Source organism: Lynx rufus, unplaced genomic scaffold (assembly GCF_022079265.1).
Source record: "Lynx rufus isolate CCGP_SWC_20201006 ecotype Redwood Valley unplaced genomic scaffold, mLynRuf1.p SCAF_16, whole genome shotgun sequence".
Lineage (NCBI taxonomy): Eukaryota > Metazoa > Chordata > Mammalia > Carnivora > Felidae > Lynx > Lynx rufus.
The window spans coordinates 42,947,330-43,235,687 of record NW_025814830.1 but is presented as its reverse complement, the minus strand read 5'-3'; the positions used below and the strand labels follow the sequence as shown (position 1 = coordinate 43,235,687).

The following is a 288,358-nucleotide window of genomic DNA, read 5'->3' as shown; positions in this document are numbered from 1 at the left end:
GAGTTTTTTTTTTTTAAAGAAAATCTAAATCATCATATTATTTCTCCAACAAACACTTCAGTAATTATCCCTAACAGTTAAGAACTTAAAAAATATTGTCCTGCCTAGCAAAATTCACAGAAATTCCTTGCTGTCATCAATATTTAGATAGCTGGCCCTACCTTTTGCCTTTTGAGAGGGCAATGAGGCAGTACATTTCAAGATCTGAGGTGCCTACACACTTTGACTATGTGTTCCATGTGTAGAAATTTATCTTAGCATATACTACATCCACTGAACTATGCAGAGATAGCATGGTTTATGATAGCTTGAAATGGAGAACAACCTAAATGTTCATTCATAGGGGTTGATTGGGGCAATTAAAAGAAGATGGTAGCTATTTGCTGCTTTGATACGAAAAGCTACCTAAGTAGCTTATTGAGTAGAAAACAATAGCAGGGAGAATATATAGGAAACATCTGGGAAGGACTTGGGGGGAGAGAGTGAAAATGAGAGACGAATGAAATTCCACTTTTCACCTCATACCTTCCTATGCATTTTGAGTTTTTACCAGGAAGGTGTATTACTTTTATAGTTAATAAAATATAGTTAAATAATTAATAAAAAAAGTGTATTCTCATTAGGACAAGTTTGAGGAACTCTGATTTTATGTTTCTGGTGGTTTCTTATGTAAATATTATGGTAGAGATTACTAGTATGCTTGCATATCTGGTTCTATTCTTCCTCTTCACCGAGGACCATGACATTCCTCTGGACCGCTGTAGTTAGGCAGAACCATGTGACTAGTTCTAGTCACTAAAGTACGTGTGGAAATACTGTATGTCATGTCCAGGCTCAGGCATTTAAGAGTTAATGTGCCACCTCTGTGCTCTCTTGCTGTCTGCCATGGTCACTCTAGGAACCTCTTGTTGAGATGGCATTGTACCCAAAGAGAGGCAACGCATGGAAGGCCCCTAACGTTCAGACTTTGTATGAACAAGAAGAAAGCATTTGTTGTATTAAGCTACTAGATTTCTGGGTTTGTTACCTCAGTTTTATTGGTCTTGTCCTGACTAAATCGGTAATGACAATAGAACCATTAGAGGTGCATAAGAAACAGCCTTCCACAGACTGCAGTGCATGCCCTGGTGACATTGTGTGAAGTGATTATAAACCTTTCCCACTAACTAATGTTGGGATAATCATGCATTTGAGCTGCAAGAAAGGTAAGTACAGTTCCTAGGTTCAGGATTCATATCCATCATTTGGCCATGGTGGTGACTTCCCTGAGAACGTTTGCCCAACCAGGAAGAATGTTCTCGGGCTTGTAACTTAACACTTAAGTCCAATGGTGTATTTCTGGTCTATCATCTCTGAGCCTCCTTGGCTCAAGAACAATGAAGCAGGAGCCATGGCAGCTCAGCCCTGCCTATTATCCTTGATGCCCCATGGCATAACATAAGCAGGTGAACTTTAGAAGAATAAGACATTCTGAGGGTCTCAGTGTCCTCCTTTTCCCAATGTTCTAGGGTAAATGCTTACGAAGGTAGAAGCTTCAGTGACAACAATCAGGGAGCCAGAAAAGAAATCTCACTGCTTTGCTTTGCCTCAGTTCCAATCAAACTAAAAACGAAAGAAGGTTCTCACTAGATAACTGCTTGCTTTTCGAAGATGGGATGGAGTTCTAAAGAAGGGAGTGACAGTGACTTGGAGGGTATGACAGCCACAGGACAAATCCAGAGGCACAAGAGATCTGAGCCCCAAATCTAGCTATGTAGCCTGAGGCAAATTATTTAGTCTCTCAGAGCCTTAGTTTCATTTTATGGGTTAAGAGAGTGAAAGGAGATGATGCATGTAACAGTCCTTATAGAGTGACTGGCAAATAGGCAGAACCAAAGGCACTTCCAGGTAGGGAGCCTCCATGACCTGCATCCATTTTACAACTTTTGGAGGTGAGCCAAGGTCAGGGGAGCACCAGGGAGCCCACTCACTCATAGCTGTGATATGGACACTTGAGGAGGGCAGCTCCACGGGGGTAATTCTAATACCGCATTGGCAGCTGATCACCAGGAACAATGCCATCATGACTAAAACTCAGAGAACCTTTAGAATGAGCAGTTACACGGGTCTAACCATTTTTGGCTAAGCCTTATGACAGTCTTGTGGGTGTGACTATTGTCATTTCCATCTTGCAGATGATGAAACTGAGGCCCCAAGAGGTTAAGGGATTTGCCCAAGTCCACACAGCCTGTATGTGGTAGAACTAGGATTCAAAACCCAGGGAGTTTGATTTGAGAGTCTACACTGGTAAATACTATCTCCCTAAGTACCCCTCTCAGCTAACTGAATGTGACTGTGGCTAATAGTAACAACTGCAAAACAGGCTAAGAAATGTTTAGCTCCCTAAAAGTTTTATAGTAAACTTCATGTGAGTTGTTTTTCACCCTGATTATAGGTGATAGGTACAGGCAATCCTGTACAGCATGGCTCCAATTACCTGGCGTTCTATTTTGTCCTCCTCATCAGCATGGAATGGGGGATCGGATGGCAGAGAGGCTTAGAGGCTCAGCAAAGAAGTCTGGGATTTGCCTTTAGTCACTGGAGGTGATTAAGGGGACAGACGTAATAAAATAATGTCCGCTACTATTAATCTGGCCGTGGTAGGCAGGATGAAGGAGAAGAGAGGCTGAAGACAAGGGGCCAATGAGAATGATGTCTGTTATGGGAATGACGGCTGGACTAGGATTGAAGCAGAAGGAATGAAAAGAAGGTGGTGTCTGGAAGTGAAAGGAAAAACCAACAGGACTTGGTGATGAATTGGATCCTGGGGTAGGAGAAGCAGACACAGGTTTTTAGCTGCAGGAAAAGATGATTTTGAGGGAAAGCAAGTAAACACACTGAATTTTAGGTGAGATGGGAACACTGAGGAGGAGTGGCTAATACAGGTGGTAGGAGATACTGGGCTGGAAGGCAGAGGAAACCCAGAATTATGATTTAGTAGAGAAGTGGGAAGTGCAGTGGTGGGAACTGGAGAAGTTTGTAAAAGCAGGACTGTGAACCAAGAAATGAGGAGAGGAAGGAGGAGCCTGTGAGAGGCGAGCAGAACTGTGAGCGTCAGCATCAACAAAGAGACAGGTGCAGACCAGCCCATAGAACCTGACTAAAAGACCATTGGTGACATCTGAGAGTCTCGTTTCAATAGTGCTGAATTAGTCATGGTTCTCCAGAGAAACAATCAATTTTATATGTATATGTATATAAATACCTATTTACAGATATGATTTATTATATATAATGTATATATGATATACATATGATCTATTATAAACAATTGGCTCACATAATTACAGAGGCTAAGAAGCCCCAATACCTGTGGTGGGCACACTGGAGACCCAGAAGAGCTGATGTGTAAGCTCAAGTCCAAAGACCTGAGATTCAGGAGAGCAGATGGCATAAATTCTAATTCAAAAGCCACGCAGCTAGAGACCCAGAAGAGCTGATGTTTCAGTCTGAGTCTGAAGGCTGGAAAAGACCAATACTGCAACTCAGGCAAGAGAAGTTCTCTCGTGCTTAGTCTTTTTCTTCTATTTAGGTCTTCATTTGACTGGTTGAGGCCCACCTACACTAGGGAGAGAGATCTGCTTTGCTCAGTCTACCAGTTCAAATCTGAATCTCATCCAGAAACACCCTACTGACATGCCTAGAATGTTTGACCAAATGTCTAAGCAGCCCATGGCCCAATCAAAGTGACACATAAAATTAACCATCACAAGTGCCCTGAAGTCAGTTTTTGGGGCACCAAATGAGGAATGTGTGGTGGGGAGAAGGAGGCAGGAAGACATAACCACCTGCTTGAGAATGTTGGCAGTCAAAAAGAAGAGAAAAATCACAAGCTGTCCTGAAGGGGCAGCAAGGGCAGCCCAGATTTCTTTAAATAATAGAGGAGACCTTTAGACTTGACTTTCCTTTGCTAATCCATACGGACATTCATTTAATTTTTTTCCCCAAAAGGTTATTGAATTGAATATACAATTTCCATTCTAACTATGTTTGCCCAAAGGTAAGTTTGTTAGTTTGCATTTTTGGCAGGCATGCCAAGTATTGGCAGAAAAAGATGGCTCAGAAATAATCTGGGGCAAAGGAAAAAACCCAGCCCATGATCTAAAACGTGTTGTGCATAAAAGTGCACGCTGCTCATTAAGGTAATCAAAGTTAATTGTTCTATATTATTTGTGGCTTTTTGTCATTGATGCAGAAGGGATCTGTTTCTTGCCAGCATGTGTCAATATACCTTAGCATTAACTTAAATGCAAGGAAATACACCTTCTAAGACTTGGTGCCAGATGAGTCAGAAGGAGTAAAGGAAACTGCAGTTTGGTTGGCTGGGCCAGGTGGCAAGTCAGCCATGGCACAGTGACATGTCCCTGTCCCAGACTGCACCTAATCAATGCTCCATCAAGAGAGAGCTAGAGAGCAATGCAATGCTTACAATGGAGGAATCCAGACTCTATAAATCCTTAAGAGTAAATAGTAACAAAATCCTTTTGGAGTCATAGGCCATTTGCTAGACTCCTAGTTCCATGTTGCACCAGCGCTGTCCCTTTCTCCCACACACCTCTGCTGTTAAATAGATCCCACATAGCCAGCTGGGCCTGGGCACTAAGTCCTGGTCAGTCTTCTTCCTGGAAATGGCATTTCTCTCCTCTCATCACTTAACCTTTTTTTTTAAAATGTTTATTTATTTTTGAGAGAGAGAGAGAGAGAGAGAGAGAGAGCGCGCGCGAGTGAGCATGAGTGGGGGAGGGGCAGAGAGAAAGGGAGACAGAATCCAAAGCAGGCTCCAGGCTCTGAGCCATCAGCACACAACCCAATGCGGGGCTTGAACCCACAAACTGTGAGATCATGACCTGAGCTGAAGTCAGACACTTAATCGACTGAGCCACCCAGGTGCCCCTCATCACTTAACCTCTTAAAACGGACCACGCAAATACCTCTCTGACAGTGTTTGTGTCCAGAAAGTCACGTGCGTATTGTACCTGGCCAAACATGCCCATTAACTGTCATTGCTCAGTGGCTGTGCTGTTTCTTTACTTTTATTTAACAGAGGGTCTGCTCTGTATTTCTGGTTGAGATCCACTCATTGACCTACAATGATGCCCCACACATATTTTCGGGGTTATCACTCTATATTTATTATTATCATATCACAAGCCTGCCTCACAGATATTGCAGGTTCTGCTCCAGAACACCACAATAAAGCTAATATCATAATATGGTGAGTCCAATGATTTTTTTTTGGTTTTCCAGTGTATGTAAAAGTTATGTTTTCACCATACTGTAGTCTATTAAGTGTGCAATAGCATTATGTCTAAGACAGAACATACATGACAATGGGTGCCTCTGTCAGTTAAGCACCCAGCTCTTGATTTCGGCTCAGGTCATGATCTCACGGTTCATGAGATTGAGCCCCGCATCGGACTCTGTGCTGACAGTGTGGATCCTGCTTGGGATTGCCTTTCTCCTTCTCTCTCTCTCTCAAAATAAATAAATAAATAAATAAATAAATAAATAAATAAATAAATAAATAAAATGTACATAACAAAACAATTACAACAGTAACATCAAAGATCACTGATCATAGATCACCATAACAATAAAAAAACAATAATAATGAAAAAGTTTGAAATATTGTGAGAATTACCAAAATGTGACACAGAGATATGAAGTGAGCAAATGCTTTTGGAAAAATGACACTGTGCTTGATGCAGGGCTGCCATAAACCTTCAATTTGTAAAAAAAAAAAAAAAAATGCAATATCTATGAAGCTAAATAAAGCAAAGTGCAATGAAACGAGTGTGCCTGTACATGTAAGTACTCAACAAATGCTATTGTTAGATTTGAGTATAATTAATTATTATAGAGTAAAAAATATAATTGAAGAAAAAGCACAGTGCAATAAAATGAAGTATGCCTGTACACATAGGTGCTCAATAAATGCTCTTATTAAATTGAGTGTAAGTTATTATTAGAGTATAAAAATATAATTGAAGAAAAAGATTATAGTTAACCATTCTATTATTACATACTTCAAAGTTGCTAAGAAACTAGATCTTAAATGTTCTCACCACATGTAAAAACATGGACACAATGGAGGTGTTAACTAACACTACAGCAGTAATCATGTTGCAATATATAAATGTACCAAATTGACACATTGTATATCAAACTTATACGATGTTATACATCAAATATAATCTCAATAATAAAAATATATATATATATATATATAATCCCCCCAAAAGAAAGAAATCACTATATCACACATATGATACGATAGTAATAGCTAGTGAAATCTTTTTTTAATTATATATTTTTTACACTATTACAATTTAATTACATTCAAATGTCTCACAAGAGCATTTATTGAGCACCTATGTGCTATTAGGTTAAGACCCGTGAGATACAGAACAGCTACAAGATGTAATCCTGGCCTTCAGTCTGACTACACACAAATTGGGGAAACAGACCCATACACAAGGAGTAACAGTGAAATGCCCTCTCTGGGTTGACCATGGAGGCACATGCAGGAGACTGGGAGGCAGGAGGGCATTTCTTCCCTGCTTCAGCGTCTCTGGGAAGGTCATATCCTTCTATGACTGCAGTTTCTGCTGGGCCACTCTCCTAGTTCTCACTGGCTCTGGTCACACTATGTCTCCATTGTTCCTTCCATTCCAGGGGCAATAACAACTTCCTACTATTGTTGGGCACCTCTGGGCAACTCACCTTTCCTTGCCTCTTCTCTTAATCCCGTCCCTTCCTCTGTCAGTAGCCCCTACCTTCAATTCTCCTCATCTGTACCACTGGGAGTGGATTCTGTTTGCTGCTGGGACCCTGACTGATACAGTGAAACTTAAGAAGTTGCAGGTAGGGGGTTGGTTTGCTTTTTTGGTAGAGATTCTAACGTGTCAACCAGAACAAATACTTGTTTCACAGAGGAGAAGGGGGTTGGCCTTCCCCAGGAGGAGGGAGGAGGAGCTTTGAAAGGTACTTACTGAGAGGAAAAAGCAAGGGCTTGAAGTGAACAAGTTGGTGTTGGGTGTAGACAAGTCTGATTTGTGCAGCTAATTTTTAGACTTTAAAAAGTTAAATAAATCCTCCCTGGAAGCTTGTATTTCCTGAACTGCCACTTGTTTAAAAAGAGAGCTATATCAAAGCCCCAGGCACCTGAATTCCCCAAAACCAAAACTTCACAGCCCTGCTGAGGGACACTGCAGCTCCTCAATTAGGAGGAGGACTGGAGGTGAGCAAGGAATCCTTCCTACTTTACTTACTCCTGGCAGAATATTCTCTTTCAAGCTTTGCTAATTGAAATTAAAGAGCTTCCATGTTTGGACAGGGACAAAAAAGGCTCCATTTTTCAGCCTTCTTTGATATAAGGCTCAGGCTGCAAGGAAACCAGGGGCGATTTCACTCCCATGGCTACTGAGTCTCCCCATGGTGACACAAAACAAGACAGAGTGTTGAAGAGGTGAAGTGTTTCCAACTACAGCAAAAGCAGTGTTATCCAGGCGTTCACAGGACAAAGGACACATTAAGTTAGCCTTATAGCCACTTTCACTAAAATGATCCAGGAGCTAACTCTTCTCAGTGCCCCAAATTACTGAGATATCTACTACCTTGTGCTGGAAGGGGCTAGAAACAATGAAAGGGGAAAGAAAAATGCTCGCCAATGATCCTTTGCTAATTAAGTCCCTCTCCAGGTAGGAAGGGTGGCAAGGGGTGGTTTTACCACCCTAAGGACCATTTATTAGTAAAAGGATGCTAAAGAAAAAAGAATTTCTACAACATGTTTAATAAGGATGTGCTAAGTTCTTTCAGAGAAGTTATCCTTTTCAATCCCCACAGCAACGTGATGATTCGGGTCTTATGAAACAAAGTAGACTTTGAGCTAGGGGGCTGAAGTTTGTGTGTTGTTTTACCAGAAAAAACTTGTGTGCTTTTAGGTCTCCGTGCCTCAGTTTCTTCAAATAGAAAATGAAAACAATGCCTAATCCTCATAGGTGACAGATAATCAATTTAAGCAGATGATTTCTTTGGATGGAAAGTTCAGTCTATGTCAGGAAATAACAATTGTTAATGTGAATAGAAATAATGAAATCATGTGGGCTAAAAGCACAAGAGAATGCGTAGATGAATACTCAAGTAGTATCGATACCAATGTATGAACAATGAATAACTGAAATTTAAGAGCTTTTACTAAGCATAGCTTTTTTGTGTGTATGTGTTTGGGGGGGCGGTGGGCAGGTGTTTGGTTAACTCACAGTTATAAATTCTCTTTGGAAGTAGCATAAGAGGGGCACCTGGGTGGCTCATTGGTTGAGTGTTCTACTTTGGCTCAGGTCTTGATCTCATGGTTTGTGAGTTTGAGCCCCGTCAGGCTCTGCTCTGATAGCTCGGAGCCTGGATTCTGCTTCGGATTCTGTGTCTCCCTCTCTCTCTCTGTCCCTTTCCTGCTTGTGCTCTCTCTCTCTCTCTCTCAAAAATAAATAAGTAAACTTAAATTAAAAAAAAAATTAAAAGGAAATGGCATAAGAAATGAAAACCAGTCAGGTCTCTGTGCTTAAGTGCTGCATAATCAGGGAGGGCTTCCTGATCATACTAAGAAATAGTACCCTTGTCACTCATTTTCCTTTACCCTACTTTATTTTATAGACTTATTAATCTATTATCTATCTTTCCCAACCAGAACATAGGATCCAAGAGGAAAGAGATTGTGTCTGTTTTGTTCACTGTGGACTCTTCAATACCTACAAAGGTGCTTGGTACGTAGTAGGTACTCAGTAATGACTGAATTAATTTAATAATGATATGATATATAAAACTCAGTGTTAGATATTTTCCCAATTATTTTTGTAGTAAAATACAAAAAACATAAAATTTATGATCGTAATTTTGTATAATGTTTTTATTTATTTATTTATTTTTATGAGCGGGGGAGATAAATATTCTCTTTATCCTCATGAGCGGGGGAGAAGAGCAACGCGAGAGAGAAGGAGAATCTTAAACAGGCTCCACACTCAGCATGGGAGTTAAATGCAGGGCTTGAACCCAAGATTCTGGGATTGTGACCTGAGCTGAAATCAAGAGTTGGATGCTCAACCTACTGAGCCACCAGGGTGTCCCTACCATGTTAATTATTTTTAAGTGTACAGCTCAGTGGTATTAAGTAAATTCATAATTTTGTGCTACCAAAACCACCATCCATCTCCAAAAGTCTTTTAAACTTATGAAACTGAAACTCTATACACCCATGAAACAATAATTCCCCATTCCCCCTCCCTCCAGCCCCTACCATTCCACTTTCTGTCTCTATGACTTTCACTACCCTAAATACCTTATAGAAGTGGAATCATACATATTTGTCTTTGACTGGCTTATTTCACACAGCATATGTCCTGAAGGCTCATCCATGCGATAGCATATGTCAGAATTTCCTATCTTTTAAATATATTTTTAAAATAGTTATTGAGTTTTGAGGGAGAGAGAGAGAGCACAAGCGAGGAAGGGGCATAGAGAGAGGGAAACAGAGGCTTTGAAGCGGGCTCTGCACTCACAAAAGAGAGCCTGAAGTGGGGCTCGAACTCACAAACCATGAGATCATGACCTAAGCCGAAGAAGGATGCTAAACTGACTGAGCCACACAGGTGCCCCTCCTGTCTTTTAAGGCAGAATTGATAAATATTTTGGTCCATACAAAAGTTTTTGAATAGAGGGTAATGTGAAATATCTCAACATTCCATCCAATCTTCTGAAAATGTGCTTTATGAAAATGGTAGCAATATTAAATGTAAACCTCATTGCAAAATAAACTCAGTGAAGAAATATCCACTTGCTATAATATTAAGGGTGGGGTAAAAAGCACATGTGAATATTAACCTATGTGACAGAAGTGGACTATAGAAGATTTAAGGATAAAATAGAATAGTTAAGTCACAATCGGCATTTTCTACTCATAACGGTCTGAATGGTAAGTGAAAAATGTTCTATATTGTGTCACCCAACATGGTAAAGGTTTTGCCTGGCAGTGGGGACCCACTTTTACCTAGTGGATATCCACACTCAGATCTCTTATTCTAAAGAGTTCTCAGGCTTCCAGAACTCAGTAAATGACATTCCATTCATCCAAGGTGATCTTAAAATCCTAAAATAAGACAGATAGGACTCCTGATTTAAAATAGAGGATTAACTATGTGTGTTTATCTCTGCTTACATCTGAGACCTTATTAAAAATGATTGTAGAGGGATTTTTAAAAAGATATAAATCCGCTGCAGAAAGAGAATGAAAGAGGTGGCCCAGCAGAAAAGAAAGTTAAATGAGTTTTAGAAGTTAGAATGGGGTGACTCATTTAGCAAATAAAAGAAGCCACAGTCTAAAAAGTTAATTTAGAGAATGATATGGATAAAGGGCTTGGGATTTAGGCACAGGTACCGGATAAAATCAGTGACTAGCAAAGTTGGCCTTCCTCCTGCCCCCAAGTCTTGATGCAGAGAGTACCAGCAACAACACATCTCTCCTCCAGGCAGATTAGAAGTTTGTTCTCTGGGTAAACTAAATGGCCCTAAGGACTAGACTTCTGCACACTAGTCTTCTCCATCTGGTAACCCTAAAGTGAAGTCCATTAGTTGGCAAGCCCTGCTCCCACTCCCAAATAAAGTCCCCCCTGTTTAGAATCGCACATTGAAGGGGCACCTGGGTAGCTCAGTTGGTTAAGCAGCCGACTTTAGTTCAGGTCATGATCTCACGGTTTGTGGATTTGAGCCCCACAATGGGCTGTCTGCTGTCAGCAGAGAGCCTGCTTCAGATCCTCTGTCTCCCTCTCTCTTTCTCTGCCCCTCATGTGCTCTCTCTCTCAAAAATAAATAAACATAAAAAATTTTTTAAAAAAAGAATCTCACATTTCAATCCTTGACAGGCAAGAATTTTTTAGGAAATCCCTAAAGGAAAAGGAAAACATAGACAAAACAGTATGAACATTAAGGAAATAGAGACAACATAGGGAACAGAAAAAAATTTTTAAAAGAAAGAAAAAAACACTAGTTTGTATCTGTAGGAGGATTTGAGAAGATATTATTATACAAGGGAGCATTTGGAAAATAAGAAAGAGTTCTTAGAATTTAAAAATATAATTTCTGAAGTTAAAAAAGTGTGGTAGAGAGTTGGAATATAACATCAAGAAAATCACCCAGAAATTATAGTGAGAAGTAGTAGAAAATATGAGAGAGCAGAGAGGATACATAGGCTATGTCTCTCCAGAAGAGATTGGCAATTAATGACCCATAAGCCAAATATAGCCTGTTTTTGTATGTCCCTTAACCGAAGAATGCTTTTTAAGTCTGTAAAGCGTTGTACATAGAAAAAAAAAAAAAAAAGGAATATGTGACAGAGGTCATATATGGCTCCCAAAGCCTAAAATGTTTACCATTTGACCCTTTACAAAAAACATTTTCTAACCACTGATTTAGAAGGCCAACTAATCCAACTAATAAGAATTCTAGGAAAAGAAGAGAGAAAGTGGAAAGAGGAAGTCATCAAAGAAATTATACAAGGACAATTGTCCTTGTATGGACATGACTGTCAGGTTGAAAAGGTACAGAGTATCCAGAACAATAAACAAAGACTAGGTTTTTACCAAAGAACATCACTGTGAAACTTCAGAACATCTAGGATAAAGAGAAGATCCTGAAAGTTTCCAGAGGGGATAGAAAAATAGGTCACTTACAGAGGAATGAGAGACTGCTCAGATATATTGGCACTAGGAAAAAAAAAAAGTAAGGCCTTACAAATCCTGATTTTTAAACTTGAATTCTACACTGGCCAGATATTAGAAATAATTAATACAAATACATTTCAGACATGAACAGACTTAGAAAATTTACCTTCTCAGTGCCTTTGTTAGGGAGCAGTAGTTGTAGATATGTTCTCCTAAAATGAGAGTAAACCAAGAAAGGAGATGGTGGGATCCAGGAAACAAAGACTCCAATGCAGGAAAATGGTAAAGGGAACACTCAGGATGTTGGCCGAGTCAGGACTAGAGATTAACTGGTCTATATTAGAGCAAGAAGGAGAAAGAGAACTCCTGGAAAAAAGTAAAAGGGTGTGGTGGGTAGCTTCTAAAATGATTTTCAATGATTTCAGACATCTGGTAGTCATGCCCTGTATAACTCTCTCCTCTTGAGGATGGGCTGGGCCTAGTGATGTGCTTCTAATAAACAGAATACAGTAAAATTGAGAGGATGTTACTATCACGATGAGGGTATAAATAGATTCTGACTTCCATCTTATTCTTTTTTTTTTTTAATTTTTTTTTCAACGTTTATTTATTTTTGGGACAGAGAGAGACAGCATGAACGGGGGAGGGGCAGAGAGAGAGGGAGACACAGAATCGGAAACAGGCTCCTGGCTCTGAGCCATCAGCCCAGAGCCTGACGCGGGGCTCGAACTCCCGGACCGCGAGATCGTGACCTGGCTGAAGTCGGACGCTTAACCGACTGCGCCACCCAGGCGCCCCTCCATCTTATTCTTTATCTCTTGCTCTGATAAAAGCCAGGTGCCATGTTGTGAGCTATCTGGTGGAGAATGTCTGGTAAGAAACATTGAGGAATAATCCTTGCCAAAGGCCATGAGGAACTTGCTAACAACCTCTTGAACGAATTTGGAAACAGATCATCTCCTAGTTGAATCATGAGATAGTCATCAGTCCTGGCTGACACCTTAGCTGTGGCCTTGTGAGTAATCCTGAGCCAGAGGACCCAACTAATTCAAGTCTGATTCTTTTCCCACAGAAATTTGAGATAATAAATTGCGTTAAGCCACAACGTTTTGGGGCAATTTGTTACACAGTCATAGGTACTAATACTAGGGAGTTGAATGTGAACCTAATATGGAGCATTTGAGGGAAAAATGTCAAGGACAAGTAGGTAACAAACTTTGCGTTTAAATAAAGAGCAAAGAGAAATTTCCAGAAAAATCCCAAAGCTGCACTGGAACTTGAATCATAATTCAATTTAAATGCAATCATAATTTACCACTTGGCTTAACAGTGAACAGTATAAACATAAGCACACTGCTGTAAATATTGAACACATAATTAAAAACAGGAGTGATACAAGGTGGAATAAGGGAACTAAGTTCTTATGGTAACATGAAGTATCTGGTTAATTTCTAACATTGCAAGGACAAAGTAGCTGTTGAATACATTATTTATAAATATGGAAGTAACTATCAGAAGAAACAGCTAAAAAACTGAAGACATTTGGACAATCCTCAAAATGTTTAGGGGAAATAATTGACAACCTTGAATTTTCTACTCGATTAATTATCATCAAAAAAGCAAGGTGATAACAAGATATTTCCAGACATATAAAGAGTAAGAGTTTGTCTTAGACCCTTGCTGAAAGAACCAATAAAGAACATTGTTTCAAGAAGGTAAATTAAATCAGAAGAGAGGAGGATGTGGGAAGCAACAGTGAGCAAAATAAAGTGAAACATGTTGGTAAACTAAAGAAATACTAATTATATAAACAAAAAACCAAACAAAACCAACCAACCAACCAACCAACCAACCAACAAAACCCCATTTGGCTTTTTAAAAAAGATAGCCAAACTAAAATACTAAAAAGTCCTAACAGGGAAGATGGGTGGAAGAAGGTAGGAAGGCAGTTAATGTATCTTAACTGTTTTGGTCAGGAAGAGGATGAAGATAATAATTAACTGCTATTGTTTACCAGTATCTGTTCTTTTTTCCCAAATTTTTATTTAAATTCTAGTTAGTTAACATATAGTGCAATATTGGTTTCAGGAGAATTCAGTGATTCATCACTTACATATGACACCTAGTGCTCATTATATCAATTGTCCTCCTTAATGCCCATCCCCCACCCCAGCCCTTCATCAACCCTCAGTTTGTTCTCTAAGAGTCTTTTATGATTTGTTTCCCTCACTTTTTCCCCCTCCCAATGTTCATCTGTTTTGTTTCTTAAATTCCACATAGTGAAATCATATGGTATTTGTCTTTCTGTGACTTCTTTTGCTTAGCATAATACACTCCAGCTCCATTCATGTCATTGCAAATGGCAAGATTTCATTCTTTTTGATGGCTGAATAATATCCCATTGTATATACACACTGTATTATATATATACATTGTATGTATATATTTTTACATGTATACATACATATAACACACACACACACATACACACACACACACCACATCTTCTTCCAGTATCTGTTTTTTCTTTTCTTCTTCTGCATACAACCAAAGCACCTAAGCTCCCTTACATACAGGTGGGACTACGTGATTGAGTCTGGGCCAATGGCCTAGGGGTGGGTGTGGAAGTGATATATATACCTCTTGCAATCCTGGCCCCCCAAATACCCCACATTGTCCTCCATACTCTTTCTTTCCTTCTTGGTCAGCTGAGTGCAGAGTATACAATGCTAAGGATTCCCAGGAAATCCCAGGGGACATAGAGCCACCAGGTGGAAGACTCAGTATTCCAGAATCGGTCAGTACCTGTAGGAGAGTTGCACTATTACAAAAATCTGCATGAACTTTCCATTAGGCAGAAACAATTTTATTGTGTTAAGCTGCTAGGATATTGTTACCATAGCTTGGCCTATCCTGTTTTGACTAATACAGAAGCTGGTACCTTGAAGTGAGCTGCTGCCTTGATTAAAACAACAACAACAACAACAACAACAACAACAACAACAACAAACTAAAAGTATGTGGCATTGCCTTAGTGGTCAGGCAGTGGGCGGTAAGGATGCTGTTTTCAGTGACTAGAAAGATGAAACCCATGGTATACAGTGGTAAAACATGATAAAACTGTCATTTGTGGCAGCTTAGTAGTCATAAACTCTCCTAAGCTGGAAGCTCTAGAGGAAGAATCTAGAAAATAGACTATTTGTAATGTGTTTTGATTTTTTTTTTCAACTTTTTTTATTTATTTATTTTTTTTATTTTTGGGACAGAGAGAGACAGAGCATGAACGGGGGAGGGGCAGAGAGAGAGGGAGACACAGAATCGGAAACAGGCTCCAGGCTCTGAGCCGTCAGCCCAGAGCCTGACGCGGGGCTCGAACTCACGGACCGTGAGATCGTGACCTGGCTGAAGTCGGACGCTCAACCGACTGCGCCACCCAGGCGCCCCTGTGTTTTGATTTTTATTGGCTGCCTTTGCTAAGCTATTATTACAAGAAGGAGATGAACTCAGGAGAGAATCAGCAGGTCTGTAAAGCAAAAGTAAATGGGATCAAAAGAGTCCAGACATTTGCAAAGTCAAAGTCAACAGGTTGAAAAAGCTCTCTTCTTACAGATCCCACACAGTAGAGGATGTGTGACAAAGACCTGGTGAAGCCTCCCTGCAACACAGCTTGTGGCAAAGACCAGATTGAAGGTCTCATCTTCCCATTGATGGTTCCAGATGGCCTCAAGCCAGTTGCTATTAAATTGAGAGAGACTGGCATGAGGACAAAGAAGCAGGAAAATGAGGCAGGGTTGAAAATAATCTCTAGGAAATAATGTTGGTTGTAATTATTGGCTCATGCAAGTGACTGGGAAGCAAATAGGCCAGAAGCCTACATTAGTTTTTGAAAGAACTTTACTGTTAAAGAAACCATGAGTCCAGATTAAAGAAGCCTTTAACTACTTGAGATCTTTAGTCTCCTCAGCATAAGCAGAGAACAGTGATCTATAGACCAAGGGATTTCTTCCCATATATCAGGACTGGGTCCTTGTCAGCATAGGAGACCTTCATAATGTCAGACCCATAGGATTCTAGCATTTGTTAAAAATGAGTGACTGTAGTATATCCCATTTTTGTTCCTTTTCTGATTGGGAGTATTTAATTACAGTTCCTGCTCTGCTTCACTATAGTATGTAGGGTGAGGTGGGGAGGTGGGCAGAGAAGATAACTTCTTCTTTTAGTTCATTGGTTGCCAGGCCAAAAAGAATTACATCTGACCTGATAGAGAATTTTGTGCATTATTGAGAAATCCTGGACTTTGAGCCAGAATGTAGTTACTGTATGGGACTTTGGGTTATCCCATTTGGGTGGGTATGTTCTCCATGTGGGAAGAAAAAAGAAAATGATACTTGGTGACCAGAAGGACAGACTATGAAAGAGACTGCTAGTGCTCATCAATATCCAGTTTTCTTCTTGGATACATAGCTATACTGATTACATTGTAATCCCTGCATCTAGGTGAAACCATTTGATTGAGTTCTGGGCAATAGAGCATAGGTAGAAGCAGCAGTATGACAGTAAGTGTTTAACAATGGGTGTCCATAAAACAACATATGCATAGGTACTTGAGTTTATTATAAATTTGCTGATATAAAGGAGGTGTAGCACATTATTTATAATTAATAACAATCACATTAAAAATATGCAATACTCTATTGTAATTTCCATATAGGCAATTGATTCTCTCAGAATGCTTTTGTTGATTTTTACTGAACTCTTGTAGCCAACCTATGGTTACAATTGATGAATGAATACAGTTCTAACATAAATATTGGTTGATATATTCTTTTACATTATTGAGTAACTGAAATAATGAAGACATATGTCAGAATTTACTTGTTCATCAGTAATGTGGGCAACTTCTTTGCTGAATCAGTTGACAGTTATCAAATACTAGAAGAATATTTCCTCCATATTTTGTGCTATTCACAATGTAATGACTACAGATACAACATGCTTTTAATGAATCTAGATATTTAATACTTTCTCTAAAAGTCCCTAGACAATCAACAAAGATAGTAACCAAACCCTGATTTATAGTGTTTGCCAATTTCCATGATGTAAATACTCTACCATTGTCTATTTCAAACACCCAACATGATCGTATTGAAGATGGAGTCCGGAAGACATGAACCACCCTATAGTATTCTATAGCATTTCCCACTTATAGATACAATAGTAAAATGTAGAAAAATAGGAAGTTTGAATAATTATTACCTTTGATTTTCTTTTATTTTAAAAATTTTTTGTTTATATAATTTAACTTTTAATAATGTCTGTGTTTAATAGCCAGCTTGCAAAATGCCTGAAAATGTAATAGGTACCTCTTGAGAGCTGCAATGAGCTGGTTCTAGCATATCCAGGGATGAGGTATGCCACTTACACACCTGACTTCTAAAATGTGCAGCATAGCCCTTCATATACCCTCTCTTCACTCACTGGCCAGCTCACTGCAGGGGGCCCAGTGAAAGACTCCAACAATGCCTTAGGGGACAGCAGAACCTGGGTCTCTGAGTCACTAGGGATAAGATCAGAAGTGCCATCCCACTAAAAATATCTACCTTAAACATGCAACAAAAATATGAATGTTTGTTGCATCAAGTCTCTGAAATTTGAGGTTGTTATAGCAAAACCTATCATGACTAGTATATGTTACTAGAAAAATTTAAACATTAAAAAATAAAATGAGGGATTTACATAATTATAGTATTAAAAATAACTCAAATATAGAGGTCAATATAAGAAATAATAGTAATGTTGGGGCGCCTGGGTGGCGCAGTCGGTTGAGCGTCCGACTTCAGCCAGGTCATGATCTCACGGTCCGTGAGTTCGAGCCCCGCGTCGGGCTCTGGGCTGATGGCTCAGAGCCTGGAGCCTGTTTCCGATTCTGTGTCTCCCTCTCTCTCTGCCCCTCCCCCGTTCATGCTCTGTCTCTGTCCCAAAAATAAATAAACGTTGAAAAAAAAATTAAAAAAAAAAAAGAAATAATAGTAATGTAATGTAATATTCAAGGTCAAGCCATCTTCAACATTACATCTAAAACTATTGATATTGCCTGCTCATCTTGGTTTTCATCCACTGGTGATCTCTGTTCTTTCCCTGTATAAATCTAGGGCTTAAAAGTATCTCAAAAGCAACGCTTCTGATGTCAGAGCTTCATGTATAGTTTATTAATTTATTGACAAATATTTGGGGTAAAAGACCAGAATCTCACAGTTGTAGATAAATCTTTGCTATTTGTCAGAAAGCTTTAAAAAAACATCCTTCAGCTTTAACATAATGCTTGAAAGATCCTGTTTTAACTGTTAAGGCCACTAGATATTAAGGTCTGCATCTGGGTACAGAATCTTGTCTGAACCAATCATCCCCTAAAGCTAGAATCTGCAGTCTTTTTTCAGGGAGTATTCTAACAATACTTAAATGAAGCACAAGGAATCAGTGGGAAACACACTAAAAAGATACTTTAATGGCAATTAAGAAATGTGGCGTCCCTGGTGGCTCGGTCGGTTGAGTGTCAGACTTCAGTTCAGGTCATGATCACTCGGTTTGTGAGTTCGAGCCCCAAGTTGGGCTTTGCACTGATAGTGTGGAGCCTGCTTCAGATTCTCTGTCTCCCTCTCTCTCTGCCCCAACCCCACTAGTGCTCTCTCTCTTTCTCTCTCAAAGATAAATAAACATTAAAAAAAAAAGAAATTAAGAAATGTCCAGCAATAAATCAAGGGAGTCTACCAGAAAGCAGAAATGCCTTGAAAAACTATTTTCTCCTGAGCTGAAATGTTCTTAAAAATTTTTAACATAAACATCTCACCCTCAGGTTGAAGTGTTCTTTAAAATTTCAAATATGAACATCCAAACTTAGAGTGCAAAACAATCCAGGAAGTACAGTAGGTAACAGATTTGAAGGAAACACATTTCTATAGATGTCTTATTCCTACATTCATTCACCAGATGTTCACTAGGTATCTACCAGGTGCAAGATATGCACCAAGCAGAAGCCATAGTGGTGAATAAGCCTCCATGGAGGAGGTAGCATGGAATTGCTATATGGGAGTCAAGAAAAGAGCATCCCAAGCTTAGCAAATGGCTTGAAGAGAGTACATGGCATATTCGAGAAACGATTAATGTATTAAGGAGTCAAACTGTATGAATGACATACTGAGGATTCTGGACTAAGTTTTGCATACAAGGAGAGAATCACTGTAGGGTTTTTGCTTGTGTTAGAAAGACAGATCCCTAGCACTTTAAAGAGCTACAGGGCAGAGGCAAGGACTTGCAGAAGACAACTTGGAGGCTTTTGCAATAGTTTAGGTGAGAGACAGGGATCTGACACAGCACCGTGGGAATGGAACAGAAGAGACAGCCATGAAGATGGGGGGACTTGCTGATTGAATGTGCATGTGTTGGGGGCTGTGAGGACAGGGCTGCAGCACAGAAGACTCCCATGTCTGGAGCCTCTGGGAGCTGCCCAATGGGGGCACCTTTATTCAAGATGGGAAAGGTGAGGTGAGGACATGCACTCAGTTTTGGACACGCTGAGATGGAGAGGTCATTGGGCAGATCCAGAAGGATATAGGATACTCTGGGATACATCCTCAACTTTCCACTTTGTGGATAAGTCAATTGAATACATATTTGTTGAGTCTCTACTACTTGCCAAGAGAAGAATCTGGGTCTTGGCCACATCAGGGTTCATGGCCCAGGAAGTTCCCTAGTAAAAGCAGCCTTCTGTTTCACAGAAAGCTTACTCAAAGACAGAACTTAGTAGAGGAATTAAAGAAGTGCATGCAAATCTGCCAGATTAATTAAGATTTTTTTTACATTTATAACACTCCATGCTAATGTAAGAATGAATAACCAGATATACTCATGTATTACTGTTGGAAGTAAATGGGCATAACTCTTTGGAAACTAACTTGGAAATGTATTTCAAGAGCCTTAAAAAAGATTATACTCTTTAAATCAGTAATTCCTCAGGCTATTCCAAAGGAAATAGTCCCTAATTTTAAAAAAGCTTTCCGTAAAAAAATGTTCATCACAGAAGTATTTGTATTATCAGTTTGAGAATTAGCTTAGATGCTCAGTTACACTGGAATGGTTCAATAAATTATGACAAATATGTTAGATGGAATATTAAAGAGCCATTAAAAACAACGTTTGAAAGAAGTTTGTTACTTATGTTACAACATTAAATGAGAAAAAATGATATTTGGTATCATCACAATTGCAAAAATAAAACCAAAAGCCCATGAATAGAAATGAACAGTGTCTAGAAGGAAACACCACAATTTTAATAGTGGCCTTTTTCAGGCACTAGAACCTGGTTTTCCCTTATTTGATACATTCTTTTGCATTTCCCAAATTTTCTATCATAAGCATTTAATGAACATTTAATCAGGAAAATAAGCTCTAGCAAATCAGAATGAAAACTGATGAGGACTTAGTGGAGGCTGTCTTTGGAATTAAAAGGGCTCAGAGAGGGCATGGAGACAGTGCTCCAGCACTTTGTCCTGAACTCTGTAGAGACACTGAGGGGACCAGGGTCTCTGAACAAATGGCCAGACGCTAAGACACCCCTCACGTTGTTTTTTCCACTGGTATTTACCCCTACCGACTGACTACTTTAGGAAAGGTTAGGCCACCTACTACTTTCTGGACATCATCGCTCAGGGCTACTAACTGTTCCCCCCAACTTGCAGTTTTCTGGGGATTGTACCTTTTTTCTCTTCGAGCTCCTCAGACTCAGAGAGCCCAGAGCAGGTGGGGGAGGGTGGCAAGAGGCATGCGATTGCTCTGAGACACGCCATAAGCCCATAAAGTCTGAAAGGTTAAGCAAAGACTGAGGCATGAAGAGTGAAAATTCTCCATTCACCAATAATCTCCCTCCTCTCTCAACTCGTCTTAAAATGGAAAGAAAGGGTGCAAGATGACATTAGGCACTTTAAAATATGCAAAATTAGGAGCTGGTGCAGACCTCATTAACACCCGCCTCCAACATCATTAAGATGTTTCCAAGAAAATTAATTGAGAGACTCATTAAAAATAAATTAAGAAAAATGTGTTGCAGAGCGCCTGCACTCAGCTCATAAATCACAGCTCAGAGCTCCGGCCCGCTGCTCCGGCAATTAACTCCAACCTATTTGTTTTATCCTGACTGTGAAAATTAGAAAGCAGACGTGGAGATTAGATTAGGGACGTCTGTCAAGCGGAACTTGAAGTGAATATTTTAGGATACAAAATGGAAACCAGGAAAACAAAGAAAGCAGAGATTTCATTCTGAGGAGCTTGTCTTTGAAAAGTGACAGGCAGATGAAGGGTGTTAGAGGGAGAGGGTGGGGAAGGAATACACAGGCTGGGGGCGGGGGCAGGCAGGAAGGGCGGGAGTGACAAAAGAAGAGACATTTGAACTATTCTGACCAGGAAGAGCACAAAATGCGTTTGCATTATAAATATAAACAGATCCACATATCTGTAAAGATGGCATTGAGACACAAAATAGATGTTCCTGATGATACTTGCATGTATCATATTTTAATGTTTAGACATATAGCCATTTGGCCTCACCACTCAAGACAGTTACTGGTCTCCTACAATATGTTACATATCAATGATGACTACCTGCTCCTCTATATGATGTGAAATATGTCAATCCCTTGTGTGTATCTCTCATTCAACAACACAGCCAATAGTTATTGAGCAGTGGCACTTTGTTGGCCTCCTTCACCTATGTGATCTCATTTAACTTTAATATCTCCAAAGAGGAAAACCATTTTAGAAGATGTGGAAACTGAGGCTCAAGGTAAAGCAATACGCATGGGAGTTGCTTGGCTGATATGTGGCAGAGCTGAGACTGCAGCCTGATGTTTTAAATCTAAGACCAGTGCAGCCCTTAGTGACACAGCTTCTTTTCATTCATAAGTACATATTGGGTCACTGTATTTTTCAAACCTCAAACTGAGAAAGTCTTTTTGTTCTTCTCTTCATCTCTTTATTTTCTCCTTCCACAAAAACTTCTTCCATACCCACAATATCCCAGGCACACATTATCAGGTCTAGGGAGTATAATAGGGGACTTGCTGAATGTAGAAGGACAGGCACTGGAGAAATCACTGCAAACGTGTGGGCTGCTGCAAATGACATGATCAGAAGACTGTGCACAGGGAGCCAGAGACTGTGCTCATCATTCGGGTCATTTACTGAATGCCCACTATATATCAGCAGTGAGGACCCAGATATTGGACTACTGGCTCTCCTCCTTACTAGTTAGTCAGACCTTGGGTAAGTTATTTAACTTCTCAGTTTCCACATCTGTGCAATGGGGATGATACTAGTACCTACCTCAGGGGTTTATTTTGAGGATCAAAGGAGAAAATCCATTAGAAGCCCTTAGCAAAGTGCCTGGTTCAGAGTAAGCAGTGAGTAAATGTCAGCCGTTATTATTCAGAGGTGACATTTAAGTTGGCTCTTGAAGAAGCAGTAGGAATTTAATCAGAACTTCATTTCTGGGGACAGCTGCAGCCTGATAGGTGGTATTTTAAATTATTTGGATTTTTCAGCTAGAAGGGGAGTGAATAATCTTGAGTGGATAATAAGACACAGGCCAGCCAGTCTGCAATGACTCATAGCCTCACTGGGCCAAGGGTCTGGCTGCCTGGATTCTGATTAGGAGTGGGCTGCAGCAAGGCAAGGAACAGATATCAGCTTTGCTTCCTTTCCTCCAGAGCATCTCGGAGGCAATGGGGGGAAAACCACATGCACAAAGAAGAAAGGTTCAGGTTGAGGGGTGTATCACATCACAGGGTTTTTACAACTCCTTCCTATCTTGTCTAGGGAATAGTTATGGATCAGTTTGTGGAAGGGCAACAGTAGCCTTTGGAAATGCAGTGGTGGTGAAGAGGATTGTAGTCTGTTTTTCATTTTATTTTGGTCTAATAGTCAAAAGACTGGGTGGAAGTCTTAACCACAGGTCTGCTGGACCATCCTTATTTGTAAGGCTGTAATAACCCAGAAGATGCCCACCTCCAAGCTGATACTCAGCTGGATGTTCCCATAAGGCCTTAAATGTTGTTTGCTGTTGGTGTTCCTTAGGGACCAGTCAGTGATTGTGCTTTAAGGAATTATTCAGTATTTTGAGTATCACTCTTGCCAATAAATAATGCTGGGCCAAGGCAAAGCTTGAGATATATGAAATTTGAGAATAAGATACTTCCTCGTTAGGTCATTTGCCCAAATCATAAGTGGGGGCCAACGAGAAGGACCTGGTGAGTATCCTGGACGGGAAAGGGACAGAAAATTTTTAGACCTACAAAAGACATGTCAAGGGAGGGCTGCCAGATGGTCAGAGGCAATAGGAAACTATCAGAGGACAGGGTTACAGGAGTTCCCTCCTAAAGTTGCAGAGCTTATTTTGAAAGGAATACAATATATGAAGAAAAACACATTGGAAAATTATTAGCTGGTATTAGAAATTCTCTTTTAAAAAGTTTCTCTCCCCGCCCCCCCACCAAAAAAAGTTTCTCTCTCTACCTTAAAGCTTAGAAATCTATTGAAGGGCAAATACCTGGGAAAGGTAACATTGTAAGCTCTTACCAGACAAAATGAATTTCACACCCTTCCAGATGACAGACTTTGACAGTGGAAAGGAAGTAAGTGCACATGGCTCTGACAGCAGAAGAGGGGTACTGTGCTGAACTCTCTGAAGCTGTGAAAGTAAATCTAATTGTTTGCCAAGGGCTGGGTTGCTGATGGCAACATATGGGAAGGACCATCTTCAACTCTCTCCTCAACTTGGCCCCATGTCCAAATAGGTGCCATCTTCTGTGGATTCTACATCCTTCATATCTTGTGCATCCATTTCTTTTTTCTATCCCCTTCTGAAAGAGGTTGGTTCCGTCTTCTTTGGGCTCTTACAAATGCCTCCTACTGAGATTCCTCTCCTCCATCCTCCCCTCTTATACTCCACTGACAGACTTGTCCTACAGCACAGATGTAATCATGTCACTCCTCTGCCCCAAGTCTTTGATACCTACAGAATAAAGTTGGAGCTTCTCAACTTGGCTACCTTGAATCTGGGTGCAAGTGATCTTTTCTGGTGTATCTTTCACTAAGTCCTCCTTTTCTAATTACACATTTTTGACTCTTGCCCAACCAGACTGCTCACTACTTCCCAAGCATACTCTGTATGTTTCCCATGCCTTTTACTCCTCCATTACTTGTGTCACACCTGCTTCAATTCATCTCTGCCTAGCAAATTTTTACCTCTTCTTCAAAGCCCACTCCAAATGCTCATTTCCATAAAGCTTTATGACTGCCTCCCCACCACCTCAGAGAGAAGTAATTTGTTTTTAGAGTTTGCACAGTGCCTGCCAATACTTACTGAATGACTGAATAAACTTTCTCACAGCAATTATCACAACGTCTGTTACATCTCAGTTGGTTGCAATACGTGCATTGGTCTGTCACCTCACTAGATCCCAAGCTCCCTCAAGATATGAACCATGACTTATTTGTGTCTCCCACACAACTTGTACCTTGCACGTTGTAAAGTCTCATTAAATTTTGTTATACTTTTATACTTACAGTGACATTTAAGTGCATAGGCACGTTATTTCATTTGTTCTGGGTTACTTATATAGATAAACATACAATTCTGCTTTTGATAATGGAGAATTAATGGCACCTGTAGATTAATTTTCTCGTGAGACATAGGGGCAGAGCTTGAGGCCATTCCCCCAATTTCTGGTCCAGTGCTCTTTGATCTATCATACTTTATCTGCATAGCAACACTCCTCAGAGAACTGGAGCACTTCACAGGAGTTATTTCTTTAACTATGTAAAGGAGATGGCCTGCTGGAGAAGTAATGTTTGAACAGGATAAACCATGCACCCTTCACCATGCCTGAAATGATGCACAGATGATAAATCAGTACTGATGATGCACAAAACACCTTTTTTCACTTACCATCTGAGATCAAGCTTATCACTTTGGGTCACTATTTCATCTCAGAACAATAGGGAGTTTTAGAGTAGATAGCCCCTTGAAAAATCCTAGAAGCTCTTATTTAGACATAATTCTCTTTGCATAGCCCATAAATATTAGGCAGATAGTCATATTTCAAGAAATAATGTTGGGTTACAGATGAACAAATCACCACAGTTGTTCTTTAACCTGAAGGCCACAGGCGAAGGTGTGCGTTTTTGTATACACACACACCAGAAATCTTCAGGAGCCAAAGTGTCTCTAAGCTACCAATAATGACTTTCTGAGATGCCTGACTAATTTCTTGCTGTCAGTGCTGTATTTCTGCTGAACAGGGTCATCCCCAGCAAGAGAATACACCCTATGCCATGGAATCCATCCTGTCGGGCAAACTACGTATTTTTATGCTTTATTATCCAAATGGGCAGGTGCAGCCTTTGTGAGCACTGTCTGAGAATTCCTTTGGGAATTCTTTGGTTACAAGATTATTCTGGGCTATGGTTATCTTTTGATACCTCAAAGGTATCATCTAGTGTTTCCTGCGATAATAATTAGAGCAATTACTATGGCCAGTGGCTTTGGACTGATTTATTCTCTTAAGCTCATAAGCAGGTAGTAAAGATTGAAATGCCCTGGTTCTGTCAGGGTCCAAATGATCCCTAGGTTTCCACTGCTAAGTCAAGCATTTCTGGGGTTAATTTTCATTAAAATGACCCTGACACTAATGACAAGTGACTGCTTCTGCCCCCATTTGCAATTTTATAATAATGTCCTTTTGTTTGCTTCTCGCTAAAGGATACAGAGACATTGCCGAAAGCCTCCATTCGTCCTCATTACATATCATCCTTAATTTTAATTTCAGGATTGTTTCCTTAAAAGAACCTTACCTCTTTTTTAGAATGCAAAATACTTGAGGACAGAAACTATGTTGTTTTTTTTTGTGTGTAACCAATACAGAAGGTAGTTGAAATGACAAAACAAATAATTCTATATCGGAACTAACAACATTCTATGAATTCACAAAGAAGCATTTGGGTTTGAACTGGCTACAACATATCATGAGAGACCTTTTGTGAGTTCCTGAACTCTTTGATCTACATCAGCAAAAATAGGGATAATAATGCTCGCCTCTAAAGGTTTTAGTGAAGATAGATGAGAAAAATTTTTGTGAAAGCATCGAACATTGCTCAGATGCTGAATGTGTCTGAGCATGTTATCATATTACTAATAGCCAAGTTAACAAAAAACCCACCCTAAATGCCTATGAAAATGTAAATGAAGCAAGAAGGATTTAGTATATTTCTTTTATGTCCCTACCTGGTTTCATTTGTACTAAAAAGAAAAATTGCTTTAAAAATTTCGTGTTTTGGGGCTCAGTTGGTTAAGAGTCTGACTTCAGCCCAGGTCATGATCTCACAGTTCATGAGTTCGAGCCCTGCTTTGGGCTCTCTGCTGACCACTCAGAGCCTGGATCCTGCTTCGGATTCTATGTCTTCCTCTCTCTCTGCCTCTCTCCTGCTCATGCTCTATCTCTCAAAAATAAATAAATGTTATTTTTTTTTAATTTGGTATTTTTCAGAATTGTAAAGACTATTTACCTTACCTTTCTCATTTCCTTGGCAAACAAACTGAGATACAGAGAATTTAACTTGAAAATTATATGATTAATAATTAGCACAGACTGATTTTTCTTACATCCTGCACACATGATAGCTTGCACTATTGTTCTCAAAGACATATTTAAGAACTGATGCTTCCTCTTGAGTCTAGGGTGAGGATGACAGATGACAGCAATCCAGCTTGAATAAGTTTTTTTTTAAAATATATATATTACAGGGGCACCTGGGTGGCTCAGTCGGTTAAGCATCCGACTTCGGCTCAGGTCATAGTCTCGCGGTCTGTGAGTTTGAGCCCCGTATCGGGATCTGTGCTGATGGCTCAGAGCCTGAAGCCTGTTTCAGATTCTGTGTCTCCCTCTCTTTCTCTCTCTCTGCCCCTCCCCTACTCATATTCTATCTCTCTGTCTCTGAGAAATGAATAAACCTTAAAAAAATTAAATATATATATATATTACATATAATTTTTCGTTATACTTTAAATGATTAAAGAAACATATATTCATCCTAGAAAATCTGGAAGAAAGCTGTAACAGCAAAAATTAAAATTATGTATAGTCCTATCACTAAGAGATAAATATTTTTAACATTTTAGTTGTTTAATAAAAATGGAATGATCCTATATATTTTTTTGTACTTGGGTTTTATTTTCATTTGACATTATTCTATAGACATTTCCCCCACATCATTAAGTGGCCTTTGAAAAAATGATATCAAAGGGTTGAAAAACATTCCTCCATGTGGATTTATCATGACTCAGGAGGTAGAATGGCCTCCCCTTAAGAGTCACACAAATTTGGGATCGAATTCCAGTCCCTTTACCAGCTGGGTGATGTAAAACCAGCCACTCAACCTCATTAAGCCCCAAGTCTCACATCTGCAAAATATTGATAATAATCACCTCATGGGATTTCTATCAAGGTTAAATTGTATCAAGTATGTATATACTTAGCAGTGTGCTTTCACACAATAAGCATTCAACAAATAAATGGTAGCTATATACTACTGTTATTATTTTATCACATTCTTATTATTGTACATTTAGGTTGTTCCCAGTTATAAATAAATAGTGGGAGAAGTATACTCCCCATAGTTAGCAGTGGAATCTACCTGAAATGTACATCTGTTCTGGTCATTCCCTTATTTAAAGATCAAAGGTTTTCAAACTTCTTTTCAACAATGGAAGCCTTCTTTTAAATATCTTAAGTAAAACTTACCTAAAGTAAAACTTTAGTAGTAAAACTTTACTACTTGAGTAAAACTTCTTAAGTAAAACTTACCCTCTTGAGTAAAACTTACTACTTTAAGTAAAACTTAAAAGTTCCCTAAGTAGAACTTAGGTTGTGACAGGGTGGAGTTCAGAGCCTGGAACAATTCCCAGTGCCACCCCACCTCCCTTTTGCCAAAGGCCCCTAAAACTTCTCTGAGAAACACTAGGGCTACTCTGAACACACTGTGAGTACTTCTCATGTACAGAGTTAAAAGTGAGGCCCCAGAGCATGGGGTACGATATCTCCAAACTGTCTGTTCCTGAAAGACCCTGATGTAGTTTCTTTTCCTACCACTTTGCCGATTTTGTTGCTTCTGTCTGGAATGCCCTTACTTCCCATCTTCCCAGGCCTTACTCACGCAACCAACTCAGCCTATGCACCACTTCCTCCAGGAAGCCTTCTCTGTCCCAGGCTGGTTAGATCCTCCTCTTCCCTCTTTTCATGATACCCAAATTATCTATCATTGTAGGTACCACATCCCCAAGATGCTTTGGACTAGAAGCACTTAGAGGGCACACTATGTCTTATGGATAGCATAGTTTCTGGCACTGGTAGATGCTAACTAAAAATATTTGTTACGTAAAAAAAAAACCTTATGAATAAATTTTGTGGTGCCTCTCTATTTCCTTAGAGAATTTTCCAGAAGCAGGATTACTGGGTGAGAAAGGATAAACATGTCCAGCCTACTTAATGCTCCCTTAATATGATTTGAAACATGACTCTCCTGTGTCCATTAGTGTTTGCTATTTGTCTTTGGAGGTACAGTACAAAAGCCAATTTTGGGGGGGTGCCTGGTTTGGTTGAGGCAGACAGAAGTATCTGCAGTTGGAGTGACTAGTGTAGAGAGGGGCCCTAAATATGATTTTGTCCAAAAGCACATGTTACCAGGGGTGCCTGGGTAGCTTGGTTGGTTAAGCGTCTGACTCCGGATTTCAGCTGAGGTCATGATCTCATGATTCATGAGTTTGAGCCTCACATCGGGCTCTGTGCTGCCAGTGCAGAGCCTGCTTCAGATTCTCTCCCCCTCTCTGTGCCCTCTCCCCACTTACTCTCTATCTCTCTCTCAAAATAAATAAAAATAAACTTAAAAAAACCCCACAAAAAACAAAAGCACAAACTACCAGATGGCTGGAGATAACTAATGCTAAAGTATGGCAACTTTTGCCACTTTTAATCCTTGTAGTTTCTCTATTTTCTCATTGTAAATGAGTTTCATGATATATTTGAGGGGGTCATGTGATGATAAAATTGAATCAAACAGGCAGATACCCCTAAAATCTTAATACACACATTTGTGTGTTTTTACTATCTGTTAATGAGAGCTGCATGAGGAGGAGTTGGATAATTTTGGCTACACCAGAAGATAGAGTTCTAAGTTTAGGAAACATTTCAACTGACCTCTCTGACGGGCTTGGCTTGTCATAGAATCCTATAATGCCCACGTGAAAACGATTAGGATATAGCTAGCTTATCCTATTTTATCACCGGGAAGATAGAGAAATTCTAACTGCAAAAATCTTAAATTTTAAGAGGAAGTTGAAATGGCTCTAAGTCATTTTAAAACATTACATATTGCTGTGTTCTCATTCAATTCTATGGTTTTAATTACTTACATGTCCATGAGTTCAAAAATCTGAATCTGTAGCCCAGATTTTTCTCCTGAGTTTCAGCCTTATGTATCCAAAATGCTTGGATGGTGCGCTGGTGAACTCAGTGTACTCAAAGCTGAATCTTTCACCTCCTCTCTCCCCATAGTTTCCCAGCCTTGTCCTTCCTCCTATCTTCCCATCTCATCACTACCTACTTATCCCAAGCCAAAAATTTGGGAGTCATAATCAACTTCTCTTCATTCTTACCCTCTACATCTAATCAGTCACCAAATCTTGTTCTAATGCCTAAATATTTCTCACACTCATACTTTCTTCTCCATCAGCACTGTCACTATCCTGGAACAGCCCCTCATTATCTCTTGCCTGGATTACTGCAGTAACCTCCTAACTGGTCTCCCTGATTCTGGTCTTGCTCTCTCCATTCCATCACTCACATCCCTGTCATAAGCATATAATCAATCTGGATGAAAAGGAGCTGTAAACGGCAATAGATATCAATGTCTTCAAATCATGTTCTTTAAAAAATATGATGTCATAGGTTAAGACATAATCAGTTAAACATAGTTCTCCTGGAGACAGGTTGACCGCTCAGCACAAGAATCAAATGAAATACAACAATGAACGATGTATCAGTTCACTTGAAATAATACTCATGGAGAACCGACATTTATTGGATTGTGCAGAGATGATGTGGAGGTTAGTAATGCTGGAAGGGCATGGTGGATTAAGATGAACTTCTCCAGCATTCCGAGGGCCATCTGGTCTTTGTGATCATGTCAGAGAAAGAATCATTTACTAAAGTCTATTCTATCTTGATAATTCCAGGAGCAAAAGTTACAACCAATAGGGACAAACTATGCTACCCCCTAAATGATAAATACATTGTTAAAGTGGTTAGGAAGGGGCTTCTTCAAACTTCATGACTACAGTGAACCCTCAAATACTAGGGGCTTTAAACAAAGATGTTACCAGAGCAGCTTTAATACACTTACTGCCTGCAGGTTAAAGGGGAGAAAATGGTCTAAGTTTAGCATGTTCAGAGAAAATGGCATTGAGTATAAAATGGAATAAAATCTGGAGATTAGCAAAAGCAAATAAGACTAGCAAAAAAAAAAAAACAAAACAGCAGAGATGAGACATGGTATTTTAATTAGCATTTCCTAAACTATCTGTGGTAAAGACCAGTTTTTTAAAAAAAATATCCAAACCATCACAGACTAATATTTTTATAAAACATTAGAAAATTAATACTAGAAAAATGAAATGTAAAATAAAAACAAGATGCTGTGACTGCTTTTTATGACTGGGTTACCCAGACATAAAATTTCCCAAATGCTCATTTTTAATTTTTGTGTTTATCTCATCATGAACCATTAACAGTTCATAGGCTGGTACTGGTCTATGGACCATGCTCTGAGTAGCACTATTTTAAAGGATTTATTCAGAATAAATGGCAAAGACTTTTCTCACAAAGATATACTGTTGGAAAGACACTAATCTGTTAATTAATATTCATGTATCTTTCTTTCAAAGACTGAAACGTTTGGCTGTTTGGGTGTTGAAAAAGTTCCATCTCTCATCAGGTCAAGTTGAGACCATCTCTGAGAAAATGCCTATCAAACCGGTGAGCCTCAAGTCAGCCTCCAGAAAAACAATTGCTATGTGGATTAAAAACTCTCATCAGAGAATATATAAGCTGTGACTATAACGTTGACTGTATTGTTTAGTGATGGATTTTTCGGTCAATCAACCATTAAGAATGTCTTTCTATCCCACCCAGATCTCAATCAATTATCACGATGTCTGATTTGATAGGCTGATAGTCACAGTTGATAGAAACACTAGTGATAGGGCAGGTTCCTTAGACTATATCGAACAATAAATATCCATCAAGCATGAGCTATATTCTGGCTTCTTTCTGTCCTTATTCTAAATACAAGGGCAGCTGTCTCCCTCTGAAAAGACATGTATAGCCTGTGCTTAAACAGCAGATGGAAGATCTCAGCTTCTCCGATCCACTATTGTTTTAGGTTAAAGGGGCTAAGAAATACTGACGAATCTGGGATAGTGAAAGGATGGACAGAGACTTTTATTTCTTACCTTAAAAATTTTGTTCACAGACAAGCTATTCTCAAACCATGGCTTTAAATCCCATTACCAGATACATTTAACACGACTCTCATGGGTTGTTTTCATTATGGCCAAGGGTGAAATGATGCTTAGTGATAAGTTTAGAAATAAGGAAATGGATACAAGGCATGGAGAGGATATGTATTAATTTATATATCAACTTGTAATTTGAGGAGACTGACATACAGAGTTTGGAGGAGAGAAGACTTCAGGAAGACACCCTTCAGGCAGGTAAAAACCAAAAATCCCATGGAAGGGGCAGCTCAGGATGGCAAACATGCATTGAATGTGTTCTAAGCATTGAGGATGCAAAGTTAAAATGCTGTCTTTGTTTTCGAAGGTCTAGTGTCAGAAGCAGACATACAAACAATTACAAAATAGTGGGAGACATGCAAAAATAGGAATTTGTACAAGGTACTGATGACAGGGTGATTAACTCTATCAGGTGGAACTGTAAACAAATACAAAAGGTTACAAAGTAATTTATGTTGGTAAAGTGACTCCCCAAATGTAAGGGTAAACCATTTTTAGAAGTTGCTAAAGGGAAACCTGAGGTCTAATTCACAAGTCAAGCATGCCCACAAACCTTCCACTTGTAAAGATATAGGTTAAAAACTCTCCATTAGAGGGGCGTCTGGGTGGCTCAGTCGGTTGAGCGTCCGACTTCAGCTAAAGTCATCATCTCACACTCTGTGAGATGCTGCGTTGGGCTCTGTGATGACAGCTCAGAGCCTGAAGCCTGCTTCAGACTCTGTGTCTCCCTCTCTCTCTGCCCCGCCCCTGCTCATGCTCTGTCTCTCTCTGTCAAAAATAAATAAACATTAAAAAAAAACAAACCTCTTCATTAGGAATATCACCCACCACCAAAACTATACACATATATACCATCATCCCTATCCATGAATCCAAAATACCCAGCAAAGCTCTTATTTAACTAAAACCATTTTGAATGAGCACTGGAGGGATTCACAAAAGGCAAACAGTAATGGATGAAAAGAATGAATTCTACTTGACTTAAACCTTCAGGGGTTATTATAAATGGAATTTTTTTGGTAATTTCATTTTTGGATTTTCATTGCTACTGTATATCAATACAATTGATTTTTGTATATTGATCTTGCATTCTGCAACACTGTTGAACTTGTTTACTAGTTGTAGTAGTTGCTTTTTAATGGATTGCTTAGGATTTTCTATATACAAGATCATATCACCTGAAAATGATGATGGTTTTACTTTTTCCTTCCCAACCTGGGTGCCTCTTATCTCTTTCACTTGCCTACTGCCCTGGATAGACCCTCCAATACAACGCTGAACAGAAGTGGTGAGAGCAGACATCCTTGTCTTGTTCCTGGTATTAGGGGGAAAGTACTTAGTCTTTCGCCACTAAGTATATTAGTCTTGGGGTTTTTATAGATGTCCTTTTTCAGATTGAGGGATTTTCCTTTTAATTCTAGTTTATTGAGTGTTTTTATCACGAAAGAATGTTGGATTTTGTCTAATGCTTTTTCTGCTATTTCTCTGTTTTTGAATTAAAAACTTGCATTGCTTGAGTCTGGCTTTTCTAGGAAGGCAGATCACCTACCTAATTGGTGGATTCAGGTGAAGAGGATAAGAAACAGAAAGTTACTAGTGTGACTTAGTTTCTATTTCCTACATTTAACAAGGTATACAAGAAAACAGGGGGCCCAAGAAAGAACTTGGCAGCTTGTAAATGGGGTTGAAAATATAACTATTTTTCATTTCCAACTTGCAAAAGATGAAACTGAGAAATGTTTTGAGCAAGAAGACTGATTTTTAAAGAGCCTCACCTGCAAAACCTTATCATTATCAACATCACGGCCATCATTTCCTCTACTAAAATCTCTGAGTTTAGTTGGTGGTACCCATTCAATGCTTTCAGTTGGACAAAATGACAAAGGAAAAGAAGTGATGATTGAACCATAATATGGCTAAGTTTCTCCTGGGAAATTGTACAATTTCATTTCATTGGCAAAAGAAAGTCTTATGGCAAAAGAAAGCCTAATGTCAAAGAGACAGTCACTTACATGAGTAGGGGCTGAAAATCAAATGAAAATGAGTGGTATGTATAATCATTTCATAGGAAAGGGGAGACAATAATTGAGAAGAGTAATAAAATCTGTCTACTCTTTTGGTGACAAATACTTGCTCCTTCTTTTATATGCAAAACACTTCCATCTTTTCTTTAAAGAAAACACCCCTAAGTCTCATCCAATCACATTTCACACTCAAAGCACTGGATCTCATATGGATCCTCTTGGTCCAGACACTTGTGAACTAATAAGCCAACTTACTTGCCCTTGCATGCTCAATACATAGTGGTGGAAGAGGGACAGGGTAACTACAATAAATATTTCCATTTACAAAGGGAAGCAATGGAAATCATACAGCTGTCACTGATTCTCAACAATTTTGGATTTTTGTGATTGGGGTAGGGAGTGTTCTTTACTTGGGCTCTTGTTCTGCTTCCTGGAGGAGTTTCCTAGTTCATTGTTCTCCACGGTCCTGGGAGATCCTATTATACTCCTTGGCCACATCTGAAAAGGGTACTGAAAAATATGCTTTCCACTGTGCTTTGGCCTGTTTTCTGTAGAAGACTGGGAACTTCAAAGTCGTTTTTGTCATAGTAGCCATATAAAACAAACAAACATACAAACAACTCTGTGGCAATGGCTCTTTGGGAAGTGTTGCAGTCGTAACAATAGTAAATCTTCCAGTCCATGACCATGGGATGTGTTTCCATTTATTTAGGTCCTTAGACCGTAATTTCTTTCAAAATATTTTGTTTGTAATCTCTTTTAAAAAATATATTTGGCTTTGTATTTGTTTGATCCTGAGCAGGTCTCTAGGTCAATAATCAATTGCTTAATTCTTTTTGAGACATGCCTCCCTCTAGACTTGATTACAGGTATCTTGAGTTATGAGTTCTGTGGGAGAACCAATCATTAGTCAATCTATGGGCAATATCACAGACCATGTAGTACCTGCTATGTTTTCAAAATATGATGAGAAACATGAGCCTTGTTATACAAATAAAGGTTGTCTCCAAAACATGGGACAACTAAGCCCATTTTGAAAAATGAGAACCATCCCCTCTAGTTCAGTGGTTTTAAACCAGGCGTGATTTTGCTCCCTAGGGGACATTTGGCAATGTCTAGAGACATTTTAGTTGTCACAACCGGGGGTGCCACTAGCATCTAGTGGGAAGAGGCCAGGGATGGTGCTAAACATTCTAAAATGCACAGAACATCCCCCTTCCTGCCTCTTCTCTCTCTCCCCAACAAAGAATTATCCAGCCCAAAATGGTAACAGTGCTGAAGTTGAGAAACCCTATTCCTAACAGTACCACTGAAACAGAAGTCCCATTAATACTCCCGATAGCTCTCCAGAGCAAAAACAGATAACATGTTTCTGTGTTTACCCCACCAGCCAGATCTATGTTCTTCAATTTTTTCTTCCCCAGAAGCAAAAAGTAGGATCAGAGAGACTATGAAAGCCCACTTGTTTTGATACTTGAAGGAATCACAATTTGTTTTTTAACCTTTCATTGTCTATTGACCACATCTCCATCTTCCATCTTGTTTGTTAAGATTTTTTTTACACAATACATAATCTTTTGATCCCTTCCTTTAGCTATCAAAGATTCTCCATCATGCTAAAACACATTCTTGATTGACATGGATTTTATTTCTCCTTTTAAAATTCTTAGTGCAGCCTTTCTTTGGGTCCTTTTAGAAGGAAAAGAAGAGATACTGAGAAGTCCTGTTCTGGTTTTATGGTAATGTCTGGTTTATCAATATTACTATCTAGCACCTCCAAGAATGTTCCTATTGTTATAAAGTGTTTGTGAAAAAAAATCCATCAGTTTCACACTAAAACAGGGGATATGCTTGAGGGGTTTCATGCTCAGGACCTTGGAGTCCTCAAGCACCAGGGAGATATTTTAATAAAAATATGCAGAATGGTTCAGACAGACATTAGTCTAACAGGAGACAGAACACAGGAAAAGGGAAATTATAGATGAAAAAAATACCTATTATGTCATATAAGGTAGACCTTTCCTGAGAGACCAAGGTAGGCTGTACCCTCTAAGGATCTAGATTCTAGGAGAAGAAAAGAATATGCTGTTGGTCTTAGTTTTAGTCATGTCACCAATTTACAAAGCCTAGGCAGGATCTCAGTGACTACAGTAAGAGTCCATGCTTGATTATGACTGAATTTTTCTAATATTTCAGAAGAAAATACATAGAGAAAATTAGAGCAGTGTGACTTTTGGAAGCAGCATTTGCTTTCTTGGCTAGTTTTAGAAATCTCTACTACTTTCCTTAAAGGACAATTCTGTCTTCTAATAGAATTCCTGACTAGGCAGATAGTTTTGTTAGATAGATGTTCTATTAACATTTTGCTTTTTTCATTTCATACCATTTACCTTTTATTTCTTTGTATCATGGTTGAAAATGAATATGATTCTTATCTCTTCCTCAGGTTTTTCTTTTTTTCATTGTGACATCTGTGCATTAATCACTGTTTAGCCAAGCTTCAGAGACCTGATTCTTTTAATGGGAAGTGAGCATGCTTCTGTGGAAAGCATGCCAGCTTTTAAGTTAGAAGCCTGGATGCTAGCCTGGTATCTGCCATTCTCTGGTTGAGTGTCCTAGGACAAGTCACTTCTGTATTTTTTAGTACAATTAAGGTTGTACCCAAATATCTTTAAGGGGTCACTTCTATCTCAAATATTTTCCATATGTCTAATCTTTTGTGTATATGAGAACAGTAGCATGGTAGCTAAATATTTTCTTTTCTCTGCTTATTTTGCAACTATCTGTTAAAATAGAGCGTGTGTGTGTGTGTGTGTGTGCGCGTGCCCGCATGTGTGTGTATGATGGTGGTGAAGGTAGAAGTGGAGAATGGGGAGAGAATGGACCACTTAACCTTGGTAGCAATAACAAGGTATAATAATCTATACACATAACTTATGTTGAAGATATGCAGGTATTTAAATACCTCTGTTAGAGGAAATATGGAAGCATTCATCACGGTTACAAAATAGCATTCTCAGAAATGTCATTCTCTCCCTCCCCCAGGACAGAGAAAGCACCTGCAGACTTTGACTGGTCACTGAAACAGCCATGAAAACCCTCGTGCTTTTATAAAGCAGGACAAGGCTTTGAAGCTCCAGCTTTAAATCGCCCCAGCATCTCCCAGCTGTAATGAGGACAGCATTTCCCTAGTCAAAACATCCTGATTCTATTTATAGGCTTTCACTTATCTGAATAATAAACAGAAATAGCAGACTGTTCTTATATCATTTTCCTTCAACTATCCTACTACTTAATACAATGACAACAATTAAAAAAAAATTCCAGAACCACAATACGTAACAGTGGGTTTAGCTAATTACCTTAGAGAAGACACTGACCAAAGTATATTTGAAAAGCCGAAGTCTTGCAAGAATGTTTGATTGGCCTTTGTTTACCAAGGGTTTCCAATATCTCCCTTGCTATTATTTCTTGGGGAAAAATGTTTCAACCCTTAATATGATTCCAGAAATATCCAGTCTCCCCGGATGAAGGGAGGCTGTGTTCCTCTGCTAGGTACCTCCCTTAGCTGATGTTGCTTTAAATAAGGACGGCAGACAATACAGCATCCACGGAGACAGCCACAATTCATTTCTATTCTTTTTCCAATGTAAGTTTGTATTAGGTTATTTAATGGACCACAATAGATTCAGTAGGTACAGAAGCCATACCCCCAATGGCTGGTGCTTAATTCCATCCCTGCAGTCTGTTTTAACTAAGACGTTTTCTCCCGTGCATATAATCTTCATTATCATAGAAGTTATTTTTAATTTATAATTAACATAGTTTCCTTCTCATTATGGACGCCTTGATCGACTTAGCCCCTCCAGACACATCTTGTCTGGCGCTGTGCTGGCTATGTCCTGCAGTTCTCTGAATGTGCAGTAGGTGTCTATCTTAGCCTTTCCTTCATCCTTCCTCCTCCTCTCGTCCCTGACACTGTGATATAGTGCATAATTCCAAAATGGCAGCTTTTTGAAAATTCACCTTGATTATCAGACATTAAAAGTGACTCATCCCGCAGTGACTGTCTGGCAGAAGGGATGGGATCAGACAGCAAGACAATGAGGGGACTGGGCGCATTAGCGCACTAGATTACAGAGCCCATCAAAAATACCTTTGTTCTGTCAAAGATCCAATCATTTACTAGTTGTGTTCTGCAGAGGAGAAAGAATGAGAAGAAAAAATCCACCAAACAAACAAACAAAAAAATCCATCCAAGAATTTAAAACCTCCTCAGATCTCTCTCTACTAAGAAGGGAGGGAAGTGTCTGATCCACCATTTCAAGAGGAGGCAAGATGGGGATTGTGCTTGGGAAATGGGAATCTATAGAACCCTTTCTTTCAGTGGCTATCACATTTTCTATCCTAGATTCTGTTCTTTGGGTCTTGGTAAGAGGGAAATAGACAAGTGAACAGGGTCTGGTTTTGCCCTCAGCTGTCCTCAGGCTAATTTATAGAGAATAGTTAGTAGACAAAATATGTCACAATTAGAACATTCATTTTCATTAAAAGAAAGTTTCTGATTTCTATCATATCACAATATAATGCTAACCAAGAAATGTGTGAGGATTAAAGGAAAATATGTGTAAGGGCTATTATTGATAAATACTTTATAAGCATTTAAACTAGCCCATATGAAAAGGCACTAGGAGTCTTTGAAAAGATAGAGCATATGAATTCTTGCATTGAGCATGTGTGTGTTTGTGTGCAAAGGGGAGGAGGGAACTGGAGAACAGGGGCGGGGGGGTGGTGGTGAGAGATGAGGACATTCGTGTTGAGCCCTGTGTGGGTGTATAACTGGGTAAGATGTGTGCTGAGTCGTCAGCATGACTGCAAGCCTGGCTAGCTTGTCTGATTCTCCAAGGAGACAAATAACCAAATGGGAGGTTGGTGCCTGGCTTTCTTCTTCTTTTCTTTCTTTTTATCATTTTTATCATTTGCCTATGAACTCAGAGGAGCAGTTTATCAGTCACGGAAAATGCCCCAAAGGGGCCCAGATCAAAGGCAGGCTTTGCATTGTGTACTTAGGTGGATCTCCCTGCCAAATACATTAATGCGATTAAAACACAAATTCCATAAACAATTATTTTCCATCTGTTTAGCAACAGTAATAGTGACACGATGTGCCATCAAGAGAATCCTTCTCTTACAGAGATGTACCAAGTGAATTCAAATACTCTTGTGCACGTGGATGCTGGAGCACTTAGGGAGGATTTGGAGGGTGTTATTCGTCAGCAGGACAGGAGAGTGGCTGCTGTTACCATGCAGGGATCTCTTGATAAGATGGTATTTCAAATGGCCGTCATTTATTAAAATAGGTTCATTAAAATAACTCAACGCATTTCACCGGTTGTGCATTATACTTGGAGGTTTGTCGTTTTTCTCCCCTGCCTTCATACTTATTTCTACTCTCAGGTACAGAAAACATATCCCTTTTTTTGCCCCTCTTAATTACCCCTAATTGACTTCATGCTTTATCGATGCAGGAAGGCAGATTCAGCAGAACTGCCTGCCTGGTCAGTCGGACTCAGTAACAGTTACACATTCAGAGACCTGTTCGTGTTTGTTTAGATCCACAACACATACTTTGAGTAGGAGAAAGAGAAATCCAAAAAGCTTTAAAAATCTCTGCCTAAACCTGACCAAGAGATTAAAGGGGAGGGCAAAAGGGGAGGGCCCAGACCAATTTCCACACACCAGCACTCGCAATACAGGGATGGATTCATGAAAGAGAGACCTGCAAGAGAGTTTTCATCAGTGGAATTTTAATGAGCCCTAAAGGTTAGCCTTCGACTTCGTTAACAAACAGCTCTAGAGATAATTTCCAATTTTCCGTGTTTATAGAATAGCGGTTGCTTGGTCATAATCAAATTCTGAGACTGTGGAGAGCCTACTCTGCATATCCAGCTGATGCCGAAACACAAACCACCAGAAATTATTAAATGTGTGCTCAAAATCAAATGTAGAAGAAATAAAAAGAAGAAAAAATTTTTTGCAAATTAAAATGATCACATTAACCTTCTCTGATGAAATCAGTTCAAATGAAAAATGCTTATTTTTTAAAAAACCTGCACAGATATTTTGGCTGTTAAAAGGGTAGTGATTATTCTAATACTTAAATGGACAGAGACAAGAAAAAAAAAGATAATAAACGAAAGAAGACATCATTCCTAGGAATGGCAAATCAGAGTCCCTGGTACATTTTAAATAGGTTTCAAAAGTGTAGGAGAAAATATAGAAGCACAATTTTGCAAGATTGACACTAGATAGGTCAGTTTGCTGGGGATGTGTCCCATCTTTACCCCTCCTTCTGTCTCCCCCTTCTTCCTTCTCTTTTCCATCTCTACTGAGCCCTTGCAGAATTGCCATAATTGTACCAGAAGGGGAACAAGTATGACTAGGATTCCAGCCATATAGAACAAGAGCAAAAGGTAGTTAAGACAAAGGGCCAAATCCAACGACTTGGCTTTTAAAAAAAGTGACTGCAGCATTGAGTGGAAAGTGGACCACTTGCCCTGCAAGGGTGGTCGATCTCCTAATGATGGGGACCAACAGCAGGTGCTTGAGATATAAATGCTGAGAGAAATACTCTAACATGATGCTAACTTTTATTTCCTCCAATGCAACAGATCCCTTTTCATTTCCAGGCTTGCCACCTCTTGATCTGCAGAGGGATGGAAGGGGTTAAAAAAAAAAAAGAGTGGCCTGAGGCTATGCAACTGCGAGAGAGTGAGGCGCCCAGCTGGTGATGCTTTGTTCATTTTTTGGTACATGGAGGGGCACAAAAGGCACAATATTAGGGGCTGGAAGACCTGGGTTCTAATTCGGATTTTGCATCTTATTCCTTACTCCACATGTAACCTTGGTGGAGGGGGTAGGTGGTCAAACCCTCTGAGTTACAGTTTTCTCCTAGGATAATAGGGACTGGCAAATTCAGGCAATGTTAGAATTGTGAGGGACTTCCGGGATCATTTAGTTAATTTTCCTCATTTGATAGATAGAAACTAAACAGTGGTAATAATAATAATAATAATAATAATAATAATAACTACTACTACTATTACTACTGCTAATATTTTCAAGCATTTAATATGTGCCAGGTACTGTTCTAAGTGCTTTATAAATATTGTTCTACTTTCATAACAGCCTCATTTGGTAGGTAGTATTTTTACTCCCATTTTACAGATAGGAAAACTGAAGTCAGTAAGATTCAAGAGACAAGGTGATATAGCTGGTAAAAATGGTGGAGCTGAGTTTTAAACCCAGACAGCCTGGCTCCAGAGGCATACTCTAGTAAGCTATGAAGTCCCCATTTATTCTCATTTGCACAGGCGGTGCACTATCTGGATTAGTGCTGCACATGGTCCTGAAAGCATAGACTCTACAGACAGTTGTTCTCAGTATTAAGGCAACGCTGACAATGGCCACTCTGTTCCCTCCAAATTCCCTGAGATCCCAAGGTCTCTCCAGCCAGGTTTTGTGCGGGTGCCCTGTAGTCCTCCCAAGATGCCCTGCTCTATATATTGCCCTTCCCAAAGTCAAACTGCCACCCAAAGTGTCTGTCTGCTGATCTTTTCTCTCTCCATTTCCTTGAAATTCCCTTGAGCTGCTATTGCACTTGTATTCAAACACCCAGCATGATACTTTTTATTTCTTTGCTCTAGCACTAGAACTTGCACACCTTTTGTTAGCCACATGGATCATCACTGCTTCTCAGAGCAGAAATATATTGCAGAAAAGAGAGTTCATGGCAGAATAAAAACCAGTGGCAGGAAAGACACTCAACTGAAGATAGCATGATAAAGCACTCATTGGGTAAGTCTGGTTATAGTGTTACACTACTGCTCATTGGTTGAAAGAAGAGACTACAGTTTGTCATATTAGTTTCCATTGGTTAATAGCACACAGTGCCTGGGGAAAATATATTAACAGTATTTGGTAATGGACTGTTGCTAAAAGGAGAAGAGCATTGGGACATCTGGGCGGCACAGTTGGTTAAGCTTCTGACTTTGGCTTAGGTCATGATCTCACAGTTTGTGGGTTCCAGCCCCACATTGGGCTGTCTGCTGTCAGCACAGAGCCTGCTTTGGATCCTCTGTCTCCCCCTCTCTGCCCCACCTTGCACTCTCTCTCTCTCAGAAATAAACATTAAAAAATTTAAAGGAAAATAAGAACAGCATTACTGTAGAATTATTGTTGCATGGAGAAGTGTTAAATAGGCTATGTGTACTCTATGCCCAAAGGAGTTTGTTGACTTGTTCAGACACCTGAACAAGGCTGTCTAGAGGAGAACCGTTCTGTGTTTTCCTTTTTTTCACACTCACACTTCTCAAACAATTCTAACACCAGATGTGCGGGTTTTTCACACCAAATAATTCTCCAACACTAGATGAGTGTCCTATAATTCAATTCAATTTTGACACTAGCCAGAATTAGCACAGGCCCCTACTGGTTAAGGGCTCACTCCCATAAGACCGTTCCCCATTTCTGACACCAATTTCAAGTAGCAGGTCCCTAGATTACTCACAGTATCTGTCGAATATGGCTACAATTTGAAGGTTCGCATCACCCCCTTCCTCAGGTCCAATCATTTGCTAGACTAGCTCACAGAATACAGAGAAACACTGACTTACATTTACCATTTTATTATACAATAAAGGACATGATAAAGAATACAGATGAACAGCCAGATGAAGATATAGAGAGGGTGAGGTCTGGAAATGTCCTAAGTGCAGGAGCTGCTGTTCCCATGGAGTTGGTAGGCGCTACCGTCCCAGCACAGAGATGTGGTCACCAACCTGGAAGCTCTCTGAACCCCACGCCTTTAGGATTTTTACAGTAATTTCATCACGTATGCATGAGCAATCAATTATTAACTCAATGTCCTGGAGGATGGGAGGTGGGGCTGACAATTCCAAGCTTCTCATCGTGGCTTGGTCTCTCTGATGACCAAGCACCCAACCTGAATCTGTCCATGAACCCACCAAGAGTCATTTCATTAGAACAAAAGACATTCATATAACCCAGGAAATTTCAGGGGATTTAGGAACTCTGTGCCAGGAACCAAGGGCAGAGACCAATATATATATTTTTTCTGTTATTTCACAAACCCACATAAGATTCTTTCTGATCTGGCCTCACCTGTCATATTAGCCACCTACTTCGCACCTTGATGTCCTCACACCTGCTGTCCCTTCTGCTTGAGGCAACAGCTCCTCCAAACCCCTTTTATCATGCCCTCTTCTTCAGTTGTAAATGTCTGTTCATCTTTTAAGATCTGGCCCCAAAGTCACTTTCTCTTTGCAGCCTCCTGACTTCTGGCATTTTCTATAGTACACATGGTCAGAGCACTCATTGCAAAGGATTATAATTAATTGGTTATTCTTATTTCTCTTACTTACCAAAGAGTCCCTTGAAGACAGAGACTATATTTCATTTATCTGTGTATCTTCAATGTCTAGCACAGGACCTGGATCATCTTATTTATTCAATAAATATAGAAGGAAGGAGGTAAGGAAGAGAGAGAGGGGGCAGGTGGGGAAGATGTGTCTTTTCTGAAACTACAAAACATTATGAAAATACAAAGAATTACTAACCAGAGAAAGACGTCTACTGTTTGATGTACTCATCCTATATAGGAATGAGCTCACTGTCTTCATAGGCACGATGCTTAGGCACAGCATGGAGGCCAATGACAATGCTAGCAGGAAGCAGACTTCTTATTCCTCATTTACCTGCTGATGAAAAGGTAGGTAAACAATTTCCCCAAGACAGGATGAGTGCTCTTAACTAATGTCATCACTAGCAGTAATTCAGTTAGCTGAATAAGCATAAAACCTAAAGAACACAGAGACTTAAGAAACTGTTTAATTCATGGTACTAAGTTATTTTATCAGGTGGCATGTAGTTAAGTGCACTTAAATACAATCACATAGCATTTTGTTTGGTCATTCTCCTCTGGGGTGTTAGAAGAACCAGTAGAGAAAAGAAGCTTCCTCAGGGATTTTTCCTTACAGTACAATTTTTACAAAAAGCTGAGTGTACAACTTGCAAAATAATAAGCTTCAGTGATAACACAAGCTTCAGCTACAATTATCACAAAGAGCAACTCTGCTGCCCAAGCTCCTAACTTATCCTTGTGACTACAGAATAGTCCAAAATGTCACATTCAAGTTGAAGTGACTGCAGCCAATTAGGTAATTTCTACCAAACTGGGTCCACTAATCATTGGGCATTATCTTGAGGGACAAATAGGGGTCTGTGACAGGGTACAATGTGGCTTGTGAAATATTAGTTTTGGACAATCACAAATGAAGATCCATGTATGTTAAATTATTCAGCATTCTTGACCTCATTTATTAAGTGACTTCATATGGGTTTTTGCTCATATTCATATAATCTTAGGCTCTAAGGAGCTTGATTTTGTTTCCTTTCCTTAGCTGTCTCCCGATTTCATCTTCATTTTGGCTTCTCCAGTCTTTATGTATCAGAAGTTTAGCATATATATCTCTTTCTATTTTTTATTCTGTTTAATTTTATAATTTAAAGGGCAATGTTTGAGAAATACACAATGGAAGCCGTTGCTAATACAAAGATACATATCAGAAATATGAGTACTAGTTAGGAATCTGGCTCCCATGCCTTTGTTTGCTAGCACACAACCTCAGGTAATACAAAAATCTTCCAAATTAACATCTGCCTTGGTCCACCATGTATGAAGCAGAAAGTTGTAATTTGTGACATATGGGTCAGACCTTTATAAATGAATAAGAACTTCAATGCCAAGTCTGCTTCTGGAAGTGTTCTAAAACGATAGCAATAAGAATGTTTTCCAAAACAATGGGAGAAAGCCACAAAAACACTCCAGGAAGTTCATGTACCCAAGATGTTTGTTGATTCCAATTTGTTCAAAAGATGTTCAGAACAATAGTTCATTGATGCTGACAGGATTTCTCCAACAAATTAGTGTTCTTACATGTTGTAAAGAACCAACTGCATAACTATCCTAAGAATATTCCTAGCAGATATCTTTTAAATTTACAATTTAAAATATATCATGGGGGCAAAGCAATAAAATGGACCTGGAAAGTGAACATTGCCAGATAATGTGATGGAATTAGTGAACATCTACCAAAAGAAAGTTTTTACACTAATACTCTTTATGAGATTCACAAAAGAAATTAGGTAACATTAGGCTTCTCAAGGTAGTTTGTTCCTTGAGATATGTGTGTTTTATAATGTTGTCCATAATTCAAATCATAACCAATACTCTGAAAGTAGAGACAAAGAATTCCATTTCATCATACCCAAACCAAATGGGACCAGAACAGGTGTAATCACTTTAAAGTGTTCTTCTCTATAAATCAACTTCGGATATATTCCAGACTGGAGCTGTCAGCCCTTGCACACCCCCTGAAGTTGAGAATTTTTAGCAAACTAAACACAGGCATTAAAATAATGTTTGAATTAGTTTGAATCACAGTGGCCTCTATTCTCATGCTTCTCAGGACCCTACTGTATCTCTTCCATGTGTGAGATGCATAGGAGGGCTGCACATGGGCAAGACTCACCAGAGTGCAGAGCAGGAAGGAGAATTTAGGTCAATTATCTTTTGAAGTGTGATCCCTTTAAACAGCTACTCAAGGTAGTATCTTGCTAACTGTGCTGTATATAATAAAGGTGACCTGTTCTGTTTCTTTAAATAGTGTTTTTGGTTATAAGCGATCAAAGTATTAAATTTGTGTAAGGAAAAAAAAAAGATCAAGAGAAGTGTCATCCACATTCTTTCTGGAATCTATTGGAAGGATTAGGTATGTGTTTTACCTCTCTGAAAGCCTGGGCATGAAAGTAGGTGCATCCATTTGAGTCTGTCCCAGCTGGATCTTTGTTTTCTTTATCTATAAGCTAAGGAGACAAGGATCTTCAGGATCTTTGGTAAATATTTTTAAAAATGAAAAAAATATATGGAGTAGACGAATATATGGGGAGGTGGGAGATGGAGGCAGAGAGTATTTGCTATGGGTCCGTTCTCCAGAGCTTAAAAAATATATTGTGTGTGTGGATATGCATTTTCATTATTACTTAAGGGAAAAAAATCACTGAAAAAATGGTTTTGTGGTTTTTAAAATATCTTTTTTGGTGTGGAAAAATCTTAGAGTCTTTTAATTGGTAAAATACTTCTACTGCTGTTAGCATCACAGCAGGCTTTAAGAGAAAGCAAATAGATTTAAAGCAACATAATTAATACAGGGAATACCTCTGATAGATATTCAAAGAAAATGATGTAAAACGTCTAAATATTACTTGTACAATTAATTGCTCTTGTGATTATAAAAATAATACACATTTGTGGTAGAGAATTTGAAAAATATGTAGACATATATAAAAAATACAAATCACCCTGGATCTTACAATTTAGAAGTAACAACTTACCAAATTTCCAGTATATAATGATACACACACACACACATGCATGCACACGTTGAAAAAAGTGAAGAAGCAGTAAGATAGCTTGCGCATAAAACATTTTTTTTGTTTACTTGTTTAACTGTTTTCAAGGTTTTGTATCTAGCTATTTTTCCTTATCGTTTACTGAGTCAGCCAAAAAATATTTTTAATAAAGTGAAAAAAAGTGAGTTCATTTCAATCCTATGAAGAACTATGCCAATGAAAATGATAAGAACCTGGTTTCTGCCATTGCCTTTTTTCCAGCAGGCTTATGGGTTATTAGAAAGTTTAAGATGGCTTTCAGAGATTAATTAGTTCCACGTTGAATTTCAACAAATATCCAATGGTAAGAGCATAGCACAAAATCCATTAAGCCTTGTGACTGTTCATTATGAAATTCTGAATTTTAACCGTCTAGCAACGTAATCCAAGCTTAGATTTATCTTTTGTCCCTCAAGACTGTAAATTCCAAACAGAGTATGGACCTCTTCTTTGGGCCTAGGAGGCTACAAGTAGGCAGAGGAGGAAAGAGCTCCTTTGCTCCTCCCTGGGTTTTCTGTCTACATGCTTGCCTAGCACCATGGCTCATTCACCAAGCATGTGGGTGACTAGCAAAGAGATATCATTCCCCTTCTCCCTCTCTCCCTCTCTGTCTGTCTCTTTCTCCCCCCCATATTCATTCTCTCTCTCTCTCTCTCTCTCACACACACACACACACACACACACACACACATGCACACACACATATTACACAGCCATAAAAAAGGGAAGAGGTCATGCCACTTGAGACAACACGGATGGAAGACCTAGAGAGTATTATGCTAAGTGAAATAACTTAGACATGAAAGGCAAATACTATATGATTTTACTCATAAGTGGAATTTGAAAAACAAAACAAATAAATAAACAAAAAGCACAATCAGACCTATAAATACAGAAAACAAACATGAGGGTGAAGGGAGGGGCAAAAGGGGTGAAGGGGAGTGGAAGATACAGGCTTTCAGTTATGGAATAAATAAGTATAGGAATAAAAGACACAGCATAGAGAATACAGTCAGTGATATTGTAAGGGCAATGTATCGGTACAGATGGTAGTTATACTTGTGGTGAAGATAGCATAATGTATAAACTTGCTGAATAACTATGTTGTACACCTGAAATTAATATAACATTGTGTGTTAACTGTATTTAAAAAAGATCTTAGTGGAGCATACACTCTAGTGAGCACAACAGACAAAAAAGCTAACATTCTATGGTGAAAATGCCACAGGAAAAGAAAACAGCAGGGTAAGAAAGATTGAGAGTAGAGAGTGGAGAGTGTTTTAAATAGGATGACTGGGAGAAACCTCACTGAGAAGGTGGCATTGGGGTCAAGATGTGAGAAGGTAAGGGGATAAGCCATTCACACAGGAGGGGAAGGGTTTTAGGCTGAAGGAACAGCCACTGCAAAGGCCCTGACACAGGATCAGGCTTGTAGGTTTGGAGGAGAGTGAAGGAGTAGAGATGATGAGATCCAAGATATAAGGAGTGGGGAGAGGTGTGCATGTAGGATCTTGAAACTTAAAAGGATTTTAGATTTCTACTTCAATTTGAATCCTTGTACCACCATTTGTCAAAAGTCACAGACTCAGTGACTTGTTTGCTTGTCTGTAAAATGGGAATCTTATTGACTATACAGTATTTTTGAAGATTAAAATGAAATATCAAGCACAGTGTTAAGCATGTGGTATGTTTGCAACAAATGTTGGTTTCTTTATTCTTTTGGGTATTATTTTGTGTATTTTATAAATGTACACATAGGGGCACCTGAGTGGTTCATTTGGTTAAATGTTCAACTCTTGATTTTGGCTCAAGTCATGATCTCAATGTTTGTGAGACTAAGCCTCGTGTTGGGCTCTGTGCTGAGTGGAGCCTGCTTGGGATTCCTTCTCCCTGCCCTGCCTTGCTCCTCCCAGACTGTGTTCTCTCTCTTGTTCTGATAAATAAATAAATAAATAAATAAATAAATAAATAAATAAATATTTAAAAATAAATGTACATGTAAACATAAAAGGGTGATGTAACCAATAGTTACCAAGAGGTATGAATCCAAGTATATTTTAACTCTGTAAATAAATAACAGTTTCCCCCAAAACAATAAACACTATTATCTAATACAAACTGTATCACCAATACAAACTAATAGATGGGTTGAGGATTCAAGTTGAGCAAGGAGCTAAATGTTGGTTGAATGTATTAGCCATTGGTGACAGCTGGTATATTAGTAGAAATGTACAGACAAATCTCATTATTTCCTATTTCCATTGAATGTCTATTTCAAGGTTAGAAAAAATGCTATCTGTCCTTCTGGGGGGCATCTGAACATTCAAACAATGCCAGATAAAATGGTCACTTGCAAACTTTTGAAAACACCATTGCCGGCAAGGTTGAAAGGGCCTCTCTTAGATAACAATTTGCTCTGCGTTAACTCTTTTTATATGATGGTGGCAGTTTTTCTCTTATGTGGTGGTATCATTAGAGTTTCATCTGAGTTCACAGAAACCATTTTCTGGCAAAGTTGCTACTCGAACCCAGTTGCTATAGAAGTTGAATATCAGTGGGGGAGGCAATTAGTTAGCTAGTTATTATGACTTTTCTTACTTAGTACATTTTTAGCAGAAAGAAAAATGACAAAAACCTAAAATAATTCTATAGAAATAGACAAGTAACTTCTTTTACCCATAGATCATTAGCACAGTGGACAGGATTTCCAAGAATCTACCAACACCTATAACATCCTCTCCTGTTGTATTATTATGCAGTTGTAATCAGTTAATAGGGCCAAGAGGAACCATTTTAATAAAAGTTACAGGGTACTTATTAGAGGGCTTAAAACAATGGGAAGAACTAAAGATAGATTCCTCTTTGTAGGTCAACAGCAAGTATACATGTTATTGCCGAGACAATTAGTTATACGACCTTTGGTGGTATGGCTTCTGGGAGCTTTAAAAAATATTTGCTAACTTTTCCAGGGGAACACTAGTCTCTGTTGACTATCCTGCAAAGTTTGCTCTTAAGCATTAATATATTATTTGATCTCTATCCTTTGGTCTGGATTCGGGAGTTTACAGATTACCTGATAAGGGCTTTTCCTTCAAAAATTGTCTTATGATTTTTGTACCATATATTAGGAGCCCAATAAATGCTGAATGAATGAATGGGAAAAAAACCCACTTCCTTTTCCTTCTACTTTTTCTGTTACAAATCAAAGATTGAGCGCACACATATTAAATATTTTACCCATTGCAAAGTATATGCATATACTAACGTATGCATAGATATGTGAAATCCGGCTTTTTAAAAAAAAACACACATACCAGAATATATAGCTCCAAATGAGACTTGCCCTTTCTGAAGTTATCTAAAGAGACAATCCATTTATTTCTCTTTTTGAAGGGTTAATTTATTTTTGAGAGAGAAAGAATGCACACGTGGGGGAGAAAAAGAGAGAAAGGGAGACAGAGGATCCAAAGCCAGCTCTGTGCTGACAGAAGAGAGCCTGATGTGGGGCTCAAACTCATGAACTATGAGATCATGACCCGAGCCAAAGCCAGTCGCTTAACTGCCTGAGCCAGCCAGGCACCCCTAATCCATTTATTTCTCAGATGAAAGTAAAAACTTTGGGAACTTTCCTCTGGGAAGTTCACTCATGACCTCTGGTCATTATTTTGGATACTGTCACAGTCAGCAAATGTTCACCACTTGATAGATTTGATTTCTAAAAATAGCTAAAAGTCAGCTGGAACCAAACTTCTGAAATAAGTAAATAAACAATCTGGATAATACTATTCTTTAAAAAAATTGGGTAGTACCATAAAGTAATAGGTTAATACCTTTTTTTTTTTTTTGTATGGCTTATAAATCGCTTTTTAAAAAATAAAACAGGGGCGCCTGGGTGGCGCAGTCGGTTAAGCGTCCGACTTCAGCCAGGTCACGATCTCGCGGTCCGTGAGTTCGAGCCCCGCGTCAGGCTCTGGGCTGATGGCTCGGAGCCTGGAGCCTGTTTCCGATTCTGTGTCTCCCTCTCTCTCTGCCCCTCCCCCGTTCATGCTCTGTCTCTCTCTGTCCCAAAAATAATAATAAAAACGTTGAAAAAAAAATTTAAAAATAAAAAATAAAAAATAAAACAGATTTGGGGCACCTGGCTGGCTCAATCAGTAGAGCATGGGACTCTTGATCTTGGGGTTGTGAGTTTGAGCTGGATGTTGGGGGAAGAGATTATTTAAAAACAACAACCCGGATTTATTGGGAAATAATTCACATTCCATATACAGTGTACAATTCAATTATTTTTAGTACATGCATAGATATGTGCAACCAACATCACAGGTAATTTTAAAATATTTTCATTTCCGGGGTGCCTGGGTGGCTCAGTTAGTTAGGTGTCCTATTTCAGCTCAGGTCATGATCTCACAGCTTGTGACTTCGAGCCCCATGTTGGGCTCTGTGCTGACAGTTCAGAGCCTGGAGCCTGCTTCAGAGTCTGTAGCTCCCTCTCACTCTGCCCCTCCCCTGCTCATGCTCTGTCTCTCTCTGTCTCAAAAATAAATCAAAACATTAAAAAAACTAAATAATATTTAAAATATTTTCATTTCCATGAAGAAAAACCCTGTACTCTTTAGCCATCTCCTCTCTTCCTTCCTTCCCTCCCTCCCCACTCTCCCCAGCCCTAAGCAAACACTAAACTGACTTTCTGTTTCTACAGATTTGCCTATTCTGGACACTTCATATAAATGGAATAACATGCTATCTTTGTGACTGCCTTCTTAACATAATATTTTCAAGTTTCATTTATATCATAGCATGTATCATTCCTTGTTACAGATTAATATTTCACTGTATGGATATATGGCATTTTGTTATTCTTTCATCTGTTGATGGACATTTGTTTCCACTTTTGACTATTGTGTATAGAGTCAGTATTACCATTTATATACAACTTTTTGTTAGAATACCTGTTTTAAATTCTTTTGTGTGTACACTTAGGAATAGAAATGCTGGGTCAGATGGTAATTCTATGTTTAACTTTTTGAGGAATTATCAACTGTTTTCCATGGAATCCACACCATTTTACATTTCTATTAGTGCTTTATGAAGGTTCTAATTTCTCTATCTCTTTGCCAAAACTTATTATTTTCCACTTTTTGAAAAATGATGGCCATTGTAGTGGGTGTAAAGGAGTATCTCATTGTGGTTTTGATTTGCATTTCTCTAATGGCTATTAATGTGGAGCATTTTTTCATGTACTTATTGGCCATTTGTAGATTTTCTTTGGGAAAAAGTATCTATTCAATTTCTTTGCCTACTTTTTTTTTTTTTTTTTTAAAGAGTCGCATGCTTTACTGACTGATCCAGCTAGGCACACCTCTTTGCCTACTTTAAAATTTGTAATGGGCACTTCCAGAAGAGAAGATCCAAATGTTTTGAGCCATAGCAGCACTGTTGGAACAAATGCATAGCCTCCTGGAGTCACTAAACTGGAGTGTGACACATCTTTGACCATAGAGTAAAAACTCAATCAATCATATCACTTTAAGATGATTCTTTGTCCTACATTTAGCAATACAATATCCATGGGTTTCTACAACAAATATTTACACATCTGTTGCACATTCATAGACCATATGCTGCTGTGTATATAGTAGGGACTTACTAAATAACACTGGTGGCTACACAATTTCCTTGAAGGAAGGGTTTAGAGGCAGCAGTCTAGTTGGAAGGAGGAATGCCCTGAAGCTGTGTTTGCATAACACTCATATATGACTATCAAAGTATGATTACTCTACTACAAAGAATAGGGGAAGCCTGATAGAGATCATGGGGACCTAAAGCTTCTCCCTTTTGCCAGCATCTATAACTAACTGAGAAACTGAGGAACTGTAATTGGAGAAGGAAACATGCTTCCCAGATTTACCAATGGCTAGTCACATGGATATAGGCACAGCACTCTTCTCTCCCTTTGCTCCACGTACGGATATATCCAAGCAAACTGATGGATAGATACATGAAAGGTGGTGTGGATTAGCAGTAGGAGGGGTAAGCAAGCCAGTAAATGGATCAAAGACAGTAGCATCGTGATGGGAGAAAATGGACTGATAAGTGGGTAAAAGTATGGATGGGTAGTAGAGAGGACTTCTGTTTAGTGCAGCAACCCAGGCTGCTGGCAAGCAGTAATTCAATACAAGTCTTAATAGTCTAAAAGATTAGTCAGCTGAACCACAAAACCAGGTTCTGATGGAGTCCTTTTGAAATATTCAATTTCATCCACCCTGTCACCTCTGAGAATTAAAAATTGCCTCAGTGGGTCCAAGTGGTTCTGACTAATTTTTCCCATTCAGTTCTCTCCAGATCTTTGGTGTGGATCAAAAGCTCTTGAGAAAAAATGAGCAAGGGGGCTGCATGCATTACTGGCAATCAATTACCCAAGGTTTTAAACTGGGAACACACAATGGTCTCAGCTTTTCCCAGGGCTGCTCCGTGAAGAAAGGACAATCTATGAGAACAGAATAAAAACACAAACTGAAAGAAGATGGAATTTGTGACCAGCTTAGGGATTTTCTCACTTCTCTCTAGGGTCTTCTGTTAGAAAACAAAATCAGAATTATGTAATACAATTCCTTCCATGCCTTTCTCTTGCTTGGAATTAAAAATCATCTACTGAAGACTTTCTCACTTCAAAACCCAGTCAGGCGCTTTCTACTATCAAGGAAGGTGCCTGAAGAATAAATTGCTCCTATCAGAAATAAAGCATTTTAGTTCTGCCACGAGCAGTGAGATCTATGTTTATAAGTCTCTCCAAAGGCAACTCCATTTTTGCTGCTCTCCTCTCATTTTCTTTTGATGCATAAAACCTGTAGACTGGAGCGCTGTGATTGCATTCGGCTCCGGAGCAGTGTAATTGTAAATATTCATTGGAATTCAAGCTAGCTTTCCCAGGTCTCTCCTAGGGCTGTGCAGCTATGCAAACAGCGGCGGTGCCACGTTAGCTCACAGCCCTGAGGCTGCCTCTTTCCCCGCAGCCCCTAGTACCCTTTCTGTAGAGTGAGTGCGTGCAGAGAAACTGGCCCTTAAACACCATTTCAATCTATCATTTTACTTCTTTCTCTCTTTCTCCTCATGACCGCTGATCCTTAGTAATTCTGTCTGTCAGTCCCAAACATGCATTAAAGAACGAACCACATCCTCGACTAAAAGCTGAGTCTGAATGCTCTCACTGTGCCTGTGTTCAACATATTTAGAAGATTAATCAGATTTCAGTCACTTCATAAATTTATATACAAATACACACAAACACACACAGAATAATATATATATATATACATATATACATATATATGCATATATATACATATATATATTTGTATACGTATACATATATATTTGTATACATATATATGTATACGTATACAAATATATATATGTATATGTATACAAATATACAGGAACTCCAGGTGACAAACTAGGATAGAGATCTACTCTAATTAAGATATAAGAACATTCATGAGTTATTCTACCTTTTTCTAAGTTAAAATCTGCAGGAATCAAAAATAAATTAATATGGGATTAGGAAAAGTATATTACTTGTTAGAAACTTAAAGAGTTATTTACATATTTAAAACATAAAAATTGGGCCAGAAGGAACCTGTGTTTCACTATGCTGATTCAATTCTCAATGTACTGCTGCTAAGGCTGAAGTTGAAGGTACAAGCCAGGCTCACCAGACCACTCCCTGATATATCTTCTGAATCGCAGATGATTAGATTCCGATGGAATTCAAGGCAACTGCAATATTAACTTCAAAACAATCCAAGGAATAGATCGATGCACAGAAAAATGAACTATACAAAATAATTTTTGGAGTTAAAAAAAGAGGGAGATATGTTATTAATGTTGAAATATTTCAATGCAAAAGTAAGTCTAGATTGAAATTCTTTGGGTCTGGCCAACATTTAGATTTAGTGATGAAAGAGAATTACTTTAAGTGGCAAAAAATACAGAATGGTCACAACTTCATACTTATAAGGAAATTTATTTTAATTTTATTTAACTAGGTGAGTTCATGAGCAAAAGACACTCTGCTAGGCATTTTGAGGACTACAAAGATGACAGACATATGCACCTTACATCTTGAAAGCTTTAGAATTTAATGGCAGAGAGAAAATGTGCAGAAATAGCTATACTACAAGAGGGGCAAAATACTATGTTACTTAGAGGGAGTGGGTGAGGTGGAATTGTGAGCAACCACATTGCAGAGGTGAAAACCAACCAGACTCTGAATGAATAGAAGCATTTGACAGATGGAGTTGGATGGAAGGAGAAATCCATCTCTACAGAGAGGCGTCATGAGTTGAATTGTGTCCCCCCAGAAAGATATTGTTGAAGTTCTATTCACCAGAAGTTGTGAACATGACCTCATTTGGAAATAGTGTTTGTAAATATAATCAAGTTAAGATGAGGATGAACTAGATGAGGACTGGCCCAAATTCAATGACCAGTGTCCAAAGAAGAAGAGGAAACTTTGGACCCTCTCCTGGGTAGGGGAGAAGGCCACATGAAGATGGAGGCAGACGGAGACTGGAGAGATGCATTTACAAGCTAAAGGAGCACGAAGAATTGCCAGTAACCAACAGAAGTTAGAAGAGGCAAGGAAGGATTTTTCTCTGAGAGTCTTCAGAGAGAACGTGATGCTACTGACACCTTCATTTCAGACTTCTACCCTCCAAAACTGTGAGAGAATACATTTCTATTATTTTAAACCACCCATTTTATGGTGCTTTGTTATAGCAGCTGTAGGAAACTAATGTAGGAAGAAAGAAGATGTGGCTCAGCAGTGGGAAGTGTGGGACTTATTCTGAAAGGTGAAGTTTGGGTCGGCCAGGGAGCAGTGTGTGTAAAGACCAACAGTAGGAATTATATCTAGGAAAATAAGAAGGCTCAGATTGTGGAGTTTGGGCCTTTATTCATCATCTTTAAAGCATTATTAGGAAAGGGAGTGATAGAGGATTCAGGATGAGCTGGAAGAATACACAAGAAGAAACGGAAATAGCCAGAAGGCTGTTGGGATATTTGAGATAAGAAGTGATATACTGGATGGTGGCTGTGGTTATGGAAAGGGAGCTATGTGTTTGAGAGAGGTAGAGGTAGAACTGATGGAATCTGGAGACTAATTAGGTAAAGCAGTCATGAAAAATAATTTGAACTTTGAAGTCTACAGAGTTGAGATGGAAGGATGGAGAGGCTAGTACCAGAGACGGGAAACTCAGGAGGTATAATTGGTTTGGGAGAATGTGTTGAGAAGAAGAGTCTGGATTTTAGTAAATGGAGAAGTCCAGCAGAATCCTGGAAATGTGGACCTGTAGCATGAGAGGTCTGTTGGGCTGTGAGTATAGGTCTGGGGCCATCTGCACTGAGGAGATATCAAAGGCCTGGAAATGGTTGAGGTCAACAATGAAGATGGGTGAGCATAAAGAGAAAAGCTGAACACTGGGGGAGCACCTCTGTTTAGGGGTGGGAGATGAGAGAGGCAAAGACAAGCTAGAGAGGCAGAGGGCAACCAAGATCAACCCAAGTCAGGGAAGCCAGAGAATGTAATGCATGAAAGAGAGGGTGATCAGCAACATAAAATGCTGTAGGGAGACTGAAGAGGTCAAGGACCCAGAAATAGTCATTGGCTAGAGGGATTAATATGCCAATGATAACTTAAAAGAGGACAGTTTCAAACTAGGGGTATGAGAGATCATTTTGGAAGGGTTTGGGAATGATGAAGGGGGTGAAAGAGGCTAATATTCTTTTGACAGGTTTGGTAATGAACAGAAGGAGAAAGATAAGAGAATTTTTATTGTTCTTTATGTTTTAAGGTAGATAAATACATGAGCATGTTAATATACTAAGGGGAAGGAATAAAGGACTTGAGAGAACTGAAAAAACAAAACAGAGCAGGGTAACTGTTGGAGCAGAGCCCTGCAAGGAAAAAGGATGGATTGGGATCCAGACAGAGAGAGAAGAATTAGCCTCAGAAAGAAGCTGGGACAATTTTCCCTCTGAGCCAGGCAAAAAAGATAATAGGAGGGATTTTATATCATTTGAATATGGAAGGAGGAAGTTGAAGGAGTTCATTTTAGAGAATCTCATTTCAATAAAGCACAAAGCAGGTAGCCTCATGAGAGAGAGGTGTGGCTGAGTGGGTTGCAAGTATGAGGGATGGGAAAGAGGATATGTTTGGGGAATATGATAGAGAGTGAATAAAAGGATGGCTAATAAGTCTGGGTGAGGTGGTAGCAACAGTGCTAATTGACAAAATTAATATTACTTGACAAGATGTAACTTCTTCCCACAAGTTTTAACAGCTTATGACAGGCAGGCAGGTGGAAAAGCAGATGCTAGGGAGAGGCCAGTGTTGGTTATGGGCCAGATAATGACAGGAAAGCTCAAAACCAAGGGATTCAGGGTATAGTAAAGGCTAGAATAGGCATTCGAAAGACTTTTTCAGAGGGTATCAGTGTCCTTGTGCTTCAAAGTAACCTAAAAATAGTAACAGAATAAAAAAATCACTGAAAAAATGAAAAAGTAAAGGATTGTAATGTTCCTTTCTTCCTATGCATTCCTTCTTTTTTCTCAGTTATTCATTCAACAAACCCTTGCAAAATGCCCATCCATGTAAAGGCAAGGAGAAAGAAGGTAGTAGGTGTGTCAGGTCTGTGAGATCAGGTTCCTTACCCTTGAGAGTCTAAGATAACACGAACCAAAACCAAAACCAACCAACAAACCAACCAACCAAATGACCCAAGAACAATAAGCACTCAGCTCACACTATCCACAAGCAATTGCTTTAAGTGCCTGCCCACATATTAATTAACCAGTTGGTACTTTGACCTTGGGATGTAGGAACAATTATTATGTCTAATTTCACTGATGAGGATATTGAACTGCGGAGAAGTTAAGTGACTTGTCAAGGTCACACAGCTAGTTGCCAGTAGAGCTGGGACTAAACTTAGTGAATCTTGCTCGTCTGTGCCCTTAATGACTATGCTATGTGAACTAAAAAGATTTTGAAATGTGTTATAAGTAGGATGATTACATATTCCAAACAGTTTGGGACAGATCCACTTGATAGCTATTGTCTCAGTGAAAGTTTTCATTGTATCCCCTTTCAATAGAAAGTTTGGAGGATAAAGTACATGGCTCTCCTTAATTAAAAGAGAAACTAAACAATTGCTGGGCTTTTCTTCAAACAATTAATTGTTGGCTTATGTGATGAACACGAAGAACCAGAAGACATTTGAGGAAAATAATGAAATGACTATCTCTTGTCATGATACACAGTCTCATGGCCTGCAAAACCCAGCTTCTTTGATCCCCTTGGTAAGATTACAGCTCCTGTCATATTCCTAGTGGCCTCTGTCCCTCTAAGCACTTTAACCCTACTGCTAAAGGAGTTGAAAAAGAAACAGAAAGGTGCATTCTCTGAGCTGCTACCAGTTGGACTTCTACATACCCATTCTTTAGGCAGTAATAGAAATTGAGCCACAAAATCCTACAGTGAAAATTTGCCCTCCCATCTCTCTCTCTCTCTTTTTTTTAACTTAACATTTTTAATTTATTTTTGAGAGGCAAAGAGAGAGCACAAGCCGGGTAGGACAGACAGATAAGGAGACACAAACTGGAGCAGTCTCCAGGCTCTGAGCTCTCACCACAGAGCCTGATGTGAGGCTTGAACCCACAAACTGTGAGCTTAGCAGACTGGGCCAACTGTGCCACTCAGGCGCCCCTCCCATCTCTCTTTCTTAACTCCTTTTCTTATCTCCATCCCCAAGAGACACTCCACCATTTCCTCCAAGCCAGCCATAATGAACATGTGTCATATGGATATGCAGCCTCAGCTAGAGCTGGTATCAGGCTGATGCCAGGCCATTTGCAGTAATGTTGGCTGTTTCATGGATGTTGGTAATGGCTTCACATTGTGAGCTACATCTCCTTATTGTTTTCAGCCTCCAGTGGGAAGCAAGAAAATTGGTACCAGCCAATGGAGATCTGGTACCCTATGAAAAAATGTGTTCTTGTCATCGCCAAATTAGTCCCCTTGGAAGATTTAGAGATGTACACTCAACTCCCTGTGGACAAAAAATGTATCACTTAGTTTTCTAATGCTCACTGACGACAGGCATTTATACAACATTGTGATTGGCTCTTACTCTAGTAATGGTGTTTAAAATGCTGCAATGTGCAAAAATGATGGTAATGCCTAGGCCAGAGCAAGCAGAGAACCAACTCAGCAAAGTGAACAGAAGACATCCATCCAGGGTTTTCAATATCCTGCTGAGCGACCATTGTTTTGTAAGGCTTTATTATTCTCTGAGGTTTTAATATGCTGGTCCACAGAATTCTCTTATTATTTCTCTGACTGCTTTTTCTATTGTCTCCTCTGTCCATCCTGGGCTCTCTGTTTTTCCTTTCTCTGGACTCACTCGTGCAGTAAATTTTATGCATTCATACTGATTTCAACTACAATTTGGATTACAAAAGATTCCAAATATACATTGGAGCTGCCTGAAGGGCATTTTACTCTTTCTCCTTTCCTTCTTGGTAAGCTCATCCTCTAATACGATTTCAATAATAGCTAACATTTATCACGTGTCAGGCACAAAATTGATGCTTAGAACCCTGCAAGGTAAGTACTGTTATATCTTTGTCTCCCAGAGAAGGAGCTAGTATGTGGCAGAACAGAGATTTGAACCCAGGAAGTCTTGCTTCAACACCTATGCTCTTAGCGACCACACTATGATGCCTTTTCACAGTCAAACACTTGGTTCTCTACCTTGTGACTAGATTATACCAATGGCTTTCTAGTACTCTTTCTGGCCTCAGCAAAACTCAACACCATTTTTTCACAAGAAAAATTTTACTGTGTTCTCTATTGATCAAATTTAAAGTCCTCCAAAATTTTCTACTCATTTCTTTGTCACCCAAGCCCATTCAGAACCAATTCTAGCTAAGGAGATTTTCATGCTATGCAAAATGTTCTTACCATTTCTTTAGGCTATTCCCTCTACCTAAAACACTCTTCTTATCTCCTCTCTGGGAAACCTCTTACCTCCTCTTTTAGAATTTACCTCTTTCAGGGAGGTAAATGTAAGAGTAAATTACATCTAATTAGAGATGCTGTGTTTTAGTTCTTTATATTTCCTACAGAGTCTAGTAATGTTTATCATCCATTGATATGCATTAAAGATGACAATGTACTGACATAACCAACCTAACTAACAATGGAAAGAACTCAAGAACTCAATGGATAGCTGAGAGGCACAACTTTATAATTACTAAAGACCGAAGTGTAGGTCTTCATCTATGGAGAGGCTTCTGTTTAGTTTCTGGGTTGTTTTCTGTTTGTGTTCGCTTCCATTGCTCATTCTTTTCTTGTTCTGCTCTGTGCAGTTGGGAGCTGAACCCCTGTAGGCTGCATTTCTAGGCTCCAAAGTCAACTAGCTACCAGCTAGATTTGACCAAGTGAGAGGAGCTGGAAGGGGAATGGAGTGTGGGAAGGAGCAACTAGGCACATTTCCCCTCCCTCTGCTTTGGGCTGGATTCCAGCAGCAACTGTGTCTCCTTTGTAGCTTCAGCTCTACTCCATAGGCTTGACATGATTTCAGTTCCCATGAGGTTACCCAGGTCCCTGGACTCTGAGAGCATCATCTCTTCCTTTTGTCTCTGCAGGAGGGTAGTGGCTTCCTGCCGTTGTTAACTGCCCCACCCCTACTGGTGTCTCAGGTCCCCTATGTAATTCCCTGCATTAAATTCCCTCTTGTAAATACCTGAAGTGCTTTGTTTTCTTGGTTACACATTGAAAGAGCAAGAAACCCATTTTTGTTTCTCCATCCTAATAGAATCATGGAAAAATTCTCCTGGTAATCTTAAATTGTTATATAGCTATGATTAATTTCTGTCCTCTGGTTATTTAGGAGGTGTTAGTTAGCTACATCTAGTAAGTTTATGGAGGAAGAGATGAAAGTGATGTGGTTGTAACAATGGCATTAGGCCTCTAAGATAGTACTGATGTGATATGTTTCAAACTTACAACTCTTCCATTCTTGAGGTTCTCCATTATAAATAAATTTTGATTATACACTAGGAGGGCATAGCTTTGTAAGTAGTAAGATAGAAAAATGAAAGATTTATTTATGATTTCATAGGTAGATGAGATTAGCTCAACCTAAACATTACAAACCTATCACATTATTCTGTTAGTATTTTTTAAGTAGGCTTGTCGCCCAGCGTGGAGCCCAATGCAGGGCTTAAAGTCACAATTCTGAGATCAAGACCTGAGATGAGATCAAGAGTCAGGTGCTTAACCAACTGAGACACCCAGGCCCCCCTTCAATTGGTATACTTAAAGGGACTTGTTTAATGTTTATTAACAAGCAGGTGTGTTTACATTGTTATATGAAATGTGATGAACATTTTTTACCTCAACACAAATTCCCAAGTAAACCCAGTCCTTAAGATGAGCCATAGGAGTGTCTGGTTGGCTCAGTCGGAAGAGAAAGTGACTCTTGATCTGGGGATTGTGAGTTCTAGCCTCATACTGGGTGTAGAGATTATTTAAATAAATAAATCTTAAAAAAAAAGAGCCATAAATTCACCTTGTGCAAATCCAATTAGGAACATGTGGTGAGCAAACAGGACAGGTGTAATCTATGTTTGAGGCATTCTTGTTCAGCCATTTACCCATAGCATCCACCTGCCCTATTCCCAACTCTTTTCTCAACTATGTCATCTTGAGAGATCCTTGGGAGTTTCTTTAGATAAGGCTTTGAAGTTCCTGTCTGGATACAACTTCTTTGATATGGAGGAGATGAAAAAATTAATTTAACTATTTGATGACCTTGAGAGTAAGACCTTCCCAGGAACCAAGAGACCCGGCTACAGCAGAATTTAAGCTGTGATCTTGAGCTGAACTCCAAGCCATTATAAAGGATTTTCAAGACCCTAAGAAGGATCAAACTAAATTTAGAGAAGAATTTATGATTCTTCTTGGAGTTTATGACCCTGGGCTCCCTGATTTGTACCAATTCGTTCACATGGTGTTAAGTCCAGGAGATGCCCAAAGGTGGCTCCATGCAGCAGACTCCTCTAAAGGAGGAAAAGAGGAAAGACTCCTCTAAAGACTTTGAGGACACCATCACACATGCCTCAAAAGATGAAAAAAAAGAGAAAGAAAATTAGGTTAATTGCTCCATGAAACCATATGAGTGTTTCTCCTGTGAATATTGATTGAGTTATAATACAATCCTGTAAACACAAAAGGGATGAATCAGTTGCAGACTTTCAAATCTGTTTAGAAGAAATATTTAGACAGCATTCTGGTCTCAGGGACTCTGAAGCTAATATTGCCTTGTCTGCTCATTTTGTTAATGGGCTTTGCTCTGAGCTTAATGATTTATTAAAGAAGCATAAATTAGAATGGGAGATCACTCCCCTTTCTGAGCTCCAACATCTTGAGTATTTCGAAAGAATTTTTCAATGGTGGAAGTCATCAAGCAAATAAGCTCATGATCCTGATCCTACAATTACAGCAACTATAGGGGCCTCAACAAATCTTAGAACTAATTTTTCCCCTGTTGACAAAGATACCTGTTGATACTGCAAACAGAAGGGACATTGGAAAAGGGACTGTCCCTTCAAACAACCTAGTTATCCATCTAGAGGGAACATTCAACCATCAGATCCCCAAGACAATTATCAACACTGACAGGGCTTGGAGGAATTGCCTAGTAAGCTACTCCTAGTAATTCCTATAAATCATCAGGGTAAAATAAAACTTAAAATAAATGGAGAAATCTGTATTGTGCTAGTGTGACTTTAAACTCCATCATGATACATCAAGAACTTCCTTAGAGTAATTAAAATGTTTTGGTGGTGGCTGTGTCCAATCAAAATCAAAGGGTTCCTTTATCAGAACTGACACTGTTAACCTTGGTCCCTTCTCTGAAAACCTTGTCTATTATGTGAAACTTCTCCTATAAATCTCCTAGGAAGAGGTCTACTTTCCAGATTAGGAGGCCAAATAAATTTTGCCTCAGGAGAAATAACATTGGAATTTCCAGACTCAAAAGACCCTGAAACATAATGTGCTCTACAGGCCCAAATTGAGGACATAAACATCGTATACCTCTCCACACTCCCTAACATTCTATGGTCCTCTTCTTTCACAGATATGGGAACAATTAAGAGTGTGGAACTATTAAAATTTTGATCAGGAAAATAGTGTGGAGATTCCTCAAAAAATTAAAAATAGAGGGGCACCTGGTAGCTCAGTTGGCTGAGTGTCTGACTCTTAATCTCAGCTTAGTTCTTGATCTCAGGGTTATGAGTTCAACTACTGCATTGGACTCTGGCTGGGTGTGAAGCCTACTTAAAACAAAACTAAAAATTGACATACCATATGATCCAGCAATTCCACTACTGGGTGTTTACCCAAAGAAAACAAAAACACTAATTTGAAAAGATACATGCACCCCTATGTTTATTATAGCATATATGCACCCCTATGTTATTGCATTATTATCAATAACCAAGATGTGAAAGCAACCCAGTGTCTATCAATAGGTGAATGGGTAAAAAAGATGTGACATATATATATATAATGGAAAATTAGTCATAAAAAAGAATGAGATTTTGACATCTGCAACAACCTGGATAAACCTAGAAGGTATTATGCTACGTGAAATAATTCAGACAGATAAAGCTGAATACCATATGATTTAAATTACATGTGGAATCTAAAAAACAAAACAAATGAACAAACAAACAAAAAGCAGAAACTGACCCATAAATACAGAGAACAAACTGATGGCTGTAGACCTGAAACTAATATAACATCGCACACTTCAATTAAAAAAAAAAAAAAGAAGAAAAGAAAAAAAAAGGATGATAAATTAGAAACAACTATGAGATTACTTAAACATATTTGGTACAAACAAAACAAAATTCAGATTCATCCTTCTAAACTACTTCCAAAATTGCCCCAACATCTTTAAAACCTGGAGTCATACAAGGGCCTACCCCAATTTTAGAGGATTTAATACATTAGGAACTAATTATCTCTTGTATCAGTCCTTGCAACTATCTACCCATGAAAAAAAAAAAGCCCCATGGCTGAGGGTGTAGATTTGTATGAGATCTTAGGGCTACAAATACAACTGTATTCCAAGGTTTCCTGTGGTACCCGACCCAAACACTCTGCTGTCAAATATTCCCACTCATCTAAATGGTTTACAGTTGTAACTCTATGTTTTGCTTTCTTTAGCATCCCAGTAGATAAGGAAAGTTAGTATTTGTTAGCTTTCTCTTGGAAAAATCAACAGTATACTTGGATAGTATATTCACTCAAGGATTTACTGAGGCCCCTTCATATTTCTCACAAGTGTGACATCAGGAATTAAGTACACTACAACTTTCCAGAAACTCTAGCTTGATTCAGTATGTAGATGGCTTACTTCTTTGCTCCTCAACCAGAGAGAACTCAGGAACTAACTCAAAATATCTATTGCAACAGCTAGCTTCTAAAAGCCACCAGCCCCCTACAGATAAACTTCAGTTTTTATAACAAAAAGTACATTACCTTGATTATGATTTATCAGCAAAAGGAATAATTCTGTCTCTGGAAAGAATAAGTTCCATCCAAAACTACCCAAGACCTAAGGCTATAGGACAACTTAGAGGACTCTTTGGACTTGCAAGATATTGCCAATCTTGAGTCTCTAATTTTTCCTTATGGCCTCTCCACTCCAAGAACTGACTGGAAGGAACATTTAGGAACCTGTTCCTTGGGAAACAAATTATGAGGAAGCCTTTACTGAAATCAAACAAGCCTTACAAGATCCTTCTGTATTGGGGATTCCTGACTATAACAAGCTTTTTATACTGTTCATGAATGTAACAGGCTTTGGGAGTCCTTACACAAGAACATGGAGGAAAAATAGACCATAGTTTGTTATGGTCTTACAATGCCGTGGTATCCAGGGCATAATCATATTGTTTAAAGGTAGTTGCTGCAGCTGCTAAAATTGTAGAATCCTCTTTAGAACTTGTTCAAGGAAGTGTATTAAGTCTTCAAATTTCTCATGCTGTAGAAAGTTTGCTAAACACTGAATGCACTGAGAAATTATTTTTTTTAAATTTCTTTTAATGCTTATTTATTTTTGAAAGGAGAGAGAGACACACAGAACACGAGTGGGGGAGGGGCAGAGAGAGAGGGAGACACAGAATCTAACCAGGCTCCAGGCTCTGAGCTGTCTGCACAGAGCTGGACACGGAGTTTGAAAACAGACTGTGAGATCATGACCTGAGCTGAAGTCAGATGCTTAACTGACTGAACCACCCAGGCACCCCAGAAATTCTTAATTAGTAGACTAACATCACATTCTACTCCTGTCTCCCTTAAAGCTATACATTCTTTGATGCAACTCCTTAAACCCTGGTACCTTCTACCTTTCCCTGACAAAGGAGAAGCACATAACTGTGTAGACTTGGTCTTTCAAAATCTGACTCCTAGATTAGATTTATAAGAAATTCTAAATTAGCCAATCTAGACTTAGTACTCTATGTTGATGGCTCTTATGCCAAAGATTCTGAAGGGAAATATCAAACTAGGTATGCTCTAACTACTCAGTATGAATTATTAGAAAGAAGAGATCTTTCTCAACTTAGCCCAACCTGCAGAATTATTTGCACTCACTCAACCTTGTGAACTAGCAAAAGGAAAAACTGCAAATATCTACACAGATAGCAGGTATATTTTTGGAGTGGTCTATGCCTTTGGTACACTTGAGAAACAGAGAATATTTTTAATATCAAATGGCATGCTCATAAAAAATGGACCTCAGGTTGCTTATCTTCTTTCTGCTGTTATTATTTTCACAAATAGCTGTTAGCAAAATTGAGGCTCATACCCACCGATCAGACTCTGAATATCAAGGAAATGCTATGGCTGAGGTTCATGCTAAGGCTGTTACTCAAGAAATTCCTAATGTACCAAAACTCTGTACTTTTTTTTTCTTCAATATATGAAGTTTATTGTCAAACTGGTTTCCATACAACACCCAGCGCTCATCCCAAAAGGTGCCCTCCTCAATACCCATCACCCACCCTCCCCTCCCTCCCACCCCCCATCAACCCTCAGTTTGTTCTCAGTTTTTAAGAGACTCTTATGCTTTGGCTCTCTCCCAATCTAACCTCTTTTTTTTTTTTCCTTCCCCTCCCCCATGGGTTTCTGTTAAGTTTCTCAGGATCCACATAAGAAAACTCTGTACTTTAAATGAACTTTGTAAGACAGATCCAAATCTGGTTACTTAGGACAATTTGTGTAACATACAAAAATTGTGTGAAATACTGAAAAACAAAAATGGCACCAAGAAGGATGTAAATTTAACACCAACAGCAAAAGACTCTGAGAAAGTCAGAACAGCTGTCTGGGGCTTCCTGAATCTCTCAAATTGCCACTCTTGTGAGCACTTCACATGACTACCTATCATGGATTTGAGAAAATCATCCAAATTATGAAAAAAATATTGGTGGAACGATTGTTCTAAATTGTCATAAAAGATTTATAATCGGAGTTTAAGCTGTAAATAACCCAGGTAAAATTACTGAACTAGTCCAGGGGTTGCTACCCCACTATCCAGACTGTTTGAACATTCACAATTGGACTTAATTCAATTGCCTCTTTCTATGGGTTATTAATATGTATATGTAATGATATGTCTGTTTTCTAGATGGGTAGAAATTTTCCCCTGTTTGAAAGCTGAGCTTGCTTTGGCAAAGAAATTATCAGAAAATGTTTTCTCACTATGAGGAGTTCCAAATGAAATTTCAAGTAATCAAGGGGCTAACTTTTCTGGACAGGTTATAAAACAATTAAACAAGGTTATTCAAACATTGTGGCACTGTCATTGTTCCTATCATCCTCAGTCTCAGGGAAAGTTGAATATACCAATGGTACTCTGAAATTGAAATTGGCAAAACTGACTGAAACCACAAGACTACGATGGCCTAAAGTGTTACCCTTAGCTCTTATGACTTTATGGTCAACACGTTTTGGGAAGCATAAACTGATACCTTATGAAATCATCACGGGTGGCTCATGCCCTTAAAGATAGAACCCCAAGCACATTTTGCACTTGTAAATTCTGATATGACCAAATACTGTAAACCACTAATACAATATTCAAAAACTTACTTTCAATAGCTCAATGTACCCCATATATTGGAACCTGGAGACTGGGTATTCTGGGAGGAACATCAGGGAAAAACAGCACTTGACTCTTGATGGAAAGGGCTATAATAGGTTCTTTTCACTTCTTACACAGCAGCTAAATTACAGGGTATTGAACCTTGGATCCATGTTTCTCATTTAAAGAGAGCTCCCACCGACTCTTGGGCTTGTCAACCTGCAACTGACTTAAAATTAAAGATTTCCAGGAAAAAGTCTTTCCCTATGGCAGATGACAGCATGATATGGACTTTTGCCCAAGATCACTGAAAAGATTTGCAGAATTCATCATTTATTTTCAGGATTTAATTTTATAACAATTGTTGTGTTATTACTATCTTGCAAACTAACTCAAAATGTTAAAATTTCTGGTTTTCTTTATGTTGGGAATTTTCTTTATCTAGACTGAACATTCGCTAAGGTCTACCATCAAACACAAACTTCTTTTACTAGTAAAAGTGATTTTTGGTTATTCAGCCATTTAAATGCACAGGAAGACACCCAATTAATATTATAATCATCTCCTGTACATGCCTGGAAGGACTAATTCAGGAAAACAGCTTTATGGAAAGGTCTGGTATTTTTCCCTTGGCCACTCAACTAATACTTATGGCCAATTAATATGGAATTGGGAAGAAGCCTTAGAGACTAAGGGCTGGCTATAACCACTGTAAACTTCATGGCTGGTATCTTGTCACTATGTATAGAAAACCTTAATGGTATTAGATCTTCATGTGGGGCAGTGTTTCCGACTCACTCTTCATTTTTTTAAAATGTTTATTCATTTTTTGACAGAGAGAGAAAGAGACAGAGAGAGAGAGAGAGAGAGAGAGAGAGAGAGAGAGAGAGAGTGAGAGTGTGTGTGTGTGTGTGTGTGTGTGTGTGTGTGTGTGTGTGTGTAAGCAAGCAGGGGAGGGGCAGAGAGAGAGGGAGACACAGAATCTGAAGCAGGTTCCAGGCTCTGAGTTGTCAGCACAGAGCCCGATGCAGGCTTGAACTCACAAACTGTGAGATCATGACCTGAGCCAAAGTCAAATGCTTTGCCAAGCCACCCAGGCATCCCTACTCACTCTATATTTGACTTAGATGAAGGAGAGTGGACTTCTATATATACTGATGCAGATTTAAAATTAGATAATGACAATGATACCCTTAATTATATCATGAAAGAAATGACTAAACCTGTACACTGGTTCAATGAAAAATAGGTAGGTAAGTGCAATGTTTCCATAATCCCATAATGTAAAGTAAATAACAGTTTCACTTATTTGATAGACCAATATTCAGGGCACCACTAGAAAAGAAATCAATCATTTATCAACCATGATATAGTACATATAGACTGCTAAACCAAATTCATAAGAATGTTTTTTGTTCCTATCCAAATGTAAACCAAATTTCTATCCAGAGTTAAACCACAGTCATTCAAGATGGGAATGTGCTGATGCCTATATGGCAAAGAAAAACCATAATATCCACATTGCTCCTAATTGGTGCATCATGGGATCTACTCTAACTCTCTCTTTTTTAATTCACAATGTTTTGTATTCAACCAAAATTACCGCTCCAAAAATAAAACAGATGAGGTGAGCATTGCATAATGCATAGAATTGTTGAATCACCAGGCTGTACACCTGACCTAACTCTCCCTCTTAATCCTACTGGGTTATTCATCCTCTATGGTAATAAAATATACAAAGGTCTCCCCCCCCCCACCCCAAATGGTCTGGATACTGTGGTTTAGGATAATCTTGTGCCCCAAAGGACTAAATATGACTCCTTGAGTTCTAGCCAGATTTTAAATTTAAAATAATTTATACCTAAAGTTACTTGAGCTTCCCGTGAGTTTCCAAATCCTATTGTTCAAAAAGCCCTAGTTTCATATGTTTGTAAGAATGCTTTTTCCTCAATTGGGAGTTAATGAATTAGAAAAATCACTTATTAATATTTCTGTGACTACTGAGAAAAGCTTTAAAGATACCCTAAATGTTCTTTAAGCAGTACAAACTGAAATAAAGGGTTTATTTTCAGTGGTACTTCAAAATAGGATGGACCACTCAACAAGGAGGTGCATGTGCTATAGTTAGGGAAAAAATGTTTAAAAAAATTTTTTTAATGTTTATTTTTGAGAGAGAGAGAGAGAGAGAGAGAGAGAGAGAGAGAGAGAGAGACATAGCGCAAGCAGGGGAGGGGCAGAAAGAGAGGGAGATACAGAATCTGAAGCAGGCTCCAGGCTCTGAGCTATCAGCATAGAGCCTGACACGGAACTTGAACTCACAGACTGTGAGATCATGATCTGAGCTGAAGTCAGATGCTTAACTGACTGAGCCACCCAGGCACCCCTACTCACTCTGTATCTAACTCAGAGGAAGTAGCATAGACATCTATATATATTGACACAGAATTTAAAATTAGGTAATGACAATGATACCCTTATAATTATTATCTTCAAGGAAATGCCTAAACCTGTACACTGGTTCAATGAAAAATAAGTAGGTAAGTGCAATGCTTCCATAATCCCATAATGTAAAGTAAATAACAGTTTCACTTATTGGAAAGACCAATACTCAGGGCACCACTGGAAAAGAAATCAATCATTTATCAACCATAATATGGTATAGGCACCCCCAAAAAATGTTGTTTTAATGTTGACAAGTCAGAAATTGTTAGCCCAAATCCAGAGGAATGGAGAGACCAGATAAAAATTTTTTATCAAATAAGTGACATTTCTTTCATAGACCTCTTTAGTTGGTTAAACCTTGACTCCTGGGAATCTCTGCTCTGGGGAATTTTTCAATCCTATTGTTCTTCTCAGTCATGACATTAACCTAGTGAGGTGTATACTTTCGAGCGTTTTAAATACCTGTTGGCAGCCAGTTGCATGCTAACTGGTATCTAAAAGGATTGGGCAACTGGAAGAAATCAACAATAAATACATAAATGATGAAGACTTCAAGACCCTCCAGGCTGGCAACTCTTCTAATGGAAACAGAATATGTGATTCTTAGACCTGACGGTATCAACAGTGGTAACTGAGGATAATGCTACTGTGTTCAGAGAGCATGACCAAAAGGGGAGAATTGTTAAAATTAAATACAGGGACCAGACCTGAAAATACCCTGAGCAGACAAAACCAGTTAGATAAGCAAAGCTTAATTTAATTTATTTTGCAAAACAAGTGAGGTTAATCTGACCTGGGTCACTTCTTGCTTATGCCACTGAAAATCCTAAGTGAAATATAAAAAGTTCTTCACAAATGATATGAAGTAACCACTAACCAATTCCCTTTAAGAAAATTCTAATATTGTAACCTATCACTGTAAAGCATAAACACTCACTGCCTTGTACTATACAAGTTGTTCTATAACAATATACCTCTCAGCATAATTCCATGTTTTGGTTTGAGTGCTCCTGGTTTATCAACTATATTTTTGGTGTGTGTACAATAAACTTTTACTAATTACTACTTAAGTGATTCATTGGTTTTACTTCTGTCTTTTTTAATGTTTATTTATTTTTGAGACAGAGAGAGAGAGAGAGAGAGAGAGAGAGAGAGAGAGTGTGTGTGTGTGTGTGTGTGAGAGAGAGAGAGAGAGAGAGAGAGACAGAGAGAGACAGAGAGAAATGGAGACACAGAATCCAAAGCAGGCTCCCCCAGCAGGCAGGGGTCGAACCCACCAACTGCAAGATCATGACCTAAACTGACTGAGCCACCCAGATGCCTCTTACTTCTGCTTTTTGTTTGTTTTGTTTTGTTTTTAATGATCTTCTGGCAGTAAAATGCTGCATCTTATGGTGGTCCTCAAACTTTTGTATTTCATATCCCATCAGTCATTGAACTCTGAAGCCAGTTTCCTTCCCACTCTGGTCCCTTCACCCTCCAACCAAAGACTGGTAGGAGTAAGCAAGAAAGTTTCTTTTCCAATCATAACAGTTAAATGTTATGGGCATTCCATTGCCATTTTATAATTTATGTTTTTAATTTTTTTCTAGGACAGAAGACATTTTAGAGAGTATATTTTATCTTGAATCCATAAGTGTTCTAAAAATCTTGCAATCCACTTAACCTATTTTGTTTTCCTGCTGGTGGAGAATCCTTCTAGCATCTTGCTCCACACTCCTCTTTAATACTCAATGTCATGGGCCTTGCTTAACTTGAGGCACCTTGTCCTCTTCTAGTTCAGGTATAGCTCAGGCATGCAAAGTGAAAAGGAGAATCACATGCACCCTGGAACTAATAAAAGCAATCGCACAGTTGACTGTAAACACCAAGGGCTGAGGATGCATGAAGTAATCAAATAGCCTCCCCTTTGGGACAGCTGGAGGAAGAAGCAGTCAAGACTCTTCAGGGCAAAAAGCAGTCTGCAAACCTAGGTCACGGACCTTTTGTTCGCACTGGCTTGTTAGGGGGAAGAATTCTGGCACCATGACTGGCCACTGATAGTTGCACAGCAGCTAATGACTAAGGAACAGAGGACAGAAGTTCTGGGTTATCCTAAGTTTTGCAACTTCCTTAACTTCTCTGCACCCCAGTTTCTTCAAATGTGAAAGCAGAAACAATGGCATTGCACGGTTGATGTGAGGATTGTGTATGGATGTTTGAAACTGAACTCTGGAAAAAAATTCAAGAAGTAGTATAGAAGGGTCAGAATAGCAGGGAATAGTCAGCTGACCATTGCTACTACGGCAGTTAAGACCAAGTTTTCCACTGTGAGAAATTCCGGAAGTTCAAATATATATTTAATATGTATTATATTATAAGATATTATCATGTATTATTACAAAACAATATATTGTTTTATATTATATTTTTCATATGTATTTATATACATAGATATTTAGACATATATACTACAATAAAATATAAATATTTTGGGGGGACTTCACTGAAGAAGAAGAGATCAAAGGCTTGGAAAGAAGGATAAGTAAGGATATGCTATCTAAGTGAATCAAATTATTCAAAAATCCTTTTAGAAAGGCCAAAGCAGGAGGTGAGGAGAAGTAATATTTATTTCTCTCTTTAGGGGAGATAAAAATCCTTACTTAGTTTTCTGAGGTCCAGAGGATCCTTCCATTGGCTTCTCCACAGCCCTGGCTCTCATTCCCCAAAGCAGTAAGAACAGAGTTCTCAGCCTCTACATTGATGATTTATCCCGGTCACAGAGGGGACACTCGGCTAACTGAGGTTAACAGCTTTCTCGGTTTCATTTCAAAAAGACATTAGCATGGAGGCTCTATGAAATGCTGATATGCCAAATACTGATTCATTTACCTGCAGAGTTCGCTATAAGGCAGGGACCTATTTGACAGGCAGGGATGAGCTCCCACCCTTTTCCTAAAGGGCAATCCCATAACTCATCTCCCAGTGCTAAATTACACCTGACACCTCACTGAAGACTTCAGGTGCACTCACCCAACTGCATTAAGCCTAATGTGGAAGAAGAAGGTTGGGAATGACAAAGATATTCTTTCTGAAAATAATGTAACTAATTTATTATATATATCTGTAATATACATTTCCAGGCAGAGTTGGGTTAAGGGTAGGAATTGAGTAGATGTAGGGGTGTGACAGCCATATACACAGCAGTACAGGATGGCCCAGGTCAGGTCTTTACCCCAGCCACAGTCTTATGCATGGGGACTTCCATGTTGTGCATTACTACCCTGAGGAACATGCCGCTTGACATGCCCTTATGATTGACCTATTCACCAAATGAATGCCAAGCTTTCTATAATCTGGGCTTTCCATATTCTATTCTCATTCCAAATTTATCAGAAAGCAGGTTGTCCAGAAGCTGCGGAGAGGTGGGCTCTATTACTCCTCAATGGAGCTTTTTGTAGAGAGGCTGGACAATGTATAGAAGCAGAACGTCTGTCTCCTACCCTTCAGCAAAGGGTGTCTCAGTAGCCAAGTTCTTTAGCATGGTGGTTATCTTGTCAGACAGGGCTGTAGAGGCCACAGGGGTGGTTTGGTAGAAGGGAAATAAAAACAGCTTGACAAGTTCATTCATAGTCTAGCTTCCTCATGATTCTATCCAGGACTTCTCTTCCACTTTTAGTATGTGCTGGAGGTCTTGGGCCATTTTACTTCATGCTATGTGAAGAAAATAAGCAAGCACATGAGCCTGGTCAAAGCTCAGGGGACCTTTGGAGCAGTGAGACTAGATGTTTTCTGTCTAACTCCGGAAGTTATGTGCTAGATGTTGGGAACACTGCAGTGAATGGTCAGACACAGGTTCTTCTCTCATGGAGTTTTTAGTCTAATTTGGATACCTGAGCTTAAGAGGAAGAATTAAGTTGACTAAGAAGAAGAATTAAGGTGTGCATAGCCAGACAGTGCCCATCCTTATTAGGTGTTTGATAACTGTTTGCTAAGTGAAGAAATTACAAATGGGGTGAAAAGAAAAGAAAAGAAAAGGAGATAAACATTATTAAGTGCCTTTCATGTCCCAGATTCCATACTAGGTCACTTTCTGAACTATTTATTTAATTTATACATTTATTTTGAGAGAAAGAGTAAGAGAGGAGGGACAGAAAGAGAGGGAGAGACAGAATCCCAAGCAGACTCCATGGTATCAGCATGGAGACTGATGCAGGGCTAGAACTCATGAACATGAGATCATGACCTGAGGTGAAGTCAGACTCTTAACCACTGAGCCACCTAGGTGCCCCATGCTACATCACTTTCATCACACTAGCTGATTCATCACAAGATGAACAATCAAAGTCAAGGTCAGACCCTGGTATATGTTTCTGAGAGAGTGTCTTTCATGGCACAAACATGGGAAACCGTGGTTTTAGTAGAAAGACTGCAAGACAAGTTGTCCATAAAATTGGAGCTTTAGTACTCACTCTGTTGTTTGTTAATGGCATAACCTTAGACAAGTCATTTATCCTCTCTGAGCCTTAGTTTCCACATCAATAAATCAGGGATGATAATACCTATCTCCTAGCATGGCCAAGAGGATTTAATAAAATGGTTAATGTAAAAGGCTTTTAATTATAATTAAGACCCTGCTCTCTGTAAAACGAATATCAAATTTTATTCAGTTCACTTTTTAAGAGTTCATTCTGCTTCTAAACAATGACATTTTATATGGTTTTAACAGTTCCAACAACATCAGAAACAATAGTAAGGTTGTCCTGGCAGTTATCAAAATGGTACTTGGGGACATTTGTATCAGGAAAACTCTTATAAAAAGATTAAGTTTCTTCAAGGTGATTATTTTCTCTGTACTTATCAAATATTTGGGAAAATTACTGATACCCCAATATTAATGCATGTAAGTCTATATAATTAAGTTTTTTCTTTTTAAATCTATCTCTTTTGCTCCTTCAGAATTCCTGAGAATTCTTTAGAATTAAAATTTGGAGAGCACAGGAGAATAGATTTCAGACTCTCACTGAATAAAGGACTATTCTATTTAATGACAGTAAGTGCACTTTCCCCAATCAGCATTTTAACTATTATTTTCCCAGCAATCCTTTGCTCTTCTTTTAGTCAGGAAAAGAGGTTAAGTATCACCCCTGTTTAACTTTACTCTCTACTTTTATTTTTAACTATTTTTTGTTCTCTAATTGTGTCTTGGTTTGTGACACTTCTTATGTTGAAATCTGTGAATTCTATAATTTCCTTCCCCTTCTTGAGATCATTAGTGAGGTGGTTCTATTATACCAAAGTGGGAATCAGTCCTCAGGGATGCACTGGACAGTCTCCCACCTAAATGTGAGGGATCACCATTTGTCATTACTCCTTGTTTATGGTCCTTCAGCCAATTTTCAATCTATGTGACCATGCACATATTCTACCCAATTTGAATTAATTTTGTAAGTGGAAATTCATGGAGCAGTGTATCAAATGCTTTAGTAAAATCCATATATATTACCTCTAGTGCATTCCCTTCATCCATTAATCTCGTAATGCGATTTAAAAGAGTGATCACATTTGTCTGGAATGATTTGTCCTTTATCCATCCCTAAAGCTGCCTCCTGCTCTTGGCTCCATTATCCCCTACATCCGTTCAGTTTTTCTCTCTGCACATTTGAGTCATTATATTATTAGGCACAGAGGTTACATTTTAATAGTTGATAATTACTGAGAACACCTTTTTTTTTCTGTTTCGAAAATAGTTTCAATTTTCAAATCTTTAAAATATGGATTACTGAAAATAATATCTATTGATTGTTAAATTCCTAAGCAAATTGCCTTATGCAATCTCTTTATTTCAAGCTATGATTCTGTTAACAATTAATTTGCCTAGGTCCTTCTTTTTTTTTTTTAAAGTAAGTTTTTATTTTTATAAAGTATAGTATATTATTTAACTCTCTTTCCTGTTCTCCTTATTTGAATTGCTTTTCCAGAATCATATTTTCATTTCTTCCTGGGAAAGATGTCTACTGTGTTGCATAAGGTAAGGGTGATTGTAAATATCAGATTCTTGCTGTACCTCTAATGTCATCATACCAGCTATGAATGTCTATATTTATTTGCAAAATAAGTCTTAGCATGTTTTCCTATGTGTATTGAGAGCAATTTGCCTGCCTGGTAAACATATTCCTCACCTTATTTCGATTTATGTAGAATTTTCTTCTGAAGAAGTTAAGGGTTATATGGCAAATCAGTAAATTTGGGGCAACAGTTGACTAAAAATAAAAGATGTTTCAAAAGAGTAAGAAGAGTAGGAATGAGAATGATAATAACCAAAGAGAAGAATCATAAAATCAGGAGAAGCAGGTATGTAACAAGTAGAAAAGCATGCAATAAGCAAAGGACCTTTAGAAACGTAGCAACAAGAATATCAATTAAGACTATGTAGGGACTTCCTTTCAAAAGGTGAGGAGGCTCAAATATGGATTGATGCTTTGAGATCAATTCTTTGACACATAGCTCCAATGCAAGCTACTTCTCCCTATCTATCATCACAGTCATTATCCAATGTTGCTTTTTTCCTCCACCAACATTCTGTTTGGGAATGGAGGATTCAGCACTGCTTTTTCAACTTTCTGCTTCAGTGGATGAAGGTAAGTGAATACTGAAACAAGGTTAGGTTCATAGGATATTTAGGCATCTCCTCCATGGACACTCACCACTGACCCTGATAAGATACCACTTGTAGGATACATGCAGTGCACAGGGATCAGTGTCTTATTAACTGATGGGGTGAAATGAGCTTTACCCAAGACAAGAAGTTATGACTTTATATTAAATAAGATTCAATTTTATAATCTAAATTTGTGGTTGACTAGTATATTTCAATAAGATATTCTATAGAGGTGTATTGAAAGCCATTGAACTACCAATCAATGACTTAGGTTCAACATGCACTCAAGCAAAAGAATATTGAATGGAAGACTAGACAATAAAAATGGCTATAAATTGTCTTCCAATTTTATCTTCATTTTGATGTCTATTCTCTTCCTCCTGTAATAAACAAGTCCATTGTAGATCAAAATCAACTTGTACCCAAGAAATATGCAGCCTCACATTGATATGTGAATATCCATTCATTTGGTTAGAAATAGCAAGTATTTATTACTGGGAAGCAAGAGGTGCATATGAAATTATGTCAATATGCATGAATAAATTCTGATTTTATGTGACATTAATATTAAGAAGTTGAGTGCATGTCTGAATGTGTACCTTCCTATGTATAAACGTCTATGCTTATCCTACACAAAGCATTTGTATTGAGAACTTAAGAGGCTTTTATTACTCATGGTCTATTTTTCAAGGAAATTTTCATAATCATTTCAAATACGTAGAGTTTTAGGGAGAATTTACACATTTGTATATGTGCCTTAAAATAAAAACCATTTTCCCTGGTTCTTTAAATTTGACTGAGAAAGCCCTAAAGTCTCAGCTTGTGAAGAAAGCCCTCTATCTCCATGTCCATTCTGACTTTCCCTTTTCTGGACTAACAAAAATCTAAAAACTGGGTCTGAAACTGGGATATTTTCATTATTATATACTTAATACAGGATTATTATTTTTAGGAAGCTATTACTTAAGAGTTGCACTAAGAGGGAAGTAGAACAGGGTCCCTGTGGCCATCTTTACTGCCTGGCATATGAAGGTGCCATGATGGAAAATGTGACTCAAGCAAACATTCAACCTCCTAACTTTAATTTTCTATTAATTTTAATTTTCCGTGATGTATAGCTTCCTTGTCTTTGAATTTTCCTTCCTCCTCCTTTTTAATATCTAGTGCACTTCTGTTATGTGCCAGACATTGTGGTAGGTGGTGGTAATAAGCCATGAACCATGCCCTCAAGAATGTGCACTCTTTAAGAGGGAGAGACAAGTAAATTGATATGAATCCTGTGGAGTGCTAAGTGTTAGAGAGGTGAGGGTGCTCTTAAGGCACAGAAAAGTGGCAGTTTATTCCTCCTGGGAGAAGGCTGGTGAAATTCCTTAGAAGAAATGATGCTTAAGTAGAGTTTTGAAAAATGAGTAGGAAGTATCTAAAGTAGGGTTTTTTAACCTGGCATCCATGGATTCCTAATAAATCTATGGATAGAGTTCCGTGGGTCCGTAAACTTGGATGGGACCAAAAAAGGGACCACCTTTACTTTCACTAATATTGAACCACATTTAGCATTTCCTTCAATTATAACTGCAGGAAACAAACCACAGTAATATTAATGGTCCCAGTGACAATGTCACCAACAAAAATCCTAGCTTTTTTCATATCACATCCATACCATATATTTTAGGCAATTTCAAAACATCCCTAATGTTCACTACTCCTTAAAATTATAGCACTGGACCTTATTCATCCAAAAATTACAGTTACAGTTCTACTCCTGGATTATATCAACATTTTAATAAAAATTACACATATGGTCATATCAGAAATTAATTTTAATAATTTCAATGATTTTAATCTTTTGATAACTCAATCTCAATATAAATTGGTTTCTCATGGATTCTACGTATTTTATTTCAGACATTTAAAAGTATTACTCTGAGAAGAGGTCCATAGGCTTCAGGGCTATGGCAGTCTGGAAATAGGGTCCATGACACAGAAAAAGTTAAGAACCCCTGAATTAGTAAGAAGACTGGGGAAAGGACAGTGGTTCTTTCAGGAAAACAAAAAGTTTATGTTTGACTTTGAGCACTTTATCTTGATGTTTCAAATTATACATAATATTTATTTATTAAAAAATGTTTATTGGGGCGCCTGGGTGGCGCAGTCGGTTAAGCGTCCGACTTCAGCCAGGTCATGATCTCGCGGTCTGTGAGTTCGAGCCCCGCGTCGGGCTCTGGGCTGATGGCTCGGAGCCTGGAGCCTGTTTCCGATTCTGTGTCTCCCTCTCTCTCTGCCCCTCCCCCACTCATGCTCTGTCTCTCTCTGTCCCAAAAATAAATAAAAAACGTTGAAAAAAATTTTTTTAAAAAAAATGTTTATTTATTTATTTATTTATTTATTTATTTATTTATTTATTTTGATAGAGAGAGAGAGAGCACAAGTGAGTGCACAAGTGGGAGGGGGCAGAGAGAGGGAGAGAATCCCATGCAGGCTCCACACTGTCAGCAAAGAGTTCGATGTGGGGCTTGAACCCATGAATCATGAGATTATGATCTGAGCCCAAATAAAGAGATGCTTAACCAACTGAGACACTCAGATGCCCTATACATGTTTCTTTACAAGCAAATGTTGCTGGTATGAAGACTAAATATGTGCGTGTCAGTTCTGTAAAATACAGTGAGTAATATATACTATGTTTTCATAGGGACGTGTTCCTGGGGAACAAAACTATTGATTAGGCATATAAATAACTCACAAAATTTCTAAGTCTAACAAGGACAGTCTGTCATGGCGTTAGACTCTGTAGCCAGTTGTGGGTGATAAAGGCCAAAGAAACATGCCTGAAATACTTACTTACTCCCTTTTCCTGCATGAGCAGAATGCTAACGATCATTTAAGATCAATCAACATTTGTCTTACCTGCATTTCAATGGTTGGATACGTGCTGGAAGTAGAGAATCTGCTAAAATTTTATCAAATATTAATGGAGGCATCTCATAACGTAGGAGAGAATACCTGACCAGGGATCCATGGCCTCAGGTCATAGCCCCAAGTCTGATACTAATATGTGAGTCACCTTGTGCTTGTTTATTATTGGTAAAATGGAGGCAATGACTCTCGCTTTAACTTATAAGTTTGCTCTTAGGATAAAATATGTCATTATATTTTATGTTATGAATGTAGAAATAACAGTGAAATGTTTTATCCTTGCATTAAAAATATTTTGAATATAGAATCTTTTAGACAAATGGGATTGAAAAATATATCTGTATGTGTAAAATATAAAAGGCAGATGTAGCATATGACATATTATCTGTAACATAGGAGTTAAATTCTTACAAGACTGAAAACATTGAACTTGCTATCCTAAGCCACTGGATTATTCCATAATATCATTTCTGTATGGCTGGTAAAAGGCTTTCAAATATGACCTGTAGGAACTGTAGTGCAAGACAGCAATGAATTTATGTATGCGCTATTTAGATTTAGTGGCACTAAGTTCACAAGAAAACACATTTAATTAGTGGAGTGCATTCAATTCTAAGATTTAGATCACTTTCTCCAAATAAGCTTGTTCTTCATAGGAATCATGTAAGCACATGTTGACAAATATTGCAAACAATGGGAGAAAGACACCTATCTCAGGACTTTTCTTCCTAAAAAAAATTCTATTCTCATTTATTATGCTTTTCATTAAAACTAGCAAAGGATGTAAGTACTGGCCTGGGTCTTCTATTCTTTAAGTCAATGTTGAAAGTTTATTTCTGCAGTAAAATACACCTTTCACATTCTGAGTGTCGCCATATAAATCAAACAAAGAGAACTGCATTCCAATTCTCTCCATTACCACAGAAGCATACAAGTTACCAACCAGAACATTCTTCCATTTTTAGCTTGAAGTATTTTTCAAACTCAAGTATGCTTAGAAGCATTCTTAAGTCAAGGCTGTTGGTGATTATACCTGTTAGACTTATTCTGTATAAATTATCTAAGCCAAATGGAGTCCAAAATACTGACCCTTGACTGCCAATTGGAATAGTCCCTAACCCTCAATCATTTGCTAAAAGAGACAAACGAGCTAAATTTGAGTTCAGAAACTACTGCCTCTGAATACAAAGAAAAAAAAGAGCAAAGCTTAATATGCATCTGGGAAAGATACAGTTAATGCAGAAGGAAGAGAAACATGGGGTACCACTCTAACCAGCTCATGGTCATAGCTTCCCAGGTACAGTCACCTGCACAGAGATACACAGACATACATTTATCAACTCACATAAATGGACCGGAGTGACTACACATTCTGAAATGAAGAGAAGAAAAACCCAATGAATTTCCCCCACATCTTAGACAGTACATACATCCCCACTAACACATTCCCTCAACAAGAATAAGATCCAGAAGTCCTTAAACAGTTTTGTGGGCATCAATTATAAATTAATGAAACCTGCTGAGGGCAGACACACAAAGACACACAGTTCCAGATGTAAGCATTGAAGCAGGGCAGACACCTGACAGAAACAGTCAGAAATTCCAAAACCGAAAAGATTGTATCCTGGATACCAAAGCAAATGATGGATTCAGGATGAACAGATTTGTATCCTGGACAGTGAAGCACACGGTAGGTTTATGAAGCATGGTAAATGACTTCTAAAACCATTCTCCCTACTACCCAAATTAAAAAAAAAACAACTTAAGTCTAATGGTTCCTATCCTTTATAAGGTTGTCCTTGCAGTGGACAAAGCTTTGGTCAATGGTCTTGGTCTTTTCAACTGGCTTCAAGGGCTCTGCCTCTGAATAAGTCCTCAGGCTCCTTTCTTTTTCCATTCTCTTGGGTAAGGGATGCTCTATTTACTTCTTGTGAGCTTAGATTTATGAGGTGCTGAGAAACAGGAGTATGAAGCCCTTCAAATTTTTCTTCTAGATTTAACTGCGAGTCAACACAGCGTCTTGGCATTGGTTAACACATTTGCGTTATAAAGCTGTTTGTTACTGGAGCCAATCTGATGCCTCAATGAAAGCAAGAACAAAGCAACAACTGAAGAAGTCTTCCCCTTATTCCCCCCAAAACAGCCCATTCCTTTCTGAGTCCAGACTCCTGACTGCACATGAAACTGTAGAGCACTGACTGGGGGGGGGGGGGGTAGCGGCACTCCCTCCTCAGCTGGAGACTGCATTCAGAAAGAATAGATTTTTCCTGGCTTCTGATAGTCTGAGACATTGTGCCTGTCACTCAGAGGGTGAGAAAAATAGGGTTCAGAAGAGAAAGCAGAGATGTATAAACAGATGCGAGAGTGGGAAGAGCATACAGAGTAGGGAGATGGCAGAGACTTATATCACACCTACCCCAGGATGGGCCACTCTCCCTGTGCCTGAAAGAGGCTTCCAGGCTATTTTAATTATAAATATTTATATCCACGGAAGCAAATTCAGAAGGATTTATATCCCAGGAGAGCGCAGATCAATAGATCTGAGCAAACCTCATCTCCAGGCTGACCACTTAACACTGTTATCACCGATTAGGGCTGCCCGGCCCTCTGGGAGGGTGTCGGGTTCTCCTCTTGTCCTTTGTAGGTCCACCCCATTCTTGGCCCCAAGAAGAAATCAATATCAGGAGGCACGGATCGATACCCAGGACATCTGCTTGGCTGCAGCGGCTCACCTTAGGACAGGAGTTTGGTTAGCCCTCATCTATCCCGCAAACTCCCTTACAAGCCCCTACACCCTCCCAGTTCTGCTGGGGGCATCCCGAGTTTGATCTTTAGCTCATTTAGCAGAAATGCGGCTGACTCTTTTGAGTAAGGAAAGAAAAACTTGGTTATCATTTGCCTCACTTTCCAAAAGTGAGGAAACTTACCAGACCTCAAGGATTGGGTCATTTCCTGCCTCATGCTTCCTGCTGCCGACTCTCCGGCCACCAAATACTGTCGGAGCGGCTGGCGCTGGCTGGGTTTCTGTTCCAGGTCTGCCTGCGTCTCCCTATGCTTGGTCTGCAGTTGATAGATCCTCTGCTCCTGAAGCATCCAGCTATTGACCCGCCCAGGGAAGAAAGAAAAAAAATGGAAAAAAAATCAATTAATACTAAACAGCTTAACAAAAACCCTGCATGCATAGCACAGGCCTGAAGCTTACAGGGTAGGAGTTGGGGTGGTCTCAGTGACAACACTGGTTGTGGGGACAGGCTCAGCCAACTAGAAAAGCTGATGTTCCAGGGACAGGAAGCCAATATGGTAGGCGTGATCACACATACAAACACACACACACGCACACGCACATGCACAAGCACATACACCCATGTCAGCTCAGTCTGACATGCCCTAGTCTGGGAGCAGAGGACAGTGCAGGTGCATGTTCATTGTGAGCTGGTGCAGGGTGACACATTCACCAGAACAGAAGGGTTGCAACCAAACTCATAGAAGGGGTGGGTATTTTTCTGTTTTTTTTTTTTTTTTTTTAGGGGGGAGGGGGAGGAGCGGAAGGGGAGGAGATATTGTTTTGTTCTGAAAAGGTAATACCATTTACGTGTTGCAGAGAGGTACCCCGGGCATTTCTTCGTGCGTCTCCCATCACACGACCACATGCAGGCACACATGAAGCTTTTTAAAGGGGAGCAAGAAAATGAGGGAGCACCATACCTCAGCTGCCAGGCCCTCTCTCTTCTGCAGGAGCTGGCTTTGAAGGTTCAGGATTTTTGCATCTCGCTGTTCCAGCTGTAAAGAGTTTACATAGGGAGGGAGCAAGGAAGGATCATGAATGTCAACCAATGAGCAATTAGCATGACAAGACTAAAGTATTGATCCACTAAAGCTCACTGCACTGCTGTAGCCCCAGAGGTAAGGCAGCTCCCCTGTCACTAACTCCGACAGTGCATTTCAGAAGCCTGTAATGTAGGGCTGGCTACTTTTGTAACCCTGACCCTTTCTCAGGGCAGGGGAGGGTGGCACCCTCATGCTGTTCAGCCGCAGCTCTAAGAGGGATCTCTATCCCTGGGCAGAAAGCTGCAGAGAAGAGCGGAAAGAATGGAAAGATTTTGGCTGTTCTACTTCATTCATTTTTTTTTTTTTTTTTTTTTTTAAATACAGCTCCCTCCCGATGGCACCAGGCAGCTCTAGGTATTGATTGGAGAAGGGCTAGGGAGAAATCCTGGCCTGACAGCTGGGGCTGGAACTAGTGTGGTTTACCATTCTGCATGGTCAGGGGCAAAGTACCTTCTGTAGTACTAACTTCTGGCCAACCCAAATACGTACTTCCTGGGCACATTTTACTCATTTTAAACAGGAAGGTCCAAAATGGGAGGGGAAAACGTCTTATTTCACTAAAGAGGAACCCTTATTCCTAGGTGTAAGTCCGTAATACAACAAAAGAGAAAATGATGGAGTGTGGGATTCGGCAGACACAGTGTTTTGATACACCAGCCAGGGGAGGCATTTCCTGTTAGTTTCTCCATTCTCCACTGATTCCTCTCCGTGCTACTCTTAATTATACACATACTAGCCTTTCTTCATCATTCTTCTACTTTTTCCCTATCCATTCCACACCTTTACAAGTTCACTTCTTAAATTGCTTTTCCAATTTCATTCCATAGCTTCATTAAAGATCTACTAGCAGTCCATCTCCTCCCTGAAATCTTCCAAGTAGTGGTGATCATTTATTCTTTTCTGAGCTTTTACTATGTGCCCCAAACTTCTCTCCAATGATGGGCAATAACAGATATGGTCTGTATACTCAAAGAACTTACAGACTAGCTGAATCAATGAGCTACCCATTGACAACAAAACCACCCATCCATTCTTCTTCCGTCCATCTATCCATTTGTTGATTCATTCAATCTGTGCTTATTGAGAACTTCCTATTGTCAGGAACTGCTCTTTGCTAAAAATATAAAATGTGACAGAGACTTGAGTGCTTGCTGATAACCATTTCCTCTTCTTCTTCCTGGGTAATCTATATTTCCCAGCTTTTTTTGTAATAGAGCCTCATGACTGAGTTCTGGCCAAGAGAATGTGGGTGGAAGTGATGCATGCCTGGCCTGGCTCATAAAAACCTTCCACCTTATCCTCTGTTCTCTTTTCCTTCCATTGTAACCTTGATGGCAATATGTTGAAGATGGTGGTGCAATCTAGGTCTGGCAGAGAGTTGCCTGGACCCACAGTGGATTATCATATGAAGAATAAATCTGTGATGTGAAGTTACTGAGGACTTTTTGTGTGTGTTAATGTCCATGTAGCAGTTAGTGTTATTCTTACTGACTAATACAAATGTTAAATAAGAATAGACATAGCACTTGCCTTCACAGAGCTTAGAGTCTATTCGGTGAGAAAGAGATTTAAATAAATAATTACAAAAATAAATGTAAAAAGACAACTGTGATAAATATAATAGGGAGAGGTCTGAGCCAATATACACACATATCAGAGGAAAGTTACCTAGACAACTGCGATTGTGCAATTATGCTGAGAGCTGAAGGGTAAGCAAATTGGGAGAACATGAGGACATTCCAGAAATAGACAACAGAACCAGCAAAGTTGGTATTGTAAGGAGTGAGGTACATTCTAGGAACTGAAAGAATCCTTGTGTTAGTAGAACAGAGAATGAGAAGAGATATGGTGCAACATTAGGATGGGGAACTGGGTAAGGTTCATTCAGGGTCTTGCAGGTTATGGATCTTAGTTTCCATCCTAAGATCACTGGGAAGCCACTACAGTGTTTTAAGCAAGACTGATAACAAAGTTTTATTTGTATGTTGTATGAGAAGTTCTCTCTGGCTGCAGTATGAAGAATGAATTGATAGTCTCATTTCCAGCCATATGGCAGAAAAGAAATATTCCTTTCATCAAAAATCTTAAGATATTCCAGCTAAAGTAGAACAAATGTTCTTTTATTTTATTTTATTTTATTTTATTTTATTTTATTTTATTTTTTTAAATTTCTATTTAAATTCTAGTTAGTTAACATGCAGTGCAATATTGGTTTCAGGAGTAAAACTCAGGGATTCATCATTTACATACAACATTCAGTGCTCATCATAACAAGTGCCCTCCTTAATACCCATCACCCGTCTAGCCCATCCCCCACACACCTCCCTCCATCAACCCACAGTTTATTCTCTACCATTAAGACATCTGTGTTTTGTTTGTTTGTTTTGTTTTTTAACAAATGGCTAAGTTTGCAAGTACAGAACTCCCAAAATGCCTTGAAGAGCACTGCCTAGTCTCAGTTACTGGAGAGATTAGCTTTTAACACTCATGTGGACCCAGTGGCCCATACAAGTTAGGAAGTTAGAACTGATATTCCCCATACAAAACTGGGACCCCCTAAAAGGATAGCCTAGGGGGGAAAAAAGAAAAAAAATCTGTTTTTCCAAGGATGCTTAACTTCCCCTGACCCATGGGTGGGAAAAAGTCTCCCCTGAGAATTTGCGACTATGCCTTACAGGTTTGAGGATTTGTACTTGCTACTCACCAAGTTCAGAGACCTCTAAGCTGAAAACTTAAAATCAAACTTGGTCTCAGGCTAGTAATGTTCCTGTGGCATTTGGCAAGGGCAAACCCAAAAATACTCTGGAGGGCCACAGCTTCATATAGGTCACCTGGAATTCTTATCAAGAAAGCTCTGCTTAAGATATATCCACATGTTACAAAACTAAAAACCATGAGTGAGAGTAATAGACAAAGAAAACAGCATGATTTAGATGTCTGAGAATTTCAGATGATAGAGCAATCTGGAGGAGACTGCAAAGTAAGTGTGCTTAAAGTTATTAAAAACATGAAAGAAGGTATCAAAATCATACAAAAATAGTGAGGCCTAATAAGAAAATAGAATGAACTGGAGAGAGGTCATACAAGTAATGCATCAGGATCAAGAATGCAACCCTCTTGCCAAATGTGCAGGATTTGGTACATATCGGGATTCAGGAAGCAGTCATTTTTATCTTTCTCTTTTCGCTCCTTATGTTAGGTATGTAATTTACACAGGACAAATCTCCAACTTACTTTGTTAGTGATATCTAATGTATATGTGCATAATGACTGCCCCAAAGCCAGAAAATATTTTTCATATTTAAAACTGATGGTCAGCTCATAAGACATTCTCTGTTATGATTGTTGAAGTGCCTCATAAAGGAAAATATCATCTCAGTGTGATTTCTTTGCTTCTTTGCACTCTTCAGCTCAATGTTCTCTTTCCAGCTGGGCACAAATTGAGGACACTGGCCTTTTCAATGGTGGACAAAGAGCCATAATGGGAGGGAGGTGGCAAGTATCAAAGGAAGGCTCAAAATAAGAAAGGCTCATTATTTTATCAGAAATCTTTTTTCTTGCTACTGTTTTCAAAAATTATTTCTATATCTCATAAAGGAACTAGGAATAAGTAATATAGTAACATCAAAAGGTTACCTGGTCAGACTGAGCTGGTGCTGTGGAAGAACCAATATTGCTTTACAAATCCCATGATATTCCTTTATAGACCCAATTTCAAGTATAATAAGAGTTTTTGGTAATGGGGAGACTTAGACGGAATTGGATGATCCTAAGCTGGTGAGATCAGGTCAATTTCACCCACCTCTAATCTCATGAGACAGTGATCATGATCACTACCATTGTTACTTTTTACTGAAGTTTGGCTAGTTGCCTGACCACGTGTTATTCCATTTAATTGTCAGAAAACCTCTGCAGAGCGGGCACTAATATCCCCATTTCTCAGATGACAGATACAAAAAAATGTAATAATCCAAATTCTCAAATTTTACATCAGAACCAGGGGTAGGATAAATGCCCTTAGCCTTCCTTAGCAGGTTTGGATAGAGGCAAAACCATTCATAGCACTAAAAAGAGCAGGGGCTCATAGAGAATTTCTTTCTTTGTGTACCTTTACAGAAAGTTGTGTTCTGAGCAGCAAAATGAGACAACTGAGCTCAACAACATTTGTTTCTCTTCCACTAGCAAATGTAGACTTACTCCAGTAGGAAAGAGAGATTTGGACAACAGTGATTTATCGAATTGGGTATACTGGTGAGGCTGCTTTCAATCAGGGCTGTTTATCATGAAAAGAGTCAGGTTATCTGAGCTCTTTTCTTTCTCCCTCAGCCAAATATCCCATTGATCCATGAGGTGTGATGGTTGTCCCTTTAGATGTGTCCCTTTAGATGTGCCTTCTGGTCTGTCTGCACCAGGACCCCAAGGCCATCTTTGTCCAAGCCACCATCATATTATTCCCAGAAGCCTCAATGGGTCTGCCTGCCTGCACTTTTACAACTTGGGACCAGTGCTCCCCACAGCAGCCCAAGCAATCTTTGACAAATTAAATCAGACAAGTCTACTCCCTCTCTTAAAGCCCTCCAAGGCCTTCCCATTTCACTTTGACAAAACCCCCTTCTCTTTGCCAAGGCCTGCCTTACCCTAAAAGATCTGGCTTTGCACATTTCTCCCCTTGGCTTTCTTTGCTGGAATCACTGGGTCACCTTTCTGGTCCCCAGATACTCCAGTATCCTGTGTGCTGGGCACTCAGTGTTCTTCTTTGCCTGGAAGTCTCCATCCCCACATCCTTCCTTGGCCGTTCTTCTTGTTCTTTAGCTGTTGGCTCAAATATCACCTTCTCAGAGACCACTCGCCTCAGAGGCCACTCCCCATCACCTTACCCTGCTTTGCTATCTTGCTTTTGAACACCGAATCTCAATTACCAAGCACAGTGCCTGGCATATGGACATTTAGTAATATTTACAGGAATGAATAATGAGTTCCATATCTTCATTGACACCCATGATCTTCTAAGATAGAGGAAATGAGATACCCAATGAGTAAGAAAAGTTATTATTAGTAAGTCAGCCTTGGAAAGAACGTCTTTTGAGAATTTTCTCAAGGTAGATAATAATTTAAATGGGGAAATCAGAAGAGATAATTGTTTATATTAGTAATGTTGTGGGTGAAATTAGGCTGATAAAAATAAAAATCTGGGCTAGTGACTATTTGCACTTACTATTTACAAAGTTGCAATACTAACAATCAAGTAATATTTATACAGTATTTTTCTAGCATAAATAGCACTTTTGCACATATTAACTCATCTTTTTATTTTTTTTATTTTTTATTTTAAAAATTTTTTTTTCAACATTTATTTATTTTTGGGACAGAGAGAGACAGAGCACGAATGGGGGAGGGGCAGAGAGAGAGGGAGACACAGAGCCGGAAACAGGCTCCAGGCTCTGAGCCATCAGCCCAGAGCCCGACGCGGGGCTCGAACTCCCGGACCGCGAGATCGTGACCTGGCTGAAGTCGGACGCTTAACAGACTGTGCCACCCAGGCGCCCCTTAACTCATCTTTTTAAATAACAACTTTATGAAGAAACAGGTATTGTTCTCTGCATTTTACAGATAAGAAGATTGCTAGAGGCATTATACCTAGTGAGTAGCAGGTCACAACATGGTCTGGTAAACCTGAAAATCCAAAGATCCACCTTAAAAGAATATTTTCATTTATAGCATACTTGGAAAAAGGACATATGGGATACACAGAGGAAAAACTATTGTTTAGGGTGGTGCATTAAGTTCCAATAGGCTGGTGTGTTCTTTTCCTAGGGCTATTGTAAAACAGCAGAAGTCTATTCTTTCACAATTTGAGAGGGTAAAAGTGCAAAATCAAGGTATTGGCAAGGCCACGCTCTTTCTGAAGTCTCTAGGGGAGGACTCATCCTTGCCCCTTCCATCTTCTGGTGGCTCCTGGCAATGCTTGGCATTTCTTGGCTTGTAGCAACATAACTTCAGTATCCGCCTTTGTCTTCACGTGAATTCTTTCCTCTGAGTTTGTGTTTTCTCTCCTCTTCTTAGAAAGAAGGACATCAGTCATTGGATTTAGGGTCCAGGTTAAGCCAGTATTACCTCAACTTAACTAATTACATTTGCAAAGACACTATTTCTAAATAAGGTCACATTCTAGAATTCTGAGTGGACATGAATTTGGGGGAGATACCATTCAACCCACTATTGATGGGAAGTTTCAAACTGTAATGCTTCCCTTTCCTGTTTACCCTCAGTTTCTGTATGTCCTCTAAAATAGTAGGTATCCCTATATTTGCTAATAGCATTTTGCTCTCTCCCCTGCCAGTGACTTGTACCCACTAACTCTTATTCCTGTTCCTTCCCCCACCAGAAATATTTCTTTAATATTCTTTGTGGATTAATACACACACACACACACACACACACACACACACACACATCATGAATGTGTGCAATGTACAGTATTTTTAGAGCCTTTCCTAGGGTAAGGATCCTAATTACGCTCCTCAAGTCAAACAATTAGTAGATTCAGGCTGGTAGTATGATGGCTGTTAGGTCAAACAGTAAAATAACCAGTTTTTCCAGACTGTAGTAAAGGAAGGTTGGAGGAAGAGTTCTTTAATAGCTATAACAATCATAGAGCTCTATTAGTTACATAACTAGGATTTTTTTTTCAATACAAGATTTGAGGTTTGCAGTCTTTATGGTGTTCTTTCTCATACCATAGGAGTGTATATTTAAAAGACAATGCTCTACCCTATGATCCAGTAATTGTACTACTGGGTATTTACCCCCCCAAATACAAAAACACTATTTAAAAGGAATACATGCACCCCTATGTTTATTGCAGCATTATTTGCAATAGCAAAATTATGAATTATGGAAGTAGCCCAAGGGTCCATCTCTAGATGAATGGATAAAGATGACATGCTGTGTGTATGTACATATGTGTGTGTGTGTGTGTGTGTGTGTGTGTGTATAATGGGATATTATCCAGCCAAAAAAAGAATGAAACCTTGCTATTTGCAACAACATGGCTAGATCTAAAGGGTATAATGCTAAGCAAAATAAGCCAGTCAGAGAAAGACAAATACCATATGATTTCATTCATACATGGAATTTAAGAAATAAAACAGATGAACAAAGGAAATTAAAATAATAAAAAAGAGACAAAGCAAAAAAACAGACTCAACTATAGAGAACAAACAGAAGGTTACTAGAGGGGAGGTGGGTGGGGCATGGGTGAAATAGGTAAAGGCTATTAGGACTTCGCTTGTCTGGATGAGCACTGAGTAATGTATGGAACTGTTAGATCACTATATTGTACACCTGAAAGGAATGTAGCACTTTATGTTAACTACACTCGAATTTAAAAAAAGACAATGTCTTATTTTAGAATTTCTTAGTATTGTTCCACTTGAAGCCAATAGGCCTTATGTCAAGTGAATGTTTACATAGTGTCTATCAACACTGTCTTTATATAGCAGCATCTCATGTTCATAGATATTGTGGTATGTAAGATCTCTCCTGTCTTCTATTTCATTTTCCTGCCCTGGTTATAGATATAGAGGAGGACTCACACCTATAAAGAACCATTTGTGTTTTATTTGCTTTTAGCTTGAACTAGCTCATTGTCTCATGGAATATAGTTATATACAGTTCTTACTGATAGCCAGAGACTTTCAAATGAAGATTTTGTTTGTTTTCTTTACTAAAAAAGTTTCTGGATCTTAGACCTTAAAATTATGTCTCTTTTCTTCTTGAAGGAAAAATTTAAAAGGAAGCATTATGAAATTATGCCTCGCATATAATAGTAATTCAATCAATATTGATTTCATTTGGATATTTGGAACAATATTTTGACCTAGGTTGTATTGGAGGAAAAAACACAAATGGCATTTCTCAGTAAGGGAAAAATGGTATTGGAACAATACCCAACAAATGCACTAAAATATGTTCCAGATGAATTAAAAATATACAAATAAAACTGCAAAATTACTAGAAGAAATAATGAGCGAATTAAAAAAAATAATATTGGAGTGATATGACACACTCCAGAAATCATAATATAAGGATTCATAACTTTATTATATTAAAATCAAGACAAATTTCTGTATGATAAAAACATCATAATTAAAGTAAGAGAGAGACGACTAGGAAATTTTATAATTCATATCATAACAAATTGCTAATTTCTATAATGTATAAAAAGCTTCTACAAATCAATGTATAAAACTACAAAACCTAATGGGAAACAAACAAATAACTCATAGGGAAAGAAATAAAATGACTTTTAAACACACAAAAACAATCTCACTTAGAATAAGAAAATTCAAATTAAATCCTCAATGAGATACAATTTCATACTGAATATATTGTCAAAACTCCAAAATTATTGATAATGCAATGTATTGGTGAAGATGGGACAAAACAAGTTTTTACACAAATTGCTGGCAGAAGTGGAAACTGGCACATTCTCTATAGGATGCGATTTCCTAAGATCCACTGAAATAATATGCACATACCCTTTGACTTAGCAAGTCCAGTTCTGTGAATTTATTCTACAGATATACCGGCACACATGTAATGGCGATGCATAGCAACTTTGTAAAAGATTAGCAATTACCTAAATGTCTATCATTTAGAGACTGGTTAAATAAATAATGTTTTATCCAACAATGAGATACCATGAAGCTGTAGAAATGACTGAGGACTCTCCTACGTAGAAATTCCTTCTCTGTAACCATTGCAGGAAAATGAAATAGGTGACAGGAGAGGTCCAGAAAGACCATAAATACCTATAAATATGATATATGTATTTTTAAAAAGGTGCAGAGCAGGATGTTTAGTGTGTTCTTTGTGTAAAAATGACGAGGGGAGTATATGCATATATATATTTGTTTGCATATGCATAAAATATTTCTAGGGGTGCCTGGGTGGCTCAGTCGGTGAAGCATCCAACTTCAGCTCAGATCATGATCTCACAGCTCATGACTTTGAGCCCCACATTGGGCTCTGTGCTTTGACAGCTCAGAGCCTGGAGCCTGCTTCAGATTTTGTCTCGGTGTCTCTCTGCCCCTCCCCTACTTGTGCTCTGTTTCTCTCTCTCTTTCTCTCTCTCAAAATATAAACATTAAAAAAAAATTTAAAAACATAAAATACTTCTAAAAGGACACACAAAAACTTGGTAACATGGATTGCCATTGGGCAAGGGAATCAAGTAGGTGGGAGACAGAGAAAGAGGATTTTTGTTGGTACCTTTTGTACTTTTTGAATTCTAGGAATGTATTCCCTATTTAATAAGTTAATTAATTAATTAGAAATATCTCTCACGTGTAGACATGCCCATAGCCACACACACAGATCAAACTTCATTTGCTATCAGACTTCAGACCAAGAAAGATACGTAAATCCCCAGCATGCTAAGTTTTTGGCAACATTATCGGGTTACTGGGCCTTGGAACTTAAAGACACAAATGTTATAATTAGGGTAAGTAGAACTCATCAGCCAAGCGTGTCCATTTGCTGAATTCCTAGCACTTATTATGCACATTCACTGAATGAAAAAATTAAAAATGAAGGATAAACTACAGCTTAAACAGAAAATGGCCTTTGTGGATAATGTCAACTATTCATAAAGTAAAAATAAACATGGTTGCTATACCTAGTAAGACCAGAGACTTGGTTTCCACCACCCAGCTGTGAGCTTGGTAAAGTCACTTAAGCTAGGACAGCTGGCTCCCACATTAGTAAATAGCGTGGACTAGAACATTTTTTTTTTAATTAAAAAAATTTTTTTACATTTATTTATTTTTGAGAGAAAGACAGAGACAGAGCACAAGCAGGGGAGGGGCAGAGAGAGAACGAGACACAGAATCTGAAGCAGGTTCCAAGCTCTGAGCTGTCAGCAAAGAGCCTGACCTGAGAACTCACAAACGGTCAGATCATGACCTGAGCCGAAGTTGGACGCTTAACCAACTGAGCCACCCAGGCACCCCCGTGGACTAGAACATTTCTAATGCTTCTTCCAGTTGCATTTCTCTTAGAAATATCCTAATTATAACATTCTTTACCAGAGCATATGGCCAAGCTCTTTACTATGGGGTTACATCTACATCTCCAGCTTCTCAGACCTGTGAAGACCCCAGAGAGTTCCCTTGCATTTCAGTCTCACTCTTTTCCTCTTTGCCTTAAAATACACAAAAATCTTCCTGTTATCCAAAAAAGTCTCTCTGGAACCAATAGTTCATCTAGCTATCTTCCTGTTTCTTTCTTCCACTTCTCTGCCAAATTTCTTAATTATGGAGCTTAAGGGGTACCTGCTCCACCCATGATTTAAAACAATTGTCTTTTTTTTACAATTTTAATGTTTATTTTATTATTTTTTTTTTATTTAAAAGAAATTTTTTTTCAACGTTTATTTATTTTTGGGACAGAGAGAGACAGAGCATGAACGGGGGAGAGGCAGAGAGAGAGGGAGACACAGAATGGGAAACAGGCTCCAGGCTCTGAGCCATCAACCCAGAGCCTGACGCGGGGCTCGAACTCCCGGACCGCGAGATCGTGACCTGGCTGAAGTCGGACGCTTAACCGACTGCGCCACCCAGGCGCCCCTATTTTATTATTTTTGAGACAGAGGGAGAAAGAGGGAGAGACAGAGTGTGAGTGAGGGAGGGGCAGAGAGCGAGAGGGAGACACAGAACCTGAAACAGGCTTCAAGCTTTGAGCTGTCAGCACAGAGGCCACTGCGGGGCTTGAACTCACCAACTGTGAGATCATGACCTGAGCCGAAGTTGGACACTTAACCGACTGAGCCACCCAGGAGTCCCAAAGCAACTGACACTTCTGCCTGTCTCTCTTAACAAGGTGAAATTCACATTACATAAAGCTAATCATTTAAGGTACAATTTAGTGGCATTTAGTACATTCATAGTGTTGTCCAACCATTACCTCCATCTAGTTCTAAAATATCCTCATCACCTTCAAATCAGACCTCATGCCCATTAAACAGTCACTCCTCACTCTCTCCTCAGGCTCTGGCAATCATTTTCTATCTTTATGTCTCTATGGATTTAACTATTCTGGATATTTCATATAAATTGAATGTGACCTATGTCACCTTAGGTATCTGGATTATTTTACTTAGTGTAATTTTTTCAAGGTTCATCTTCTCTTGTTTACATGCATAGTTTCTTATATCTTCTCCTAAAATGTAGCTTCTGCTTATATCATTTGCTGCTATATCAACTGTACTTGGCACATATTAAATGACTGATAAATATTTGTTGACTGATGAATAATTGCACTACAGTTGTGTCAAATGTTATAATGATGGTGTATTGAAGGCATGGTATCAGCTCCAATAAGGGAGAGATCCTGGAGGGATTCTGTTTGAGTGCCGTGACATGTTTTAGTGTCTGGTTTCTAGCTTTCTACCTCCATGCCCACCTTCACAGTTACCACAATCATGTCTATACCCCATGCAACTCTGTGTCCCATGCAACCTACTGGAAATTTCCAACTTGTCATTCCCTCATCTCAACTCAACCCTGAATTTTTTTTTTTTTTTTTTGCACTTAGGCCTGCTTTAACCACTTTGTTCTCTTCACCTGTGACATCCATCCTGTGAAAACGCCAGTTCCTTCAATGCTTCTAGTCTTATGTTCTACTCCCTAAGAGAAGCAATTGATTTACCCAGATTCTAAACATATCAGAATTAGCATATTGTGATCTTCAACAAATGTGGCCTCTTCTTAACCACTGCCTATCAAAATTGCCCTTCTACCTGTATAAGGCCTTTGCTGACCATTGCAATTCTTTTTTTTTTTTTTTTTTTTTTTCAACATTTATTTATTTTTTGGGACAGAGAGAGAAAGAGCATGAATGGGGGAGGGGCAGAGAGAGAGAGACACACAGAATCGGAAACAGGCTCCAGGCTCCGAGCCATCAGCCCAGAGCCTGACGCGGGGCTCGAACTCCCGGACCGCGAGATCGTGACCTGGCTGAAGTCGGACGCTTAACCGGCTGCGCCACCCAGGCGCCCCTATTTTATTATTTTTGAGACAGAGGGAGAAAGAGGGAGAGACAGAGTGTGAGTGAGGGAGGGGCAGAGAGCGAGAGGGAGACACAGAACCTGAAACAGGCTTCAAGCTTTGAGCTGTCAGCACAGAGGCCACTGCGGGGCTTGAACTCACCAACTGTGAGATCATGACCTGAGCCGAAGTTGGACACTTAACCGACTGAGCCACCCAGGAGTCCCAAAGCAACTGACACTTCTGCCTGTCTCTCTTAACAAGGTGAAATTCACATTACATAAAGCTAATCATTTAAGGTACAATTTAGTGGCATTTAGTACATTCATAGTGTTGTCCAACCATTACCTCCATCTAGTTCTAAAATATCCTCATCACCTTCAAATCAGACCTCATGCCCATTAAACAGTCACTCCTCACTCTCTCCTCAGGCTCTGGCAATCATTTTCTATCTTTATGTCTCTATGGATTTAACTATTCTGGATATTTCATATAAATTGAATGTGACCTATGTCACCTTAGGTATCTGGATTATTTTACTTAGTGTAATTTTTTCAAGGTTCATCTTCTCTTGTTTACATGCATAGTTTCTTATATCTTCTCCTAAAATGTAGCTTCTGCTTATATCATTTGCTGCTATATCAACTGTACTTGGCACATATTAAATGACTGATAAATATTTGTTGACTGATGAATAATTGCACTACAGTTGTGTCAAATGTTATAATGATGGTGTATTGAAGGCATGGTATCAGCTCCAATAAGGGAGAGATCCTGGAGGGATTCTGTTTGAGTGCCGTGACATGTTTTAGTGTCTGGTTTCTAGCTTTCTACCTCCATGCCCACCTTCACAGTTACCACAATCATGTCTATACCCCATGCAACTCTGTGTCCCATGCAACCTACTGGAAATTTCCAACTTGTCATTCCCTCATCTCAACTCAACCCTGAATTTTTTTTTTTTTTTTTTTTGCACTTAGGCCTGCTTTAACCACTTTGTTCTCTTCACCTGTGACATCCATCCTGTGAAAACGCCAGTTCCTTCAATGCTTCTAGTCTTATGTTCTACTCCCTAAGAGAAGCAATTGATTTACCCAGATTCTAAACATATCAGAATTAGCATATTGTGATCTTCAACAAATGTGGCCTCTTCTTAACCACTGCCTATCAAAATTGCCCTTCTACCTGTATAAGGCCTTTGCTGACCATTGCAATTCTTATTTATTTGTCCCTCATCTGACCTCCTGAAGTCCATAATATCTGTGCCTTTCTTTTTGGTACTTAACAAATATGATCTTGTTTAAATAGAAATCGTTCACTGATTTATCCCAATAGAATAGAAAATTCTTGAAGTGTAGGCTGTTTAAAAATTTTTAAATAATCTCCACAGCCTTGCACCCAGAACTATTTGCATATTATATATACTTAAGTGATATCTTAATGAATAAATAAATATGGATATTGAGAAACAATGACAAAATCTCTCATGGGCTGGGTACAGGTTTCCAGAGAGGCTAAAAGTACAGATGATTCGTATCTTTGCTTCCTATACACCTTTTTTGCAGTAGTTCCCCAAAATGGCTGCACATTAGAGTCACCTGGGAAGCTTTACCAATTCCAGGGCCAGATAGAAATTGTGACTTCACTGGTCTGGTTTGGAGGATGGGTGTCATGTGAAAACTCCCCATGTAATAGTAACGTACAGAATCACTGGGCAAGACTTTCAGAATGTATCATGTTTTACAAATTTCTAATTATGTATTTCCATGGATGCTTTCCTTTTTTCTTGAGTTTGTGGGTTTTATGTATGACAAATTTAGGTGTTATGTCAAATCAGTATATGACCTACACAGTACAGCAGGAGTACTGCTGACACAGGAAATTTCAGTTTAGAATAATCTCAGTATGGGGTGCTTGGGGAAAACAGTAAGACATCTGTTGATAACACCGAAACAACAGAGAAGCGGCAGACACTATTTGTTGGTCATTCAATGACTACTACGACTTTTCTTCCTGGCTTACGAAGTCCAGATTTTGTTCAGGTGGCAATGTGCTCATCCTCAGGGGACTTGACTATTTGACAATTCCATTGTCCTTTTCTTCGTACTCCCCTTCCCAGACTCTGAAGCTAAGGTGGCCGTATGAAAAAGTCACAGCCAATGATATTTATGGGCAAGTCCACTGATGGGCAACTGGGAAATAGTTTGCTTTCTAAAAAAAGAGACTGGCTTATGTGTGCCACCTATTTTCATTTCCTTTTCCGACTACATACTTTATCAGTCATCAGCATAAAGTAACAAACAAAGGGACAAAAAGCCAATATACTGAAGATGGCAGAACAGAAGGACAAAAAGGTTTTGAGTTTGTGATAATAATGTTGTTGAGTCTTTGGAACTACCAATGTCCTAACATCCTCTTACTATGTGAGATTGAAGGTCTTTATTACAGACTCAACTAATAAAATGCCAGAAGCATTCCAAGCTGTCTTAATCTGCTTGTGCTGTCATAACAAAACTATAAATTGGTGGCTTAAACAACAGAAATTTATTTTCTCACAGTTCTGGAGGCTAGAAATCCCAGACCTAGTTCTAGCAGGGTCTGTCCCTGGTGAAGTTTCTCTTCTTGGTTTGAGATGGCTGCCTTCTCACTGTATCCTCACATGGCCTCTCCTCAGTGTGTATGTGGAGAGAAAGAACAGCTTTCTTGTGCTTCTTCTTATAAGGGCACAAATCTCATCTTGAGGAATCTACCTTTGTGATCTCATCTAAGCCTAATTACCACTCAAAGGTCCCATCTCCAACTATCATCTCACTGAAGGTTAGGATTTCAACATAATGAATTTTGGGGTGGGGGCTGCAAATACTCAGTTCATATACCAACTGATAGAAAATTCCTCTGTTCACATATAGGAATACTGTTTTGCCTATGAATATGCCCAAGGTAAAAGAAAAGCCTCATGTATATTTTTTAATGCCATTCTTCAGAGTTTGGTTGAAAATTACAGAATTACCATAAAGGAGAACACATACCACATAAAATGTAGCAAGAATACAAAATATACCCCCTCACCACCACAAAACAATTACAAAAGTAGGAATCATTTGTTTATGTGTATTCACTAAATATTCATTGAATGCTTACTCTGTGAATTGTGCATTTTGGGGATTTAAAGGTAAAAATTTCAGGGTTCCAGACTTGTATAATCTATTAGGATAGATAAGAGATATGTAAATGATTGGTGAAGAAAGTATAATACTCACCCTATAGAGTGCAGAAATTCAGTGTTAGGAAAGAGAGCTTCATCGAAGAGGTGATTTGGCATGTCCCTTAGGTTAGCAGGAGAATTTCTATAGAAACCAGATGTGAACTTCGGAAGGGAGCCACATGAATACATGTTCTCAACTTAATCATGAATTTGGGGCTAAGTTTTAATCCTGCCCTTGCTGAGGAAGAGGAATTAATAATTGCCTGAAGGAAAAGATACTAACATCTTTAGGCTAGTAGGTTTAGGAACCTGGCAAATTAATTAACCCACAGACTGTGTTAATACACTTAATAAAACATAAAATCCTTGTTTACTTTGTCACCAGATCCATCATCAGTACCCTTAACTACTGAGGACATAGGTACTTCAGCCTTTAATGAACTGTTGGGAAAAGGGTTGGACTTATGAAGGCCAATAAATTGGCCCTTTAAAGACGGCTAAAGCTTATGACAATCTAGATTATATAGTCTCTTCCAAACTTACACTCATCTCTATCATTACACCAGTGCTACTCCAGGCAGCCCACCCTAATATTTGCAGAACCTGGGATGAGAGCTTAAATGGAGGTCTACATACCATATGTCTAAATATTTAAAAGTTACATGTCAAATGGTTGCAGAAAACATGTTCTGCCTTCCTGCTCTGACAAATATATACATGTTCATTAACACCCTGGAAGGCCAGGTCTAGTGACGAGTCCTCAGACTTTAGACCATGGCTGTGTGGGGAGTTAGCTTAGTCTCCAAACTCTAACTCATTTCCCTGCTCTTGCCACCCTGGCTTTGTCTTTCAGTGTGAATGACTTCATGCACACATATGTGAACATTATGCCTGCACACCCAACAGCCCCCACTGCATGGGCTTGGTGGTGCACACCAAGAGGGTGGCCCTGGGAAGACTCCTGTGCAGGTCTTGAAAATGCACTTAAAATTCTAGCGGGCTGGGTAGTAGAGTATGGCCTAGAGGCGGGGAGGGCTGGGAGTGGGTAACCTCCTTTGATCTCTTGGACTCTTCAAACAACGGGAAGGGATGAGATGCAACCAGAGTAAAGCCAGAGGACAGCCCTCTAATATGTTGTGCCTCAGCACTCCTTCCTCTGTTGCTTGTCAGGATTGAGAACTTGTGTGCAACAGAAAGAGAAATCAAGGAATCGATGCCATTTACAATTGTACGAAAAATGTTAAAATTCCCTAACCAGAGAGGTGAACTTGTGTGAGTTCTTTAAACTATACGAGCCTCAGTTTCCCAATCTGTATAAGGGATCATAAAGGTGCTGCTACTGCTACTACATATGGTTGTTGAAAGGTCCAAACAAATTTAACCGTGTATGTACAAGTGCTTTGTAAAGGTGCTATATGCTAGTAATGCATTGTTATTTATGCTGGTTTTGTCGGCCTGTTTGTTTTCCACTGTACCATGTACTAAATCAAAGGGCAAAGCAGCTGCCTGCTGTGCACATGCTCTCGTGTTCTCATTAACATATAACCAAAGAAGCAAATATAGAGAGTGGATGACAAAGGAGGCAAAAGGTTATTAAATATCCTTCAGATTTCATGTTTCATCAACATGCTGCCTGAGTCCTCCAAGTCCAGACTGATTTCTTTAACTCTTCTGAGTTGGTGGACATGTGCTAATTTGCCTGGCTGATCTAGGCCCCCACGGATTGATGCCAGGTAAGGGACATTACTCTTCAGCTATAGAGCAGGGTAAACTCCCGCATTAAGCAGGAAGCAGACTGATATCTCATCGGTTCAGCCGGCACAGAATATGCAGTGCACCTTTGTGGCAAAAGCAGGCTGCCGAACGAGCGGGGTGTGCCGGGGAATGAATTACACCCTGAGCTTCTGCATCCATAAAAATGAGGCCGTTCTGGGGTCAGGCGGGTGGGTGATGTGTCATGGAGGCAGGTTAAACCGATTCGACCCTCCAGCTCCCTGATTTGAAGCTGACAAAAGGGGCTGTGCTGTGGCTCTGGGCTCAGAATGATCTTACTAATGTCTCTGGCCATTGTGAACCAGGGAAGACTCCGATTTCTCTTTCTTACAATTGTGTTTTCTTTCTTCTTAAAAAAAAAAAAAAAACACCTCTTATTCCTATCTGTACAGGAATCCCAATCAGTGTTATTCTTGGGGTAGAGATTTTGTTATGTTTGGGGAAAAATCCTCATAATCTTTATCCCCTTTGAGCATCTTACTAAATAGAACAAATTGTGCTATTTCTGTTTTTTTGCTTTTCAAAAGCAATTACTTTCCTGTCATTTTTTAGACATTCAGGCAGAAGAGTCTGCCTTGATTACTCATCCTTACTCCCCTCCCCCTCTCAAGTCCTCAGGCTTCTGCACTGCTAGAGAAGGATTCAATTAAATGAAGTGTCAATGGAGCTACAATGGTTTCAGGTCAGAGACGTCAGGAAAAAGCTGCAGAGCTGTGCTGCCCCTGTGTATGTAAATGTATATATTTATACCAGGGATGTCAACTTTCAGGACTCTCCTCTTCTGCTCTTCCCTGATCAAAGATGATTGCTGAGGCAATTACTGCAAAGGAAAAGAAAATCAGGGCCTCTCCTTCATCCTTGTGCTGTCGGAGTTTAATTGCTTGGAATAATGGAGCAGGAGTCCCTTTTCTTTGCACATGGCCATGCTTAGGCGCACACAAACTTTCACACATGGCTGTGCTGGGACACAAACACACACGATGGCAGTGTGGGAAAACATGCGTGTGCCCCCTTAGTCCTGATCCTCATACATGTGCAGAGGGCTCCCTGCACCACAAAGAAAAACACTACACTCTCTGACTAATTCAATAAAAGTCATGTATCTGGATCACAGTAAAAACAGTGTTTTTATCTTCTTTATGAGACTTAACAATTTTTATTCCCTTACTGAAAGAGATAGCTAAAGTTGAAAAATAAAAAATAAAAAAAAGAGAGAGCGTAGAGTGAGAAGTCACAGCAACAAAATACACAAATACTTCAAACTGCTTTTGTTGTTTAATTCTTCTGTACACATAGTCACAGAAGTCCTAGGTCTCTGCACAAACACTTCGCATATTAAAACTCCTCTCAGCCCCTTTTGGCTTTGTGAAGGCAGTTACAGGGACAAATGGAGTATTCCATGCTATTCACTGTGTTCTAGGCTCTTCTATTTTGTTCTCATAAGAAGTGGAGAGGGATTCTCACTTCCATCAACAAATAGGAGAAACGACAGTCAGATGCAGAGAATTTGAGCTTTCTCTCTAATTAGTTCTGCTGTGTCCAGACACTGGGAGTGCACGCAGCTTCGAGCTAGGGTGAGTCCCTGGTCATGCATAGAACACAGGCTCTAAAGCATCCATATGGCAGATTTAGTTTTTCATTTCAGGCTCCCGAGGGCTGTCAGATTTTAAATATTATTATTATTTGGCCTAATTGGTTCCTCCTTTGATGGCAAGAGAGTAAAGACAGGGAAAAAAATACCCTCACGAACACTGTCAACACAAAGACGTGATGCAGACACTTGGCTTTGTGTTTCAACCACTCAAAGTTTTCCTTTTTCTTTTTGTGGATTAAATAGTTGAGGCTGTATACGTGAAGCACATGTCCATCCTTCCTAGGATAGTTGAGAATAAACATAGCTTTTCAAAAGAGTTATTTACTATTTTCAACAGTGGTGACTGTTGAAATTAAGAAAAAAATTGTTTTCTGAAAATGTCAGAAAATGCTGGTGGTAGCTAATAAAGTGCAGACCCAAAAGGATCCCAAAGCACCTTATTTAGTAGGCGTGAAGATAAATGCGGGTATGTGGGAGGGCCCCATTGTTACAGTTGAACCCCTGATCATATCTCTGATAGGGCCCTGATGTTACAGGTGAACCCCGATCATGTCTCTGATATTTTGGTTTGTTTGTTTCCTTGTTCTGGTTCCTAACTGAACCCTGGGCTTGAATTTTCCCTTTCTGATTCTCTTTCTTAACGGCTCTCTGTGCCTCACTACAAAGTCTGTACCTCCAGCTGCAGCCTCCCTGCTGCACTGATGCTAATGAGCTCAGATGCTGCCCAGCCTTCAGTGTTCAATCTAATAGGAGAGGCAGAAACATAAACAGATAATTAGAATACAGGATAAAGGCCATGATAAAGGTGATGGGAGAGCACCCAGGAGGGCCACAAAACCTGTTTGGGAGCGAAGGAAAAGACATGGGATCCTGTTATGGAGGAGGTGATTCCTGGGCCAGAATTAGCCAGCAGGCTGTCAGCTGCAATGCCCAAAGCAGCCAAAGCCACCTTGTATTTGTAATTAATATTTTCAAATGATGTGATCTCTCTAACCCTCATGTGATGGGAAGTCCAATGCTCTTTTCCAGAGTTCTGTAAATTCATGTTTTAAATGGCTTATAGTCCAGCTTCTATGGTACATATGATGTCACTGGCATTCAACTTCATTGGGCCTGTTCTTTCCCTCTGGTCTGTATCAATCCCACTGTGATACCTGGTACGACGCCAGTACTTGGCACTTGATCTGTATACACCACCCACACAGGGTGTTTGTGTGAATACCTTGAATTTTGGAAGGCTGGGGATTTGACATTCCATATTCTTAGCTCTTTCTTGGTTTTCCTATTTGCCTTTCTTTTCTGCAGCTCCTTGTCTCAGACTCCTCCCTTAGCAACTCAGCTCTGCTACATCATTATGGCAAGCAGTAAGAGAGTTCTTTACCTCTTTCACTGCTCCAGCATGCCTCCGTACACCCGATGTGTATATCCACTGTCCCACTTACATATGTACACAACATACTTCCCTCGCAGAGGCTTTGAAATTTTAGAATTTTCCTTCTTCCTCCTCTACCTGTCACTGCAGAGATGGATTTCCTCATCCTAATGATTATAGAATCTTTCCTCATTATCTCCCCAACAAGGTAGGGTCATTCCACAAATAGTTACTGTGCAACTGTGTGCCTGGCTCTGTTTTGTAGGCACTGGAGACATAACAGAAAACAGAGTCCTTGTGCCCACAAGATCAACATTGGTTTCTAATACCACTTCTCGTTTTTCCAAGAGGTAAAATGTATTCAATGAATGTTTGCTGGGGGAAAGTTCTCACTCAACTTTCTTCTGCTGCCTTATCTCCCTTTATTCCACTTCACCAATCTCATGCTCCAGTCCCCACTGCCAACTCCCCAAAGGCCACCAGACCATTCCTGCTTCTAGAACTTTGTAAGGGATATTTTTAAAGCTAACATTTATTGTGTTTTTCTCATGAGCTTTGCAAAGTGCTTTATATGCATTCTTTCATGTAATCCTCACAAAAACCCAATGAGGTAAATAATATTAGTTTCATTTTACAGATGAATAAACAGGAGCTTAAAGCAGTTACTTTTTTTTTTTTTTTGCCCAATAACTGCTATCACAATCCTACCCACCCATAATATCCAATTCTAAATCATGTGTTCTCTCCCACCTTTGAAATTCCACATCACTGCGTTTCAGCTATCTGACTAGCCTAATTTACTAATATACATTTGGTTTTTTTTTAATATTAGACTGTAAGCTCCTCAAGGTAAGGGGTGGATACAGTTCATACTTGGATCCATTCTGTTGTTTGCATAGGGAAACATCAGTAAATATTTTTGGATTAATTTAAATTAAATAATGATAGCAAATGGCTCATTTAAAAAAGGGGGTGAAGCACATGGCTCATTTAAAAAAAATGAACACTTAAATTATCTGTATCTATGAGAAAGTTCAAAATACTGTTCTGGATTGAGCCAGAATTTTGAAATAATTTTAAGTATTATATAATATCTCTATAGTATGAATTAACATGGCTCTAAACTATTTGAGACCATTCTGAATTATGGTAGGAATAAAATAATACTACACAAGTTAAAAAACTAAAAATGAAAGTTAAACCAATTTTAGACTCAATAATGAGAGGTCTTACAGCTGCTATTGTAAACAACATAATTTATGCTTTCAGTACAGAGAAATTTTGTACATTGCTTGGGTGAGAAAAGTCTTGTAGCTAGAAAACAAACTCTGTTCCAAGTGCCCAAGGTCTATAGTTGGTGGAGTCAAAGACATTGGTTATCTATGCATGGGCCCAATTTCCTTCTATTTGTTCCCTGACAGTGAATCTATGACAAAATGTTTTCTCTAGGGTCACAAAAAACTCATATAGAATGTCCACTATAGGTAAGGGCTAGAAGGAATTACAAGTGTCAAATCCATTTCTTTGTGGTAAAGCTGAAATCTGTCTATTTCTCTTCCATGCCATGTAACCGACATTTATTTTATATAGCTACAGATAGCAGTTAGAATGGATAGATAGCAATGCCTAATATAGGTGAAGATATGAGGAAATAAAAGTAAAAGAGAGGATGACTACTGGAATAAAAGAATATTAAGAGGAAGTGGTAAAAAAAAGAGGAATAGAATATGGACAGTAGGACTTAATAAAGAGAATATAATTCATTTTTACTAAGGCTATCACTCATTTCAAAAAAACGGCTTTGCCTCATTGATTTTCACTGGTCATTGAGTCATTTATTTGCTGGCTGGTGCTTTGATTCTTTAAAAAAAATTCTTTATTCAGCTGCTTTGAACCTCTGTAATTTTGTGTTACGTGTTGTACTACTCAAATACCAAATCGAGCAATGTTTTCATTATGAAAATGTGGTTCAAACAGTTTTGTAAAAAGGATATACTCTGTGTGTAGTCGAGAAAAAGCTTCCATGTAAGATTTCTCAACTATACAGATGATGACCTTTATGAAGGGCACTCAAGACTTTCTAGCAACAGTTTTCAGGTTATCTTAACCTTAGTGTGCTGGGTATTTTCCATTTACCCTTCCAGATTTACTCTGCCTCCTTCTTCACTTGGTTTGTGTGGAGGCTGATCTCTGTGAACTGTATCAACTGGCCCCCTTGTCTCTGGTTTCCAGTTGGTTCAGCTAAAGGGAATCAGTGGTAAAAAAGAGATCCTCTCCCTTTCTGAATATCAGTTGAGAGCAGCTGTGTTCTCTGACTGAACACTGCAACTCTTCCCAAATGTCTTCTCTATACAGCACTCTTGCCTTCCTCACATTCAAGGCCAGGGGTGGTAACAGCTCCCCTGTTCTGTTACTAGCTCCAGGATACTGCACTATGCCTTGCCATTGTTTGCACCTCTGCCTAAATATTTGTAAGTAGTTGCTGAAGTAGGCCCTCTTTAAGTTCTTACTCTGAGTATGACACCTGTTGCTTGCTGAGACCTTGATTGGTATATTCAGGTATCATCTAAACTTAATTCTTAATACTTTCTACCTGGTCCCTCTATTCCAATCAGGCTGTTTTGATTGGTATACCTAACCCAACTTTTTTTTTTTTTTTTAATTTTTTTTTAACGTTTTTATTTTATTTTTGAGACAGAGAGAGACAGAGCATGAACGGGGGAGGGGCAGAGAGAGAGGGAGACACAGAATCGGAAACAGGCCCCAGGCTCTGAGCCATCAGCCCAGAGCCCGACGCGGGGCTCGAACTCACGGACCGCGAGATCGTGACCTGGCTGAAGTCGGACGCTTAACCGACTGCGCCACCCAGGCGCCCTGACCTAACCCAACTTTTATTACTTTGTCTTTCGGGAATAGCTTTATATTTCTGTCTTCCAGACAAGGTTTATCAATTTCTTAAGATCCAGTTCAGGAGTCAACCCCTCCCCATTACCTAATTCCAAAGCAAAATTACTAATCTCTCTGTACATCACTGTAGGCAACCCATTTTATCATCACTAGACACATATATCTTTTGTTGTTCTATGTATGGATGACTATTTGCATTTGTTCTTTTCAGTGACAGTATAAGCTCAAAGAAGGTCAAAGAACCTTTCACTTTTAGACTGATTGATTAATTAATTAATTAATTAATTAAAGAGCTTTTGTTCCAACCATACATCAGGCACTGCTCTTGGTTTCAGGGATAGAGCTGTGAATAGAACATACAAAAATTCCTGCCCTCTTGGAGCTTATACTGTAAAGGAGGTGAAAAAAAAGATAAAATGATAAATTAGTAAAAAAAATTTTCGTATGTTAGTTAATGATAAGGGCTAAGGAGAAGAAATAAAGGAAGAATAGGAAACTTTGGTGGGGAAATATTGAAATTTTAGGTACAGTGGTCAGGGAAAGTGTCACTTAGAAGATGATTAAATGGAAGACATCTATGTAGATAGTAAGAAGAAGAGCATTCGAGGCCCAGGAAATAGTAAATGCAAAGATTCTGAGGCAGGACCATTCATCAAACAGAAGGAGGTCAGGTGACTGGAATGGGAGAACCACAGAGAGAATAGATGAGGTCAGAAAGGCACCAAATCCTAGATATTTACATAATAGTTTTTCGCCAAATTCAGGCATTTTAGAATTGGAAGGAAAAATGGTTTGAAAGAACCATCAGGATGACAGAAATGAAAGTAATAAAAAAAATCCCAGAAGATATTGGCAACAATCAGAAGTCTCTTCTTTCCCTCCTTTGAGGCTATATGTATTCCAAGCACCTGTCCCTCCTGCTGTCTTCTTTTTCTACCAGTGTCAGAAATGAAAGTATTACAGGATATGAATTATCAGCAAACCCCTCATGTTTTTTTTTTGGAAATAACAGTTTCAATCAAAATAGAATACTCAAAAGAAAAGTGCCATCAACCCAACAGAAAATTAGGTAAAGTGTATGACCAGACAGTTCATGGAAGAAAATTTTGGCTCATAGAGTAGCAAGTACAAAGCCCAGAGATGGGGGTGGGCTTGGCATATTCAAGAAATAGAAAGGAGACTGGCGTGGCTGAAGTGCAGCAAGTAGGGAGAAGAGCAATAGCAAATGAGTTCAGAGAGGTAGCCAGGGACTATATAATGGCAGGCCATTTAGAGCCATGCAGGCCATTCAAGGACTTACATTTTATTCCAAGAGTGATGAATCATTAGAGGATTTTGACTATAGAATACCATCATATGATCTACATTATGAAAGGCCAATTCTGGCTACTATGTGGGGAAAAACAGCATAGGGAAGTAAAAGTGGAAACAGATGCCAGGTAGGAAGGTATTATAGTATTTAGGTAAGAAAGGATAGTGGATGGTAGCAGTGGAGGAGGTTGAAAGAATCAGAATAAGGATACATTTTGTTGGTGAATCAAGACTTGCTGATAAATTAGATGTGGGTGTAAAAGAAAGAGAGGAGTCAAGAAGACCCCAAGATTTACGGCCCTAGCGATTCAGTAGTGCCATTTACTAAGGCAGGGAGTACTTATCATAATTATAATTTGACAATAATTTGTGTGATACTTTGATTCACTGGTTCTTAACTGGGACTGTTTTTGCCCCCATGGGATATGTGAAGATGTATGGAGACATTTTTGGTTGTCACAATTGGGGCAGCGGTGTTATTTTAGTCTTCTCGGGCAGCTAGAGCAAAATACCACAGACTAGGTAGCTTAAACAACATAAATTTATTTCTCACAATTCTGGAGGTTGGGAAGTCCAAGGTGCTAGTGGATTTGGTGTCTGGTAAGGACCTGTTTCCCCACTTATAGAGAACCACTTTCTTACTGTGTGCTCACATGACCTTTCCTTGGTGTGTGCTAATTCTTTTTCTTATAAAGACACTAATTCCATCATGAGTGTTCTACCTTTATCACCTAATCTAAACCTAATCACTTTCCAAAGGCTCCACCTCTAAATATGATCATATCATACATAGGCTAGTTCTTAAACATATGAATTTTGGGGGCACACAGCTCACAACAGGTGTTCCACTGGCATCTACTAGGTAGAGGTAGGGGATCCTGCTAAATATCCTACAATGCATAGGGTAGCCTGGCACAATAAAGAATTATCCAGCCCAAAATTTTAACAATGCATCTGTTGAGAAATATTCTCCTATTAAAGACTGATCTTCAGGGGCGCCTGGGTGGCGCAGTCGGTTGGGCGTCCGACTTCAGCCAGGTCACGATCTCACGGCCCGTGAGTTCGAGCCCCGCGTCGGGCTCTGGGCTGATGGCTCAGAGCCTGGAGCCTGCTTCCGATTCTGTGTCTCCCTCTCTCTCTGCCCCTCCCCCGTTCATACTCTGTCTCTCTCTGTCTCAAAAATAAATAAACGTTAAAAAAAATTTTTTAAAAAAAAATAAAGACTGATCTTCAACGTTATATCAGTTCTATTATGGCAAAGACCTTGGAGGAGAAGTGCCTACCACTGTACTCCTACATCTGACACATGGAGACTCAATAAAACATTTGTGACATTAATATGATATTTACACAAATAAACACAACAAATAAGTTCTTGAGAGAAATGAGAAGTTATAAGGAGGTAAACGTTAAATAAAGAGAAAGGATTCAAGATTATCCATCATCACACTTTTCAACAGTAGTGTTTTATGTCAGAAGAAAAGGGAGCAATACACCTAGTGTATTCAAGGGAAGAAAATGTGAATCTCCAATTTCATACCCAGCAAAATTGACCTTCAGGAATAAAGGGTCACAAATTGTGAGCATGTAAGATATAAGAAAGTGTTGCCATGAACCCTTCCTAAGAAATCGACTAGAGAACACACTTCTAGATGACTAAAATGATGGAGAATTTATATATACATAAATTATAAAAGGTAAAGTAATACATTAAAGTAAAAGATAAAGATACATTAAAGTAAATGAGTAATTATGGTATTCTAATTATATCCTCCCATGTGTCTTTGAAAACCAAAAATTAGAATATGTAAGAAAAAAGATATAGGTATAATACAAAATATACAAATTATCTGTATAGTCCTGAATTTGAATTGGAGATATCAACATGAATTTATGAGGTATATTATCTCTCTACATAAGTAAATATAAGCTATATACATATGTATAATAAAATAATATAAATATATGTAATAAATACATATATATAGATCAAAACATATGTTATATTTCACACACATGTATATGCATTCACAAAACATACACATACATATATTTCCTAGCCAATCCACTGAAAAGGTCTAGAAACCATGACCAATTCAGTAGCATTAAGAATCCTTAGTGCTCCCATTGTGATTTTGATATACCATTTTACATGTTTTAAGAAAACAGAGTTTCTTAGAAAAATGATTGATTCCAGGTCGATGTCAGAAAATATGAAAGATGAGCTGAAATATCTTAAAATACTGGATAGCACAAAAGCTAATCAAAGATTAGTTGGATCATGTCAAAACATCTAGAATGACTTGAAGAGATTTTGCCCCATAGGAAAAGATGTTATATTTTAAGCTTCAATAAACATAAGAATTGCAATAAATTGAAGCCTATAAAATATATTTAAATCCATGAATGAACAATTATGTATATTTATTTAAAAGTTAATTGGTTATTTCCTGAGGGTAATGGGACTAATTCAGTATTCTGAAGTATCAGATAGAGAATATCAGATAGATATCCAGATACAGATAATGTCAGATAGAGAATATCACCATTTTGCAATGCTCAGTGGATTAAGGGATCTAGGCATTGAACATTAATGGCTATTAACATTTAAAAACAAAACAGCCATTATATGTCTACTGATGGAAGCATATAATTCTTTGAATATCCAGAGGTCAGCCTCTGGATCTAGCTGCCAAGTTCCAGACAGAGGACAGATGAATACACTGAACTGCACTATGAGTCTGCAATCAGCAAAATCCAGAATAAGAAGAAACTTTATGAGTCAAATAGCCTGAGTTCATCAACAAATAAAATGTAAGAAAAGGAGAAAGATGGAGAGGTAAACTATAGAGACTTCAATGACATATAAAGGTAAAAAAATATGGAGGAGACTAAACTATAGTGTTTACAGCTATATATATGGGTGATAAAAACATGAATAAATATAAATACCTAATATCATGGTCAGTAGAGGAAGGAAGAACATGGAAAGACATCTGGGTGGCTGGAAAAGTACTCTTTCTTCATCTAGATGGTGGTTATAAGGGTGTTCACCTTATAATAATTCACTTAATTATCTGGTTGTTCCATGTAGTTTTCTGTGTCTGTGTTTTTTAAAATAATTTTTTAATGTTTATTTACTTTTCATAGAGAAAGAGAGCACAAGCAGGGGAGGGACAGAGAAGAAGAGAGAGGTACAGAATCTGAAACAGGCTCTAGGCTCTGAGCAGTCAGCACAGAGCCCCACGGGGGCTCAAATCCATGAATTGCAAGATCATGACCTGAGCTAAAGTTGGATACTTAACTGAGCCACCCAGGTGCCCCTGTGTGTGTGTGTCTTTTTTAAGTTTATTTTTTAGTAATCTCTATACCCAATGTGAGTCTTAAACTCACAACCCCAAGATCAAGAGTTGCATTCCCTGCCCACTGAGCCAGCCAGGCACCCCTGTCTGTGTTTTACTATACAACAAAAAGATGCAAAAAGTTAATAGACTATATATACATATGTGTGTGCATATATATATATATATATACATATATATATATACATATATATATGTATATATATATATACATATGTGTGTGTGTGTATACATACCTATACACTCATACATATGTAGGTGGAAAAATTAATAGGTAGGTAGGTTAAAAAAAAGTTCAGAGATAAGTGGGGTGCTTTTGAACAATTACAAATGGCAGGAGTTGGACAATTCACTAAAGAACAGCACTCTAAGCCTGGCGGGGCCCTTTCTAGTTTCTTGGTATAAATTGAGCATTTGTTAACAGTAACTTTTGTTCTTTGGTCAGAGCCTGATATCTACTCTCTGAAGAAAGTAATTGTTCTGTTTAGGGATGGTTCTTTGGAGAGCACTGGGGTGTAAGAGAAGTAGAGTAGAAATTGAGTCTCTGTACCACCAAGCAAGACCTGAAGAGGAGAAACAAAAAGGACGGTTCCACCAGAATGGTACATGCAAAACAGCCTTACTTCCATAGGAATGGCTTCCTGGCTTTTACAATCACTGGAATCCCCAACCAGCCTACCTGCTCCCAGCCTATCAGTCAAAACCTACTCAGTCATTACATGGTACTGGAAATCAGCCCTTCTTTTCATTGGTGAGACCTATTGGGCAAACGGATTTACCAACCAGAGGAAACCATGATCCTGATTCATAATGTTGCATAGACAATAATAATAATAATAATAATAATAATAATAAACCCAAAAAACAAAAAGCAAAGACAAAAACAAAAATAAAAACTTTAGCTACTTAAAGGACTCAACAAAATGAAGGAGAAAATCCCAATATATAAACAGTACAACTAATCCTGGAGGAAACAGTTATTTGAGGAAAACAGAAAAGAACCTTATATAAATGTTAATTAATATGCACAAATAGATCTGAGAAAGTATTGTAGTACTGTCAGGTAGATCTGAGAAGCCATTATATTTGTTAAATAAGATAAGATACTATAAGAAAGGAAAAATAAAAGAAAATTCTTAGAAGTTAAAAATTTCAAAAATAAAGAACTCAGTAGTTGACTAATTAATTAGACATAGCTGAATATTACATTGGTGAACTGGAAGATAAAGTCAAGGAAATCTCCATAATGTAGAACAAAAGAACAAAAAAAAAAAGTGAAAAATGTCAAATAAAAGTTAAAATACATAGAGGATAGAACCAAAGCTCTGACATATGTTTAATAGAAATTCCTGAAGAAGAAAATTAATATAATGGAGAGGAGTAAAACAATCATAAAAATAATGGACTATACTGAAAATTTCCCTGAGCTGAAAAAGACATAAATCTTTGGATTGAAGGCAGTACCAAATATCAGAGACCAAGGGGAAAATGGCTCACATCTAGACATATTCTTGTAAAATTTCAGAACTTCAAGAGTTAAAAGAAAATTCTAATAGAAAATAGTTAACAGAAAATTCTAATTTGGTGAAGGGCGAAAGGTTATCTGTAACAATAAAAAGCATATTGATACTAAATCCTTATCAGCAACAATTCATGTTAATAGACCTTGAAACAATGCGTTAAAAATTCTTAGGAGAAAAAAATCTGCATTTGGCCAAACTATCAATTAAATATTAGTGTGGAATTAAATTTTTGGACACGTAAGCATGCAGAAAGTTTACCACCCACATATTTTATATAAAAAAATACTTAAGTGGATTATTTTGAGTAAATGGCAAAGGAACCAAAAAAGGAGGATTATATCAAACACAAAAAACAGTAGTAACGAAGTATGATACTGAAAAAGTAAAGGAAGCTAGAAAGATACTTAAAGAAAACTGATTAGAGATTTTGGTGCTCGGGAAATTCTCCCTCAAATGGCAACCTTTCAATGATGTAGGATTACACCTCCTTCTCTAGTGTTTCAACCATTATACGTGGTTCTATTGTGACTATACATTTATAATGTAAAAAATGCATTTTATCTTGAATCTGTAAAATCACTCTATGAACAATGCATGTAAGACTTAAATTATAGATAAAATTATAAATGTTATAAACACTGATAAAATAAAAACAATTTAACTACTAAAAACTTGGTGGGACAATGGAGAGAAGCAATGGAAGGAGGGACAAATTCAGTATTTTTGTAACCTTTTATTGTACTTTCATAGGGTAATAAATCAAGGAATAGGTTTTTAAAACCTCTCAGCGTGCCTGGGTGGCTCAGTTGGTTAAACAACGGACTCTTGAATTTGGCTCAGGTCATGATCTCAGGGTTCATGGGATCAAGTCCCGCCTCAGCCTCTGCACTGTCAGCTCTCTCTCCACCTCTCTCTGTCCCTTCCCCACTTGCACACACACTCAATCTCTCAAAATAAATAAACAAACATGAAAAAAAAGTGCTATCATTTAAAATCGTAAGGGCCATCACCAGAAGAATGTAGGCTATATAGCTAAAGAAAATCGTGGGTAGGAAAGGAGGTGTACATGAGAGGGCAAGTAGTGTGAGTGGACAAAGAACCTCAGCCTGGAATCTATTAGGTATGACTAATGGTTGAAATATCAAGACAGAAGTATAATAATGTTAATAGTTACAATGGCCAATTGGCCAAGTCGAGCTGGAAAGGGATTTGGAAAATAAGTGTGTGGTGTTTTCTGTAATACTCACAAGAAAGGGAATGCTCCAGTTATCAGAAGGAAGCATAGGTGATAGGCAGTTAAATAAAATAAAAATGAAAAAAAAGGAAAAGAAATAAAATAAAATAAAAATAAAATATACCATACCTCTACCATGCTTTCAAGGTCCTATTTAAATATCTACTCCTCACTAACCTGCCAGGTAGAGGCAGAGTGATTCTTTCCCCCTTCTATTAATCATAAGGAAAGAGTGAGAACGGACATCAATTAAGTAGCTACCTTGTACCTTTATTAGGCATGTCATTTCTATTATCTCATTTAATATTCAAAGTCACTTCATAAGGTAGATATTGCTATTTCCATTTTATAGCTAAGGAAACCAAAGCTTCAAGAAATTAGGAAATTTGATCATGGTTTTTTGGGTGGAGGCAGTAGAATCTGTATGAAAAAAATCAAGGCTGTATGACCCTGAAGTTCATGCTTCTTCCACTTCTTCATGTTACATCTCTTTGTTAGTCTGTACTTCTGCACATGGTATTGATTATATACACTTTTGTACCATGTATGTTTTATCTCTGCAGATAAATTGCAAGCACCCTGGTAAAGGGTTCACTGTCTTGAATGATTCTTGTATCTCTTACAGCACATAATGCCCTACCTTTTATATAGAATGGGCTTAATTCGTATCTGTTATATGACTCTGAAATATTTACAAATAAAAAGGAAAATCATATTTTTGAGGTAAGTTAGGTCTAATAAAGGATCAGTGTTATGAAACTCTGTAATCCTTGAAGCACATCAAAATGTCCTTCATAAACTAATAAGTCTTCATCTTTCCCCTTATACTCCTAATTAAGTCATTTTCCTCAAGATTACAAACAAGCAAAATAAGTCAGTATGCAATTATTCTTTCCTGTTTTAATTTCTGGCTTTCCTGCAATGTTATTTTTTATTCATTTTCTTTGTATTAGTCTTACACTTTTGGTGTATTATTTGTTTACAAAGACCTTTGAAGGCTAGCTTATGCATCTCACCATCTGTAACAATATTTTTTAAGGAACGGTGGCTTAAAGGGCTTAAAAATGGAATATGGGATATCACACTTTTGTAAACAACAAGCTTCTTGTACACAGTCTGTATTTCATAACGTCTAGTTCAATGCAAATGTGAATGCTAGCTGAATGTAAAATAAGGAGTAAGTCTTTATAGACACATTCATTCTTGGTATAGATGCAGGTGAAATATGTCTGTTCCTACATCATTCACATGTTAGGATGTAAATGCTGCAGTGCTTTATTCTTCCTCTCATTCATACAGTTGTCTACATAGCCCTTCCCGGTTGGAGGAGCACATACTCAATAATCACACTACTCTGCCAGTGTAGATGGATTTCAGTCTGTGTTTTGTTTCACTACAGCAGCATCTTGTTTCAATAAAGGCTGGCTCTCAGGCTTTTTGTGGCTTTTATTCCAAGCTGAGGATGCATGCTTACAAGCTGCCTGTCTCTTTGCATTTAGCTGGAAGTGTTCACTGCCCCTCCCCCAACCACCCTTCCCACTGTTTCTGCTACTACTTTTATTCAATTCAACACTTGAGGGGACTGCAGATGAAATGCCTCTGAATCTAAATTGCCAGCAATGGAAATAACAACCTATTTTCTGACCTTCCCTTCCTCCACCCACACTTTTTGAATCCAAGTTGAGGAGCACACAGCTGCTCTATCTCTGTCTCTTGGGTTTAATGGTATAGTGGCTTTTCTAGGCTAGAAAAAAAAAAGTACAACCTCAAATAAAAATCCATTAGGAAAAATATTTGGTGAGGGAAAGAAAGAAGTGGGTATGCATAAGCTTATAGGGTATATATAAATGCTGCAAAATACATGATGTAGAACAAAAAATCAGATTTTACACACCACACCATGAAGTTGTCACCTTGGGAGACTGTACAGTAACTCCACCAGCACTAATTGCTGCTAACGCACTTTTGAAATTTCTCTTACAGAATTGCTCCCAGTGTCAGCACACAGGATACATGAGAAAATAAGCCTCTTAACACCTCATTTTTAAAAATCCTAGACAGTATTACTCAGTTTAATCACTCACCATAAGGCTTCTCTATGAATGGGCTTTGCCAGTTTAAAAAACATCAAATCCTCTCCTCAAAAAAGAAAAACTTAACATTGTTGAAATTTTAAAATGTGATACAAGTTTTAATGAAAAACCCAGTATGTGCCAGTGGGCAGGAGTCACAGTAAGTGGTAGTATTCCCATCTTAGAGTTAGGAAAACTGGCTTCAGAGAGATTAAGTAACTTGTCCAAGGCCACACAGTCACTAAATAGATAAGGGGATTTATCCATTTATCCACTTACCTGCTCAGCAAAACAGGAAAAATGCCAGCGCTGTCTCCCAGGATGCTTGCAAACAGAATTACTCCCCTGGGGAAGGCTTCAGAGTGCCAAGGAGAACCCCAGGTACTCTGCTACCAAGGCTCCTGAAATGCCTACGTGGGTGGACATGGCTTCAATGTCAGGGTGAAGCTGGAGACCCAGGAGGGGCAGAAAGAGCAACAGAAGCAGAAGTTTCCTCCTGAGGGGCTCAGCAACTATGACTCATCTAAGAAAGTGCAGGACCCCAGTTATACCCTTCCCAAGGGACACTTCCTGGGGACATGCCCCCTCCCCATCTCAGGCTGCTAGGCTGAACAGATTTAGAACTCCTGAGAAAGGGAGACTTTTATTCCTAAGCAGAACAATGGGTGTTTCATGTCACATAATAAAGGAAATAAAGGACATTTTGCGAGGGAGGGGGGAAATGTATATATATGTAGGGGTATTTTAAATACTTTGTCCAACTAGGTTTTTAATAATAATATCATTTAGAATGAATTCACATTCTGATTAAATTTTTATTTCTATTTATCTTAGCATAGATTTGTTTTTGAACTTCTGTTTGCAAGGTCTTTTGAAAGGAAGGTTTTTTTTTTTGTTTGTTTTGTTTTTTATTTTTTATTTTTGGGACAGAGAGAGAGACAGAGCATGAACGGGGGAGGGGCAGAGAGAGAGGGAGACACAGAATGGGAAACAGGCTCCAGGCTCTGAGCCATCAGCCCAGAGCCTGACGCGGGGCTCGAACTCCCGGACCGCGAGATCGTGACCTGGCTGAAGTCGGACGTTTAACCGACTGCGCCACCCAGGCGCCCCTGAAAGGAAGGTTTTTAACTCTATTCTTCTCTCTCACCCCACCCTCCTTCCTGTTCATTGGTTTGTAGTTGACTTTAGGCAGCCCCTCAGGGCACCAAGTCCCACACCAAGGCTTAAATTTGGGGTTGAGGACCCCTGTGATATTGGGGACATCACCATATTAGTCACTGTGCCAGTGAGAAGGTTTTTTTATTTTCTGGTACTGAGATTGTCTGCTCTCTCCTGAAGCCCCATGCCAAGAATCAGCAACAGCTCTTCCCTCAGCCACCATTTAAATGGGCTGTGGGCTCTCCACCTTGGTCCCTGGTTTCAGATATTGACTTTGGCTCCTACTTCCCATCCCCTTTCTCAAAAGGAACAACTAATTTAGTCCCCATCACCTTTAGAGGCTGGCCTACATCATTGTTTTCAAACACAGATCCTTCCCCATCCATGGATTCAAACCTTTTCTCCACTAATTTCAGTTTTTGTTTCATTTCTTGGCTTTAAGGGTATTTATCTTACTTGTGAATACAACCACATCTCAATTTTTCTTTTTGTACTTAATTGTTGCTTTTGTGTGGAGTAGGGGAGAGGGGTTGCTCAAACAATGAACCCATAGAACCATCTTGACGGGAATTGTCCCCACTGAATTTGTCTTTAGAGATTTCCTTCAGGCATTTCAAATTTAACGAGTCTATGACTAAGTTCATTATCTTCTCTCACCAAAACCTGCTCCTCTATATTTACTTCAACTTGATGAGTGGTATAAAAATTGACCTGGCCTCCAAAATTAGAAACATAAGCTTCATTCTCAATTCTTCCTTTTCCTTCCCTCATCATTCCAAATCTGTCACCATATCCTATAGACTCTATTTCAACAGCAACTTCTGAATCCATCCATCCAGTCTGACCCCACTTTAGTTTAGAATCTATCATCTCTCTTGCCTGAGTGTCAGCTATAATCTCCCTGCCACCAACGTCTTTCAACTCAAGTTCATCTTTCAACTGTTTCCAGATTTATTTTCCCAAACAAACAACCCTAAATCTCTTTAAAGACTTCAACTGTCTACTATCTGGACAATAAAGTTCCAAATTGTTAGCAGGGGTGATGGTGGATTGGTAGGTTGAGGCTGAAATGTATAATGTTAGGATGTACTGTGTGGCTGAAGTGTAGTGTTTGAATGAAGGATACATGGGATTCATGTTTGTGATGTTCTTATATAATATTAGAGATGATCTCTGGTATGCAGTAACATGCAGATGAATGAGGCATAGACGTAACTGTCTAAGGAGGGTGTGCTGGTTATTCTGGTTACTGTCAGATCCATTCTTTGCTCTTCTCTAGCTCTGTGTCTGAGAAGCTGACCTCTATTAACCATATCATCTGTGATGAGGTTTTGGTGATGGTGGGGTCTGGAGCCGATGGCCAAGAAAGAATTCTTGAGATGTCTTTGGTGCAAAAAGGTGATTTTATTAAAGCATGGGGACAGGACCTGTGGGCAGAAAGAGCTGCCCTGGACCCTGTGGGGAGACTGGTTATATACTTGGGAGTTGGGGGAGGTAAAGTCAAGGGGAAGTTTCCAAAGAGATTTTCATATGCTAAAGAAGATTCACAGGATCCTGGAGACCTAGCTATTGTCAAGCTAAGGTTGTTTTTCCCTCTAGCAAAGCATTAACATTAAGACAGCAGGGAGTTCCTGGAGAAACGTTTTACTCTGCCAGTCTCAAGTAGCTGTTAATGGGCTGCGGGTTATAAGGAAATTTACTTTTATCTGCCATGTCCTTCTTGCCTTTGTTTCCCGCATCACTATGGAGGAGAGGGTGATGGTGGGGCTCCAGGAAACTGAATCTATAGGTTGCTGGAGATTAGGCTATTGATAAGGTTGTCTTTTTCTTACACTTTACCAAGATATTTGTAAACTGATGGAGACCCGTGTCATGAAGGACTGTGATCTCTATTACTTAACCATTTGTTTTCCCCTTTCCTTGGGCAGTTGGGCATTCCTGAGATATATCACACGTATCACACCTGGGGGTGGGGGTGTTTGTGGCCTATCAGCTTGCCTTATGCTCCCTTATCTTCTGGACTTTCCTGTGCACTGGAGCCACCTCCAGGAGATAGAAGTGTAGGAGGAGATCTGGATAATTATTCCTTTCACTCTTCCCTGTTTGTCATCTTTCCTATTCTGGCAGTGCGGTAGAGCCCCTACCCAAGGAATGTGGTGGAGGCTTCCTCAGAACACGAGTCCATAACTTGGACTGTAACAAATCAGATTATCTGTCATCATATATGGGAGACAAAGAGGTAGAACTTGCACAAAAGGCTATAGCCCGCTGTGCTCAGGACTCAGTTTTTCAGGTACTAGCCTGTGCCGGCATGATGAATAAAGTTGCTTCCTAGACAGAAAATCCTCAGTGTCCCGTCTCTCTGTGAGAGAATTCCACTACATGTCTTGGGGGCTTGCATCTAGAATTCGGAAACAGTGGGTTTCCACCTCCTTTGTTATCAGGTGTGAACCTCGGAGTGCCAGAAGAAGCAACCTTGCCTGGTGCCAGCAAACCACTTAATCTGTAGGAGACCAGCCCCTCCTGGCATGCCCGGGCAAGGACCTCAGATGCACCACGGTACCAGGTGAAGCCCAAGAGTCAGCTCAGGGAGCGCCACCTGTCAGACTGGTGAGAACCTGGGTTCGTTTTGGTAGACCTGCCCATAAGAGGCAGAATGGGAGCCGATTACCTCCCAGAATTGCCTGAGTAGTTCTGTAACAAATCAAACCACAGCTCCAAGGCCCTGGGCATTGGGCAGTGGGTTGGGATCGCCATGTGACTGTGTGAATGAGAGGGATAGCGGAAAGGTTCCGACCTGACCAGTGGGCCGAAGCGAGTGTTGAGTCCTAATCCCCGCTTCTGTGGCAACCTCATATGACTTAAGGTGGCGTCAGACTTCCTGGGGAGTCTGATCCGGGTTAGGATTTAATACTGAACTTCCAATGCTAAGAGGCTCCTGAAACATCTTCAAGAATGGCTGGAAATGGATGAAGTGAGTGTGCATCCTCTCCAAATTAGTCCCTCCCTTCCCCCTTTGTCCTCTCTCATGTCCATTAGGGGAGGAAATGGGTGGATATGAGAGTAAACCGACTCCCCTAGAGTGTATATTGAGAAATTTCAAAATGGAATACTCAGGAAATTATGGTGTGAAATTAACTCCCAGAAAGCTCTGGACATTCTGTGGAACTGGCCATTGTTCAGGTAGGCTGGCCCTCTGAGAGCTCACTTGATAAGGAACTAGTTGGCTATTTAGGATAGCTGTGGGTGATCCAGGCCACCCCAACCAATTTCCTTACATTGACTGTTGGCAAGATCTGGTCCTATCCAGTTACCTTGGCTAAAAGTCTGTATTGAAGAGACCTGTAAAGTTATGATGGCTCATGTCATGGCTTCCTCTAAATTCTGGCCAGAAACTGAAAAACCCATACCATTGGGAGCACCATATGCCTCACTGTACCCCTCACTGCCACCAGTGCTCCCAGCTGCCCTGGCTGCTGAAACCCCACTGGAGCCTGCCCCTTGTCCTGAGACCTCGCCACCTCTAGCACCATCAGCCTCTCTGGATGTGAATGGCTCACCTGTACCGCCGTTCCTAACCCCATACACCCCTCCTGGAAGGCAACTTAAAGATCAGGCCAGTGGAGACAGTCCCTCCCTGCAGCAACACTGGGGATCCCTACAGATGCCACAGAGGGAAACGAGGGGACCCATGATCAGGAAGGCCAGATCCGAGGAGGCCAGTGTTTTTGTATACCAACCCTTTACCACTATGGACCTCCTAAATTGGAAGCACCATACCCCCTCCTATACAGAGAAGCCCCAGGCTATGATTGAACTAATGCAGTCCATAATTCAAACCCATAAACCTACTTGGACAGACTGCCTCCACCTCCTCCTGGCCTTCTTTGACACAGAGGAGCATCGCCAAATTACCCAGGTGGCCCTAAAATGATTACAGGAGAATGCTCCGGCTGGGACGCTAGACACCCAGGCTTATGCTCGGGCCCACTTCCCTGGGGAGGACCCCAAATAGGACCCAAATGCCTCAAGTGTAGATGGAGTGCTCATAAGGACTGAACTAAATGGCATGAAAGAAGCGGGGGGAAAGCTATAAATATGAGTAAAATGTCAGAAGTGTTCCAGGGACCCGAGGAGAGCCAGAGCCAGTTTTATGAGAGGCTACGTGAGACATTTCATCTCTACACCCCTTTTGATCCAAAGGTGTCCATTAACCAGCAGATGGTCAATGTGGCTTTCATAGGTCAGGCCCAAGGGGACATCTGGCATAGCTGCAAAAGCTAGAGGGTTTCACCAGCATGAATGCCAGTTGAAAGGGCGGGCCTACGCCGGCCAACTCCATCTTGTTCTGTGCCCTTCACCTTGACCATGCCTCCTCCCCTTGAATAACCTCCCGCTCACCTGCCTAACAGGACTCGGACCCTTCCCCAGCCAATCGGCTGAGGCCATAGCCATTACCTCACCAACTGCCCCTAGACCCCAATAAAACCTTTGTCCTTTTGAAACTCGCTCTCTCTCCCCGGTATCTCACCGCTGCGTTGGTGCAGGTAGGGGATTGAGCTCGAGCTAGCTTGAACAAAGGGTCTTTTGCTTTTACATCGGACTCGGCTCCCTGGCGGTATTTGGGGATCACGAATTCTGGGCATAACATTTGGGGGCTCATCCGGGATCCCCAAGACCCCCGAGGGACCCCCAACCCGGAGAGCCTGACTGGCCACAGTTAGTGTCTGTTCGTTCTGTCTTTTCTGTGTGAGCTCATTTCTGAAATTCTGGTAGTGCCTGACGCGGTCTAAGTGGACGCACTGGAGGACCATGGGCCGGGAGTTTCAGAAGACGTTCTGATCCTCCCTTCTGGAGGGACGTGGAATCCCCTCAAAGGTCTAAGCTAGCTTTCAGTTTTGCTTCGATGGAGTTGGAAGACTTTCTAGGGGCCCTCTGTTTGTCTGTTTTTGTGTTTCTCTGTTTTGTTCTGTGGACTTACTGGACTTACTGGACGGACATTGTAGGACAGACTCAGACTACTCCTCTAAGTATTATGATTGGTCACTTTAAGGATGTGAGGGGAAGAGCTAACAACCTCAGTGTGGAAGTCCGAAAGGGTCGGTGGCAGTTTTTTTGGTCTAGCGAGTGGCCAACTTTCAATGTCGGATGGCCATCAGAGGGGACCTTCGACCTCCCTACCATCCACCGAGTCAGGAGTATCATCTCTTGGCCTAAGACGGGCCATCTTGATCAGCTCCCTTACATTATCATTTGGCAGGACCTTGTAGAAGACCCACCCTCTTGGCTTAAGCCCTTCCTAGCCCCGCTCCCTCTGGAGCCAAAACCCATTCTTGCTTTGCAGGGGACAAAGAAGGAGAAAAGTCTTACCCAGCCTTCAGCACCCCTCTACCCTGTCCTACAAGGGGGGACTGAAGAAGAATTAATTTTTCCTCCCCCATATAACCCCTCTAGGATGCCGGAAGAACACCATCCTCCCCCTCCGGGGGAGGCAGATGCTGTTCTGAGAGCAGGAGGCAGAAATGCTCCAGTGGGAAGCCCGCCCTTTACAAGACAAAGGGCTCAGAGGGAGCAATCTGCCTCCGCAACCGACTCCACTATTCTGCCCCTGCAAGCCACCGGACCCCCAGAAGCGGAGGGGAATCAGCCCCATCACTATTGGCTTTTCACCACTAGTGACCTCTACAATTGGAAAGCTCAGAATCCTAAGTTTTCCGAGAAACCGGCAGGGCTTATTGATTTATTAGACTCTGTTCTTTTTACCCATCAGCCCATGTGGGACGATTGCCAGCAGCTTTTGCAGGTCCTGTTCACGACTGAAGACAAAGAAAGAATCCTTAATGAGGCCCGAAAACTAGTTCTGGGCGCAGACGGGAATCCCACCACCAACCAGGCTCAAATAGATGCCTCCTTCCCCTTAACTCGGCCCCAGTGGGATTTCAACATGGCAGAAGGTAAGGAGAGGCTCCGGGTCTACCGCCAGACTCTAATGGGGGGTCTCCGAAAGGCTGCTAGAAAGCCAACCAATTTGGCCAAGGTAGGAAATGTGCAACAGGGAAAAGATGAATCTCCAGCTGCCTTTTTAGAATGGATCATGGAGGCATTCTGTACCTATACCCCCATGGATCCAGAGGCTCCAGAAAGCAAGGCAGCTGTTATCATGGCTTTGTAAACCAATCGGCCATAGACATTAGGAGAAAATTACAGAAAATAGATAGACTAGGAGAAAAAAGTCTGCAGGACTTACTGGTGGTAGCCAAAAAGGTATATAATAACCGGGAGCCTCCTGAGGACAAGCAGGCTTGTGCCATGGCGGCTGCCAGCAGTAAGCAGACTCGAGACCTGGCCAGAATACTACTAGCTACCACTGCTGACTTCCCCGAGGAAGGAGACCGCCATCTCCGGCAGCTGGCAGACGATGCAAGAAAAGGTAAAGGAACCACCAAGGGGGGGAAGCAGAGGCTGCAGAAAGATCAGTGCACATACTGCAAGGAGATAGGGCATTGGGCCCGAAATTGTCCGAAAAGGGCCGGCAGGAAGGGAAGCAAGACTGATCGAGTAAAAGTCCTAGGGCTAGATAAACTAAGTGATTAGGGGAGTCCGGGTTAGGACCCTCTCCCCGAACCCAGGGTAACTCTTAAAGTGGAGGGGACCCCTGTTGACTTCCTTGTCGACACCGGAGCACAACATTAGGTCCTCCGCACCCCACAAGGAAAACTAGCCAGCAAGAAGTCCTGGGTACAAGGGGCAACTGGTATGAGCCAGTATTCATGGACTACCCGAAGAACAGTAGATTTGGGGACGGGCCGGGTATCCCACTCCTTTATGGTAATACCAGAATGCCCCTACCCGCTGTTAGGACGGGACTTACTGACCAAGACTGGAGCTCAGATAACTTTCAGACAAGGGGGGCCTCAGGTCACCGATGGCAAGGGCCACCCCATCCAGGTCCTGACCATGAAACTGGAGGATGAATACCGCCTCCACCAGGAGGCACTCCCGAGAGAGGATAATATAGACAGATGGCTACAAGAATTCCCCTCGGTTTGGGCAGAGACGGGGGGGATAGGACTAGCTGCTCACAGGACCCTGGTCCTGGTAGAGCTCAAGCCAGGAGAGAGTCCAGTAAGGATCAAACAATACCCCATGTCTCAGGAGGCCCGGAAGGGGATCCAGCCACACATCCGGAGACTACGAAGCCTAGGGGTACTAGTTCCTTGCCAGTCTCCCTGGAATACCCCCCTACTGTCAGTCAAAAAGCCTCACACAAATGACTACCGACCAGCACAAGACCTCCAGGAAGTAAATAAGAGGGTCACGGACATACACCCAACTGTTCCCAACCCATATACTCTCTTGAGCTCCTTGGCGCCCTCCAGGGTCTGGTATACTGTACTAGATTTAAAGGACGCCTTCTTCAATCTGCCGCTGGCACCCCAGAGCCAACCCTTGTTTGCCTTCGAGTGGCATGATCCGGAGGAGGGCTACAGTGGGCAACTCACCTGGACATGGCTACCGACCAGCCCCTCCCCGATGCCGAGGCTACTTGGTTCACTGATGGCAGCAGCTTTGTGCGAGATGGACACAGGTATGCGGGTGCAGCAGTGGTCACCAAAATGGACACCGTATGGGCGGAGGCTCTACCCTCCGGAACATCAGCCCAGCGAGCAGAGCTCATAGCCCTCACCAAGGTGCTAACGTTGGGAGCTAGAAAATGGCTTAACAACTACCGGACGTGGGAGACCCAGTTTTACCAGACCTGCCCAAATACTCCCAGGAGGAGTTACAGTGGATCAAGAAACTCCCCATGGCCCAGGAGATAAAGGGATGGTGGTATACACCTAACAAGGAGCTAGTGCTGCCAGACCGGCTTGGAGTCTCAATATTAGAGCACATGCATCGGTCTACTCACATGGGGGCCAGAAAATTAAAAGACTTAATCTGACATGCCAGAATCAAGATTCACCAACAGGACACCAAAATAGAGCAAGTTGTATCTGCCTGCAAGACCTGCCAGCTCACCAACGCAAGGGCCACATCAAATAAAAAAGGAACCAGGCTCTGAGGCACCAGACCGGGAGCCCAATGGGAAGTCGACTTCACTGAAGTCAAACCAGGAAAGTATGGTTATAAATATCTTTTAGTATTTACAGACACCTTCTCTGGCTGGGTGGAGGCATACCCAACCAAGCATGAAAGGGCTCAGACAGTGGCTAAGAAGCTACTAGAAGACATCTTACCCAGGTATGGTTTTCCTGCTATGGTAGGATCAGACAATGGACCAGCTTTTATCTCGCAGGTAACACAGGCAGTAGCCAAGGTGGTGGGGGCAAACTGGAAATTACATTGTGCTTATAGGCCCCAGAGCTCAGGACAGGTAGAAAGAATGAATAGAACCCTAAAAGAGACCCTTACCAAATTAACCATGGAGACTGGCAGGGACTGGGTGACTCTCCTACCGTATGCCCTTTACCGGGTTAGGAACACTCCTTACACTCAGGTTTTACTCCCTACGAGATCATGTTTAGCAGGCCACCCCCTATTCCCAACCTTCAGTTTAAAGATCAAGAACTTTTTCTTTCCTTGAGAGGGCTCCAGAGGGTGCACGAGGGCATTTGGCCATGCCTCCGTGGCATCTACGAGGCTGGCCCGACCCCGACACCTCATCAGTACAGGCCGGGAGACTGGGTCTACATCAAGAGGCACCACCAAGATACCCTCGAGCCGCGCTGGAAAGGACCCTACATCGTGGTGCTGACAACCCCCACCGCTCTCAAAGTAGACAGCATTGCGACCTGGGTCCATCACACCCACGTTCGGCCAGCGGACCCCTCCTCGATCCGGAAGGACTTTGTCACGCAATGAGCCGTCAATCGGGACCAATACAACCCGCTCAAGCTCACCCACCTAATATTGGTAACTCTGTTAACTCTGCATGTCATTGCTCATGCTGCCGGGAGTCCCCACGCCACCCAAAACATCACCTGGCAGATCACAGACACCAGCTCGGGGACAATACTTAATCAGACGTCCCAGAGCCACCCCAGGGACATTTGGTTCCCAGAACTTTGCGTAAACCTCCAAACTCTGTTTCCCTTGTCACCATAAATGCAGCTGGTCCCATGATTGGGTCCGTAAGCTACATGACAAGGGGGGAATGAAAGGGCAGGCCTACGCTGGCCAACTCCATCTTGTTCTGTGTCCTTCACCTTGACCACGCCTCCTCCCCTTGAATAACCTCCCGCTCACCTGCCTAACAGGACTCGGACCCTTCCCCAGCCAATCGGCTGAGGCCACAGCCATTACCTCACCAACTGCCCCTAGGCCCCAATAAAACCTTTGTCCTTTTGAAACTCACTCTCTCTCCCCGGTATCTCACCGCTGTGTCGGTGCAGGTAGGGGATTGAGCTCGAGCTAGCTCGAATAAAGGCTCTTTTGCTTTTACATTGGACTCAGCTCCCTGGCGGTATTTGGGGATCACAAATTCTGGGCATAACACCAGTCAGTTGCTGAAAGTAGCAACTAAGGTGTTTGTCAACTGTGACCAGGCAGTGCGAAGGGAAGAAGGCTGGAAGGTGCAGAAAAAGGCATACTTGTTACCTGATGCCTTGGTGGAGTGGTAGGAATGCTCTTGGAAAAGTGCCCTGCAGGGACAAGGCTGGGGCCAAAAAGGGGAACAGTGGGGAGGATGATCTTGCCCAGAACCAAAGTTAGGACTGAACTAGTATGCTCACTGTTGTAAGGAGGGCCACTGGAAAATGAGTGCTCCCTGCAGCTGGGTAATTGTCATCAGGGCCCCAAGCAAAAAGAAAGAGGTCATGTGGTCTAGGGCTGGTATCAACCAGCATCACAGCCTCATGAGGCTCCCAAAGATGATTTTGTGGGGACAGCAGCCATACAGGACTATGAGGAGGACTAGGACAGACCGGGTTCTATTTTGTTAGGCCCCCAAGAGCCTATGGTCCAAACAAATGTGGGGGCTGACCCAGAGACTTCATGGTAGATACTGGGACAAAACACTCAATGGTGACCCAACCCATGGGCTCCCTCTCACAGAGACAAGCCACCATTGTGGGGGCCATGGGCAATCAGACATGCCATCCCTTCCTTCTGCCTCGGTAATGCAATTTAGGTGGCCATGAAGTCATCCAGGAATTCCTGTACCTCCCCAACTGCCCTGTGGCCTTAGTGGGTCAGGACCACTTGGGAAAGCTGCAGGCCCAGATAACTTTCAACTCCCACAGACAAGCTGCTCTGGCCCTACGAAAGCTAGAAGAAAAGATTATGACTCTCCTGATTCCCTAAGGGGAATGTACAGTCTCATGGAGGAACCACAATAGGGACCTGAGTTGCTTTCAGAGTACTGGGGGTGTGAGCGGAGGACAACCCACCAGGACTGGCCCAGAAGATACCTCCAGTAATTATAGAACTAAAGCCAGGGCAGAGCCCATCTGCCAAAACCAATATTTCATCCCTTGTAAGGCACAGGTGGGGATACAGAAGCACCTGGAGAGACTTCTAAAATATGGGATCCTCCAGCCCTCAGTCATCTTAGAACACACCTCTTCTACCAGTCCAGAAGCTGGGCACCAATAACTATCTGCTGGCCCAAGACCTTCACCCAGTAAACCAGGCTGCTGTCACCCTGCACCCAGTTGTCCCAAACCCATACACTCTCCTGGGTCTTATCCCCCCTGAAGCTGTCTTCTTCACGTGCCTAGAACTCAAGGATGCTTTCTTCGGCATCCGTCTGGCCGACCAGAGTCAACCAATCTTCACCTTCCAGTGGGAGAATCCTGAAAATGGTGACAAGGGCCAGTTGACTTAGACCAGATTTCCTCAGAGGTTCAAGAACTCCCCAACTATTTTCAGCACTTCATTAGCTCCTACCTAAAAGCCTTCCCAGTGGATTAACATGGCTGTGTCCTGTTGCGGTATTAGATGATGTACTGCTGGCTGGAAGGTCTCAGGAGGACTCCATGGAAGGCACTCGGTAGCTCCTTACCCTCCTATGGGAAACTGGCTATAAGGTCTCAAGGAAAAAGGCCCAAATCTGTCAAAAGAAAGTCAAGTACCTTGGCTTTCACCTCTTCCAGGGGCAGTACCAACTTGGCCCAGAGAGAAAACAGGCCGTTTGTTCGATCTGGGTCCCAATGACTTGACATCAGTTTTGGGACTTTCTCAGGGCCACAAGTTTCTGTAGAATCTGGATACCTAACTTCTCAGTCTTGGCAAAACCCCTTTATGAGGCCACAAGTGGGGAGAGCAGGAATGTCTGTTATGGGAGTAAGTACAGCAAAGGGCCTTTGAAGGGATCAAATGGGCCCTTGCCAATGCACCTGGTCTGGGGCTCCCAGACATGTCCAAGTCCTTCTTCTTGTATGTTCATGAATGTACTGGCATCACGGTGGGAGTTCTAACCCAGATGTTGGGGTCATAGCACTGCCCAGTGGCATATTTCTCTGTCTCCCAAGGCTGGCGACTCTGCCTATGGGCATTTGCAGCCATGGGCCTCTTAGTGTCTGAGGCTGACAAGGTAAGTATGGGGCAAAAATTGACAGTCTGAGCAGCACATTCAGTATTGACATTAATGGAGTACAAAGGACAATATTGACTAACCAATGCCTGGATGATCAGATATTAGGAAATGCTATGTGAGAACCCACATATTCACCTAGAAGTAGTGTGGACTCTAAACCCTGCAACCCTACTGCCAGTTGGACAAAGTCAACCAGATCAAGGCTGCATTGAAATCATGGATGAGGTGTTCTCCAGCTGATGAGACTTGAGGGACCAGCCCCTCAAGGACCCCGAAGCTGAGTATTTCACCAACGGTAGCAGTTTTGTGAAAGAGGGAGAATGCCTTGCAAGGTACTCCGTGGTGACCCTGAATTCTATCACTGAGGCCAAACTCCTGCCAAAGGGGACTTTGGCATAGAAGGCAGAGCTCATCACGCTAACCCAAGCCCTCCAACTGGCAGCATGGATATGTGTTAATATATACACAGACTCTAAGTATGTCTTCACCACCCTCCACGTACATGGGGCTTTATATAAAGAGAAGGGTCTAATAAACTAAGGAGGAAAAGACATAAAGTATGGTAAGGAAATCCTCGAACTCTTATACGCTGTGTGGGCCCGTAGAAGAGTGGCAGTCATGTATTGTCAGGGACATCAAAGGGGAGACCACGGCTTCATGAGGAAACCGTAAGGCAGACAGAGAGGCAAAGCTTGTGGCTTCCAAAGGAACAGTGGAATCAGTGGCTTTAACTGCCACACTGTTCCATAGTCCACTAGCAGAATAGGACCTTAATTACTCACAACATGAGAGTACCTGGTTTAAGAATGAAAATAGAAGCTACCTCCCAGGTGGACAGCGTAAATTTGAAGATAGGCGGGTAGCAATTCCTGAGGCCTGGCTCCAGCTTTTTGTCAACATTTTCACCAGTTTTATATTGTCCGGACAGCTCTAGGGACTACGTTGAGTCAACATTTCTACATCCCTCGACTCTCTAGTATAGCCCGAGCAGTATGGTAGCGATGTGAAATGTGAATCTGGAATAACCCATATCAGGGACTCAAGGCTGCCCCTGGGATGCAGAGTGTCATGGGAGTCCCATTTGAAAATATGATGGTGGACTTCACTGACCTTCCCTGGGTCTGAGGCTGTAATACCTGTTGGTCTTTGTGTGCACTTTCTCATGCTGGGTGGAAGCCTTCCCTACTCACACAGAAAAGACACGTGAAGTGGCCTGTCTTCTAAAAGAAATCATCCCTCAATTTGGAATCCCTATCACTATGGGATCAGTTAATGGGCCAGTTTTCTCGGTTGAGATGGTGCTGCTGGTGGCAAAGAGGTTAAAGATCACCTGGCAGTTACACACAGCATACTGACCTCAGAGCTCCAGGAAGGTGGAACGAATAAACAGAACCCTGAAGCTTCAACTAAGTAAATTATGTCAGGAAACCCACCTATACTGGGACAAGGTATTGCCAATCGCCTTATTAAGAATCAGGTGTAGGGGCGCCTGGGTGGCGCAGTCGGTTGAGCGTCCGACTTCAGCCAGGTCACGATCTCGCGGTCCGTGAGTTCGAGCCCCGCGTCGGGCTCTGGGCTGATGGCTCAGAGCCTGGAGCCTGTTTCCAATTCTGTGTCTCCCTCTCTCTCTGCCCCTCCCCCGTTCATGCTCTGTCTCTCTCTGTCCCAAAAATAAATAAACGTTGAAAAAAAAAATTAAAAAAAAAAAAAAAAAAAGAATCAGGTGTAGCCCCACTAAGACAGGGTCCCCTTATGAAATCCTTTATGGGCACCCTCCCCACCATTATCAAGGGCATAAGGGGGGATCTAAATGAGATAGGCAATCTAACCCTAAGGCAACAGATGCGGACCCTTCCTTGGCCCTACCCTAACCACCTTATACCACTGGGTTAGGGAGCGCTTACTTGTGAGTCTGACCATAGACACTCACCCCTTTAAACCATGAGATGCTGTATGGGTGAAGGAGTAGAATGTCCAACCCCTAAAACCCTTCTGGAGGGGCCCATTCACTCATTTTGCCGACCCTTACTGCAGTAAAGGTAGCTGAAGTGGGTCCCTGGATTCACCACAGCCGAGTGAAGCCAGCATCTCAAAACTGGGAGTACATTCCTGATCCACTGACGCCATGCAAGCTGACCATATGGAAGAAGCAATCTACAACTCCAGAGGCTCTGGGAGACTGTAGCCCTGCTTTAGTCACTCTGGAAGCTGACTAATCTACAAACAGCAGAAGCTTGAGGAATCAACAGTCTGGGGGAACAAATAGACTGTCCTTATTTTCTGTATGTTTCCTTAATGTGAGGCACTGTCACCCCTGTTTCTTGCTGTTATTGTGATTCTTCCTCTACTTTTTGCCATAGGATTACAGAAGCCACACCAGACAGCTGGGAGTGTGGTGAGAGGTTTCTGTTAGCACTCACATTCCTTTTGTGGATAGGATGCTTCATTGGTATTGGTTGCTTCTAATCTGGATCCCTTCTGTAGACCTATATTCCCCATCCTGGGACTCATGTATGCACATAACCAGGTCAGGCCAGGGAGTCACTTGGACCTTACTATCCCATACGCACTTCTCATGCCAGGAAACGATTCTGAGGACCTGCATACACAATAAGACCACCTATTCTATTTGGTAATGGGAGAGTCAATACACTTGTTTCAACCCATAGTACTCCCCAACAGAGGAATGGCTAGAGGCCCAGAGTCACCCCAAGATAGGCAATGCCAATGTGGGCCAACGAATTAACAAAACTCAAATACCAATCTAACGTGGCTGGTGTCTATATTCTTTGATGTATGTACAGCCATAAGTGACACATTGCTGTATGGTTTGCCATGTGAAGGTCTGACATGGGAATGACAGTACCAACTCAATGATAAATATGTGTGAGGAGTCTGGTATGTGTGGTTCCTAGCTACAGGCAGCTGAATTCTTCTGTCCTTATTGAAGCAGTGTCACATGGGCCATTTGGCAGAGTAAAGACAAACAGCACTCCTCCAAAAGGGTATGGCTGAGTCAAATTGCCAATTGGGAACGTGTAACTCCATTAATTTTACCATCCTTGACCCAGGAGTCTCAAAATGGAAAAAGAACTACCAGATTGGTATACTTATCTATGGGCAGGGCACAGACCCATGTTGTATTTTGAGAGTTATTGTCACACATAAGGCCACACGATCCACCAGGTCTTTCATTCCTTTTATGAAGAAATGGAGAAGGGTCCTCCTCCTGTCTCCATCATGATGAAAAATATGTTTCTAGCCCTAGCAGAGACTATAGCCCAGACTCTAAAGATCTCTTCTTGTTATGTACGTGGGGGAACCAACATGGGGGATCAATGGCCATCGGAGGCTAGAGTATTAGATCTCTGTGAACCTTATAATGGAACAGAATACCCAAACCCTACTACCAGGGTTTGGCTCCTCAAAACCTCAATTATGGGAAAAAATTGCCTTGCCTGGTGCAGAACAAAGTTCACCATCTCTTTTGGAAGCTTAATGTGCCTAGGCCAAAGATTTTATAACTCAACCACCCAGATCCCAGTGGTGGTGATCCCCAGATCACCTTGAGCCAGATATCCACCCCTTGTCTAACTTCTCTCACCTCCAAGAGGCCTGGGACAATCTCGATGCAACAGTTGAATGGCGGACTCCAGGTGGACTATACTAGATATGTGGAAAGACAGGCTATATAGTACTTCCCTCAGGCTGGTCAGGGTCATGTGTGCTGGAACTATTCATCCATCTCTCTTCCTGCTCCCACTTGTCAGAAGGGAACATTTGGGAGTCCAATTGTATGCAGACAAGAAGACTCAAAGGGAGGGATGTGCCCTACAAATTGGTAATTGGAAAGATGATGAATGGCCTCCCAAGCATATAATCCAATAGTACTGCCCTGTCTCCTGGGCAGAGGATGGGTCCTGGGGCTACCACACTCCCATTTACATGCTAAACCACATAATCAGACTGCAAGCAGTTATAGAAATTATAACCAAAGAAACTGCCAGAGCTCTTAACTTACTAGCCACGTAGCAAACCAAAATGCACAATGCTATCTATCAAAATTGCTCGGCCTTAGATTACTTGTTTGCTTTCAAGGGAGGAGTTTGTAGAAAGTTTAACCTCAGCAACTGCTGCCTGCAGATAGATGATGAAACAAAAGTCATAGAGGAGATCACAGATCTAATGAGATACGTTGCTCATGTCCCAGTCCAGGCCTGGAAATGCTGGAACCCCAGGGAGTTATTTGGAGAATGGTTTTCAACTCTTGGGGGATTCAAAACCGTCATAGGTATTAATCTCTTGATTTGAGGAGCTTGCTTAGTCCTACCTTGCCTAGCTCCCCTGGTTATATGGTCTCTCTCCAGCCTCACTGAGGCAGTGGTCAAAAGGAAAACAGCCAAGCCTGTGATGTTATGGAAATATAAACCTCTAAACCAAGATGATGCTCTTTGACCCAAAGGAAGGGAGGTCCCAGCATCAAAGGGGGGAATGTAGTGGAGGCTTTCTCAGAACAAAGGAAGGCAACATGGCCCAATCAATTCCTATACACATATGCATAGATCTGACATGACCCTGTAACTTGGACTGTGTCCAATCAGACTATATATATGTCACTATATATGGGAGACAAAGAAGTAGAAATTGCATAAAAGGCTACACCCTGCTGTGCTAGGGGCTCAGTTTTTTGGGTACAAACCCACTGAGCCCACACTGGTATGACAAATAAAGTTGCTTCCTGGACAGAAAAGCCTCAGTGTCCTGCCTTTGTGTGCAAGCATCCTGCTACAGCAGAGACTAGGGTCATTCATGGCTAAAGCTGTCATCTAATAACACCTTCTTCTATGCTTAGCTCTCAAGGAGCTCTGGTAAGCTCCATTCCTTCCTTTGTCCCTTTAGTCTCAGGAGTGGGTGGAAATGGCTTCCACTGCAACTAGTCTCTGAGTCCCTTCCTTGCCTGCCACTCCTTCTTGCTTCCTTTAACCATGCCCACAGCTCTCTAGTCAATTTGCAACATTATTTTTAGATAAACCCCTGTTTCCTGCTGTACTTGATAAATAAGATATGTTTGAGAAATAATCAAATGTGAGTTCAAGTTCATTTAGGAAAAAGACAAGAAAAACCTTCAAAAACACGATATCCTACATTTTTAGGAATAAAGATTATTTTCTATTTTAATGAGCATTCAGACATTAGAGTTCAGGAGGAAGGATGTAGATGTATTCCCTTAAATTCAGCTCTGAAAGAGGAATTAATGAATTTATTACTGAAATAATCTGACTTCCCTTACCTTCTTCTTGTATTTCCAATCAGTAGCTATAACATTTGGCGGAGCTATTAAAAAGAAGTTTATTCTGGAAGCAATATAATTGGACTAGCTTAATTGATAATATTTCAATATTTTTCAATTGACAAATGCCTATCCATGAGTCATAATTAATAAATCCACAGTGCTAAGAATATGATATAACACACCATCCTTCTGGGAAAGAAACCAGTTTATGCTCATTTTTTCATCTGGATGTAGAGGTCCTTCTGACACATGCTCTTTCTTCTCTGACCTCCTTTCCAAAGTCAGAAGCACATTTTGTTTCTCTCATAGTGGTTAAAAAATGACACACTGGGACATGTCTATAGGCTAAAGTATGAGCCAATTTCTAGGAACTAAAAAACGTTGCCAAAAAAGAAAAAAAGAGACACAGAGCAGCACCTCAAATAGTCCCTGGATCCTGTCACTGAAAAATAATGACTTGAATTCTGTGTAGCAACCAGGAAGCAATATTGTATGACTCTTCCTTACTCTTAGCCCCTCACAATCCCCTTTCTCCAACATCCCAAATTTCATTCACATATAACACTGGAAAAAGTATGAAGAGATGAGGAAGAGTAAGTGTTGGCATCATGTTCTTTGTTGGGGAAATCTGCAAGCTCTAGCTGTTTCCATGTGAATGGCATTTCATTTTGCCCAGTTCAGCATTTGCTGATTGTTCATGCTGTCTAGAAAAGCTTTGATTAAACCTCCTAATTTCCAGTAAGCTTTTTCTCTTCTGCAGGGCAAGCCCTTGTCCTAAAAGTATAGAAATATGGTCAAACGGAAAACAACAAAGTAGGAGAATTGAAGGAAAGGAGTTAAGAAGCTTGAAGGAATTACAAGTTTGGTGAATTTAACCAGTATAATGTTATGTTAACCAAGCATCTCTTTTGATACCCGTTTTACTAATTTTTTACACTCTATGATTCTGATGTATAAAAAAATAAAATCACCTGGGGTGTCTGGGTGGCTCAGTCGGTTAAGTGGCCGACTTTGGCTCAGGTCATGATCTCACAGTTCGTGGGTTCGAGCCCCGCACTGGGTTTGTGCTGACAGATCAGAGCCTGGAGCCTGCTTCAGATTCTGTGTCTCCCTCACTCTCTGCCCCTCCCCTGCTTGTGCTCTCTCTCTGTCTCTCAAAAAATGAATAAAAACCTTAAAATTTTTTTTAAAATATTAGAAAAATAAGCTCACAAACCCATTTCCATGTCATTTATATTTTTAACAATATAAGTGATATAAAGCTATCCCTTGTTGGTTTCAAACACAGATGACTTTGCTTACAGAGGGTCATTTATATTTGATTCATGTGAGTAGAAAAGCAGAAGTTGCTTATTTCTCCAGCATGAAATTCTGACTTTGTTTAAATATGGTACTTGTTTAGGGGTGCCTTGGTGGCTCAGGTCAGTTAAGCGTCCGACTTCAGCTCAGGTCATGATCTCACAGTCCGTGAATTCGAGCCTCGCCTTGGGCTCTGTGCTGACAGCTCAGAGTCTGGAGTCTGCTTCAGATTCTGTGTCTCCCTCTCTCTCTGCCCCTCCCCTGCTCATAGTCTGTCTCTCTCTGTCTCAAAAATAAACAAAAACATTAAAAAAAAATTTTTTAAATATGGTACTTGTTTAGCCAGGTCCTCTGAATTCATTAATTATTATTAAGTGATTTTTAAATAATTGTGAGAAATCTATTATGAAAAAGCCAACTTATTTATAGGCACGTGTGTATGAGAGAATGTGTATGTGTATACACATATATATCTCCACAATTATTGAGAACCTTGATATATATGCATATTAAAATATTGTTCATTATGGAAAAATGTAGAAAATAATATAATAAACGTCTTTGTATTTGCTATTTTATATTTACTACATCCTTCATCCTTCCTACCCAAGTTCTGACTCGACTGATAGAGTCAAAGAAATTAGGCAAAGGAAATAAGATCTGCTGTATAATCAATAAAGTCTATATCAGGGGATATGGCATAGGTGGGTGTAGCAGTATACAACACTTTGTCCTTTCCAAGTTCTTAAAACCAAGTAAGGGAGACAAATACAGGCAGATAAGACCCTAAATAGCAGCTGATAAGGCTTTAAATAGCAGTAAGTTTGAAAAATTTGGCTTGGGTAGAGTAAGAATTGGCTAAGACACCTGTACCCACACGGATACAGTTTTCCCTTGTTTCCAAAATTGTAACAGCAGGTCAGAGTAGAAGTTCTCTGCAGATGGGAAGATCTCATCTGTATTCTTCTATATAGATGTTAAGCACAGCTTGTCAAGTTTCATGAAAAAGCCTTTTAGTAATTGGTTTTGAATTGCATTGAATACATATTGATATAAAGAACAATTTAGCCTTTACAACACTGGGACTTTCTATCCAGAAGCATGGGATATCTTTCCATTAATCCAGGTCTTCTAATGTCCATCAACAATGTTTTGCCATTTCTCTACATTAAGGTTTTGAGATTTCTTGCTAGAAATTCATAGACATCTTATAGTTTGGGTTTCTATTTTGACTCTATTTGATAAAAAAAGTACTTCAATTTTCAGATTTACTTAAGTTGGTTAATATTGGAGAAAGGGAATACTAGTAATTTTTGTGTGTATATGTATCCACCAACCTTGTTTAATTATCTTTCTGGTTTCAGTGTTTTTGTCTCCAAGTTTTCTGGGATCTTTTAAATAATTATATCATTTTCAAATATAAGCACTTTTTGTCTCTTTTGTTTCATTTTCTCCCCTCTCACTCTCCTCCATTGGTAGTCTTATTACTTTATAAGTCCTGATATTTGTTAGCAAATGTTGAATATTAGGGGGTACTAGTGGATATCTTTTTAAAAATCAATTTTAATAGGATTATTTCTAACCGTTAACCATTCATTATACCTGCAACAGTTTTTTTCTAAATCAGATCTACTGAGATGTAATTCAGATATAGTAAAACTCGCCATTTTAAGTGTACAGTTCAAAAAAATTTGCTTTAGAAAAGTGTCTATTCATGTCTTCTGCCCATTTCTTCACTGGATTATTTGTCTTCCGGGTGTGGAGTTTGGTGAGTTCTTTATAGATTTTGGATATTAGCCCTTTATCCGATATGTCATTTGCAAGTACCTTTTCCCATTCTGTCAGGTGCCTTTTAGTTTTGTTGATTGTTTCCTTTGCAGTCCAGAAGCTTTTCATCTTGATGAGGTCCCAATAGTTCATTTTTGCTTTTAATTCCCTTGCCTTTGGAGATGTGTCGAGTAAGAAATTGCTGCAGCTGAGGTCACAGAGGTTTTTTTCCTGCTTTCTCCTCTAGGGTTTTGATGGTTTCCTGTCTCACATTCAGGTCCTTCATCCATTTTGAGTTTATTTTTCTGAATGGTGTAAGAAAGTGGTCTAGTTTCATTCTTCTGCATGTTCCTGTCCAGTTCTCCCAGCACCATTTGTTAAAGAGGTTATCTTTTTTTCCACTGGATACTCTTTCTTGCCTTGTCAAAGATTAGTTGCCCATACATTTGTGGGTCCAATTCTGGGGTCTCTCTTCTATTCCATTGGTTTATGTGTCTGTTTTTGTGCCAATACCATACTGTCTTGATGATTACAGCTTTGTAGTAGAGGCGAAAGTCTGGGATTGTGATGCCTCCTGCTTTGGTTTTCTTCTTCAATATTACTTTGGCTATTTGGGGTCTTTTGTGGTTCCATGCAAATTTTAGGATTGCTTGTTCTAGCTTTGAGAAGAATGCTGGTGTAATTTTGATTGGGATTGCATTGACTGAGCAATAAGGAAGAGTGAAATCTGGCCATTTGTGGCAACATGGATGGAACTGGAGGGTATTATACTAAGTGAAATAAGTCAGGCAGAGAAAGACAGATATCATGTGTTTTCACTCATATGTGGATCCTGAGAAACTTAACAGAAGACCATGGGGGAGGGGAAGGGGGGAAAAAGTTACAGAGAGGGAGGGAGAGAAACCATAAGAGACTCTTAAATACTGAAAACTGAGGGTTGATGGGGGGTGGGGGGAAGGGGAAAGTGGATGATGGGCATTGAGGAGGGCACCTGTTGGGATGAGCACTGGCTGTTGTATGGAAACCAATATGACAATAAATTATATTTAATATAAAAATAAATAAAAACAAATGAAAAACAAAAAGTTCAAGTATGTACAGTAGTATAAACATAACCACAATCACATACAAAACATTTCTATCACCCAAAAACGTTCTCTCATAGCCTTTTGTGGTAACCTGTACTGCTTTGCTTTTTGTCACTGTAGATTAGTTTGCACTTTCTAGAATTTCATATAAATGGAATTATACAATATGTACTCTTGTTTGGCTTCTTTCACTCAGCACAATTATTTTGACATTCATCCATGTTGTTACATTTCAATAATTCATTCCTTTTTATTTTTGAGTACTATTCCATTGTATATATACATAATCAGTTTACCCATTCATCTGTTGATAACCCTATGAGTTGTTTCCAGTTTTTAGCTATTATGAATAAGGCTGCTATTAACATTCATGTTCAAGTCCTTATATTGATATATGCTTTCATTTCTCTTGGTTAAATACTAAACTAGAATTAAAATGGTTGGGATATATGGTAGGTATATATTTATTTTTTAAGACACTGACAGATTGTCTTCCAAAGTGGTTGTTGCATTTGACATACCTACCAGTAGCTTGAGAATTCCAGTTGCTCCACATCCTTGCCAACACTTGGTATGATTTTTATTTTTTATTTTAGATATTTTAATAGGCATATAGTAGTATCTCGTTGTGGTTTTAACTTGCATTTCTCTAATGACTAATGATGTTGAACATCTTCTTGTGTACTTATTCACCATCTGTATATCTTCTTTGGTGAAGTGTCTATCTAAATCTTTCCCATCTTTATTTTTAAATTATCGAATTTGAAAGCTTTTTATGTGTTCTGGTTACAAGTTCCTTATCAGATACATGTTTTTCAAATATTTGCTCAGCCTGTGGCTTGTCTTTTCATTTGTCAACAGTGTCTTTTCAGGAGCACAATTTAAAAATTTTTGATGAAAGTCATTGTATCATTTTATTTTATGGTTCATGCTTTTTATGTTCTAAAAATATTTTCCTAATATAAGAATTTTTATATATTATACAAAGGTCTGAGAATTTTTTGTGTATGTTTTGATGTCTAACTGCTCCAGCACCATTTGTTGAAAAGACTATCATTTCTCCACTGAATGGCTTTAGCAATTTTGCTGAAAATCAAATTGACATTATATGTGTTCATTTATTTTTGAACTCTCTATTCTGTTATATTGATCTGCACATCTTTCCTATATATATTTTTTAAGATTATTGTAGTAGTTTTTTAGTCTGAAATCAGGTAGTATCAGTCTTCTACTTGTGTTCCTTTTTTTCAAAAGTATTTTGTCTACTTTTGGTCCTTTCCTTTTTTTTTTTTTAATGCTTGTTTATTTTTGAGAGAGCAGTGAGCACACAAGCGGGGGGGGGGGGCAGAGAGAGAAGGAGAGGGACAGAGAGAGGGGGGACAGAGGATCCAAAGCAAGCTCTATGCTGACAGCCCTATGTGGGGCTTGAACTTAGAAACCCTGAGATCATGACCCGAGCTGAAGTCAGATGCTTAACTGACTGAGCCACCCAGGCACCCTGGTCCTTTGCTTTTTTATACAAACTTTAGAAACAGCCAATAAACCTCTACCGGGAAAAAGAGTTGCTGGGATTAAGACTGGCATTGCATTGAATCTATAGATGAAATTGAGAATAGACATTTTATCATATTGAATCATCCTCTTCATAAATATGGTGTATTTCTCCATGTAGCTATTTTAAAAATTTTTTCTGTCAGCAATGCCTTATAACTTTCAGCATACACATCTTATACATATTTTATTAGAATTACCTTATTTTATATTTTATGCTATGTTTTTATATTACATTTTCCATTGTTTACTGTTGCTATGTAAAAATACAATTGATTTTTGCATATTGACTTTATATCATGAGATTTTGTGAAATTCATTTATTAGTTTTATGAGCTTTCTTGAAGATTCTTTGAATTTTCTATAAAGTTATTTATGCCAAGTGTGAATAAAGACAAATGTAACTCTTCCTTTCCATTCTGTATGCATGTTGTTTATTTCTTATTCTTACCTTATTGCTCTGGCTAGTACCTCCTGTGCAATATTGAAGAAGAATCTTGCGTTGTTACCGAGCTTAAGAGGAAAGCACTCTGTTTTTCACCGTTAATTATGATGTTAACTCTAGGCTTTAGTTGATACCCCTTATTAGTTTGAGGAGATTCTCTTCTATTCCTAACAAGAATGAAATGAATTTTGTTAAATACTTTTTCTACATAGGTTGACTTTTTTGGGGGAGGCGGTTTTATATGGTGCTTAGTTGCCAGTTTTGATAGATACAGTGGTTCCCGCTTACCCATGGTTTTGTTTTCTGTGGTTTCAGTTACCTATGCTCAACTATGATCCTGATACATTATATACTTTACATATGTTACAAACTTTTATTATAGTATACTGTTACAATTTTTCAATTTTATTATTAGTTATTATTAATCTCTTACTGTCCATAATTTATTAATTAAACTTTATCATAGGTATATATGTGTAGGAATAAATATAGCATATATAGAGCTCAGTACTATCCTTGGCCTCAAGTATCCACTGGAGATCTTGCAGTAAATCCTCCATGAATAAATGGGGACAATTGTTCTCAAGTGTTTGGTAAAACAGTCAGGGCTGGGTGTCTTTTATATGTGGATACTTTGATTACCAATTCAATTTCCTTGATAACTATTGATTTATTCAGATTTTTATTTTCTCTTGGATCATTTATAATTTATATTTTCTAGAAATATGTCCATTTCAAAATATTTTACAATGTATTGGCATAAAATTATTCATAAGTGATCTAAAGTTATCTACATATCTATACCTCTGCACTATTTTTTATCCTAATTTTTATTAATCTATGTTTTTTATATTTGTTTCTTGATCACTCTTGCTCTAGGTTTTTGTACTTTAGTTTTTGAAAGGCTCACTTTCAGTTTGTTCCTCTTCTCCATTATTTCTTTGTTTCTCAATTTATTAATTTATGTTCTTATCTCTGTTACATCATTTCCTTCTATTTTCTTTCAATTTATTGTTTGTAGTATAAGCCCTGGTGTTTGTCTTGTTCTTTTTGTAATCCAAGTGCCTGATTTAAGCTTTGATTGCCAAGGCATCCACTTCAATTGCCAGCCACACAAATAGATAGAGAGATAGGCTGCCTCCATCAACTGAAGTTCCTTTGTTTAGAGATCTTGGTTCATTTTCATAACTGCCAATTTGGGTCACTTGTTCTTTCTTTTCCTGTGCTTTAAATTCCCACTTTGATATTTTAAAGTCACTAAGAGTGGGCCCAAGAAGCCCTAGGTCCTACCCTCAACCCCAATAAAACCTAAAACCCGGGTGCATGTGCTCTCTCTCTTGTGTGTGCACTCTCTCTGACCTTGCTGTGTGGCCCTAGGTGTGCTGTGTAATTTCCAGGTCTTGTAAGTTATAAACTTTTATGTTTTGAAAGCTTCCTAATGGTTGTTGCAAAATGGTGTCTTGCAGTCATAATAAGAACCACAGGTCTGGTTCAAAGACAACATTGATTATTGATAAACTAAGACTGGTACAAAACAATTAATGTAGTCAGCAAGATTTCATGATTGTCCTTGTAATTAACCAAGGGAATGCCCTTTATCTGCAACTTGCTTACTAACCACCTAAGTCAGGTGGGTAATACCATCTGGGAAAGGAACACTGCTTGCTGGCAGTCTGTCTTGCTGCTTTAGCATATTGCTTCTCTTTTGTGTTGTCTGTGATATCAAATCCAAAAGGTCATGGCTGCCATAATAATCCAAGAATATCCCCAGAGCCCTGTGATCAAGGCCATATAGTCTAATGAGACAATTAAAACACTAATTATAAAGGCCTTAATTGGCCTTTAATGTGCATAAAAGTCCTTCATGCCTCAAGGCCAAGGAGAGCTAAGGAGGGTATATTGGGTCACAAGGCTATTGTCTTGACTTTTGTTAAGTACAGGTTTCTGATAACTCTCAGATCATACCACTGAACTGAATAATAATTTACTGAACTCTAAGTAAAAAACTGGACTCATAAAACTCCTAATGAAAGAACAAGATCAACAAAAATTAATTTCATGGGGCTGAATGAACTTATGAGGATGATTACAATTGTGTATGACTTTTATCCGAAACATAGATGGGTCAATTTTTTTTCCAGATAAAAAAAACTTTTTCTCTTAAATTAACTACACCTTATAGCAATTTGGCAAAGTCTACCTTTGTGAATAAAGATCAAACAATTATTTTTTCTCCCTACCTGATCCCTCCAAAATTTGGAAATTCTGAGTGAGTGTTCTTACTCTCACAGGAATATAGTTATTTGCATAATTTCAATAAGAATCTGTCCTCCTTGGGGCGCCTGGGTGGCGCAGTCGGTTAAGCATCCGACTTCAGCCAGGTCACGATCTCGCGGTCCGTGAGTTCGAGCCCCGCGTCAGGCTCCGGGCTAATGGCTCGGGGCCTGGAGCCTGTTTCTGATTCTGTGTCTCCCTCTCTCTCTGCCCCTCCCCCGTTCATGCTCTGTCTCTCTCTGTCCCAAAAATAAATAAACGTTGAAAAAATAAAAATTAAAAAAAAAAAAAAAAAAAAAAGAATCTGTCCTCCTTGTAATAGGACCTAATTGGAAACATTGGTTGTATTACCAAGTCTTTACCTGGAGTGACTGGACAGCTTTAAGGAACTAAAGTTGACTTTATGGAGCTAATAAAACCTCTTGGAAAAATACCTACAGGGTAATTGCTTACGGGGTTCCCAGCAGCCTTACCTGAATAAAGAAGGTCACTTTCTGGCAGGCCCGGGAACCTCAGGATATTTTGGAGACAACTACACAGAATTCACCCAAATCTATCAGTATTGCAGGGGAAATCTAAGGGTTGAGTTCTTGATCTGAGTTTTGAGTCTGAGTTCTTGGCTTGACTTCTTAGTTTAGAGAGGCTTTAAAAATTCAATCTGAGATCTATTATAAGAAGTTCCAGCAGAGCAGACTTAGAAGGGCCTAAATGGTGTATTGCTATTCCTGCTACACTTACGTAAATAATCAAGCCAAGTTTATGGAAACTAGATTTACTTTGCAAACACATTAGTCTTCTTTTGGTTACCTTTGCTTGAAATGGAGGTGATGGTACAGAGCAAATTATGTTTCAGTAAAAACTATAATACATGCTTGTGGATATTAGATTCTAGTTCTGTTAAGTGTCTTTGAAGTATTGTTTCCTACCTGTAAACTGGACTAGATATTGCATTCTCATTTCCTCCAATATCTGGCTACAACTTTCCAAACTAATGTTTCCAATTTTCTTCTACCCTTCTGACTTGGAATCACTGAGAACTAAAACTGTCTTTTTTTCCACAGCCATGCAAACTAAAGTGTGACAACTTGACATGAAAGTCAGAGAAATCACAACAGATCATGTATGAACAACCTCCATGCCTGTTGTCATATGGGCCACTCAGAAAGATCACTAGAGACATTCAAACTGGAAACAAGTAAAACCTATCATATTGCCACTGGTTGCCCTCACTCTATTTGAAGACGCTTCAAGCCTGACATCTAGAAATCTGTTGGACTGGATGCCTTAAGAATTTAGAATTTGGGATTATAATCTGCTCCAATCAGTAAACTTCATTTCTTTGTTTCTGTGGAAATGCCTCTTATTAAACATCTGATGCAAATATTTGCATCATAGGAGCCTAACTTGGGGAACCCACCTTTGTCACAGTCTCCCAAAATGAGACACAACCCTCTCACTGAGCTAACCTATTCTCAGGACTAAGAGACTATAGTTCAATGGGATATGAAGTAACCTACCAAATCAGGACAGGTTCAAACCTACTTAGACCAGATGGCCCAAAATATTAAAATATTCCACAATATGATCACAATCTTTGAACATATGCCTAGGTCCTTCAACATCACTGACTTAGTTTCATTGCCAGACCCTTCAAGTTTGGGAGAGTGGCTATGGACTGGATTTTAGACTATTGCCTGTATAATTATTATAGGATTTGCTACTATAATCCTATTTTAGGGTGTGCTCGGGATTCTCTCTCTCCCTCTCTTTGCCCCTCCCCTGCTCACACACTCTCTTTCTCAAAATAAATAAATAAACATTAAAAAATCCTATTTAGATGTGTAATTTCTAGTTTAAAATGTGTCTTATCCTTGACTTTTAGCATATTACCTACTCAGGTAGTGAAGGTCTCCACCATTGACTCTGATGCCTCTGGCATCACAGAGTAAATTATAGTATAAACCCTGAAAGTTATTATTATTTTTATTATTGTAATGCAAGTGCCTGATTTAAGCTTTGATTGCCAAGGTATCCATTTCAAAAAAGCATCAACTTCAAAGACAGCATCTCAAATAAGCACATTGCCACCCACATGAATACATAAAGTGCTAGGCCTCCACCCCCAACCAAGGCTCTTTTGTTTTAAAAACTTTGGTTGATTTTAATAACTGACCATTTGGACCACTTGTTTTATTCTTTTCCCATGCTTTGCATTCCTGCTTTTATTCTTAAAGTTCACCAATTAAGAATCACCCCACAAATCGCTAGGCCCCCACTCTCAACCCCAATAAGCAGAACCCCAGGCCCATGTTTCTCTCCCTTTCCCTGACACTTTGCTACGTGTCCCCGGGCGTGTAGTGTAACTGCCAGGTTTTTAAAGTAATAAACCTTTATTTTTTCAGTTTCCTGATGGTTGTTACTGAAGAGCCTCTTGCAATCATACTATAAACCACAAGGGCTGGTCCAGTCACAACATTGATTACTGACAGGCTGAGACAGCAGAAAGCAGTGTTCTAGTTTCACAAGTTGAACACACATCATTTATTCTCAGTCTTTCTTGTTCACAAACACATTTTTTTTTTTTACTATTTATTCATTTATTTTGAGACAGTAAGAGACAGAGAGAAAGAGGGAGGGGCAGAGAGAGAGGGAGAGAGAATCCCAAGCAGGCTCTGCACTGCCAGAGCAGACATGGGGCTTGATCCCAGGAACCAGGAGATCATGACCTGAGCCAAAATTAAGAGTCAGAGGTTTAACCAACTGAGCCACCCAGGCACCCCTTCACAAACACATTTAAAGCTATACATTTAATATGTACTACTTTAATTTAATTTAATTTTATTTATTTATTTTTTTTTAAATTTTTTTTTTTCAACATTTATTTATTTTTGGGACAGAGAGAGACAGAGCATGAACGGGGGAGGGGCAGAGAGAGAGGGAGACACAGAATCGGAAACAGGCTCCAGGCTCTGAGCCATCAGCCCAGAGCCCGACGCGGGGCTCGAACTCACGGACCGCGAGATCGTGACCTGGCTGAAGTCGGACGCTTAACCGACTGCGCCACCCAGGCGCCCCTGTACTACTTTAATTTTAATTCATAATTAGATATTTTTACTTTTTTATTTAAAAATTGTTTTTTTGTTTATTTTTGTTTATGTTTATTTTTTGAGAGACAGAGTGTGAGTGGGGGAGGGGCAGAGAGAGAGGGAGACACAGAATCTGAGGCAGGCTCCAGGCTGTAAGCTGTCAGCACAGAGCCCGATGCAGGTCTTGAACTCACAGACCATGAAATCATGGAAGCTTAACCAACCGAGCAACCCAGGAGCCCCATATCTAGATATTTTAAAATTTCCTTTGTGGTTTTAACTCACAAATTATTAATGAGTAAATCTACAGACATCTAACCATATAAGCCTTGTTTTGCTATTTATAATTGTTGATTTCTAGTGTAATTTCACTGTAGACAGAAAAAATTGTATGAACTTTGTTGAGGTTTACTTTGTGACCCAATAAGACATGTTCAAATTTTATAATTTTTCTGTATGTACCTGTAAGGAATGTGTACTCTTTATAGGGATAGAGGCATCTTTATTTACCAACTAAATTCAGCTTATTAATTTTGTTGTTTAAATTTCCCACACCCTTTTTATGTTTTATCTGTCTCTGCAGTACTAGTTTGTGACAGAGATGTGTTAAAGTCTCCCACTATTACCATAGTTTTGTTAAGTTCTTCTTGCTATTTAGTAATTTTTCTCTATTTATTTCAAGTTCCTAACTGTTATATCTTTCTGAGTTTTGTTTTTTGTATAATTGTGCTTTGTTCCTCTTAAGGCCCTTTATCTAAATTCTATTTGATTGCTATTAATCCTGCAAAACCAGTTTTTAGCATTTACCTGATAAGTCCTAATCACCCTTTTATTCTCGACATTTTTATGATTTTTGCTTTAAATGCTTTTTTAAATTTATTTTGAGAGAAAGAAAGAATGTACGTGTGCACAAGTGGGGAAGGGACAGAGAGAAAGGAAGAGAGAGAATCCAAGCACACTCTGTGCCTTCAGCACAGAGCCCAATGCAGGGCTTGATCCCATGAATCACGAGATCATGACCTGAGCTGAAACCAAGAGTTGGATGTTTAACTGACAGGCCACCCAGGTGCTCCTCAATGCATTTTTGTTTTAGATACATATTTTGTGATCAGTAAATAGCATGATTTTGTTACTTTATCTCATCTTATCATCTCTATTCTTAAAAATATAAACAAATCTATTTACATTTGTAGTAAGATATAACTGTAAGGTTTTTGGTTTCCAAACTGCAGCCAGGGCAATGGGTGAAGAGTAGCTACACAATAAAGAAAGGAACTAGACTCATCTTTAAGACTTTCTTAGAGATAGCAAAACTAATTCTGCACACACACACAACCCCCACATAAAACAGAAGGCAAAAAGCTGGTTCTGCAACTTGCACCCCATTATATTTGCCTAGCATATTTATAAGAAAGCTTGAGGGAGAGAAAGGAAGGAGGGAGGGAGTGGAGTGGGAAAGAGAGAGGGAGAGAAAAAAAAAGAATGGGAGTGGGGAGAGAGGGAGAGAGAGAGAGAGAGAGAGAGAGACAGACAGACAGAGAGAGAGAGAGAGAGAGAGAGAGAGAGAGAGAGAGAGTAATTGGCCTGGTAGGAGAGTATTGTGTCTTCCCTATCCCATCTCCCAAGACAAGAAAGCTAAGAGGGGAGGGGTGAGGTGCATGCCACAGGGGAACGTGATGTCTCATAGGTATCTCACCCATGTGCATGCTGAATGAAGACACCTGCAGACTTGATGCTGCCTTGATACAGAGCCGAGTGAAAAGAGAAAGTTTTTAGAGAAACTGAACTGTAGCTCTTGAAGTTGGCAGGGCCAGAGAGACTGGTGCCTGAAAGTTGCCCAGATAAGTTCTTCTCCCCCTGCTCTTTCTCCTTCTTCTCCTTTTAAATGAGTCTTACATAATTTATTTAATTAGTTTCCTGTTATTAGACATTTGGGTTAATCTTTCCCTCCCCCTTAAAAATTTGCTATTGAAATAAACCAACAATAAATATTCTTGTTCCTATTTGACTATTTTCTAAGGACAAATTGTTACAAGTAAATTTTCTGAGCCAACAGGCTTAAATATTTTACTCTACTATTCGATTCTATTGTTGAGTTTCTTTTTTAACAGCTCTATTTATATGTCTGACATATAAAAATTATATGTATTTAAAGCGTACAACTTGAGTTTTTACGTGTACACATTGTGAAAAGATCACCATATCAAGCTAATTAACATATCCATCACCTCTACATCCCATAGTTACCACTGTGTGTGCACATAGAAGATTTAATTTAATATCTATTCTCTTCATGAATTTCAAGTTTAAAATATGATATTGTTAACTATCATCATCATGCTGTATATTAGATCTCCAGAACTTACTCATCTTGCATAAGTGAAATTTTTTACTCTTTAATATTACCTCATATCTCCTTCATGTATCCCCTGGCAACCACCATTCTATTCTTTGCCTTTATGAGTCTATTTTAGATTCCACATGTAAATGAGATCATGCAGTAGTTCTCATTCTGTGTCTTCCTTATTTCACTTAGCATAACGTCCTCTAGCTCCAACCATGTTGTTGCAAATGGCAGGATTTCCTTCTTTGTTAAAAAAACATTTTAAAATGTTTGTTTATTTATTTATTGTTTATTTATTTTTGAGACAGAGAGAGAGAGAGAGAGAGCGTGCACACAAGCAGGGGAGGGACAGAGAAAGAGGGAGACACAGAATCTGAAGCAGGCTGCAGGCTCTGAGCTGCCAGCACAGTGCCCCACACAGGGCTCGAACCCACAAACTGCAAGATCAGGACCTGAGCTGAAGTTGGATGCTTAACCAACTGAGCCACCCAGGTGCCCCTCCTTCTTTTTTAAAGCTAATATTCCATATATGTGAATGGATAAAAAGTTTATCCATCAAAGGACATTAAGGTTGTTTTCATATCTTAGCTATTGTGAATAATGCTGCAATGACATAGGAATGCACATATGTTTTTAAGGTACTGATTTTGTTTCCTTAGGATATATATACCCAGAAGTGGGGTTGCTAGATCATATTGTAGCTCCAGTTTTAATTTTTTGAGGAAGCTCAATAGTGTTTTCCATAATGGCTGTACTAGTTTACATACCCACTAGCAGTGTACAAAGGTTCTCCTTCTACCACATCCTCACCAGCACTTGTTACCTTTTGTCTTTTTGATAATAGATATTTTGACAAATGTGAGGTGATACCTCATGGTGTTTTGATTTGCATTTCCCTGATGACTAGAGATGGTGAACACCTTTTCATGTACCTGTTACATGTGAAAATATTCTTTGAGAAGTGTCTATTTAGGTCCTTTTCTCATTTAATCAGGTTATTTGTATTTTTGGTATTCACAGTTGTGTGATTTCCTTACACATTGTGGATATTAACCCTTTATTAGATATGTGATTTGCAAATATTTTTTTCCATTTCATAGGTTGCTTCTTTATTTTATTGTTTCCTTTGCTGTGCAGAAGCTTTCTAGTTTGATGTAATCCTGCTGTCTATTTTTATTTTTGTTGCCTGTGCTTTTGGTGTCATATTTTGTTTAAAAAAATCATCAATCATTGCCAAGGTCATTGTCAAGAAGGTTTTCTCCTATGCTCTCTTTCAGGAGTTTTATGGTTTCTTATATCTGAGTGTTCCATCCATTTTTAGTTGGTTTTATGTATGGGCATGAGATAGGTCTATTTCATTCTTTTGCATGCCGATATACAGTTTTCCCAACACCATTTGAAGAGACTATTCTTTCCCCATTGTGTTTTCCTGGCACCCTTATCAAAGATGAGTTGACCATAAATGTGTGCATTTATTTCTGTGCTCTCTACTCTGTTCCACTGGTCTATATATCTGTTTTTATGCCAGTTCCATACTGTTTTGATTACTATAGCTTTGAAATATAATTTGAAGTCAGGTAGTGTGATGCCTCCAGTTTTGCTTGTCTTTCTCAAGATTGCTTTGGCTATTTGAAGTGTTTTGCAGTACCATTTGAATTTCATAATTGTTTTTCTCTTTCTGTGAAAAATATCATTGGGATCTTGATAGGGGTTGCATTGAATCTATAGATAGCTTTGGGTAGTAGGGACATTGTAATATTAATTCTTCCAGTTCATGAACACAAGATATTTTTCCATTTATGTCTTTCAAAAAAATTTTCTCCATCAATGTTTTATAATTTTCAGTGTGAAAAAATTTCACCTCTTTGGTTAAGTTAATTCCTAAGTATTTTATTCTGTTTGTTACTAATGTGAATGGGATTACTTTCCCATTTCTGGATTGATTGCCTTTTATTTCTTTTTCTTGCTCATTTGTTCTAGCTAGGACTTCTAGTACTATGTTGAATAGCAGTAGCATCCTTGTCTTGTCCTGGGTCTTAGAAAAATAGCTTTCCCCCCATTGATTATGATGCTAGTGGTGAGTTTTCATATATGGACTTTATTGTATTGAGGTATGTTGATGTTGAATTTTGTCAAATGCTTTTTCTGCATCTATTGAGATGAGCATGTGGTTTTGTCTTTCATTCTGTTAATGTGGTGTATCACATTGAGTGCTTTCCATATTTTGATCTATCCTTGCATCTGAGGGATAAATATCACTTGGTTGTGGTATATGATCCTTCTAATGTGCTGGAGGATTCAGTTTGCTAATATTTTGTTGAGGATTTTTGCATCTATGTTCATCAGAAATACTAGCCTGTAGTTCTCTTTTCTTGTATTGTCTTTGGCTATGGAATTAGGGTGATGCTGGTTTCATAAAACAAGTTTGGGAGTATTCTCTCTTATTCTGTTTTTTTTTTTTTGAAGAGTTTAAGAAGGGTTGGTATTAGTTTTGAAGAGTATAAAAAGGGTTGGTAGTAGTTGGTAAAGTACTACTCTGAATATTTGTAGAATTCACCCATGAAACAGTCTGGTTCTGGGCTTTTCTTTGTTAAAAAGTTTTTGATTACTGATTCAATCTCCTTATTTGTTATCGGTCTCTCTAGGGCTTCTATTTCTTCTTGATTCATTCTTGGTAGATTGTATGTCTCTAGGAATTTATCCATCTCTTCTAGGTTATCCAATATGATGGTATGTAATTATTTATATTAGTCCCTTACATAATCCTTTTTATTTCTGTGCCATCTATTGTAATGTTTCCTTTTTCATTTCTCATTTTATTTATGTGAGTCTTTTTTCTTTTCCAGTGTAGCTAAGATTATGTCAATTCTGCCTTTTTGAAAACACAACTCTTAGTTTTATCAATTTTATCTATTGTTTTTCTATTATTTATTTCATTTATTTCCACTCTAATATTTACTGTTTCCTTCCTTCATCTAATTTTGGGTTTAGTTTGCCCCCTTTTATCTCCTAGTTCCTTCAGTTGTAAAGTTATGTTGTTTAATTGAGGTCCTACTTTTTTTTAAATGTAGGCATTGGTTGCTATAAACTTCTCTTAGTACTCCTTTTCCTGCATCCCATAAATTTTGCTAAGTTGTATTTTTGTTGGTCTCAAAGCATTTTTTTTAAAGATGGATGTTCTTTTTTTAAAATGTTTATTTATTTTTGAGAGAGAGATACAGTGTGAGCGGAGGAGGGGAAGAAAGAGAGGTAGAGGATCCAGGCTCTGAGCTGATGGCACAGAGCCTGACGTGGGGCTTAAACTCACAAACTGTGAGATCATGATCTGAGCCGAAGTCAGATGCTTAACCAACTGAGCCACCCAGGTGCCCCTGTCTCAAACTATTTTTCAAATTCCTTTTTTACTTCCTCTTTAGCCAATGGTTGTTCCAGAGTATGTTGTTTAGTTAACATGCTTGTGAATTTTCCTGTTTATGTTATTCATTTTTTTAAAAAATTTAATGTTTTATTTACTTTTGAGAGATAGAAAATGAGCGGGGGAGGGGCAGAGAGAGAGGGAGACACAAAATTCAAAGAAGCAGGCTAGAGCCTGATGTGGGCCTCGAACCCACCCACTGACGGTGAGATCATGACCTCAGCTGAAGTTGGACGCTTAACCAACTGAGCCACACAGGCATTCCCCCTTTCTTTTGTTGATTCCTAGTTTCATTCCACTGTAATCTGAGAAGATACTTAGTATGATTTCAATCTTTTAAAATTTGTTAAGACTTGTTTTGTGACGTAACATGTGATCTATTTGTTGTTGTTGGGTGGGATGTTGTATACATGCCTGTTAGGTCCATTTGGCTTATGATATTGTTTAAATTAGCTCTTTCCTAGTTGATTTTTCTGCCTGCATATTCTATTCATTATCAAAAGTGGGGTACTGACATCTCCTACTATTATGTATTGCTGTCAGTTTCTCCACTCAGATATGTCAATATTTGTTTTATATATTTAGGTACTCTGATTTTGGGTGCATATATATTTATAATGGTTATATATTTCTGTTGAATTGACTCTTTCATCATTATATAATGACTTTCTTTGTCTCTAGCGATAGTTGTTTAAAGTCTATTTTGTATGATACAAGTATAGCCATACTTATTTTCTTTTGGTTATCACTTGCATGGTACATCTTTTTCCATCGCTTCTCTTTCAGATTATGTATGTCTTTATATTATTTTTTAAGTTTATTTGTTTATTTTGAGAGGGATTGAGAGAGAGAGAAAGAGAGAGAGAACACACATGAGCAAGGGAGAGGCCGAGAGAGGGGGAGAGAGAGAGAATCTCAAGCAGGCTCTATACTGTCAGGGTAGAGCCTGATACAGGGCTTGAATTCACAAACTGTGAGGTTATGATCTGAGCCGAAATCAAGAGTCAGACACTTAAATGACTGAGCCACCCAGGGCCCCCTGTGTGTCTTTATATTTATTTATTTATTTATTTATTTATTTATTTATTTATTTATTTATATATATATATGAAATTTATTGACAAATTGGTTTCCATACAACACCCAGTGCTCATCCCAAAAGGTGCCCTCCTCAATACCCATCACCCACCCTCCCCTCCCTCCCACCCCCCATCAACCCTCAGTTTGTTCTCAGTTTTTAACAGTCTCTTATGCTTTGGCTCTCTCCCACTCTAACCTCTTTTTTTTTTTTTTTCCCTTCCCCTCCCCCATGGGTTCCTGTTAAGTTTCTCAGGATCCACATAAGAGTGAAACCATATGGTATCTGTCTTTCTCTGTATGGCTTATTTCACTTAGCATTACACTCTCCAGTTCCATCCACGTTGCTACAAAAGGCCATATTTCATTTTTTCTCATTGCCACGTAGTATTCCATTGTGTATATAAACCACAATTTCTTTATCCATTCATCAGTTGATGGACATTTAGGCTCTTTCCATAATTTGGCTATTGTTGAGAGTGCTGCTATGAACATTGGGGTACAAGTGCCCCTATGCATCAGTACTCCTGTATCCCTTGGATAAATTCCTAGCAGTGCTATTGCTGGGTCATAGGGTAGGTCTATTTTTAATTTTCTGAGGAACCTCCACACTGCTTTCCAGAGCGGCTGCACCAATTTGCATTCCCACCAACAGTGCAAGAGGGTTCCCGTTTCTCCACATCCTCTCCAGCATCTATAGTCTCCTGATTTGTTCATTTTGGCCACTCTGACTGGCGTGAGGTGATACCTGAGTGTGGTTTTGATTTGTATTTCCCTGATAAGGAGCGACGCTGACATCTTTTCATGTGCCTGTTGGCCATCTGGATGTCTTCTTTAGAGAAGTGTCTATTCATGTTTTCTGCCCATTTCTTCACTGGGTTATTTGTTTTTCGGGTGTGGAGTTTGGTGAGCTCTTTATAGATTTTAGATACTAGCCCTTTGTCCGATATGTCATTTGCAAATATCTTTTCCCATTCCGTTGGTTGCCTTTTAGTTTTGTTGGTTGTTTCCTTTGCTGTGCAGAAGCTTTTTATCTTCATAAGGTCCCAGTAATTCACTTTTGCTTTTAATTCCCTTGCCTTTGGGGATGTGTCGAGTAAGAGATTGCTACGGCTGAGGTCAGAGAGGTCTTTTCCTGCTTTCTCCTCTAAGGTTCTGATGGTTTCCTGTCTCACATTTAGGTCCTTTATCCATTTTGAGTTTATTTTTGTAAATGGTGTGAGAAAGTGGTCTAGTTTCAACCTTCTGCATGTTGCTGTCCAGTTCTCCCAGCACCATTTGTTAAAGAGGCTGTCTTTTTTCCATCGGATGTTCTTTCCTGCTTTGTCAAAGATGAGTTGGCCATACGTTTGTGGGTCTAGTTCTGGGGTTTCTATTCTATTCCATTGGTCTGTGTGTCTGTTTTTGTGCCAATACCATGCTGTCTTGATGATGACAGCTTTGTAGTAGAGGCTAAAGTCTGGGATTGTGATGCCTCCTGCTTTGGTCTTCTTCTTCAAAATTCCTTTGGCTATTCGGGGCCTTTTGTGGTTCCATATGAATTTTAGGATTGCTTGTCCTAATTTCGAGAAGAATGCTGGTGCAATTTTGATTGGGATTGCATTGAATGTGTAGATAGCTTTGGGTAGTATTGACATTTTGACAATATTTATTTTTCCAATCCATGAGCAGGGAATGTCTTTCCATTTCTTTAAATCTTCTTCAATTACCTTCATAAGCTTTCTATAGTTTTCAGCATACAGATCCTTTACATCTTTGGTTAGATTTATTCCTAGGTATTTTATGCTTCTTGGTGCAATTGTGAATGGGATCAGTTTCTTTATTTGTCTTTCTGTTGCTTCATTGTTAGTGTATAAGAATGCAACTGATTTCTGTACATTGATTTTGTATCCTGCAACTTTGCTGAATTCATTTATCAGTTCTAGCAGACTTTTGGTGGAGTCTATCGGATTTTCCATGTATAATATCATGTCATCTGCAAAAAGCGAAAGCTTGACTTCATCTTTGCCAATTTTGATGCCTTTGATTTCTTTTGTTGTCTGATTGCTGATGCTAGAACTTCCAGCACTATGTTAAACAACAGCGGTGAGAGTGGGCATCCCTGTCGTGTTCCTGATCTCAGGGAAAAAGCTCTCAGTTTTTCCCCGTTGAGGATGATGTTAGCTGTGGGCTTTTCATAAATGGCTTTTATGATCTTTAAGTATGTTCCTTCTATCCCGACTTTCTCAAGGGTTTTTATTAAGAAAGGGTGCTGGATTTTGTCAAAGGCCTTTTCTGCATCGATTGACAGGATCATATGGTTCTTCTCTTTTTTTTTGTTAATGTGGTGTATCACGTTGATTGATTTGCGAATGTTGAACCAGCCCTGCATCCCAGGAATGAATCCCACTTGATCATGGTGAATAATTCTTTTTATATGCTGTTGAATTCGATTTGCTAGTATCTTATTGAGAATTTTGGCATCCATATTCATCAGGGATATTGGCCGGTAGTTCTCTTTTTTTACTGGGTCTCTGTCTGGTTTAGGAATCAAAGTAATACTGGCTTCATAGAATGAGTCTGGAAGTTTTCCTTCCCTTTCTATTTCTTGGAATAGCTTGAGAAGGATAGGTATTATCTCTGCTTTAAATGTCTGGTAGAACTCCCCTGGGAAGCCATCTGGTCCTGGACTCTTATTTGTTGGGAGATTTTTGATAACCAATTCAATTTCTTCGCTGGTTATGGGTCTGTTCAAGCTTTCTATTTCCTCCTGATTGAGTTTTGGAAGAGTGTGGGTGTTCAGGAATTTGTCCATTTCTTCCAGGTTGTCCAATTTGTTGGCATATAATTTTTCATAGTATTCCCTGATAATTGTTTGTATCTCTGAGGGATTGGTTGTAATCATTCCATTTTCATTCATGATTTTATCTATTTGGGTCATCTCCCTTTTCTTTTTGAGAAGCCTGGCTAGAGGTTTGTCAATTTTCTTTATTTTTTCAAAAAACCAACTCTTGGTTTCGTTGATCTGCTCTACAGTTTTTTTAGATTCTATATTGTTTATTTCTGCTCTGATCTTTATTATTTCTCTTCTTCTGCTGGGTTTGGGCTGCCTTTGCTGTTCTGCTTCTATTTCCTTTAGGTGTGCTGTTAGATTTTGTATTTGGGATTTTTCTTGTTTCTTGAGATAGGCCTGGATTGCAATGTATTTTCCTCTCAGGACTGCCTTCGCTGCGTCCCAAAGCGTTTGGATTGTTGTATTTTCATTTTCGTTTGTTTCCATATATTTTTTGATTTCTTCTCTAATTGCCTGGTTGACCCACTCATTCGTTAGTAGGGTGTTCTTTAACCTCCATGCTTTTGGATGTTTTCCAGACTTTTTCCTGTGGTTGATTTCAAGCTTCATAGCATTGTGGTCTGAAAGTATGCATGGTATAATTTCAATTCTTGTAAACTTATGAAGGGCTGTTTTGTGACCCAGTATATGATCTATCTTGGAGAACGTTCCATGTGCACTCGAGAAGAAAGTATATTCTGTTGCTTTGGGATGCAGAGTTCTAAATATATCTGTCAAGTCCATCTGATCCAGTGTCTCATTCAGGGCCCTTGTTTCTTTATTGACCGTGTGTCTAGATGATCTATCCATTTCTGTAAGTGGGGTGTTAAAGTCCCCAGCAATTACCACATTCTTATCAATAAGGTTGCTTATGTTTGTGAGTAATTGTTTTATATATTTGGGGGCTCCGGTATTCGGCGCATAGACATTTATAATTGTTAGCTCTTCCTGATGGATAGACCCTGTAACTATTATATAATGTCCTTCTTCATCTCTTGTTACAGCCTTTAATTGAAAGTCTAGTTTGTCTGATATAAGTATGGCTACTCCAGCTTTCTTTTGGCTTCCAGTAGCATGATAAATAGTTCTCCATCCCCTCACTCTCAATCTAAAGGTGTCCTCAGGTCTAAAATGAGTCTCTTGTAGACAGCAAATAGATGGGTCTTGTTTTTTTATCCATTCTGATACCCTATGTCTTTTGGTTGGCGCATTTAATCCATTTACATTCAGTGTTATTATAGAAAGATACGGGTTTAGAGTCATTGTGATGTCTGTATGTTTTATGCTTGTAGTGGTGTCTCTGGTACTTTGTCTCACAGGGTCCCCCTTAGGATCTCTTGTAGGGCTGGTTTAGTGGTGACAAATTCCTTCAGTTTTTGTTTGTTTGGGAAGACCTTTATCTCTCCTTCTATTCTAAATGACAGACTTGCTGGATAAAGGATTCTCGGCTGCATATTTTTGCTGTCTAGCACCCTGAAAATCTCGTGCCAATTCTTTCTGGCCTGCCAAGTTTCAAAAGAGAGATCAGTCACGAGTCTTATAGGTCTCCCTTTATATGTGAGGGCACGTTTACCCCTTGCTGCTTTCAGAATTTTCTCTTTATCCTTGTATTTTGCCAGTTTCACTATGATATGTCGTGCAGAAGATCGATTCAAGTTACGTCTGAAGGGAGTTCTCTGTGCCTCTTGGATTTCAATGCCTTTTTCCTTCCCCAGTTCAGGGAAGTTCTCAGCTATGATTTCTTCAAGTACCCCTTCAGCACCTTTCCCTCTCTCTTCCTCCTCTGGGATACCAATTATGCGTATATTATTTCTTTTTAGTGTATCACTTAGTTCTCTAATTTTCCCCTCATACTCCTGGATTTTTTTATCTCTCTTTTTCTCAGCTTCCTCTTTTTCCATAACTTTATCTTCTAGTTCACCTATTCTCTCCTCTGCCTCTTCCATCCGAGCCGTGGTGGTTTGCATTTTGTTTTCCATTTCCTTTAAAGCGTTTTTCAGCTCCTCGTGACTGTTCCTTAGTCCCCTGATGTCTGTAGCAAGAGATTCTCTGCTGTCCTGTATGCTGTTTTCCAGCCCAGCGATTAATTTTATGACTATTATTCTAAATTCACTTTCTGTTATATTATTTAAATCCTTTTTGATCAGCTCATTAGCTGTTGTTATTTCCTGGAGATTCTTCTGAGGGGAATTCTTCCGCTTGGTCATTTTGGATAGTCCCTGGTGTGGTGAGGACCTGCAGGGCACTTCCCCTGTGCTGTGGTGTATAACTGGAGTTGGTGGGCGGGGCCGCAGTCAGTCCTGATGTCTGCCCCCAGCCCACCGCTGGGGCCACAGTCAGACTGGTGTGCGCCTTCTCTTCCCCTCTCCTAGGGGCGGGATTCACTGTGGGGTGGCGTGGCCCGTCTGGGCTACTTGCACACTGCCAGGCTTGTGATGCTGGGGATCTGGCGTATTAGCTGGGGTGGGAAGGCAAGGTGCACGGCGGCAGGGGGGGCAGGCTTAGCTCGCTTCTCCTTAGGTGATCCACTTCAGGAGGGGCCCTGTGGCAGCTGGAGGGAGTCAGATCCGCTGCCGGAGGTTTGGCTCCGCAGAAGCACATTGTTGGGTGTTTGCGCGGAGCGAGCAATTTCCCTGGCCGGAACCAGTTCCCTTTGGGATTTTGGCTGGGGGATGGGCGGGGGGGATGGGTGGGGGAGATGGCGCTGGCGAGCGCCTTTGTTCCCCGCCAAACTGAGCTCTGTCGTCCGGGGGCTCCGCAGCTCACCCTCCCTTTGTCCTCCAGCCTTCCCGCTTTCCGAGCAGAGCTGTTAACTTATGACCTCCCAGACGCTAAGTCGCGCTTGCTGTCGGAACACAGTCCGTCAGGCCCCTCCGCTTTTGCAAGCCGGACTCGGGGGCTCTGCTTGGCTGGCGAGCCGCCCCTCCGCCCCGGCTCCCTCCCGCCAGTCCGTGGAGCGCGCACCGCCTCGCCGCCCTTCCTACCCTCTTCCATGGGCCTCTCGTCTGCACTTGGGTCCGGTGACTCCGTTCTGCTAATCCTCTGGCGGTTTTCTGGGTTATTTAGGCAGGTGTAGGTGGAATCTAAGTGATCAGCAGGACGCGCGGTGAGCCCAGCGTCCTCCTACGCCGCCATCTTCCTGTCGAGCCTCGTGTCTTTATATTTAAAGTGAATCTATTGTAAATAGCATATTATTGGATCTTATTTTCTTTTAATCTATTCACCCACTGTATGCCTTTTAATGGGAAGTTTAATCTATTATTTTTAATGTAATTATTAATAGATGAAATGCTTTCTATTGCCATTTTGTTTATTGTTTCCTGTTTGTTTTGCACTCCATGACAAATAGCCTGCCTTCCCATGATAATGTGCATATGACAGCTATAATAGAATTCCCTGTTACCTTTCCCTGAACCTCTTCATTGCAACCCTGGAAAAGCTAAGGTAGCTCACACAATAGGGAAGGGAAACAAGAGCAAGGAGGAACCTTAAAAGGTAAACCATGAGAATACTTCCCCATTGCAAGTTCCCATGGCTTGGTCAGGCCTGAGCTGCAGGGGGGATAGGGAAAGGGTAGAATCTTTAAACTGAATGAGAAACTGAAGTTTGTACTCTGAGTGGCCTAGACTTTTAATATGTGAAAATGAAGCATGTTTATTAATATGTGAAATTGACAAAAGGCTATGGGATCTCTCTGGGAAACAGCAGGTCATACAGAAGTCTGAAGGGGATTAGTGAGAGGAAAACAAGTCTATTTCTTGATTGCATTTTACTAAGTTCAACATGTTCAATAAACATGTTACACATTTATTGTGATGACTGATACACCTGGCCTCATTTCTAATAGTTATTTTGTGTTTCCATTTACTCTGTTTCTCTCTCTCTCTCTCTCTCTTTTTTTATCTTAATGCAACATTGATAAGGTTTCCATGCTCTACTTTTTCTATTTCAGGTTTGAAAATTAAGAATTATTAATTATAAATAAGTTTTCTTAAGGCCTAAAATACCAAATTATTAGATATGTTTCTCTTCCTCTTGCATTTGACAGATTTTTGTGTACTTTAATTACCTATTAAATAATACAATCCACTATTTTATTATTGTCTATACTTTTGGATTAACCTTTTTAAAACCAAAAAATTTTGAAGTCTTTCTATAATTGGCTGTTAATAATATATTTATCAATTTTTATGCTTGCTATAATTTTGTATATTCCATGTCTCCCTCTGTGTTATCTTTGTTATATTCTTGTCTATTTTTCAGGTTGTGCAGTGAGCATCTGTAGTTTTGCTTTCCATCTTGAATGTTAGTATAGCTGAGTATAAAATTCTAAATTGATTGTAATTTCTCTCCAACACTATTATATTCTGGCATTTTTTGTTTCTGTTGAGAAGACTTTTCAACATATAAAATGTCGATTACCTTTTTAAGGTAATCTTTTTTTTGTGTGGTAGCTTTTAACATTTTTCTTTATCCTTCATGTTCTATAGGTCCATTATAATGTGAGTTGGTATGATTTTACATTTATTTATCCTGCTCACTATTCAAGGTGCATTTTAAATGTGACGGCCACTAACTTTTGAATTCTGGAAATCTGTAGGTTATCATCTTTTCAAATATAGTTTTTTCCCCCTTTTTCCTTCTATTCATTTCCAGTGGATCTACTTTTATTCTTTTTATTAATTTTTTTTAATGTTTATTTATTTTGGTGGGGGCAGAGAGAGAGAGGGAGACAGAAGATCTGAAGTGGGCTCTGCACTGACAGCAGAGGGCCTGATGTGGGGCTCAAACTCAAGAATGGTGAGATCATGACCTGAGCTCAAGTTGGACACTTAACTGACTGAACCACCCAGGAGCCTCCCTGTGGATCTATTTTTAGACCTGGTGTGCAGCCTCTCAATATATCTTCTCTCTATTAACTGCTTTTACTTATATATTATTTCTTTGTGCTTTTGTCAATTTCTCACCACTGCCCTCCACATACTGATTATTTTGTTGTTCTGTATAATCTAGATTTTAGTCCTATTGAATTTTTTACATTTCTACCTATAGCTATTAATATGTTATTATAGTTCTGATGCAGAATAGACTTTTAAAAGATAATCATTCTAGGGTTATTATTCCAAGTTTCAGGAGAAATGCACACTCCAGGATACATGGATAGAGATTATTTCTTAGAATGTACCAATTATATTACAAGATGCATATATTTTATCTTACCTAATAAAGCCTGCTATTGTTTTTTCTTATGATACATTATAAGAATAATGTACTTATAATGCTAATAACTTTGGTTATTCTTTTTCTTTAATGGTCTGAGTTCTTAGCTCTCTAAGATGATAAGGTATTTTGTGATTATTTAAAAAGAACAGTGACAAAACAATTGCATTTTCAAAATAATATATGCAAGAAGGTTTGAAGTCAGTTTTCATAATTCAATACATTAAAGAGGGCTGGATAATGAGCACATTTTAAACATTTCAAATGCAAATAAAAGACAGCTAAATAGACACTCTGCTGAATTTCTCCAGACAAAAGGCCTCAGAACTCACCCAAAGCATGTAATCCTTTTGTCTAAAAGGGAAAATCTACCGGAAATCATAAGAGATTAGAAACAGAACCTTTAATGGAGACTATCTGGCATTGTGATATGGTAGTATGGAAGTTATAATGGTAAACTTCAAGCATGTTTAAGTTAATGGATATTCCATGTCAGGTGATTAAATGAGGGTGGTTTGAAATAGGATAGCTTATGATGTATTAATTATTTTTCATCTGAACTGATTAGCTATGAAAATGTTTTCCTTTACTCTGAGGAGTATACAAAATTTATTAAAGAAAACAAAAAGCTAATGCCTAATAAACCTAATTATAAAGCATCTGTACTATCTCTTCAAATATAATATTCCACAATAGTCATATAGAAATTATAAAATGAGTAATAAGAAAACGTCTGTTTCCTACAGACCATCAGAAACTTGCTCAATCTTTAGCATTTGACATGATTGATCAGCCATTCCTTTAAATAAAGATCTCATATTTTGAATCCTGTTTCTATTCCTTTCTTCTTCTTGCCCCTCAGAGTCTTTAACCCTCAGTTCTACTCGATTTGCCGTTTCTCTCACATTTTCATTCAAAGTATTAACCTGTTCTCGGCATATCAAATATTGTTTCTTTCTGGTAATCAAAGTCTACATCTACAGTTCTGATACCATTCTAAAACGTCCATTGTGTATTTCCAACTGCCTATTAAACAGTCGTATTTGGCTATTCAGGGAGAACTTCGGTACAACATGTTTAAAATTTATTCCAAAGAATGTTTATGGAAGACTTAACTACGTCCAGACCACTGTCCTGGGTGTTGGGCCTATAAAAATCATGAGGCATAAGGAATTAGAATTAAACAGGAAGAAAGACCCATAAACAAAAGTTACAGATACAATGTGATGAAGGCTGGGAACAGAGAAATGTGCACAATGTGTTCTGGGTGCCAAGTGAAGCTGGCTGATCCCCTAAAATCCTCCCTCTCCTCCTTCTACCCATTCAACCTCCAAACACTATAGTCATTTTTCACTCACTTTTCCTATATTCCATATTACTAAATTAGTTACCAAATGCCATTTGTGATTCTTTCTTCCAAAAATCTCATAGAAATCCTGCCGTTTTCTGTCCTTCACTCCTTGCTATCCCCATTGTCACTGTGCTGGTCCAGTCTCTCTCAATTTCACATGGATTGTTTTCATATCCCATTAACTAGACTCCCTGTTTAAATCTCACTGTCATAATGTTAGGTTAGTGTTGGCCACAGAATTAGATCAATACCTAACATCAAAAACACCTAGAATTACCACTTTGGTGTCAACGTCACCTGTAACAATTGAATTATACTAGTTAATATTAATAACTGCAGACGAAGTGAACAAACAATTGCAAACATTGTTCAAATGTCTCTCCCAATCTTCTCAGTATTGAGATGAACTTTCATCATTTCATTGTCTTGCTTAGTGAGCGCAGGTCTGCCACCTAATAGCTGTAAACTTACCCAAGCTGTTTAACTTTTCTGGGCCACTTTTCCTCATCTGTACAATAGATTATTTCCCCAAGTTATGATTTTTTAAAAAATACATATAAGTATGAAAAACAGTGCTTAGGACAGAGTAAATGTAGTTGCTCTAATAATTCTTATTATTGTCCATTCTGTCCAACTCTTATGACATAATGCCTCTTAATAAATTTATAACACTTTTATGTTATAGTTTTTCATATATTTTCTCCATCCTATTAAACCATATGCACCATGAAGGCAGGGATTGAATCTTATTTGTCTTCAAGCATGACTTGCGAACCAATTTTTCCTTGGCCTATGATTTGTCACCCAATAGGATTTGACAGATTCCTGTTTGATTCACAGTTGATGGGGACAAAAAGCACCAGAGCTCAATTAAAATGATACTTGAAAGATACCTGATATCACTAAAATCTATGGAATTATGTATTAAATGGTCCCCAAAGAATCACCTATTTCAAAAATTAAAAATTATTACAAAGAGCTTAATACATCATGTTATACTATATATCATGTACCATAAAAATGTCAAAAGTAGCTTTATTTTACATTACTATATTTCTTGATGGTGATCTATCTAGACAAGTAAGGCTTGCTGAATTTTAACATGGATAATAAAGCTCACACTCTAAGAAAATGTTTAAAATATGAAATAGAACAAGGGATTGTGGTAGAGAACTCCTTGGGAGAATGCAGTTAAGGGATCTTTGAATCTCAACAGTTTGCAATTCCTTTCACAGCACATAAATGATTTAACAGTAACACAGAGTGGCCAGAGTAAATTATTTCCATTTCTATCACTGCACAACCTATAATAAGTAACCAGATAAGATGCTGAATGATTATATTGTTATGATGTATGCTGAACTGATCTGAGTTTTTTTTTCTTTTTTTGTTTTGTTTTGATTTCTGATGCATTGGATCCTTGCCAAATCATTAAACAAGTCACATTCAGCTGAAGCTGGCTTGAACAGCTTCAACGTAACTTGCAAAGGCCAGTTCATCAAAACCCTTAGGATCACACAAACAAGAGAAAAATACCAAGGGGCCTCTCCTATTTGTCTTTCTGGCTATCTGTGTTCCATGGGAAGGAAAGAAAATAACATGAACAGGATTTAAATGCTCTGTTTTGACAGGTTATTAAGATTCCAACCACAACCTGTCTTCTCCCCTCTGATCAAGCCAAGTCCAGAAACATAGCAGAGTATCTCTAAAGCAGCTACACATACATATAAAACAAAAAATGCTAGAAAAGAAGGAAGAGTGGAAAAATCCGGCAAACATGAATACTCTGGCAGAGTTGTGGGCGGTTTAAAACCAAGATGCATGCTAGCATGGAAGAGTATATCAGTGTAGTTGAGTGGTGCAAAATTTTCTGCACAGAATTTAGTTACTCTGTGGTGGCTCAAGTGCTGTCAATCTCATCTTGTTCTATTATGTAATCAATAGTTCCAACCAAGACCTCCATGGGAGGCCAGGTTCTTATCCTCTGAAATGAGAGCCCACCCTCGGTATGAGATTTCCTACCATGGCGGCCAGCTCTGATATAGGCAGTGGGGCACCAACTCTGATTTCTCTAAGTCCCTTGATAAATATTCTTTTAATGACACAAATTTCACTGTGGTGAGCACAGGCTTGGGTCCTTGTCTTATACTTTTCTCTCGAAGGCTGAATTGTAATAAAAGATGGGGGTTTCCATAGTGAGGGACATTGGGGAATCCAGGCTGGATATAAGACTAAGGAAATTCTGAGAATTATAGGAGTAGAACACTCTGAAACTGCATAGAATGAGTTATGTCATAAATGACTATCTTTAGTATAGAGCAAGGATTGGTCAGACCTCAGCCTATGGGCCATTTCTGGCTTTCTGTCAGTTTTTGTAAAATAAAGTTTTATTGGGACATGGCCATGCCCACCCATTCATTTACATATTGTCTATGTAATGCTGTGTTTTGACCTAAACTGTCAGAAGTGAGTAGTGGCAACAGAGAATGTATGGGGTTCAAGCTTAAAATATTGACTGTCTAAACTTTACAGAAAATAATTTGCTGACGCTGATATAAGTAACTGAGCAAAATCACCTAGGCTCAGTTCTTTGTAAACTGTGTTTATTTTGATGGGAAATAACATGCATATAAGATGAAAATCAGACAGGCCTGAGAGAACAGGTCATAGCAACAATACCCTCCAGGAAGGCATGTATTGGTGTTTCTGTTATGAGAGGCAGTATATATGGTGCTATGAGAGGCACTACAATATCAACTTGAACTGGGGTTTGACCCATAGTCCTGCCATTTAGTGGGCCTAACGAACCATGTCTCACAAGTTTATTATCAGGATTAAATGTTATGGCTTACATGACAACACTTAGTACTCACAAAACTGTTGTGTTTTTTCCTTCCAGTCTTCCTGTCTTCACAGTTGCTGGCACAGATCATCAGCACCTGACCTTGACACATTTTGAGTAAGAAGGGACACCTGTCTGGAACTGCATCCTGACTCTGGCGCTTTTCCTTTGGGTGATGCAGAGCTTCCAAATCCTTCAGGATTGTCATTGTCAACACCTATGATAGTCATCCATGGCTTTAAAATCTTTGCCTCCTTTCTAGAACCTAGAAAGCATAAAGAAGATGCGTCATATGCAAAAGGGAAGCAGGAATTATTTGCCCATAATTAAGTACAGGTTAAAAGATCCATTCAGCACTCATGATGATAGGTTACTATCAGTGTCAGTCACATGATTATATCAACACCTAACAGTAACAACACCTCAATTACTACTTTGGTGTCAACATCACTCATAATAATTTAATTATACTTGTTAATCATTGCAAATGAAGTCAACAATTTCAGACATTGTCCAAAGTAACCTGATACAAATTCACGAAATTATGTTTGTTGAAAATATAAAAATACATTTCCTGTTGAAAGCACTATTTAATATCTTAGTGCTATATTATTATTAAAAATGATAATAGTTAATATTCATCAAGCCCTTACTGAGTGTCAAGCAGAGTAATAGATTGCACAAATATCTTACTTAATCTTCACAACCTTATAAGAAAGGTAAAATCATTATTTCCCTATTATAAGAAACTAACACTTAGAAAAGTTAAAATGACAACCAGAATACAGAAATTGGCAATAGCATTTCATTGACAAATTCTATAATTTTTAAGTCACAAAAAGATGTTTAAAAAATATTTGTTGTAACAGAAGAAATTCCTGGGCAGGTCAAGTTAGACAAAACCTGTTGTTCTATGGTTGTGTATCTCCTCACTACATTTTTGCGTGCTGAGCCCTTGTACATCTTTGATCTTGAGTTAATCTGATCACATATCACTTCCATGATCAGGTATCACTAGTCAATTGCTTTTTCAGATTCAATGTGATTTTGACTATTTAAATTTTGTTATCAACATTTTTTAAAGTTTATTTCTTTTGAGAGAGACAGAGAGAGAGAGAGAGAGAGAGAGAGAGAATGAGTGAGGGAGAGAATGAGTGAGGGAGAGGCAGAGAGAGATGGGGACAGAGGATCCGAAGCAGGCTCTTGCTGACAATAGCGAGCTGGATGTGGGGCTTGATACTCATGAGCCATGAGATCATGACCTGAGCTGAAGTGAGATGCTTAATTGACTGAGCCACCCAGGTGCCCCTGTTCTTATCAACATTTTTAAGTAGATTTTTTTTGAAAGTCAAAATATTCTATAAATAGAAAACAGCAGCCCCCACCCTGTTCCATCTCTCCTTAATCTAAGTTGCACTCTTCAGAGTTAACTACTTTCAAATTTTAGCTGTTTTCTGTGGTATTTCTATCCGTAGTTCCAAATAAGATACGTTGATATTTGCAACATCTTGATGTTTTTCTGGCTTAGGCATGGCATCCTGAATTTGTAAAGTTGGGAAATGAGGATTTAGCTCTCTTACCCTTCTCCTACATGCTGTGTATGCACACAGACTCACACTACATTCCTTCACCCAATCCTCCCAAAATGGCTATACAATTTATTAAAACATTATTCAGTGATACCTTATTATGACGATGGAATATTTATTCATAGCCGAGTCATATAGTATACTATGATTATATTTCTAAAACTTCTTGCTTTCTCTGAAGTCCATAATCACAGGATTTTTTTCTCTGCTTAGTTTCAATAATGTTCTGCTCTCAAACTTGGACAGAGCTGTAATTTTCCTCTAAAATAGGTCAAATATGTCAACTGACCAATCTGTTCCATTTGTTTTGGAACGCTCTGACCTTCTTGCTCCAATCTGGACTAATTGCCTCAAAGCTGTCAGTCATCTTGAGAATTCTAGTGGATCAGGTTTAATTCAAGCCTCTGTATTTTTACTTGCTTTTGTCTATAGATTTCTGGGAAAAGTGTTTTAAAAATCTCCCACTCTGATAAAAGATTTGTTAATTTCTTTTATTTTTAACTTTTAAAATGTATTTGAGGGAGAGAGAGAGGGTCCCCACATGCATTGGGGGAGGGGCAGAGGGAGAGAATGAATACTAAACAGGTCCATGGCCAGTGAGCAACCTGACTGCATGTCTCAAGCTTAACGACTGTGAGATCGTGACCTGAGCTGAAATCAGGAGTTAGAAGCCCAACTGAGTTAGCCACACAAATGACCCAAGATTTGTCAATTTCTTGTGAACTGAGAAATAAATTACACTTATGGTTGAGTCTGAACACTTTTTTCCTCTTGTATTTCATGTCTTCCTCATTCTTATATTCCTTTCGTTTTGCTGCTGTATGTCCTTGAACAATTATTTTACAGAGGGTTTTGGTTAATAAAATCTCTTTCAACGTCTGAAAAAAGGACCCTATTTTGCCCACTCATGTTAATTTTTGTTTTCTTGGTTACATGATTCTTGCTTCAAAATGATTTTCCTTCACAATGCTTTGTGTATTTTAATTTTGTAACTCTTATGTGAAAACCTGATACAACACACAGATTTCACCATAAAAACTGCAAAATAACCCTATGAATTATAAAAAAGCATCAGAAGTTTTCTTTAAATTGCCAATATTTTCCAATTTGTTTATATAGAACATTAATTATATAACAAGTTAAACTGAAACTAACATATTGGGGGCCATCATCAACAGAAGCTTAAGTAAATCTAAATCACTATGAGAATAAAATTGAAAATTAAATTTACAAAATTTGAGTTACTCTAGAATTTTAAGAATAATACTCATTGTATAAATTGAGATATGTATGTATGAGGTAGAGACTTTGTTCTGTAGGGGGAACCTGAGAAATCATTTTAGAATATCTCTTTAATTTTACAGATGAGAAAACAAAAGCTCAGACACCTGTTGAGGGTCATGCAACTTATTAGTAATCCAGCTGGGACAAGAACTCCTAGACCACACTGGAATGTTATATAAACTGTCTTTTCCCAACTATTAGCTTTATTCATCCTTCCCCACATCTCCATTCCCCAACACACTGATAAAATTCTCCTCTATTATTATTCTTGTTACAATGAACTTAAAGTTATTTATGTATGTCTATTTCTGTCACTAGAGCATGAACTTCTTTTTTTAAAAAAAAATTTTAATGTTTGTTTTTGAGAGAGAAAGGCAGAGTGTGAGTGGGGGAGGGACAGAGAGAGAGAGGGAGACACAAAATCTGAAGCAGGTTCCAGGCTCTGAGCTGTCAGTACAGAGCCTGATGCGGGGCTCGAACCCATGAACTGTGAGATCATGACCTGAGCTGAAGTTGGATGCCCTACCGACTGAGCCACCCAGGTGCCCCTGAACTTCTTTTTTAATGTTTATTTTTGAGACACAAAGAGAGACAGAGTGCAAGCGGGGGAGGGGCAGAGAGAGAGGGAGACACAGAATCCGAAGCAGGCTGTCAGCACAGAGCCTGACACAGGGCTCAAACCCAAGGACCAAGAGATGATCATGACCTGAGCCAAAGTTGGATGCTTAACTGACTGAGCCATCCAGGCACCCCTAGATTTTTACTACATTTTACTCCTGAAGTCCAGGACAATGTCTGATTTATCTTTGTAGTTTTGCACATAGTAGGTGATCAATAAATATTCAATATTCTATCACAGTTATTATCTTTATGGTATTGCCAGTTTGGTATGAAGGGCAATATAAAATAATTTAGCACTTATACTTGTTATAACTCTAATAATAAAGCAATAGAACTATTTAAGATCTAATCCTCATTTTAGAGATGACTAGATTTAGGAAGCTGAGCCTTAACATCTCTGCCATGTGTTCTGATATATACATTATAGGAGAGATGAGTCTTGAGCAGCTGAGCTTGTCTTATCACCCTAATGGTCTGTGACTCAATACATCATAGACAGGCTTTTCTTAGGGAGGTGAGTTTGACTGACCCCCAGTTCTCCCCAGCATCATCTTAATCTTGTATTCCTCCACATTCAGGCCCTGCAGGTGGTGCATGTTTAAAAGATTTTCACTCACACTATTTTGCCAGTGTGATAGATTTTATTCACTAGCTGGGATTTTCATGTGTTCCAATAACTTCCTATGGTTTTTCATTGGGCTTGGGTCTCTCTGCTTCTCTCATATTAGTAATGATTCTGGAATAATGGAAAAGGGCTCAGATTCAAGCTTCATAGCAATTTAAATATCACTTTTATCGTTTTCTTCCTCACATTTCTACAACATCCTCTCTACTAATATTAACACCACAGCTTGAGGCAGGCACAAACCAATTTGCCTTTATGGATTCTTTGACCCCTAAATGTCCTTGCTCTGTTTCTGAGCCCTTCCAACAGAAGTCAGGCCTTAGCCCCATAAGCCTATATCTACTTGTCCTCCACAAAGGCAAGCAAAAACTAAGGCAACCTGTACCTTTTCCCTCATAGCAAAAAGACTGTACAAGTTATAAATGTATACAGATCCTTGTTTTCTTTTAGTAATTCAAGTAGGAAATGTATATATATATTTTTTTCAACGTTTATTTATTTTTGGGACAGAGAGAGACAGAGCATGAACGGGGGAGGGGCAGAGAGAGAGGGAGACACAGAATCGGAAACAGGCTCCAGGCTCCGAGCCATCAGCCCAGAGCCTGACGCGGGGCTCGAACTCACGGACCGCGAGATCGTGACCTGGCTGAAGTCGGACGCTTAACCGACTGCGCCACCCAGGCGCCCCGAAATGTATATATTTTGAAGATGTATAAAGTGGATTTTTTTTTGTTGAATGACATTATCAGGCTCATGGAATGAACTTGATACAAATTTATTGAAATTACTGTGGTTGACATTATAAAAAACTTGCATTTCTAGTGAGGTCTTTATAGAATCAAAGTTATGTTTTTAACATTGTGTAAATATTAATTTTGGTAAGGGGATGACCAGAAAATAATGCTTATGTTCTACTGAATTCAGAGAAAATAAAAGAGCATTTTGTACTATCTTCCTCTATCTTCTCAGCACAAATGAATGACTAAATCTGTTATATAAAAACATCATAGCAGATGGTCTTTCCCATTAATGACTACGTAATGAAATAACAAATGTGAAGAGAAAGACATGAGAGATTGCAGATCAGTTGTGCAGTAAGTCATTTATCTCAGGACCCAGAGGTCAACCAATGGGAAAGATGCCATGAGGGTAAACACTGAATCTCCTCTTCTTTCCCTATTTTGCTGGTCATTTATAATGCCTTGTGTGATCTATTCAAATTATTAAGTCTTCATTTTGAAGCATCCCAGAAAAATAATCCATGATTCACACAGATGAATCTAAAAAGGGTAGTCTCATTTATAACTATATGCAAAAGTTATGATAGTAACAAAAAGAATTTAGCAATGTTTCACAATAATAATATGGCATGACCAAGAAGGATTTATTCCAGGAATAAAAGAGTATTGCGATACTAGAAAATCAACACAATTGATAACATCACCAAATCCAAAAGGAAAAACAAAACTGTGATACCAGTACCTGTTGAAAAGGCATTTAATACAGTTCAGAAGTCCATCCTAATAAGTAATAAGACTCTACTTAACTACAATAAAGGCAATTTTCTAGAAACCAACAGAAAATGTCAGTCTAAATAACAAAACTCTAAAACATTTCAATTAAAATAAGGAACTATTTAGGAAGATCCACTCATCATAATTCCTATTTTACCACTGCCTTGGAGATTCTAGTTATTGCCATAAATGAGGAAGAGTAAATCATAAAAACAGGCATTGGAAAAGAAGCCACTAAGACAGGTGTGCTGAACCATTCTACTCTTAACTAGATGACAAAAAGAACTGTTTCTCAGAAGCCCTTCCCTGTGATTTTGTGTAAGAGTTGGTTGAAATTGAAAGTCACCTGAGACTTGGGAGGTAGACATATAGCAGTAACCACTATCTCTGAAGATCTTTGATTCAGATATGATGAAGGACAGATGCAGGATTGCCTAATGAATTCCAGTTTGTCATATTTTCCCCTAGGGCACATCCAATTCTACTTCCTGACTGGTAGACCTCCTGACCAAAAGTAGCCCCAGGCCCTCCACCAGATGCTTGACTGAAGACCTCATACGTGGGAACTGCACAGAGGTGCTGGTTTTCCAGAAACGTTTCTGCCAGTTCCCTTTAATGTTCCCTCTCTTGCACCTGGATGTCTCTAGCTTTTCAGATTTTCATGAAAACACTTTTAAGAAGGTTGGGTAGTAACTTTTCTTTGATCTTTCAACTTCCCTTTTTGGTCTTTACTTCCTAACAGCTCCTACAATTATGTAAGGCCTTGTTCCTATAATTAAACCTCATTTCATGACACCTTTTGCTTTGCTTCTTTGACTAAATTCTGACTGACAGAATTAATAATCTGTTAAGGGTCTGGATACAGATAAATGCTAAAAATAAATGTGTTTTAGCAATATGGACCTACAAATAAAAATGGAAAAATGAGTATTCTTTTCACAACAGTGACAAAAACTATAAAATAACTTGGAATAAAAATCACAGAAGTACAGCATTATATGAAGAAAACTAGAAAATCTTATTGAATGACATAGATCAAGATGCAAGCAATTAGAAAGGCCTTTCATGATCTTGGGTGGGAAACCAAAGATGACAAAATGGTAATTCTCTCAAATTAATCTAAATTAATCTAATTAGGATCCTAACAGAATTTAACAAAAATGGTTATTATTATTTGAAAATTCATATGTAAGAATAAATACCCTACAATAACCTAGAAAGATATTAAAAAGAAGTGTATGTGGTAGGGGGCCCTTTACTATATACGAGAACATATTATACAGCTTTTGCAATTAAATCAGTATGGTCTCCGCATGAGAATAGATCAGTTGACAAAAGAGAAGATCAGAAATAGATCATAATATATATAAGAATTTAACATGAAAAATCTGTAACTCAGTTTGGTGGGGTACACTATACTTAAGCAATGGTGTTTACACTAGTTCATATATTGATCTATGAGTATTGAAAGTTTCAGAAGGATACAAAATGTTGTTAATACAAGTTGTCTATAGGGTGGATGTGGGACAAAAGGCAGGAGTTGGGGAGAAGAAAGTGACAAAAAGAAAACAAATCACTAAGCAAACTTAGAACATATGACTTATACCATGCATATATAATTATATTTTAGTGTGACTGTGTGCAAATATATATGGAAAATGGATAAGAGAGAGAGAGAGAGAGAGAGAGAGAGAGAGAGAGAGAGAGAGAGATACTGACTTGTAAGAATTTGTATGGTGTATCAGTGAAGGAAGCAAGTTGAAGATTAACATGTATAACTTCATTCTGTTTAGAAAAAAACAAATAGATGCCCTGTATTAATCAGGGTTTAGTGAGAGGAGGAGAACTTCTGGGAGTCATACAGAATAAGGAATTTATCACAGATATTTGACTATAATTTGATGCAAGGTCAAAGTGGGAGCTGGTGAAACACTTTATATATGGCTGTTGCTTCTGTGTCCAGTGTTGGGGGCCTGAAGTCTTCATGGCAGGCAGTTGGAAATGAAAGGTGAACATGAGGTGGCATGCAATTCCAAAGGTAAACTGGAGTCTAAGAAGACAAGCTGGAACCCAAGTGGCCCTCTCATTTCCTCCAAACATACAACCTTGATGATGTGGGTGACTCTTGCTGAAGAAGCTGATGCCCTTGGTAATGTTGTGGAAAAGGCAGCTGACTCAGGAATAGAACCTGAAAGAGGAGATCCTGTGGAAGCTGGAGAATGTGTGGCACAGCTGCCACCTGACACCAACAAGGTGAACCGGCAGACTCATACAAGTGTGTACAGGCTGCTGTAACACCTGATCCTGTAGCAATCTTCTCCATCTAATTGTTCCTGCTGCTTCAATTTTGCTTTCCAAATACCATGCAAATTTCTCTGTGGCCACTCTCAGCCTACAACCATACAAGGAAGGGATTTCTAGGGAAAGGAATCCTGGTAAATGTAGTCATTGAAAACACACACACACACACACACACACACACACACACACACACACCACCGCCACCACCACCACCACCAGCCCTATGTTGGTATAAGTAAAGAGAAAGGCATGGGAAGATACACCCCAGCCTTCTTAATCCTAGTTCCCTTGGGGAGATGGTAGTGGAGGGATGTGGCCAGAGGTGAAATAAAACATGCTATGTTTTTGCAACATAATGCCATGCAGCTGCTGTAAAGAACAAGGTGGGTCTGTGTGCACCCATAGGGAAAGATATGCCAATGTTATGATGCTGAGTAGAAAAAAGCAAGACACCAGAAAATATCTAAAATATAATCTTATTTATGTGAAAATAGCCCAGTAAGTTTGGGGATATAGATATAGATCACTTACTAGCTGTGTGACCTGTGAGCAAGGTATTTAATATGTATACACCTTATTTTCCTTATTTGTAAAATGGACATAGTAATAGTAGTGATAATATCTGGATTGTAGACTTATCATGAAGATTAAATGAGAGCCATAAAGCACCTAAAATAGTGCTCAGCAAATAGGAAGTGCTGAATAATATTAGTCGTGGTCTTTATCATTATTTTGTTGTTATTTCTATCATTATTAATATATCTGAATGCAAATCACTTTCCTCGTTCTCATACCCTATCAACTCATTCTATCCTGTCAAATCAAGGAGAAAAGGAAGAAGAGAAGAGGATCTGATTTAAATAGAGCTGCCCCAGAAGGTTGTCACTGGCCCATGGGTCAGTGAGTTGTAACCCTGGGTAGTCATTAAAAGGATGTCGATGGAGAGAAGACACAAGGTCAAGCAATGCTTATCCAGAAAAACGCCTGGGATTGACACAGGCAGCTCTGGCTGTGTGAGTGAGTGTGCACGAACACATGCGTGTGTGGATATTCTCATGTTGTTAACATAAACATGCTTGGGTATACATTGGAAGGAACCAATACAACAACTGTAAATGAATGCCCTAAAAAAACTTTTTAAATACCGCAAAGGTGAGGTCAGAACGCTATATAACCTTACGGTTTCTGATCTACACATGGGAGTTAAAAGAAGGGACTGCCAGTATACTCATTTACACACCCTGAGCCCTGCAATTTATTTCACCACATTTGATGTTAGCGGGGAAGCATTTATTTATTTAAAATTACTCAGAATACAGCACAAAGAGCTATTCTTTGGTATGAAATGCTTCTAAACTGTAATAAAATCCCCTTCCTGCACTTTTGACACATTGTGACCACAGTAAAGGCAACATGAGGTTTCTTTTGTTTCTAGATGCTGCTGGAATAAATGTAACAATGGGGCATGAACAGGTTCTCAACCATTTCCACCCCCCCCCCCTACTGGGGCACACGTGGCTGACTAATGTTCCCCACACAGTGCTTTTCTAAATGCAATTCCCAGTACACTGGCCATTACTTCATCTCATTCACTGCCACCCAAGAGAGCATTTCAAGATACAAATGAGTGGGACTGACATTGGAAGAGGATAACCTTGAAGATATTCTATTTTTAAATTAAAAATGTAATACATGAATATATTCTTATTATAAAAGACTAAAATAATATGGAAATAGATACAATATATTCCTGTACCTGCTTTCTCACATCCATACTCCTCCTCTCCACAGACAGAAGTTAATAAATTATTAAGTTTGGTACATATCCTTTACATATTAAATTTGCATTTGTACACAGTTATATGTGTGCATGTGTTTATCTATATCGATAACCTGCATTCACAGTGGGTTATTTTTCCATAAATAAGATATTTTAGATATTTCTCAGTGATTTGCTTTTTTCCACTTAACATCATATTGTATTGCATACACATACCATATTTTATATAACCTCTCCCCAGTTGGTGGATATTTATGTTATTTCATTTTATTATTAAAAACGATGTTGGACTGAGCATACTTGCTCATCCTAGTATATGCTTCTTTGTGCACAAATGTATTCATTAAGAATCTAGAAGCAGAATTGCTGGGTCAGAGAATAACTGCATTTTATGTTAGCATTCAATTAAACGCAAAATGTCCTAGAAATCTGTACCACTTTCTCCAGTGGCATATTTTGTCATTCATTCAAAAAAGGCTTACGCAGTGGCTTCTTACTTCCCTCCCTCTTTCTCTCTCTTATCTAACATGTGGAGGAAAAGAAAGCAGACCAAGAGGTATCAGGAATGACAGGTCAGGCACAGGTTACATATTTAAATGAGGTGATACTTGTAGCTTGCTATAAATAGGTAATCTCTGAGAAAAGCCTGATGGAAGCATTGGAACAAGCCACCCAGACATCTGAGAGAGGAGGATCTGAAGTAGAGGGAAGTGAAAGTATCCGAGGTGGACAGATAGATGGATAGATAACTGGTGTGTAGTAGGAAAGGCAAGAAGGCCGGTGTGGCAGGATTGAAGTGAGCAGGGGGAAAGTAGGAGAGAGGTAACGGGTATATGAGAGTGTCCATCTCCTCAAGCTATTTCTGATACGAAGAATTATTCATTTTTAAAGTGTTGGCAAATCCACTGACAAATCCACTCCCTTTTTTCAAGTTGTATTCTGCTTGATTACTAATGAGATGAACATTTTCATAGAAGTCTTGGCCATTTTAGTTATCATTCTACATTTGTCTTTTCATTCCTTTTTCTCATTTTTGATTTTTCTTACTGATTTTTAGAATCTATTTTTTCTGGTTATTAATCCTTTTTCGATTATATGTTGCCAGTATTTTCTCCCAGTTTGTCTCAATTTTTATGAAATCCCACTTGTACATTTTATTTATGACTCCAGGGTATGATTTTTAGCTTAAAAGATAGAGAAATATTTTCCTATATTTTCTTCCGATAGTTTAATCTTTAAAGCTCATTTATTTTTTAGAGAGAGAGAGAGAGCAAGTGAGTGAGCAGGGGAAGGGCAGAGAGAGGGAGCCCCAGTGTGGGGCTCAAACTCACAAACCATGAAATCATGACCTGAGCTGAAATCAAGAGTTCGATGCCCAACCAACTGAGGCACCCAGGTGCCCCTATTATGCTTAATCCTTAATCCACTTGAGATTTATATCTGTGAATGTCACAGTGAAGGCATAATCATATAATATATGCATATGTTATTTTTTACTTCCTTTTCTAACTTGAAATATAACATTAATATATTAAAATTTCACATATATTAATGTTTCTGTACCCTCTCTTCTATTATATGCTATTTCCCTGTTGATACCACACTATTTCAATTATTTAAGCTTTATAAGGTATTTAGATATCTGATATGGATCGCTTGTCTTCACTGTCTTTTTAAAATATTCCTGAAGATTCTATTATAAATGAATCTGAGAATTAGCTTATCTAGGTCTATTTTATTGGAATATTATTTAATTTTATAGATTAATTCAGGGAGAATTAATATCTGTAAAATATTGAGTGTTTTCATATAGAAAATAGTATCTTTTCATTTATTTAGATTTCCTTTCATAATTTTCAGTAAATTTTTACAGTTTTGGTCCATATAGGTCTTGCATATTTTTGTTAGGTTTGTTCCTAGACAATTTGTGCTTTGTGTTGTTTTTTATAAATGTGTTGTATTAAATTTTATTCTTTACTATCTTGATTTAACTTTATAAGATACATTCCAGGGGAAAAATACCAGAAAACCCTGTAGCAAATAAAGATACAAGGGTACTTTTACTTTGATTACAGTCATTTAATAATCAATTGCTAGGGATAGAGGATCTGAATTGATTCCATCATCAGAAAAATCTCTGGGATATGACAAATCAAAGAGTTTACCTTTAGCCTTTGCTTTGGGACATTTATTCACACGGGGAGGAGGCAATTAGGCCAAGCCCTAAGGCTCATACATGTTTAGTCATCCTGGAATCTGAAAACAAAGCAACCACAGCTGGAATTTCTCCTCCTTCTTTCTATATTCACCCCTGCTGTGAATTTGGACTTCCTTTTGTTTCAAGTCTTTATTTTATACAACTAAAAACTTTTAAATCATGCAATATTTTATGCACATAAATTAATATGACCTTAATTTAACAGCTGAGTCATTTAATATGACCCAAAATTAGTAGCTCTTAACTGCTTGCCATATTTGATTTGGAACTATTGTGCTTTTTTAAAAATTAGTTTGAAGAAAATATTACAAATACACCTGAAAACACCACCCCCTTCCTTCTCATTCACTCTGATATTGGTGTGTTTCACTCTTAGACACATGTTGAATATTTTTATGGTTTTTCTGTGCACCTCTAAGTTATATTTATTATGTGATTTATTATGTGGGTTCTTAGCATTTACATTGTCGGTATAACATGTGTAGCCTTTTGTAACTTGATATTGTGGGCTTCTGAAATTCATCCTTGTTGACAAGGACAGGTCTCTAAAGTTGCTCATGATACTTTTGTTTCTATCCCATCAGTCAGATTTAGCCAATCTTAGCTACACCTAAGAGCCGGGAAAACTGAGAAATGTAGTTTTTCGTCCAGGCAATCATGAGCCTTGCCAAAAATCAAGATACATATTACTTAGGGAAAAGAGGGGAACTGGCAGTAGTGTATAGCTAGCCATCTCTGCCAAACACTATAAATTATAATATTTATTGTAGATTTCTGATGTATACTTTAATTAGATTAAGGTATTTGTTTTTTTCTCAGATTACTAAAGGATTTAACATTGCTTTTAATTAGAAATAAGTGTTAAAATGTTCTTTGGCATCTTTTAAGATGATTATAGGAGTTTTCTACTTTCATCTGATAACATATTAAATTATAGGTTTTTCTATTGTTCAACTGTCCTTGCATTCCAGAAATAAGTTTAAACAATCAATAACGTGAATCTTTTGTTAGAAATATATTTTCTTTTAAAACAGTACAGTTTGATTTATTTAGGATTTAAACATATGTTTACAGATTAAATTGGCTTATTCTGTCATTTATTATTGGTATGGATTTATAAAGATTATGCTAGCCATATAGAGTTAATGGGGAAGTTTCCCATCTTTTTTATATTGTAGAAAATTTATTTAACCTAGAAATTATCTCTTTAAATTTTAAAATAATTTCCCCATAATACCATTTCGTATAGGGTATTTTTAAGGACTAGATCTCTATTTTTAAAATTTCTTCTATGATACTTTTCTATCTCTTGTTGAGTCAATTTTTATGATATATATTTTCTAGATAAGTTACTTTTAATTTAATTAAAATTTCCAAATTTGTTAGCATTAATTCATATATAGCTTTCTTTTATACTTAAAAAATTTCTGCATCTGTATTTACGTCTCCTCTTTATTTTCTTGATCAGAATTGTTAGAGATTTCACAATTATGTTGTGCTTTTCAAGAACAACTTAGTGGTTTTATTTAATGGTCCTTTCACTAGGGTTTTGCTTCATTATTTTCTGCTTGAAATGTTCTCTATCCATATAGGGTTTACTTTTTTTTTTCTTCTAATTTCTTACATTGTGTATGGAAGTCCTTATAGCAGACATTGTTTATTGGCTATCCATTCCTATCCTCTTAGCCCTTGTCCACTTCCAACTATAGAGGCTGAAATAGCAGGATACACATTTTCCCAGATGTTCTTGGAACTAGGTATGACCATGTCCTCCTGATGTAAAAGGAAGACTTCTAGGGGGCATATTTGGATTTTTTGTTTGTTTTTACTGCTCACTAAAGCAAAGAAACATACACCAACTCTCTTTTTTCTCCAGTGAGTAGAAGGAAAACGGTGTATGGAGAAGACACACCTGATTTCTTTTTTCTTTTTATAAATGTTTATTCAATTTTGAGAGAGAGAGAGCATGAGCAGGAGAGGCGCAGAGAGAGAGAGGGACAGAGGATCTGAAGTGGGCTCTGTGCTGACAGCAGTGAGCCTGATGTGGGGCTGGAATTCACAAACTGTGAGATCATGACCTGAATTGAAGTTGGACCCTCAACCAGTTGAGGCACTCAGGCACCCCAGACACACCTGATTTCTTAAAAGCACCAGCCAGAAATTGTATATATCTATGCCCTGTCACATACCATTGGACAGAACTTATTCATTTAGTCAGAACTATTTGTAAGGGAAGCTGGGAAACGACTAGCCATGTTGGTAGCTACAACCCTATCACTGTGGAAGCAAAGAACAGATCTGGAAAATAGGTTTTTAGCCTATTACTTGCGACTCTTCCCACATCCAATTATACAACACTTAAAAATATAAGTTATTACTTGGGAATGCAAGCTGGTGCAGCCACTCTGGAAAACAGTATGGAGGTTCCTCAAAAAACTAAAAATAGAACTACCCTATGACCCAGCAATTGCACTACTAGGCATTTATCCATAGGATACAGGAATGCTGTTTCAAAGGGACACATGCACCCCAATGTTTATAGCAGCACTATCCACAATAGCCAAAGTATGGAAAGAGCCCAAATGTCCATCGATGGATGAATGGATAAAGAAAAAGTGGTATATATATACAATGGAGTATTACTCGGCAATCGAAAAGAATGAAATCTTGCCATTTGCAACTACGTGGTTAGAACTGGAGAGTATTAGGCTAGTGAAATTAGTCAGTCAGACAAAGACAAAAATCATATGACTTCACTCATATGAGGACTTTAAGAGACAAAACAGGTGAACATAAGGGAAGGGAAACAAAAATAATATAAAAACAGGGAGGGGGACAAAACAGAAGAGACTCATAAATACAGAGAACAAACTGAGGGTTATTGGAGGGGTTGTGGGAGGGGGGATGGGCTAAATGGGTGAGGGGCACTAAGGAATCTACTCCTGAAATCATTGTTGCACTATATGCTAATTTTGACGTAAATTTTAAAAAATAAAAAATAAAATAAAAAGATATATATAAGTTATTACTCATGAATGCACAAGCTTGGAAGTTGTTCAATAATCCTTATGGGGGCCTATATGGAAAAAAGTTGAACTTTGAAGATATTCATCCAAATATTAGGGGATCCAACCAGCACTTTTACCTGACAAAAATACCAAAACTTGAGTTAGAAAAATCAGATTCAAGTAAGCAATAACATAAAGCCTGAGCAGTCTATTTGAAGCAATAATATTTCTGTAAGGGAGGAAAGCCTATCCATAATTCTGTAAGGGGGGGATCGCACATACACACTCGCATACAACTGACTGGCTTCTCAACTCACTGTGAAGTCAGACACAATTCAACCTAAATTAATAGTCACAGGTGGTTTAACTGGCACTGTCATAAAAGCAATTAGCATTGGTTTGTACCGACTAGAACTAGTGGAGTTAATGACAATTGTATACACATGTAGCATTATTCTGCTGTACATTCAAAAATATTAATAGAAAAAATGACATTACTTTCTGAGTCATTTAAAAAAATTTTTAAAATACTGTCTTTTATATTTTCTTATAGTTTGCTCTTATGAGTTTAAAATTGTTGAATTAAAAAGCCTACAAACTTTACTAATCTTTTTTCTAGCATAGATGCAGGTATCTTTTATAATCTTTTTATTTTAAGTCAGGTTTAAAAAAAATAACTTACATTCAATAAGATTCATTCTTTTTTCAGGTGTATAGTTCTATGAATTTTAGCAAATGAGTACAGTTGAATAGCTGCTACCGGAATCAAGGTATCAAATGTTTCCACAACTCTGTCATCTCCCCAAAAGTTTCCTCATATCCCTGTGTAACCCCCAAGTAAAGCATTTTAGAGGTGAATCAAAATTATAGCTGAGGTATCCCAGCTGGTAAGCCAGGTTTTTCAACTGGGAGAATATCATGCAGAAATCAAATGTGAATAAGCCAACTAACTTATCTTTGTTTTTCTCCCCCACCCCTACCTACCCTGAAATCCCAGTTGTTCTTCTCAAGTGCCCCATTGGTCTAAATGATTTTAGCAGAGCATTGTTCCCTTTGCTTTGCAAATATACTTTAAGAAAAGTTTTGGAGGGATACTACTTTTAATTCAACATGTTAGCATGACTATCTTCATTAAATATTTTCCAAATCCATCAGATGTTCAAAATATGCAATAAATAAAAGAAAGGCATAGTGTTTATTCTCAAGGGGCTTTCAGATTAAGACAGAGAAAAAATATGGACATATTTATAGTTAACAGAATATGGTCTATGACAACCAGTAGGTGCTTAAGCATTTTTTCTTCTCTCTGTTTCTTATTGTTAGCCTGTGGAGAAGGGAAAGGAAGTTGATGAAGTGGAAGGAGTGGCTGTATTCAGCAGAATGAAATAAAGGCTAGAAGATACAGAGGCACCATGAACAGAACAGAACAGAGATTTGGGTAGAGATGGCATTATTAAAAGATGATTGGCATGTTTTGCTTTATATAAAAGAAGCATTGTATTTTGAAGTCCTTGATTTGTAGATGAGAAAACAGGTCCAGACAGGTGCAATGACAGCCTCAAGGTCAACCAGAGAGTTTGCAGCAGAGCCAGGACTAAAACTGTAATTCTGTTCTGATATTCATTTTACTGTTCTACAAGACTTGTCCTAGTCATTTCCAGGAAACAACTGGCAATTCCTCTCTTAATTCACACTTGCTTTACAAGACCCCTTGCACCACTCTACTCTAGCTTTACAAAAAAAATATATTAGCCATCACTTGTGGATGACAACCATGGCCTTGAAGGTGCTGCCCTCACAGTTTTTCTCAGAGAGTTCATCTCCACCTTTCTTTGAAAAACATTTTTGGCAGAGTGCAGGCCTCAATCTTTGCTGGAGGCTCTGATAATGACTCACTGTAGGGCTAGCTTGAAACCTTTACTTTCTTGATATCATTCCTGGGGGGGGGGATATTTTCCCAGTTCCAAATAATCAAACTAAACTTTCAACAAAAAGCCAAATACTTGGGAACTTCCTATAAATTTATCTGTGTATGTAGGTTTTCTCCTGTTCTGAAGAGAAATTATATATGCTGCGCAGATCTGAAACTATCACCTTACAAATACAGGATCAAGTATACTATACACAACTCTCAGTAGGTTCTGGTGAAAACTGAGCTTTTTCATTGCTATAGCAGATCACAACTCTACTCCAAATTATAGAGAATGGAGCAAAGTGTCTCACTATCTGGAAAACAGGCAGAGTATATGAGAAAAGAAAACTTACAGTGGAAAAGGTACTGGTGACAGTGTCTTGATGCTACAGTTCTTTGCTGAAATGTAAGTTTTTCAGGTGGTTTGTCTAAAAGAAAATGGGCTACTTGGATACCAAGCTCAAGTCCACAAAGGAAATTCAAATTAGCATCACACCAAACATAGCACTTTCAACATCACCTCTGGGTATTTTCACCACAGTATTCTATGTCCAAAAATATTTTTGAAATATCTATATGCACACAATACTGTGCTATAGGGAACATAAAAAAGAATAACAATACAAGATGGTGCATGATATAGGGACAATTTGGAAACATAAGCTGTTAAGTATTGCAGGAATTTAGAATCAAGAAATAGAACTGTAAAGAACAACAAGGCTTTATTAAAGAAACTTAAGCCAAGACTTGAAGGACAGAATTTGTACATGTGGAGAAGAAAAAGGAGCAGAGCTACTATTCAGTTGGATGTTCCAGTACAGTGGCACTGGCATCTATTTTGTGTGACTGGAGAATTCATTCTGAATCGTTGCTGTTCCTGCCAAATGGGTTGTTGGATATTGTGAAGATTATACCAGCAGGCATTTCAGGACACAAATGTGGAAGTGACTATGTGGTCAGGGAGTAGTTCAACTTATTTGGGCCTTCAAAGGCAAAAATTAAAGTGAGCAGAAATAGAGATCTGTCTTTAATTGTTGCTGTGTTTCAGTTAAGTTTTTGCACACACTTCTTCTAAGGTTATACGACTAATCTCTTAGTCATATTGACATCAGTCTTAAACTTCATTATCATATGGCCATATGTATCAAACCAACAAACACACTCAATGGGTATAGATGATGCTTATTATTCTTTCCCAGAATGAGACCTGTACTGTCACTTATAACACTCAGATCCAATTTCAATTCATTCTACCAATACAAACTTTAAAGCAATCTCATCAAGAAATAGCAGAGCTGGCCAGTCTTCTCTAGCAGGTACTTCTGCTGTTTCACCTTTTGAGGTAAGTAGCCTCAGGGACATGGAACCAATTTTCAGCAGTGATTTGCTACAATATTGAATACACATTCAATACCCTGTAGATAGAAAAGGAGGATCTGATTCATCAACACTTTCCTTTAGGTCAGCAAACACTCAGGGAACAATTAGACTGTTTATAAAGCTTTGGTACCTGGAATAGTGCAAAGTCAATTTTAAAAATATATTGAATATGTGAGCTTTTCCAAATTGCCATCAACTGTTATGACAAGCTATTGTAGAGGACTGAAGGAGCAGCTGATTTCAAAATAGTAAATCAAGTCTTGGTCAAGAGCACTGATGAAAAGAGAACAGGATTCTTGCTGTGTTTATGAGTAGCTCAAGACAGCTTTAATACACATCAATCACAGGTAGGCAGCGTGCTCTGGTCCATGCCCCTGACTCTCAGAGTGACCTTTTGTGAGTCACCAGACGGCTTTCAGGCTCGGTTACTCAGCCGAAAACAAAGCGAAGGAGCAGAAACCTCAATGAAAAACAGGCGCTGCATCACTAATGAGATTTCCTGGGGAAATAAATTCCTCACCTCTACACCCCCCTTCCGTGACACTCCCTCCTCTAGACTGCCACGTCCCACACATTCAAGAGAAGGTGGACAAAGCAAAGTGCTTGAGGCTTGTGGCTACGTGACACTCCCAGCTTCAGAAGGGTTTATCAGGAAGAATTCACTGTACTTACTTAAAATTAGGAAAGCCACTGAGAAAAAAAGGTCACACTATCTTGCTTTAGAAATAAGAGCACCAATTTTGGGTCCAAAATTTCTCAATCAGCTGTGGTTTACTTAGACTTGGAAGGACTAGCCAAGCAATCTCTCATTTTTCAGTTGGTTCTAAACAGTTATGGCTATATAACCAGTACTTTGAAATATTTCCATTCCCTCTAGGTAAAAACGTTCATTACTGTGAAACTTGCTGCTGAAATCCCAAGATTAGAGTTCCATGAACATGTGACAGGGTGACTATGGATGAAACAATGTTTAGAACGGCATAGCCAGACGGTAGCTTTTAAGGATGGTAGTAAAATGGGCTGCAGGTAGGCCTGGGGTTTGGAAATGCCACCAATGCTGTCAACTTTCACAGCTTCCTGGTGCAACCGGCCACCTGCGGAAGAAGAAAGCACTAAAGGAGGATGTGGCCAACAGGAAAATGAGGCTGCACTTTCGTGTTTGAGATTGTTGGTCTGTTATAGGCTGCGGTGTACACACACACACACACACACACGCACACAAGGGTCTTCTTTCTAATGCTAGCCCCTGTGGAAAGGTTCCACATGACTGAACACTACTGAATCAGTCAGTCTATTTAGTAGCTTGTAAGAAAAGCTGACGATATCACGGCTCCAAGGCAGGCTGCCACCCCAGAGCCTCAATCGTAACTAATGGGGGTTTAAAAGGGAGATCAGAAAATATCATGCAGATAAAATACTGAGATAGGAGGAAAGACCATAACCTCAATCTGCAAAATGTAATAGCTTTGTCAAAATAAAAGCCAAAGCTAAACTCTCCCGCTGCTGTCCACCTCCCAGCTTGAGGGAACTGTTCAAGCAGAGAGGCATTTTCTATTAGCACAAACTCTGAATGCAGCAGGGAGAAACTCAGCCATAATATCTGCACAACGGCCCCTCCATGCAAACACCATTCCAGTAATGGGAAATTTTAATGATGTAAAGCAGCAAGGTCACACGATATGTCCAGGCAGCCCTTGGAAAGACACTACCTCGGCAGATATTACAGAGGAGAGCTCAGAATTGCTCTTGGTTCATTAGGCTTTGCCTGAGGGTTTTTTTTCTTCCACTATTAACTACAAACAAGGTTGAGGTTCTTGTTACTCAGTTCCGTATATGCAATGCAAAGAGGTGAAGGGCAGGGTTTGTAAATATGGAAAGGCAGACAGCTTAGACATGTTTTTACAATACTTGAAATATTCTCTCTGAGTCACCTTAAATATGAAAATGGCAAAAGCCTTATCAATGTTGCAGGGGTTTTTTTCCTAGCAGAAGAACTTTTTCTCTACTCGTGTATAGATAAAGGTACTATATGCACATAAATACACACACATGGGGTGGATTGATTCCCTCCCCTACATACGGCACCACCACATCTTCTTAAAGTTTGCCTTCTTCTCCCAGCTTTATGACCCCATTGAGATCACTCTTACTGTTTTCTTCCTCGTTACATTTTGATATTTCAAAGCATGGCCTGGATCTCACTCCCATCTCCCCACTCCACATTATTAATGAATTGGAAAGCAGACATCATTAGTTTTCGGAGACCATTTCTTTTAAAATTTACAGACCCCTTCATCTGAATCCCCAGAGACAGTCTGCTGTTCTCATCTTAGAATCTTATTAGCATCATATCTTCTGTATCCTGCCATGCAAACTGCATGGCTATGCACTTTCTAGCACTTGACCCTTTTGCGGACGGAATTAATTTACTCTTTGAAGGTGCTGCAGCATGCTGTTGTGCTTGTTAAAGAAAGAAAAGCCAAGCAAAGAGATGGCAAAGCAAGCAAAGAAAATTCCTGGTTTAAAAGCAAGCCCTTGTATGGCGAGTTAGGTGGAGACTGGGCAGGAGAAACTAATAGCTAGTAACTATTGATAGAAACAGGCAAATTAGCTGATTAGCAGGGATCAGTGAGAATTTCTGTATACGACTACTAACAAGCTCCCTGGTATGGAAAATGTTACAACAATGATACTATACTAGAACCTTTTATTCTTAGAAGACAAGAGGGTTTAATACAGGCTAGGTCAGCATTAGAAGACAACCCAAGCAACTAATTCTGATTTGGTCAGACACCTGACCTATCTCCTGAAATCTTTCAGACTCATTTACTCAGTATTCACTGTTTGTCACATACTGTTCTAGATGCAGGAGATACAACAGGCGGTAGGACAATATCCCTTCATTTGCAGAATTTACTTTCTAGTGAAGGAGTGAAAAAATAGAAACTAAGGAGACAAAAATATGACTTTAGGTAGCTATAAGCAGTATAAGGGAAAATGAAGCCATGTAAAGGAATAGAGAGTGTTAAGGTGAATTATTTGAAACAGGGTGATCTATTACTTAGAAGCTGACATTCAAGCTGGGGCATTAATGATGCAAAAGAGCACGCCCTATGAAGATCTCAGGGATGAGTATTCCAGACAGAATATAAAGGCCTTGAGACTAAAATAAGCTTAGCATCTTAAAAATGTAAATATAGCCAATGTGGCTGGAGTGGAATAATGGGGAAGAAAGTGATAGGAGAAATAGGCAGTAGTCGGGAGAAGTAGACACTTAAAGACCATAATAACGAATCTAAATTTTATCCTGACCATGATGAAAGCAATCAATGAGTACATATTTATGCCTTCAGTTAACTCCCATGGTTTTGGGGGGGAAAACATGCTCAAGAGTGGGGATAGGAGAGCAGAATAAAAGCAAGGAAACCAGATAGGAGATTATACCAGAAGTCTAAACAAGAAATTATTATGGTATCTTGGACTTAAGGTGGTAACAGTGGAGGTGGTGAGGGGTGAAGATTCAGGGTATATTTTGAAGATAGAGCTATTGTTAAGGAAATGGATGAGTGAGTGAATGGTGACAGCTTTAACTGAGTCCAGAAGACTGAAGTGGGAACAGATTAAAGATAGAATTAAAAAGCTTCGTTTTGGCCAGGTTAAATTTGAGGTAACTGATAGTTTTACAATAGTAGGTATGGTAGAGCTCATAGGAGGAGTCTAGAAATAGGACAGATATGTATTTGTAATTGCAAACTTAAAAAATTATTTCAGGATGGATGAAATTATTGTAGGAGTGAGTATAGGTTTTTAAAAGGCCCAAAGATGGCTTTGGGGTATTCTAAAAAATGAAGGTCAGGAAGAGAAAAAGACGCATCAAAGGAGACTGAAAAGGAGTAACCAGGGTTACACGAGAATAACCACCACAAAAACCAAAAAAGACACGTGAAGAAAGAGGGAGTAATCAACTGTATAAAATGCCACCAAGAGTTTAAGTAAATGAGATCTGAGTATTGGTATTTGATGGTTATTTGAGGGTGAGATGAAGTCATTGGTCACCTTGACAAATAGTTCCATAAGTGATAGGAGTGATAAGTACAAAAACTTGACTGAAGTGAATTAAAGACAAAATGGAGTATGGTGCTTAAAAACATGAGCCAGCAAGAGTAGACTCTACTTCTGAGTTTTGTCAGAAAGGGGAGCAGGGAAATGAAGTGGTATCTGGAGTTAAACTGGGATGAAGTAAGGTTTTAAGTTGGGCACAACTACAGCATGTTTGTACACCATCAAGAATGATCTTAACAGAAAAGGAAAAGAATGATGTGTAAGAGAGCGTATAATGACAAGAACAATGGCTTTGACTAAAGAAGGGATGGGATCCAATTCCCAAGTCAAGTCACTGGCCTTAGACCGGAGCAGGGACAGGACATTCATTATAATAGGAGGGAAAGTAGAGGTTACTAATAGGAGGGAAAGTAGAGGTTACAGGTGTTAGATTTGGTAGTGAGATAAACCAGTTCTTTTGTGATAGTTTCTAATTTCTCAATGAAACGAGACATAAAATTATCAACTGAGAGTAATACAAAGGATGATTTGAGATTTGTAGTAAAAAATTTTAAATGAGACAAGTCAGCATGACTGTTATTTTCTCCCAACCACCTTTAGCTGTTTAGATAAGGGTGAAAATAGGTGGTGTGTTAGATTTACCAACATTGGGTTTAGCAACAAGCATAAGAAGGGAAAGAGGGGGAAGAAGGTGTACAGCAGAATGATTACAATAATGGACCGTGGAATATAATATTGATGATGTGACGACTGATGGTATGAGGGTGAATGTGAGGCTGAATCAGTTGATATGTAAATATAATGGGTTGAAGAAGTGTTGGTAGAGTGAGCTACAAACATATTTTAAAATGGAATTCTTAAATCTAGGTTTTGGAAGTGGTGTGGTGGGTATGTGAAAATGGATAGAGGAAAAGAGTAGTAGAAATGAGGAAATCAAAGATGTGGTTGGTGAAATCACCAAAAACGTTGACATGTGTGATGGTGCAGAGGAATATACTGAGCCAGATGCTGACTACATAAATTGGCAGGAAATTAAGCAAATGACCACAAAAAGGAAAGATAGCAGGTAATATAATCTACTGGCATTTGACTCAAAAGACTGGTTTTTGAGAGGAGGAAGTGGAAGGACCTAAATGGAGCAATGAGGAGGAAGGAGGATGTCTATCCCCCCTCAAGTCCCTGAGGATATGTGAAGAAAAGCAGCCACCACTTGACAGGGCAGGAGGAAAAGCAGAGCCCTAAGGGATAACCAGGTTTTAGTTTGAGAAATTGAAAGAAACATTTTTGATGTGAAGTTAATAACACAGGGAATTTTTTTTTTCTGATGACAGGCCATGAGTTCCAGAAAATCTAGTTGGAGGGTTTGGTGGGAATAGGAAGGTATAGGAAATTGGATCAGGCTTGGGGATATACAGAGCCACATGGGGATAAGCATACAAGTCATGATGATGACCTTTGAGCTGCACTATTCAAATGCAGTAACCACTCACCTTATGTGTCTATTGAGAACTTGAAATGTGCCTGTTCAGAATTAAGATATGCTGTATGTGTAAAACACATACTGGATTTTGAAGACTTAGGGTGTGTGTGTGTGCAGACACTCACAAAGAATTTAAAATATCTATTTCGGGGCACTTGGGTGGCTCAGTCAGTTAAGCAGCTGACTTTGGCTTGGGTCATGACCCTGCAGTTCGTGAGTTTGAGCCCTCAGCCCTCAGGTACTGATAGCTCAGAGCCTGGAGCCTGCTTCAGATTCTGTGTCTCCCTCTCTTTGCCCCTCCCCCACTCACGCTTTGTTTCTTTCTCTCTCTCAAAAATAAATAAACATAAAAAAAAGAATCAAATATTTCATACTGATTAAACATTAAAGTAATCTTTTGGACATAACAGGTTAAAAAATATGTTATTAAAATAATTTCAATTTTTAAAAACAAATTTGGCCACTAAAAAAATATCTAAAATTACATATATAACTCAAATTACATTCCTGTTAGATGGTGCTATTTTAGAACCTTTCATTTCTGGTGATGACCTGAAGAAGGATGTTAGGCATGCTGGGATTAGGTCTGATTAGCTTTTTAAGGGAAATTAGGCGATCAGTTTGTTATGGCTATCCCTTTGGGAGTGGTCTTTTCTGTTTTTGCTATTTAGAGTATGGTCCTTGGACCAGCAGCACTGGTACCACCTGGGAGCTTGCTAGAAATGCAAAATTGCAAAATCTCAGGGCACCTGGGTGGCTCAGTCAGTTAAGTGTCCGATTCTTGATCTTTAGCTCAGGTCATGATTTCATGTCACGACATCAAGCCCTGCTGGGCGTAGAGCCTGCTTAAGATTCCTTCCCTCTGCCCGGCTCTCTCTTTCTCTGTCTCTCAAAAAACAAGAAAGAAAGAAAAAAAAAAGAAAAGAAAAGAAAGAAAAAGAAATGCAAACTCTCAGTCTGTCCCATACCTACTGAATCAGAATCTACAACTTAACAATATTCCCAGGTGGGTCTTTTATGTATATTAAAGTTTGAGATGCATTGCTTGAGGTTGTTTCTAGTGATGAGATGGATAAAGTTGAGGCTGGGGAAGAAGGAGGGTACTGGGAACATCTTTCTGAATGAGAAATGGTCTTACCAGTGGGTAATTTCCAGGCTGGAAGCGAAGCAGTTAGATCTTAGATAACTATGAAGTCTCTAGATATGCACTGATAGAGTAGCTGACAGCCACACTTGAAATGTGGCTACTCCAAATTAAGATGTACTGTAATCCAAAGATATGGGCCAGGTTTTGAAGACTTAGTAGGAAAAAAAGAAAGTAAAATATCTCATTAACCAATTTCTAATGACGGTATCATGTTAAAATGACAAAATTCTGGGTATAATGGGTTAAATAAAACATTGTTAAAATTAATTTCACCTCTTTGCTTTTTTAATACAGCTATTAGAAAATTAAGCATTTATATGTGGCTACCATTACATTTCTTTTAGAGAGTACTGCTCTGGACAATACTGGGAGAGTAAAGTCTTTAGGATGTTCCCATACACACAGACTCTGTAGAGCAGGGGCTGACAAACTATGACCCATGAGCCAAATGTGGACCACTGCCTACTTTTGTAAATCAAAGTGTAATGGAATTCAGCCATATTCATTCTTTTAAATTTCCCACGGTTACTTTCATGCTACAATGACAAGGCTGAGTACTAGTGACAGAGACTTATAGCATAAAGCCTGAAACTTTTATTATCTGTGTCTTTACAGAAAAAGTTTGCTTTAGAGGGAAGATGAAAAGGCCTCTTTGTTTTCTTTTTCTGGATAGTCCAGAATCTACTTATCTAGTCAGACTAGATAAAGCCTTTGTATATAAAAAGTTTGACTATATCTAGAAAAATATTCTCATGATAGTAGTTGAAAATCAGGATTACCCTACCTTTGATAATCATGTATTTAACTGCACTATTCTCTTACATTATTGAAACCATTATTCTGTTCCTATTTAAAATATATTTTATAGGGAACATTCTTTAGAATTTATGAGGCTTCATTTATGAGCTTGGATTCTAATTGTAGCCAGATGTTACCAAAGTTTTAATCATTTAAATTGGTTTATTTTTCTCTTATTCTCCAATTGCACATTGAGTACTCACTTAATAATATGGTATCAAATCCTGGAAGTTCATAGTGGCTTGGAATATGATGAAATGACATAGATTTGAATTAGTCTTTTGAGTGGTAATGATGTATCCCTTCAAAATATGGAAATAATAAACTTATTAAGATTATTATTACTTATCATTATTATTCTTCCATCACCATTCCTGCTATACGACCCTAGTTTAAAACCTTAGTAAGTCTTGCATATTATACCAATATCCTTTCCATATGACTTTTTCTTAATTTTCCTCTCCAATCTATTTTCCTTGCCCTTTCTAGACTAATATTTTAAAAACACTAATTTCTAAACTTCTTTGCTCAAAAATCCTTGAGACTTGCTAAATATTAAAAATCCTCTTAGGTTCAGAAATTGGCCCTAGACAATCTTATAATCTTATTTCTCATTATTAATTTCCATTCTAGAGCAATTCCCACATTGCCATAGTTACAGGCCCTGATTTCTTAGAGCAGTTCACTGTTCTACATTTCTCTATAATAGATTTGGTTTAGGGTATTGTCTTTAGTCCAGACTATGACAATCACCTTATAACAAGCTTCACAGTCTCCATTCACTTACCACTTTAATTCAAGAGCCATATAAATGATAGAAAATTTTCTAAAATCAAACTTGTTCTGTTTTTCCCCGTGGTAAGAAGAAAAAAATAACATAAAATAAAAATACACGTAGAAGGCTAGTAAAGAGTGGTGGATAGGAGTGCCTGGGTGGCTCAGTCGCTTAAGTGTCCATCTTCGGCTCAGGTCATGATCTCACGGTTCGTGGGTTCGAGTTCCACGTTGGACTCTGTGCTGACAGCTCACAGCCTGGACCCTGCTTTGGATTCTGTGTCTCCCTCTCACTCTGCTCCTCCCCCACTTATGCTCTGTCTCTCAAAATTAAATAAACATTAAAAAAATTTAAAAAAAACGGGCTGTGTGCTGACAGCTCAAAGCCTGGAGCCTGCTTCGGATTCTGTGTCTCCCTCTCTCTCTGCCCCTCCCCCACTCATGCTCTGTCTCCCTCTCTCTCTGTCAAAAATAAATAAAACATTAAAAAAATTTTTTTAAAAGAGTGGTGGATATAAGGTCATAGTGATAAACTCATCTCAAAGGTAAGCAGCAGCAGCAGCAGCAGCAGCAAAAAAAAAAAAAAGTATATGAAAAAAGGAGAGATTTTGTCGGCTGAGGAGGAAATCAATCAAGTTACTAGAAATAGTGATGAGGGCAGATTGGAGTCTGGAGGAGCTCCACACCCACCACTACTTTACTTGGCATAATAATTCTTCCTCCACTATGAATTTTGCTGAGAGAGCAACAGTGAAAGTAGGGCTTAAAAGAATAAAGAATTTGATTAATATTTTACATTCTTCAGGTGCCTGGAACCTAGGACCCTATTGTAGCTAAATACAAAGATGAATGAAAATTAGCTGAAAATGCAGGACCTTCTAAGTCCAATACTAATAAAATAAAAGGGATTAATTTCTCAATGGAGGCACCTGGGAGACTGAATATTGGGCTATTCAAGATGAGATTAATCTTTATTAAAACTGTAGTTCAGCCACAGATTAAACTGACCTCTAATGAAGTTTGAATTATCACCTCTTCATCTTAGAAGTCAGACATAGAAAGAATAAATTCTATTGCAGAAAAAAACCAAATAAAACAACAACAAAAATATATTACAGTCTATATCCTTCTATATACAATGTCTGGCATATAAGAAAATATTATAATACAAGTAAAGAAGCAAGAAAATATGATGCCTAATCAAGAGAAAAAAACAATAATAAGCAGGTCCACAGATGCTCCAGATAGTGCATTAGCAGACCAGGACTTTTAAACTAATGTAAATATGTTCAAAAACTTACAGAATAAGATGAACATAATTGGTGAACAGAAGGGTAATTTCATGTGAGAAATTAAAACCTTAAAAGAGGACTAAATGCAGAGGAAAGGCTAAGGAAATATGAAAACAAATCAAAAGAAATGATGTGAACTGAGACACAAAGGATTGAAAAAATACTGAACAGAGTAGCAGTGATTCATGCAACAATATCAAGTAGTCTAACACATATGTAAGTGAAGTCCCAGAAGGGAAACAATGGTAAGGATTATGGCTGACTTCTCATAAAAAAAACAATGGAAATCAGGAGATAATTGAATGACATTTTTAAAGTGATGAATAAAGAAAATTAACAATCTAGAATTCTACAACTAGTGAAATTATCTCTCAAAATGGAGGCAAAATAAAGATATTTTCAGATATACAAAAACTGAGATAATCTGTTATAGAAACTCCACTCTATAGAAGGAAATAAAGAGCACTGGAAATAGATCTTAAAAAGAAAGACTAGATAAATAAATTTTTTTCTAATTCCTTTGATGATTGTTGAAAACAAAATTAACAATATTTAATGAAGAATTTATAAAATATATAATAGTAAAATATGTGACAAAATAGCACAAAGTATAGAAGGGGATAAATGGAATTATAATGTTGATGGTTCTTAGTTTATATGTGAGTGAATATAATAAGTCAAGATAGACTGTGGTAAATTAAGAATGCATACTGTAGTCCTTAATGTAACCATTGGGGGGAAAAGAAGTGTTAAATTACAAAGCTGTAGTCATCAAGACAGTATGGTACTGGTACAAAAACAGACACAGAGATCAATGGAATACAATAGAAAACCTAGAAATGGAGTGACAACTATATGGTCACCTAATCTTTGACAAAGCAGGAAAGAATACCCAATGGAGAAAGACAGCCTCTTCAACAAATGGTGTTGGGAAAACTGAACAGCAACATATAGAAGAATGAAACTGGACCAATTTCTTACACCATACACAAAAATAAATTCAAAATGGATGAAAGACCTAAATGTGAGACAGGAGACATCACAATCTTAGAGGAGAACACAGGCAGCAACCTCTTTGACCTTGGCTGCAGCAACTTCTTTCTAGACATGTTGCTGTAGGCAAGGGAAACAAATGGAAACATGAACTATTAGGACTTCATCAAGATAAACCTTCTGCACAGCAAAGGAAACAATCAATGAAACTAAAATGCAGCCTATGGAATGGGAGAAGATATTTGCAAATGACATATATGATAAGGCGATATTAACAAAAATTCATACTATGATGAGATATCACGTCAAATCTGTCAGAATGGCTAAAATTAACAACACAGGAAACAAGGGTTGGCAAGGATGCAGAGAAGGGGAACCCACTTACTCTATTGGTAGGAATGCAAACTGGTGAAGCCACTGTGAAAAATAGTATGGAGTTTTGTCAAAAAGTTAAAAACAGAACTACCCTATGATCTAACAACTGCACTCTTGGGTATTTATTCAAAGGATACAAAAATATAGATTTGAAGGCATACACGCACCCCAATGTTTACAGAAGCATTTTCAATAATAGCCAAACTATGGAAAAAGCCTGTGCCTATCCACTGATTAACGGAGAAAGAAAATGTGGCATATATACACAATGGAATATTACTCAGCCATCAAAAAGAATGGAATCTTCCCATTTGCAATGATGTGGATGGAGCTAGACTGTATTATGCTAAGCAAAATAAGTCAGTTGGACAAAGACAAACACCATATAATTTCACTCATATGGGGAACTTAGGAAAAAAAACAGATGAACATATGGGAAGGGAAAACAAAAAAGAGAGATGGAAGCAAACCTTAAAAGACTCTTAATGATAGAGAACAAATTGAGGGTTAATGGAGGGACATGGGTGGGTGACAGGTTAAATGGGTGATGAGTATGAAAGAAGGTACCTGATATGATGAGCACTGGCTGTTCTTGTGTAAGTGATGAGTCACTAAATTCTAGTTCTGAAACCAATATTACATTATATGTTAACTAGAATTTAAATAAAAATTTGGAAGAAAAACACCAAAATCCCAATAAAAACATATTTTACTTAAAAAATAAAAGAAGTGATATAGTTTAAAAGATAAAACAGTATACCTAAACATACTCAATCTAAAATAATCCAGGAAAGGAGGATCCAAGGAACAAATAACAGATAAATAGAAAACCAATAGCAAGATGACAGACATAAACTCAACCATATCAATATTCACATTAAATGTAAATGGCATAAATGTTCTAGTTAAAAGGCAGAGATGGTAAGAATGAAATTTTTATAAAAGATACATCTATACAGTATTTACAAGAAATGTACACAAATATAAGGACACTGATATGCTGAAGATAGGAGAATGGAAAAGAAAATGCTATGCAAAAATTAATCATAAGAAAGCTAATGTGACTATATTAATATCAGACAAAGTAGACTTCAAAACAAGTAATATTGTCATAGGTAGAGAAGGATGCTTTATTCATTTTTTATTTTTATTAAAAAATTTTTTTTACATTTATTTATTTTTGAGAGGCATAGAGAGACAGAGCACAAGTTGGGGAGGGGCAGAAAGAGAATGAGACACAGAATCCAAAGCAGGCTCCAGGCTCTGAGCTGTCAGCACAGAGCCCAAAGCGGGGCTCGAACCCACAAATTGGGAGATCATGACCTGAGCTGAAGTCAGATGCCCAACCGACTAAGCCACCAGCCAGGCACCCCGAGAAGGACATTTTAAAATAATAAAATGGTCTGGGGTGCCTGGGTGGCTCAGTCAGTTGGGCGTCCGACTTCAGCTCAGGTCATGATCTCACGGTCCATGAGTTTGAGCCCCACATCAGGCTCTGTGCTGACAACTCAGAGCCTGGAGCCTGCTTCAGATTCTGTGTCTCCCTCTCTCTCTGCCCCTTCCCTGCTCATGCTCTGTCTCAAAAATAAATAAAAACATTAAAACAAAAATTAAAAAAAAAGGTCAATTAACAAAGAATACATAACAGTGTTAAGTATGTATATGCCTAATAACAGAACATTAAAGTAAATGAAGGAAAAATTGTCAATACTAAAGAGAGAATAATAGAGATTTTAAATATACACATACTTTTTGGGGGCACATGGAATATTTGACTACATATATCATATGGTAGACCATTACATGACTCTCAGTAGATGTCAAAAGATTAAATCATACAGAGTATTCTATGATTCTATGATTACAGATATAAATTATAAATCAATAATAAAAACTATATAGAAAAATCTCCTGGATATGTAGAACTTAAATGGCCAACTTCTAAATAACACATGGGTCAGAGAAGAAATCACAAGAGAATTATGAGATATTTTGAAGTGAATAATAATATAAAACAAAACATCAGGAGTAGTGGGAGAGAGTTAAGCAATGCTTGGAAAAAAAAATAATTGATTTAACGCTTATTTTAGAAAAGGGGAAGACTTAAAATCAATGATCCAAGCTTCCACCACAAGAAGCAAAGAAAAGAAGTGCAAAGTAAGTAGAAGAAAATTATAAAGAGTGAAAATCAATGAAATAGAAAAGGGACAAACAATAGAGAAAATCAACAAAGCCAAGAAAGTTGGTTACTTGAAAAAGTTTCAAAATCCCTAACAAAAATAAAAAAAAAGAGAGAAAAGATAAATTACCAATGTCAGTAATGAAAGAAGGAACATCACTATAGATTCTAAGATATTAAAGAATAAAAAGGAAATATCATTAACAACTTTATGCAAATAAATTCAACAAAACAGACTAACAAATTCTGTGAACAGAACATACAATTTTTTCCTATTCAGTTTCTGCATTTGCTGATTTCCCTAAAGTCCATCTGTGAAAACTGTGGGGCAGGTGGTTGCACTGGGTATCAGAGTAAGAATCTCTGCTCTTAAAAATGAAGTGAAAATTCCTTTTCATGACAGCAAATATTTTTTTCACTTTTGACCTAGCCTATCTATTTGGCTTCTTTTATAGCCATTCCCCCCAAATTACACTGCACACTATTCCCATCAATTCCTTCTAGTTACTGCTTGACCTACTCATTCTGAAACTTGCTTTTATACCTGCTATTTCTTCTGCATGGCATGATTTATTATACATCTCTATGCTCTGGAAAATTCCTTTTCAGCATTTAAGACTAATGCCTCTAGTTTGAAACTTTTCTGAATTTTCCAGACAGGTGTTGTTTTGTGTATGATCCCTTAGAATTTTATGTCAATTATGGTGCTTACTACAATGAACTGTAAGTAATTGTATATGTGTCTCCTAAGATACATTTTTCTTCTTTTCATCCCCCATTCAGGTTATGAGTTATGTTTACAAGAGCTTACGTCAAACTGAACCAAGGAGAAAAACATGGAATGAATGGACATCATGTTCAATATTGAAACATGTTATGTTCAGTTGTGTTAGATACATTGCATTTAGCTGCTTTTAGTTGGTGGCATAAAATATTTATTGTGGGAACAATCACTTATAACTAACATACCTTCTGTACTATACTGACATCATTCCAGTTTATATTTACTGATTGTATAGCTACAAAATCATATGATGAAATGAATATTTTAAAGTATTTTCAAAATGTTTTCTATAAAATGAGTATCTTTCAATATAAAGTTACTTTCTAGCACATTGTAAACAATCTTACCTTAAAGAGATTAAGTATGTTTATCTTTCCAAAATATTGCCATTTTATTAAGACATATTATGGTGGATATCCAGGTAGTTGAAGACTATGAAGTAATCAACTCCAAATTCCACATCCCTCAAATGATATAAAATAAATTCACAACTATAGTGGAATGTTTAAGTAAAAATAATTATAATGTGGTGTGGTATTTAAAAGATAAATAAAAGGAAAATATATGGTGATATCATAAAGGCTATAAAGGGAGAAATGGAAGTATTCCAGTGAAGGTTCTTATAGTATACACAAAGCAGTACAGTATCACTTGAATGTAGTCCATGATAAGTTAAAGATGTATACTATAAATCCTTAAAAATCTCATTAATATAAAAAACAAAGAAATATAACTAGTTAACTAAGGAAAGAGATAAAATGGAATAATAAAAATATTCAATTTAAAAGAAGGTAAAAAAAAAAGGAGGAATAAAGTAACAAACAACAGCTTGAAAAAACGAAATAAATAGAATGATGATAGATTTAAACTGGGCACCAATGTAGGGCACCTGAGTGACTCAGTCGGTTAAGCATTTGACTTCGGCTCAGGTCATAATCTCACAGTTCATAAGTTCGAGCCCTGCTTTGGGCTCTGTGTTGACAGCTCAGAGCCTGGAGCCTGCTTCAGATTCTGTGTCTCCATCTCTCCCTGCCCTGCTACCTCTCACACTCTGGCTCTCTCTCTCTCTCAAAAATAAATAAACATTAAAACATTTTATATTAAAAAAAATAGGCACCAATAGGTGAGCATAGCATAACATAGAGTGTTGTTGAATCCCTATGTTGTACACTTGAAACTAATGTAGCATTGTGTGTCAACTATACTTCAAAAAAATTGGTTGTATGAAATAAATTAGGCATCAACAATCACATGATTTTTTTCTTTTAATTTGAGAGAGAGAGAGAGTGTGAGCGGGGGAGAGGAGCAGAGAGAGAGAATTCCAAGCAGGCTCCATGCTCACTGTGGAGTCCAACATGGGGCTCTGATCCCATGACACTGGATTATGACCTGAGCAGAAATCAAGAGTTGGGCGCTCAACCGAGTCACACAGGCACCCCAATTACACAAAATTTAAATGGCTCAGCACCCTAATTAAATGGCAATGATTGTCATGTTGGATAAAAAATAAGCCCAACTACTTGCTGCCTACAGAAAGGCACTTTATATGTAAAGGTGCAAAGTAGTTTTACAAAAAGAATACAAAAATATACACCATGCTAACACTAAGCAAAAAAAAGTTGGAGTAACTATATCTAATATATCAGACAAAGTACATTTCAGAGACAATAAGATTACCAGGGATAAATAAGGTCATTTCATAGTGATAAAGGGTCAAATCATCAAGAGAATATAATAATCCTACACATTTATGCACGTAATAACAGAGTTTTAAAATGCATTAAACCAATTCAAAATACAGGAGGCAAAAACTGATTGAACTGCAATAGACAAATTCACAATTATAGTCAGAAATTTAAATATTCTTTTCTCAATGATGGATAGAACATGTAAACAATAAATCAGTAAGGATGTAGAAGATGTGAACACTTTTAACCAACTTGATCTAACTGGCACTTAGAGAACAAACGACCCAACAGCAGCAGAATACACATTCTTTACATGTATACACAGAACATTTACCAATAGACTGTACTACTAGACATAAAACAAGTCTCAATAAATTTAAGAGGATTCAAGTGATCCAAGGTATGCTCTATGATCACAATGGATTTAAATTAAGAAATTCATATCACAAAGATACCAGAAAATCGACAAATATTTGGAAACCAGCACACTTATAAAACAGTAACAACAACAACTACCACAGGTTAAAGAAGAAATCCAAAAGGAAATTTGAAATTATTTTGAACTTAATGAAAATGAAAACACAACATATCAAAATTTGTCAAATATGTCTAATGTATTGCTGAGGAGGAGATAATATGAAATGCCTATTTTAGAAAAGAATAAATGGCTCAGGCCAAGGATCTTAGACTCTGTATTAAGAAATAAGAAAAGAACAGTAAATGTGACCCAACACAATGAAAAGTAAAGGGCTAATAAGAGTCAGAGCGCAATTCAATAAAATAGAAAAAAGAAAAAGAATAGAAAAATATTAAAAAGACCAAAAGCTGGTTCTTTGGAGAGATCAATAAAATTAATAAACCTGCAGTCATCCTGATCAGGAAGAAAGGAAAAAAACACCCAAACTACCAAAACGAAGAATTAAAAGGTGATGGCACTACACATTCTACATATATTAAAGGAATAGTAAAGAACTTTATTTTTAAAGCTTTGTAACAATTAATTCAACAAGTGTAAAAAAATCCTTGAAAAATACCAACTAGCAAAGTTCACTAAGGAAGAAAGAGAACTCAAAAGCCCTATATTTATTAAAGAATTTAATCTGATTTTAAAATCTTCCCACAAAGGAAACTCTAGGCTCAAAGTACTTCATGAGAGAATTCTATCAAACATTTAAGGAATAAATACCAACTCTATATAAAATACCCATAAAACTGAAGAGAATACTTTCAACTCATTCTGTGTTATGTACAAGCAACAGTCAGATTTGAAATTGAAAATACAACTGCCTACAAGAGTATTGAATCTGACAAAACATGTACAAAACCTGTACAGTGGAAACTACAAAACATCGCTGAGAAGTTAAAGAAGGCCTAAATAAATGGAAAGATATGACATTTTTATAGATCAGAAGACTCAACATTGTTAACATGTCAATTCCTTCCAAGTCAATTAAAAGAATCAATGAATGCAATCTCACTCAAAATCCCAGAAGATATTTTATTTTGGACAGAAATCAAACTTTTGGATAGAAAAGAACTTTGAAAAAGAACAAACGTGGGAGACTAAACTGCATGGTTTCAAGACACATAATAAAGCTATAGTAATTAAGATGGTATAGTATTGTTCTTGATAAAGTCAAGTAAATCAAAGGAACAGGATAGAGAGACCAGAAATAGATCTACATTTATATGGACTACTGATTTTCAACAAAGGTATGAGTGCAGTCTGATAGAGAAAGTCTAGTCTTCTTTAACAAATAATGCTAGGACTGGAAATGCACTTCACATGAACTTCAATACAAATTAACTTCAATATACATTCCATAATCTATAAAACATTATAGAATGAAATGTAAATTCTAGCACACTAAAATTTATGAAAGAAAGAAGGAGAAAAACTATTTGTATTCTTGGGCTAGGCACAGGTATCTTCATAAGACACAAAAATCATAAACCATAAGAGAAAAAAATTATAAATAGAATTTTATCGAAATTATCAAATTTATTGTTAAACACTCCACTATATATATGTATACATATACTATACACATATACATACATTTATGTATGTGTATATACATACACATATATATGTATATGTATACATGTATATATATATATATATATATCCTATGCTTTCTTTATCCATTCATCTAACAATAGACACTTGGGCTGCTTCCATAATTTGGCTATTGTAAATAATGCTGCAATAAACACAGGGGTGCATGTATCCCTCTGAATTAGTGCTTTTGTATTTTTTGGGTAAAAACCCAGTAATGCAATTACTGGATTGTAGGGTAGTTCTATTTTTAATTTTGAAGAACCCCCATACTTTTCCCACAGTGGATGTACCAGTTTGCAATCCCACCAAGAGTGTATTAAGCTCTTTGTTCTCTATATCCTCATCAACATTTGTTGTTTCTTGTGTTTTTTATTTTAGAAATTCCAACAGGTGTGAGGTGCCATCGCATTGTCATTAATTTGCATTTCCCTGATGATGAGTAATGTTGAGCATGTTTTTGTGTGTCTGTTGGCCATCTGTATGTCTTCTTTGGAGACACGTCTATACATGTCTTCTGCCCATTTTTAACCATATTATTTGTTTTTTGGGTGTTGGGTTGTATAATTACTTTAAATGTTTTGGATATTAACCCTTTATTAGATATGTCATTTGCAAATATCTTCTCCCATTTAGTAGGTTGCCTTTTAGTTTTGTTGGTTGTTTCCTTCACTGTGCATAAGTTTTTTATTTTGATGAGGTCCCAGTAATTTATTTCTGCTTTTATTTCCCTTGCCTCAAGGAAACATATCTAGAAAAATGTTACTACAAGAATGGCAGTAATACTTTTAAAACTATTTCAAAATCTAAAAAAAAATGGGGGTGCCTGGATGTCTCAGTCAGTTAATCATCTGAGTCTTGATTTCAGCTTGGGTTACGATCTCACAGTTTGTGAGTCTGGCTCTGAGCTGACAGTGCAAAACATGTTTGGGATTCTCTCTCTCTCCCTCTGTCTCTGCCCCTTCCCTGCTTGCTCTCTTTCTCTCTCTCCCTCTCTCTCTCTCTCTCTCGAATTAAACAAACTTTAAAAACAATCTAAAAAATGAAAGCATAAAAATTAATCAAGTTCCCCACTCAACAAAATTAGAAAATAAAGAACAGAGTCAAGCAAAATAAAAATACCTGGAAGGAAATAATAAAGACAAAAGCAGAAATTAATGAAGAATTGAATTAAAAACAGTATAATGAATTAATTAATAAAAATTTTGTATTTTTTTGAAAAAACCAACAATACTGAGAAGATCACTAGCTAACTCATCAAAGGAAAAAAAAGAGAGTAAGCACAAGTACACAAAATCAAATGACAGGAGTAAATGACCATTAAAACAGAAGAAATTTAAAACTCATGAGACCATTTTGCAGACCTTTATACAAACAAATTTGAAAACATATATCAAGTGGATAAATTCTCAGATACAGATTGCCAAAATTAATTCCAGTAGCATTAGAACTCTTAAACAGGGGCTGCTGGCTGGCTCAGTAGGAAGAGCATGCAACTCGATCTTGGGGTTGTTTGAGCCCCACATAGGGTACAGAAATTATTTAAATAAATAAAACTTAAAAAAAGAAAATCAACCTCTTAAACAGATCAAGTACTGTAGAAGAAATGGTGTGAGTTATTAAGAAACTACCATACAAAAATGCAGCAGGCTTGTTGTTTTCACAAAGAAATTCAACAAATCTTCCAAAGACCAGATAGTCCCAAAGCTCTGTAAATGATTCCACAGTATTGAGAAAAAAACCCTTCTAATCTCTCTTGTGAAAGAAATATAACATTGATAGCTAAACTAGATAAACATAATTCAAAAGAAGAGAATTATGGTTCTATGTCTATATCCAATGAATAATGATGCAAAAATTCTAAACTAAATAATATCTAAAAGAATCCAATACTACATTAAAAAATAATACACTATGACCAAGTGGAATTTATTTCAGGAATGCAAGTTTGGTCCAATATTTTAAAATCCATCAATATCATACACCATATTAATAAATGTAAGGAAAGAATCATATTAATACCTCTATAAATACTGAAAAAATCTTTGACAAAATTCATTATCAATTCATGACAAAAATGTGTAAGAAAATAGAAACTGTGGAATACTTTGTTACCATAATAAAATTTTTATACCTAATCTTAAAGTCAGTTTCCTATAATGGGAAACACTAGAGACATTTCCACTAATATTAGAAACAAAGTAAGATGGCCACTATCTTCACCACTATTTGACATTGTACTAGAGGTATTAACCAATGCAATTAGACAAGAAAAATCAATTACAGGCACAGGAATAGATCAAGAAGTAAAACTGCCTCTATTTAAAAATATGATAGTAAATCTGCATAATTCCAGAAAAACAGATAAGACTAAATGAAACAATAATTCAGTGAGATAGTAAGATCTGAAATTAATATATAAAAATCATAAGCCTTTATATACACAAATAAATAATAGTAGAGAAAATCAAATTTATGGTATCAAAAAATGTAAACACCTATAAATAAGTTCAACAATAAATGTGTCAAATTTTATGGGAAAAATATTACTAACACCCTTAAAGCCCCCAAAGTAGACTTTATCCATTGGAAAGACATCACGTGTTCTTGGAGAGCACAACTTGACATGATAAAGATCTCAGTTCTCCTTAATTTATAAATTAAATACAATTATAATAAAATATCACGAAGCTACTTTGTGGGGCCAGACAAGTTGATACTAAATTTCACATAGGAAAAAAACATGTAATAGCTCTGAAAACACTGAAAGTGAAAAACTATGAGAGGACTACTCTTATAGGCATTAAAGCCTACTACAATGATGTTTGCCTACTTCCATGATTTGGATTTTTAATTGAATTGGATTGAATTTATAGGTTAATTTGAGGAGAATCTAAATATTTACAATATTAATCCTGTCCATTTAAAAACATGGTATATACCTATGCATCATTTAAATTTTTAAAAAATGTTTTTTCAATAAGGTTTTACAATGTTCTCCCTGAAGTTTCTCTAAATATTTTGTTAGATTTATTCCTAGGTGTCTACAATTTTTGCTATTGTAAATTGACATTTTTCTAAAATTATATTTTATATGGCTTGTTGCTGATGTGTAGAATTTAAATGACATTTTGCTTATTAAATGTGTATCCAGTAATCTGACTGCATTCTTTTGTTAGCTTTAATACTTTGTTAGATTTTCTTGCGTTTCTATGTAAACAATTATTTTTTTTGATGTTTATCTATTTATTTTGAGAGGGAGAGAATGAGCTGGGGAAGGACAGAGAGAGAAAGGACAGAGTATCCAAGTAGGCTCTGTGCTGAGAGCAGAGAGCTTAATGTGGGGCTCAGACTCACCAGCCATGAGATCATGACTTGACCTGAAGTCAGATGCTTAACTAACTAAGCCACTCAAGTAGGTGCCCCTCTATGTAAACAATTATATCATTCACTTTTTTATTTATTTCTAATCCATATCCTTCACTTGTTTGCTTGTCTTATTTTTGAACACACACATATGAATTAATAGTTGGTAACTCATTGTAACTATAAATGGAGTCTGCATCTTGAAACTAATATGTTAATTACATCTTAGTGTAAAAAACAAAAATAAAAGAACTAAGCCTCATTTTTTTCATGTTATTGCTTTTTAGTATTTCAGTTCTTCTTTTTTGTACCACTCCAAAATACATGTTATTTTTTTTTTATTGTCTTATAGTTAATGATGATTTAGATTTACCTACATATTTTGTCATTTTCTTTGTTCAGCACTGCTTTGTCCCTTCTCCACCTTGTTTCTGGGTTCAACTTCCTTCCTTGTGAAGAACATTTTAAAGTATTTTTTCCAATGAAAGCATGCCAATGATAAGCTCTAAAAGTTTTCATTTGTCTGAAAATGTCATTTTTTAAATTGTCACTCTTGAATGAAAACTTATCAGGGTATAGAATTCCACACTGGGAGTTGTTTTCCCTGCAGCATTAAGAAATATTACTCCAGGGGCGCCTGGGTTGCTGTCAGCTGAGAATCCAACTCTTGATTTTGGTTCAGGTCATATCTCATGGTTCATGAGTTTGAGCCCCGCCTCGGGCTCTGCACTCTCAGTGCTTGGGATTTTCTCTCACCCTCTATCTCTGCCCCTCTCCTGCTCTTTCTTTCTCTCAAAATAAATAAATAAACTTAAAAAAAATTACTCCATTGTCTTCTATTGTCTTTTGTTACTAGTGAGAAGTCCGCTGTAGCTATTATTATTTTTCTATTTTCAATGACCTTTTTTATTCTCTGAAAGATTAAAAAGGATTCTCTAAAGGATTAAAAATTTTTCTCTTTGCTTTTTGTATTCTGAAGTTTCACTAAAGAATTTCTTGGAATGGTTTACCAAGATTAGATTTTGTCATGCTCCTTGAATCTAAAGACTCATGCCTTTCATCTGTTCTAGAAAATTCCTAGTCATTATCTTTTTTAATTAGTGCCTCTCTCCATTGGTTCTCATATCACCTTCAAACTTGTTTTGTTTAAAATATATTTTTTTATTTCAGTATAGTTGGCATACAATGCTACATTAGTTTCTGATGCACAACATAGTGATTCAATGTCTCTACGCACTATGCTATGTTCACAGGTGTACTTACCATCTGTCACCGAAGTATGCTATTACAATTTCATTGACTATATTCCCTGTGCTGTGCCTTTTATTCCTGTGATTTATTCATTCCATAACTAGAAACCTATATCTCCTACTCCCCTTTACTTATTTTGTCCATCCTCCTCTTCCCTTTCCCTCTGGCAACCATCAGTTTGTTCTGTATATTTATTAATCTGATTCTCCTTCTCCCTAAACAACTTATTGACAGCTTGGGGAGCTTAATTCTGCTATTTATTGTGTTTAATGACTGTCGCTTACTACATAGAGTTTATTTTGGTGTTATATAATGTTAAATCAACAGCTTGGTGTTACATAACATTGAATCGACATCTAGCCTCAAAGGCTTTTATCTGTAAAAGGTACTTCCACAGAGTTTTATGTTAGTTCTTTCCAGGGGTTTTACTGTTCCAGAGCAAATTTCTATGTTAATTCCTGGCTTTGGTAGTTACCAAACCATGCAGGTACTATAAGTACCATGCAGGTACATATATGAGTCTCTAGACTCATATATGCAGGTCATTGCTATTATTAATAAAAATTATTGTTTATTTTATTTTTTTTTACATTCAGTCCAGCCCAGGACTGATAAGCTTCCTTATTATTTCCCTGTTCAGTAGGTACATTTACCCCCTATTCTATCCTTTGAAAAATTATGTATTATTTAAGGACTTCAGAATGCTGATTTTTTAAAGGAGGAAGTGTGAAGCAAGTGATGTTTTAGTTCTAGCCCTTTGGATTATGTGGGCTCAGGGCCTCACCTTCAATCGACTCAGGATTGTTTATTCAAGCTTCTAGATTTCCAAGACCAAAAAACTTCATCTCCCACCAGATTCAATTTCTTAGGAAGTCACAGCCTCAGTGCACATGTTTACCACTCTGGTTATAAGTTCTAGTTCATTTCTGAATCCAAAGGAAATTCATTCTATTTTATTTAGATTTCCAGATGATTATAGCAAGAGAGTTTCCAGGTGGTCTAGTCTACCATACTGGCAGAATGAGAAGTCCTTTCACACTGTACTTTATTTTCTACTACTTCAAAACCCATACCCTCCACTCTGGTCAGGATTTTCTTTCTAGTCTATTTTTTAAAAGGTTTATTTATTTTTGAGAGAGAGAGAGAGAGAGAGAGAGAGAGAAAGAGAGAAAGAGGTAGAGTGAGAGGGAGAGAGAGAATCCCAAGCAGGCTCCTAGCTATCAGCACAGAGCCCAATGTGGGGCTCAAACCCACAAACTGTGAGATCATGACCTGAACTAAAATCAAGAGTCGGACTTAAGTGACTGAGCCACCCAGGCACCCCTCTTCGTTCTAACCTATTAATATATCATGTTAATACTTCTGTACTTTTGCTAATGTGATTTTACTGACTCAAAATACCTGGCCTCCACATTGTCTACCCTAATTCTAGTTTTTAAGAGTCAGCTTAATCTTCATCTCTTCCATGATTTTCTTATTTCTCCAGTCATCATTGACTTCCCTTTCCTCCAAATTCTCCTAGAATAATAGTCTGTACTTAGTCTTGGCTTATGCATGGTTTTCTATTATTTGGTTTTGTTTCTTTTGTCTTATTTCACATTCTCAATTTTAGGAAACTGAATTTGAAGACATGTGATATCCTTGTGCTGAATAAAGCACCAAAAAGACCTAAGATATTTAATACGTGTTTTTATTCCTTTAATGTGCTAATTATAATTAATAACCACATAGAAAATCAATAATTTGTGTAGACCTCAACTGTGACAATACAAAAATTAAGATTTTTTTTCTGTTAAAAATCAAGATAATTTTCTGTACTAAATCAAAAGCAAATGTTGATTCTGGGAAGATGGCGGCGTAGGAGGACGCTGGGCTCACCGCGCGTCCTGCTGATCACTTAGATTCCACCTACACCTGCCTAAATAACCCAGAAAACCGCCAGAGGATTAGCAGAACAGAGTCACCGGACCCAAGTGCAGACGAGAGGCCCACGGAAGAGGGTAGGAAGGGCGGCGAGGCGGTGCGCGCTCCACGGACTGGCGGGAGGGAGCCGGGGCGGAGGGGCGGCTTGCCGGCCAAGCAGAGCCCCCGAGTCCGGCTTGCAAAAGCGGAGGGGCCTGACGGACTGTGTTCCGACAGCAAGCGCGACTTAGCGTCTGGGAGGTCATAAGTTAACAGCTCTGCTCGAAAGCGGGAAGGCTGGAGGACAAAGGGAGGGTGAGCTGCGGAGCCCCCGGACGACAGAGCTCAGTTTGGCGGGGAACAAAGGCGCTAGCCAGCGCCATCTCCCCCGCCCATCCCCCAGCAAAAATCCCAAAGGGAACCGGCTCCGGCCAGGGAAATTGCTCGCTCCGTGCGAACACCCAACTCTGTGCTTCTGCGGAGCCAAACCTCCGGCAGCGATCTGACTCCCTCCAGCTGCCACAGGGCCCCTCCTGAAGTGGATCACCTAAGGAGAAGCGAGCTAAGCCTGCCCCCCCTGCCGCCGTGCACCTTGCCTTCCCACCCCAGCTAATATGCCAGATCCCCAGCATCACAAGCCTGGCAGTGTGCAAGTAGCCCAGACGGGCCACGCCACCCCACAGTGAATCCCGCCCCTAGGAGAGGGGAAGAGAAGGCGCACACCAGTCTGACTGTGGCCCCAGCGGTGGGCTGGGGGCAGACATCAGGACTGACTGCGGCCCCGCCCACCAACTCCAGTTATACACCACAGCACAGGGGAAGTGCCCTGCAGGCCCTCACCACACCAGGGACTATCCAAAATGACCAAGCGGAAGAATTCCCCTCAGAAGAATCTCCAGGAAATAACAACAGCTAATGAGCTGATCAAAAAGGATTTAAATAATATAACAGAAAGTGAATTTAGAATAATAGTCATAAAATTAATCGCTGGGCTGGAAAACAGCATACAGGACAGCAGAGAATCTCTTGCTACAGACATCAGGGGACTAAGGAACAGTCACGAGGAGCTGAAAAACGCTTTAAAGGAAATGGAAAACAAAATGCAAACCACCACGGCTCGGATGGAAGAGGCAGAGGAGAGAATAGGTGAACTAGAAGATAAAGTTATGGAAAAAGAGGAAGCTGAGAAAAAGAGAGATAAAAAAATCCAGGAGTATGAGGGGAAAATTAGAGAACTAAGTGATACACTAAAAAGAAATAATATACGCATAATTGGTATCCCAGAGGAGGAAGAGAGAGGGAAAGGTGCTGAAGGGGTACTTGAAGAAATCATAGCTGAGAACTTCCCTGAACTGGGGAAGGAAAAAGGCATTGAAATCCAAGAGGCACAGAGAACTCCCTTCAGACGTAACTTGAATCGATCTTCTGCACGACATATCATAGTGAAACTGGCAAAATACAAGGATAAAGAGAAAATTCTGAAAGCAGCAAGGGGTAAACGTGCCCTCACATATAAAGGGAGACCTATAAGACTCGTGACTGATCTCTCTTTTGAAACTTGGCAGGCCAGAAAGAATTGGCATGAGATTTTCAGGGTGCTAGACAGAAAAAATATGCAGCCGAGAATCCTTTATCCAGCAAGTCTGTCATTTAGAATAGAAGGAGAGATAAAGGTCTTCCCAAACAAACAAAAACTGAAGGAATTTGTCACCACTAAACCAGCCCTACAAGAGATCCTAAGGGGGACCCTGTGAGACAAAGTACCAGAGACATCACTACAAGCATAAAACATACAGACATCACAATGACTCTAAACCCGTATCTTTCTATAATAACACTGAATGTAAATGGATTAAATGCGCCAACCAAAAGACATAGGGTATCAGAATGGATAAAAAAACAAGACCCATCTATTTGCTGTCTACAAGAGACTCATTTTAGACCTGAGGACACCTTTAGATTGAGAGTGAGGGGATGGAGAACTATTTATCATGCTACTGGAAGCCAAAAGAAAGCTGGAGTAGCCATACTTATATCAGACAAACTAGACTTTCAATTAAAGGCTGTAACAAGAGATGAAGAAGGACATTATATAATAGTTACAGGGTCTATCCATCAGGAAGAGCTAACAATTATAAATGTCTATGCGCCGAATACCGGAGCCCCCAAATATATAAAACAATTACTCATAAACAGAAGCAACCTTATTGATAAGAATGTGGTAATTGCTGGGGACTTTAACACCCCACTTACAGAAATGGATAGATCATCTAGACACACGGTCAATAAAGAAACAAGGGCCCTGAATGAGACACTGGATCAGATGGACTTGACAGATATATTTAGAACTCTGCATCCCAAAGCAACAGAATATACTTTCTTCTCGAGTGCACATGGAACATTCTCCAAGATAGATCATATACTGGGTCACAAAACAGCCCTTCATAAGTTTACAAGAATTGAAATTATACCATGCATACTTTCAGACCACAATGCTATGAAGCTTGAAATCAACCACAGGAAAAAGTCTGGAAAACCTCCAAAAGCATGGAGGTTAAAGAACACCCTACTAACGAATGAGTGGGTCAACCAGGCAATTAGAGAAGAAATCAAAAAATATATGGAAACAAACGAAAATGAAAATACAACAATCCAAACGCTTTGGGACGCAGCGAAGGCAGTCCTGAGAGGAAAATACATTGCAATCCAGGCCTATCTCAAGAAACAAGAAAAATCCCAAATACAAAATCTAACAGCACACCTAAAGGAAATAGAAGCAGAACAGCAAAGGCAGCCTAAACCCAGCAGAAGAAGAGAAATAATAAAGATCAGAGCAGAAATAAACAATATAGAATCTAAAAAAACTGTAGAGCAGATCAACGAAACCAAGAGTTGGTTTTTTGAAAAAATAAACAAAATTGACAAACCTCTAGCCAGGCTTCTCAAAAAGAAAAGGGAGATGACCCAAATAGATAAAATCATGAAGGAAAATGGAATGATTACAACCAATCCCTCAGAGATACAAACAATTATCAGGGAATACTATGAAAAATTATATGCCAACAAATTGGACAACCTGGAAGAAATGGACAAATTCCTGAACACCCACACTCTTCCAAAACTCAATCAGGAGGAAATAGAAAGCTTGAACAGACCCATAACCAGCGAAGAAATTGAATTGGTTATCAAAAATCTCCCAACAAATAAGAGTCCAGAACCAGATGGCTTCCCAGGGGAGTTCTACCAGACATTTAAAGCAGAGATAATACCTATCCTTCTCAAGCTATTCCAAGAAATAGAAAGGGAAGGAAAACTTCCAGACTCATTCTATGAAGCCAGTATTACTTTGATTCCTAAACCAGACAGAGACCCAGTAAAAAAAGAGAACTACAGGCCAATATCCCTGATGAATATGGATGTCAAAATTCTCAATAAGATACTAGCAAATCGAATTCAACAGCATATAAAAAGAATTATTCACCATGATCAAGTGGGATTCATTCCTGGGATGCAGGGCTGGTTCAACATTTGCAAATCAATCAACGTGATACATCACATTAACAAAAAAAAAGAGAAGAACCATATGATCCTGTCAATCGATGCAGAAAAGGCCTTTGACAAAATCCAGCACCCTTTCTTAATAAAAACCCTTGAGAAAGTCGGGATAGAAGGAACATACTTAAAGATCATAAAAGCCATTTATGAAAAGCCCACAGCTAACATCATCCTCAACGGGGAAAAACTGAGAGCTTTTTCCCTGAGATCAGGAACACGACAGGGATGCCCACTCTCACCGTTGTTGTTTAACATAGTGCTGGAAGTTCTAGCATCAGCAATCAGACAACAAAAGGAAATCAAAGGCATCAAAATTGGCAAAGATGAAGTCAAGCTTTCGCTTTTTGCAGATGACATGATATTATACATGGAAAATCCGATAGACTCCACCAAAAGTCTGCTAGAACTGATAAATGAATTCAGCAAAGTTGCAGGATACAAAATCAATGTACAGAAATCAGTTGCATTCTTATACACTAACAATGAAGCAACAGAAAGACAAATAAAGAAAATGATCCCATTCACAATTGCACCAAGAAGCATAAAATACCTAGGAATAAATCTAACCAAAGATGTAAAGGATCTGTATGCTGAAAACTATAGAAAGCTTATGAAGGTAATTGAAGAAGATTTAAAGAAATGGAAAGACATTCCCTGCTCATGGATTGGAAAAATAAATATTGTCAAAATGTCAATACTACCCAAAGCTATCTACACATTCAATGCAATCCCAATCAAAATTGCACCAGCATTCTTCTCGAAACTAGAACAAGCAATCCTAAAATTCATATGGAACCACAAAAGGCCCCGAATAGCCAAAGGAATTTTGAAGAAGAAGACCAAAGCAGGAGGCATCACAATCCCAGACTTTAGCCTCTACTACAAAGCTGTCATCATCAAGACAGCATGGTATTGGCACAAAAACAGACACACAGACCAATGGAATAGAATAGAAACCCCAGAACTAGACCCACAAACGTATGGCCAACTCATCTTTGACAAAGCAGGAAAGAACATCCGATGGAAAAAAGACAGCCTCTTTAACAAATGGTGCTGGGAGAACTGGACAGCAACATGCAGAAGGTTGAAACTAGACCACTTTCTCACACCATTTACAAAAATAAACTCAAAATGGATAAAGGACCTAAATGTGAGACAGGAAACCATCAGAACCTTAGAGGAGAAAGCAGGAAAAGACCTCTCTGACCTCAGCCGTAGCAATCTCTTACTCGACACATCCCCAAAGGCAAGGGAATTAAAAGCAAAAGTGAATTACTGGGACCTTATGAAGATAAAAAGCTTCTGCACAGCAAAGGAAACAACCAACAAAACTAAAAGGCAACCAACGGAATGGGAAAAGATATTTGCAAATGACATATCGGACAAAGGGCTAGTATCTAAAATCTATAAAGAGCTCACCAAACTCCACACCCGAAAAACAAATAACCCAGTGAAGAAATGGGCAGAAAACATGAATAGACACTTCTCTAAAGAAGACATCCAGATGGCCAACAGGCACATGAAAAGATGTTCAGCGTCGCTCCTTATCAGGGAAATACAAATCAAAACCACACTCAGGTATCACCTCACGCCAGTCAGAGTGGCCAAAATGAACAAATCAGGAGACTATAGATGCTGGAGAGGATGTGGAGAAACGGGAACCCTCTTGCACTGTTGGTGGGAATGCAAATTGGTGCAGCCGCTCTGGAAAGCAGTGTGGAGGTTCCTCAGAAAATTAAAAATAGACCTACCCTATGACCCAGCAATAGCACTGCTAGGAATCTACCCAAGGGATACAGGAGTACTGATGCATAGGGGCACTTGTACCCCAATGTTCATAGCAGCACTCTCAACAATAGCCAAATTATGGAAAGAGCCTAAATGTCCATCAACTGATGAATGGATAAAGAAATTGTGGTTTATATACACAATGGAATACTACGTGGCAATGAGAAAAAATGAAATATGGCCTTTTGTAGCAACGTGGATGGAACTGGAGAGTGTGATGCTAAGTGAAATAAGCCATACGGAGAAAGACAGATACCATATGGTTTCACTCTTATGTGGATCCTGAGAAACTTAACAGGAACCCATGGGGGAGGGGAAGGAAAAAAAAAAAAAAAAAAGGACGTTAGAGTGGGAGAGAGCCAAAGCATAAGAGACTGTTAAAAACTGAGAAAAAACTGAGGGTTGATGGGGGGTGGGAGGGAGGGGCGGGTGGGTGATGGGTATTGAGGAGGGCACCTTTTGGGATGAGCACTGGGTGTTGTATGGAAACCAATTTGTCAATAAACTTCATATAAAAAAAAAAAAAAAGCAAATGTTATGCCATGAATTTCCAGTGAATAAAATTCTACCATCAAATTCTATTTGTAACTCTCTATAGTAAATGTTATATTGTAAGTCTTTCAGAGGAAATTTTATGTTACTTTATAAGTAGAGAGTACAGAACTTGCAACTTTAAAAAAATTCTGGAATCAGTAAAACATCTGAGAAAAACTAAATAAAAATGCAATATACAGTTACGTTGTGATGTGACGTCTCCTTAGATTGACATGTTAAAGTTTATGTTGTAGATATTCCTTTTAAAATTTTTTCTTCCTGTATAATTCAAAACCTTGAAATTATCAATCATTGCATTTATTTTATGGGAAATTTCTTAAAATTGTATAAGATTTGCCATATATGTCAATACATACATTGGTGAGGAAATTTCATCTTCTAGAGTGAGTATATGAATTTAAAGAAAAGTTGTGTTGTCTCCATAGCACCAGAGCATTCCCATTTTTGTGTAATCCACATGGAGAGCTGCAGTGGGACTAATTCCTAGGGGGATTAATCAGCTTTGGAACAGCCAATGCGTATGCCAGATACAGGCTGGCAGGAAGCTGATGAGGCAGCACAATGAATGATCTACCATAAAGGCCATGGGCAAGAGGTGGCCATTAGTCTAGAGCTCAGTAATGCACTCTTCAAGTACATTACTCACCAATCCATCAGGCAACATGCTACAGAACCAAGAGATTCTAGCACTTTTAAATTTGTAATGCGATGGCTGCCAGCCTGCTCTACATGCCCTAGGTTACAAGGGCACAGTAGTGTGGGAGGAAGGCAATTCATTAGGTGTCATAGCCAGTATTTTTCCTATTCTTTCTTCTGTGTGTACTTAAGAAATGGGCCTTCCATTATCCACAGATTAATAGTGGAAAGAATGCTCTGGTGTCTCTATTAGCATTAACTACTGGCAGACACTTTCCCAGTGCCTAATCGGCAGAATTTTCATTAGCTAAAATGAGAAAAACTTGTATAGGAAAATATATGTTATTTCTTATTCTAAAATACAGCTACATAAATATTCTACTAAAATAGATTATCAAAACAAACCCAATTTAGTAAATAAAAGCCACAGAAACATAAATATGCCAAAACTTAGATGTAAATCAAAATGGCATGTCTTTTTTCTATTCAGGCAGCATTTACCAAATTTAAAGACTTTTACTGCATATGCTATAATTGTAATTGAAAGTGAGGGTTTAGGTAAAGAAAGCGATGATGTTTACTAATGATAAATTTTCGCCATCTGTAATAAAGATACGCAATTAAACAAACTGCAGTCATAGACAGAGAGGTCGTAGGTTTAACTTAATTATGGTAGCCTTATCAATTTATCCTGAGATTACAACTTCCTAGTTCTTTAGGGTTTCAATGTCTTTTCTTTTATTACAGCGGTAGATGTAATTATAATTTTTGAATGTTCTTGCTTGGTAATATAAAAGGTTGGCAAATCCATGTTCCTACTTTTTAAAGTATACTGTAAGATCCAACTGTGTGTGGACCACGATGCAGAGCATTCAGGGTCATGAAGGGAAGGGAGAGGCACTGTTTCAGCAGCAGAAGTTATGTCCTGGTGATAATGTGCAAGCTAAAGTTTCAGTTGGGTCACTGTGGTGATAAAGTTCACCAGAAAGGAGGGGATTAAAAATTAGCCATTTTTGCTTGAGAAACATAGGAGGATCACCTCTCCTGACAGAGATGCCTATCATGTCAGATTGTATCCTATACCAGCACTTTCTCAGCGTGTGCACGAAAACCAGCAGCACAGATTTACACATACTCAGATCATAATAATGGACAATATTCACTTAGCACATACTAAGTGAGAGGGCCTGTTCTTGATTCTTTACTTAGAGTAACTCATTTAATCCTCACAACAGTTCTTTGAGTCTACACTTCTTTTTAGAGATGAGAAAGCACAGAGAATTAAAGCAATTTACAGAAGGAAATTAATTTACATGAGTCCAGATTTGAATCCAGGCAGTCTTGCTCCAGAGCATGCATTCTCGACCACTTTATACTGCCTTGTATACCCTTTCCAAAGATTCCACATCGAGATTGCTATATTCAGTAAATCTGGAGTGGTGCTCAGGCATCTTTGTTGTTTAAAAGCTCACAGACAGTTGTGACGCACAGCCAGGATGAAGAACCACAGATCTAGTTCAGTTATCTAGCCTGTCCTTCCTATAACATGGCTCCCCAGGACGGGGCTATATTCTTGTTTTATATCACAGGAAATGCCTTGGTGTATCACACTGTTATATGCCATGGTCTATCAAACCATGTGTTAAATGGGTTACAGGATAGAGTAGTTCTGCTGTCCTCTGTTCTGGGTGTATCTCAATCAGAATACAAGGCTCAGTTCTGGGCATCATAGGTGGACAAAAAAAGTCAAAGAATAATACTATTATTGGGAAATATGAGCCATGTAAAATAATAACTGGTTTAAGAAACTAAGGATACTTTGTTTTTAGATGAAATGAATTAGAGGCAGATATGGCCATATTCAAATATCTTAAGAGCTGTCATGTAGAAGGGGAATGAGACTAGTGCTGAAGCCCTTAGAGATATAATTAAGCCCTGTGAATGGAAGTTAAAGGAAGACAGACTGTAGTGTCTAATGGGAGAAAGAATTTCCTAGGGGTGAGAGATGCTCAAAGATAGAACTGGTTACAACAAAAAGTTCTTAGTTGTCTGTTACTAGATGTTGAAGTGAGATTTGCTGACACTATTATAGAGAAGTTTCAAGCATTGAATGTAGTTGGTTAGAGCCACATTTGGGGGTTCACTACAATCCCAAAGGTCTTATTCTGCATGTATCCTTGGCACAGGCTGGGCTAATGTGCAGCTAAAAAATGGGCACAGTTTTAGCAGCTGTTTAATACCAGTATCTTTTCTGGTTGGTCAATGACCAATATATGTCAGTGATTAGTATTTTTGAATATTCTTCCCAGAGTATTAGCATCCAACCAATTCAACAATCATATTTTGAGCACATGCTCAGGCCTTAAAAAAAAAAGGCAAATGACACATGGTCTCTACTTCTAAATCTAGTGGAGTATACATATATACAATAAATAAGGTTGAACCATATGTTGTTGACATTCAATCATTCCTGACTTGTAAAAACAATGATTTAATGTGGTTCAGCATACTACAACTGCTAAGTGCTATCATAAAGATACGTAAAAATGCTATGAGAAAAAAGATGAGGAAATCATTAATTCTCTCTGAGAAAGCCTATGGGGACAATTGTATTCATGATAGCTTTGTTTTTTTTTTTTTTTAATGGAGATATTTAAATTGTATTAAAATGCAAACTGGAATGCAAACTGGTACAGCCACTCTGGAAAACAGTATGGAGGCTCTTCAAAAAATTAAAAATATAACTATCCTACAACCTAGCACTAGCACTACTAGGAATTTATCCAAGGGATACAGGAGTGCTGATACACAGGGGCACTTGTATCCCAATGTTTATAGCAGCACTTTCAACAATAGCCACATCATGGGAAGACTGAAATGTCCATCAACGGATAAATGGATAAAGAAGATGTGGCTTATATATACAATGGAATACTACTTGGCAATGAGAAAGAATGAAATCTGGCCATTTGCAACAACGTGGATGGAACTAGAGGGTGTTATGCTAAGTGAAATAAGTCAGGCAGAGAAAGACAGCTATCATATGTTTTCACTCATATGTGGAACTTGAGAAACTTAACAAGACCATGGGGGAAGAGAAGGGGGAAAATAGTTTCTTTTTTATTTTTTAACATTTATTTATTTTTGAGAGAGAGAGAGAGACAGAGCATGAATGGGGGAGGGTCAGAGAGAGAGGGAGACACAGAATCTGAAACAGGCTCCAGGCTCTGAGCTGTCAGCACAGAACCTGATGCGGGGCTTGAACTCACAGACCGCGAGATCATGACCTGAGCTGAAGTCAGACGCTTAACTGACTAAACCACCCAGGCGCCCCGGAAAATAGTTTCAAACAGAGAGGGAGGCAAACTCATAAGAGACTCTTAAATACAGAGAACAAACAGGGTTGATGTGAGGGCGGGAGAGGAGAAATGGGTGATGGGCATTGAGGAGGGTACTTGTTGGGATGAGCACTGGGTATTGTATACAAGTCATGAATCACGGGAATCTACCCCTGAAAGCAAAAGCACACTGTTTACACTGTATATTAGGTAACCTGACAATAAAATGTATTAAAAAAAAAAGCAAGAAATTTTCAGGTAAGCAAACAGGAAAGAAACTTCCAGAGAGAATGGAAGAAGAGAAAGGATGGAGAAATGGAAAGCATTTATGATTTAGGATTAAAAACTCTGTTTCCTCATAATTCTTATAATCTGTAACAAAGCTTGTATTCTTTTTTTCTTGATCCTTTTGTATCTGTTACTGAATGGTATCAATGTAGTAATACTTTCCCTCATTAGTATACATTTTATGATGATGAAATAGGAAAATGCATATATTTGGGTCAAGGAGCATATGAGCTAGTGGTTAAGGGCATGCATATTATAGACAGCTGGCTATGGGTTCTAATATAAGCTCTTATGAATAGTGGGCCATGGGTAAGTTATTTAGCTTCCTTGTGCCTCACTTTCTTCATCTATAAAGTGAATATAATAATAGTATGTTTTATCTTACAGGCTGGTACTTGTCTACTTCTTTTGTTAGAAAAATAAAAGTGATTTTACTTTATGCTCTCAGTTTGTATCTGGAGAACATAGAACATTAAAAGATAAATTTTTGACACTTTTTCTTCAGGTAAATTGTCCTCATATTTTCGACAAAGTGGGACAAGTGAAAGCTCTCAAGTAGGAAACCTGCCCTTTGAAGTTTCTGGGCTACCTCAATACCAGAAAAATTGGCTCTTCCAAAACCACACACAGTTAAAGCAGTATTTATGAGGAGCCCAGGGACTTTTTCTGGGGGGGATAACTTCCTGCAACTAAACAACTAAATATTCTGAATAAAAGATTTACAACATCCTCTTAAATATATAGCTGAGCTCACAATAAAGTAAGGAAAATCCTTAGAGGCAAAGAACTAAGGAGAAGCATGAATCCAAAGAGGTAAACATGCTAAAGCCAGCAGCTGCCCTGAGGGCATCTGCCAATCCCCACAAACCTAGAGCTTCTTATTTGAGAAGCTGGAATGGAAACCCCAACTTAAAATCAGGATTCTGGGAGATACACTTTCAGTGAAAGGGTGAACTAGAAATTCTGCCCTGCAAATAAGAAATAATAACATATCTTTTCGGCCTTTGCTAAAGTTGGAAGGGACAAAAAGTTTCTCCTGTATTCTTACAAGGGTAGCATATAATTTATAATCCAAATGGAAAATCTTGTGAAAGTGGAAGAAGGCATTATTAATAATTATACCAAAATAAAGGGCACTTTAACTGGGAAAATTTGGATGTATGAACACCCTAATTCAGAACCATAGGTTAGTTGTCATGTCAATCCTGGGTACTGGATTGAAATCATACTACTTATATGCGATGAAAAATATCCAAGCTGAAAAATTAAAGTAATACTTGGTCAATAGTTCTTTCCAAGCACCTAGGACAAAAAAAATGCAAATCCATTCTAGGAGTGTTTATCCTTAACCCTGACCTCAGAGAAGTTGCTCAGAAAGAGTCCCAGTTTGCATGATTTCATAATGGAAAATAAGTAAAAAAATCACAAAACCCATGAGGAAACAAGATAGTATGAACCAACAGAAATAACAGAGAGAAAAACCTGGTGAAGAAATACTGCACTTCAAATGCTGGCATTACATAATTCATAATATAAATATGTTTATGTATAAAGAAATAAAGGAGAGAATAGAAATATAAGTCAGATATAAGAGAATATAAACAATTTTTGAAAAAGACTCCACTTTATGGTAAAAATAATAAAAATTGAAAATACAATGGACAGGTAAAACATCAGATTTGATATTGATGAAGAAAGAATTGGTGAACTAGAAGATAAAACTAAAGAACTTAGCTAAAGTAAAGCACTGACATAGAGGTGGAAAATATGATAAAAGAAATTATGATATGTGGAGTAGAACTTAAAGGTCTAAAAACCATCTATTCATAGTTTTTAAGTATGAAAGTAAAGAAAATTTAAAAAGATATTCAAGGAGATAATTACTGAGAATTATTCAGAAAGTTGGAATACACGAATATTTAGAATCTAGAAGCATAATGATCCCGAGCAGGATAAATATAAAGAAACCTTCACATACATTTAACTCATCAAAGTGAATCTGCAAAACACAAAACATGAAAATATCTTAAAAGCAAAGAGAATGACAATTTATCATAAAAGAAAAAACACTAATATCGGATTTCTCAACTGCAACAATGGAAACTAGAAAACATGGATATATTTAAATTACTGAGAGAAAATAATTTGCAACCTAAGCCTGTATCCTGAGGAAGTCATCTTTAAAGGATGAGCATAAAAAAAAACATTTCAGACAAAAACTGAGAGTTTTGAGCAACTAACCCTCACCGAGGAATTCTTCAGGGCTATTCCTTAGGAAGAAGGTAACTGATCAAGAAAGTCATGTGGTACAATAAGAAATGACAACGAAAAACACGTTAGACAGGGGTACATTAGATATGGGTATATTTAAATCAACAATGCTGTATAAAACAATAACATGAGGTCTTTACTTCAGGCAATAATGGTGTAAATGATATCAGAAAAAACTTCCTATAGATAACAACTATATAATCTAGAGACTATACATACTCTGTCTCTTTTTCTGTCTCTCTCTCTACATATAAAAGGTAAAATTAACAAGTGAAAAACTGACTGAATAGTATGCTTTAGACATGTACATTTCACTATACGTGAATTTTAGCTAAAAAAAGAACTATAAGATATTAAATTCCAGTTAGTATGCTTACTTTTGCAATGATATCTGTTAGCAATTTGAAAGTAACTTCTTTGAATTCTAGGCTAGAGCAAATGAGCAAATACGTTGAGGATAATGGAAGCCTAATTTCTCACTGTTATAGAAGGGGATTACAAATATGGAAAGGGGGAGTACTAGAATTATAACATATGGTGTTAAATTGAAATTGGAGTTATGATCCTCAATCCTCTTATGAGGATAAACACACTTTTTGACAGAAAAATATTGATGTAGGGGTATATATATATACACACACACACACATATATGTATATAAAAATATATGTATGTTTTAGAAATATTAAAACATAGTTCCTAGCTCAATCAGTTTTGAGAGGCTAGAGGCAATGATAACACTAACATCAATGAGCACATTTAGTGCACAGAGCTTGGTTTCAAAATTCTACTGTTGGGGCACCTGGGTGATTAAGCATTCAACTCTTGATTTCAGCTCAAGTCATGATCTCACAGTTTGTGGACTGAGCCCCACACTGGGCTCTGCTAACTATTTGCACCCTGCTTGGGATTCTGTCTCCCTCTCTATGCCCCTCCCCAGCTCATATGCTCTCTTGCTCTCTCACTCTCTCAAAATAAATAAATAAATATTTAAAAAATTCTGTTGTCCATTAAAGGCAATTAGGCTCCACAGGAAAAAAGCTAAATTTTGGACTGGAGTAGGGAAGTACAAGATGAGCCTGGACTGTTTTGTTCCAGAAAGCAAGGAAATGCTCAAAGAATGGTGAGGACATTGGGGCTCCTGGGTGGCTCAGTTGGTTGGGCATCATGATCTCCCAGTTTGTGAGTTTGAGCCCCACATCAGGCTCTGGGCTGACAGCTCAGAGCCTGGAGCCTGCTTCAGATTCTGTGTCTCCCTCTCTCTCTGACCCTCCCTGGCTCACACACACACACACACTCTCTCTCTCTCAAAAATAAATAAACATTAAAAAAAATGGTGAGGACATTAAAAAAAAAAGAGGCAGGACTGTTTAAAAGGACTCCTACTTGAGGGGCAGGCATCTGGGCAGTTCAGTTGGCTGAGCATCCAACTTTGGCTCAGGTCATGATCTCACCATTCGTGAGTTGGAGCCCCGCCACGGGGCTTGCTGCTGTCAGCCTGTCAGCGCAAAGCCCGCTTTAGAACCTGTGTCCCTCTGACTCTCCCTTGCTAGCACTCTCACAAAAAATATTAAAAAAAAAGGACTCTTACTTGACAAATCTGGGACAATTTGCATATCAAAATAAATGATGACAGTGTTGGACTACAACATGTAGAATAAAGTAAATGTCTATGAGTTCATACTTGCCCTATTCAGTTCATATTGCTATAACAAATTATCATAGACTGGGTGGCTAAAACAACAAATATTTATTTCTCCAGTTCTAGAGGCTGCAAAGTCCAAGATCAAGGTGCTGGTATATGGTGAAAGTGTCTTTCCTAGTTTGGAGATGGCCATCTTCTCCTGGTATCCTCACATGACTGAGAACAGGATGTCTAGCTCTCCTCTTTTTCTGAGAAGGATACTCACTAATCCCGTCATCACTCTATTGGGAACTAGGGTTTCAACATATGAACTTTCTTTAAAATTTTTTAATGTTTATTTATTTTTGAGACAGAGGGAGACAGAGCACGAATGGGGGAGGGGCAGAGAGAGAGGGAGACACAGAATCCAAAACAGGCTCCAGGTTCTGAGCTGTCAGCACAGAGCACGATGCAGAGCTTGAGCTCACCAAACGTGAGATCATGACCTGAGCCAAAGTCTGATGCTTAACCGACTGAGCCACCCAGGTGCCCCCAACATATGAATTTTCAAGGGGGGCAGTGTGGAGACAAAAACATGCAGTCCATAACAATACTGATATAAACAAACAACCATAAGGGAGAAGGTAAAGATATTCCTTACATTAAAATGTGAAGTAATAAATAGAAAAGGAATGGTGGAATTAGATAATCATTTGGTTGCTAAAACTAAGAGGTGAAAGTTTGATGAGGAATGCGATATTTACATAGTCTCAAAGTATTTATCCACACATCATTTATTAGTTAAAAAGAAAAAAACCAGTAACTTATACAGTGAGAGAACCCGGCAGATACCACCTTAGCCAAGTGATGTAACTTATTATGACCTGTGTTAGGACAAACCAATTATCATTAGCCTCCTGACATGATTTGCTGAGAAGGACTCATCATTAATTCTGTGCTATTTCTGCCCCAAATAACATATCTGGATGTAATTATGAGCAAACTTTATGAAAGACCAAATTGAGGGGCTTTCTATAAATGTAATTGGCCTTCAAAAATCTCAAGGTCAAGCAAGACAAAGAAAATCTGAGATGTTCAAGATTGAATATGCCTACAGAAACATGGCAACTAAATGCAACATGGAATTTGGATTAGGTCTTAGAATGGTAGGTGGGCAATGGCTGTGAGAACACTGGAACAATTGACAAATACAAATAGGGACACAGCAGTATACTGTTAAATTTTGGGATATGGACAAGTGTACTTTGCTTATGTAAGAGAATGCCTTGTTCTTAGGAAATACACATTGGAATCTTTAGTGGTAAAAGAGAATTACACTGTCACCTTTCAAATTACACTTAGATGGGGATAGGAGGTGGAAAGGAAGAATAGAAAGAGAGAGAATGATAAAGCAAATAGAGCAAAATGTCAACAACTGGAGAATTTGGGTACAGTATATATGTGTATATATATATATGTATATATATATGAATTTTTTGTATAATTTTATATAATTTCTGCAAATTTATGGTGTATTTGAGATTGTATAAAAATAAAATGTTACAAAAACATCTAATTTCTATGACTGAAAGATAAGATAGGACTAAGACACTGGAAAACATCAAATAAATGGAAAGAAACAATTTGAGTTAAAATATTCTAAAATTATTGTATAGTCCTGAAAAGGGGTAGGAGTCTTGGATTATTTTTAGATTTTATGTATGCATGCATATTAGAATTTAATGGGGCGCCTGGGTGGCGCAGTCGGTTAAGCGTCCGACTTCAGCCAGGTCACGATCTCGCGGTCCGTGAGTTCGAGCCCCGCGTCGGGCTCTAGGCTGATGGCTCGGAGCCTGGAGCCTGCTTCGGATTCTGTGTCTCCCTCTCTCTCTGCCCCTCCCCCGTTCATGCTCTGTCTCTCTCCGTCCCCAAAATAATTAAAAAAAAAAAAAAGTTGAAGAATTTAAAATGTAACCACTAAAATAGTTGTAATATAGTAGATAACTGCTAAACCAGTAGGGGAGCAAAAGAAAAAGACACAACTCAAAATAAGAAATTTTTCAAAAGACAAAAAAGCAGAACAAATAGCACAAAATACAATGGTAAAAGAAATAGAAACATATTAGTAATCACAATAAATGCACTAACTCACCAGATAAAAGATTTTAGATTATAGAGTTTTAAAAATTCTCTTAGGATGTATAATAAAACGCTAAAACCTAACAAGGAAAATAAAATAAGATTGAAAAAAAATGAACAGAAGAAATAAACAACTGCTTCATAGAACTGGAAATTCAAATGGCCTATAAACTTTAAAAGATGTTCATCCTCTCCACTAATCAGGGAAGTATTGCAAAATGTATGGAAAGTAGAAGAAATCACTTGCTGTCCTCCCATAGTTTTTATCTTGTTTGGTCAGAAGACCACCGATTTTTGCCTGGGCACATAACCACTTGGAATAAAGACCTCATTTTCTAGTCACTCTTGTAGCTTGCTGTCACTGTGTGATTAAGGTACGGCTAATAGGTTATGAGCAAATATAGATTGCTCAGATTCTAGGAAATGTTTTTATAAATGTCAGGGAGGGAAGGCATTAACTTCTTTCTCTCTTCCTCTAAGCGGTTGAAGGCAAACATGATGGCTAGAGATCAGGCAGCCTCCATGTACCATAAAGTAAAAACCACATGTTGAGGATGGTGGAGCAACAAGAAAGGAGACAAAGACCCTAATGAGCCTGGAGCCACCATGCTGCACTAAACTGGTTACCTCTGAACCTTATCTAGCTGAAGAGAAATAAATTTTTGTTGTTGTTTAAGCCAATGTTATTCATGTTTGTTTCTTTGTTTTTGTCAAGCACAGCCAAACCTAGTTTGAAATAATACATGAAGAAGCGAGGACTGCTGATGGGAGTGTGGATTAAGATAGCCATTTTTGAAAGCAATTTAGCATTATCCAGTCAAATTGAAGAGGGAAATATCCTATGACCCAGGAATTCAACTCCTGGGTATATATCCTAGAGAAATTTGCAGATGGGCCTTGGGAGACACAAACAAGAATTTCAGAACAGCACTGATTTTAATGACAAAGAAAGTGGAAAAAACCGATCCACGTGTTTGGAAGTTGACAAAGCATATTCATATAGTGGAATATTTAACAGTAAAATAAATGAACAAAAGCTATATATATCAATGAGTGAATCTCAAAAATATAAAGTTGAATAAAAGAGGCAAATCACTAAAAAATACATTGATATGATAACATGTTTATTAACATAAAAGACTACACTGCATTTACCCTGGGGTGGAAAAAACCTTGGGGTATCAATCCCAGAAAGCATTTAAAATATTGATATAAATATTGGCAAAGAAGATAGTTTTAATGTCTCGACCAGCGATATCCAATAGAACTTTCTACACAATGATAGAAATGTTCTTTATCTGCACTGTCCAACACAGTAGCCACTAGTTATACACAGCTTTTGAGCACTTAAAATGTTAGTGCAAGGAACTGAGTTTTAAATTTTAATTAATCTTACTTATATTTAATAGTCACACATGACTAATGCCTACTAGTCAGTATAGGTCTAGACAGGGATGATAGTTTTCCAATTCTTTACATATATGTTTGCATATAACTCGAAACAAGCTCAAAGAATAATGACCTTGCTATGATAAATTTATGCTTATATCCATCTATTTACTTATGTAAACAAGTTTTCTCAAGGCTTACATCAGCAAAACAAAAATATAAATAAAAATTGATTCAGTCCAGCCAGTAAAATTCATATACAGACACATGAACTAATGAGGGAGGGAAGTTCCATGAATCTCATTAATAGATATGTTTTTGATAAAAATTTTCTTTTTATTTTTTAAAAATTTTTTTTAATGTTTTTTTTTTTTAATTTATTTTTGAAGGAGAGAGAGACAGAACATGAGCAGGGGAGGAGCAGAGAAAGAGGGAGACATAGAATTTGAAGCAGGCTCCAGGCTCTAAGCTGTCAGCACAGAGCCCGATGTGGGGCTCGAACTCATGAACTGTGAGATCATGACCTGAGCCGAAGTCAGACGCTTAACTGACTGAGCCACCCAGGTGCCCCCAAAATTTTCTTTTTAAAAGTAATTACTTATTATATTTAAATTGTTTTGATCAAATTGTATACAAAAAAAGACTATAATTAAAATTTTTTAATGTTTATTTTTTCAGAGACAAATAGCGTGAGCAGGGGAGAGGCAGAGAGAAAGAGAGGGAGACACAGAATCCAAAGCCGGCCCCAGGCTCCAAGCTGTCAGCACAGAGCCCGACATGGGGCTTGAACCCGCTGACTGCAAGATCATGACCTGAGCTGAAGTAAGATACTTAACTGACTGAGTCACCCAGGTACCCCAAGAATGACTATTATGCTATTTTGATACAAAAGGAATTTTAATGCCTAGAGCAAGAGATTCCCAAACTCTGAACTTTCTCAGCTCATGGGACCTTTTCTTCAGAAAAGAAAATCCCAACTTAGTAATAGTTCAGGTCATGCCCAACAGATGTCACTCTCTTTCTCAAAAATTTAAAAAAGTCCTGCAGTGTCCCTGTGAGTTCACTGTAATGCCCAGCGGTGCCTTGGTGGTACACTTTGGCAGAGGTGCAGAGTTTGGGGTCCATGGACAACTGGACAATGTGGATATAGGACAAATGGGACTATTTTGTATTCCTGATGTTTATGAGTAGTCTTCAAAAGTCACTTAACTAATAGAAAACATATAGGACACCTACACAAAGGCAGATTTTAAGAACTGACAAAGACTATAACTAATTTGGGGACAGGTTAGTAGGGAATGATGGGACTACCTAGTAAGTATCTTCATTACACATTACAAAGTTTACATTAAATACTCTACAAAACAAAAAATGAAGGTATGCATATATATACAAATATACTAATGCATATGACAGGGAAATGTTTTTAATTGTTAGGACTGTACAAAGCTATATTTAACTTAGGAAATAAGCTTCTTCCAGCTCACATCCCATTTTCCCACTTTGAAGGCTACTTGTGGCCACATATTGGTAAGACAGTCTGATGAGCTCTTCCTTGTGATTGAATAGGTCATGCTAAAGAAAATAGATCTACCCTGGGAAGGTTTAAAAGAAGAGAGCAGAGAAAGAGGAAGGTGGGGAGGGTGGGGAGGTGCTGGAGGAGCAGAAAAGTTCTGTAGAGTGGGAAAGAGAAGTACAATGAATCGAAAACAGTGTTAAGGTGGGTTAAGAAGGAGGAAGAGAAGGGTTATGGATTAACAGGTATTTCTTTGAATCTACAATAAAATGATGATAGTTGTACTTTCCCTATTATATTTATAAATTTATTTTCTTTCTGGCATTTTCTATAACAGTACCTATCTACAGTTTAAAACAATAGTTTCTGGAAAGCCAGAGAAGATTCTCAAGAATAGAAGGCATAGAAGTATAAAGTTATATCAAAATGAAATATTTCTAGCTAAATAGATATATGTATTTTGAATAAAATATTAAGAAAGTTTATTCAACACTGAACTCATCAATTTTTTATAATAAACTTGGAAGAATTTTAAGAGTAGATGCCTTGGTTTGCTTATTACTGCTTTGCATTATGAGAGACTGATCCATGACAAACTAAAGAAAGTTTTTCCCCATCAGCAAGGATTTTTAAGAGAGAACAAGTTCCCATTTTTATCTTTATTTGAGAGAGAGCAGGGAAGAGGGACAGAGGCAGACAGATAATCCCAAGCAGGCTCCACGCTCAGTGCAGAGTTTGACACAGAGCTCAATCCCAAGACCTTGGGATCACAACTGAAGCTGAAATCAAGAGTTGGAGGCTCAAATGACTGAGCCACCCAGGCACCCCTAGAAGTTCCAAATTTTAACCGACCTTTATGGAAACAATTTTTCTCAGATCACAATGCAAAATTTGAGAAACTCTGTGTTTTCTCAAAAGACTTCCTTATCCAAATTCTGTCTTCCTCTCATCCCCCCTTCCTTCCTTCTGAGATTTAAACAATTATCCCTTCTTTCAGTTCCTCATCAGTACAAAGGTGACAGTAAGTCATTTCACTGAGTTGTTGTAGAAGTAAAGATACTGTCTGAGCAAGCCCAGCACAATCCTGCACTATCATATATTGTAAACCAGAGAAGTTGTTATTTCTCCACTGTCTCTTTTGCTTTGGCCTAAATGAAACACTGTGTGTGTCTTCATGTTCTTAACAGCAGACTGGAGGTCCATTTTTCTAAATTTTTAGAGATGAATTCATAGCACTGTGGATTATATGAGAACTTGGAAATTAAAAAATTCCTCCCAACTCTCAATAATGTGTCCTTCACTAGTTCATTTTCTATAACTCTGGGAATTTCCCAAGGCTAACTGGCAAATTTTTCACTTCTTTGACATTATTCTTCTTTAAGGTTCTAGATGAGTCTTAGGACCTAAACCAAGTTTGGGACACCATCTACTCATCTACACATACACTTCTTACCTCCTTTGTAGTTCCCTATTCACCAATGTGCATAGAACATTTAATTTAAATGCCACAAGTCTTGCAACATATTGAAAAACAAGTTAATTTCCCCTACCCCTGAGACCTATCTTTGCACATTTCCCCATAATTATCCACAACACCTTCAGTGTTTCCAGGCTGATAACCTTTGGTGTCTTCCTCCCACTCCCCCATTTTAACCAACAATTATAGATTTTACTAGTCTTTTCTCTGTAATAATTTTGGGCTTCACTTTTTGTCTGCATTATAATCGCATCACTTCCTCACCTCACTTCCCCATTCCTCTACTTCCCAGCTGCCCTTAACTAACTCATGTTATGGATTATCACAATGGTTTATTAGGAATTCCCCTCATCATTTGACTTTTCCCACAACAACATATCTTTGAGAATATTCGTACAATATTTTGTTCTTCAGTTCAAGTGTCCACAGTGGCTGCCTATTCCTTATTTTATAGAATTTTAATTAGTAAGTCCAACACTAAAGATATATCATGATTGGAACTACAATTTTATAAACCACAATTTTACTTCCACAAAAGACATGCTGTTTCAACTACTGGGCTGCACTTGCTATCCCCAAGTTTGACTTTTCTTGCCTTCCATGCTTTGAGGTCTGCCACAGGTATAATACTGCCAAAAGAACACCTTCATTAGTGTGATGAGAGTGGGAGATCATCAAAAGGAAGGGAAAAACTTCTGCAGATGATCATTTGTTCTGCAATCAAAAAAGGAATTCAACTGAATTTTTTTCCTGCCTTGGTAGCCTAGATTTTAACTTTATACTACTACCTTCTTTCATCTTTTGAGATTCATAGGCTTCATCCTCTTCAAAATCCAGTTCAAAATTTAACTTCAGGAATCTTTCCTGGATGACTGTACATGGACAAAATATACTCAGTATCTGTGCTCTTTATTTAAAATTTTTCTGCATGCAGTTGTTGATATAGTATTATTATAGTAAGTACTTTTGGGTACATGCTTTTCAGTTTGTTATATGTCTATATATACACTTCTTATCATCAGCCCAAGACACAAAATAATGTCATATTCCCTTTAATTTTCAAATTAAATGTCTCTATCCCTTTATTTTCTCCTCAGGATACTCACTTTGTTGAAAACTCCAACACCTCTGGGGATGCTTATTTAGACTTAAAGATCAGTTCTGGAAACCATCTTCTACTTAGTCAATCAAGGAAATAAATTCTTTCCAGCTGTTACCAATGTCACTGGCACAAGATACACCTGTTGAAACAAAGACAACTCAGTAGGCCCAACGCAGTCTTTATTGTAACTATTAAAATATTCTGTTACCATACTCTGTGTTTAGTACTGGATGAGCCACAATAAAATGGACATAGCTTTCTGCTGAAAACCTGGTCACCCTGCCCAGAGAAAGTCTGCTTAGCTTATGAGCCTGTGAGAACCCCCCAAGGCACGGAAGGGGCTCAGCTGTGCTTAACCACTTTGCTTTTGGGGCTTTGGCTCACAGCCAGGTCTTCACATACTAATAGATGAGCCTCAGATCTTTGAGGCTGGCACATATGCAGTTTTTTCTGTAAGGCTGCTAGTAATACCCGAGTAGATGAATTTGAAGAGATTTCCACACTCAGCTACCAGAGTGACTAATACAACACTCTCTTCCGTTGGTTTTTTGCATATCAGCATTAAGAGCAAAAGGAGTATACTGTCTTGTTTGCCAAGACCACTCTCATGTTCTGCCCCAGGATAAATAACAAAGCTTTTAAAGAAAAACCTTCCTATCCAGCTAGTGTTAGGGTTCAGGCAATCAATTTCTTTTCTCTTATTTGCTCAGTCTCTACTGTGATAGATACTTTTAGACATACTGTTTGGTTGACCAAGTCCTTAATCTCAAGAGCCTTTGCCCAGCTCCACTAAAAAGGCTGAAGAAAATCAAATATTTTTTTCTAGGCTGTCATTGGTTGTGACTACTTAAACCGACATGGAATATGCTGGAGAAAAGTGTGAGAAAATAAGAAAAGTTGAATCAAATCCAGACAAACAGAACTCCTTTTCTAGTTTAGTAGTTGTCTCTGAAGGTATAATTCACAAACAGCTTCATTAACACATCTGTTCCTCTTCAGCTAGGTATTAAAGGTCTTTATTTTGCCCCATCACACGTTGCCATTTTTTTTTAAACCAAGTCCTCTATATCTGACAGAACTAGCTGCTTGCTGCTCCTAGAACATACCTTTTACTTTCTGACTCTAAGCATTTTTCAGCTCATGACATTCTTCGTATCTGAAATTCAATTCCTCATTACGAATCACAAAATATTTTTTCCAGCTTTACTGAGGTATAACTGACAAATTTATATATGTTTAAGGTATGCAAGGTGATAAATTTGAAATAAATATACATTGTGATGTGGTGCCAGGGGGCTTGGTCTGTTGAGCGACTGACTTCAGCTTAGGTCATGATCTCATGATTTGTCAGTTTGAGCCCTGCAACAGCCTCTCTGCTGTCAGCACAGAGCCCATTTCAGATACTCTGTCCTCCTCTCTCTCTGCCCCTCCCCCCCACACTCTCCCTCTCTCTCCCTCAAAATAAATAAATAAACTTAAAAAAAAACATTGTGAAATGATTACCACATTCAAGTTAACACATCCATCACCTCACATAGTTGTCATTTTTTGTTTGTAGTGAGATCATTTAACATCTACTCTTCAATAACTTCCAAGTATACAATACAGCATTATTACAGTCACCATGCTGTCCATTAGATCCTTAGAACTTACTCATAACTGAAAGTTTGTGTCCTTTGACCAACATCTCTCATGTCCCCTACTCCTCAGCCCCTGGAAACCACCATTCTACTCTGTTTCTGAGTTCAAGGTTTTGTTGTTCTTGTTGTTGTTTTGTAGATTCTACATATGAGCGAGACAAAGTGTCTATCTGGCTCATTTCATCCAATATAATGTCCTTCATGTCAATCCGTGTTGTAGCAAATGGCAGGATTTACTTTTTTTATGGCTGAATATTATTCAATTGCGCACGTGTGTGTGTGTGGGGGGGGGTTTGAGTGTATCACATTTTCTTTATCCATTTATCTTCTTTCAACAGACACTTAAGTTGTTTCTACCCCTTGGCTATTGTGAATAATGCTGCAAGGCACATAGGACTGCAGATATCTCGTAAACATTCTGATTTTGTTCCTTTGAATTTAAATACAGAAGTGGGCTGCTAGATCACATAGTTCTATTTTTAATATTTTGAGAAATTTCCATGCTCATCCCCATAATGGTTGTACCAATTTATATTCCTACCAACAGTGTACAAGGGTTCACTTTACCTCACATCCCTGCTAATGCTTATTTCTCATCTTTTTGATAATAATCCTTTTAACAGGTGTGAGGTGAGAGCTCATTGTGATGTTGATTTGCAATTCCCTGATTAGTGATGTTGAGCATCTTTTCATGTACTTGTTGGCCATTTGTAAGTTTTTTTTGAAAACTATCTGTTTAGGTATTTTACCAATTATTTAATCAGGTTATGTGTTTGCTATTGAGTTGTAGGAGTTCCTTATGTGTCTTAGATATTAACCCTTTATCAGATGTATGCAAGTATTTTCTTAAAATTTTTTAAAACATTTTTGAGAGAGAGAGAGAGAGAGAGGGAGGGAGGGAGAGAGAGAGAGAGAGAGAATGAATGAGCAGGGGAGGGAAAGAGAGAGGAAGACACAGAATCGAAGCAGGCTCTAGGCTCCAAGCTGTCAGCACAGAGCCTGACGCGGGGCTTAAACTCACCAACCGTGAGATCATGACCTGAGCTGAAATTGGACGTTTAACCAACTGAGCCGCCCAGGCACCCTTTCTTTGCAAATATTTTCTTCTATTTCATAGGTTGCATTTTCATTTTGTTAATCACTTCCTTTGCTGTGCAGAAGGTTTTTAGCTGGGTGTATTCCCACTTGTTTATTTTTGCTATTGTTGTCTGTGGTTTTGGTGTCATAGACAAACAATTATTGCCAACACCAGTATCAAGGAGACTTTTTCCTGTTTTCTTCTAGGAGTTTTATGTTTTCTGGTCTTATGTTTAAGTCTTTAATCCATTTTCCATTAATTTTTTGTGTATGGTGTAAGATAGGGTCCAATTTCATTATTTTGTACGTGTTATCTAGTTTTCCCAACAATAGTTATTGAAGACACTATCCCTTCCCCTCTTGTGTTCTTGGTACCCTTGACAGAGATTAATTAGTTGAATGTATTTCTGTATTCTACATTCTTTTCCAGTGATCTGTGTGTGTATGTTTAAGCCAGTACTATACTTTTAAAATTATAGCTTTGTAATATAGTTTGAAATCAAGAAGTCTGATTCCTCCAGACTTTGTCCTTTCTCAAGCTCTCTTAGGCTATTCTGTCTTCTGTGTCTTCTGTGCTTCTCTACAAACTATGACCGTCTTTTACACTTCTGTGAAAAATTCCAATGGAATTTTGATAGGGATTGCATTGAATCTGTAGATTGCTTTGGGTAGTATGGACATTGTAACAAATTAATTTTTCCAATTTTTGAACATGAGTTATCTTTCCTTTCATTTTTGGCTTCTTCAACTTTTTGCACTAATGTCTTACATTTTTCAGGGTACAGGTCTTTCACCTCCTGGCTAAATTTATTCCTAAGTATTGTATTCTTTCTGATGCTATTTTATTAAAATTAAAAAAAAATGTTTTTCTTTATTTTTGAGACAGAGAGAGTGTGTGAGCCGGGGAGGGGGAGAGAGAGGGAGACCCAGATTCCAAAGCAGGCTCCAGGCTCTGAGCTGTCAGCACAGAGCCTGATGTGAAGCTCGAACTCACGAACCAGGAGATTATGACCCAAGCTGAAGATGGACACTCAACTGACTGAGCCACTCAGGCACCCCTTGATGCTATTTTAAATGGGATTGTTTTCTTTCTTTCAGATAGTTTGTTAGTGTATAGAAACAGAACTGATTTTTGTAAGCTGTTTTTCTATCCTGCAACTTTACTAAATTTATTAGTTTTAACATTTAGCTGGGGCCTTTAGGAGTTTCTATTTTTAAGATCATGTCATCGGCAAAGAAGACTATTTTACTTCTTCCTTTCCAATTTTGTATCTTTTATTTCTTTTTCTTGCCTAATTGCTCAGGTTACGGTTTCTACTACTGTGGTGAGTAGAAGAGGCAAGAGTGAGCCTCCTTGTCTTGTTCCTGATCTTAGAGGAAAAGCTTTCAGTTTTTCTTCATTGAGTACATTAGCTGTGGGGTTTTTGGATATAGCCTTTATTATATTGAGGTCCATTCCTTCTATACCTAATTTGTTGAGTTTTTATCATGAGAGGATATTACATTTTTCCAAATGCTTTTTCTGTATCTACTAAGATGATCATATGATTTTATACTTTATACTCTGTTAAAGTGATGTAGCACATTTATTGACTTGCATATGATGAAGAATCCTTGCATCCCAGTGATAAGTCTGACTGGATCATGCTATATGATTATTTTAACATGCTCTCGAATTTGGTCTGCTAGATTTTGCTGAAAAGTTAGCATGTTCATCAGTAATACTGGCTTATAATTTTCTTTTCTTGCAGTGTCCTTGACTGGCTTTGGTATTAGAACAATGCTGGCTTATAAAATGAGTTTGGAAGTGTTCCCTCCTCTCCAGTGTTTTGGAAGAATTTGAAAAGGATTGGCATTAATTCTTCAAATGTTTGGAAGAATTCACCAGTGAAGTCACCTGATCCTGGGCTTTCCTTTGTTGGGAAGTTTTTGATTACAGATTCAATCTCCTTATTATTAATTACCCTGTTTAAATTTCCTATTTCTTCACGATTCAGTCTTAAAAGACCATGTTTTCTAGGAATTTGTCCATTTCTTCTAGGTTCTCCAATTTGTTACCATATCATTGTCATAACAATATCTTATGATCATTTGTATTTCTGTGGTATGTTTAATGTCTCTTCTTTCACTTCTGACTTCATTTATTTAAATGTTTTCTATTCTTAGTCTAGCTAATGGTTTGTTGATTTTATCTTTTCAAAAAACTAGCTTTTAGTTTCATTGATTTTGTCTGTTTTTCTATTGTCTATTTCATTTATTTTTGCTGTAATCTTTATTTTCCCCCTTCTATAACTTTGAACTTTGTTTGTTCTTCTTTCTCTAGTTCCTAAAGTGTAAAGTTAAGTTGCTTTTTTGAGATCTTTCTTTTTCCTTAGTGTAGTCCTTTATTGCTATAAACCTGCCTCTTAGAACTGTTTTGCTTCATCCCATTAGTTTTGGTATGTTGTGTTTATATTTTCATTTGTTTTAGGATATTTTGTATCTCCCTTTTGATTTCTTCTATGACCTATTTGTTGTTTAAAAGTGTTGTATAATTTTCATGTATTTGTGAATTGTACAGCTTTCCTCCTGTTATTGATTTCCAGTTTCATACCACTGTGGGGAGAAAAGGTTGCTATGATTTCATTCTTATTAAACTTGTTAAGATTTTTTTTTTTCTGAGAGAAATCACTGGCCAAGGGGGTGTCTCTTGATGCTGAGTTGTGCTGCTTTGGGGGCAAGGTGACATAAGTAAAATGAAACTGTTCTTACCTTATTCACTACATTTATTCTTAGATTTTTTTGCTCAAACAGTGTGCTAGAACTTCCCTGCTGGACTCCTGGACTCCCATAAAGTTGATCTGTGGTTGACTGTCAACTGATACTCTGTGGGGGGATAAAAGTAGAAAACTCGTGTCATATTTGACTAATGACAAAGTATTTATAGTTATAGTTATAGCTATAGTTATAGTTATTTATACAAAAAATTCTACTGTAACCTAAGTCACCCAAGTCTGGATCTTTGTCCACTGGAAGCTTAAAGTAGGGGGGGGCAAATTAATGTCAAAATGAATTTATAATAAGGAGAATAGTGACAAGTAGATTACATAGTAAGTTATTGTAATAGTCCCAAGGATAAAGAAGACCAACTTACAGTTAAAGATAGTAGCTTGCCCATATAAAGTTACATTTCTCACTTTGAAAACTCCACTAAAATGATAGAATGATAAAAAAAGGAATAAACCCACAAGTCCAAAGGTAACAGAAGAGGAGAAAAAAAATTTAAATTTTAGAAGCCAGAAAGCAGGTGGATAAAGACAAACTGGCTCAACAAATTTTTGAAAACAGAAACTCAAACCAGTAGGGGAGGGAGCTCAGCAGCAAGTAAATTCTTACCACTCAAACACATAGAAATTATAGGTCTGAAGGTGGGGATACAACTAACACATAACATGATATGAACTGGGTAAAAGTTTGTATAAGAAGCAGCTGGATTTACATATAGCCTTTGTCAACCGTATATCTGAGCAACTTGCCCTCCCTCATCTATGAAGAAGACCAGAGATTTACTCTTTGAGGAGGTACAACCAGTGGGACTTTGAAGTGGAACAAATAGTTGGGCTGACAACTGTGTTTTCATGTTGAAAAAAGGTGAGTTATTGAAACTCTATGTACTAAGTGGGGACCATACTAGCTTCTTTCCCAAACCTGACTCCAAGAATGCTGGAGGACAAACTCATATTCTAAAGACAAGAGTTTGGAAATATTATCTTTGAAAAACCATACTCACCTTTAGAGGTCCATCATAAAATGGCCAATCATTGGTCAATGAAATGAAGTAGTCACCAACAAATGAAAGTAACTTTGTGACTCCAAAAGAAAGCAACCCACATTTATGTACAGGGAACTTTCAATCATCTTTTTAATATCTTGCACTCAAATAGGAATGGAAAGTCAAGAGCCAGATATTTGAACAAATGTCCTCTTTTGACACAATGTAAAGCCACACAAGAAAAAGAAAGAAGTTTGGGGAAAAAGAGAATAGGATGGAAAACATAACCTTGGAAGACCTATAATGAATATTCTCAGTGAATTAAGAAAGCATCTTGATTGCATTCATGAGACAAGATGCTATTAAAAAGGAGCATTCTCTGTGTATAGTTATTCTTTAAATTTCAATATGATACAGAAATTACACTATTAATAATGGTGCAGTACCTGTTATTAAGTTAACCTTCTTAACCTTGCCAGCAGATAACAATAATGGGAAAAATATAAAAACAGTTGTTTGAATGCACTTGAGAGCAACTGAAGGCAGGCAGAAACTGGAAGGGAGTTGACACACAAAAGAAGGGAATAGCACTTCTCAGTTTGCACTGCATGGAGTAGCTGGAACTCAAACAGAAAACTGCAGTCCTAAGTGACTTGAGGATTGAGAGGGAAGAGTTTGGGACTACTGGCATGGCTAGAAAATAAATGACAAATCTCAGAAAAAAAGGAAGCTAAGGAGCTGGAGGAGAAAAATCCACATATAAACTCCTTCAAATCCTTGGATGATCTTGATTAATGTATGTGCAGAGGGCCAGGCAGAAAGCAATGGCTGGAAGGTGGAAAGAAGTGAAGATTTAAAGTTTGAGCTCAGCCACTTGAATTGCTTGCTAGAACATGATCAACACTATTTAGATGAAGCTATCCCTAGTCTCTACAAGGGTACAATAAAAACTACTAAACATAAAGACACAGTAAAATGTGGCCCACACTCAAGAGAAAAACAGTTAAGAAAAACTGATACTAAAATGATCCAGAGGATAGAATTAGAAGAATTTTTAAACCACTAATCTAAATGCGTTCAACAAAACTGAAACAGGAAGAAACAGAAAATTTGAATAGACCCATAACCAGTCAAGAAGTTGAAATCTGTTATCAAAAATCTCCAACAAATGAGAGTCCAGGGCTGGATAGCTTCCCAGGGGAATTCCACTAGACATTGAAAGAAGAGGTAATGCTATTCTTTTGAAGCTTTTCCAAAAGATAGAAATGAAAGGAAAACTTCAAAACTCATTCTACAAGGCCAGAATTACCTTGATTCCAAAACCAAAGACACCACAAAAAAGGAGAACTGCAGACCAATTTCCCTGATGAACATGGATACAAAAGTTCTCAACAAGATACTAGCAAATCAAATCCAACAATACGTCAAAAGAATTATTCACCACTGTCAAGTGGGATTTATTCCTGGGCTGCAGGGGTGGTTCAATATTCGCAAATCAATCAACATGATACACCACATTAATAAAAGAAAGGCTATGAACCTCTTGATCCTCTCAATATATGCAGAAAGAGCATTTGGCAAAATATAGATAGCACCGTTTATGAAAAAATATTCAGGAAAGTGGGGATAGAAGGAACATACCTCAACACCATAAAGGCCATATATGAAAGACCTACAATTAATATCCTCAATGGTGAACAAATATTGTTAAAATGTTTATACTTCCCAAAGCAATCTACACATTTAAATGCAATCCCTCGCAAAATAACCCCAGCAATCTTGACAGAGCTAGAAAAAACAATTCTAAAATTTGTATGAAACCAGAAAAGACCCCAAATAGCCAAAGTAATGGTGAAAAAGAAAACCAAAGCTGGAGGCATCACAATTCTGGACTTCAAACTGTATTACAAAGCTGTAATCATCAAGACAGTATGGTATTGGCACAAAAAAAAGACACATAGATCAATGTAACAGAACAGAGAATCCAGAAATGGACCCACAAATATATGGACAACTAATCTTTGACAAAGCAGGAAAGAATACCCATTGGAAAAAAGACAGTCTCTTCAGCAAATGGTGCTGGGAAAACTGGACAGCTACATGCACAATAATGAACTTGGACCACTTTCTTATACCATACACAAAAATAAACTCAAAATAGATGAAAGACTTAAACATAAGACGAGAGGAGAAAACAGGCAACAACCTCTTTGACCTCAAAAATCCTAGAGGAGAAATCCTAGAGGAGAAATAGGCAACAACCTCTTTGACTTCAGTTGTAGCAACTTCTTACTAGACATGTCTCAGGAGGCAAGGGAAACAAAAGCAAAGGGCCTCATTAAGATAAAAAGCTTTTGCACAGAGAAGGAAACCATCAACAAAAATAAGAGGTAACCAACAGAATTGGAGACAATATTTGCAAATGACATATTGGATAAGGGTTAGTACTCAAATCTATAAAGAACAAACCAACTCAACACCCAAAAAACAAATAATCCAGGGAAGAAATGGGCAGAAGACAGGAACAGACACTTTTCCAAAGAAGATATTCAGATGGCTAACAGACACATGATAAGATGCTCAACATCACACATCATCAGGAAAATACAAATCAAAACCACAATGAAATACCACTTCACAACTGTCAGTATGGCTAAAATTAACAACTCAGAAAACAACAGATGTTGGCAAGGATATGGGGAAAAGGGAACACTTTTGCACTGTTGGTGGGAATGCAAACTGGTGCAGCCACTCTGGAACGGTATGGAGGTTCCTCAAAAAATTAAAAATAGAACTACCCTATGACCCAGCAATTGCACTACTAGGTATTTATCCAAAGGATACAACCATGCTGATTCAAAGGGGCACATGCAACACAATGTTTACAGAAGCACTATCAACAATAGCCAAATTATGGTAAGAGTCCAAATGTCTATCAACTGGAAAAGAAGATGGGATATATATATATATATATATATATATATATATATATATATATATACACACATATATATATATGCATATGCAATGGAATATTACTCAGCAATCAAAAAGAATGAAATCTTGCCATTTCCAACAACATGGATGAAAACTAGAATGTATTATGCTAAGTGAAATAAGTCAATCAGAGAAAGATAATTACCTTACAATTTCACTCATAAGTGGAGTTTAAGAAATAAAACAGATGAACATAGGGGAAGGGAAGGAAAAATAAGATAAAAAGAGAGATGGAGGGAACCATAAAATACTCTTAAATACAGATAGCTGAAGGTTGCTGGAGGGGTGTTGGGGGTGGTAGGCTAAATGGGTGATGGGCATTAAGTAGGGCACTTACTGGAATGAGTACTGGGTGTTATATGTAAGTGATGAATCACTAAATCCTATTCCTAAAAACATTATTACACCGTATATTAAGTAATGTGGATTTAAATTAAGAAAAAAAAGAGGAAAAAAATTAAAAAATAGATGTTTAAGGGATTAAAGGAAAAATATGGTTACAATTAATGAATAGTTGGAGAATCTCAATAGAAAAATACAAACCATCAAAAAAAAAGAAACAAGTAGAAATTTTAGAAATGAAACACAATATCAAAAACTAAAAATTTACTGGATAAGAACAACAGATCACAGATAGTCAAATAAAGAAAACAGTAAATTTGAAGATAGATCATAGAAAATATTCAATCTGAAGATGAGGAAAAATATATTGGAAAAAATAGAACAAAAGCTTGGTGATATGTGGGACCATATTTAAGTGATTGAAGTTATATTCAGCTGTATTCTCAGAGAGAGAAAATGAGTCAGAAAATACCTTTCATAAAATAATGGATAGATTTTTCCTAAACTGCTAAATAAATGTAAACTTACAGATCCAAGAATATCAATGAATACCTGCTAAGACAAATACTTAGAAAACCATGCTTAGCCACATATTTATCAAATGATAGAAAACACAGAAAAAGAGAAAAGCAGCCAGTGGGGGAAAACCCATTACAAACAAGGGGGAAATGATACAAATTACAACTGAATTCTCATCAGAAATGATGGAAGGTAGGAGAGAATGGAACAACATCTTTAAAGTGCTGAGAGAGTGGGAACTGTCAAATTAGAATTCTGTATCTGGGAAAATTTTTCTTAAAAAATAAAAGCAAAATAAATACATTTTTCAGAAAAACAAAAATTGAGAGAACCTCTTGTCAGCAGAGCAGTACTATAAGAAATTGTAGGGATGCCTGGGTGGCTGACTCTGGATTTTGGCTCAGGTCATGACCTCTCGGTTCATGAGATAGAGCCCTGTGTCAGGTTGTGAGCTGACAGGGTGGAGCCTACTTGGGATTCTCTCCCTCTCTCTCTGCCCCTCCCCTGCTCACGTGCATGCGCGCGCGCGCGCGCGCGCGCGCGCACACACACACACACACACACACACACACATTCTCTCTCTTAAAATAAATAAACTTAAAAAAACATTCTAAAGGAAGTTCTTCAGGTTAAGGAAACTTAGATGGTAACATATCTATAGGAAGAAATTATAAGAACCAGAAGTAGTAAATACCTGGGTTAATATAAAGGGGAATACATTTTCCTTTTCTTAATATTTAAAATAATATGACTAAGGTAAACATAATAATGCAATGTTGGGTTAATGCATATAGATGTACTACATATGAAAATAATATTACAAAGGAAAAGATGGTAAGTGAAAATAGACTGTTGAAAGGTTGTAATTTTTTTAAACAGCTTTGTTGAGATTTAATTCACATACCATACAACTCACCCATTTAAAGCATATATTTCAATGGCTTTAATTATATTCACAGTAGAGTAGCATAAGACATTCTTAATAGGCATGTCTAATACTGAATTGAAGTTGCCATGATATAAACATGTGCTCTAACTCACTGCCCCAAATATTCCCCCAAACTGGCCTGGGAAACATGGATTGCTTATTGAGTATAATTTACGATTACAAAGTTAATTCTACTTCAATCAAGTCTCTTAATAATCTAAATTCAGAAATTCAGGAATTTAGAATTATAAAAATGTTAACATGAAAACATAGTGAAGGATAGAATGATTAGAATTTCTATAAAGATATATATAGGAAGAGTTACTATATGTAAAAATTTCCCAACCAAACTGTAATTTTTGAAATGGCAACATAGTTTGAATATGATCCCAAACCTGAATGACCACTACTTGCTGATAGCATTACAAATGGGAACTAGAGGGATATAGATTATATTTTTTATAGAGGATAACACCCTATTGTATGGTAACTTCATAGTCAAGGAAACAGTTTGGCTGGTGCATGAAAGGTGCTCAAATAGACTCACTGTTTATCAAATAGTTTTATTTAAGAGAATGCTGAATAGTGCAGTGTTTCTCAAATGAAGAAATGTGCAAACCTTTTAAAATAAAATATCACAGAATCTTAAGGTTATATTACTTAAATATGTACAAACATAATATCATAAAATTAGATATAATGCATTTTCTTAAGCTCCTATAACTATAAAACTAAAATTTATAAATTAAAAACAATTAAAAAACCAATACTATTCAAACACAATTTGACAATAGTTTTGTTTCATTAAAACTAAGTTGTTGGGGCGCCTGGGTGGCGCAGTCGGTTAAGCGTCCGACTTCAGCCAGGTCACGATCTTGCGGCCCGGGAGTTCGAGCCCCGCATCAGCCTCTGGGCTGATGGCTCAGAGCCTGGAGCCTGTTTCCGATTCTGTGTCTCCCTCTCTCTCTGCCCCTCCCCTGTTCATGCTTTGTCCCTCTCTGTCCCCCCAAAAAAATAAACGTTGAAAAAAAAAATTAAAAAAAAAAAAAAAACTAAGTTGTTAATTTGGGGTTTAATATAGGGTGATGTTTCTTCAGGTCTGGTTCTATATTTAATGTGTTTCTGTATTTTTAAATTTTTAAAAATTTTTATTTCTTAACATTTATTTATTTTTGAGACAGAGACAGACAGAGCATGAATGGGAGAGGGGCAGACAGAGAGGGAGACACAGAATTGAAAGCAGGCTCCAGGCTCTGAGCCATCAGCCCAGAGCCCAATGCAGGGCTCGAACTCACAGACCACGAGATGGACCTGAGCTGAGCTTAACCGACTGAGCCACCCAGGCGCCCCTGTATTTTTAAATTTTAATGTTACTAATGTGGACACTGCCTTTTCACATAAGTATGCTGTATAAAATGGCCCTAATACTCACTGAATCTCATACCAAATACATCTGTACTTTACCATATATAAGCTAAACCTTAATTTTTTTCACAATTAAAATTTTTTTTTAATGTTTATTTTTGAGAGAGAGAGAGAGTGAGTGAGTGTGAGTGCTGGGGAAGAGGCAGAAGGAGGGAGACACAGACTCCAAAGCAGGCTCCAGGCACAGAGCTGCCAGCACAGAGCCCGTCGAACTCAAAGCCTTGAGATCATTACCTGAGCCGAAGTGAGACGCTTAACCAACTGAGCCACCCAGAGGCCCCAATTTTCCTCACAATTTAAAGGCTTTGTTTGATAGTACAGTATGATCAGATTTATACTTAAAAAACTCTTGTTTATAAAAATCTTTGAGTGCCTATTTTAATAAGGTGTAACTGCTAACACTGTAATCTTTTATTCGAGAATACATTTTTTTTTAAATTTTTTTTTCAACGTTTATTTATTTTTGGGACAGAGAGAGACAGAGCATGAATGGGGGAGGGGCAGAGAGAGAGGGAGACACAGAATCGGAAACAGGCTCCAGGCTCTGAGCCATCAGCCCAGAGCCTGACGCGGGGCTCGAACTCCCGGACCGCGAGATCGTGACCTGGCTGAAGTCGGACGCTTAACCGACTGCGCCACCCAGGCGCCCCTCGAGAATACATTTAAATAGTCATGTAATTTAAACGTACACAAGTGATCTGACGGGATTTAGAACAAGGTATTGAACACCCTTGAATTATTTCAAGGAGGTACACAGATAGGGACTGTGTCAAACAACAGTGATACAAATTCAATATGGAACCCACTGCTGCAATGCATGTTCTTTTGGATTCATGGGCCTTTACTGCCATGTTATGTTATAAGTCCACCCTTTTTGAACCATTATGACAACCTCACTTTTGAATTGCACCATGACATTTCTTTGCATTCACTAGCCAAAAATGTGAGAGAAAACACAAATATAAATAACTGTTCTGAAATTACTGAATATTTTGTTATAGGAGGTCACTAAGATTATTCATGATATTATTACATTAAATATTTATAATCAGTAAGATGAAAGCACAATTCAAAACTGTCATAATTTTTTTTTCATAGCACTTTTACCTTGTAACATATATATTTTACTTCTTTGTTCATTGTCTATATCCTCTGTCCCTATGAGAATGTAAGCTCATTAGGGCCACAACAGTTTTCTTCCGCCATAATGTATTTCAAACACCTAGAATAGCATCCCACACAGAAGCACTCAATGTGCTGAAAGAATGAAACATTTGTCATAAGCTGACATCTGGGGACACTCCAACCTTTTAGGATTCCCATACTGAAATATTGGAATGGGGAGAAAAAAAGTTTTTGCTTAGCAGCCAGAGAGACTTCAGTTGAAACTATTTTGTAGCTGTTAACTCTTACTCTGCGGATTACTGGCTGCATGACTTTTGGCAAATTACTTAAATTCAGGGAGTCTGCTTTTTTTCCTCTAGGAAAATGTAAAGTCTGTTCAAAATGGGGGAAATGGCTAACACAAAAAAGTACATAAAATACCAGCATATAAGGAGACCATCATTACTATTACTATTAGAAATGTCATAAAAAAATTAATCAAGTAAAACTAAACTTTTCCACATCATTATTTTCTCTTAATTCATCTTATTCATAATTGATAAAAATGTAAAATAGGAAACAGATTTGGATAAATGAAAATGCAAAAAGAATAGGATCTAAAACTTACACTATAACAGCTGTGTGAAGATACTGGAACATGTTTTCATAATAATCATTTGTCAGATGTGGAAAGAACTTGGTTCTAATAGGGCTGTAAAAGAAGCCAAAAACAAAGAGTGAACAAGAAAACAGAAATAGATGAAATAGGTGAAATAGAATAAAGATCATCTTGTGACCTCAGCTGCACGAGTGGTTTTCTCCCCAAGCATTCTCATACACTTTATCTACCCACCTTCTTTCTGTATGCATGGTCTACTTGGTTCATCAGGAACTTTAACCCTCAGGCCAACCCTGAAGGAAGAATTAACCTACTTATTGAACCCTCAGGCAGTGTGCCTGGCCAGGAAGCTGGGTATTTGGGGAACACACTGAGGTGATCTCAGCATTTTACTGCAATATCCCACATCACTGAAGGAAGAGGTTAAAAGTGATTTACTATATTAAGAAAAAGCAGTGTATATTTATTCCTTGATTTAAACTTTGCTGCCAAATGGAATTCTCAAAATGCTTTGGAAATGCAAATGGATTTAAGATCTGTTTTAGGTAAACGTTATCTGTATTTTAAGAGGACAATAAATTATTACTTAGTTTTAGGCAGTCAACATATCATTATTCAGTTTAGTACAAAAAAAGAAATTTTGGATGGCTAAATTCAGCCTTAATACAAACCATGTTCCAACAATGCACGTAAGTATTGGCAGATTAAATAGGTTTGTCCTCCATCATCCTTAATAACACTAAAGAAAACAAGTTAAATGAGAAATATACCCCGGAAAATAATTTGGGTATTAACAGGCAAACAAACACAAGTCCTTAAGGTGGGATATGCCAGGACTCCCCACAATAAAGTTATATTTTCCCCTTTGTAATTAACTCATATCTTACAGAAGGAATAATTTGAGATGGAATAGAGAAATAAGTAAAGGATAGTCTCTTTCTTGTCATACTTCTATCCAGCAATTTTAGCATCCATGGATGGATAATTATTGCCTGCAAAAATTATTTCTGAGTATTTGCCAAATAGTGATTTTCTGTTACCATGATTCTTTCTACATTTATTTATTGGAATTTTACTATGACGAAGAGTTGCCCTTTTGCCCCAGATTATTAAATTTTTTATATCAGTGTAGCTTCAAAGAGATTTATTTAATGCTATGGTTTGTAATCCATTACTTGAATTATACATTCTATTCACGTGGGTTCTTAAAAATTACTTTTTATGGTTGATTTTGAATATGATTGTGTGTTGCTAAGAAAACACAATCTGAATAGTATCAGTTTTGATATTTATTGAAATTTCCTTTGTAACAAAGCATGTGGCTAATTTTTTGTAAATATTCTTTGTATGCATGACATAACATTCTTTTTTGCTTTTGATTTTTTCATTGTGAATTATAAAGCATATAGAAATGTACCATTTATAATTATATGCTTAGTGAATTATTATTATTTTAAGTTTATTTATTTTGAGAGAGAGAGACAGAGAGAGAGAGACAGAAAGAGCAGGGGAGGAGCAGAGAGGGAGGGAGAGAGAATCTGAAGCAGGCTCCACACTCTCAGCACAGAGCCTGATGCAGGGCTTGAACTCACAAACTGTGAGATCATGACCTGAGCAGAGATCAAGAGTCAGATGCTTAACCAACTGAGCCACCCAGGCACCCCATAGTTACATGCTTAGTGAATTATTATAAAGCAGATACCTGTGTTAGCACTACCCAGGTGAAAAAAATAGAATCTTCTAGTGACAGAAAAACATCCTAAGTGCTATGTTCCAATTTGTCACCCTTGCTTAACACCCCACCTCTCCCAAGTAAAGCTAATGCCTTAAGTTTTCAGTTACCGAGTTACCTGCTTCTCCTAATAAATTTATCACCTAAATATGCATTACTGAAACCTAGGCTTTAATGAAACAAGGTATATTATGGAAACATGACTAAGCAATTAATATCACACAAAGTAAATTTTGAGACAAAGAATATTGCCAAAGAAAAACATTTCATAATGATAAAAGGTTCAGTTCACTAAAAATGCATTGCAATCTTTTTTTTAAAATATTTTTTTAAGTTTTCATTTATTTATTTTGAGAGAGTGAGCAAGGGAGGGGCAGAGAGAGAGGGAGAAAGAGAATCCCAATGTGGGGCTCCAACTCACTAACAGTGAGATCATGACCTGAGCTGAAACCAAGAGTCAGATGCTTAACCGCCTGAGCCACCCAAGCGCCCCTACATTATAATCTTAAATATGTATGCATCTAATAATAAAACTTCGAATTATATGAAACAAAAATGACAGAAATAAAGAGAAATAAAAAGGTACCAAATCATAATTGAGGATTTTGACACTCCTTTCTCAGTAATTGATAGAATTAGCAAAAAGCAAGTGAGAAAGGATATAGATGTGAATATCAACTGGACCTATTAGAAACTTATACCTAACAACCACAGAATACACATTTTTTTTCAAATGCATGTGAAACATGTGACATCTCATTGGATTTTAATTTTCAGACCTAATGAACATAGACACACTTTTATATATTTATAGCCCACTGGGCTATTGTACAGGTTATGAGGGCTCTGCCCAATAAAGGCTCTGCCTTTTGAAAACTCTATCTAGGACAGTTGCTACCAGGACTGACAGTTAGAAGCATAGTCTAGAAAAGGTCCTAGGGTTTAGCAGGTTGTAGTAATGCAGGAGTTAAGACTTTCACCCATGGTGAATGTGATGTGATAAAGGTGAAAAGAAATGTACCAGCCTATGTAATTTCTCTGGCATTTCAGACCAATGAGGAAGAGAGTTAAGTATTAGGACTGTGGAACTGGGTGGTTATTGGTGAGCACCAGTGTTTTACTGAAGAGAATGACAGACTTAGGTCAATTAAGTACCAATTTATTTATTTATTTAACATTTATTTATTATTTTTGAGGGGGGGAGGGAGGGAGGAGAGGGGTAGTGAGCAGGGCAGGGGCAGAGAGAGAGAGAGAGAGAGAGAGAGACAGACAGAATCCCAAGCAGGCTCCACACTGCCAGTGTGGAGCCCAATGTGGATCTTAAACCCAAGAACTGTGAGATCATATGATCTGGGCTGAAACCAAGAGTTGGATGCTGAACTGATTGAACCACCCAGGTGCCCCAATTAAATACCAACTGAAAGCAAAGAAAAAAAAAGCAGAGAACAAATATGATTTAAGATTAGCAATGTGGGGTGCATGGATGGCTAAGTTGGTTAAGCATCTGACTCATGATTTCAGCTCAGATCATGATCTCATGGTTCATGAGATTGAGCCCTGCATCACGTTTTGCACTGAAAGCAGGGAGCCTGCTTGAAATTCTCTCTCCCTCTCTGCCCCTCCCCTACTTGTGTTCAGGCTCTCTCTTTCAAAATAAACAATAAAAAAAATTAAAAAGATTAGCTATGTGACTTAATTATAAGAGTGGCAGAGCTAAGGAGAAGGCTGATTTCTCATCTCAGTCAAGTCTTCTATGCTAATGTCAGGGCCCTGTTGGAGAAGTGGTGGAGAAGCCCTGAGGTGGGATGCATCAGAGATGCATCTGAGAATTTTGAATACCAGATTACCCTCAATCCCCAGGGACTGTGAAAGAGACCCACTTCCACTTGTTAGAGGATAGGGACTCTATCTTACTTGATGACCACACAGAGGTTTCAAATGAAGGAGGTGCAGGTGCCTTATAATGCTTTCCTTCTCAGAACCTGACTTCATTTCACTTCCTAGGCACTAAAAGGAGTGTCAAATCTCAAAAAGGCCCCATTGGAGAAATTCTTGGGCATGCTAAGGGAGGAGAGAGATTTAATGTCAACAAAGAATGGAAGCACCCGGCTAGTAAATACTGTAGGAACTGGCAGAATATGCCTGGAAGTAAATCCTGATGGTGCTGGACCAGGGAAGTGAAATATAATAGACTTAATGGCAGCTCTTTTCCATGACTCAGACCTAATCCCCTGAGAAGGACCCTTGGAATCAGTTAATACACTGATGAGGTGGTTTTTGAAAACATGAAGACTGATGACCCATAGTAAATAGGGATATGATAACTGGTGTTATAAACTATTCAAAAAGTAATAAAAACCACAGAGAAGTGGATATGCCTGAGTGAACATGATACATAAGATGAAATCCCAGTTTACTGTGTTTCCTGGAAGGATTTGCTTCATTTACCAACATTGCTGAATAGCTTAGTAGTGACTGTCCTCTGTAGGTGGGGTCTTTGAAGGTGACAGTGTTAAAGAAGAACACCTTCTATAATTGTGGATGATATGATCCAGAAATAGAAGTTAGGTGGCAGCATTTAATTATCAGGAGAATGATGGAAATTAGTACTATAACAGGCAGCAAGTTTCAAATGGCAACCAGTGGGTACCTGATTCAGAGAGATTTATGGACATGGCTCACAGAACTTGATGTTACTAGAAATGGTCAGCCAATAAAGGTGCTTTATATATATGACATATATTCAAAAGAGATTGAGACTGAATGAGCAGAATGATGAAGTCAGTCACTTCAATGGAAAGTCATAATCTCTGTTTCCAGATCAGAGCCAGTCCTCAGATCCAGAATCCATCAATTGAAAGAGAAGCTGGGGTCTACTTGTTGCCACAGAGTATATACACTCCAACTTTTATTTGATTGGTGATAATATAGTATATCTATTCTCATCTTTTAACTTCTAAACTATTTGAATATTTATATTTGAAGTACATTTGTTGTAGGAAGATATTTGGATCTTGCTGTTTTTCACACAATCTGGCAATCCCTGTCCTTTAATTAGGGTACTTAGGTCATTTACATTTAATGTGATTAGTGAAGATGACATTCAAGTCTATTATCTTGCTATGTGTTTTCAATTAATTGAGCATTTTTGATACCTTCACTTTCTCTTTTGTTATCTTATTAACTACAGCTCTTTTAAAATGTCATTTTGGATTTTTTTTAAAGTTCTTTTTTTTTTTTTTTTTTAAAGAGAGAGAAAGCATGCACAAGTGTGCAGGAGAAAGGCAGAGAGAGAGGGAGAAAATCTTAAACAGGCTCTGTTCCATCAGTGCAGAACCAAACACAGGGCTCAGTTTCATGAACCCATGAGACCATGACTTGAGCTGAAATCAAGAGTCAGGCACTTAACCTACTGAGCCATCTAGGTGCCCCCATTTTAGCTTGTTTTTAAAAGATTTTATAGTCTACAACTTTAATTTCTCAGTTTACCTTTTAGTGATATTATACCACTTCATGTGCAGTATAAGAAGTTTATAATAGAATTCTTTGATTTTCCCATTTTCTTCAATAGCTTTTATGCTACTGTTGTCATGGATTTTACTTTATGTGTTATAAAAACAATATATTGGTATTATATGTGCTTCAAATAAACAATTACCTTTAAATATATTTAATAAAAAAGTTTAAAAAATTTACCAACATAATTACCATTTTCAAGGCTTTTCATTATGTGGTATAATTTTCCATTTGTCTGAAATTTCCTTTAACATTTTTTGTTGTGTAGGTCTGCTAATAAATTCTTTCAGCTTTTGTACATCTGAAAAAATCTGTATTCACTTTTCTTTTGAAATGTATTTTTGCTGTTTATAGAATTTCAGTTTTACTTTCTTCTTTCAATACTCTAAAGATGTTTCTCCACTGTCTTCTGGCTTGCATTGACTCCACTGAGAAATCTGCTGTCATTTTTATCTTTGTTTCTGTATACATAATGCATCTTCTTTTCTCCAGATACTTTTAGATTGTTCTTCTTTGTATTGACTTAAGCAATTTGAGCATGTGCTTTGTGTAGTTTTCTTCATGTTTCTTGTGCTTGGGGTTTGTTGCTATAGTTGTACCTATTGATTTATAGTTTTCACCAAATTTGGAAAAATGTCAGCTATTTCTTGGAATACGTTTTTTGTACTTGTTCTATCTATTCTTCATAGGCTTCAATTACACATATATTAGGCCACAGAAAGTTATCTGACAACTTACAGATGCTTTGGTCATTATTTACTGTTATTTTTCTTTCTGTGTCACTTTGGATAGTTTCTTTTTATAAGTCTTGAAAGTGACTAATCTTTTCTTCTGAAATACCTAATCTGTGAATCCCTTCCTGACATGATATTCTTAATCCTAGACATGGTACTTTTAGTCACTACAAGTTCAATTAGAGATTTTTAAAAAAATATTTCTATTTAATATTTTCCTGATTTCTTCTAACTCAGTGAATATATGAAATCCACTTGTTCTGGCTGTCTTCATCTACCATTTCTATTTTCTATCTTCTGTTTATATTAATTTTTCTTCTAATTCTGGGTGGCAAATATTTTGTCCCCATCTGTAGCTTATTTGTTCACTCATTTAACAATGTCTTTCAAATAGCAAAAGTCAATTTTGCTGAAGTCCAACTTATCTTTTTCAATTATGGTTCAGGTTTCTTTCTCCCATCTATAAACTCTTTTGCTTAGCCCAAGGTCATGAAGATTTTATATTTTCTTCAAGAACTTGTAGAGTGCTAGGTGTGTATTTTGTTTTAATACCAATTTAAAATATTGGTATATACAAAAATGGGTAAAGGCACTTATTTATTTACTTGGTTCCAGCACCATGTATTGCAAAGACTATTCTTTCTCCATAGGATTGTCTTTGACCCTGTGTCAAAAAATTGTGCTTATTTTTGGGTTTTCTATTCTATTCCACTAATCTTTAAGTCTATCCTTACACCATTGTCACACTGTTTTGATCCTGTGGCTTTTCCCTACGTCCAATGAAGTGATGATTAAAAAAAATACAGTGATACGGTGAATCAAATTGATTTTAGAATGTTGAACCAACCTTTGATTCTTGGAATAAATCTGACTTGATTATGATGAATCATTCTTTTTACAAATTATTCATCACAATTTGCTAATATTTTGTTAAGGATATATATACATATATTTATGAGAGTTATTGGTTTGTAGTTCTCTGCTATTATAATGCCTTTGTCTGATTTTGGCATCAAAGTAATTCCGACTTCATAAAATGAGTGGAAAAGTCTTCCTTCATTTTCTATTTCCTAAAGGAGATTGTTTAGGACTGTCATGTTTCTTCCTTAAGTGCTAGTAGAATGTGCCAGTGATGCCGTCTAGACTGGGTGTTTTCTTTACAGGGAGGTATTTTAACTATACATTCAACTTCTTTAATAGACATAAAATTATGCAGGTTATTTACTCTTGACTGCATTTTGGTAGTTTGTTGCTCAAAGAACTTTTTCATTTCATTTAGGTTATCAAAATTATTGACAAAGTTATTTATTTATCCCTTATTATCCAGATAGTATCTGTCAGATATTCAGTAAACTCCCTTCTTTCATTCTTGGTTGTGATAATTTTTGTCTTCTTACTTTTTCTTTTGCTCAGTCAGGCTAGATGCTTATCAATTTTTGTATGCTTTGCAAAGAACCAAATTTTGGGCATATTAATTTTCCCCACTGTTTTCGATTTTATTGGTTTAAGCTCTTATCTTTATTATTTCCTTACTTCTTCTTTTCGAGCTTTTTTTTTTTTCCTTAAGACAGATTATTGATTAAAAACTTTTGGTTTCTAAAATAAGGCATTAAATCTGATTTCTCTGTAGGTACTTCCTTAGCTGTATCTTACATATTGTGTACTGCATTTTCATTGTCATTCGATTCAAAATATTTCCCAATTTTCCTGTGACTGCTTCTTTGACCCATGTGTTATTTAGAAATTTACTTAATTTCCAAAATTTGGGATTTTTGAAATTTTTGTTATTGATTTCTAGCTCACTTTGTTTGTGGTCACATATTTTGTCTGACTTCGATGCTTTTAATTTTTTTTCTTAAGACCAGAAACTGGTCTGCTTCTGTGAATATTCGAGTATACCTGAAGAGAATCTGTATTCTGCTCTTGTTGGGTGAAGTGTTCCTCTTATTTTTATTTTCTTAAATGGCTATTAAATTCTTGAAAATAAAACTTCACAAAGAGAAGGAATAGGTCACATAAGGCAGGATTCAGAAATCTGATACTTCAATGCATCTGAAAAATCAAAAATTATATTTTATATAAAAAAGTACTAGAATGATAGGTTTCAATGTGAAGTTAACCAAGTACATGTATATACAATTAATAGTGACATAAGAGACCACATACCAGCAAATAAATGCAGATAATGAATAAGTGACCTCTTCACATGCTTACATTCTAATCTGTTCCCAGTATGATCCAATGACCCACTGTTCATAATTCTCTAGCCACACTGGTTTTATTTTAGTTCTTCCAAGCAGCCATGATCTCTTGTCTCAGGATTTACTGAACATACTCTCTACATGGAAAATATGTTCTCCCTCTTTTTGTCTAATCTCTCTTCAACTTTCAGCATTCACCTTGAATTCACCTTCAGAAAGCCTTTTCTGACATGCTCTACAAAGATCAGGTCCTCCTCGTGTACATTTTCAGGGCACCCTGTATCTTTCTTTCACAGAACTTACTATGACTGAAATGAAAAATATAAGGGCAGATTAGTTGAGATTATCAGAGATGCTATGACTTCTCAAAAGGTTCAGAATCATCAACTCAAAAAAGTTACCGAAATGAGACATACAGCAGCCAACTAAGCTGATTTAATTAATTTAAACCTGGTTTTCAATGACTAGCATTTCTCTTGTGAAGACATCTCTGAAAGCAGAATTATAACTTCAGAAGAATGTTAAATGCATCTGGTTTCCATATTATGTGCCTAACACATCCAAGAAAATATAATTTATAAAATGCTGCACATAGCAGGGCACACACAAAACCAACCAAAATGAGAAATTCCACTTTATTGCCTTCAAAGATCCTGATAAATGGATAAGGTGTCTGTTTCTCTAAGACATTCCTTGCTTTTGAAAGGAAAATCCATATACAAATCGCAAAAGTTTGGCTCAACTTCCTCCCCCCCCCCAATTGAATCCAAAAATTAATGCTTTAGAAACTATTAGTTTCTTGTAAATTTTCAGGCAAAGAATTTGGGTGAAGAGAGTGAGAGGAAAATCTTCGTCTTTCATGAATATTTGGAACCTTAATTTCTTTAAAAATAGCACTTGATAATATTACCAGGGAGCACTTGTAGGAAAACATACAGAGCTTCCTTGGCAATGTTGTTGGAAGAGCTGCCTTCCCCATGTCTCTCAGACTTACTTTGTAAATTATGTGAAACACTTTTAGACAGACACTGGCACTCATAAATTATACAGCTCATTTGCATATTCCAGTCATGAGACATTATGCAAAGTGACATGATTTGCATAATGGATTCCTCTTGTCGCTTCACTTGCTGCATGCTTTTAAAAAACAAAATGAAATAAAATGAAAGCATGAAAAGGTGGAAGCATCAAGTTTCCAGCTTTGCCTGTCTCCTTCCCAACTACAGCATCAATTGCTTTCAGTTTCTACAGGATAAGGGGTAAAGGGGACACAAAGCAAAATCTACAAACCTACAAACAAACAAAAAGAGCCTTCATACGAATTTTGTTCTTAATTACAATGTACCTACTCTCTTAGTGAAATCCTTCACCATAAATCACCCATCGGAGTCAAGAGGAATGGGAACAAAACAAAACACTGGGATAACAGAGAAAGAAACTTTATGGAACTTTTTCCTTAAAAAAATAGCTTCTTTACATGTGATATTTAGGGAAGGGGTAGCCTTCCTCCTTGTAACTTAAAAAAAAAAGTCCCCCGGCATTTTCTTATTATTGGGAAAAAAACATATTATAGATGAGATAAATGGTCTAGGGGAAGGGATTTTTCCCCCATAAGAACTTCTGAAGGGGTTTCCTGTTTTGGAAGACGAAGGGAGAAGAAAGACAGGGTGTGCTTGATTATTTAACAAAATATCGAATGGCTATATATACTGTAAGGATGAGGCAGCACCACGTCGACTTCTATCGGCTCTACTCCAATAAGCAGGCAACGTTCCCTCAGCAGTTGCCAGTTCTGCTGCGGGCTTTCCCTGCCCCCCTGCACCAGTGTGAAAGGCAGAGTGTGCCAAGCGGCTGGCGTCTGTACCCTGTGGGAAAAGTTAACTGTAATTCTTCGGCTTTTAAAATCAATTAACCCGTGTGTTAATTAACGTCAAGTCGACGGGAGGAGGAGGAGAAGAAGGGGAGGGAGGGAGGAAAGAAAAAAGCTGCAAGGGCGGATGGCAGAAGAGTTGGCACGGTGCCATCCATTCAGGGGCAACGCCACAGTTTCGTGTGATAGCAGCAGCGGGTATATGTTACGAGGGCCCTGTATGCGGGCCAGACAGTGCGGTAAAGCCAAGGGAGATTATCCAGACCCCCAGGAGCGAACAGCAAGCAGCAACCGAAGGCGCAAGTGCCAGGATTACAGCCTAGGCTGCTCCAACCATGAGCCCTTCCTCGGACCCAGGGACTCGGCTACTTGGGGTTTGGGGGTCTTCCACACCAAAGAGGCACAAAGCTGACTTTAATCACTTTCTTCCTTTAAACTTGATTCTGCCGCAGTGGAGCCAGCACAGCGGATGCTTTCACACCCAGCAAGACAAAGGCCGTCGTCTCCGCCATGACACTGTTCCGTTCCAAGCAGAGGCCGGGATCTTGGACTCCTTGAAAAATCAAAAGGAAACAAGGAAAACAAACAACAAATACAGCAACAAACAGAAAAAATTAACAACCACCAAAATCGTGTGCCCATTTGCCCATGCCAGGGGTGATCTGGGCATCTGTTGCAGCAGAAGGCGCTTGTGTCGGGCTGTTTTTTTCTTTTTGGGCAAGCTGTTGGTTTGTTTGCTATTCAACTTCGTTTATAATTAACTTAAAAAAACCCCCACCATTCAGCCTAGTCAACAACAAACAAAGAGAAAAAGCAGACATCGGAAGAGAAATGCCATAGGAAGCGGCGTGAATGCATGCCACAGCCGGTGCCACTTGCCATTCGGAAAACCTCAGGGAAAGATGCCAATTCTACAGCTCGGAAGAAGGCAGAGAAGGGAGCATAAAGGTCTACAAAGAGAAATCATAAGGAAAGAATACGGCTTGTACAATCCTGGATTGCAATTGCACACAGCTTCTGCTGGGAGAAGAGAGGGGATATTTAAATGGAGATATAGATGGGTATAAATTAAAAGATAGGCACCTATCGATTGCATATAGACACAGTTGTAAGGCTGTATGTGTATGTAAATGCACATTATTTTCAGACAAATTAAACATTTAGATATGTATATATTTTTGTTATAGGTATGGGTGTGTATATAGGTATGTATGTTTATGCATATATACACATATGTGGGATGTATGCATGTGTGAGAAAAAAGGAGAGGACAGAGAAGGAGAGAGAAGGAAACGTGTGTATGTGCATGTATGTGTGTGCATACAATCCCACTTTTTGACCCAGGTATACACAGAAGACAAAATAAAAATCATACTCGAGCAGCAAGCAGGCAGTCAGAGATTTATCTACATTCACTGCTATCACCAGGGAGATGAATGGGGCCGATCTGAAGCCCTTTTACAAGATCCACTATGGGAGTGAAGGAGGAGGAGGGATGCCACACAGACATGCACAAACTTGAAGGCAGAGGGATTTGGAAGGTGCTACTTAGGAAACCCTGGTGGCATAACGCAGGGGAGAAGAAGGGGAAAGAAGGGGAAAGAGGCTTGTTTTTCTCTATGTTTTAGGTGGTCGTTTAAAAAAAAATCTGAGAAAGGGTTTCAGGAAACAGCTGGTACTTACGTTGTCTGCGTTGCTGTGGATCCTGAAAGGTGTTCTGTTGGCACCAGGCGCTGAGCCAGGGGCAGGCGCTGGAAACAAAAGGGAGAGACAAAAAAAAAAAAAAAAATAAAGTCATTCTATGGGAATATTAATTGCTGCTCTTGTGGATTTTACAAAACACACAAACTGTTTTCTTTTTCTTTCTTTCTTTTTTTAAATGTGGATTGGCGCGTGTCCCTTTCGCATGGAATATACAAGTAGTATGGGATTTACAGCCCAGTACGGGACTCAGGATTAACCGCGCTGGCATCTTTTGGGCATATTCTTCCTTTTAATGAATGAGCTTTCGCTGTTAATGAGGAATAATCGTTTGGCTAATGAGCTTTGAAACATTAAGAGAAAAGAGGTTTTTTTCCGTTAATCGCTCTGGTGCGACTGCATGGATGGATTACAAAAGACAGCAATAGGAATGCAGTACAAAGGGGGGGACCTCTCCTGGAGTGGGAGAAGCACCGAGATGGGTGATGTGTCCCTGCGTCTTTCCTTCCTTCTTGTTCTTTCACTCTGCCAACTGCTATGGGTTTCCATAACTCCGCAATCAAAGTGGATGGTCGGGAAGGATTATTACAAAGAGTGAAGCCTCCGCTGTTAATGTCTCCAGTGTTTAATCATCATACAGTAGAATGGTTTTATGCATATTTCATTTGCATATCATTAAACCGTGTTAGCAAGGGGCATTCAGAGCCAGGAGAAGTACAAAGTTGGGGAGAGAGGGAAGAAAAAAAGGTCCCTATGATGCTTATCTTCAAACAGGGACTTGTTCCATGATCTGTCTTCTACTTTTGCTAAAATCATTATGACTTGGAAGCCTTTGAAGTTGGATACAACCTTGGATTCTTCTAATTCCTGCAGAGCGGTATATTTTTAAAAACAGCAGAAATGTTCCTGCACTAGACAATTAAAGGAATATAAACTCCAGTGGGTTGAAACTAGTAGCTCTTTGGGGAATGCAGTGGCAGAGGCTTCTACAAATACCAACAGTTAAAAAAAAACAATAAAGAGCATCATATTAAAACAAAAGACAACGAAGACAAGAAATATTAACATGTGGATTATATTTGTTTCTTTTGGGGGGTAATGAACTAAAGAGAATGAAGAAGCCATCGGTAATTTATCCCTTCCTTAATGAACAGTCACCTTTTTGTATGTGTTTGTTTTTGTTCTTTCTTTTAAGGGGGATGTTGTCACTTTTGAAGCAATTAGTCAATTATTTTGTAGCTCTGATCTTTTTCTCCTGCACCCGACAGGAAAGAAAGGTGGTGGTTAGGGAATATATGTGTATTGGGGGGATTTGTGGGGAGAGAGGAATACAGTGAGTTCTTTGTAGATCTAATACATGCACAACATATTAATTGGGAGCTTTTAAAGCTTGCTCAATAGGCTGTTTCATTCCTGGTAAAACAGCAGCTGGTTAGCCACTGTTGGTGACTCTTCAAATATCACTTTAAGTATTTTTATTCTGTCACTGTTGTTGTTGTGTTGTTTTGTTTTTCCATGGTCAAGAATGAGAATATCATGTCATCTCTTCTTTATCAAGTCTCTTCTCTCCTCCATCATCTTCTTCACTTCCAATTTCCAAACTGTAAAACAATGTTGGTTTAATATTGAATCCTGGTGCACAGTTTAACTGGCACAACTTGATTTGGAAATGAGATGCTGTTTTATATTTAAATTACCCCCACTCCTCCCTTATCCTCCAAAGCTTTGTCTCTGCTATGAATATTCAGATGAGGCATGATGTGATTACACTGTACAATTACTCCTATCCATAGTGGTGGCAGGGGCTGCTGGGGAGACAGAGAGCCAGACAGCCTCCAAGCCAATACGGAGTTTGTTTTCGGTATTTTTCCTATCTCCTTGGCGCTGCGGCACATGCAGATGTCGCTGTTGTTCTTTATAAGCCCTAATGATATGCAAAAGCATAACGACTCGGTTTGGATGCAAAGCATCAACGAAATATTATGAATGTCTTTACGAAAAGGGGAGAAAAAATCCTGACTGAAGGAATGTCCACATAAATTATTTTTATTTAAATGAATTCAAAGGATGGGGTGAGGGCAAGTCAGAAGGAGTCACATGGAAAACATGCATAATATTAATATGCATAAAGAGTTCTCACCGAGGAGAAGAAGCTCCTCAGTACAGCTCATGGGACAAACTGGTTCATTAGGAAATAGCTCAGAGCGACTACAGCATTTTGCTATTTCAATTTTTTCCTTATTTTAAATGAAGAGTCAGACAGATGTGTTTTCTTTGCATGGCAGCTTCGAGATGGATCCAATCTGTGAAATTTGCTGCCCAAATAGCATTTCTAATGGAAACTGGAACTAAACAAGGGCACGGATGTGGAAGGGAGAGAAGAGAGAATACACGAAGAGGAGTATATTCAGAGCCACAGCATAATGTTTTATAGTACAGGAGGTTTTCAGAAACCATCCTTACTTTGTTAGTCTCAGATGGGGGCTCCTGTTGCAGGGAGCTATCAGGGTTTACCAAGATGAGCACCGAGACAGGCCCTTCTAGGTCTGAGGCTGAGGAAAGCAGCGGCAACTTGGTGCCTGTCCCCCACCAAGCTGTCAACAGCTCGGAAGCCAAAAGCACAGCTACTCCTAATTTGGGGATGCAGTAGAGTGCCTCCTGGTCCAGGTATTTGTGACAGAGGGGAATTCTTGGTGCTATCATAGTATACATTGCTAAAGAGTAGATGGAATCATCTGGGTGCTTAAGCAGGCCTGATACTGTTCATGCTGGTTAATTATCAGGGTAATGATTACTGTGGTTTGCTAACATTTTCAGAATGCTGAAATTACTAGTGTGGATTAGTGCATGTTTACAATGCATAGAAATGAACAAATAGTGAAAGGGCCTATTGGTTTGATTCAGAACTGATAAAGTATTACAAATATTACTAATAGCCTTAAAGGATTAATAAAGAAAACCAAAGCAAGAAGTCACAGTCAGAAATAAAGAGAATTCATCACTTCCTTGCTCAGGTGGACATAGTTCAAATTACTTTGATAATTCAGGTTAAAACAATTTTATACTTCTGTTTACCTAAAGACAAAGACAGTTTTGCTCTAGTCTGTGTATCTGTACAAATTTCTACTTTGAATGCATAATGTTAACTTGGAGCTGGTCTCTATTTATATATGAGCATGTAAGCATGTTCTAAATTTTGCTGCTCTTCATCCATTCATCTCCAAAACCTCCATTTATGAGTATTCTTTAACACACACACACACACACACACACACACACACAAATTCTGTGATACGATTCTCAAGAGATACAGCATGACAAACTAGAGTACGAGGACTTAATGATTATGTGGAGAATGGCTATTTAATCTGAATCTGAACCAGGCCTTTAACCTCTTATCTTTTCCATCTTTGTTGACAGAATTATGTCTGTTAAATATTGAAACAATGCATGTAAAGAATTTAGCATTGTGTTTGCACGTAAGCACTAAATACTGTATTTTATTGTTGCTATGTTACTGTTATTTCAAGTGTATTGGTTGGTATTTGAGAGAAATAAGGAGGGAAATAACATTCAGTCTTTACTAAATAGTGATGCATATAAAAGTTTAATGAGAAAGCATTTAATATGTTTCCATGGTGGATAGACTGCAACTTATCAGCAATCAAAAGTTAAACGATAGCTTATGTTAATGCAGTTCATAATAGATTCTTGAAAAGTTTTCTTAAAAATTGTATGTGTAATTTTGAAATGATGATTACGTTGCATGGGATCTATAATCTGATAAGAGTTCTATCATGGTTGGTGTATGGGAACTGAGAGGATGGCTATAATAACTGAGAGATGCTCATTATTTACCTCGTTTACAGGACAATGCCAACTTTTAGTGTTTTTCAAAAAAAGTTATTCTTTGAATAGGTAAAACATTATTTTTAAAATATTAACAATTTAAGTATTGTAGAAAGGAGAAAGTCTCTCTCCAGTCCCTCCTCTAGACATGAGTTTCTAACCTCACCCCCAATTGGTAATACTTTTACTGGTCTCTTGTTTTTCCTTCCAGGTATACTATGGTATACCCAGATACTAATAAGATATTAATATATTTTCCCTCCCATGTTTTTGTATACACAATGCAGTTTTTGAAAGGTAACTTACAATTTTAAAAAAATGCAATAATTTCATCTGTAAATAGATTGCTTAATGTCTTCATTTCCAGTAACCATGTCCATTAATTTTGTCTTTAGCTTGCCTTATTTTATTGGTGAGGACATCTATCACCATGTTGAATAGAAGTGGTATGTGGGGGCAATGCACATTTTTGCCGTGCTTCCAACCTTAGGGGACATCATTGCCTTGTTCCTGAACTTAGGGGAGAAAAAATGCAGTCTTTCATCATTCGGACAGATATCTTTATCAAGTGAAAAAGGTTTCCTTCTTGCTAACTTGCTAAGAACTGTTCTAAAATCATGAATGGTTGTTAAATTGTGTCAAATATCTTTTCTGCCTCTGTTGAAACAAATTAACAGCTTAAAGTTACTGGCATGGTGAACTGCATTGACTGATTTTTATGTTAAACCAACCTTGCAATCCTGGGACAAACACTACTTGGTCATGATCAATCATATATATGTATATAAGTACATTGCATATTTGACCTGCTAATATTGTTTTGTTAAGGATTTTTTGAATCCATGATCATGAGAGATATTGGTCTATAATTTTCTTTCCTTGAAATGACTTTGTTTGGTATTGTTATTAGGGTCTTGTTGGCTTTATGGAATTAGTTGGAAAGTGTCTTCCTCTATACCCTGAAAGAGTTGGTGTAAGATTGCTATCATTTGATTGTTGAATGTTGGATAGATATACCAGTGAAACTACTGGGGCTGCAGATTGTGGGGCAATTTTCCAATCATAGATTTGATTTTTAAGAAAATGATTTAGATCTTCAGATTTTCAGTTTCTTATGTCAATTTTTACAAGTTTTGTTTTTTAAGCAATTTATCCGTTTCATCTTAATTATCAGATTGATCAGAACAAAGGTGTTCATAATGTCCTGGTATTACCCTACATTTGCCTGTCACAATTTTAGTAATGTCCCTTTTCATGTGTATTGGTGATTTCTGTTTTCTTCCCTTTTTTCTTGGTCTTTTATAAATCACTTTTATTAATCTTTTCAAAGAATCAACTTCTGTCTGTTGATTTTTCTTTGATGTCTACTCCTAATTTTATAACTTCCTTTCTTCTGCTTACTTTGGGTTTAATTTCCTTCTCTTTAAATTCACAATGTTGAATCTTTGATAATAAATTTTACACTTTTCTTTTTTTTTCTAACATAGATATGTAGAACTATATACCTCCCTCTAAGGATTGCTTTAGTTGCACCCCACATGCTTTAATAAGATGTATATTCATTATCATTTATTTGAGATTAAAAACACAATTTCTCTTGCAATTTCTCCTTGGGCACTTATGCTATTTGGAAGTATGTTGCTTATTTCCAAATATCTGGTTATTTTATAGGCATCTTATTACTGTGGATTTCTAACTTAATACCACTGCATTCAGGGGATATATTCCGTAAATTTCAATTTAAGGCTTGTTTTATGGACCAATATACAGTCTATCTTTTTGAAATTTCATGTGTACTTGAGAAGATATTCTGCTATTGATTTCCTTGATTATTCAGTTGATTTCTATTATCTTCTGTTCTTATCTTTTTTCTTCTACTTTCTTTGGGTTTCCTTTCTATTCTATTTCTGATTTTCTGAGGAGGTATTTATATCATTGACTTTCAGCCTATTTTTCTTTTTAAACATTTGTTTAAAGGCTATACTGTTCCCTCTAAGCATAGTTTTAGATGTAATTATCAGGTTTTCACATGTCAAATTATCATTTTCCCTTGGTTCAAAGTATTTCCCAATTTACACCATAATTTCCTGTTCAGCCTATGTGTTATTCAGAAGTTTATGGCTTAAATTCCATGCCTCTGAGGATTCACAAAATTTTTAGTTATCTTACTATTAATTGATTTTTAGTTTCTTATTTTTGCTTTCCAGATTTCTGTCATCATAGTCTACTTTGAATGATTTAAACCTTTTGACTGTTTTTCAGACTTGTTTTATGGTCAATTTGGGCAAATGTCTACTTGAAATAAATGAATCCTGCCATTGTTAGATGCAGTATTCCACATATAACTAAGTTATGTTGGATAATTATGTTGTTTAGTTTACCTATATTCTTACTGATTTTTTTGTTTGCTCTATATTTGTTTTATTGGTTATGACAAGAAAGATGTGTTAAAGTCTTACATCAAAATGTGAATCTGTGTACATTTTTTTTTAGTTTTGCCAATTTTTGGTTCATATATTTTGTGACTATGTTATTAAATGCACACAAATTAAGAATATTCTGTTTAACTGACCCTTTAATAATTATGCCATATACACCTTTATATCTTATCTTAAAATCTACTTTGTCTAATGGTAATATAACTCTTCTAGTTATATTTTGGTATAGTTGGATTTTTAAAATCTTGTTACCTTCAACTTTTTTTTTTAGTTGGATTTTACCTCCTTTTTTTGTTGTTGTTTTTCTTGATACATTATGCTATTATCTTTAGTCCAATCTAACAATTTTGTCTTTTAACAGAATTGAGTCCATTTATGTTTAATGTAATTACTAATATACTTTAAATTATATACATATCACCTTATTATTTGTTTCCTACTTGTTATACCTGATTTATGTTCTTCCACTCCTTTTTTGTATTCCTTGAAATAAAAAAAATTTTCTTATTCCATTTTCTTCTGTTAGCTTATTAGTAATACATTATTTTGCTATTAAGTGTTACCCTAAACATTACAACATGCATCCCTGACTTACTATAGTCTATTTATTATAAATTACTGCTTTTACCACTTCCCAGACAATATTACAACTTTAGTCTCATTTTGTTGACTCCCTCCCACCTTTTATGTTTACTGCTAACATGCATTTTAATTGTTAATGTATTTTAAATCTCACAAGATATTTTAGTTATTTTACTGTGCAGTTAAAATTCATTTAAACTCACCAACATATATGCCTTGTGCATCATGCTTTGTTCCTTCCTTCATTTCCATGTTCCCTTCTGGGAATGCTTTTCTTCTATCTAAAGAACTCACTTTGGTATTTTAGGACAAGTCTGCTGCTCATAAGTTCTCTCAGTTCTTGTTTGTCTATAAAATTAATTCATCTTCAGTTCTGAAGGACAGTTTCACTGAGTATAGAATTCTAGATTGGCAGTTCTTTTCTTTCAGTATTTTAAAGATGTCATTCCATTTGCTTTGGGTCCCCATCACTTCTGTTGAGAAGTCAGCAGTCAGTCGTATTGTTGCTTCTGTGAAATAATACGTCTTTACATTCATTTAAAGTTTTCTCCTCATTTTTCACTTTCAGCAGTTTTACAGATGTGCCTAGGTGGATATGCTTTTCTTTGTATATATTGTGCCTGGTTATCTGTGGCTTGCTATTTTTTCCTCCCTTTTGGAAACTGTTCTTATCAGTTTAAATACTATTTTTATTACAATCTCTCTTTTCCTTGTAGGATTCCAATTACAACTGTGTTAGACATTTTTAATGTGTCTCATGTATTTTATGTTTATTTTCCATATTTTTATCTCTTTATGCTTTGGCTTGAATTTTTTTTAACTGATCATATAATAATCCTGTCATCATCTGTTTCCAATCTGCTGTTAAACCTAGTTGTAGGTGCCTTAATTTCAGTTATTACGTTTTTCAATTCCAGAATTTGTTTGATTTTTTTCGTGAGATGCAGTTCTTTTGTTCTCCAAAGTATCATTTTAGGGGTAAACAGCTATTTCTCAAAACTCCAGTATCTGGTTTACTGTACGGGTCTGTTCCTACTGTCTGCTTTTTGTTTACCCCCTCTTTTGTTCCCGTTTCTTGATATTTCTGGAAATTATTAAATGAATGCCAGATATTGTGTGTGTGAAAGTTTTAGAGGCTCTGGATGATGCTATCTTCCTCTGAAGAAAATGTACCGTATCATCTAAAGCAGAAAGGCAAAGCAAGGGCAGATCACCTCAATCCAGTAAGTGAATAAGTTGATTTAAAGTTAGACCGTTGTCTTTGTAAAGTATACATCTGGTTCACCTTATCTCCTAGATCACATTTCCTTGACAGCTCTTGAACTCCAATTTTTGTCTTCCTAGCACTTTAAGAATGCTGAAAGCTCTATTTAGCTCTCAGCAACTTTCTGATCTGCTTCTTAGCATCTTACCTTAAACAAGGAAAAATGAAAGTTTGAAATATACTGTATTACAGAATTCTTTTGAAATAATGCTATCAAAAAAGGAAGTGAGGGTCTTTGTTCTTTGTGAACTTGAATTTACTCCTAGTGATCAAAATTCCCTTTTCCAAGTGTTTACAAAATAACTTTTAAATAACTGATTTCACAATGAAACTTAACATTTTTGAAAATTAGGAATGATTTTTTTTCCTTTTATTCAGGCTATTGGCACCTCTCCCAATCTGCCTATTTTCTCAAAAATGTGTAATTCCTCAAGCCCAACTGCAGATAAAGTTACACAAGCTCAGCTGCCAAATCATAGTACCTGTGAAAGTAATATATCTTCTTATTCTTGTCCTTTCCTATCTAAAGTTCATTCTTATTTACAGAGAAAAAAATAAAGAATAATTCATTTTCTCTCTCTCAATCCCTCCTATTATCTCTTTTAGCAATTTCTTAATAGAATGTCAAAATCCTGAAAGTCTCCCTTTTACTTTTCCCTAAAAACTCCCAAATTATCTCCCTTATATGCCCATTCTTCTTTCTTTTATATTCATTTATTATCTAAAATAATCAAATAGATCCCTGTGAAATCACATTGCTCTCCTTTATCCCCTTAGCCTTTTCCCTGATGATTTTTAAATTTTATTAATCAATTACTAAGTTCTTACTAATGTACTTAGTATGTCTCAGACTCAGTTAAACAAAAAGACATAATCCTGACTTAAAGATTGGTATGCAATATAGGCAATAAGCCAATTACAATATAACGTGATAGGTGTCAGGTGCAATTTTAGCGTTTGTAGGTCCTCCTATTTTTCTTGAGTTACCTTTTTTTTTTTTTAAATTTTTTTTTTCAACGTTTATTTATTTTTGGGACAGAGAGAGACAGAGCATGAACAGGGGAGGGGCAGAGAGAGAGGGAGACACAGAATCGGAAACAGGCTCCAGGCTCTGAGCCATCAGCCCAGAGCCCGACGCGGGGCTCGAACTCACGGACCGCGAGATCGTGACCTGGCTGAAGTCGGACGCTTAACCGACTGCGCCACCCAGGCGCCCCATTGAGTTACCTTTTTATTTATTTATTTATTTTTATTTTTTATTTTTTTCAATATATGAAATTTATTGTCAAATTGGTTTCCATACAACACCCAGTGCTCATCCCAAAGGTGCCCTCCTCAATACCCATCACCCACCCTCTCCTCCCTCCCACCCCCCATCAACCCTCAGTTTGTTCTCAGTTTTTAAGACCCTCTTGCACTGTTGGTTGGAATGCAAATTGGTGCAGCCACTCTTGAGTTACCTTTTTAGAGATGATGTCCCTAAAGTTCTATGTATCCTTAATCTAAATATTTAAAAATCTGTCTTCCTGAAGTCCAGGATAACATTGCCCAAAAGAACTTTCTGCAGTGATGGAATTGTGATTTCTAATAGGGTAGCCACTGGCTAGTAACAACTGAAAACTGAATCTTTAGTTTCATTTAATTTTAATCAAAGGAGCTAACTTATTGGACAGGTAGCTGTAGGGCATATGTCTGATTATGTCCAATATTCATCATTCTTGGATATTTTAAGCTCTAAGATTAAATGACTACTTTCTTCCAGGGTTATTATTTCTTTTTTTTTTTTTTTTTTACCTCTCTGAGAAGTTCTCACTTGTTGATCAAAATTAAGTTCACATAATTAGTCTTCCTATCATTTCTCCCATCTACTGAGGATGCAAATTATTAGCAAGGCAAACCATGAATCTATCAGAAATTCTACTTTCAGTATAATGAGACTTTGGGCATGCAATTGAACCGTTGACTCTATATGATCATTATATCATAAGTTTGCACTTTTTAAAGGATCTGAACCAGGATTGCTAGATATATTATCTTTACTTGGCCAAAGAAATTGTAGAATTTCTGACCTAGGCAATACCTAATTTTATGCTTGTTTCTGACACCTCTTTTTATGCTTACCCAGATGCTTTCTACCATGTTTCCACTCAAATTCTGCCCCCTATTGTCATTATAGTTATTAATGAATGCTATAACAAAAGTAAGGAGTGCAGTTTGTGATCATGAAGATATTAGGGATTAACAACTTGACTTTTAATTCATTAGCACAATGCCTGTGTTTGTTTACATGTCCAGATAGATACATATATAATACATATATTTCATAACTTTGCATGAAACAGGAATAGTGTTATTCAAAAGATTAAAATAAATGGCTAATTTAATGAATGCAGCATAAGGAATTTAGTCTTATAAAGTGATGGGTGTCCTATATTGAGAATTAATTAACAAAAAAGATGTAAAAGTTTTTATTGGGTTTTTGGAAGAAAATTGAAAAATACTATTTTAATAGAATTAGATGTTATGTTTTTTGAAGATGAATGAGAGATAATACAGAAATCACCTGGCCTCTCATAATAGTCTAAGTATTGTGCTTGTATATGTGTTCACAGCATACATAAAATACTTGAACTGATTTATAGACAGGTACTTAATTTTTTTCCAAATGAAATATAGACAAGGACTTAATATTTTTTTTCTAATGAAACATGTCTGGTTGTCGATATTTTAGTGTACATCGATGTGCAGACATAATAGTTCAGATTATGGATTAACATAAAGCTAGGATTCTGTAATGTGTAGCTCTAATTATGATGGTTTATGACCTCAAAAATATGTTAGCAGCCTTTCCATGGTGTCTTGTGGCAATTATTTCAAGAGATTCTAGATGTCAGTAGACATTATTTAAGAGAATCTTGCTTTAAAAAATTTCATGCTAAAAAATTCAAGATTGAAAGCAGATAATTAGGCAATTAGTCATATTACAAACTAATTCTTTACTTTGTTATAGGATTCACCCAGAAATAATAAGCTCTTTTATACACTGAAAATGGTATTATGTTTAAAAATTTTTTTTAATTATTTATAATTTTTCAGAAAAACTTTTGTTACAAAGAGTAAGATACACCTTTATTTGGTATAAGAACGCCATATTTATTGACAAGGTTATAATAAAGGTGCTTCAAATTCATTACTACAATTATAATTATACCTTATATTTATCTAGAACTTTACAGTGTACAAAGTACCTTGATATGTACGGTTTCTTTGAAAAGAAAGGCATCACAAGAATATAAACAGACACTAAATTTTCGTTCTATGAATAATGATGCTCTTAAAATGGGAAAAGACACTATGCCTGTAATTTTTATAATATAAAATTTTTTTAATGTTTTATTTTTGAGAGAGACAGAGTGCGAGAGGGGGAGGGGCAGAGAGAGAGGGAGACACAGAATCTGAAGCAGGCTCCAGGCTCTGAGCTGTCAGCACAGAGCCTGATGCGGGTTAGAACTAACAAACCATGAGATCATGACCTGAGGCGAAGTCGGGTGCTTAACCGACGGAGCCACCTAGGCGCCCCATATAATTTTTATAATATAAAATAGCCCTTGTTATGCTGAGCTTCTCAAAAGGCCATATGGCCAACCACAGGCTTTAGAGTCACTAAGACCTCTGTTAGAATCCTAGTTTTATTTACTTACTAGCTGTGTGTCCTTGAGCAAGTTACTTAACTTATATATGCTTTATTTTCCTCATCTGTGAACTTGAAATTCTAACCTAATAAAATAAGATTAAGGGAAAACATTTATATATCCTAAAGCAAGACCTAGCATACAGTAGGAACTCAATCGTTAATAATGATAATAATACTAGCTACTATTATTAAAATTATCTACATTTTCTCACTGACATTATAACATTTCAATAAAAATATGCAAAGGAAGTGATTAGATATGAGACAATGACTGGTCTGATATAGATCAAGTCAGGAAGAGAAGTAGAAGTAAAAATCTGTTTCAGAAGCAAATTAGATAGTACAACCAAGGGAAAAGGAACTCATTAAGGAATCTGGCATGACATGCACACAGGTTTGAATTTATGATGTTTCAATAGGGTAGAAAGCTATACCAATAGCACCACAGGTAATTTTGTCTTAGGAAGAGTAAAATGGAAGTACATGTGGGATGTCAATGTTGAGTGAAAGAAAAAAATGGACAGTATTTGTGAAATAAGGAATAGTAGATAAAATGGGGCAGAGTGCATGGAACATGAGGCTGGAATAATATGACATGTATAAGAAAATTATCTCACTTAGATTTATCATACTGATTATGAGAACAAGGATAAAAGCTTGACCTGCAAACAAGTTTTGCATAAAAAAACCTGTTCCAGAGTAAAAGACCCTAATGAGTCTCCTCACAAATGTGTGCTCTCAATTAAACAAGGAGCCTCAATTCAAAGTATTTATTGCTTAAAGTAACCCATAATTATTATTAAACAACTGAAATTATATGTCCTATTTACATAAAATTAATGACTTCTTTGCATTAATAACACTTGCTCATTTTGATTTTGTCTTGATGTTCTTCTTGAGAACATTTAGGTAGAGAATTAACATTATTTGAAGGTCCATTATATAGGTGTTCATATAAACTATATATTTTTATTATGCTTATATTGCAGATATGAAAGACTGGTGAAAGGTCTAAAGTAATAGCTAATACATGGCAGAAGTAGATACAAACAAGATTTTTTAAGTTGTAAACAATTGTTCTACTTCCATTCTCCTCATGCCTTTTCCAGATTAAATATACTAGGTTCTAGTAGAAAATTCAGAATGTACACTAAGTGAAGGTAGCATGCTAAAGAAATGCAGAAATGAGTTAGTGCCATAGGATAATACATGTATCTGATTAGTAGCAGGCACTGAAGAAACATTATTTGTTCAAGCATTGTCCAATTCATCCTCTATGTCCTCCCCCAAAGGAGTTCACCATTTTAGGGGTTCATAAATTATATTAAATATCAAGGAAAAACAATAGTAGCTTGCTTGAAAACATCCTAACAGCTGCGCAGGGCACACAATAAGCACTCAATACATGTCTGACTTATCCGATTTAAAAAATGAGTCATTAAATATTGAAAATCATTTCATGGCACAGAAAGCAAATCAGCCAACATTCAAAAATAAAGTACACAGTTATAAAGAGAACAAGAACACTAAGGTGTTGGTATATTATCTTTGACTATCTTTTATGATTCCCCTAGACAAAGGATGTCAAAGCAAAGAGAGAACCATGTTTGCTCACTGTAAGCATACATTTAGTCTACAGATTTAAAGGCTGTTTTGCACATTGGGTCTATAGAGAGACAAGCGATTGCTCTCTGTTACAATTCCAAAGTCCATCTTCTTTACCTCATCAATTTGCAGCTTGGTAGGGGTGAGGGTAAGGGAAGAGTTATGCTGGACTCTCAGGAGCAAGGGGCTGTTTTTCTGCCTGTCATTCGACCAACCTCCCAGAATAAATTGCTACTTAGAAAAAGGAAAGTCAAACATTTATGAAACATATTGCTGTTCAGAAAAAAAATAAGAATTGTTTTGCAAATAGTAGCACTATTAAAAGAGGGAAGGGAGAATAGCATCAGTCATTTTATATTACATATAAGCAGTTTATTAAAGAATTAAATATTTATAGACTATAAAGCAAGGCAGGCGATGAGTCGCAAACAGCTTGCTGAGAAGTACATTATAAAACAATGAGTCTGTCAGTGATTGATAAAGAATGGGGAGTGCAAATGCTTTATAAAATCCCTAAGTTAGCTACAAATTTCCAGACTAGCAAAACAGGACACGGTAGCCAGCAATGTCACACCAACTCAGGCTGTTGTATTTGCTAAAGGCCTTCAGTGAACAAAATGTTTACTTCTGCTTTGATCCTTCCACCACTAATACGGGGAAAGGACTGCAAAGCACGCAGAACTTTTATGCAAGGACTTTATGGGTACAGTTCGAAACTAATAGATGTTAGATCTAGATACATAACTTACCTCATTTTCTTTTCTTTTCTTACTAGATAAATAAGGCTATGGGATTTTGAAGAAAGATATCCATCCCTTCCTTACAGAATTATATATATTAGAGATCAGATCACCTAATCTAATCCCTTTAGATCAGAAAAGAGGCAATTGAGCTGAAGGTGGGTAAGTGATTCATTCATGTTCACACAGTTAATTAACAACAGAATAAGGATTAAAACTTGGGCCTCCTATTTCCTAGATCAATATTCGTTCCATACAATCACCTTCTTTCCCCAATCTCTTTTTAAAATTAGAATCTTGAACTTTTTTTGTCCACAAAATCATCCCTCAGTTAGAAATTGTGAATTTTTTCTTCCTCATAAAATTGTATTTCAATCCAGTTTGGATAATGGTATTGTGAAGAGAAAAAAAAAGCTTTAAGTGGATAAAACTTGAGTCTATATATTCTCTGAGAGAAGTGGAGAATATAATCTGCCTATCCAAAGTCATTCTAGAGTTAGACATAATAGGATGCTATTAGTGAAATGTTGGCTCTTTCTTGGATAAATTGATGATATAGCTTTTTTTTCATGCACTAACTAGCTGGGAGGATGGGTTCTTTTTCATCCTTTATGAGAATGACTGGTTGAGATCCTAAAAGTGTTCATAATTTTAAATGTCAGAGGAAGTCATCTCTTCTTGACTTTGTGAAAGTCACAGCATCTATGTGCTCTGGATACACTAATTTGGAATTCTATTCCTTTCTGTTCTCTGCCTTCAAATTTAAACAATCATTTGGTTTCTACATAATTGAGTTTGAAGTTCCACTTGCTGTCTGTAAATTGAACAACATACACATTGTAAGTCAAATAAAATTACAGCTCAAATCCTTTGTGCCTATTCAGAAGAGAAAGCACTAGGCAGTTTGTTTGTAAAAACTGAACCACTGATGCTCCTGCCCATAACCTCACCATTTTTTAAGTATAACAATTCCTAGGTAGTTTCTATAAGATTATATCACAGAGAGAAAATCCATTTGATTACATTCAGATACTTTCTAGAACATGATTCAAAGGCTTCTTTGTGAGAAAGAATAACTTAACTATTTTTGGCGTGTAAATTTCCTCATTCCCCCAATTCTCATCAATAGAGAAAAGCTGCTTGTATCTCAAAATTCAGCACTGCCTGTATAATAAAAATGGATGATATAGAGGATAAAGCGAACACTGAGTTGGTATTGTAACTGAATGTAACTGAAGACAATATTGATTGGCTAATAGTTGGGAATAACTTTATCTTTCAAGTAGAAATAAAGATACCATATTTTAAGGCAATCACTCTATTAAATAACAAAAGCCACTGTTCTCTGAAATTTTCCCTTCTTGAAATGTTTTTTTTTTAATGTTTATTTATTTTTGAGAGAGAGAGACAGAGTGCAAGTGGGGGAGGGTCAGAGAGAGAGGAAGACACAGAATCCAAAGCAGTCTCCAGGCTCTGAGCTGTTAGAACAGAGCCTGACACAGGGCTTGAACTCGCAAGCAAGATCATGACCTGAGTAGAAGTCGGATGCTTAACTGACTGAGTCACATAAGTGCCCCATTTTTTTATTAAAAACATTTTTTTTAATGTGAAATTTTCCCTTCTAAAGTTTTCCTAACATGGGAGGTATCAAGGAAATTCAATTACTTTGTGTATATTAGGTTTGGATGAGTGCATATAGAGTTATACTATTTTAAATGTCTTATCAAAAAAGAAGCTCAATTGGTTAAAATAAAATGTAAAAATTCAAAGTTCATTTCTGTCAGAAATGAATTTACAGGCTAAAGAGACAAAAAATGAATATCAGAAACAAACTGACAAAAACATTAACTAATTAAGGTGATTCAAACTTTAGAAGCTAAAAAATAATCCATTATGTTAATGAGTGCTTTTCTTCTTAAGTGGTTACTAAGTGTTCCCTGAAGAGTTTGGCTCAGTGTGTTGCAGCAACCAAAACTGTAATTAAAAATAAAATGCTGGAACCATTGAGAAGGCATGGTAAATGAGAATGAGTCCACTTGTAAGTAACTTCTTACATCAAACTATGGTGTCCCCATGCTTGATAGTCTATGCATAGATCTGGTACCTAAAAAATACAACATTAAATGTCACTAAAGTCAATGGGGCTAATGAACTGGGAGACACACTGGAAATGATGAGGATGTTTTGGTCTGGAGAAATGAGGATAATAAACGTTCTCAATAGGATGAAAGCTGATTTACCAAATCCTATAATTAGGGGTATCTCTTGAAGTTTAAAAGTGGTAAACCTAGAACACCCATGACGAAATGAAATCAAACAGTAGATTGATTACTTGACATAACATAGTAAAGTTTCAGCAAATGCTGCTTCAAGAAAAAAAAAAGTTTTAAAGCAATTTAATTTAAACAAATAAATGGATATTAAGTGTATAGGTATTAAAGGGAAACTGGGATGTTTTCTGGAATGACAACATAGCCACAGTGCATTCTTTAATCCTTCTGTTGTGAGGAGTCAGACTCCTAGGATATTTTCAATATGGCAATTTTGTGTTGGCATAGGTGTTATTTATAGTATTCTTTAATTTTCAATGGGGGAAAAGTGAGTATGCCTAAGTGAATTTAATCAATGCAAAATTTAACAGAGCAAAATCTAACAGCTTTTAAAAAGTCAAAGTCAAAGAGTACGAGAGTCCTACTTTGTGACTCAAACGATAATACACCACAATGTTAAGATCTCTTCCAATAATCTTATAAATCAAAATTCTATTGCAGAAAATAACAGCTATAAGTTTTTGCTATTTGGTACTGTTCTGAAGGCATTTATTAAGACTCAGTTTCTGTATTTGCACACTTGAGAACCACAGTTCCAAAGGGCAACTAATACTCATTTGTGTGTAGTATCGAAAAATAAACCCAAGATGAGTAACAGGACTGACAACCAGCTCTTTTACTATCTTGGACCCAAGGTATAAAGATCTATTATAAAGGAGATGTGTTAATGAAGATAGTAAATTAGTAGGTTTGAGAATCAATTTCTTGTGTCTTAAGGGTTTTCAACTCAATCTGATAAAGTTAAATTCACTTCCGTGAAAATAAACAGCACAAACTAAATCTGTAATTCCCAAAGCCAATTGTTAACAACTATATAAGCCAAATGTCCATAGACAACTGAAGATCATAGATTTTTTTCTGTGTTTTTGGTTTTTTTGTTTTTGTTTTTGTTTTTTGTTTCTTTTTTTCATTTTGCCCTTTAAAGAAAGGCTGTACTTCCTTTTCCTTGTTTGTCCCTAGGAAAAATTAAGTATCAGGATAAAGCTATCGTCTCTAAAGAATGACCATGAATGTCAGGTTTCTCTCTGTAAACTGAAACAGAAGGCACTGTCTCATTCCCAGTAGGTCTCAGAGAAAGCTGTAGCTTTAAGGCAGATAATTCCCATGTACACATGGTAAGAAGGGACAAGCTGTGTTCTATGGAGTTAATCCTCAGAGAAAGATACGGATCCTCAGGCAATGTTTGCAAACAAAAGATTCCAAGAGGTGAGTGGATCAGCCAAAATGGCCTGTGTGTAAAGTGAGAACCAGCATATGATTAACTGTAGATGACAGTGTAACTAAACTCTGGTGTGTGTTTATGCGCATGTGTGCATGACCATTTATTTTTAAATACATCAAATTTGTAATAGTGTATTTTTTTAGCATAATAGCCATAATCGTCTTTTCGTGTCACTCCTCTGCTTAAAAACCTCTAGAGAGGTCTCATCTCACTCAGAGTGAGAAACACAGATTTTACAGAGCTCTATACAACCGGGTCCTCCACCTCCTCAAAGATCTCACCTATGACTGCTCTCTCCCTGCGATGCTCTACTTCTCATGGTGGCCTCCTTAAACTTGCCTCAGACTCCTACCTCAAAGCTTTGCCAATGCCGTGTCCTCTTCTTGGTATACCACTAGATGTTTTTATGATTTACTCGTCACCTCCTTCAACATCATCCTCTCAGTGAAGCCTTTCCTTCAGACTCTATGTTATTTCATTAAAAAAATTTTTTTTTACTAGTTTAATCAATGGAAGGCGCTCGTGGTATAGAGTTTAAGTCTTTGAAATTTGACTGACAGGGCTCAGGATCTGGTTGAAGCACAGCCTGCTTTCACAAAATTTCCATTTCTGTTCTATTAAAATGGGAAAAAATTATGATTCTCACCTGTAGCGTTCTTGTGAGAATTAAATTAGATGGTTCATTTAAAAGCATTTAACTTCTTTGGATGACCAATGAGTAACTGGTATCAGATCTGCCTTTTGCCCATATTCTGCTTCATTCCTCCTCCCTAGGTTATGGTCCGGAAAGCGCCTCCAGAGAGAAAGCTGGGGTGATTGTAGAAAAACTGGACAAAATATAGGAAACAACTCATTACAGACCCTGGATAAAAGGCAGAAAAGAATTATTATTCTTAAGAGAGGGAAACAAAGCAAGCCCCAAATCATCCCAACTTTCTAGTTGGAGGCACTTTCCACACCAGAGCCCTGGGACAAGACACCAAACAAAGCCAGACAGTTTCATGAAGTTTAGGAAACAGAGCAAAAAGTTTAGGGAAGCCAAAGTGCCTGGAATTTTTGCAGAGTACCCAAGAAGAGAGTGACCCAATGAGAAAGAAATCCAAAAAGTTGCCTAATCATTCCCTAGAGTCTCAAACTTTTCAGTCTCAGAACCCCTTTAAGTGTCTTAAAAATTAAGGACCTCAAAGAGAGTTTACTTATATGTATTATATCTATCAATACTTAGTTTATTAGAAATTAAAATGTGGGGTGCCTGAGTGGCTCAGTCGGTTAAGCGTCCAACTCTTAACTTTGGCTCAGGTCATGATCTCAGAGTTCATGGGATTGAGCCCTGCATCCGGCTCTGCACTGACAGTGCAGAGCCTGCTTGGGATTCTCTCTCTCCCTCTCTCTCTCTGCCCCTCCCCTGCTTGTGCACTCTGTTTCTCTCTCAAGATAAATAAGTTAAAATAAAAACAAAATATTCAAATGTAAATTTCTAAAATATTTATATTTATCAATTCATGTAGATACAAAAGCCATATATAACATATTTCTATGAAAAATAACTAGAGTTTGTAAAAACAAAAAACAGGACAAGAATAGTAGCATTGTTTTATTTTATTTTTTTTTAATTCTCTTTATTTTCTGACTTCAGATTCAGAGAAGCCATATCTGCTCCTAAGTTCAATCTATTGCAGTATTACATATCACGTAACCTCTGGAAAACACTACTATATACTACCTAGTCAGTGAGAGTAGAAAGGTAAATATCTTAGTATAATTATAAAAATAGTTTTGAACTTATGGGCCCTGGTATAATTTAATTTTATAGTAGTTTTAAACTTACAGATTCCTGAAAGATCTTAAAGACTCCCAGAGGACTCTGGCACTTTTTCCCCTAGAGTCTTTGGCCAAATACTAAACTGCTAATGCATAGGGTGAAACTCTATAGGACCAGGAAAAGAACTACCAGGAAACTATAAACTCAACAATTCTCAGAGCTCACACAAGACTGGAAGATATCAAAATTCTGACCAGTTAGCACAGAGAGACTTGTTGACCATGCAGAACATTCAGTAAAGCCCTCACAAGGATCATGCCTGAGGTAGCACTAGGGCTAACTTAACTCTTAAGTGAAGACTACTTTAGAATGACCAAAACAGCTCTTTAAAAATTTATTTATTTATTTATTTATTTATTTATTTATTTATTTATTATTTTAATGTTTGTTTATTTTTGAGAGAGAGAGAGAGAGAGAGAGAGAGAGAGAGAGAGACTGCATGAGTGGGGGAGGGGCAGAGAGAGAGAGGAAGACACAGAATCTGAAACAGGCTCCAGGCTTGAACTCAGGAACCACAAGATCATGACCTGAGCTGAAGCCAGACGCTCTACTGATTTAGCCACCCAGGTACCCTGACAAAAACAGCTTTTAAAATCAAACCTCAAAAGCATCAAACTGATCTATAAGTAATTTAGCTGCCTGATAATACATGTTTAACACACTTTAACAGAAGACAACACAATCTATACTTAATAGCATAATACTCATTCAATTAAAAAAAACCCTCACTAGATATGTAAAGAAGTAAGTAAATGGGACTGAACACCTAGAGAAAAATCAGTAAATATAAGACCTAGAAACAACACAGATGATGGCAATACATGAACTTTAAAATAGCTATTATTGATGTGTACAAAGACTAAAAAACATGAACATAATGAGGAAGAAATGGAAGATATAAAAAATAACCAAATAAAAATTCTATAGTTGAAGGATACAATATTCAAAATGAAAAAAATCACTAGATGAGGTTAAAAGGAGAATAACTAAAGATACAGCAGTTGAAAACAACCAAACTGATGCACAAAAAGAAAAAAGTGAGAAAAAATGAGCTGAGCCTGTATGACACATGGGACAATAGCAACTGATCTAACATGTGTATAATTAGAATCCCTGGAAAATAAGGAAAGGCATAAAAATATGTTTGCTGGAGTACTGGTTGAAAATTTTCCATACTTGATGAAAAATGCAAAGCCACCCATGTAAGAGGCTCAATAAATTTAAGCAAGATTATCCCAAAGGAAACCATACCAAGGAAAAACATAATCAAGTTGTTGAAAATAGCAGTAAGAAAATCTTAAAAGTAACTAGAGGAAAAAGAAGATATATTACAGACAAGCAGACAGAGAAAACAGTAAGTCCTGATTTCTCTTCAAAATCAATGAAGCCACAAAAAATATAGTGTCTTTAAGGCACTGTGAGGGTGGGAGTAGGTGTGGAAAACTGTAAACTTGGAATTCTACATCCAGCAAAAATAACCTTTACATATGAAAGTGAAATAAAAACATTTACAGATAAACAAAAGCTAAGGAATTCAATTCCCAGAAGATGTAAACTAAAAAAAAAAAATTGTTAAAGCAAGTTCTTCTGGAGAAGAAAAATGATAGCAGATGGGAACATGGATCTCTGGAAGAAAATGGAGAGTAAAGGAAAGTTTAAAATGCAAGTAAATACAAAAATTCTGTTTTTTTACTTTTTACCTCTTTAGAGGTAAATAATTGTTTAGAGCAATGGTCAGCAAACTATGGCCCCAGAACCAGAATGGTCTGTTTTGGAATATAAAGTTTCACTGGAAAATAGCCAAGCTCACTCTTTCTTTAAGTACTGTGTATTGCTGATGGCTGAGTTGAGGAGTAGCAACCATGTGGCTTACCATATGGACCCTTATAGAAAAAGCTTGCTGGCTTCTAGTTTAAAGTAAATATAATTGTATTGTGGGGTTTGTAACTATATAGAAGTAAATGTTTGATAACAGTAGCACAAAGGTTAGGAAGGGGAAACAAAAGTACATTATTGTAAAATAGTTCTGTTATACGGAAGTGGCAAACCATTATTTCACAGTAGATTGTAAGAAATTAAAATGTATATTGTAACCCTAGAGCAATCACTAAAAATATTAAACATATAGGTTTGGCTAATGAGCCAACAAAGGAGGTAAAATACAAATATTTAAGTAATTCAAAATGAAGCAGAAAAAAAAGAAAGATGAGACAAAGAGAAAATAAATTACAAAACAGATGATTTAAACCATCTATATTGATAATATAAAATGAATGTAATGTAAAATTAAATGCAAAAATTTAAACAATTAAAAGAGATTGTTAAGGACACCAGGGTGGCTCAGTCAGTCAAGAGTTCGACTTTGGCTCAGGTCATGATCTCATGGTTCATGAGTTCAGGTCCTGCATCAGGTTCCCTACTGTCAGTGCAGGGCCCTCTTTGGATCTTCTGTCCACAGCGCCCCCCCCCCCACCTCTGTTTCTCCCTTGTTTCTCTCTCTCTCTCAATAAACAAACTAAAAAAAAATTCAGAGACTGTTATAATGTATAAAAAACAAAACCTAACCATATGCTGTCTACAACAAATCTAATTTAAGTACAAAGACACAGATTAAAAGTAAAAGGATGGGAAAATATATAATGTTCATAAACAAATCATGAGAAAACTGGCATGGCTATATTAACCATCAGACAAAATGACATCAGGATAAAGAATATTATCAGAGACAAAGAGGGCCATTTCACAATGATAAAAGGATAAATTTATCAAGAAGACATACAAATCCTAAATATATGTATGTACCTAATAACAGAGCTTCAAAATACAGAACCAAAAAATCTATAGGCCTGAACGGAAAAAAGGAGACAAATCTCCAAATATAAATTTATTTCCATACTCTTACATGTAGATTCAACAGTAGATTGAAGGTCAGCAACAATATAGAAGAATAAAAAAGTGCGTAAAACACAAAAGTGCTCAAAAATATTATTGTGTTATAAATATAATTATAGCTATTAAACATCTAAAATGGGATAGAAACCCCCATTACCTAAATAGATGTAATATGAGCCTCTGGTTACAGTGATTTAGGGATACAAATTCTATCAAAAGAGAAACTGTACCACATTTGGAGTTGGAAATAGCAGTATCACTAATAGAGATATCTCCAAACATAATACAGACTATACAAAATTATAGAAGCAAAATCTATATATGATACTTTTATAATATTTGAGGTGATAGGACTGAAGCTTAGAAGCCAGAGTTGAACAACAGTACTCAAAGTTATAATAGAGATTATGCAGCATAGTTTCCTACTCTGATGATGACATTCAAAATTTCAAGACAATTTTTTTATATAAAGTCTTTAACCAATGTCACAATCTTATTATATTGTCTATTCTATTTTTAAAAATCAGCTTTAAGAGACATAGTTTATATACTATAAATTCATGTATTTTTCCAAAATTTATTTTTGACAAATAAAAATTGTTTAAGGTGTAAAACATATTTTGATATCCACAGACATTATGAAATGATTACCACAATCAAACTAACATATTTATAACCAACCATAATTACTGCTGGTATGTGTATGTAGGGTGTGTGTGTTTGTGGTGAGAACACTTGATATCTATCTACTCTTTTCACAAATTTTAAGCATGTGACTAATTATTATTAACTTCAGTCAGACTGCTATATATTAGTTCTCCAAAACTTACTCATCTTAAAACCGAAAGTTTGTTTCCTTGAAATGAAAGTTTGTACCCTTTCATCAAGGGTACATATTTTCTCCTTCTCCTCCAACCCCCTAGCTTCTGGTAACCACCAATCTATTCCCTGATACTCTTTGCTACCATGATTTTGACTTTTTTTTTTTTTTAAAGATTCCGTATGTAAGTGAGATCATGTGATATTTATCTTTTTTTATATCTGGCTTATTTCACTTAATATGATGTCGTCCAGATTCATCCATATTATCAAAAATGGCAGCATGTGTCTTTCTTAGGTCAAGTAAAATTCACCCTTCTTAAGTATACAGTTCCACAAGTTTTGACAAATATAGTGAGTTGTAATTCCACCACCACAATGAAGGTATAGAATATTCTTTAAATTTTTTTTTTCAACGTTTATTTATTTATTTTTGGGACAGAGAGAGACAGAGCATGAACGGGGGAGGGGCAGAGAGAGAGGGAGACACAGAATCGGAAACAGGCTCCAGGCTCTGAGCTGTCAGCCCAGAGCCCGACGCGGGGCTCGAACTCACGGGCCGCGAGATCGTGACCTGGCTGAAGTCGGACGCTTAACCGACTGCGCCACCCAGGCGCCCCAGTATAGAATATTCTTACCACTCTTTAAGTTCTCATGTCCCCTAATACAATCTTCTCCTCCCATGTCCAGCTTCTGGCTACCATTGACCTGAGTTCTATCCCTACAGTTCTGCCTTTTCTGGGTTTTCACATCTTCTATGTATACTGAGAAGTGGGATTTCTAGGTCATCTCTTAAAATGAATGCTTGACTTTATAATTACCAAATTGTTATTGAAGATGGATGCACCATTCCATCAGCAATGTATGGCAGTTCCAGATGTTCTATATCCTCCCAGAAGTTAGAACTGTTATGATTTGAAAAATATTTCAAACATTTTATTAACGTAGTAGTGGTTTCTCACTGCAGGTTTTTTTTCTTCACATTTATTTATTTTGGGGGAGGGCCTGAAAGAGGGGGGAAGAGAGAGAATCCCAAGCAGGCTCTACACTGTCAGTGACAACCCGACACGGGGCTCAAACTCACGAATTGTGAGATTATGACCTGAGCTGAGATCAAGAGTCAGAAGCTTAACTGACTGAGCTACCCAGGCACTCCTCATTGCAGATTTTAACTGACAATTCCCTAAGGACTAATAATGTTAAGCATTTTTCTATGCTTATTTTCCAACTGACTACTTTAAGGCAATGTTTGTTCAAATCAGTCTTTCATTTTAAAATTTCCTTTTTGTCTTTTTTTCATTGAGTTGTAAGAGTTTATATAGGCTTTAGAGAAGTCCTTCATCATCTATGTGTATTGAAATGATTTTCTCTCAGTCTGTAGCTTTTTCCTTTTAACACTATGAAGAACAAGTTTTTAAAAATTCTGCTGAAACCCAATTCATCAACGTTTTTCTTTGATGGTTCTTTCTTTTTAAGGAAATCCTTGCCTAATACAATGTCACAAAGATTTTCTTCTATATTCCTCTATAGATTTCATAGTTAGCTCTTAATCCATTTGAGAAAATTTTTGTATATGTACAAGGTACAAGGTATGAGTCAAGGTTTAAGTTTTTCTGCCCTCCCTCCCTTTATTTTTGCATATGGATGCCTCATTGTTGCAGCATCATTTATTGACGGCTACCGTTCCCCTATTTGACTTAACTTGACACCTCTGTCAATTATCAATTGACTGTATTTATGTGAGTCTCTTTTTTTACTCTAATTTATTCCACTCCTCTGTAGGTCTAACTGTATGCAAATACCACACTATCTTGATTACTAAATTAGTGAGTCTTGAAATAAACCAGGGTAAGTCCTCCAACTTTGTTCTATGTTCCCTTGCTTTCCACATAAATTTGTCAATTTCTATGTTTAAAAAGTCTGCCAGAATTCTTACCAGAACTGCACTAAATCTATAGGTAAATCTGGGGAGATCCAGCATCTTAACAAGATTGAAAATTCCAATCAATAAATATGGTATATCTCTATATTTAGTTTAGTCTTTAATTTCCTTCAGCAGCATCTTATATTTTCATTATAAAATCTTGCACACATTTTGTTAAATTTATCCCTCTTATTTCATGCTTTTTGGTGCTACTGTAGATAGTATGTGAGAAATGTCAATTTCCAAATTTTTACTACTACTATAGAAATTTATAAATATAATTGGTTTTTGCAATATTGGCTTTGTATCCCATGAACTTGTTGAATGCACTCAGTTTGTAGATTCTTTGGGATTTTCTACATAGACAAACACCTTGTTTGGTTTATATCTATCATTTTGCAGTTGTTAGTTTCTTCTCTATCCCACCCTCCACATCATGTTTTCTATTTAACTGAGTATTCATTTATGGTTCCATTTTATTTCCACTACTGGCTTAATAGCTGTGCCTCTTTTAAAAAATGTAGTTATTGCTGTAGGGTTTATAGCATACACATGTACTCAGCTTATCATAGTCTTCCTTCAAAACACTGTATCACTTCATGTACAATGTTCAAACTTGACAGTAGACTTCCATTCCATTCTCCCCATTCTTTTTGCTACTGATATAACAGTAAATATTTTAGGCTTTTGAGGCCACATATGGTTTCTGTCATTAATTTTTTTTTCTTTTTATAATCTTTTGAAAACGTGGAAAAAAATTCTTCATTCACAGGCTGCACATAAAACTGTCATGGATCAAATTTGGTCCATGGACTGTAGTTTGCTGATCCTTGTTTTGCACAGCCATTTTACATAACAGATTAAAAATAAGGAAAAAAAGTTTCTTTATATTTACCAACATCTCCCGTATCTGCTACTCTTTATTTCTTTGGGTAGACCCAAGTTTCCATTGGGTATCAGACTGCCTCTGCTTGATCAACTTTCTCTAATATTTTTGTAGCACTAGTCTGCTGGTAAAGAATTCTCTCAACTTTGTTCACTGAAACATCTTTATGTCTCCTTAAATTTCCCTAGATATAGAATTCTGGGAAGATAGTTTATTTCAGCACTTTAAAGGTGTTGGTACACTGTATTCAAACTTGGACAATTTTTGATGAGAAGCCTGCTGTAATTTTGATCTTTGTTTCTCTATAATATTCCTTTTTCCTCTGGCTGTCTTCAAGATTATATCTTTGTTTTTTAGCAGTTTAAATATGATGTCCTTTGGGACATGTATCACTGTTTTATCTTACTTGTCCTCTTGAGTTTGTGCTATTTAGCCTTTTCTTAATTTTGGAAAATATTGTTTTAGATCTTTACATTTTTCCTCTCTCTAGTTTTCTTTCTCCTCTTTCTGGGACTCCACAATTACACATAAATTGGATGGTTTGATACCACCTCACTGTTCTAGCCTACCATGTTGTTATTGTTGTTGTTTTCCTGTGTCTTTTTTCTTTTTGGTATTGTTTTTCACTCTGGATAATTTCTAATGATCTATCTTAAGGTTCACTGATTGTTTCCTTAGGTGTATATTATCTGTTGATAAGCCATCAAAGGAATTCTTCATCTGTGGTATTGTATTCCTAGCATATTACTGAATATTTTTTTATATTTTTCATCTCTCCTGAAATTACCTACATGTTCATGAGTGTCATCTTCCCTTTCCACTAGGTCCTTAAACTTCTTAATCAAGGTTATTGCAGAGTCCTTGCATAAGCTTTCCAACATCTGCACCATCGGAGTCTAGTTCTGTTAATAGCTTTCCTTCTTTGAAATTGTTTCTCCTTCAGTTGCATGTCTTGTAATTTTTTAAATTGAAGCCTGAACATTGTGTGTATTAAAGACTGAGATAAAAAAATATTTGTTTTCAACTACTGATTACATTCACTCAACTCCTCCATAATGATAGTTCTTATCCTACAGAGTGTGATGGCTTTACTGTCTACCCCTTCACCAGCAAATCTTTGCTTGAATCCTAAGTAAGAGTTTCTTGTCACCCACACCAGTGGTGTGGCTGTAAGGTTTCTTTATATCTAAAGATCTAGAATACAGCCAATCCTTTGTCAGGTGTGATTACTTTCCTTCTCTCTGTGACAGTATTTATTATATTCTAGCCATCTTTGTAGGTATAGGTGAGAGCAAAACCAGACATAGATTCCACTCCCATATGGAATCAAATACTTATACAAGTATATTGTCAAAAATTATATAAGTGGTGTAAAAACAGCACAGGGATCTATGAAAGCATAGAAGAGAGGGAAATGATTCAGTTTGGTGGGGAAGGAATGACAGTATGAGACGATTTGAGGAATTCAATGCTAACTAGGATCTTAAGAAGGATTAGTAGGAGTTACCTAGGGAAAATGGAGATGGGAGAAAAAGCTCAATGATGACAAAAGGAAAGACTTGGGAAAAGATCCTATTTAATGGGTATGTGACTGAAACACAAAGGAAAGGGAAGACTGTGATATAATGAAGTTGGAGAGTCAGGAAAAGTCTAGATCGTGCTTACCTTGAAATGCCATATTAGGGATGTCAAGTCTTCATCTTGGGAGAAGTGAGAAGCCTTTGAAGAATTTCATAAACAGGAGAGAAATAATCAGAGTTGTGTTTTTAAAAAAGATTACCCTTGTTGTGATATGCAGAAGTGACTGTCAGAAGCAAGAATGGATGTGGGAAAACCAGGAGGCTCCTACAGTGGGCCAGCTGAAGACAATAGTAACTTGGCTTAGGATGGTAGCAGTGGATATGGACAGAAGTGGCTCAATTTATTTATTTATTATTATTATTTATTATTTTTTTAGAAGTGGCTCAATTTAAAAGATATTTGGAATGTAAATTTAACAGAACTTGAACTGGACATGGGGAAGGAGGTAAAAAAGTGATTCTTATGTTTCTGCAATTGGATAGGTAGTGAAGTCATTTACAGAAGGTAAGGAATGCAACACAAAAGAACAGATTTTTGTTTTTATTTTTCAAGGTCAGGGGTTTGAAGGTCATGAGTGCAGTTCTGGACATATTGATTTTGGGCCATGTTTAGAGATGTCAAGTAGAACAAAAATCTAGATGAGAGAGAAATTTAAGAATCAAAAAAAATTATAGGCAGATAATTTGAAGCCAGGGTGTGGGTGAGATGTCCTAAAAGACAGAATATTCTCTAAATATTTAAAATAAAAATTTAAAAACAAAGTAATTTTAATACCTTTTGGAAAAAAAGAAACATATACTGTACCAAATTCTCACGAGCTTTCCTGTGTCAAACAATAATTAGCACTTTAATGTTTTATCTTAACTCTATTATAATCACTTTATGGGATAGGTGCTACATTATTCTCATGCTACATATGAACAAACTAGGATTTTGAGATGAATTTAACTTATTCAAGAGCCAGAGTTCAAATTTGGGCTGCTTTTCTAATCATTCTATAGGATTATTTTCTCAGTACACCTTACACTAAACATCCCTTTCAGAAACAGTATCAACTATAGCAGTCAACATCCTTTGAAGACTTATTGTGTAGAGTAAACATTGTATATTTATAGTAATAATGTAGGAACAAATGATGACAGCTTTACTCTGATACAAACTATAAGGAGAACAAAGATTTTAAGAATATCAAATGAGTTTACTGGTTTGTTCAAATGACATAGAAATTGGTGTCTTGCTCAGTTACCTTAAATTGCTTCATGTTATATAACTATGAAAAAATCATCTATAGCAATATCTTATCTAATAGCAACTCTGTTTAGGAACAGTTTTGACTTACAGGAAGGAACACTTCCTCAAAAGTCATCAATTTTAAAAGACTTACTTTTCTTGGGCTATATGAAAATCTAACTCAGTTTACTAGACCCAACAAAGATCATAGCCAGAGAAGAAGAAAAGCCTACTAAGTGACAAGAGCTTGTAAACAAAGAGGATCTAGGAAAGAGTTCTAGGTAGATGGCTTTTGGTATTATCACCTAATGGAGAAATCTTATTTTATGCTTATAGTCTTTTTTACACATACACTTTTATCTTTGCAATTGTTCACATACTGAGGTTCCAAAAGTATGAGAATGGGGTCAAAAAAATACACAAGTTTCAGAGTTAGATTTAAAACTAAAGTAACGAACAGAAGAAGTGTTTCCACTATTAGTATAAGGAATGCTTTGGGACTGAGTGCAATGTGGAGGACATAATGTCTCTGCTGAGCAGGAATACTGGTTTGCCGATCAGATATAAATTTTTAGCGTGGCAAGAAAACACTAGAAGGTAATCTTTCTTCCCTTATAGATGTATATCTCTCAATGATGACCAAAACAAACACTAGCATTGTCACTTTACTAAATTGCAATGCAGCTATTTACAGTCTAAACCTGCATGTAATTTTAGCTTCTGGATATAACACTGGTGATTCTTATTTTACTTTAGTCATTTTTCAACTGAAATGACTTGTGTGCAATAAGAATGATTGGTAACCTTACTAGGATGCTCTAAAAGATGCTGTGTCAAAGACAAATTTAATCCCCCAAAGGATTTAATGGCGAAAGTTGGATTTTTAGGTCATAATATACCTGACATAAATAAATATGGTTATTATATCATATTTAGTATTCAAGATATTTTTTTTAACATTTATTTATTTTTGAGACAGAGAGAGACAGAGCATGAACGGGGGAGGGTCAGAGAGAGAGACACAGAATATGAAACAGGCTCCAGACTCCGAGCAGTCAGCACAGAGCCCGACGCGGGGCTCGAACTCACGGACCACGAGATCGTGACCTGAGCCCAAGTCGGCCGCTTAACTGACTGAGCCACCCAGGTGCCCCTAGTATTCAAGATATTTAAGGCATTTTGTTATTAAGAGTTAAATACTCATCTGAATGACAAAGAGACTTTGAATATTCAAGTCAGTCCATAGATTGAAAGGTCTTGGAAAAATAAGGTTTTTAAAACTTTTCTATGCCCAGGTCCTGCATGTAGACTAAGCCATATGTAAATTATCTTTTTTGGTAAGTACTGATTCCATGAACTTAAAGCAAAAGCCAAAGTGAAAATTTATCAGAGCCAGGCTACAATGAGGCAAGGAAAATGCCTAGGGTTCAAAATTTAAGGAGGCACTCAGTCTCAGCATCATGCAAGTACAGGGTTGGCACCTAAGAGCAAGTACTTCCTTAAATTTACTACATAGTCACCTTGTTATTGCCACCCTGGCCCTGGCACTGTTTTATTCCCAAAGTCTTTTAGGAATCAAGGCAATGCAATCTCTGGTTTCATACTGTTTTGTTGTTGTTGTTCAACAGTTAACAAAAATTAAGTAAATAATTTTAAGATTTTATAACAAACAGGTATTGCATAAAAATTAGATAAGTAGGGTATTAATAATTAGAGATCACATCTAAATATCAATAACTTGTAACAATTTTTTAGTGCTTATCATGTGATACATGTTTACCTCCTTCAGTACTACCTCTTAAAGTATTACTATTATTGCCCTTTTATACAGAGAGAAACTAATGCCTATAGTGTTAAATAATTTGCTCACACTCACAGCTGGTAGGAACTCAAGTTGATCTAAGTCCAAAGCCCAATCTCTTAATTGCTATGCTTTGCCACCTCCTAACCATAACCACTTAATACTGATAATCTATCATCTGTATCTCTACTGTATGTAGAGATCTAAATGCAATTATTGACAAAGATTTAGAATTCTTATTAGAAAACTTAAGTTAATGACCTCTAGATACTACTCTCATTCCTGTAGCCTTATAACATGGTGTATTAAAAAAAAAGAAAATGAAAATGTAGGGGAAAAAAGGGGGGAAGAAAAAAAGGATTATAAGAGATTTAGAAATCATATCCCTTTTGTGGACTAGAATAAAATAAAAATGGGGATCAGAATACATGTACAAGTTTTTTCAAAGCAAACTCTAAAGGAAAAAAGAAAAAGGTTTGTCAGAAAGGATTAAAAATGTTACTTTGGGTTTAATTTCAGCTGTTTTAAATTAAGAGGAGAAAAAAGACATTTCTTTTTTTTTTAGAAATGAAGTACCAATAGTAATTTTTTTCTATTCACCTACTATAGAAAGAGAATATTGACATAAACAGAAACATGGGGGAATAACTTTATGATAGTTAATTAAAAATATGAAATGTCACTTTTGATTCATGTAGAAAGGAGAGACACTTGGACATAGTTGAGATTACCAATTTCTAAGACATGAATGCTTCACGGAAAATTCTAAGAATATGGTTTAAGAGATATAGTATTGTATTATTGGCAATGATTGTGATTTTCTAGTCTTTTAGAAAGAGGAGATCTTCTAAAGGTTAAATGCATTTCCTAGCCCCCCTTCTTCCTCCTAGCTCCTCAAACCTTCATTACCAAGTCAGGCTCCCTTACCAGTAGGAAAGGCCTTATCTTGCAACCTGCTGAAGAGCGCCCTCTAGTGCTGTCTTGCAAATGAAATGTGCTCATAATTTTTTTATGAATTGTTCTGGTTACACTGGACCTTAGGTTTTATTTGAAATGTTAGTCAAAAGAGAAAGATAAATGATGCTTTAGAACAATTTTCTGGATTGTATTTCTAGCCAAGTAAGACTACCACAATAAATTAAAGGGTGAGAGGGTTTGGATTTTTTTTTTTTAACTTCTATGAAATGAGGCACATCTACTTTTAAAACAATTTGGTTTTTTAAAATATTTTATTTATTTTTGAGAGAGAGAGAGAGAGACACAGAGCACAAGTGGGGTACAGGCTGAGGGAGAGGTAGACACAGAATCTGAAGCAGGCTCCAGGCTCCAAGCCATCAGCACAGAGGCCGACGTGGGGCTCAAACTGACAAACCGTGAGATCATGAACTGAGCCCAAGTCAGATGCTTAACTGACTGAACTACCTAGGTGCCCCTGAGGCACATCTATTTTTAACATAACATGCTTTTTGTTGAAAGATAATTTTTTAAAGAAAATAATTTGCAAAAATTTTAGTCTGCTTCACAGTATCTAAAAACCAGAAGTATTGTCAATAAAAAAAAGTTAGCATTGATAGCAATTGCTTCTCTCAACCTTTCAATCTCTGGAAACTTACCTACTTAGACTGATGGTATCCTAAGAAAAAATTTTAAAACCTATCTGAAGTAAACTTTTATTTCTGGTGACATATAGTAAAAATTTTGTTCATGCTTAATCAAAATCCAGAAGGGAGAATGTAGAAGAACAAATTACCTGACTATATGGCAAGTGTATCTTTAAATCCCAGGAAAAAGAAAACATAAGATATTCCAAAAGGCAGCATTAAATAATGGTAAAATATTCATTTAAACGGTTTTGATACTAGCACAAAGAAATTTAAAGAAGTGAAGGAAACCAGTGTTTTAATTTTTTTTTTTTCAACGTTTATTTATTTTTGGGACAGAGAGAGACAGAGCATGAACGGGGGAGGAGCAGAGAGAGAGGGAGACACAGAATCGGAAACAGGCTCCAGGCTCTGAGCCATCAGCCCAGAGCCTGACGCGGGGCTCGAACTCCCGGACCGCGAGATCGTGACCTGGCTGAAGTCGGACGCTTAACCGACTGCGCCACCCAGGCGCCCCGGAAACCAGTGTTTTATACACACCAGTGAATTTAAAACATGAGACTGGTATAACTCCATAAACTACCCCTTTACTTTGGGCATAATTTTTTTTCCCTTTTAAAAGAGGCTATGTACAATGAATTAAAGCCAGAGTTTGAGAAATATGAGAAAAAGCTAAATACTCAAAACCACCATTAAGAATGTTAAGGCATGTATGTATGTGGCTGGTAGGTCTGTGTATGTATACATGTTTACATGTATTGTTGTCATTCTGTTTAATAAAGTGAGGATTGATCAGACATTTGGCCCAGAACATGTGTAAATGTAAGATCTCTGAAACAGTGTTCTGACAAATGAAGAAATTAACAACACTGAAAGAAGTAGTATTGATAGATCTTTTAGTTTTCTTCCACTTTTTGTTTCGTTTGTTTTGGGGGGGGTATGTTATTCTGCACTGTGGACATTAAATAAGTTTAAATGTGCACAATGTATGAAAAAGCAATTAAACAAAATGTTAAATAATGCCAATACAAAAATAGAAGATGCACAAATAGAAGGCAGCATGTCCTATGGTTTCTAGAATAAGACAACGTTTAGAGATGGAATATTCTTCAAAGAGGGTCTTCAAGTACTTGTGTTATCTAAACACAAGTTTAGGGCTCTAGCAAATCGATGGCCACAGTAGAGAGAAAGGGGTATAAAAGGGCCACAATACTTGGGAGTAAAAAACTGTGAGTTCTATTTCTGTCTCTGACTCACCATTGACCTTGACAAAGTCAGTGATCTCCACTGTGATTCAGCTTCTCCATCAAACAGGGGCAGTAACTCTTGCCAGAAACCGCATAGGAGTGTTGATAATGGGGAGGATTAGTGTAATAATGCACAGAGCTTATAGAAATTTTACTGTGCTGTAAACACTTTTGGAAAAGCTCTTGCTCTTTTGCTATCCCACAAAAGGTTCAAAATCTTAAGAAGATAGTGGATGTATAAAACATTAGGTTAAATTCTGCTTAACATCTTCATTTCCATTTATCCTGACATTTTCATCAATGTGCTGTTTCTATTACCTGTTATCTGTTACTATTTTTATGTCCAGCAATTTTTAATTCTCCTTCCATCTTCTTTGCCTTATTTTTAGGCTCCTATTTACACAAAATAATGATTTACTTTTGCCGTGAGTTTCTCCTTTCACTCATTCTATTTATGTATGTAAAACCATGGCTATTTTTCTTTTATGACTTAAACCTATGTTGTTCAATTATAACAAAAGCAACCATAACAATGATACTAGCACCTAATATATGTGAAATGTTTTGTAAACAAACTATAATCTCATTTCATGTATTTATTTAAATTGATCTCAATCAGAAAAATTGTTGATAGTTTATATATCTTACTTGTAAGCCTCAAGCAGGTAAAATGTTCAATAGTAGAAAAATGTTTACCCTGTCACTTTGAAAAAGGAAACAACTACTGGACATATTATACCAAAAATAAACCTTATTATAATTTTGCATACACTTCGTAGCAAATAATAGTACAGATATTTCAGAAAAATTTCTAAGTTACAAAATTTGTATTTACCCCAATTTATAGAATGAGATATCTTACATTTATATTTTATAGAAACTTAGGTTAAAAAAATGCTTCACACTTCTATTTGCAACTCTCTTGCTTTGGTTGTATAAAAGTAGAAATCACTTAATATATATAAAATATGGAAATGACTACCTTATTGTGCTCTTAGAATGATTAATTATGCTTTTACTTCAGAACAAAGGCCCTGTGAACGTATGGTATTATTATTTTAATACAGGTAATTCATTGTAGTATGAAAGTCATATATAGACCGAACAATAATCACTTCTTATATACGATAAATAAAAACCCCACTGAAAAATGGAGAAATGCCTCTTTCTGTCCCTAATTAGTTCTTAATAAATGATACATAATAAATGGCAAGATTCTAATTTATCAAAGTTTAGGGATAGTCCTTGAATAGGGGGTAGAATTGTATGAACTCTGACAGCTGTTTACATAAGTCTGTGAAGCCTTCTCTGTTAAAGGGTATTGTTGTCAAAGTTTGAAAAGATACAAGCTCTCATAAGGTTCTTTTAGGTGGTTGGTATGGCTAACAGGAAGAAGTCCCTGTAGAGCACAAGTTCTAACGGCAGATAAATTGTCTGTTCTTGGTCTACATCTCTATAAACAACCATATCATTTACTATTGATTTTAAATCACACACACACACACACACACACACACACACACACACACACAGTTTTAGTGAAATTAATACCTAGAGTAGGGCACAGCCCTTTTTACTTCACAAATGTGAGAAATACATTTATATTAATAGTCCTGATTTTCTTTT

At 37.9% G+C, this 288,358-nt stretch overlaps 1 protein-coding gene across 1 annotated transcript; it reads left to right on the top strand.

Annotated features, from left to right (window-relative positions):
- Positions 1 to 119,693: 119,693 nt before the first annotated feature.
- Positions 119,694 to 123,266, top strand: LOC124510762 (uncharacterized). Its single transcript, XM_047077410.1, is given in 3 exon segments — positions 119,694 to 119,829; positions 121,052 to 121,747; positions 121,750 to 123,266. Coding segments are annotated over 3 exon segments (2,349 nt in total).
- The last annotated feature ends 165,092 nt before the right edge of the window (positions 123,267 to 288,358 follow it).